At 36.1% G+C, this 222,219-nt stretch overlaps 4 protein-coding genes across 16 annotated transcripts; 2 read left to right on the top strand and 2 right to left on the bottom strand.

The window, feature by feature from the left end:
- The first annotated feature begins 1,230 nt into the window (after positions 1–1,230).
- Positions 1,231–18,818, top strand: Wdcp (WD repeat and coiled coil containing). Of its 3 annotated transcripts, XM_046441349.2 has the most exons (5): positions 1,237–1,328; positions 6,382–8,185; positions 12,544–12,658; positions 14,667–14,734; positions 18,640–18,818. In XM_046441349.2, exons 2-5 carry the CDS (start codon positions 6,401–6,403, stop codon positions 18,685–18,687), a joined length of 2,016 nt encoding a protein of 671 aa, XP_046297305.1. In that variant the 5' UTR covers positions 1,237–1,328; positions 6,382–6,400; the 3' UTR covers positions 18,688–18,818. The 3 variants fall into 3 exon arrangements, with proteins under 3 accessions (XP_046297304.1, XP_046297305.1, XP_046297303.1); XM_046441348.2 differs by lacking the exon at positions 18,640–18,818 and having other exon boundaries at positions 1,231–1,278; positions 14,667–16,485; XM_046441347.1 differs by lacking the exon at positions 18,640–18,818 and having other exon boundaries at positions 14,667–16,485.
- A 440-nt stretch (positions 18,819–19,258) lies between these two features.
- Mfsd2b (MFSD2 lysolipid transporter B, sphingolipid) lies at positions 19,259–35,740 on the bottom strand. Of its 4 annotated transcripts, XM_046441345.2 has the most exons (14): positions 31,954–35,740; positions 28,385–28,510; positions 27,153–27,277; positions 26,520–26,643; positions 26,108–26,186; positions 25,892–26,022; positions 23,875–23,965; positions 23,639–23,760; positions 23,131–23,214; positions 22,799–22,879; positions 22,512–22,621; positions 22,078–22,221; positions 21,554–21,730; positions 19,259–20,084 (listed from the first exon to the last, which is right to left on the bottom strand). In XM_046441345.2, exons 1-14 carry the CDS (start codon positions 32,284–32,286, stop codon positions 20,060–20,062), a joined length of 1,752 nt encoding a protein of 583 aa, XP_046297301.2. In that variant the 5' UTR covers positions 32,287–35,740; the 3' UTR covers positions 19,259–20,059. The 4 variants fall into 4 exon arrangements, with proteins under 4 accessions (XP_046297301.2, XP_058434366.1, XP_058434367.1 ...); XM_058578383.1 differs by having other exon boundaries at positions 23,639–23,965; XM_058578384.1 differs by lacking the exon at positions 19,259–20,084 and having other exon boundaries at positions 21,613–22,221.
- A 282-nt stretch (positions 35,741–36,022) lies between these two features.
- Ubxn2a (UBX domain protein 2A) lies at positions 36,023–70,813 on the bottom strand. 4 transcript variants are annotated; one of them, XM_058578386.1, is made up of 9 exons: positions 70,321–70,519; positions 62,133–62,209; positions 61,701–61,770; positions 57,425–57,478; positions 52,957–53,095; positions 47,613–47,719; positions 44,448–44,585; positions 42,922–43,080; positions 36,023–40,861 (listed from the first exon to the last, which is right to left on the bottom strand). In XM_058578386.1, exons 4-9 carry the CDS (start codon positions 57,463–57,465, stop codon positions 40,669–40,671), a joined length of 777 nt encoding a protein of 258 aa, XP_058434369.1. In that variant the 5' UTR covers positions 57,466–57,478; positions 61,701–61,770; positions 62,133–62,209; positions 70,321–70,519; the 3' UTR covers positions 36,023–40,668. The 4 variants fall into 4 exon arrangements, with proteins under 4 accessions (XP_058434369.1, XP_058434368.1, XP_046297299.1 ...); XM_058578385.1 differs by lacking the exons at positions 61,701–61,770; positions 70,321–70,519 and adding an exon at positions 70,678–70,813; XM_046441343.2 differs by lacking the exon at positions 61,701–61,770.
- Positions 70,814–75,573: 4,760 nt separating this feature from the next.
- Atad2b (ATPase family AAA domain containing 2B) lies at positions 75,574–216,779 on the top strand. 5 transcript variants are annotated; one of them, XM_046441338.2, is made up of 29 exons: positions 75,574–76,141; positions 95,100–95,251; positions 102,611–102,660; positions 103,021–103,174; positions 105,570–105,672; positions 106,476–106,584; positions 107,418–107,459; positions 108,658–108,774; positions 118,919–118,994; positions 122,228–122,326; positions 125,321–125,432; positions 126,338–126,453; positions 128,470–128,644; positions 131,673–131,761; positions 139,996–140,155; positions 143,977–144,067; positions 148,995–149,306; positions 151,858–151,993; positions 162,185–162,371; positions 172,772–172,957; positions 181,562–181,697; positions 183,532–183,713; positions 187,057–187,216; positions 199,427–199,549; positions 203,362–203,499; positions 207,033–207,716; positions 210,704–210,831; positions 211,155–211,283; positions 213,348–216,779. In XM_046441338.2, the coding sequence occupies exons 1-29, from the start codon at positions 75,926–75,928 to the stop codon at positions 213,387–213,389; spliced, it is 4,404 nt and encodes a 1,467-aa protein (XP_046297294.1). In that variant the 5' UTR covers positions 75,574–75,925; the 3' UTR covers positions 213,390–216,779. The 5 variants fall into 5 exon arrangements, with proteins under 5 accessions (XP_046297294.1, XP_046297295.1, XP_046297293.1 ...); XM_046441339.2 differs by having other exon boundaries at positions 183,532–183,728; positions 210,743–210,831; XM_046441337.2 differs by having other exon boundaries at positions 183,532–183,728.
- Positions 216,780–222,219: the final 5,440 nt, after the last annotated feature.

Here is a 222,219-nt window from a genome sequence, read left to right as displayed (position 1 = left end):
TCCACCTAAAAGAAATCCAGGTATCTAGGACTGGTAGAGTGCTTATCTGGCGTGAGTTAATCTTTGGGTACAACCCCAAGTACCCCAAAAAGAACAGGGGGGAAAAGTTTCCGGAATCTAGAAAGATATTGTCTGTCTTCCACACCCTCCCCTTTCTTTTCTTCTGCTGGCATCCAGGTCCTCACACTTACTAAGCTAATAAGAGTCATACCCTCAGCCTCTAGAATTGTTTGAAGGAGGTAATATTTGCTTGAAGTTTGAATGAGACTCTTAAAAATCCCCCCCCCAATTCTTGCATATATTGTTCCAAAAATTGATGGAAATTTTATTCTGTCAACTGGCTCTGGAAGGTAGGTACAGGGAGAAAAGCCTGAGCAAAGGTACCCAGAGTGAACCCTCAAGGTATTCGTCCTCCATTTCCCCAACTCCAATTTTCCCAGGTGGCTAGATCACAGATATCGTTATCAGCATCCCTGAAAAAGAACTGACTGTGGTGTTCAGGAAAGATGATGGTCAACTGTATCATGCCGATCAGTATCTGAAATTTCTTATGAGCTGCTCCAAGGTGTGGCTCAATCTTCCATAGCTGGAAGCACCAGCTCCATGGGCTATGGCCATGGGCAGGTAGTTTGGAGTAGGTTTAGAACAGAGATTTGTAATTTGCATAGGCCTATAAAGCAGCTTCATTTGTTACTCAAAATTTTGTCAAAGGATAAGAATAGTTTTCTGGGAAGATTTTATCAGATTTAAAAAGGGTTTCATGGGGCTGGGATTGTGGCTCAGCGGTAGATCGCTCACCTAGCACAGGCAGGACCCGGTTAGATCCTCAGCACCACATAAAAATAAAGACATTGTGTTGTGTCCATCTACACCTAAAAAATAAATTAAAAAAAAAAAGAAAGAAGAGTGAAATTATAAAAAAAGGGTTTCTGATACCCCACTCCCCCAATAAAACAAGGTTATGAAACCATGACCCTAGGGCTCCAATTCTCTTAGACTAAGAGAACCGATGAGAAGTGGAGGAAGGTGCTAAAGCGCTTAAGAGAGATCCAGGCAGGCTTGGGTAGGTGGTTCCGCGGGAACCACAACTCCCAGCGACCCGTCGGGCAAAGCCTGAGCTTATTGGCCCGTGGGAAGGACTTTCTCCTAACGTGACGCATTCAAAAGCCAATCATTAGGGGAATTGAGGAGCCGACCAGGCCCACACTCACCTATCAGAGGGCCGGGGGCCGGTGCTTCCGGTAGCTGTCCAGGACTTCTCACTCACGGTCTTGCGAGGTGGGGCTGCCCGGGGAGATAGATTTTTCTATGGGGCAGTGAGACCAAAGGTACTTTGTCTCCTCTGCTTCCGGGCTTGGCGAGTGTGGGGAGGTAGGGGTGGGCTGTGAGGGAGTGGGACCGACGCTTGGTGGGCAAAGACGGGGAGGAGATCCCGGTGCGGCGAGAGGTGCGGAAGAACAGGGAGGGCCCCGTGTGAGGGGCTGGAGGAGGAGCACCGGGTTTAAACGAGTGAATATATTTCTTGTGGTTCGCGAATGATGTTTTTGAGACTGTCCTAAGGAAGTCTGGAATTTTTTTTTAAATGCTTTATGCATAAAGATCTTTATCACAGCGTTATATTTGTTTGTTTTTGGTACCGGGGATTGAACTCAGGGGCACATATCCCAGCCCTATTTTGTATTTTATTTAGAAACAGGATTCACTGAGTTGCTTAGCACCTCGCTGTTGCTGAGGCTGGCTTTGGACTCGCGATCCTCCTGCTTCAGTCTCCTGAGCTGCCGGGATTACCCAGGGCCTTACTTAAAAGCCACCGCGCCCGGCTCACAGCGTTATTTTTAGTAGGATAAAATTGGTGACGACCAGGGGTCTCCAGCGAGTACAGTCTGGGCGCGGTGGTGCACACCTGTAATCCCGGTGACTTGGAAGGCCAGGATCGCGTTGGCAATTTATCGAGACTCTGTGTCAAAATAAAAGTATAAAGGACCGGGCCTGTATGAAGCTCAGTGAAAAAAAGAGTGAATTCAACAAATCATGTACTTTCACAAAAAATATTTATAAAACTTTTAATAACATAGAAAAAAATAATATATAATCTTAAGTAAGAAAGATGTTATACAGAGTTGCACAGTGTTAAATAAAATTTTGTAGGAGCCATTGACGTGAACGAGACTCCTGCACTGGGCCCAATAGACCGAACTAGTTTAATCAAAGTAGCTGAGTTTTAGTTAATTGAGGGAGGCTCTGTAACCAATTTAGCTGTAATCAATTACGTTGTCTCTATACCTCATTTCCCTTTTCTATAAATGCTGTCATGATGTTCTAAGGATTTAGCAGAACCTGTTCTGGTTCTAGGGACTGACCATAATTTAATTTTTGTTCTGTTTATAGGAAATTTTTGTGGTGCTGGGGATTGAACCCAGCCAGGGCCTTGTGCATGAGAGGCAAGCACTCTACCAACTGAGCTGTATTGCAGCTCTGTTCTGTTTATAATTGCTCAAATAAACTTTTTTCTTTTTTCCTTTTTTTTTTTTAGTTCTGGGGATTGAACCCAGGGCCTTACTTAAACCAGGCAAAGCACTTTATCAGCTCTTTTCTATTTTGAGATGGGGTCTTGCTAAATTGCTAGGCTGGCCTTGAAGTTATTAGTCTCTTGTTTCAGCCACACATGTAGCTGGAAATACACTTAAGTTGTCTATAAGGAGTCATACCTTATAGATAGCACATATAATACTAAATTTATCATATATTTCACCCACTTCTCACCCCCCTCCCCACTACTGGAGTTTGAACCCAGTGACTCTATACTACTAAGCTACATCCCCAACCCTTTTTTATTTTTTTTAATTTTTATTTATTTATTTATTTTTAAAGAGAGAGAGAATTTTTTAATACTTATTTTTTAGTTATTGGCGGACCCAACATCTTTGTATGTGGTGCTAAGGATCGAACCTGGGCCGTGCGCATGCCAGGCTAGCGCGCTACCGCTTGAACTACATCCCCAGCCCGCCTTTTTTATTGTTTTGAGACAGGGTCTTGCCAGTTTGCCCAAGTTGTCTTCAAACTTGTGATCCTCCTGCCTCAGCCTCCTGAGTCACTTGAGATTAAAGGTGTATGCCACTGTGTCCTGCCTCTTCTCACTTTTGAAGCATTTCCTATCTTCTGTATCTTTGGTTAGTGGGTTCAGCATTTTCCAAGCTAAAAATCTGGATATTCTCCTTAGTTCTTTTCTCCTCTCATATGGTATCTGATATGATCTGTTTCCTCTGTTTTAGAAGCATCTCCTGAATCTGGCGCTCTTTCTCTACTGAAATTGCTACAAACTTGGTTCCCTTTCAGACTGTTGTGCCATTCCGACTATTTCATGGCTTCTTATGAAGCCTGTCTCTTTTTTCTCAGGTCCATCCTGCACATTGTCTTATGAATGTGTGCTGCTTCCCTCAGATTCCTCAGTCTGCCCTTTATGATCAAAGAGCTGAAGTTGGACAACTATATCCATATCAGATAGTATATGGCCTAAAATGCCTTGCTAATACATTTTGAGATAACTTTTTAATTTATTTTTTAATTAATTAAAAAAAGTTTTGGAGCCACCAGGTCCTTATGCATGCTAGTCAAGTGCTCTACCACTGAAGTGCATCCCTAGCCCTGGGAAGAACTTTCTTTTTTTTAAAAAAATATTTATTTTTTAGTTGTAGTTGGACACAACACCTTTATTTATTTTTATGTGGTGCTGAGGATTGAACCCAGGGCCTCGCACTTGCTAGGCAAGCGCTCTACCGCTGAGCCACAACCCCAGCCCATGGGAAGAACTTTCTATACACACTGAAGACTGTGGCAATTCTTCAAAAGTTTTTGAAGAAAAGAACAAAATATTCAGAGCTGTCCTTTCCCTCTTCCACCACTGAGCTACATCCCTAGCCTCTTTTTTTATTTTTACTTTTTAATTTTTGAGTCAGGGTCTTGCTAGGCTGGCCTTGAACTTTCTGTCCTACCACAGCCTCTGGAGAAGCTGGGATTACAGGCATGTACCCCAGTGCCCAGCAGAGTTATGCTTTGTAGAAAGATTAATCTGCCTGACAACACATAGCATTCAGGCTCTTTTGGAAAGAAGAGACTAGAATCAAGGACACTTTTCTTTGTTCTACCCTAATAAAAAGGGAAAGGTGGTCAGGTCCTGGTATAGCATAGGCAGAGAAAAGAATGGACCAGATTTTTAAATTTATTGTTAGGTTTCTGAGAAAAAAATGTCAAATATTTTCTTGTTATTAAAGATAAAGACAGTATAATTTATTTTTCCAAAAACTTCATTGAATTTATTATCATGTTTTCCCCGGTTTATTCACAAATTCTTTTCTTGTGCTACTCTGTCCACACACACTCTAATTACATTAGACTAAATTAGGTGGCCTAAAATATGTCAGATAAATTGCCTTTGATACATTTAGTCCATTAGGAATTTTTCTGTCCAGGAAAATGTATTATGCATTATTTATCAATAAAAGACTTTTAAAAATACATAAGTGGGTATTAGGGAAAACCATATATTACAGAAGACCAGTGGGATAGAGATTGCTGTTTTTGTCATTAGCAACGACAGGGGACTTATTTCTCCATTTAGCAAGCCACTGCAGAACCATTTAATCTGACATCATGTGTAGAAGCATAACAGACCAATTATTCTTAGTACAAGATCCTAAAAGCAAGCATGAAGCTAATAAAGAAGTATGAGAAGTCATTTACAGAAGAGTTAAAAGCAGATTACCAGGCTGTTTGGAAGAAAATTCATTTCTTTGGATTTAGAATCTGAAGACAGTTTCTCAAGTTCTGTCTTTGACACTGGCTGCTCAGTAGAACAGGCTGGAAGGATTCAGTGACAGGGATGGCACTGGTGGCTTGGTGAGAGTTGCTTTGGACGAGAAATTGGTAAAGGAGGGGATTAACAAGTGAGTGGTAGGGCTGGGGCTCAGTGGTAGAGCACTCACCTGGCACGCTTGAGGCACTGGGTTCAATCCTCAGCACCACATAAAAATAAAATAGAGGTATTGTGTCCACCTACAATTAAAAAAAGAAGAGGAGGAGGAGGAGAGTGGTAAAGAAATGACTTTTCCAAGTTAGATGATTCTTTGATGGAATTTCAAAATGTACTTGGCAATTTTTCACTCTTAAATTGAAGAATATTTATTTATTTTGCAAAAGTGAAAAAGGACTTTATGTGGGGTCTTAGGAATTGCAGTTGGGGAAATGCAGGTTTACTTAGCTATAAATCAGTGTTTCAAAGAAATTAAAGAATAACATTCTTTTTGGGGGTTGTGTGCCGGGGATTGAATTCAGGTACTGGGGGATTACACTCAACCACGGAGCCACATCCCCAGCCCTATTTTGTATTTTATTTAGAGATAGGGTCTCATTGAGTTGCTTAGTGCCTCGTCATTGCTGAAGTTGACTTTGAACTCGTGATCCTCCTGCCTCAGTCTCCCTAGCTGCTGGGATTATAGGCGTGTGCCACTGTACCCAGCAAGAATAACATTGTTTAAAGAAGAAATTTAAAAAAATATTTATTTCAAAGTGAATATTCATATTTTTAACTTATCCCAATAGTATTTCTTATTACTGACCTTATGTGTCATAAATATGTATGAACACATTCAAGTTCAAAGATCCTAGAATGATGGTTAGTAGAGGTTGAGATATTCAGCCTTCTAAAAGGTTGAAATCCCATTAATGCCAATGTAGCCTAAGTATAAATTCAATAATTGTTAACATTTTGTATATTTGTTTTATCTATCTATATAAAATTTTTTTCCTAAACCATTTGAAAGCATGTTCTACATATCTTGAAACTATCCCAAATACTTCAACGTGTATCCTCTAACACATTTAATAAAGATTAACAAGTCTACCGTCCCTTTTTTTTGTGTGTGTGGTGCTAAGGATTGAACTCGGAGCCTCACACATGCTGAGTTCGTGTTCTACTGCTGAGCTATATCCCTCGCTCACATATCTTCTTAATCATAATTCTTCAGTTGTAAAAATACATTTTTGGGGGACAGAAAATTTTATATCCTCAATTCAAAATCAAGCCAAAGTTTTTACATTGTGTTGTCTTAATTCAGCAGTCTCTCTTTTTAATTTTTGTTTTTATATTTTATTTTTTTGTAGTGCTAGGGATGGAACCCAGGGCCTCATTCATGCTAAGTAAATATTCTACCACTGTGCTGCCTCCCCAGCTCTCAGTAGTCTCTTAATTTACAACATTATTCCTGTCTTTTTATCCCCCTACAAGACTGACCTGGGTCCAAGTCAGTTATCTTAAATAGCCTATATTCTGGATTTTTAAAATTATTTTTTTCATGGTGTAACTTTCCTTCCTGATCATTTCAGATAACTTTTATCACAAAGGATGGAGTTGGGAAAAGGAAAACTGCTCAGGACTGGACTAAATGTGTTGTATCAAGCAATACACCCAAACCATGGCCTTGCCTGGACGGATGGGAATCAAGTATTTCTGACTGATTTACAGCTTCACAGTGGAGAAGCCAAGCTTGGGAACTCCAGAGTCATTGGACAATTTGAACATGTCTGTGGGCTATCGTGGGCCCAGTCAGCAGCAACAGCTGACATGCCCACTCTACTTGCTATCCAGCACAAGAAGCATGTCACTGTGTGGCAGCTGTGTCCCAGCACTGTGGGGTCAAGCAAATGGTTGGTGTCTCAGACCTCTGAAATTAGAGAATCACTTCCTCTCCTTCCCCAGGGCTGTGTGTGGCACCCTAAAAATGCTGTCCTGACTGTGATGACTTCACAGAATGTCTCTGTTTTCCCTGATGTTCACTGTGACAGTTCCCGGATAAAAGTGGACATCAACACTCAAGGCCGCATTCACTGTGCATGCTGGACCCAGGATGGCCAGAGGCTAGTGGTTGCAGTAGGCAGCAGCCTTCATTTTTTTATTTGGGATAGTCCTCAGAAGATTCTTCACAGGTCCTCCTTGTGTCCAGTGTTTGATGTGGACAGCTACATCTGTTCCATGAGAGCCACTGTGGACTCACAGGTTGCTATAGCTACAGAGCTTCCACTAGATAAGATCTGTAGCTTAAATGCATTGGAAACCTTTGATGTTCCACTTAGTGGTGAAGATACTCATCTGCCTACTTTTCCAGTTATTGATGAAATGCCTTCTGTGGATAAGGGGGAAATTGCTTCTGAATCAAATTCTGAAATATCAGTTTCTCCTTCCTTTTCAGAGCCCTTGGATCTAACTCATATACATTTCAACCAAGCTAGGTCTGAGGGGAATTCTCTTATTTGCTTAAGACAAAAGGACTACTTGACAGGAACTGGCCAGGATTCTTCACATTTGGTCCTTGTGACTTTTAAGGAAGAAGTTACCATGACCAGAAAAGTGACCATTCCAGGCATTTTGGTTCCTGATTTAATAGCATTTAATCTTAAAGCACAGGTAGTGGCAGTGGCTTCCAATACTTGTAATATAATTTTGATCTACTCTGTCATTTCATCTTCTATGCCAAACATCCAGCAAATTCATTTAGAGAGTAATGAAAGACCAAAAGGCATATGTTTTTTGGCAGACAAATTATTAATTTTGGTAGGAAAACAAAAGTCCACTGATTCAGCATTTCTTCCTTCTTCAGAGTCTGATCAGTATATCCTTCGTCTGATTGTTAGAGAAGTATTGTTGAAAGAAGAATCTTCAGCAACATCTAACAAAAGCCAGAGTGCTACTTCTATTTGCAGTGCTCTGTTAAATAGGAAAAAATTGATTAGAAGTCTTTCCTCAGATTTTTGCCACCAAAACAGAGGGCTTTTATTAACAGCTAATACTAATAGTCAGAATAAAAGGCCTGGAAGGCCCCTTATTAAAGAAATCAAAAGTCTCCCATCCAGTATCACTGATGATTCCATTGCCCTGGAAACACTCTCAAGGCCCAGCAGAACACCAGATCACTCCAGCACACCAAAACCTCCTGATGTGTTTCAAAAAGAGAACTTACAAAAGGAAAATGAAACTTACCAGCTACCTAAGGAACTGGGAATTTTATCTAGAAATCTGATTGAATTGCAACAGTATCTTTCTGAACTCATGGATTTTGTACATAATGGGAAGAAATCCTCTCCAGTGTATCCACTCTCTAAGGATCTCCCTTATGTTCACATCATTTACCAGGTAACTGCTCCTTTGAGGAGCTACCACTTTACATAAAAGCTGCTGCATCCAGTGCAAGAACTTTTAATGAAAAAGAGGTACTCTAACTGAACTTCACTAACCTGGGCATGTATATTACAAGCAAGGTGATAAACCTTTGCAGGTTAGCCTACCAAAGAGATAGGCACACATAACCAATATGTGCTGTGATTTTATCTTGTGTTTGGTGTGAAAAAATGAACGACTACACTTTGGCAATTTATATGTAGGAAAAAAATTGTTATTTTGTTAGGAAAACCTTTTCCTTTTACAGTGGAGACATACATATATTTAAAAATGTGGGATGGGGATATAGCTCAGTTGGTATAGAGTAGCTTGCCTTGCATGTACAAGGCCCTGGGTTCAATCCACAGCACCACCAAAAAATAAAAAATAAAATGTTTTGGATGCATCTATTCATACATATGCAAGTACATATTATTATTTAGGTGGGATTATATCATACATGTGGGTACTTTATTGTGGATACTTCTTTCCACATTGAATATGGCCCTAACCCATCCTCCCCATAATCCACTTTCACCAGCAGCTTAATGTGTATCCTTCCATGTTTTTCTTCATACTCATATAATCTAACACAGATATGTATATATATACATAGATATATACTGTATATGTGCAAGGGGTGGTTTGTCATTGTTTTGCAAAAATAGTCATATGGTGCACTCCATGCTGAGTATGCTATTTTTTTTTAAAACATGTACACAGAATTTTTCTGAAGAGTATATATAGATAACAAACACCTCAACCTCATTAGCCATTAGAGAAAAGCAAATTAAAATCAGAGTGGACTATCACTACACTTCAAGTTAGTTTTCTGAGACAAAAGAATTTATTTGTTGCTTAGCAATATAGAGTTTTGTCATTGAGTAAGTACAATAGCCTGTCTTGGTGGAAATTCAGTGTTTTGACTGGGTTTTATGTTGCTTTATATGATAAAAGCTAGATTGATTCTTAAAACCCAGAAGAATTTTATCAGGTTCTAATGGTCTCAGTTTCACATAGTGGGTGAAATCATATATGTTCAAGTCTTGGTGAAGTTTTCCTTAATATAATTCTTTTTTTTAGATTCTCTTCCAAGATTTGTTATATTCTCTGAATCTGAGATTTTATGCTTTTCGTTAGATCTCAGGAATTCTCAGAAATTGCCCCTGTACATTCAGCTATCCCCTTGTTGATCCACATTCACTTTGTTTTCCATCAAGGGCCACTCCAAACAGTGCTGAAACAGTGTATGTGTCCATTTGGTTTAGTACTTGTATTTATGTTGGATTGGTTCCCAGAAGTGGAGGTGTAAATTTGAAGACTATTTATGTTTCTGCTTTTGATAGAACTGCAAGATTGCCTTTTAGAGATTTTCTTTTAGGGGCTACAGTTGTGGCTCAGTGGTAGGTAGAGTGCTTGCCTAGCATATGTGAGGCCCTGGGTTTGATCCTCAGCACCACATAAAAATAAATAATAAAATAAAAATAAATCCAATCTAGGGACTGGGGTTGTAGCTCAGTGGTAGATCTCTTGCCTTGCATGAAGAGAGGCACTGGGTTCAAATCTCAGTACCACATAAGAATAAATAAATAAAGATATTGTACCCATCTACAACTAAAAAAAATATTTAAAAATAAATAAATCCAATTTAAATATATATTTTTTAAAATTTTCTTTTTTTAATATTTATTTTTTAGTTGTAGTTGGACATAATACCTTTATTTCACTTATTTATTTTTATGTGGTGCTGCAGATCGAACCTAGGGTTTCTCACGTGCGAGGCGAGTGCTCTACTGCTGAGCCACAACCCCAGCCCCAAAAGATTTTCTTTTAACTTTACAGTGCACTATCTCACACCCATCAGCAACATATGACTATCCTTTTCCTCACATCTCTCCAGTCTGATCAGTGTGAGGTGTTGTTTCACTTATTCATGATTAGTGAATTTAGTGTATTTTCATGTTTTTTTGCCAGTTGAATGTGAATTGCTTGTATTTATTTTCCTTATTAGATTTAATAGATATTTGCAGCATGTTGATAGTGAAATCAACATGTATAAGCAGCATATAAATTACTCTTTTAATATTGGTCAAAAAGAGGTATTTTAATTAGTGTTTACTTAATATTACTACTGTACCAACTCAAGGATATATGTTTTTCAAAGAATAGTTTAAAATTAAATTTTAAAAAATTATAGGTAGAATTTTAGGGACCTTATTTTCTGCATTACAAATTTTTGTTTTTTAAAATGTTGATTATATCTTCCTTTTATAATGACAAAAGTAAGACAAAAAAAGCAAAATAATGAAAAGCATAGGACAGTGTCTCTTATAATTTCAAATGTTACATTTCATGAATTAAATAATTAGCTGCTTAGGACTTTTACAGTTTATTCATGTGACTTTGTTTACAAATGTTATTAGTATACATTTTTTGAGTGGTTTGCCCTACCATAAATGGAGTATAATTTATCTTTTTAAGTTGAAATCACATTTCTTAGCATTCAGAAAATGAATTGTGAAAATTTTAACAAAATAAATTAGACACATAACTTACTTACAATACTATTCTTTAAATACTTGAATGAAGATATTATTTCAAGTAATACATAATTAGAAGTAATTTTTCTTTATTTTATGTTTTGTGATTATGCTTTTGGGCTCTTAATGTGTCTTAAGTTAGAGTGATAATTTTAAAATATTTTTTCATACTCTAGGTATATTTGAAACCATTTCTAAAGAAGATTAATTTGTAATGACTTTTTACATTTTAAAAATGATTTTCCTTTATACTTTTTCTAAGCTAAGTGAATTTTGACCACAGTTTGTTTTATTTGTACAAATGCTCAGATATTTTACCACTAGGTCAGTCTTTCTTTGCATTTTCTCCACTAAAGCAAGTGTGAAGTTTCTTAGTTCTTTCTAAAACAGGCAGGGAGTTGTTCCTCAGGATTGAATTGTTCTACTCTCCATCATCCTATAGTGTCATTGGTCACGTCCTAGGAAAGCCAGTTCCTAGAATTAGAGTTTAGAGAAAGAGGGAAAGTACCTTAGGGATTGTATTATGTTCTGATCCTGTAGTTACATTAAATAATGCAGCAAAACTAAGAATACAAACAACAATAAGTGTTGATGAGGATGTGGGGAAAAGGGCACACTCTCACATTGCTGGTGGGACTGCAAATTGGTGCAACCAATCTGGAAAACAGTATGGAGATTCCTTGGAAAACTGGGAATGGAACCACCATTGACCCAGCTATCCCACTTCTCAGTTTATACCCAAAGGACTTAAAAACAGCATACTATAGGGACACAGTCACATCAATGGTTATAGCAGCACAATTCACAATAGCTAAATTGTGGATCCAACCTAAATACCCTTCCATAGATAAGTGGATAAAGAAAATGTGGTGTATATACACAATGGAATATTACTCAGCATTAAAAGAGAATAAAATTATGGCGTTTGCCGGTAAATGTATGGAGTTGGAGAATATCATGCTAAGTAAAGTAAGCCAAACCCAAAGATCAAATGCCGAATGTTTTCTCTGATATAAGGAGGCTAATTCATAATGGGGATGGGGGGGGCAAGGGAGGAACAGATGAATTTTAGATAGGGCAAAGGAGAGGGAAGGGAAGGCAGGGGGCATGGGGGTAGGAAAGTTGGAATAAGACAGACATCATTCCCTGAGTACATGTATGGAAACATGAATAGTGAGACTATACTTTGTGTACAACCAGAGACATGAAAAATTGTACTCTATTTGTGTAATATGAATTGAATTGCATTCTGCTGTCATATGTAACAGAATACATAAAATAAATTTAAAAAAGAAATGAAAAGAAAAAGAGTACAGCAAGAGCTCCTTAAGATTTATAACTGAAGTATAGTTGATAGTGATAATAGACAAGGATTTTCAAAAACTGTTTTACATTCTGTTCTTAAGAAATGTTAGCCCCATTTCTATTCTTTTTTTCTTTTTTTAGTTGTCAGTAGAACTTTATTTTTATTTATTTATATGCAGTGCTGAGAATCAAATCCAGGGCCTCACATTGCTAGGCAAGCACTCTACCACTGAGCCACAACCCCAGCCCACCCATTTCTATTCTTAAGAAATGTTAGCCCTAGGGCTGGGGTTGTGGCTCAGGGGTAGAGCGCTGGCCTAGCACAAGCAAGGCACTGGGTTCTATCCTCAGCACCACACCAAATAAATTAAATACATTGTGTCCAACTACACCTAAAAAGAAAAAGAAATGTTAGCCCCACTGTTTTTGTAATAGTTTAGCAACATTTGTGTATTTGTTTATTTATTTGTTTATTTATTTATTTTGAAGAAACCTTGTTATATAGGTCCTGTTGAAAGAAGAGCAGTGCTTCTCTGCAATGGCAAGCTAAGGCTCAGTGCAATTCAGCAGATGTTTGGCCTCTCTCTCGTTGAAATGCTGCATGGTAGGTTAAATTCATAACACTCCTCCCTTTACCATCCGTTCTGTGGCTTCCACTGGTAACAGAAATGAGGTGTACCAATCATTCAGTAATTTGCTAGTTAATTAATATCATTAATTGCCTAGTGTATAGCCAGCCTATTAGAGATAACACATGAAAATATTGATTCTGCCCTTAGGAAACTTACAGCCTAGCTGGAAAATTTAAATGTACACATGATAAGACTAGAAAAGTTACAAAGCAATATATAACAATGAAAAGGAAATCACATAGCAATCTCACGTATACATATTGCACTAAAATGTAAAAAATCATAGCATTGCAGAGTATTTCTTAAAAGAAGTTGTTCTGATATGGAGCAGGCATGGAGACATGAAGGACACTCTCAGATGGTATTTGATTGAGTGATACCCACATTAATCAGATGTGGAGCATGATATGCCTCATTTTATTTTTCTTTTAAACATAATCTTAAATGTTTTAAAATGGCCAAATAAAACATCATGTCACAGAATACATATATTTACATTGATTTAAATGTCCCAAGCACAATATAGTAGATTTTATTTGTTCATATAAATTAAGATTTACCATTGCATAAACATAGGAGCAAATATTAGTCTGCTAGAACAAAGGTTTAAGAAGTTATTCAGACATTTTGATATTAACACTTCTATATTCTTGTTAGGCTTCATTCTTTTAACAGTAGCCAACACACTGAACATAGAATATCATTTTATTTTTTTCCTGTTTAACATTGTAGTATTAGCATTTTTCTGTTTTGGCATTTGCATTTATGGTGTAGCTTCATAAATCACTTTTTTTTTAAAGTTAGTAGATATTCTTTTTTTTTTTTTTTTTTAAGACAGAATGAGAGGGAGAGTGAGAGGGAGAGAGAGAATTTTAATATTTATTTTTTAGTTTTTGGCAGACACAACATCTTTGTATGTGGTGCTGAGGATCGAACCCGGGCCGCACGCATGCCAGGCAAGCGCGCTACTGCTTGAGCCACATCCCCAGCCCCATAAATCACTTTTAAAAATTGTTTTGCAGTATTAGGAATTGAACCTAGGGCCTTGCGTATGCTAGGTAAGCATTCTACCACTGAATTACATCCCAGCTCTTTGTTAAACTTTTGGAACAGGGTCTTGCTAAGTTGCCTAGACTTCTCTCCTGTCCCAGTCTTCCAAGTAGCTGGGATTTTGGTCATGTATCACCATGTCCAGCTCATGATTCTCATTTTTAATGGGTAAGTTCATATTCCATTCTGAGCTGTTCTGTATCTTATTTTGTGATGTATTCTTTGACCCAGTTAGGTGGTTTTCAACTTTTCACCATTATAAATAACACTAAGAAAACCCTCTCTGCATATTTTATGTTATTCTTGGAAGTATAGATTTTCAGAAGTGAAATCACAGGGTCAAAAGGTGAGACACATTAGACTTAAAGGAACCAGAAAAGGTCCAAGCATGTGTTGTGGTCCCTAGGTTACCCCTGAAACAAACCATTCAGGATTATCTGGGCAACTATATTCTAGCTAGTCATTTCAATCTCCTTGAATGTCTACAGGTTATTATGGATCTACAAAATAATGAATGTTCCTCCATAGATTAACTGCTTCTCAGATTCAGATAGTTTCTTGAGAAACTGGTGAACAGCACATAGATAAGGGAGAAAACTTCTACATACAACCCTTAATGTATGTGCATACACAAACTTGTATATATAGCACTGGGTGATAAATGCCTGGCCTGGGTGAAAGTGTATGTCCTTTAACTCTACCTAAGTGACCAGCTTTGGATGACCATAAGTCATTGACATCCTCTTCCTGCCATGTAACCTGACCCTCAGTCCTTTTAGCCCACCATTCTCTGTAAAATCCTATGATGATAAGGCTTGATATCAACTACTGTATTCCACTAAAAAAAAAAAAAAAACACCTTATTTGTTGTCATCATTCTCATTATAGAATTAGATATCCTAAATTGTCTTTGTTTATTTTACTTCACAGATTCCCACTGGATTCTTCTCTCTGCTGATAGTGAGGGCTTCATCCCATTAACTTTCACAGCCACCCAGGTAATCATCGTGAGAGATGGCATCCTGTCCAGGTCAGATGTCTCCAGGGACCCTCTTTCTCACAGTCAGGATCCTCTTCCTTCACCTGAAGTCTTTGGAGACCTTATTGCCCAGGGTTTACATACCACTGGCTGTTCTAATCATTTAGATGGCGTGGCCTGATATCTGTTTGCAGACTATTTGTTAGCTTTTCAAATGAGATCATGACAAGCAAGGTCGTTTTTGCACTGTGGACTCTCACTGGTGAGATTTGTACTGTCACTCAGGTGAGGCATTGCCATGGCTAGCTCTGCCACCTTTCTGCTTTTTCCTCTGGGCGGAGGTACTCTGCTTGATAGCAGAGCTTAGTCATTGTTAGATGGCTCAGAAAGTGGTTGTTTATGTATTCATGACTATGGTTTTGCCTAAGGGCAGAATTCCCAGAACAAAACAATACTATGGTGCCATGTGGATTGTTTTGTGGTTTATCTGAGGCTTTGTGTCCCTTGCCCAAAGGAGTGTTAAAACTGTCTTAGGAGCACTTACAGTATACTTCAGTGCTGTTACAGTCTTTTTCTTGGTTTAGAGATGAGGGTGAGGAGTGCCACTGGAGAGCAGATGCTCCAATGTGTCCTTTTTAACCTAAACCCAGCAGGAATCAGCAGAGTGCAAAGGAAGCCAAAAAACTGGTTTTTGCTCCCAGGGCTGCCTGCAAAAGGAGGTTATACTGGCATTGGCCTTACCTTCTGGGGTTTAAACCTAACCTTCTTGCTACCCTAAACAATTCTGACTGGCAAAGGCCCAGATACTGCTAAACACTGACCCTAGGCAACTTTTTAATGGAATTTTAAGCAATTTGACTCCTGAAGGGTCCTTCTGAACTTGGGCTGATGCTACTAGTACGGTACCAAGCACAGGCAAGGCCTAATACTTGTCACCATTCTTTTGTGTTTGTGTACAGGTGAGGTGCTGGGGACCAAACCCAAAGCCTTGAACTTGCTAGGCAAGTCCTATACCACTGAAACACACCCCAGCTCAACTTGTCACTTTGATTTTGATATCTTTCTTTTTTTTCCTTTAAAGTGTTAGAAACTAGCCTAGATGCTGAAAGTATTTCAGACAGTTGAAAATTTCACTGAGAATCTGAGATTGTTCTAAAAAGTACCAGTTTATTAGACTTATAGGTGAAGTACCAGCTTTGTATAGTGGAAAGAGCCTGAATCCCTTCGGATGGATGTACCACTTTTCACTCTCTTCAGACAGAATCACAGATTGCAGGCATCTCAGCAGAGCACATTGATCAAGGTGTGGCAAGACAGAGCACATCTGCAGATAAGTTGTTTCAGCTAGAGAAGCTCCATTAGCGCATACATGGTTTCCCTCTTTTCCTTTAAAATTATTTAGAAAGAAAATATTTTGTGCCCTTGGGGACTCCTGTCTGTCTGTTACCATTTATTTAGATGGAGCTGGACAGGAAAGAAGCAAGGGTCCATTTTGTGGTTCACATGCATTAGACAGCTGCTGGGATAATGGAAGGAGAGGCCACTTGTCTGTAATCAGCAGCCTGAGAGTAGTGGCTCAGGACTGACTTGAGGCCTGGCTGCATTTGCAAAGGAGGTATCTGGGGTGTGATGAAATCACAATTATTAGAAAATCTAAAGAGGGGGACTAAGGAACCCCCGGATAAGATCAGTATGAATGCCTCAGGTGTGTGTTATAATTACCATTTCTTGGCAGAGTCTTCTTGGTCTTCAATAAAGTCACTAATTGTGTTTGTGGCTGTTTTGGTATTTTCTTTGCAGTTGTTAATGGTATAGAGAAATGTTCTTGATTTTACATATGTGTATGTTGTTTTTGTGTTTCTGCTTCTTGTAAATATAGTCCAGAATATAAATTATATCTTTAAAACATCTGAATCCATGACAACTCTTATACAAAAGATGTTTCCTTGGCCTCTGCTATTAGTGTAGTCATTGGAACAATAGAAAACAACCCAATATTTGTTGGCTCTGGTGTTAGGGGAAGAAGAGCTAAATCCTTTAAATTGTTTTTGAATGTTACATTGAAAATATTTTGCAAGAAAAATGGTATTTACAAATTACATTTTATACCCAAATTTTCTCAATTTTTGAATGGGTATTATTTAATTCTTGCAATTATATACAGAATAGGGTAACTTATAATTAAAGAGCCCACTACCTAATTTAAGAACCAGAACATTACCAGAAACCATTTAAGCCCCCATGTCCTTCCTTAATCCTGACTCCATAGCACCAGAGGTAACTAATGTCTTTTGCGTGTGTGTGTGTGTGTGTGTATGTATGTATGTATGTGGTGCTAGGTATTGAACTCAGGGCCTCATTCATGCTACATAAGCACTCCACCACTGAACTACTTACCTAAACTATTTTGAAAAATTAGAGACAAACTCTTGCAAAATTGTCCAAGCTGGCCTTGAAACTGCAATCCTCCTGCCTTAGTGTTTTATTTTATTTTATTTTTTCATATATTTTTTTTCAGTTGTTGATGGACCTTTATTTCATTTACTTACTTATATGTGGTGCTAAGAATCAAACCCAGTGGCTCACACATGCAAGGCAAGTGTTCTGCCACCGAGCCACACACCCAGCCCTGCCTTAGTCTTGTGAGTAGCTGGGGTTGCAGGTATGCTTCACTGTGCCCAGCTATCACTAACATCTTGATGGTTGAAATGATCATTTCTTCATTCATAAAAAGGAGTTTCACCACCATATATTACGCATTGGCCTAAAAATATAATGTTTATTTTTCCTTGGTTTTGAGTTTTATACAAATAGTATCATATTGTATGTAGTCTTCTTTGAATTGCCTTTTTTCATTCAACATTATTTCTAAGATTCAGTCTTATTATGTGTTTGGTATCTTTCACTGTTTAGAGTTGCCACAATTTATCCATATTCCCATCATGGACATTTGATCCCTGGTTTTATTTTTGAAATTTAAGTCATATTGCTTTGAATATTATTGTAAATATATCCTTAAGCAAGTGTTTGAAGTCGTTCTAGTGTCTTTTATCTAGAAATAGAGTTGGAATCACAAAAGTATGTAAATTTAACTCTGATTTTTTAATTAGAGTTTTTTTAACTTTGTTTTTGTGGTACTAGGGGTTGAACCCAGGGATGCTGTACCACTGAGCTTCATCACCAGCCCTTTCTTATTTTTTTTTAATTTTTTAATAATTTTTAAATATTAAATATAGTTGTAGATGGACACAATACCTTTATTTTATTTATTTTTATGTGGTGCTGAGGATCAAACCCAGTACCTCACATGTGCTAGGCAGGTGTTCTACTACTGAGCCACAACTTTAGCCCCTCTGTTTTTCATTTTAATACAGGTTATCACTAAGTTACCCAGGCTGGGCTCAATGTGGCTTAATTTTTGATAGCCTAGTAATTTTTTTTTAATTTTTAAAAAAAATATTTATTTTTTAGAAGTAGTTGAACACAATACCTTCATTTTATTTATTTTTTAATGTGGTGCTGAGGATAGAACCCAGTGCCTCGTGCATGCTAGGTGAGCATTCTACCACTGAGCCACAACCCCAGTATAGCCTACTAATTTTAAATGGTATCTTACTATGATCCTAATTTTTTCTTACACACCAGAGATGATCTAGATATTTTATTAGCCATTCAAGTTTTTTGTTTTACAAAATGCCTATTCATGTCTTTTGCTCAAATTTTTGTTATCTTTTTCATGTTCTAAGGACTTTTGTTGTTGTTGTTTTATGTATACATAATGGAGTTTACTTAGCCATAAAGAAATGTGAAATGATGTCATTTATTGGTAAATGGATGGAACTGGGGAACATCATGCTAAGTGAAATAATCCAGATCCAGAAAGTCAAAGAGCAAATGTTTTTTTCATTTGTGAATGGGTTTCAGAGGATCCGTCCACTGTCAGCTGACTCCATAGCTGTGGGCCTGGAGTGAGGCAGAACATCATGGTCAGAGGGCCTGGCAGAGGAAAGCAGCCCAAGACATTACAGCCAGGAAGCAAAGAGAGTGTGCGTATGCAAGCAAGGTTCTTTTTTATTATTTATTTACATTTAAAAATATTATTTTTAGTTGTAGATGGACACAATACCTTTATTTTATTTATTTTTATGTAGTTCTGAGGATTGAACCCTGTACCTCACATGTGCTAGGCAAGCGCTGTACCACTGGAGCCACAACCCCAGCCTCAAAGCAGGGATTCTTAACAGATTCTAGATGTCATTAATATTTGTTGCCAGTTATCTTTGTCCATTTTCTTTCTTTATGGTATTTTTTGAACATTTAATTTTTTTTATAACCCATAAGTTTTTATTTATTTATTTATTTATTTTTAATTTATTTTTATTTATATAAAACAGCGGAATGCATTACAATTCTTAATTTTAATGAAGTCCTGTTTATCTTTCTTTTTATGGGAATTTTATCTTTCATATTTATGTCTTTAATCAGTATTCTGCTGTTTTCTTCTAGTAATTCCTTATCTTATAAATCTTAAATCCATTATGAGTGGATTTTTTTTTTTTTTTTTTTTTGAGGTACTGGGGATTAAACCCAGGAGCATTCTACCACTGAGTTCCATCCTCAGCCCTCTTTTTTATTTTTTGAGGCAGGGTCTCACTAAGTTGCTGGTGTTGAACTTGTGGTCCTCCTGCCTCAGGCTCCAGAGTGGCTAGTTTCTGTGTCTTCAGATGTCCACTGGAGCCTCAGAACTAAAGAGTCTGTGTGTCTGTCCTTCTGTTGGAATTTTGCCATCTAATCAGCTTGGTTGGGCCTAGTATTACCGTAGAGAGTTGTAGGCCAGGCTGGATAGGGCTTCTTTTTTCCAGTAATAGTTGCTATCAGGATACTTTTTACATCAAAGGCTGCCTGGGGCTGGGTAGTCAGAGGTGCAGACCTATGTGAGAGAGTCTGGTTGACAGGTGAGAGATGCCATGTTGGGATTTTGAAGCCCAGATCAGTCCCTTTGGGAGACTCAGGGAAGATTTACTGAAGACTCCACACACCAGCAAATGTTGTGGGCTCAACTGCTAGGTAGGTGCTCAAGGGCTGAGTCGGGAGAGGGACTTAAGACCTCTAAAACACAGGTTCCTGCTGTCCCAGCTCATGGGAAGTTCTCTCACACTTCCTTTTCTGGTTCTGGGATTGAATCCCGGGGGTGCTCTACCACTTGCTATACCCCTGGCCCTTTTAAAATTTTTTATTTTGAGACAGGGTCTTCCTGAGTTGCTCAGACTGGCATCAAACTTGTGATCTTCTTGCCTCAAGACTCCTGGGGTTGCTGGGATTACAGGTGTGTGTCCTTCAAATTTTAAGCAAGGCTGTAGCTGGTCCTCCTGTAGAAGGGGAAAGACAAGGAGAAAGATGAGGATGAGGTGAGCCTCTGCCCTGCCACAGAGCCTCCTGGAAGTTTGAGTGGCAGTTCCTTATCTTCTAAGCAACCTCCCTTTTCACAGCCCCCTTGAAGCTGCCACCCTTTTCCTCCATCTCCCACCAAACATTTCCCTGCCTGGCTGGCACTGCCTGGGTGAGGTGCATGATCTAAGTAGTACTCTTTTTTTTTTTTTTTTTTTTTTTTAAGTTGTAGATGGACACAATGCCTTTATTTTATGTGGTGCTGAGGTTCAAACCCAGTGCCTCACTCTACCACTGAGCCACAACCTCAGTCTTCAGTATTACTCTTTTGAATAGTCCAAGGACACCAACACTGAGCCGTGAGGAGCAGATGATGCCACTTACTGCCACCCTGTGTGGTGCTGTGTGTGGACACTTGCCCATGTGCTTTAAGTGTAGGATATCTGCTTGCTAATGAGTCTGCTGGGCTGGACGTGGTGATATGGTTCGTGCATTCCCTGAGTACCTACTTGGCCTCAGGTCGTATTCCTCTCCTGGGGTACAAAAATGGATAGAACAATAGTCCCGGCCTTCAAGACCCACACATTTTTCTGGGAAGACCAGACAGTGAGCAGACCTTCCCCGTGCAGTGGGATTGTGCTCTGGCAGGGGAGGACAGGCTGGGAGGACTGCTCCATGCAACCATGGGAAGGAAGCACAAGAGACTTTTGGGTTTGGCTTTAGGGTGGATGTTGGTGCCATTCACTGAGACAGATGCAGGAGGAGTTGAGGGGAAGAAGAGAGTTAAGTTTAGGGCCCACTGAGCCTGATTGTCATGCTGTGGGATAGCAGGTACACATGTCCAAATGAGTGAAATATGTGGATGTGGAACTTGAAGTTCAAAGTAGAGGGCAGCTTTAGGAGCCACCAAGTATGAGGTGCTCTAGGTCACTCAAGTAGATGAGGTATGGGGGGGATGGGAAACAAAAGAATAGGGGATCAAAGAGGGAACCCTCACATACCCCCATCTACTAGATAGTCTTAGGAACAGCAGAAAGGGCGCCAGAGACCGAGGGTGGTGATGCAGGCCTATAATCCCAGTGGTTCAGGAGGCCGAGGCAAGAGGATTGTGAGTTCAAAGCCAGCATCAGCAAAAGCCAGGCACTAAGCAACTCAGTAAGACCCTGTCTCTAATAAAATACAAAATAGGGCTGGGGATATAGCTCAGTGACCAAGTGCCCCTGAGTTTAATCCCTAGTACCCCCACTCCAAAAAAAGAAAGAAAAGGCAAAAAAATAAAAAATAAAAAGAGACCGGAGTAGAAGAAAATAGAGGACCAAATGGTGTCACTGAAGCTGAGTCTTCTAAAGGCAGAACAGCTCAGCTGAGTGGCACAGCAGATCTGTAGGCTGATGTTAGGTCATTAGTGTGTCTCCCTGTCTGTTTTGATCAGTGTACCCGGGCTTCCTACCTCCGAAGGCTTAGCTGGAGGGAGGTGTCCTGACTTGGCACCTTGGGAGTGGGGCCAACCATGAGGATGCACAGACCAGCCAGGATCATGCAGGTGGGCACAGCACCGATGAGGACTTTGAGGGTGACCACTACTTCCTCTGCCTGCTTGCAGGCTCCTGCCTTATATCCTGCAAACCTGGAGAAATACCACCCCACCCCAACAGTCATATCCTTCAGAGCCTGGGTGAGGGGCTCACAGATACCCACCCCCACACTCTCCTGAAATGTGACTTAATATTTCCTGGCCAGATCAGCCTAATGGTGGAGGAGGGAATGTCGAGGAGAGCAGGAATGAGTGCCAAAGGAGCCGTGAAGACTGGCAGCAGGGGCTTGGGAGGTGGTACAGACTCTAAGAAAGGCTCCAAGTCATGTGCACCAGGTTCCCCACACTCTCTATGGGTGGCCCCTAGTTGGGAAGAGAGGGGGATTTGCCCTCTTCCCACTGTTTTTTTGTGCCTCTGGTATACCCAGCCCTGGACTGACTGCAGACTGAGGGTGGAGATGCCCAGGGCGCCAGCGCCTGAAAGTTTGGTGAAGAAAACATAGGATGCATAGAAGATGGTCTCCAGGCCAGGGCCGTGCCGGTGCTGCAGCTGGAAATCATCCACCACATCTGGCAGAATGGACCTGGGAACAGGTGCATGGAGTTAGCACTCTTCATACCCTTGACAGCCAGCAGCCTGTGGGCTCTCTGGAGACAAATGTGTCAGTCTTCTGTGCTCAAAACCAGGACAGACCCCCAGAGAGCCAGCAGTTTGTGTTCTTGTATTCCCCACCCCCACCATTCTCGCCATTGGTGCCCTTTAGGAGGATTCTAAGGAGGGAGCTTGTGGCCTTTATCTCCTGCTCAGGGTGGACCCAAGACAGCAGGTTGGTCCAAAGGAATGGATATCCCCCCTTCCCTTCACCCAGCCTACCATGGTAGCAGCAAGGACACAGCAGTGCTCACACCAGAGACAAAGGCCACAACATATGCCACAGGTGCTGTGGGTACAGCAGCCAGTAAGATTGCAAAAGGCACCATCATCTGGGGAGACAGACACACAGGCTGGTCCCTCCACCCACTCCCTGGGCTTGTTCTTTCATTCCCACACTCACTGCTCTTTGAGCTCTGGGCCTGGTCAGCAGACACAAAGTCCAGACACAGATTGAGCCCTGCTGGCTTCAGGAGACCCAGGCACCCCTAGCCTTCCTTCTCACTCACAAAGATCCCGAAGGCTGGTGTCCTCTTCCCAAATCGCTGGAGAACCCACTCCCACAAGGGGGTGCTCAGCACAGCTGAGACCTGTGGCAAACAGCAGCATCACAGCAAGGCCCTGCAGCCAGCACTCGACCCAGCACCTCAAAGCCCAGCCATGACCTTGCCCCTGGTTTGAATTAGCAGCTATTAACCTCGACTCTGCTCCCAGTTCCACCCTCTACTGTAGGTGACTAAGATCAAAGTCAACTACAGAATGTTGACCGTTAGAACACTGGCCACACATCCCCAGCTCAGGGCCTTAGGTGCCCTGGCCTTCACCACCTAGGTCCCCTCACCAGGATGATGAGCACCAAGTTTTGGACGTGGTCTTGGAGCCGGGAGGCATGAGTACAGAACAGGACCAGGTAGCTCTGCTCCACCTGAGGAGGTGAACGGGAGGTGGGCATATACAGGGAATGGCAGAAACTCAGAAATCAGGGGCAGGGACAGGGTCTCAAGTCTGGCCTCTTTGGGATCCTGAGCTCAGGTCACTGTCAGCATCATGCAGTCACCCCACAAAGGATGCTTTTCCCCAATAGACAGAAGCACTATTCCTAGTTCATCATCACCCCCTGCACAGCTAAGACCAGTTGGACTTGACTAAACTTCAGGTAACATAAGAGGAAACCACCCCAGACACTGTCAACTTCCTAGGGCTTAAGGCCCCCAATTTCCCCACCTGACTCTTTTCCCAGCACATTTCTCTGAGCCGAAGACCCACTCCAGGTTCCCCCCTACAAAACTCAAGCCGAAAGACTGAACTCTGGACCTATGCAAGAGAGGGGATCAGGTGGCCAGAGATACCTGAACAGCAGTTGAGATGAACAGGAAGGAGACCACTAGCTTCAGATAGGGTGGGTGCCGGGCAGTGAGGCCCATCCCAGCCAGGAAGCCCAGGCCTTGGCCTGAAGCAGAGGCAGAAGGATCTGCAACACAGGAAGGTGACATCTTGGCTTGGTAGGATTCAACACCAAAACCCACCCCCAAGAGGAGTCCTGCTTCCAGTTCTGGCCTCCCATTTCCTTGCAGCGCCTCCATACCTGGCTGCTCCTTCACCCCTAGGCAGAGCAAACCGCTGCAAACGTGGTAAGTCACCACCACCACAGCGGCTGCAATGGAGTAGAGACGAGTCTGTGGGACAGGACAGAACTGGGCTGGGGGTGATGTCTCCAACGCAGGGAGGTAGGGCCGAAGTACCTCCCAATGGAGCAGAGGAACCCTCAGCTCAAGCCCCAGGTGCTGGGTCCCTCTCTTCCATATCACTCAGAGGTAGGTCTAAGGGCCCAGAATGGTCCCTCACACACATCCAGTTCTGCTGACCCTGTGCTTCCTGCCTGGAAAGGAGGCATTGATGCCACCAGGGGTCAGAGCATTCACTTTCTCATTTCACTTAGCAAACATACATTGCCACTGACGTCTGCATGCTAGACCCTGAGGTTATGATGATGAATAAGTGACCTGGCCCATCCATGATAAGGGACTGGGTATGTGACAGATCCGTGGGCAGACATTTATAGCAGTGTGACACACAATGACCCAGATGAACAAAACAGAACAGTACTACCTGTTCAGGGGAGATACATATGTAATAAAAATTGCCCTGGAAGGGGAGGGCAGGATAGCTCTCTCAGGTGCAGTGCATACAGTTCAGCAGGGTGCTGTGCTTGGAGTTTAATGCTCTTTTGTCATGGTCTTGAAAAGCTTGATAATTAAATTTTTTTTTTTGTAATTGTAGATGGACAGATGCCTTTATTTTATTTATTTTTATGTGGTGCTAAAGATTGAACCCAGTGCCTCACACATTAGGCAAGTGCTAGGCAAGCACTCTGCCACTAAGCTATAGCCCCAGCCTGAAAGCTTGATAATTTTATCTGTGAATTTGTATTGATAAGTGAAGTCTGATGGGACAACAGAATGTGAGCTACCAAGGGTTTTGGCCTCTGCTAACATGAGCATCCACCTCTGCAGATGGGTTCTCAGCCTGTTGCTCTTACTCCTTGTAGATAGGAAATACTAATTTAAAAGCAAACAAAAATACCAACATGAAAGGGTTTATAGAATATAAAGAGGAGGCCCACAGCCAAGCCTGAGGAGGGGTGGGCTGTACCTAATCCTGAGGACAAGGGCTACCCATATTCAAACTCTGAAAATGTTCCTTGATGGGAGGCTGAGGTAGGAGGATCTCAAGTTCAAGGACAGCCACAGTAACTTAGTGAGGCCCTAACACAAAATAAAAAAGGGCTGGGAATGTGGCCCCCAGGTTCAATCCCCAGTACCAAAAAAAAAAGAACAAGAAAATGTCCCCTGACTCTGCTGCTGGGGCCAGTGGGGGCCTGGAGGCTATGTAGGAGGCTGATGTAGTAGCTGGGGTGGGGATGATGGGGACCTGGCCAGTGAATGGCAGGGCAATGTATGCAAGCTGAACAGCTTCTAGGTTTGTGGTTGGAAAAGCAGACAGAGTTTGTAGTAGTTTGGATGGTTCAGAGGGAGGAGTAAAAGGTATGCTCAGGGTTCTGGAGGATAACAGTGTCATTTGCTTAAGGAAAAAGGGAAGACATAGAAGATAAACGTGATGGATAAAATAGATGTGCATCCCCTAATTGCTGAGGAAGGACCTACTCTAAGGGGAGAGGAAGAAGCTTGTTCCCTGTTTCCACTTCTCGCTTCACACTGGGGTCAGCTGGTTGGGGTTGGGGCTGGGAAAGGGCCATAGGAGGACCATGAAAGCACAACAAACTTTTCTGCCCCCTCCCTGCTGTACACTTCCTGCCCCTTCCTGGTGTGCCCCCTCAACGGTCCTTTCTCTGGTGGTAGCCTCCTCCCTCCAGGTGGCCTGCTGACCCACTGTTTTGTTTTATGATGAGCAAGAACCCAGGGTTTAGCAGAGGGCAGTGGGCCTGCACTTGGGACTCATGCACTTAGCTAGGGGAGCAGGGAAGGAACGAGGGTGCAGTGAGCCCCCTGCCTCAAAGATGAAGAGACAAGGTGTGGGGAGAAGTAGCCCTGGAGGAAGGAGGTAACTCTGCAGAGGGGGTCCTGGCCACCTTGGACACTCACGGCATCCGGGGAGATAGCAGCAGGCACTGGGAGCTCAGTGTCCACACAGTGGTTGGACCGGTGGGCACCAGACACAATGAACCCATGGACAGTGGCTCCCATCAGTGTCCCCACCATCTCCATGGTCATCCCTGGAGACAGAGCATGTGCAAGGTGAGTGAGCCAGTAGCAGTGTCCCAGGGCTTCGTCCTCACCCAACCCCAGGACTGCACTTACGGTATGCGGTAGCAGAATCCCGCTCCGTGGGACTGGGGGTGAGGAGCATAGTGAGCGCTGTGTAGGGCACCTGGAAGAACTGGGGAGGCCGGCAGAGCTCAAGATGGCCCTCACCATGCAGATCACCAAGTAGAAATCCCACTTTGCCACACAAAGGCCCACAGCCATCCTGTCCCATCCTGGTACCCAGGAATCAATCTGCTATATGCATGCTGGTTACCTAAGCTCAGAGATGGGGGCTCAAAAGCAGGAGAGGGCACCTGACCCAAATAGGGACAGCAAAGCTAATTTTAAGTGTCTAGGCACTGGTGGGGAGGTGAGAGCAGTGTGGTCCCCAAGCCCCCAGTCCCAGTATTGGCCACAGCAGTGAGGTTTCTCAGAACCAGGGCAGGAAGGGAGGACACCTGCTTACCGTGGCCATAGCCTGGAACAGGCAGTAGAAGGTGGTGTACCAGAGGCCACGCAGGCTGGTGAAGGGGGGCAGGAACCACAGGAAGAAGTAGGCCAGGGCGATGAAGGGTATGCAGCCGAGCATCCTAAAAAGCACACAGTGAAGCACCTGCAGCACCAGGATGGGGACACCCTTCTCAGCCCCTGGGGTTGCCCTGGGCTGGGGCTCTCAGGGTGGGAGCCATGGAGAGGGAAGCAAGGAGTAGAGTGGAGAGTTGGGGACGGGGCATTCACTGCCAGGACTCTGACTGGGGCACGTGGGTGCTCCGTGGTGCCAGTCCCAGTTTAAGAGCACTGGGGCACAAGCCAGTTGCACTTCCTCTGAGACCTTCCCTGGCTTCCAGCCTAGCCTGACCACACTGAGCCACAGGCCAGGTCTGGGATCCTGAAGAGACTTGTCTAGTCCTATGCCCTCTGCTAAGGAACAGTCCCCAAGAATGTCTCTGAACATGGCACACAGGCTGACCCCAGTGTACCAAACAGTCCAGTCTCATCCTCTAACCATTGGCAGGGTGTCCACTAACAAGCTGTGACCAATAGTGACCTCAAAGACAGGGGTAGGTGCCTGGATCCTAAAAACCAAAGGGCTGCTCACCAGGGCATAAGTCGTCCAGACCCTCTCCTCCTGCTTCTGTTGATGAAGAATCCAGCTACAGGGTCGGCAGCTGCCCCAGACACCTTCCCTCCAAACAGGACAAGTGACACGTAGGCAGCAGGAATCTGAAATCCATAGGGGAGGGGATTAAGAGCCAAGACCCAATAGAGCCAGAGAAGGTATCCAGGCTTGTCGGTCAGCAAGAAGGGGGACCTGGGAACATGTGGGGCTAAAGCCACAGTGGAAAATGCTGCTCAATGACCTCCTGCCCAAGAAACCAATCCAGAAACTTCCAAAGGTACATCTGTGCTAGTGAAAAGGGTTGGGGAAGGAGCTGATTCCTGTGCATTGGCACTTTGCCATTATTACTGGGTCCAGTCACTTTTGGACAAAACTTGAGGTGCCCTCACCTGGGGGTGGCTCCAAGCAAGAACGGTGCACCTAGGGTGATAGAGGTAGCCATTTTTCCACAATAAAAATGTTTGTTTTTCTAACTATATAAATGATGCAGTCTTTAGAAGAACATTCAAGTAATCCACACATTAAGCAAAATGCATCTGAAATCCCATCATCTTGAGACAATTGCTAAAAGCATTTTGAAAATCATCCTTTCATGCATTTATGTGCACCTGAAGTTATAAATTTTATCTAAATGGGATCAGATCTGTGTCATTTTAAAACATCATGAGTACCTTGTTTTTTTTAAAAAAGTTGTTCTTGCTTACCTTTTATCTTGCACCATTCCACCCTACAGCCAACATGAACAACCCGGTGCATATCCTTTTATAATTTTCTCTGCACTATTTTAATCACATACTGACACATGTATACTTATGCACACATGCGGTGCACATCTTTGTTTTGCTAAAATGGAGCCATTTTATATACTCTACAACTAGCTTTTCATTTTTGACAGTGAATCATGAAGTCCCTCCATGTCAACTGGTATAGATCTCTCTTTTGAATGGCTGCAAGCACAATAGTCTATTTTGTGGATTAATACCACTTACTTATCTAAGTAAGTGGCTTATATATTGTTGGGCATCCAACAATGTTTCTTATTTTAGCATTATAAACAGACTGCAGTAAACATCCTTGGGAGATTCACTAAATAGCATTTGGCTTTTTGTTAGGTTTGGATCAAAGGACTGTCATCAAGGATGGGAGGGTGAAAGACAGGTGGGGATGAAAGACCAGACACCAAGGGGCCCCAGGCTACTGCCCACACTCACCTGTGCCACATCAAGCAGGAACAGCTGTAGGTAAAAGGCTATGGCGCTGGAAGCTACCTGGTTGGGGATCCCACCAAAGCCATAGCACACCTTCGTACAGAATGAGAGACGACCAGTTCTGCTGACCTGAGGAGACACAGTAAGTCATCCCTACCCAATCTGCGAGTCATAAAACATCTCCCCAAGCCCCCGTGACTTCCATGGGCATCCTTGAGTCCCTATGGTGTTTTTTAAAAAATATCTTATTTTTATGTGGTGCTGAGGATTGAACCCACTGCCTTACACATGCAAGCAAGCATTTTACCACTAAGCCCTAGCCCCCTATGAGGTTTTGATGGTGTTTCTAGCAACCTCTTAGCTCCATCTTGTCCCAAAATGATCCTAATGGGAAGTGAGAGAGAATTTACAACAAAAAAAATTTCTAAACCATGACCTCTAAACCTTTCCAGGGGGAAGTTCTTTCTTATATTTCCCCCCATACTTCCTGCTAGACCCTGCTTTAATTTATTGAATCAGCAATCAGAGTGGACTGTGAGTCAGGAGATTTGGGCTTGAGTCCCTTCTGTGCCACCTACTCTCTGTGTGACATTGAATAAATCACTCTCTCTTTTCAAGTCTTGTCTTCCTCATTGGCCAAATGTAATATAATATCCCTGCCAATTTCACAAGGTTGTTTTGATCAGTGAATGAGGTGGGGGCTTTGAGAACTGAGGACTTCTGCAAGCTAGTTCTTGAACCCCTGAAATCAGCTATACTGAGGGTATTTACAAACATTATAATTCAGAGTCTCTCCCTGCCTTTTCTTTTCCTGGAGAGACAGTTTATCAGTCTATCACTGACACAATGTTTATGAGCGGAGAGTGTATGTATCTATCCCACAAGCCCGGAGCTATCCAGGGAGCTCCTGAGGATTTGACTGCCTACCCACAATCTCCCAGTGGACGCCTGATAAGCATGAGCCTAGTGTGGCTCCTGATTTCCATCCCACAGTCTAGGCCAGCTCCTAACCCTGTTCCTATTGCATTAAATGGCACCAGTCTGCTTAGTGGCTCAGGCCACATCATTGATTCCTTTTTATTTTTTTCCCAGTTCCCCTGTCTAATCTATCATTGAGAGACTCGTAAGTGGCTTCTCTACTTCTGCATCTGTTCCTTACAACTTGACCTCCCATGAAACAGCTGATGTGGGTTTTTATATAGTCCAGTACTGGAAACTGGACCCAGGGGCACTCTAGTATTGAGTCACATCCCCCGCAAGTCACCTTTTAAAAAAATCTTGAGACAGGGTCTCACTAAGTTTCTGAGACTGGCCTTGAACTTACAGTCTTCTTGCCTCAGCCTCTAGAGTTGATAGGATTATAGGTGGGTGCCACTGTGCTTGGCTAGCCAGTGATTTTTAAAAATATAAATCAGATCATGTCTTCTCTGCTTAAAACCCTCCAAGAGCTTGCCATAACATTTTGAATGAAATGCCAAGTCTTCACCATAGCCTGTAGAACCCGCGATGATCAGCCCCCACTTCCCTATCCTCTTTACTTCAAATAGCCCTCCTTCAGCAGGAGCCAGGTCCACCTGACAGTCCAAATGACCAAGCCTGTTGCTGCCTCTGGGCCTTTGCACTTCCAAATTTCTTTGACTGTCTTCTGTGTCTTCCAAGAGCTGACTCCCTTTTATTCAGGTCTGAGTTTAAATGTCACCTCCTCAGGCCTGGGGATGTAGCTAAGCTGTAAAGCATGAAGCGCAAAAAAGGAAGAAAAAAAAACTTGTAAATGTCACCCTTTATATTCCCTGATGACTCGAGTTTCTCAAGTGTACTGTTTGGTATATTTTCTATTTATTCCCTAACAGAATGTAAGCTCTCTGAGAGCACAAACTGTAACTCACCATGGCATCTACAGTACCTAGAACAATGCTTGATATATAGTGAGTGTTCAATATATATTCTTGGAAACAGTGAATGGCTAGCAACAATTAGACACTATTTCTTGAAAAGATGTTGGGGCTCCTCTTTTCTCCTTTGCTTGGAGATGGGAGAGAATTGGAAGTAGAGCTTGCCTATTTTGGTATCTTGAACACTACAAGCAGGTTCTTCTGAAGGGAAGGTCGTCCCAGATAAAGGTTTATCATACTCTTTGCATACTTCCTATGCATGGGGGAAAACCACACTTGAGGTAGGACGTTATTTTCTGACATCTGTGTGAACATTATTTCAACTTCCAAAAAAGCTAAACAACAGAATTCAACATGATAGCCTTCCTCTCCTCCATAATAGAAGCCTTGTTCACCCCTAAATGGGCCTAAAAAGTTTTTAGAACATAGAAGGCCCTCAAGAAAAAAAATTGAATTATGGTTAAGCCGGGTGCGATGGTGCACACTTGTAAGCCCAGCTACTTGGAGGCTGAGGCAGAAGGATCACAAGTCCGAGGTCAGCCAGGGCAACTTAACAAGACCCTGTCTCAAAAAATAAAAAGGACTGGGGATGTAGCTCAGTGATAGAGCACCCCTATGTTTAATCCTCAGTGTGCGTAGGTGGCTGGGGTGGGGGGAGGCAAAAAATTCCAACTGACACTAAAGATACAATCTTGGAGTCTTAGGAAGACAGTTTTACCAACTTAAATCATTAGCCCTTCACAGTCCACAGAGTTTTATAATTAGGCAAACTAGCTGTGTGAACTTGCTGAGCTGTTGTGTCCTCACACTAATATATGGACACATAAGGTTGTTAGGAGGATGCTGGCACTTCATTGACAGCAGTTGTTTCCCCCTTTTGCCCTTAATCTCAATCCAAATTTCTAAATTTCTCTAGAAAATGAGAATATTCAGCCTTCTCATTCACTTTTTTTTTTTTTTTTTTTTAATTAAAGAGAAGGGTTCTGCTATGTTGCCCAGGTTGGTTCTGAACTCCTGGAATCAAGTGATCCTCCTGCTTCAGCCTCCCCAGTAACTGAGACTACATGTGTGCCACCAAGCCCTGCTCTCACTTCTTTGTTGGAGGCCATAATTCCTGGCCCTGAAAGTACGGAAGATAGGGAACTGAGATGGTGGTCAAATGAAGCCACAGAATACCTTGACTATGGGGCTGGGAGCACATGTTGCATTCAATATCACACCATTTGGAGGTTCCTAACCTCTTGGGCCCTCAATCGCACCCCAAGAGCCGACTAGGAGGTCATCTATGGGGCCAGTCTCCCTAAGGAGAGCCTAGTGCCTGGACAATACCAGGGTTTGAGGCAGAGACTGAGGCCACAGGATCTGTCTGGACTCTGGGAAAGGGAGGCAGCCCTCTCACACATAGCTCAAAGGCCCTCCCTGCCCAGGAGACTTGTAGCGTGTGGACAAGAGCCATGGCCTGGCAATAAGACCAGAGACCTGCCCTGGTCCTGCTGAACTGTTTGAAAGAATCCAGCAAGTTATTTCACTTAGATCATTTCCCATCTATTCTCTTTGGGACACCTAATGTCCTCAGCCTCCCTGCTAGGTCAACCTGAAGAAGGGACTGCGAATGGGCATGCACAGCCTCCGCTCTCAGCCCGGTCCAGCCCGCTCCCACTTGCCCTGCTTGGCGCTCACCGAGCCCATCTCCACCGTTTGCTCCCCGGGCTGGGACAGCGGCGCCTCTGCAGCCTGGGCAGATGGGGATCCAGGGGGCGCTGCCATCGTGCAGCAGCTCCAACTGCGGTGGTAGTCCTGGATGTCATCATCGGCGGGAGTGGTGGCCTCGGCCCAGTGGGTGCGGCCGGGGCGGGGAGAGCTGGTTGTGTGCGCCCTCAGAGACGCAGCTGCCCCAAGAGGCAGCACGCAGGGAAAGCCAGAAACCCCAGAATTCGTGGTTTCATTTCTCTCAGAGGAAACACAACGGACCAAATTCACCAGGCTAAGGCCTCGTAAGTCCTTTGGGACCATGTTGTGGATCCTCAAAGGAGTGAGCACTCTGCAGAGGGAAACCCTTCAGCTGAATCCCCAGGGGTGAAAGCCAGCATATAATAATAGTTTATTTTTTAAATGAAGCAATAAGCCATCGCAGGGGAGCATGCTTGTAATACCAGTTAAAAGCAAGCCTGGGTTGAAGCTCAGCGCTAGAGTGCCCCTGGGTTCAGTCCCCAGTGTCACAATAAACAAACAAGAAGCAACAGAATCGACTTGCTCAGAGTAAGATTATGACTGAATAGGTTTTCAACCTGATTTGACAGTGGATGCCTGAAATGCACATTTTCCAGTCTCTCATGCAATGATCATTATGTCCCTGTAACCAAGTCTGGGCCAGAGAACCAAAGCAGAATGATGTGTACAACATCCCTGAAAGGGCCTTAACACAGAAGGGGCTACACAATGTGCAAAAACTGAAAATGTACCCCAGAACTTAATACGAGGTTACAATGATGAAACTCTTAGAAAATAGGAGCAAATCTTCACCATATTAGGGTAAACAACCGTTTCTTAGAATACCACAAGCACAAGCTGGATTTTATCAAAATGAAAAATGTGCTGCAAATAATTCCAATGAATGAAAAGAATGGGAGAAAATACTTGCAAATTTTCATGGATTTGTACTGAGATATATACATAGCTCATAACATTAGGAAAGCAATCCAATTTAAAAACATACAAATAGACAATAAGCACATAAAAAGATGCTCATATCATTAGGGAAATAAAAAAAAGAAGCTACACTAAGGCTTTTATAATAAAAAAGACAGACAACAAGTACTGGGGAGAATATAGAATAACTAGAATCTTCAAACACTGCTGGTGGGAAGGTAAACAGTGAAGCCCTTGGAAAAGTCTGGCAGTTCCTCAAAATGTTAAGCAGAGTTTTTATCAATTCCACTCCTCTGTATAACCCCTAGAGAAATGAAACATGTTCACATAAAAACTAGAACACAAATGTTAATTAGCAGCAATACACACACACCCCTCTAATACATACATAGATATAGATGTATACACACATATGCAACATGTAAAATAAATTTGCCCCAAACTGGAAATAACTCCAAATGACCTCAGGTTATGAGTAGATACATAAAATATGGTATATAAATATAATGGATTATTTCTGGGCAATAACAAGGAATGAAGGGTTGATACCTGCTACACCAAAGTGAATCTTGAACACATTATACTAAGTGAAAAAAAAGCCAGTCAAAAAAGACCAGCTATTGTGATTCCCTTTGAAATGTCTAGAATAGACAAACACATAGAATGTAGATTTGTCTTGCCTAGGACTGGGAGCAGGGAGTAGCTATGAGGTTTCTTTTGGAGAGGATAAACATTTCCTGAAATTAGATTGAGGCGATGGTTTGTACAATGTTGCAATATGCTATACTAAAAACCAATGATCCCACACTTTAAATGGGTGAACTGCATGGTATGTGATTTATAGCTAAATAAAATTATTTATATTTTTATGGTTTTGGGGATTGAACCCTGGGGTGCTCTACCACTGAACTATATCCCCAGCCCTTTTTATTGAGACAGTTGCTGAGGCTGGCCTGGAACTTGTGAGGAGTTACTGAGATTACAGGTGTGTACCACCATGCCTGGCCAGTAGTCAACTTGTGCTGAGATTACAAATGAAAGATATGGGAGTCTGATAATTTTATGAAGTTATCCTATCACCCTGACCTACTTCTCTCTGGAATTTTGCATGGGAAATAAATTTTATTTTACAAGCAACTATTTTGGATTTTCTTTCATAGCTAAACCTAATAAAGAATGCATTACCTTATCTAGAGCAAGTCATTTTTTGTGCCTCAGTTTTTTAATCTAAAAAAATAATTTGTTTGCTTCATTGAAGTGGAAGTGCTAGCCAGGCACAGTGGTGCACACCTGTAATCGCAGCTACTTGGGAGGTTGAGGCAGGATGTTCTCAAGTTCAAGGTCAGCCTCAGCAATTTAGGGAAGCCCTAGCAACTCAGTGAGACCCTGTCTCAAAATGAAAACTAAAAGGATGTAGCTCGGTGGTAAAGCACCCTTGGGTTTGACACCCAGAACAACAAAAAAAAAAAGGTGAAATTTTTAATCCCTTGGAAATTAGATATTAACTAAAAATGAAGTTTCTTGAATAATCTCCTCACCCCACCTTTGGTAGCGAGGACTGAACCAAAGCATGCTTTACCACTGAGCTAAATTGCCAGTTCTTCAGGCAGAGACTTGCTAAGTTGCTGAGGGTCTTGCTGCACTGCTAAGGAATCACTTGCTTGTGATCCTCCTGCCTCGCTGCTGGGATTACAGGTGTGTGCCACTGTACCTGGTTGACTAATCTACTTTTAGATACATAATTTTTATTATGCAGTTTTTGCATGTTTGGGAAGACTTTATTCCCAGTACTTGTACTATTTGTGTGTACTAACACAATTTAAAAAAAAAAAACATTAAAATTTTTTTTAGTTGTAAATACCTTTGTTTATTTTTGTGTGGTGCTAGGATCGAACCCAGTGCCTCACGCATGCTCAGCAAGCGCTCTACCACTGAGCCACAACCCCAGCCTGTACTAACACAATTTTGAAAGAAAGCAGGTTAAAATCAATTTTTACTGCACAGAAACATAATCTATTTTTTGAAGTTCTGAGGTTTGAACCCAGGTCCTTGTTCATCCTTGGCAAGTGCTCTGCCATTGAGCTATATCCCTAGCCTGTGCACAGAAATATAATTAGAAGGCATTTTTTCCTAACGGCTGTTATTCTACTTGAAGTGATGGTATACTTCTGTAATGCAATTTTTAATTAAAAAGACAAATTAGATTTCAAGAGAGAAAATAGCCAAATAACCAAGGCAACTGCCTCTTAATTAAAACAAAAGGAAGGACTGACACACTGTGTTCAGTTAGCTTTCTGTTACTGTAACAAATACGTGAGCTAAATCAACAGAGAGGAAAGGTTTGGGGAGGTTTCAGTTCATGGTCAGTTGATGGTTGCTTTTGGGTCCAGTGGTGAAGCAGTGCGCCTGAGTGGGAGCGTGTGGTGGAAGAGGCTGCTCGCCTCACAGCAGCCAGGAAGTAAAGAGAGAAATGGAAGTGACTCGGGGTACCAATATCCCCTTCAAGGGCATGTCTCAGTGACCCAAGTTCCTCCCAGTAGGCCCCACCTCCTGAGGGTTCCACCACCTCCTAATAGCACTGGAGGCTTCAGACCAACCCTTCAACACATAGAATATTCAACCATAGCACATCTGAAAGGATTCACACCAGAACGGAATCAGTGGTTTTCTCTGATCGGTGGAATAAGATCAGGAAATTTAAAGACCACTTTAGCATATCTGCATTTTATAATTTTCTATAATGAACACAAATTACCTGTGCAAAAAACATGTAAAACAAATGACAAAGAGCCAAAAATTAATCTATGGAATAAGCCATTCTATTTGATGATTTAGTGTAATGAGCAATTTTTTTTTTTTTTTTTTTTTTTACCTAGTTTCTACTTTGGAAGAGAAAGAATAAAGGAGAAACTCCTACTAACAAGCCTTCATGCTAGTTCAATTCAGGATACAAGATGATTTAAAGCAATGCAACCATTAAGTTGGTACTAAAAATACCACATTTTTACATTTCTGGGTATTAAATCAAAGCAATGTTGGTTAAAGCAAAGGCACCTAATATTTTGTTGATTCTCAAAAGTAAATGACTCAAACAAAAATGACAAATGCACCCATGTGTAGCTATTTTATAACAAATGTAAAGTACTTCATAGATCCTTTTAACGGAGAGCATTTCATTCCTAAGAGAACAGTTCTTTAACCATTAGCAAAATATTGCATTCAAAATACTTTAAGGCACTGAAATAAATTGATACACCCATATTATCAATACACTGAAACATCATGAAAAGTACATAAAATAAGTTTTAACTTCAATAATGCATAGTCATTTAACTACTCAATCAAAAATTTTAAAATGAGAATATGCTTCTATATATTAGCCCTAATGATTTTCAAGAAATTGATGACGGCTTTGAAACAACTGTTTAGATATTTGCTTATTTTCAAGTTTTCCTTCTCTTGGCAAATCCAGTTTGTTTTCCAACCAACCTGCATTACATATTCTGTGCATTTAATAATTTTACAACATACAAACTTTCAAGTAAAATGCTTTATCAGATGATTAACTTATCACAAAACGTTTGAGATTATTATTCACATTAACACAAGTTTTCACAGTTAAAAAAATGAAGGTTATTGCTGATGATAAGTCTTTATAGGCACCTCTTATTGGGGCAAACGCTATATGTATACATAAGAAAGTTCCATTTTATCTCCTGGTTAATGAATTATAAACTGGAAACTCCACAAAGGGGGGTGGTGGTTCTGTAGGTATCTAACACTCTTTTTTTTTTTTTTTTTTTGGTACCAGATATTGAACCCAGAAGTATTTAACCACTGAGACACACCCACAGCCGTTTTAAATATTTTGTTTAGAGACAGGGTCTCACTAAGTTGCTTAGGGCCTTACTAAGTTGCTGAGGCTGGTTTTAAACTTGTGATCCTCCTGCCTCAGCCTCCTGAGCTGCTGGGATAACAGGTATACGCCACTGCCCCCAGTGATATATATATTTAACAATCTCATCCTAAGAAAGGCTGCTTGTACAAATACTTGGAGAATCGTCTATTCATTTTAATTATGCAAATAAAAATACTTCATGATAGGCCTATATGAAACATCTTACAGATTCCCGAACATATATGAACAATCATAAATTATTTCCCATATTTGAAAGAGAAGTTCATTGATTTTTATTTATTTTTTTTTTGTAAGAATGTCATTATTTTTGTCTTATTAGAGAGGACTTTTAACACTGTTGTATGTTACTGACAGTAAACGTTTATTTTGTATTACCTGCCCATTTCCTAGGGTAAAGGACAAAGGGAAAAAGGATCTCCTTTCTTCCTCTTTTTCCAATAAAAAGACCTCTACCACATGGACAGCTGGGAACTACGAAAGGAAGCGTCCTTAAAATAGACCACAAACTAGACAGAGAAGCCATGCCATCTAGTTATGTAAGTAGTTCTCTTTTGTTATTCCTGACCCTTTAGGAAAAAATCTCATTCAAATGATCCAGCCCTGTCTCATTTGAGTTACAGGAGACAAAGCACAGGATTATGTCATGATTACTTCAGGTTAAAGGAGGGAGGGCTCTCTGTGAGAGCAAACTGTGGGGATAGAGATACAGCAGCTTTCTTTGGGAGTCTTCCACTGTCCATGGTGACATATGCTGGCTTTATTTTCTTAGGATAGAAGCTTAGTGCAGGATTTTCTGAGGATGGTACAGCCACCACATCCCTCAGCATCACTCAAGATTTCAACTGCAGTGATTTGGGACCTACCCCAGAGAAAATGCATCATTATGTTTGTGGTAGGTGGCAGGAATGGGCATTTTTCTTTTTTTGGTACCAGGGATTAAACTCAGGGTCACTCTACCACTGAGCCACATCCCCAGCCCTTTTTTGTATTTAACTTAGAGATAGGGTTTCACTGAGTTGCTTAGTGCCTTGATAAGGTGCTGAGGCTGGCTTTGAACTTGTAATCCTCCTGCCTCAGCCTCTGAAGCTGCTGGGATAGGAATGGGCATTTTTGAAAAGCCAAATGATTCTTTTTTTAAAATATATTTATTTTTTAGTTTTTTGGCGGACACTACATCTTTGTTCACAACATCTTTGTTTGTATGTGGTGCTTAGGATAGAACCCGGGCCGCACGTATGCCAGGCGAGCGCGCTACCGCTTGAACCACATCCCCAGCCCCTACCAAATGATTCTTACACTAAGGCTTGAGTATTATTGTAAACTATACATTGCTTTAAAGGACTGAATCTTAGAGGATCACTGGGGGTTCCTGAGAGCCATTCGGGGGGTTATGCTGTCAAAACTCTTTTCTTAGTAATAATAAGGTGTTATATGCTTCACCTCTCATGAATGTACAGTGGTGTCTTCCAGAGGTTACATGGTGTGTGCTATTACAGCAGTGAACGAAGAAGCAAAGAGGACAAGCTATCTGGGGTTGGGGATATAGCTCAACAGAGGAGAGCTTGCCTAGCATGTGCCAGGCCTGGGCCTGATCTCTAACAGCATGTCAAAAACACAAAACAAAACAAAAACTCCTCACAACAAAAGAGAATCCATCATTAAGTCAGACAGAAAGGATATTTGCAGAAAAAGAAAATGCCACTTTCTCACTTAAATCTTTTTATGTTTTGGAAGTTATTATTATCATTATTTACTTTTTATTTTTTAATTTTTTATGACTTTATTTATTTTTATGTGGTGCTGAGGATCAAACCCAGGGCCTTGCTCATGTGAGGCGAGCACTCTACTGCTGAGTCATAACCCCAGCCCATACTTTTTAGAGACAATCATACTGTTCCCCAGACTGGACTTGAACTCTTGCTTGAGCAAATCTCCTGCCTCAGCCTCCCTGTGTGGCTGGGACTACAGGCACATGCTTCAAAGTCATTATTTTTAAGTAAATAAATTTGGTAGGGATTGAACTCAGGGGCACTCGACTACTGAACCACACCCTCAGCCCTATTTTGTATTTTATTTAGAGATAGGCTATCACTGAGTTGCTTAGCACCTAGATAAGCTGCTGAGGCTGGTTTTGAACTTGCAATCTTCCTGCCTCGACCTCCTGAGTTGCTGGGATTATAGGCCTGTGCCACCATGCTGAACCAAATAAATATTTTAAAACTAAATTTTTGGAGCCAGTGCTGTAGTACATGATAGTAATCATGCCTACTGGGGAAGCTGAGGCACGAGGTTCCAGAGTTCAAGAAGTACCTGGGCAACAGAGCCAAATCCTGTCACAAAAATAAACAAATAAGTAAATTAAAAAACTTTGAATTTTTAGTATTCTGTTGATATATATAACCCATATAAAACAAAAGAAAAGGTCTTGAGACCAAAAGCCTTACAGCATCCATCCAGCACTCTATGAACATTAGTGTCGATATAGGCCACTTAATCCGCAGCACATTCAACATATACTCTGATATGATTCATTTGCAAAAAAGCTTCCTATGCTTACTTCTAAGCCAGGGGTTTTAATCTGATTGAAATTTTGAAGTTTAACTGGTTTTAGTTAAAAGCCTAAGATGTTTTGGTGACATTAGAATGTAATAAATAATCTTTTAATGTATACATAAGGGATATATGAAATAGAAAAACTGACTTCACGTGATACATTAAATTCCTACCCAGGCACAGTGGCACATACCTGATATCCCAGAGACTTAGAAGGATGAAGCAGGAGGATTGCAAGAGGCCAGCCTCAGAAACTTAGCAAGATACTGTCTTAAAAATAAAAAGGGCTGGGAATGTAGTTAGTGTTACAGAGCCCCGGGTTTGATCCCAGCACCAAAAACCAAACCAAAACAAAACACCACCCCGCTAAAACAAATAAAAAACCATCCATCTATCCATTCCCAATTAAATAAAAGATAGAGGGCACTGAGGATGTGGCTCAGTAGAGCACTTCCCTAGCATTTGGACACACTATGTTTGATCCCCAGCACTGCAAAAAAAAAGAAAGATAAGTAAAAATAAAAAATTATACTATTAGAAGTACAGAAATGTGTGGGTATGTTAATATTGACGTTATATTAAGACACTCACTTTTATTCCTAAATAAAAATATAACTTAGATATTGTTGCCAAATTAATCTTCCTACACTTTCGATTATATCCCAGTTATAAAATAATTACACTGATGCCTTTAACCTGCCATGTATAATTTTTAAACATATTGCTATTTAAAAACTCTTGTGATAGCTAACATTTAAAATAAATACCTGCTATTTGGAAATGTTTCAGTGATTAAAGCAGTGAATATTTTTATTTGTTTATACGATATTAATATTCTAAATGATATAGCTACTTAACATACTGTATGTTATGAATTGTTTTTTAAAAAATATTTTTAGTTGTAGACAGACACAATACCTTTATTTTATTTATTTATTTTTAGGTGGTGCTGAGGATCAAACCCAGTGCCTCACACGTGTTAGGCAAGTGCTCTGCCACTGAGCTACAACCTCAGCCCTGATGAACTGGTTTTTGAAAGTAAGTATATTTTTCTTATTGAGTAGCCTTCTGGAAAAAGTACATTAAATATAGCTTCTAGTCATGTTACTTCCTTAACTTAAAATTATTCAAAACTCTTTTCCTCAGAAGAGGGTTAAATAGCACTCACACCAAAAGTCACGTGAATCTGATGTGTCCTCTCTCCCATTTTTGCATGTCCACTTACAACCGTCATTTCTCTGCAAAATTTCTACTTAGTCTCTTAAAAATCAGTTCTATGAAAATTCTCTGAGAGGTTCGACAGTTTTTTTGAGTCTCTGAATAATCACAGCATTCTGTAAATCTGCTTCTTCCACTGTGAGTGTCTCATCTAGCAATTTGAGGAAAGGAAGAGCCGTTGCCAGGGAAAAGGGAGGACTTCTTTGAGATCCTTGGTATTTTTCAATGAAGTCTTTGATGTGGCTTACCCTGTAAAACAGTACAAATGAAAACTTGAAATTAGCTAAATCTAAGGCAATAACAACTTGTGAAGCTCCTGGGTATGGAAAATATAGAATAATCAAAATATTATATGATATCAGTGATCATCATTTGGGTTTTTTTTTTTTTTGCAGTGCTGGTATGGAACCCAGGGTCCTGCACATGCTAGGGAAGGAAAAGATCTACTACTGAGCTACATATCTAGCCTTGGACTATCCTTTTAAAGGTTGACCCTATATATCTGAAGGTAGGAAGGAATTACTATTAGTTTTCTTAGGTATGACAAGGGTATTATGGCTACATTTGAAAAAAAAAATCTGGGGCTGGGGATGTGGCTCAAGCAGTAGCGCGCTCGCCTGGCATGCGTGCGGCCCGGGTTCGATCCTCAGTACCACATATAAACAAAGATGTTGTGTCCGCCGAAAAACTAAAAAATAAATATTAAAAAATTCTCTCTCTCTAAAAAATAAATAAATAAATAAAAATAAGTTCAGAGCCGGCCTCATCAACTTAGCAAGAACCTGTTTCAAAAAATAAAACAGGTTGGGGATGTGGCTCAGTGGTTAAATGTCCCTGGGTTCAATCCCTGTCACCAAAAAAGGAAAAGGAAAACTATATATGCATTTTTTCTCTCTCTCTCTTTTTTTTTTTTTGCAGTGCTGCGAATCAGAGTCTTACACATGCTAAGCACATGTCCAACTAAGAGCTACACACTCCCAGCCCCTCTACTTTTAATTAAGATGAGAACCCCCCCACCACCTTTTTTGTGGTATTCAGGTAGGGGTGCTTTAGCACTGAGCTACACCCCAGACCTTTTTATTTTTTATTTTGAGGCAAGGTCCCACTTAGCTGCCTATGTTGGCCAGAACTTGTGATCCTTCTGCCTCAGCCTCCTGAGTCGCTGGAATTATAGGCCTGTGCCACCACATCCAGCCTAGGGTTGATCTTGAACTAGCAATCCTCCTGTCTCTGCCTCAGGAAACTTCTGTTAAGAGAGATAAGACTAAATAAGAATTACTTGATCTAATAATACTGGTTATCTTTAAGTGGTGAAATTTATATTGACTTTAATTTCTTTCAATACTTTTCTTATTTGCATGCTTTTACTACAATTAACAGGAAAATATATACATAATGCTTATTGTTTTCTTTCTTTCTTTTTTTGAGATGGGATCCACTATGCTTCCCAGGCTACTCTTAAATTCCTGGGCTCAAGTGATCCTCTGTCTTGGCCTCCAGAGTAGCTGGGACTTTAGGTATATGCTACCATTCCTGGTTTGCAAATGACGCTTATGACTGATTTTAAAACACATTAAAAATAATGCCTTTAAAACAGGAAACTAATCAAATGACCAGCATGAAAATTCTTTTTTTTTTTTTTTAGAGAGAGAGAGAATTTTTTTTAATATTTATTTTTTAGTTTTTGGTGGACACAACATCTTTGTTTGTATGTGGTGCTGAGGATCGAACCCAGGCCGCACGCATGCCAGGCGAGCGCGCTACCGCTTGAGCCACATCTCCAGCCCATGAAAATTCTTAAAACAAATTAAAAGTATTTCATTAATGTCCAACAGTTTCCTTTGTCTTGACATATTAAATTTGGAAGACTATTCATTAAAATCCTTCATTAGGGGGCTGGGATTGTGGCTCAGTGGTAGAGTGCTCGCCTAGCACGTGCAAGGCCCTGGGATTGATCCTCAATACCACATAAAAATAAGTAAATAAAATAAAAGTACTGGGCTGGGGATGTGGCTCAAGCGGTAGCGCGCTTGCCTGGCGTGCGTGCGGCCCGGGTTCGATCCTCAGCACCACGTACAAACAAAGATGTTGTGTCTGCCAAAAACTAAAAAATAAATATTAAAATTCTCTCTCTCTCTCTTTAAAAAAAATAAATAAATAAAAGTACTGTGTCCAACTGCAAAAAACAACAACAACAACAAAAACCCTTCATTATTTCTTAAAAATTACTGTTGACTAATCTTAAAAGAAATGAAATTTAAATTTGGAAAAAAAAAAAAATCAGGCAAATACTGACCCGGAAGACTCACCTATGAGATGTATTGAATTTCTGGACAATCCTTTTCCCATTGGCTAACCAGATCTGTATATTAGTGATGGGCTCCAAGTTGTTCAGTGAAACAGTAGACAAATTATTTTTATTTTCAACTTCAATACTCTTTGCTTTAGAAACAATTTTTGGTGTGGCACTAAGAAAATCCAGACAACAAAGTCAGACACAAGTTTTTCATTACTATAAAAACTTTACTTTTAGAAAGACTTTAACTATAAGTCATTAACTATTTCCCTAATAACAACATAAACATATGCTAATTATGACCATAATATATAATGATTCTAAGAATCTAATGAAATTATGAATATTTAATTAATATGTAAGCTTAAAGAGTGCTATATAAATAAACTGCTGCTAGTATTATTTGAATAGTGCTTTACAGTATAGGTAATTTTACAGGGTTGATGTATCTATAGACTTTAGCTTTACCTACTGCCTAGGATAAATTTGTAAAAGAAATTACAAGTTCTCTATAGATATAGTTCTTGGGTTATAAAGGAAAAGGAAACAGAGTATTTTGAAAGACACATCTAGATATTTTTCTATGTATGAATGAATATGTATGCACTTTACCATTTTTGTTTTGTTTGGTAGGACTGACCCCAGGGGTGCTTTACCAGTAAGCTACATTTCCAGCCCTTTTTATTTTTTATTCTGAGATACATTCACTAACTTGCTGGGGCTGGCTTTGAACTCACGATCCTCTTTACTCAGCCTCCCAAACTGCTGGGATTATAGGCGTGAGCCAGCGCACCCAGAGTGCATTTTACCAACCTTGATAATTAAAATATGAGAATTCATAAAAACCAAAGTGATCCCATACTTAACTGTAGTAATTCCATCATAAGGCATAGTTAGATATGATAAAAATGGAAAACTGAAATAATTAAAGGCTCTGACGTCAATATTAACGTTATCAGACTTTTTCTTTTTTCTTTTTTTGGGCAGCACTATGGATTGAACACAGGTGCACTCCACTACTAAGTTATATCCCCAACCCTTTTTATTGTGAGACAGGGTCTTGCTAAATTGCCCAAGCTGCCCTTGAACTTCTGATTCCCTTGCCTTAGTCTCCTGAGTAGCTGGGATTATAGGTGAGTGCTATTGTGCCTAGCTTTCTTTTCTTCAAATTTTCTTTTTCAGTACTGGGGAAAAAATAGAACTGTAATATTGAAAAGTTAGCATAGGTACTCTGTAGCACTAATGGCAAAGCTTGGTGGTAAAAGGGAGAGTAAATGATTTATACAATTTTGTCCTAAATAGGCCAGGCTCTTTTGACCTGATAAAACTAGGAAAAGTCTCTGTGATTAGTGCCAGCCTATTTTAATATCACTAAAGTAAATGTGACTTAGGAATCTCCATAAAAACTCACATAAAAAACTCATTTCTAGTAGGAGAAATGGTAATCTATATACATGTGTCTACATGTGTAAAATAATGTCAAAATCAATATTAGTCAAGCCTCTGCTTATGGCAAAGGCAGATAATAGACACACTTACCTTCCCAGTCTGTGACCCTGTCCTGAGAAGGGTTGGAACACAGGCTTTGTAGACACACAAAGTTCACTTTTCTTATCTTCAACTTTAACATCCACCTCTTCTTTATCAAAAATTCCTTGTAATTCTGAAGGTAACTCCCTTGGAAGGCAAGAAAACAAAATGATAAAGCTTCCAGTGCCTTTTCTTTCTCTGAAAAACATTCTGTTTTTATGCCAAAATATTTTATGTAAAAGAATTGGACAGGGCTGGGGTTGTGGCTCAGCGATACAATGCTCTCCTAGCAAGCATGTGAGAGGCCCTGGGTTCGATCCTCAGCACCACATAAAAATAAATAAATAAAATAAAATAAAGGTATTGTGTCCAACTACAACTAAAAAATAAATATTGGACAATATGTATAACAAAGAAGCATAATATATTCTCTATAATTAAATAACTAAATGTATTTAAGTAACAGGACTTGAACTAAAGTCTGGGCTTTGTCTAACATACCAAATGCCTCTATCTTTTTATGTTGTGCTGAGGGTTGAACTCAGTGTCTCATACATGCTAGGCGAGCACTCTACTGCTGAGCCACAACCCCAGCCCCCCCAAATGCCTCTTTTGAACCACATAAGCTATAGGACAGCAGGGACGACATCTGTTTTATTCATAAATATATTCCGATCCCAGGAACAATGTCTGGTAAAAAAACACAAATATCTTTTTTGATGTTAACAATGTTATGGCACATATTTAATATATAAGCAATTAATTTCCCTGAGGAGGTTTCCACAAAGGAAAAACTTTAAATAACTGATTTTTTTCTGACAAATAACATAAATTCACTTAATATATTTTACTTGTGTACATTTATTTATTTATTTGGGTACTGGGGATTTAACCCAGGGGTGCTTGGCTCCTGAGCCACACTCCCTGTCCTTTCTTAAATTTTGAGATAGGGCCTCACTGAGTTGCTGAGGCTGGTCTCAAACTTGTGATCCTCCTGCCTTAGCCTCCTAAATTGCTGGGATTAAGGAGTGTGCCAGCCCACCAGGCTCTTGTGTACTTTTATGAAATATACTTTCACACATAGATAAAAGTTTTAAATTTTTTATTGAATTTTTTCTAAAAATATGTGAATTAAAAATGTAAATGTGTAAAATTAAGATGTGAATGTCTGTCAGTTTGCAAACCTTGGTATAGACTCTCCTAGATTTTCTCTATATTTATTATTCCATATAATTTAATTGTTTTTCCATTTGGGTTGAACATCAACTCAACGAATGGGAGAAGATATTTGTAATCATGTATCTAATAAGGGAATTGAATCTAGAATATATAAAGAACTCTTCCAGGGCTGAGATGTAGCTTAAAAGGCCCTGGGTTTGATGCCCAGCAACACACAGACATATGGAGAATGCTGGCAACTCAGTAAAAAGGCAAATAATCCAGTTTTAAAATAGGCAAAGAAAAAAAAATGACAGAATTTGACCAAGCATTTTTCCAATGAAGATATGCAGCCAATAAACACATGAAAGCCATTCAATATTACTGATCAAATAATGGGAAATGCAAATCAAAACTGGAATGACATACCACTCTACATCCACTAGGATGGCTATAATTTTAAAAAGCAGACACTGACAAAGGTTAGTGGGGATACGGAAAAACTGCAAACCTTATACAGTGCTGTTAAATGGGGCAGCCACTTTAGAATCCAGCTTGGAAGTTTTTTGTTAAGTTAAACATAGAATTAACATTTCCAAGGAGAGACAGTGGAGTGAATCTGACAGAACTTTCCCATATACATATATGAATATACCACAGTGAATCTCACATTGTGTACATCCACAAGAAACTAATTAAAAAAAAAAACAACCAAAAAACAACTATGGGTAAATGGCAGAAAGATCAGAAGAGGAAAGGGAGGAGGAGGTGGGGGGAGGGAGATATATTCCATGCTTTTATAATTACGTTAAGATGAATTCGACTGTCATGTATAACCAAAAAGAACCAATAAAATGATAGAGTGCCTGCCAAGAATTCATGAAACCAGACACAAAAGGCCACACACCATGTGATTCCATTTATATGCAATATCTAGAATATGAAAATCCATAGGGATGAAAAGCAGATAACTGGTTATGAAGGGCTATAGGGAAGGGGAAATGGAGAGTGACTTCTAGTATCAAGTTTCTTTTTGTGATAATGAACATATTCTAAGTGATAACTGTTGCACAACTCTGTAAATATATTAAAAATACTGAATTATATACTTTTATGGTAACCTCTCAACAAAGCTGTTATTTAAAAATACTTAAATTCTAGAATAGTCAAAGGTGTTTTTATTTATTTATTATTATGTGTTACTATTTTGCAATACTGGGGGTTAAACCTAGGGGTGTTCTACCACTGAGCTAACATCCCCACCTCATTTTATTTTGAGTAGGGTTGTCCAGGCTGGCCTTGAACTTGCAATCCTCCTGCCTCAGCCTTCCAACTAGCTAGTATTACAGGTCCAGGTCTGTGCATCTGCATCCAGCTCAAATACATATAAAAATAAACAGAAAAAATATTGTGTCCATCTACAACTAAAAAAAATTTTTTAAAATCCCTTTTGAATGTTAACAATGTTATGGCACATACTTAATATATAAGCAATTAATTTCCCTGGGGAGGTTTTCACAAAGGACAAATTATAAATAAGGGTCATTGTTGTGATAAAATAATATGAAGGTATATTAAAATATTTCACAACGATGTTCAGAAAATAAACATGCATATTATGTATAAATCTATACACGAAAATGACAACGAAATTCAACAAAAATGTTAATAGAGTTACTTCTGGGTTGTTAAATAACACTTAGAATCACAAATACATTATAAACCGCAATTTCATAGACTCTAAAGACAACTAAACATAAGTATCAAATAACAAATAAGAGGTGGTATTAAGAAATATTTAGCAAAGTTTAAGATTTTGGTTGATGAGAATTTAAGCCTCTAAATTTTTTAAAAATTATAGTGTGACTTTCTTAAGAAAACTTGTCTTATAAAAAATGCTAATTCACAAAAGTATCTGTGAATGTATAGTGGTGTATGATCAACATTAAAAAGGATTCTTCCATAGAATCCTTTAATGTTGCCTAAAATATCCTTCTATTTACAAAGACTGCTTACCCTTTTTTGATAGAGTTCAGAAACTGCTGACTTGCACCATCAGAATAACTTCTAAAATCATCATTGACTGTGAATCCATTTTTCCATAATTTTATACTTACATCTACCTGCAAAGCAGTAAGAAGAAAAATGTATTGTTAGTAAAATGTAATAGTAATTTAAAAGTTCTTTGAAAATTTTTATCATTATACATTTTATATATTAAGAACTCCAAATGTAAAATATAAAAAATTATGTCTATACATAATTCATATGATATGAATTATGTTTCATAATGAAGATAATTTAAAATAAATGCTTTTAGAATGCTTTACTACTGAGCTACATCCCCAGCCCTTTTATAATTTTTTTTTTTTATTTTGTGACAGGGTTTCATTAACTTGCTTACAGCCACTCTAAGTTGGCTGCTGGAATTATAGGTGTGCACCATCATGCCCATCTTTTAAAAACTTTTATGGGATTTTTTTTTTTTTTTGGTACTGAGGATTAACCCAGGGGTGCTAAACCACTGAGCCACGTCCCAAGCTCTTTTTGAGACAGGGTCTCGTTAAGTTGCTGAGGTCCATGCTAAATTGCTGACTGGTATTGAATTTGCAATTCTCCTGGCTTAGCCTCCCAAGTCGCTGGGATTACAGGCATGCACCACTGTATCTCATTTTCTAATTGTACTCTTAAAGAGACAAAAAGCAACGACCAATTAATCACTATTTCCTCATATATAAAATACTATTGTTAGACTATTTTTATCAATAGTTCATCTGTTAGTGTTTTCTGCTTATAAGAACAATATTTATTTACTCATTTAGTCAAAGAAGCAAGGTAAGTCACTACAGAAATATAGAAAGGTTTAGAAATACAGCAGAATGCATGGATGCTTCAGGCTGAACACAAGACTGAAAAACTAGACAATATTAAAAAAAGACCAACCTCATTTACATTTATTCAATTTATTATACATTCAATATATATTTAATGAGTGTGTAATATGTAACAAACACTCATTAAGGTGCTGGGGGAAAATAATAATAGCATAAACAGTTGGCCTTCTGTATCTATGGGTTCCACACACATGCATTCAAGCACCCACAGATCAAACAGGAAGAAAATTTACATTTATAATAAACATGTACATTTTTGTCATTATTCCTTACACAATATATCACACAACAACCATTTACATAGTATTAGGTGTATCTAGAGATAATGTGAAGTATAGGGGAAAAAGTGAGCAGATTGTATGTGATTTGAATCCCAAGGGATTCAAACTGGGTGTGGGAAGCATGCACCTATAGTCCCAGAACTCAAGAAGCTGAGGCAGAAGGACCACATGATCTCAGGGGTTTGAGAAGATCCTGGATAACATAGTGAGACCCCATGTTTAAAAACAGAAAGAAAACTGAAAACAGGAACTTAAGCATCCTCAAGGGGTCCTGGGACCAATCTTCTGCCAAAGATTTACTGAATACTAAGAAATTAGAGTATTGTTAGTATATATGGTGTGCAGGTACATGCCCACACACAGTCGTATGTATATACATACACATAGAGAACACTGTGTACATATTCAATGTGTACCAGACACTGTTAAGAAGCACTCTCCCTATGTAACCTTATTTATTCCTCCCAACATCTATATAAAGTAGGTATTATTATCCTATTTTTATGGACAGAGAACCAGAAACACAGAATATTAATTAAATTATCCAGTGCTAAACAGCTGGTAAGGTGTGGAGCTGGGACATGAACCCAAAGAGGCTGTGCCCAGAAGCCATATTCTTTCCTTTTCAAGAGGTTGAAGGGTACTAGGGATTGAACCCAGCTCCCTGTGCATGCTTAGTCTGGGTTCCATAGTGAGGAACACTCCCAGCCCCACAGCCCGTCCTCTTAGGTCACTGTACTTTACTATTCTTTAATGCCTGACAACCAAACCACCAAGTCTCTGCTTTCATGGTACTCAGATAAGACTGAGAACAAATAGAAAAGAGCACATAAAAAAGACACCGAAGAGAAGAAATTTCAAAACAAAATCCCCAAAATGATCATTAATATGATCACATAAGATGATTATTCAAAAAGGGAGTGGGAAGGAAAAATTCCAGGAACAAGAGAGGTCTTGAAAACTGAATACAACAAAAATGAAGTAAAAGGGTTGAATTTAAGGTTCATAAAACATTAAAATAAAACAATAAAAGTGAAAAAAGAAAAAATAAGAAATGAAGAGGCTCAGTCCAAGAAGTCTAAGTTGGAACATTTACAGACAGAACAGGTAACAGAGGAACAAAACAGCAATGAGAAAATGTCCCAGAATGGTAAGGCACATTTCTGGATTGAATGAGTGGAAAAGGACCCACATCACGGCCCATAAGAACACCAGGTTAAAGGGAAGACTCCAGAAGCTTGCAGGGAGCCAAATGCTGCATACAAAGGCTCAGGTGTTGGAATGCCAGTCTGTCAATCAAGTATGAATGCAGAAAAGAGGAAAATTCAGGCTTACAAGGTTTTAACTCATGCATTCCCCAGGTTCTCTTTTTTCACACACACTTTTGCCTTGTTTCCCCCTCATCTGCCACCCCTCCCTCAACCCCCCAGGCCAAGGACCAAACCCAGGGCCTTGGGCGCTAGTCAAGTGCTCTGCCTAAATTAAATAATCCCAACCCCTGACATGCCACCACTCCCCCACAACCCTGTGTGCCCCCCAATACTGGGGACTGATCCCAGGGGCATTCTCCCACCGAGCTACGTCCCCAGCCCTTTTCATTTTTTATTTTGAAATATGGTCTTGCTAAGTTGCTAAGGGTGGCCTGGAATTTGTGATCCTCCTGCCTCAGTTCTCCAGTTGTTGGATTACAGGTGCATGACATCAAGCCTGCCTCCACATATACACTTTATCATAAACCTACCTCAAGAATTTCTTGAGGTAAATTCTTATTAATTTCAATGAAAAATTTAAAAGCAACATGGAAGAGAAATATACTACAAAGTCATAAAAGACATAACAGTGATAACTGATTTAATCCCAAATTAACTATGATAGACTAATGAGACGAAGTGGTTCGGGAAGAGGGAGAAGGCAGATAATGAGAGCTAAATCCTCATTTCTTTTCTTTTCTTTTTTTTCTATTTTTGTGGTGCTGTGGATTAAACCAAGAGTTTCCTACATGGTATCCAAGCACACTACCACTGAACTTTTTCCCAGCCCACTAAATCATTATTTTCTATAATAAAAAGTCAATGCACATAGTTTGACAATCCTAAAAAAATCAACAATTATCATTATTAGTATATAATTAGAAACATAAAGCTCATACCAAAAGAAATAGCCAAGAATTGTAAGTAGCTGTCTCTTGGAAGTGGACATAATGGTCAAGGAGGAACAGGTGTGCTATTTTTTGATATAAGCCTATCAGAACTCTTAGATTTTAAATTTTTACAACTTTTTTTCCAACTTTGATAAAATTTTAAATCAATTTAAAAAGTGAATCATAATCAAGGTTTTCTTTCACAAATACTTTTAATATCAAACTTCAAAAAGTGAGCTGAATTCTCATAATTGTTACTGCTTTTAGTTAGCTGTGAAGTGTTATTTTTTTTCTTTTTTAAAATATTTTTTAGAGGTTGATAGATCTTTATTTTATTCATTTATTTGTATGTGGTGCTGAAAATCAAACCCAGTGTCTCACACATGCTAGGCAAGCACTGTATGACTGAGCCACAACCCTAGCCCACAAGGTGTTATTTTGATTGAAAAATATATATGTATTTTTAAATCAGCCAGGTGCAGTAGCATATGCTTATAATCCCAGTGACTCAGGAGGCTGATGTAGAAGGATCTCAAGTTTGAGGCCAGCCTGTGAGACCCTGTCTCAAAAAAAAAAAAAAGAGGACTGGGGATGTGGCTCAGCTGTAGAGTGTCCCCAAGTTCAATTCCAAGTATCACAAACAACTGAAAAACAAACAAACAAAAAACCCTAACCACCTTGTAATATAGATATGTAGTTAAACAAAGCAGCTATTATTTTAAAAAAATTTTTTTTGTAGTTGTAGATGAACATCATACTTATTTATTTTTTATGTGGTACTAAGGATGGAACCCAGTACCTCACACATGCTAGGCCACAGCCTCAGCCCTCAAAGCAGTTATTTTAATAATCTTTCCAGGATATTCTTTTGACATGTCATCAAAATTTAATAAGTGGTAATATCTCAAAATTTAGTTGAGAATTTGAATGTGAAACCTGAAACTTTTTAGTGATTTTTTTTTCATATGCTTGTTACATTAATATATGTGACACTTTCACTTTTTAACTCATGCATGATTCTATAATGTTCTATACAATGGTCATCTGGAAAATACTGGTTCCTTAAGTTCATTATATGATAAAGCTATAGACATTAAAACGATACTGACACTGATCTCATCAGGAAATTCTGTAAATGTTGAGAAGCTGCCAAGTACATGATTGAAATGTTCCAAAATTCTTAGTTTTACTATAAAAGTTGGTTAAGTAAAATTTTACCATTTGCACACAAATATTAAAAGTTGAATTCCTTCAAGTGCCAGGCTCTCTTTATTTATTATGAGAAAATATCTGCCAAAATCCCACGTTTGAATAACTGTAGTCTATGCATAAATCATTCTTTCAGACAAAAACTATATGCCATGAAAAAGCAGATAGTTCAATCTGTACCTCAAACAACTGCACTTTTCCATATGATATTTCTGTATACTGCAGAAATGCTTTCTGTGGGGCTGGGGATGTATGTAGCTCAGTGGTAATGTGCTTGTCTAACCTGAGTGAGGGCCCTCTAACTCCAGCACCACAAAAAAAAAAAAAAAAAAAAAAAAAAACCACACACAAACACACACACAGAATTGCTTTGTGTTTATTTCACATTTTGTCAAACAGAATATTAATGATATATATTCAATGTTTGGGATTAATAAATCTTTGATTTGCTGGGTGTGGTAGTATACGCATGTAATCTCAGCTACTTGAGAGGTTGAGGTAGGAGGATCACAATTCTAGGCCAGACAGGGCAACTTAGAGAGAGAGACTCTGTCTCAAAATAAAATTAAAAAGTTTTACTGTTTCATCAAGGGTATTAATTGAAACCAGTGTTTTTTCTTTTTAAGAATACAATAATTTCTACTTCAATTTGCTGTCACTGCCTTGAATCCTGCTAATATTTGCATAATTTTACCCATCATTACTTCTGCAACATCTATGAAAGATCAACACAGTGTAGGTGGTAAATAATATCTTTACTATTAGGAAAACAGGGATCCTCTAAAAGATCCTTATTTTGAGAAATACCAGAAGATTAAAAAGTAATAGACATTTACCTCTTTCTTCTGTTCAGTAGGGGACAAGCATTTGGCACCAACCTTCTGAGCTTCCTCAAAAAGGCTATCAACAAAATATTCACAATTTGTTTGTTGATTATCACTAAGAGGTTGATTGTTGGATCCTGTTTCAGAAACCCTAAGCAAAGAAACAAAGAAAGCACTACTCATTACCAGAGCTCTAAAAATATATAGAAGTTCTTCTAATTAAGGGATGTTGAACTGAGATGCTACCTCCAAGTCTGTGGTTCAGGTCCCCTTCTAAGTTAATATAAGATGTCACTAAGATGTAGACCCTACCGCCTATCTCACAAAGTGGTTGTGAAAATTAAATGCAAATACATATAAAAGTCTGTAGATGGTCTATAGTTAAGTCCTGTACACGTATTGGCACACAGAAAGCTCACAAATATTATATCATTATAATCACTTTGTACTTTCTGATATCTGCTTCTTTTGTTCAGAAAGCAGTTGGTGCTTAATAACTAATTAACAAACACAAAGCCACTAAAGCTGAGCAGGTAGAGTAGCTTAAGTTTTACTCCTTTATATTATCAATTAAACTTTATCTTGTGAATTCAAATGAATAAGAAATAGTTTATAAGAGGTTCAGAGTTGAGTGAGTGGAGATATAGGAACAGATATAATACAAAATGAATATAATAAGAGACATTTATGAGATACAGCTTAAAAAATCAGAGTACTGGCTTCACTGAACAGGTGACAATGAGTTTCACATGTAAGAAACTATAAGGGGACAGAAAAAAAAAAGGGTAGGAAAGGCATTATGAACAACTCTATCCCACAAAAAAATTTAACTTAGATAAAATGACTAATTCCTTGAAAGGTAGAATCTATTGAAGTTCACTTAAGGAATAACAGAAAATCTGAATAAACTTGTATATTAATGAAGTAGAATCAATAATTAATAATTTTCCAAAACAGAAGGACGGGGCTTGGATGCGTTCACTAATTAATTCTACTAAACAATTAAGGAAAAAATGATACAGATTCTCTACAATCTCTTCCAGAAAACAGAAGCAAACAGAAAACTATGAGAATGGCATTACCCTCATACTAAAACCACACAAAGATATTTATGAGAAAAGAAAATATCAGAAAATGTCTTTCATGATCATAGATGTAAAATTCCTCCACAAAACATTAGCTGGGCACTGTAATCTCAGGGACTTGGGAGGCTGACACAGGAGGATCACAAGTTCAAAGCCAGACTCAGCAAAAGAAAGGTGCTAAGCAAGTCAGTGAGACCCGTCTCTAAATAAAATACAAAATAGGGCTGGAAATGTGGCTCAGTGGTTAAGTGTCCCTGAATTCAATCCCTAATACCCACCCCCCAAAAATTAACAAATGTAATCCAACAATGTGTTAAAAGGATTATATACCACAACCAGGTAGGATTTATTGTAGTTTATGCAAGTCTGATTCAATATCTGAAAATCAACTAATGTAATCTGTCCTTTAATAGGCTAAAGAAGAAAAATAATATGATTAAAGCCAACATATGAAGGAAAAAGCACTGACAACATCCAACACCCATTTAGGATAAAAGCTCCATGGCCTAGGAATAGAGGAGACTTCTTCTACTTGCATTTCCCTGATAACTAGTGACACTGGACATCTTTTCTTGATGTGGTGGTGCATGTCTGTAATCCCAGTGACATGGGAGGCTGAGGCAAGAGGATCTCAAATTCAAGGCCAGCCTCACCAACTTAGGGCCTATCTTCAAATAAAAAATAAGAAGGGCTGGGAACTCAATGGTAAAGCACCCCTGGGTTCAATCCCCAGCACAAAAACAAAACAACAACAACAAAGACATTGGACATCTTTACATAATCATTGGCCATTTGTATGTCTTCTTTGGAAGTCCTTAGCCCATTTTAAAAATCAGATTATTAGGTTTTTTCTTTTTTTGCTTTTGAGTTGTAGGAGAAAGTTAACCCTTTATCAGATACATGGTTTGCAAATTCTTCCCATTCTGTAGTTTGTCTTTTCATTCTGTCCATGTTTCCTTTGCATCAGGTGAGGGACTATGAAATACCTATTTTAGCTGCAAAACAACCTCTTTTGCTCACTTTCTAATTCTACCTGGTTCTCTATAAATAAGAGTGTCAGCTGTTGTCCAAATAAGTGAAGGATTTGCATCTCTGTACACTTTGGTAGCACATACAATGAAAGTTTCACTATTGTATTTGAACTGTTGAACAGTTTGTTTTTTTTTTTTTTTAAAGAAATCAGTCTTCAACTTTTGCCAACTGTTGTTTTTAACAAAATATTCATTGGGCTGGGGATGTGGCTCAAGTGGTAACGCGCTCGCCTAGCATGCGCGGGGCGCTGGGTTCAATCCTCAGCACCACATAAAAATAAAATAAAGATGTTGTGTCCACTGAAAACTAAAAAATAAATATTAAAAAAATTCTCTCTCTCAAAAAAAAAATTCATTTATTTATTTATTGTGGTACAGGCATTCATTCTTTCATTGTGATACTGCAGCCCTTTTTATTTTGAGACAGGGTCTTGATAAATTGCACAAGGTAATCTGGAACTTGCAATTCTCTTGCCTCAGTTTTTTAGTTGCTGGGATTGCCAAGCATCTGCCACTATGCACAGTTTAAACAAATCAATTTGTAACACTTAAAACAAATCACTTGAAAAATTTAAACAAATCAATTTGTCACAAAAAAGATTACAAATGTGCCAGGTGCAGTGGTCCACAACTGTAGCCCCTTACACTTGGGAGGCTGAGGCAGGAGGACCACAAGTTTAAGACCAGCCTGGACAAAATAATGAGACCCACATCTTATAAATAAATAAATAACAAAAAACAAAACAACAGCAGCACAAAGCAACACTAGGCTCATCTCCAATAAACCTGCATGGTGGACAACACTTCATATGTGTTATCACAACTTATTACTAGGGGAATTAAGTGCATCCTGTGACTCCATTATCAGAGAACTCTTGGAAGTTTGTATATGATTTGCCCTAGTCTATGTCCCACGTATTTTCGCACCTTGTAACTCTTCACTGCAATAAATTATAGCCATAAATAAGACTATGAAGACTACATACTAAATCCTGTGACTCCTCCTAAAAAACAAAAATGAAACCTGAGAGTGGTCTTGTTCTCAGACACAATCTCACAATTATATAATAAATAATCAAATTTATATAAACCAATAAATGCCCAAATGGGGGGGATACAAATATTTCTTTGGTGTGGTATCTATCTTTTTTTTTTTGGTACCCCTTGAACCCGGGGGTGCTCAATCACTAATCACTAAGTCACATCCCTGGCCCTCTTTTTATTTTTAGACAGGATCTTGCTAAGTAGCTGAGGTTAGTCTTGAATTTGTGATCCTTCTGCCTCAGTCTCCTGATTTTTTGGGATTACAGGTGTGCTCCAACATGCCTGGCCAGTTCTGACTTCTTAAAATGTATTGTAAATAAATGAAATTTACCTTGCCAAGTTTTTAAAACAATGAGTATAAGACAAAAATAAATATTTAACTTTAGATAAGCGAGAATAAAACATCCTATATTGATAAGAGCCATAGACTTTGCACTTACCATTTACTGAGGGCCAATACATGCTAATACTTTGCTAAGTGTATTGTATTCTTTATGTCATTCTCATAAAAACCATCTAGATAGGCAGATATTTACATTCCCATTTTATAGACATGATATCGAAATTCAATGAATCTACCTAAGTTGCCCATAGGTCAAAAAAGAAATAGAAGGCAAAGATAGGATTTAAACCTATGTTTATCAGACTCCAAAACCATCATATTTCTACTATGTCTCCAAGATGGTATAAGAGGCTAATGCGGTAGTTAAACTTTTCACTTCTGAGAGGTAACGTGTGAATAGAGAGAAATTCAACACTTGTTTCAATTAATGAAAGATTTAGGGTTGGGGTCATGGCTCAAGGGTAGAGTGCTTGTGTAGCATGTGTGAGGCACTGGGTTTGATCCTCAGCACTGCATATAAAGAAATAAAATAAGTAAAGGTCCATCAACAACTAAAAACAAAAAAAATTCAAAAACAAAATAAAAGATTTAGTAATTTCATTACAATCTGTTCAATGAAGATATGGTTTAAAAAACTACTTCAAAATATAGTATTTATATACTACCATTTAAAAACTACTATTATTGTTTTTGCCTGTGGCTGCAGGTATTGCTCAGTGGTAGAAAGCTTGCCTAGTATGTGTAGGCTCTGGGTTCCATGCCCAGAACTGGGGAGATATATATATATATATTACTGTAAGATATTTACTATTATATATATATATTTTATGATTAGATAATTACCATTAGATATTTACTGAAGAAAATATACATACTTAAAACTTACTTTATTATCTTTGCCAGTGACATGTAATACAAATAGAGAATAATAATAACAAAAGCATTAACAAAGAAATTCATAATTTTAATTAACTTACCACTTCTCTTTTATACTTTCAAGATTATCTACTTCTTTCATTCTCTTTGTGTTACTATAAAAGTAAAAAAACAAAAGCAAAAGTTCCCAATTTAGTATTTTAAACAAATCATTATTATGTATGCATCAATATATTTCAATATATAAATTATCAGGTAAGTCTGAAGTTGCATTAAAAGGGTCTTAGAAACAAGTGACCAAACTCAGAATTGTCATTTTTCATGTATAAAAAAAGCAATAATAAATATTAGCTTTGTATATAACTATCAAGATAGCCATCTCCCAACCCCTGAATAAAGTCTTTAGTATGTGTCATTTGAAAAAAATTATCATATATACACACACACACACACACACACACATATATATATACTTACATACACACACATATATATACTTACACACACACATATATACATATGTGTATACATATATATCTATCAAATTTTTTTTTCTAATGGTACTAAGGATTGAATTCAGAGGTGCTGTACCACTGAGCTACATCCCATCCCTTTTTAAATTTTGAGTCAGAGTCTAACTAGTTTTTTATTTTGAGTCAAGGTCTCACTAATTGCTAAGGCTGGCCTAGAATTTGTAATCCTGCTGCCTCAGTCTCCTAAATCACTGGGATTACAGGCATGTGCCACCACGCCCAGCTGAAAAGAGTAATTTTTTATGTGCTAGTATGAAGAACCCTAGGGGAAAATAGAGCTTCCAGCATTCAAATTATTAGTAATATTATGTTTTGTTTTGTAGATGGACAGCATGCCTTTATTTTATTTGTGTATTTTTTTTTTAATGTGGTGCTGAGGATCAAACCCAGTGCCTCTCACGTCCAAGGCAAGAGCTCTGCCACTGAGCTCCAGCTCCAGCCCATGGTTGTTTTTATGAAACTATAGTACAAGGATAAAGGAGATGGTCTCCACCAGGAGACTCTCAGAGGACAGATGGCAGTCAGTAGCTAGAGATATTTTTGATTGTCACAACTAAGGAACAAGAATAATATTGCCCCCACAAGAAAGAATTATTCTGCCTGAAATGCAATAGTGTTTAAGTTGAGAAACCTGGAATAAGGCAAAGAAGTAATTATAATTATTGCTGAAAAGAAAAAAAAAAAACAAGATATTTTTGGTCAGAGTTAAAGAGATACATAACAATCAAAGAAACCAAGGAAAATTCCTATTATCCTAAATTTTAAATTGGAAATATCAATAAACTCCTGTGTTTTTTCTTAAAAAATTACATATGAGTTCTGTCCACCTAAAAAGGCCCCAAAGCAACCATCAATACAATTAACAATGAATAACTCTGGTGACAGATGTATGGTCTCCTAATATCATTTCCTAATAAAAGGAATCAACTTTTACTAGAGAAAAGGCTGACTTCGGATCTGGGATAGAAAATGTGCACTGGGTACCTGATATATCTTGCCATCTTGGATTAGTGTCAAAGGGATTCAGAAGTCAATTTGAAGAGGTTTATTTCTATTGGCCAGAGAATGGACCAAAAAAAAATTAAAAACTTAACATTAATTGAAACACAAGTATGAATTCATAATAATACTCATTTTAAAAAAAGAACTTGTTAGTAGTCTTCTTTCAAGAATTCTAGAGTCCGAGTGAGGCACAGTGGTGTATACCTGAAATTCTAGTTACTCCAGAGGCTCAATCAGGAGAAGTTCCAGGCCTGTGTGGACAACTCAGTAAGACCCTATTCCAAAATAAAAATAAAAGAGCTGGAAGTGGGGGTGGGGCTGGGGCTAAGTGGTAGAGCGCTTGCCTAGCATGTGTGAGGCACTGGATTTGAGGGAGGGAGGGAGGAAGGAAGGAAGGGTATTGAGTCCATCTACAACTAAAAAAATATTTTAAAATAATTAAATAAAAGGGCTGAGGAGATAAAATAAAACTAAAATTAAAAGTCAGGTGGTAGAATGCTTTCCTTCACGTGTGAGGCCCTGGGTTTAACCCACCACCACAAAAATAAAATAAAATAATAATAATAATAATAATAATAAATCTGGACTACTAGGATCCCAGCTCTGTGTATGTGGGAACTGAACCTAAGGGTGCTTTACCATTGACCTACATCCTCAGTCCTTTTTATTTTGAGACAGGGTCTCATTAAACTGCTGAGGCTAGCCTAGAACTTGCCACCCTCCTGCCTTAGCCTGAGTAGCTGGGATTGTGCCACCAGCTGCTGCTGCTTTTTTTTTTTTTTTTTTTTTTTGAGGTGGGGGTCTTGTCACATTGCCCAGGCTAGCTAGTCTCAAAATCCTGGACTCAAGTGATCATTCTGCCTCAGACTATTGAGTAGCTGGGACACAGGCACCTGGATTCCCAATTCTTTATTTTGAAAACTAATAAATACGGGAAAGAAACAAATAAGCATCCTGTCTGTACATTCTCAGTAACCAAAGAGTTAATGCAAGAAGCTTTCTTTATAAATAACTCCACTTAATTGAAATTGTATAGAAATAGAACACCTCCAATTTGCTACTCGTAATGTAATAATGGATCTAGACAATATCAATAACTAATGACAGCACAAAAAAGAGCTAACCAAAAATAAATGTATGCCTCAGTATACAAATTTTCACCACCATTTATAGAGAATTCTTGCTCAAAATGTGAATCTGAATCCATTCAAGCCTCTAGATCTAACTACCATATTAGAGGAAATACAGGGTATAAAGGAACATAATCAGATGATATCATGGGGATTTAATCAAATATTTAGAATGTGGGAAATTCTGTAGGATAAATGATACACTTTCTTCAATATATATAGTACCAGAGAGAGTGACGTAGATTTTTAAAAAGAAATTTATCAATGTATTACAACATGTGGATCATTATGTAGGCTCTCCCCCACCCCCACCCCGTCAGAGTACCAGGGATTAAACTCAAGGGTGCTAAATCACCGAGCTTCATTCCCCAGCCTTTTTATATTTTATTTTGAAACAGGGTCTTGCTAAATTATTCAGAGCCTCCCTAAATTGCTGAGGCTGACTTTGAACTTGCAATTCTCCAGCCTCAGCCCTCACGAGCTGCTGGAATTGCAGGCTATAGATTTTATTTAATTCACCTGTCCAAAAAAAAAAAGTTATGGAATCAGGAACATATGAATATTTGTTGTGACTGGATATTTGATGTTACTGCAGAGTAAAAATTACCTTAAAATATATATATTTGGTTAGCCATGATGGCACACACCTGAAATCCCAGTGATGCAAGAGGCTGAAACAGGAGGATCATAGGTTTAAGGCCAGTCTCAGCAGCTTAGCAAGACCCTGTCTCAAAGTAAAAAACAAAAAGACCTGGGATTTGGCAACACATGTACACATATACACATTTGGCTGGGAGTGGCGGTGCATGCCTATAATCCTAGCAATTTGGAAGGCTAAGGAGGCCAGTGGTACAGCAAATGGGTTCTCCATTATGACAACAAAATAAAAAATAAAAGTAAACACACACACACACACACACACACACACACTCACTCTCTCTCTCTCTTACACACACACTTAATGCTGAAGCAGAAGGATTACAATTTCAAGTTTAAGGCTAGCCTGGGCAACTGTCTAGATCCTGTCTTAAAACTTAAAAAATGTAGAAAGGGTTGTGGGTGTAGCTTAGTGGCAGAGTGCCCCTGGATTCAATCCCTAGCAGCATACATATGCGCACACACACCCACACAGACTTAAAGATAAATTTGTAAAGAGTAAAACTAAAAAAGCGTAATAAGACATATGGTTTACTCATGGCTTGAAGGTAATGTGGAACAGTGAGAAATTTTAATAGTACATGGAAGTGCTATGTGAAGTCAACACAGACAACAGTTATGAACTGCCCACTGGGAAAAATCAGCTTGTTCTAGCTAATCTGGAATGTTTGGGGTAACTAAACTGAGTAAAACACAACTAGATTGATTACAGAAAGAAAGAAAGAAAAAAGACACAATAACTTTTTAACATTTTATTTATTTTTTTATTTCTCTGAATTTTTATTTCATTTTATTAGTTTTCGGCAGACACAGCATCTTTGTTTGTATGTGGTGCTGAGGATCGAACCCGGGCCAAACGCATGCCAGGCGAGCTTGCTACCACTTGAGCCACATCCCCAACCCCACTTTTTAACATTTTAAAGTTGAACTTTAAGGATAGCAAACTGAGTATAGACTGGGCAATTTATCAACACCCTGTCTCAAAAAATTTATTTATTTATTTATTAAAATTAAAAGGGGGGCTGGGGATGTGGCTCAAGCGGTAGCGCGCTCACCTGGCATGCGTGCGGCCAGGGTTCGATCCTCAGCACCACATACAAACAAAGATGTTGTATCCGCCGAGAACTAAAAAATAAATAAAAAAATAAAATTAAAAGGGTTGGGGAAGTAGTTCAATGGTAGAGCACTTGCCTAGTATGCATGAGGTCTTACATTCAACCCCTGGTACAAAAAACAAACCAAACCAAACCAAAACTAAAATAACTAAAAAGGGGGCTGGGGATGTGGCTCAAGCGGTAGCGCGCTCGCCTGGCATGCGTGCAGCCCAGGTTTGATCCTCAGCACCACATACAAAGATGTTGTGTCCGCCGAAAGCTAAAAAATAGATATTTAAAAAAAAATTCTCTCTCTTAAAAAAAAAATTAAAAATAAAATAAAATAACTAAAAAGTTTTGGAGTGCAGCCCAGCTGGACATTGTGGTACATACCTGTAATTCCAGCAACTGGGGAGGCTGAGGCAGGAGTATCACAAATTCAAGGCTGGCCTTGGCAATTTAAGAAGATCCTATTTCAAAATAAAAATAAAAAAAGAATTGGAGATATAGACAGTTGTAGAGGGCCTGGGGATTAAACCCTCAGTACCAGGGGGGGGGGGGAAACATAAAAATGCCAAGTTTTAAGCATATTTAAGAAGAATGCAGATCTGCTCATTAATAGTCACTGAAAAATCCATCAGATTCCACTCAAACCAGTTCCAGAAAGTAGGCACAGAAACATTCTATGACTCTCATTCCAAATCTTCAAAATATCTGGAGGTGATTTTAATCTGAGCCATTGAAAATCAAGCTGAGGATTTCCTCCAGATATAATCTGTCTGGATAAGTCCTGACCTCTGCTTCTAGCTTCCTGTGGCTAATGGAGCTGGGCCTGTAACAAGAGCCCATTTGGCAGAAGCAATGATTCACATTTAGCCCCTGTTTTGCTGGTATAAGCTGCTCCTTATACCCTAGTTGTTACAGAGTAAAGTTTGTTATTAACTAGGACATGAAAGAGGAATAGAATCTTGACAAAATTTAGATCTGGGAAGAAATAATGGTAATAAAAGGCATTCAAGATAGAGGAAGGGGAGGTGTAGCTCAATGGTTGAGCACTTGCTAGCATGCATGAGGTCCCAGGTATGATCCTCAGCACTTTAAAAAAAAAGACTTTTCAAGCAATTAAAGTATGATAGGGAAGTATGCTCTTGAAAGTACACTATCTATGGCTGGGGATGTGGCTCAAGTGGTAGCGCGCTCGCCTGGCATGCGTGCGGCCCGGGTTCGATCCTCAGCACCACATACAAAGACGTTATGTCCGCCGAAAACTAAAATAAATAAATAACTATTTAAAAAAAAAAAAAAAAGAAAGTACACTATCTAATCCCAGCAACTCCAGTGGCTAAAGCAAGAGGGTCACAAGTTCAAGGCCAGCCTCAGCAACAGCAAGACTCTCAGCAACTCAGGGAGACCCTATATCACAATAAAAAATAAAAAGGGGTGGGGATGTATCTCAGTGGTAAAGTACCTGTGGGTTCAATTCCCAATAACCCCAGAAAAATATCCTTTTATTTTCATTATGAATTAATATAAACTAAGTTTCTTATCCTTTTTAAGAGAAAATTATAATTCTAAAAATCAAGGAAAATGTGAAAGGAAGGAAAAAGGAGGCTTTGCAATGGGTCAGAGAGTGAGTTTTGGAGAACATAAGGTGGGGGACAGCACCAAAAATGTTTCCAACAATGGTGACTGAACTTCACACTCTACCTTTTAGCTAGAGGTTAAAGCGGGAGTCAATAAAGCAACATCATCCACGGTGAGCACCAACAATTACGGCAAATTGGATGCCCCTATTATCTCAAGTGGGTAATTTTTGTTTCTGAAGACTTCTTAATTTTTTCTGTACTGCTCTTCAAGTATATTACTCAGACTTAATAAAATAAAGACTATTTCAAAGAATCTTAGTTAATATTTATAAAATATAAGGCAGTGAATTACACATTAGATTTACAATGTACTGAATCAGATAAGTGGAAATATATTTTTATAATATCAAAATATAACATCTTAAAGGGATTGTTGGGTTTTTAAAATTTTTTTTAACTTTATTTATTTCTTTTTATGGTGCTGAGGATGGAACCCAGTGCTTCACACATGGTAGGCAAGTGCTCTACTACAGCCCCAGCCTCTAACAGTGCTTTTAAAATGCAGTCATTAAAGATAATGGTTAGATATGAGTAGAACACTATAAATATTTTTGAGTCTGCAAGTGCTTATTACATTTATTCAATAAATAAAAGTATACTTTCCCCCTGGTCAAGAATGAATGATAATGCACATTTTTACTTATTGGTAAAAACTAAACTAAAAAACAAACAAACAAACAAACAAAAACAACTAAACTAAAACCATTAAAGGGTGTAAGAACAACAAGAGAGCTAAAATGTTTATCTATCCCAACAGCAATATAAAAGGCAATGTCCAAAATTAGTAACTCAAAAAAAAATACACACTGTTAAGAAGTATAATTGTGAATAAAAAACAGCTATGAGTTCAAAGTTGTTTCTAGAGAAAGGGAATGAGAATATTTTTCAATTTTAAGACTTCTAACACCATCTGTCTTTAAAATTATGTAAAAATTATTTTTTTAATATTTAATTTTTTTTAGTTTTCGGTGGACACAACATCTTTTATTTTTTATGTGGTGCTGAGGATCGAACCCAGTGCCCTGTGCATGCCAGGCGAGCTGAGCCACATCCCCAGCCCCCTTTAAAAATTATTTTGATTAAAATTTTTTTCAACTAGTTTAAAAATATATTCAGACTTAATCAGATTTTCATGACCATTATTGTTTAAAAATGTCTAGGACTTGGGGAATAACTTTGGGATAGGGTGTTTAGCATTAGCAAGACCCCTAGCACCACAAAAATATAAATAATAATATTTGTATTTCAAATACAAAGAATAGGGGGCTGGGGATATAGCTCAGCTGGTAGAGAGCTTACCTACATGCACAAGGCCCTGGCTTCTATCCCTAGCACCTCAAAAAAAAAAAAAAAAAAAAAATCACAACAACAAATACGAAGAACAGGGAAAGATAAATGACAACACCGACAATTCAGATGTTTACATTCTATTTACTTCTTTTTGTGTAGTAAATAAAGCATTATAGATACAGTTGTGCCAAGCCCTGGGGATACAAAGTGAACAAAATAGAAAAAAAATCCAGCACTTATGGACATTATGTTCTTGGGGGATCTCTACTTTCCCCTTGACATTTCTCCAACATTATTTATTTAGGTACTAGGGACTGAACCAAGGGGTACTAAACCGCTGAGTCACATCCCCAGCCCTTTTTTGAGACAGGGTCCTGCAGCTCAGGGATGATCCTCTTGTTTTAGCCTTCCAAGTCACTGGGATTACAGGTGTGAACCACCACGCCTGGCTTTAACTAATTCGAAATAATTTATAATTAATAATAATACATTGTATATTTTAAATAAGCTAAAATAATTGAATTTTAAATGTTCTTAGCATAAAGAAATGATAATCATTTGGACATGTTGGATGTTAGTAGCTTGATTTGATTATTCCACAATGTATACATGTATCAAAACATCACACTGTATCCCATAAATAGAATACAACTTAGAAACATTTTCTTTAAATATGATTTTTTTTGTCTCATAAACATAGCAAGTTCACTACACTTTTTTGTGCACGTTATAACCATCCTTCAAGGCATTCAAGATATCCTCTTCTAGAAAAAAACCATTAATGGGAGAATTATATACTCCCAAGGACCAAAGAGATGGTGACAACACTAATTTAGATGAGAAAATCATACAGGGGAGGCATAATTTAGGTGGATATTGGCAAGGTTACTGAGTCAGTCAACCCTTTTTTTTTTAAATATTTATTCTTAAGTTTTAGGTGGACACTGTATCTTATTTTACACTTATGTGGTGCTGAGGATTGAACCCAGTGCCTCGTGAATGCTAGGTGAGCACTCTACCACTGAGCCACAGCCCCAGTCCATCAGTCAACCCTTTGACACCAACATATTTTCATGGAAGGGCTCTGTACCTGGAATGTAAATCTACCTTGCAAAAGGTTTCTTTTAGAAAACATTTTATGATTCCTCCAACAATCCTTCAAGTCCTAGCTCAAGATCCATTTTCACTGAAAGGTGAAATATTAAACCTTTATTAAGGGGCTGGGTTGTGGCTCAGGGGTAGAGCGCTCGCCTAGCACGTGCGAGGTGCTGGGTTTGATCCTCAGCACCACATAAAAATAAATAAATAAAAATAAAGGTTAAAAAAAACCCCTATTCCCTAGCACATTACTAATAATTTTCATAAGCCTCTAATAAATTGCTTTATTTATACTATAACAGTAGAAAATAATGAAAGTAGAATTTTGAGATTGTACATGTTATTTAACTTATATATAACTGTACATGCTATTTAACTTCTCTGAGTCCCAGTAGCCTAATTTATAGCATGGCTGTAATTGTCTTCCCCACAAGGTTTTTTGTTTTTGGTGCTTGGGGATTGTTTTAGTGCTTTGTCATGGATTTACATCCCCTGTCCTTTTAATTTTGAGACAGGGTCTTGCTAAATTGCTGAAGCTAACCTTGAACCTCCATTCTTCCTGCCTCAACCTCCCATGTTGCTGGGATTACAGGTGTGAAACATGATGCCAGCTTCATGTTTGTTGTGTGTAATGGGGATTGAACCCAGAGGCCCTTTACAACTGAGTCACATCCCCAGTCCTTTTTTATTTTGAGACCAGGTATGTATAAATTGCCCAGGATGGACTTGAATTTGAGATCCTCCTACCTCAGTCTCCTGAGTCACTGGGATTACAAGCGTGTGCCACCAAACCAGGAACAAGGTTGTTTTGAAGACTAAAGGAAATACTGAGAATTTTTTTCTCTTCCTATCCCTCTATCATAATCTCTGTTACAGGGATCAATAAAAAACATCCTCAGACTTCTAAATTCAATCCCTGGTACACCTTCCCCTGAAATGTATATACTTAGTGAATTTCCCACCACTATGTGTAAGGCATTGGTTCAGAATTAATGATAGAAGTATCAATATGAGGGCTGGGGATACAGCTCAGTTGATAGAGTGCTTGGCTCTCATGCACAAGGCCCTGGGTTCAATCCCCAGCAACACACACACACAATAAATAAATAAAAGAAGTATCAATATGACAGTCCTTATTGCCAGAATTTACAGACTAACAGGGAAAAAAAGTGACTAAGTTACCAACTGCAAACAGGTGTTCACTTTGGCAGCACATACACTAATTGCAAACAGCACTGAATCATGAAGTTAAATTTAATTCTAACATGGAAGCAAAGTCACCATTATTTTAAGTGTTTCCTATCATAAAATTAGCAATATTCAAATGAATATGTAAAATTTATATCAATTGAAGGCGCTTCTATTAATGTATCAGAGTTAAATGACATGAAAGAAACTATGTAATGTGGTATACTGCAGCGAATAAAATAAGCTACCTGACAAACATCCAACTTATCAGCATTAAGCTGGGCCTCAGAATGGACAGATGAACAGAAGTTCTTTCATTTTTCTCCCATCTTAGATTTGTATTGTATATTACAGTTTACCAAATACCTTCTCAAATATTATCCTACCTACTCCCAACAGCAGTGATAAAATCAGAAGACAGAATACATTGAGTTTTATGAAACATATCCATTAAAAGGAAAATCTAGTCAAATAGATTTAGACTACGAAGACTTTGTAACATACACATAATCTGAATTTTTAAAATTTCATATTATTGCACAGCCTGGCAATGCAGCCTGTCATTCTAGCAATTTGGGAAGCTAAGGCAGGAGGATCACAAGGTTGAGGAGACCCTGTATCCTAAAAAAATAAAAATCATATTACCAATTTCACTTTTTTTTTTGTGGCCTTGGGGATTGAATCTAGGGCTTCATACATGCTAGGCAAGTGCTCCACACTGAGCTGCACCCCCAGTCCCAATTATACTTATCTTCATAAATATACACTTCAGGCTACATTTTTTTTTTAGATTAGGTATTTCTCTAAAGATATTATGCAACTGAAAATGCTATCTATATATAAAAGCTGAATTTCTATTTAAGGATAAGGCCAGGATGGTATTAAACAGGAGGGAAAAGAATCCAAAAATCACATTTCCCTGTGGGGTTTCTTTTACTCCGATCTTCTATGGAATGTGATTATGTGTCTAAGTCTCCAAGAGCAACCTGACCATGATAGAATCAGAACTGGACACTTTATTATATTGTATTATGAATTCTTGTTTATTAAATACTAAATGGAAAACAAATTTTTTTTGTAATTTTCAGCTTATTTTAGCTGTAACCACTGTAATAATAATAATAATAAAACGCATTTTTTCAGCTGGATGCAATAGCACATGCCTATAATCCCAGTTATTCAGGAGGCTGAGGCAGGAGGATTGCAAACTCTTAGGAAGACCCTGTCTCACAATGAAAAATAAAAAAAGGGCTGGCAATATAGCTAAGTGGTAGAGCTCCTCAGGGTTCCAGCCACAGTTATCACTGGGCTGGTGGTGGGAAACTATACAGGAAACATTTAATTTAGGTAGAGATTGACAAGGTTATTGAGTTAGCCATCCTTTGATGCCAGGATATTCTCATTTCAGGACTCTATAACTAAAACGTGAATCTACCTTGCAAAGCCCATCTTGAATAAAATTTCCTTTAAAAATCTTCCATGATTCTTCCAATAAATGAATTCACTAACATAGCGAGGGAAAAAATCAGTTAGGCACCCTTAAATTTACCATATTTTCACTGCTACAACTGTAGACTCAAATACCCTCATCTCCATTCTTGTCCTAGTTCAAACCAGTTTCAACAAAGCACAGGGTGACCTGTGGAAAATATAAATCTGGGGGCTGGGGCTGGGGCTCAGAAATAGAGTGCTTGCCTAGCATGTGTGAGGTCCAGGGTTCGATCCTCAGCACCACAAACAAATAAATAAATAAAGGTCCATCAATAACTAATAAAAAAATTTAAAAAATATATAAATCTGATTGTCTTTCTTCTTTGCTTAAAACCTTTTAATGACTTCCCATTGTTCTTAGAATAAGGTCCAAATCCTTTGGGTAATATTACAAGAAATTCAAATAGCTGTCTCAATACATTTGATTGGTTGGGAATTTCTGTATTAAAGTTAAAAAATAAAATAAAATAAAAAAGGAAAGAAAAGAAAAAGCTGGTTCCAAATCATTAACATTACTTAAAAAAGCCCACACCATCTGTCTGTCCCTGACCTATCTTACTATAGTTCCCTTTTGCTTCCCACACTCCAACTGTTGTAATGTGACCTTTAAGTTCCTGAAATGGCCAACTTCCTAGTGTTTGGGTAAGTCCTTTCCTTTGCTTGGACCTGTCCCTTTTTTGGAATCAGTTTTCACCTAATTCCTGCTTACCAGTAAAATCTCAGCTTAAAGATTACAATCCTAGGAAAACTCTACCTGATTTTCTGTTATGTTCCCTCACCAACATTTTATTATATTATCCCTTTTTAGCTTTCAGTTTCTATTTTGGTGTACTGGTATTTATTCGCATGATTATTTAATATCTGTGTTGTCAGGTGACACCATACTTTCTATAATTGTCACTATCATATTCCTAGCACCCAGTATATAATACTTACAAAACATTCAATAGCTAAGTTATTAAGACATTGAGTGTTTAGTAACTAAAGCTAACTGTACTTAACTTCCTGCACACAATTCTTACTCATTTTTTGATCCCACCAATGACTACCACTTACTTTAGTATTATGCAAATATGCTCAATATTCACTGAATTTATTGTCTTAAAAGTAAATAAAATTTCAGCGTATTTAGAAGACACAATATCCACTTTAAAAGAGCTTTTCCCACTAAAACCAAATTACAATCAGGCATATTAGTACCATGTTATTCCTTCCTGCATCAAAAATCAATATAGACTAACAGTTTCCTGTATTTTTAATTATCTCAAATTATGTACAAATGAACCAACCCTGGACGCCGCACTGAAGTTCAGCATTCTTGACAAGACATAAACTCTTCTAGTATCGCGAGTGAAAAGGAGAAAGGACACACAGATTAAAGAAATGAAATTAGAAAACAGTGAACATCAGACCTTCAAAATATCAGGTGAGTTGGGGGAGACGGGTGAAGGTGCCCATCACGGGATGCCCACCTAAATAACAAACATTCTGTATTTCTGGATTGTGCTTTTGCAGCGTTCGCCTTTGGGAAAATGTCCTGATGGCACATAACTAGAAGTTTCTGAGCGCCTTTCCAAAGAACCCAGTGATGTGCTTCCACTGGGTTCGCGAGCCAAGAGGCCAGGAGAGCCGGGAGCGGGGTCTGCGCTCACCTGGGCTGGGCAGGAGCCTCGCCCGGCCTCCGCGCGCGCGACAGCCAGGGTCCCTCCCCGGCCGCAGGCGCGCAGTCTTCAGACCCGGACTCACCCGGATCCAGATCCCGGAGGTCGAGACCCCAGGGGCCCCGGGGTAGACGCCAGCCCAACCCGGCGGCGGGCGGACGCCGGCCCCCCACCCGACCCAACGCGTCTCAGCACCAGGAAACTCACCTCTGGGTGCGGCCTCGTGGCCCTGTCCTCAATCGTCCACAGCTCGCGGGCACTGCCCCTGCCGCTAAGCTGGAGCCCCTCCGGGCTGCGCGTCGCCGCCCCAACACCCTTTCAGGCTCTGTGGCCCCGCATCACGGATGCGGCCCGCCTCCCTCGGTGTCGCGAGGTGCCGCGCGCGTGCCAGGGCCGGCTCTGCGCAGCCCCGCGGAGCGCGCCTCGGGGGCGGGGCCGCAGTGCGCGCACGCTCCGCGGCCTCCTCTGGCCGGGGGTGGGCGCTGCTGCTACTTGCCTCCTCTCCGGGCGCGGAAAGTTCAGGGAGTTAGGTGTGGGCTCACCTGAGAATCCCGCATCTCTTACCTATCTCTTTCCTCTTCAACCTCTAGTTGAGTCCTTGGAGAGATTTCTCTGCATTCTGATCAAGTTGAACTTTTCATGAGACTTGTCATTTGCAGGGTGACCTTAAAGAATTCCCTCCACTCCTTTGTGTTTCTGAAAGGGCTTATTGCAAGGACTACCCTTCTTCAGAGGACTTAGATTCGGACTCCTGCATGCCCCCTTGGTTACTAGTGACGAAGTCAGACGCAGACTCTAGTAAATGGTTAGCTGAACTACTCCTACTCATTATCCGGGCAAAATACCAGCGGCCCAGACTTGCTCAGACTTTAGTGAAGCAAGCCGCCTTCTGGCACCTAATCTTTTTTTTTTTAAATTTTTATTTATTTTTTTTAGTCATACATGACAGTAGAATGCATTTTGATATATAATACATACATGGAATATACATACATCAATCATATTGTCTATTCTATTCTGCTGCCCTTCCTATCCTCCCTACTCCTCCCCTCCTCTCCCATCCTTTCTCTCTATCCAATCTAATGTGACACACTTTTTTTTTCTTTTTCTCATCACAACATCATATATGTATTCTGTATAACAATGAGGTTCTCCTTCCATCTTCTGTGCAACTCCCCTTTTCCCTCTTTTTCCCTCCCACCTCTCTTCCCTATTTAGTGGTAGTCTTCTTCTCATGCTCTTCCTCCCTATCCCATTTTGAGTCACTCCCCTTATATCAGAGAAGACATTCGACATTTGTTTTTTAGGGATTGGCTAACTTCACTTAGCATAATCTGCTCTAATGCCATCCATTTGCTTGCAAATGCCATGAGTTTATTATTTTTTAGTGCTGAGTAATATTCCATTGTGTATAAATGCCACATTTTAAATCCATTCATCTATTGAAGGACATCTAGGTTGGTTCCACATTCTAGTTATTGTGAATTGTGCTGCTATAAACATTGATGTGGCTGTGTCCCTGTAGTATGCTCTTCTTAGGTCTTTTGGGTATAGTCGAGAAGGGGAATAGCTGGATCAAATGGTGGTTCCATTCCCAGCTTTCCAAGGAATCTCCATACTGCTTTCCAAATCGGCTGCACCAATTTGCAGCTGGCACCTAATCTTTGATCCAGAAAACATCCTATCAAGTATGCTGATCACTGCCTCCAAAGCCCATTCATGCCACTTCCCCACACGCAGGTCTTTTTATCCTTGTTTGCTGTTCCCCATGCAGAAAAAGCCCTTTTCAGCCAGGCTGATTGCGTATCTCATGGTTAGATAGTAGTTATCTCCTTTGCAACAATCTTTCTATTTTGAAATTATCTCTGCTACTGAAGTCTCTTTTTATGTAAATCTAGATTTGTTGCAGAGTTTAGAACCCAGGACCTCTGCCACTGAACTACATACCAAACCCCCAAACCCCCGTCAGTGCGTTTTTCATTTGACAGTTCAGTTCTCCCTATAGCAGTAATCCTCTTCCCTTATTGTAATAGTGTCTCTCCCCCCACCACCCATTGCAATAATCATTTCAAATAAAGTCTCCATTTGTCTAAATTGAGATTGGACCCCTGCCATCTCCACCCAGGTAAAGGCAACTTGTGATTCTTGAATTGTCTCTTGTTCCTTGAGATTTGGGAATCCTACAATGAATTCAACTCTCAAAACCTCTCCTAACCTCCTTTCTGCAAAAGAAATTGAAAGCAGTTACTTTGATTCCTTTGGGCAAGGAAACATTTCTTTAAGCCTTTTGTCAGGGCTCTTCTGTTTTTAATTTTGTTCTTGTTTTTGTCCCAATACCTTGGATGAAGAGAGGATTCTTTTATTTTTATTTTTGGTGGCAGGGGGACTGGGGATGTAGTTTAGTGCTAAAATGTTTTGCCTAGTGTGTAGGATTCTCTCGGTTCAATCCCCAGTAATGGAAAAAAAAAAGTGTATGTGGGGAAATGGAGCCAATTTGTAAATATTTTAGTCTTTGCAAGTCCCATATGGCCTCTACCACATTTTTGTTTTTAATTTTACAATCTGTTAAAAGGGTAAAAAAAAAAAAAAAAAAACCGACTCTTAGCTCATAAACATATAAAAAGAGGCTACAGCTGGTAATGGTGGCACAGGCCTATAATCCCAGTGACTCCTGAAACTGGGGCAGGAGGAGCACAAGTTTGAGGCCAGCTTCAGCAACTTAGTGAGACCCTAAACAACTTAGTGAGACCCCGCCTCATACTAAAAAACGAAAAGGGCTGGGGATGTGGCTCAGTGGTAAAGCCCCCCTAGATTAAATCCCCAGAACCAAAAAGAAAAAAAAAAAAGATCTTCTGACCTTTTATTACAGGACTGGGGCCTCTCAGGAAATTTAGGCAGTACAAACACCCCCCCCTCCCTTCAAACCCCAATTCTTATGATCAAGTCAGAAAGATTTCAGACATGTGGCTCAAATTAATAGGCATGAGTTTATTGAAGGGAAAGGAAAAGGGAAATGGGATACTCTTGGTACTTTTGGTTATCGGTGATGAGTTCTGCTTCCTCACATGTTGAAGTTTGAACGTTAGAGAAGTGCGCGGAGGCAAGCATATAAAGCAGGGTTTATCTAAAAAGGGGCAACAGACTTCTCCGTGAAGGGATTAGGGGCCATAGCTGGTATCCCGGTATCCCCAGAAGCAAGTATTCTGCCCTTTTTATGTGTCTTAGGCTTCCTTTGTTCTCCTGCCCCCTTTTCCTTATCTTTCTCCTTCCTGCATACTTGACTAGGCTTTTGACTAGGCCTAGGAAATGCTCAGTGGGATGGCCCAAATGTGGCTAGGGGGATAGTGGCTAGGGGGATGGTGGCTAGGGGGACGATGGCTGGGGGAAGGGCAGGAAGGAGAAGCCAAGGACACATTCATTAAAAACCTTATAGCTTCCTGTAGGGAGGGGCAATTCCTGGGACAAGTTATCTCCGATATAGGTTGGAGCAGGGGTAAGTTCTTGATAAGGGTGGAGGAAAGGCTCTGGTGTCCAACTTGCTGCACTCACTCAAAATTGGCCTCTTTGATCCCACCTGTCTCGATTTACCCTTCTATACTGACTGCCTAATTCTGGTTTCACTCTGAAGGGACAAAGTAGGTCTTCTCACTCACTGCAGTTAATTGGGGACTCCAGAGAAGTTTTCAGAGTTCCACCTCTTGACTTTTGACTGACAGCAGGATGATATCAAGACCTGCAATTCTCCACTGCATGGTAATGATAACTCTAGGTCACTTTTCATGTTAATGGGTTCTAATTGTTTTATTTATTTATTTTGGTACTGGGGATTGAACGCATGGCTGTTTTAATACTGAGCTAAGTCCCCAGCCACTTTTGCTTTTTCACTTTTTAATTTTGAGATAGGGTCTAGTGAAATTGCTGAGGCTGGACTCAAACTTGCAGGCCTCCTACCTCAGCCTCTCTAGTTGGTGGGATTACAAGCATGCACCACTATGCCTGGCTCTAATTGGATTCTTTGTATGTGGTGCTGAGGATTGAACCCGGGCCGCGCTCTCGCTTCAAGCGAGCGCGCTACCACTTGAGCCACATCCCCAGCCTCTAATTGGATTCTTAACCATAAATTCTTTTTTCTTTTTTTTTTTTTAAGAGAGAGAGAGAGAGTGAGAGAGACAGAGAGAGAATTTTTTAATGTTTTATTTTTTAGTTTTCGGCGGACACAACATCTTTGTACGTGGTGCTGAGGATCGAACCCGGGCCGAACTCATGCCACGCGTTACCGCTTGAGCCACATCCCCAGCCCCTTAACCATAAATTCTTACCGATTTTATGGTTGGGAGGAATTATCCTTATCTTCCAAGTTTGAGATCTGGTCTGCAAAAAGGGCCCCAAAGTTTTCAGGGTAACGTGGGTTCCTCTTATTGACATTATTCTGGGCCTGCATTTCTCCTGCAAACAATGGGAATGTGACAAAACCTTGGGGAATGTGACAAATCCTGTCCAATTAAGCCAGGCAGGGCTGCAGGTAAATTGCTTCTTAGAAAAAAAGCATGTGGTTGGTCAGCTCAGTGGCTGCATTTTATGGAATTATTCACTTAACCTCGTGTTCCCACCACTTACATCTGTCTGTCCCCTATCACTATGAACAGTAAGTTATCTCTAATGAACTCTGAATTTTTGAAATGACGATGATAATTCCTGCTTTAACACCAGAGCATTTCATATTGACTGTACAGCTTAATTTGTTTCTTCGTAAATTACATTACAAATTTTGATCTTTAGGTTCTGCTTTTACTTAATTCCTCTGCGGGAGGGAGTAGGGGACTGGTAAACCCGGTTCTTGAAAAGACTCCCGCCTTAGATCTGGTTAACGTTATAGGACTCTGCACCAGTTTGTTGAGAGAATTAGAGTTCTCGTATCTTCCCCACCCTCATTTCTTCTTAAGCGTATTCTGTGCCAGATACCGTGTAAACTTTTTTTTTTTTTTTTTTTATTGTTAATCACAGCTGTCATTCTCAATTTTACAGCCTTGAAAAGTGCGGCTCAAGTTCAGTGACTTGCTTAGGTAGCTCTGGGATTCTAAGCCAGCGCCTTTTCGTCCTTATCAGCGATCCCCTTCCTCCCCGCGCCTATGCGGGCGGTTCCTAGCTCCATCCTGGCCATTTGGGATGGTGCGGGTGTATAGGGTAGTCCGTCCTGGACCTGGAGACTTGGATCAGGTCCCAAGTTCCACACCGGAACTCGCCTTGCAACCAATCTGGCTTTTCCCATCCCCCAGCCTGGAGGCCAACGAGACCTGGAAACCACTGAGCTGGGAGCCCAGAGCGTCGCCATCCCTGGCCGCCGCGCGCTGACGCTGCGCCGGGGGCGGAGCCTGCTGGAGGCTAGGGGAGAGGAGGGAGAATCCGGCGAGGGGAGGGCTGCCTGTCCTTGCAGCGCCCCGCTGTGGCCGCGGCCGGAAGCGGTCTCGTCGGCCCTGCGGCGCTGGAGACCTGACGCACAGAGCTCGAGAGCGAGAACGAGAGAGAAAGGGGCAGAAATGGCGGCTCCGCTCGGCTCCCGCTGAGGAGGGTGAAGCCGGCGGAGGGTCTGTGCTGCCGACTTGCAGCCTCGTTCTCGCCTCTTGCTGCCTGACTTCTCACGCCGCTTTCCCTTCCTCTGCCCTGCTCTCGCCTGTCCTCGTCTGCGCTCCGGAGAGTTCGAGCCGGCTCGTCTCTCCCGGCCCGGCTCCGCTGGCCCTGACTGCCCTGCCGGCGGGCCGGCCTTCCTCTGCCTTCCCGGGCGCGGCGTGTGCCTCGTCCTCCTGGCTGGACCATGGTGAACACCCGGAAGAGCTCTCTGCGCCTTCTCGGGTCCAAGTCTCCCGGGCCCGGGCCCGGGCCTGGGGCCGGAGCAGAGCCTGGGGCGACCGGAGGCAGCAGCCATTTCATCTCCTCTCGGACCCGCTCCTCCAAGACCCGCGCTGCCAGCTGCCCCGCCGCCAAGGCCGGGGGAAGCAGTGGCGCCGGCGTCGCTCTGGATGAGGCCCGGGTAAGAGCGCGGCGGCCCGCGTCCGGAGGCTGGCGAGCACCGGCCGGGCCGCCCGGGCTTTGTCTGGCCGCATTGGGGGCAGAAAGCCTCCAGCGGAGGCGGCCCGGGCGGCTGGAGACTAGGGGTGCGAGTGCGGGTGCGGTGGAGGCTGGCACCCGTAGAAGGGCCTTGACTCGAGCGCTTTTGCTTTGCCGGCCCGGTTCTTTTGTGTAAGAACAGCACTTGAGTCCGGTGAGAAGGCTTTGGAGGTCCTTTTCGGGGGCATTAGGACGATCTGCTTTCCGTGTCCTTGTCCTGTCTTAGAGGGGAATTTTAGAGGGAAGCGACAGCGAAGGGCCGGGGTCCCTGAGTGGAAGGGTGGAGAAGAGAAGTGAAAGTTTTCTGCGGTGTCAAACCCTCCTGAAAGTGTGTCAACTGCCGCTGTCTAACTCCAGCTTACTCTTGAGTTTGGGGGTGGTTCAAGTTGGTGAGGAAGTGAGCAGAGCTCCAGTTGGCAGCCAGGCAGGGATGCTGAAAAAAGTTTGTAGCTGCTCCGGCACCAACTTTAAAAACAAAATCAACGCTGTCGCCTCTCCAGGCAGGAGAGATCAGACATGATACTGTTGCTGGAGAACCAGCCAGCTAGCCAACCGAGGTTCTAGTAGGGACCGGAGCTTTCAGGTCACAAAAAGACATATGTCGAAAGAAACATGTTTAATGGGCACCATCATCCCAAAATTATATGGTTTCTGGGATGTCTATATTTTTTTGATAGAGAAATAGTTTACAAAAGGTGAATCAACATCGTTGTTGTCATACACTTGCAAAAGTGACATTTGAAGAAGCAGGTGATGATTCAGTTCTTAAAAAAAAAAGATTGAAAGATTCTTGAAGTTTTATTGCTCATAGTGTGAAATGCTAAGCTAGCACAGAGAATTATCACTTTAAAGGTATTGACAAGTTTGTTATTATGAGATTGGTTCTGAATTTAGAGACAAGTGAAATGCTTCAGTCTAGAGAGAGGCTAACTTGGCTAAAAGTAGTTTTTCTGGAAAATGCTTTTCATTTAAAATACTCCTTTAAATCCACACCATTTTGTTGTTGTCATGCAGGGAAAGCAATATTTAAGATTCTCTGGGGATTTACAAGATTGCAGTTTTTTTTTTCCTCTTTGTGTTTCATACTGTTTTGACACTAACAAGGAATCTGAGTACATACAACAGTATCTTTTACCATACTTCTATGAAATACATTTATTTTATCTTACAAAATGATTGTTTTGCTTTTATTTGCTAAAAGTCTGGAAAATATTTTAAGAACTTATTTAACAGACTGTTTTGGAATTCACCGATCTCTTAGGCTGAAATAAGAAAACTAATGCGAAAGTTGTGCAAACTATTCAGAATAAGTATTGTGAAGACTTAGCTTATTGTGGAAGCTATTCTAAACATGCAAGTTTCTTGACTTACTGTTGCTATCATATTTTCAGATGATTCTAAAAAAAGATTTGTCCTCCATACTTAAGTGCAAATAAAATATTTAGAGCAAGCAGAGCATACAATTGTTCATGCTATGAATGTCTAGTCTATTAGAGCATTGTCAAGACTCCTCTGAAGCAATTAGCTCATCTCTCACAGATCAGTTTGTGGTCCCATTTTTGAATTCATGGATATCATGCTGTCCTTACCCCCTGAGGAATAAGGTGAGGTAATTTGTCAAGCAGCTGTTATAGAGATGTTAAAAGGCAAGGAATCAATAATCTAATGTAGAGATGAACATTTGTTAGCTTTTAGATTGCTAGAAGAATGAAAGCTCTTTCTAGAAGTATACTTATGAAACATTGTTTTAAGAACCTTTTTTGTTTTAAAAGGCCATAAAGAACAGGCTACTGAGGATTGACTTTGAAATACTTAGTTTTCAGTTTTAAAAAGATTTATTTATTTATTTACTTACTTACTTGGTTCTGGGGATTGAACTGGGGTGCTTTACCACTGAGTTATATCCTCCACCATTTTTATTTTTTATTTAGAGACAGGGTCTCACCAAGTTGCTGAGGCTGGCTTTGAACTGGCGATCCTCTTGCTTCAGTCTCCAGAATTGCTGGGATTACTGGTGTGTGCCACACACCTGGCTTATTTTTTATTTTGAGACAGGGTCTCACTATGTTGTTTAGGGTCTCAGTAAGTTGCTGAGTCTGGCCTCAAAGTTTCGATTCTCCTGCCTCAGCCTCCTGAGTTGCTGGGATTACAGGTGTGCAACACTCGCCTGGCTTGGCTTGATGTTTTGAAACAGGGGTCTTGCTGTGTTACCCAGGTTGGTCTTGAACTTGACCTCAATTAAACCTCCTGCTTCAACATCCTGAGTAGCTCAGATTGCAGGCACATGCCTCTATTTCTGTCGTCTCTTAGATATTTCAGAGACTTCTAATGTTATAGTATGAGTGATTGGACCTTTAGAAGAGGATAGCTATAATTCTGAATTTATTAGGTTTAGGGATGCAGGTTGTATATTTCTTGGCTCTATATTCCTGAAGTGGATTGTTTTGAATTAGGTGTTCTTGTCTGATTGGTTTTTATGTTATAGGAGTTTAGCATTCCTGTTTTGCCCTTTTTGGCATACTTAAAGGCACCTTCTTGAATATGGGATCTGGAATAGACCTTTACTTTTGTCTGTAAAGTCTTATTTGATGGAGAATGGGGTTTCCCATGTTGTTGATTTAGAAGATTGAACCTTGTGCCCTCTCTTATGCTAGACAATTGCTTTACCACTGTGCTACATCCCCAGTCTGAAGACTTTTTTGTTGTTGTTGTTGTTACTGGGCATTGAACCCAGGGGTACTTTATCACTGAGCTGTATCCTCAGCCCTTTATTTTTTATTTTGAGACAGTGTCCTGCCGAGTTGCTGAGGCTGGCCTTGAACTTGCAGTTCTTCTGCATCAGGTTCTGGAGTTTCTAGGATTATAGGCGTGTGCCACTACACCCAGCAAGACCCTTCTTTTTGTAAGAAGAAATGTATTGCTCTTTTTCTGCTTTTGGGCTATATTCTTCACTCTATATTTGATTCTGACTTTTTTCCTTCTTTCCCTCCGTTTTAAAATTATTTTATTTACTATGTCTAGAGACCATTTCTTCTGCTTTTTAGAAAAAAGCCATATCACAAAGAGCTATTTGTAGAGTTTTGCCTTTTCCCCAAATGATATATGTATAGGATAGGGAAATAAACATATGATATGTTGTGCATGTTATTGAAACTATTTTCTTTTGTCCCCCCTAACTTTCCCTAGGGTTAAAGTTTTTTATTTTTGTTAATATTTTTGACATGAAAAAAGTTCTACCTAATGTATACAATTTGATGAGTTTGGTGAAAAGTATACACCTGTGAAACCATCACTACCATGAAGACTGCAGACATGTCTATCACTCCCATAGTTTTCCTTACCCCCTCTTTTATACTATTATTATTATTATTATTATCTTTTCTTTGGTGGTAAGACTCTTAATGTAAGATCTACCTTCTTAGAAAAAGTCTTTTTTTTTGTACCAGTGGTTGAACCCAGGGGTGCTTAACCAATGAGTCACATCCCTACCCCTTTTTTTAATCTTTATTTTGAGATGGGTCCTCACAAATTTGCTTAAGGCCTCCACTAAGTTGCTGAGTCTGGCTTTGAACTTGCGATCCTCCTGCCTCAGCCTCCCAAGCCACTGGGATTACAGGCGTGTGCCTTCTTAGAAAATTTTGTATATACAGTATGTATTCTTAACTGTAAGCACTATGCTGTGTAGTAGATTTCCAAAATTATTTATCTGGCATAAGTGAAATTGTTGCCTTTGACTATCATCTCCTCATTTCCTCAACCTTTTTCCTCCTGGCAATCACCTTTCTTTCTATTCTTCTTCTATGAGTTCAGCTATTTTTGGTTTCACACATGAATAAGTTCATACAATATTTGTGTGTGTGTGTGTGTGTGTGTGTGTCTTAGTTCATGTAGCATAATGTCTTTCAGATCCATTCATGTTGTCACAAATGGCAGGATTTCCTTTTTTTTAAAAAATATTAGTTGTAGGTGAACACACTACTTTTATTTATTTATTTATTTATTTTTATGTGGTGCTGGGGATTGAACCCAGTGCCTCACACATGTGAGGCAAGCACTCTACCACTGAGCCACAATCCCAGCCCAGGATTTCCTTCTTTTTAAAGGCTGAATTATATTCAATCACGCATATTTGTATTATATTATTTGTGTATATATATATACACACACACACCTTCATATACATATTCTTCATTCATTTATCCATTGTCTGGCATTTAGATTATGTTCATATTTTGGCTTTTGTTTGTAATGCTACAGTGAATGTGGGAGTACAGATATCTCTTTGAAATTCTGATTCCAGTTACTTTGAATAAATAAGCAAGATTGCTGTATCATTTGGCAGTTCTATTTTATTTTTCTGAGGATCCTACTACTATTTACTGTGGGAGTTGCTCCATTTTGCATTCCCATTGATGTGTGCTGGGGTTCCCTTCACATCTTTATTTAACACTTGTTGCCTTTTTTTTTTTTTGGATGATATTCATCTTGTAAGGTAAAAGGTGATATCTCATTTGGTTTTTTGCTCTGCATTTTTCTTAAGATTAGTGAAATAGAGCAGATTTTCTTGAACCTGCTATCCATTTAATATGTCTTATAAGTCTATTCAGGCCTTTTGTCTCTTTTTCCCCTGCAGCCCTGCAGTATTGAGGATTGAACCCTGGAGTGTTCTACCACTGAGCTACATCCCCAGCCTTCTTTTTTGAGACAGGGTCTCTCCTTAAGTTACCCAGGCTCCCTCAAACTTATGATCCTTCTGCTTCAGTCTCTTGAGTAACTGGGACTATAGGCACCACACTTGGCTTGGCCAATAGTCTTTTTTTTCTTTTTGTATTGGGATTGAATTTAGGGGTACTTTACCACTGTGCCCCACTCCTTTTTATGTTTTGAGACAGGTTCTCACTGAATTGCTGGGGTTCTCACTAAATTGCTGAGGCTGGCCTCAGATTTGCAGTCCTCATGCCTCAGCCCCTCAAGTCTCTGGGATTATAAGCATGCAACACAGCACTCAGGTTGGCCAATAGTCTTTTAAACCACCCTTTGATAGATTCTTAGGTCATTAATTGTATGTCTTCTAAATACCCACTATAGATAAACCCATAACCCTGGAAACAGTTGGACAAGTGGTAGGGTTACCACTTGATATCAGAATTAAAGAGTCAAACCATTATCTTCACCTAATAAAGAATGATCCTTTCTTTTCAAGGAGCCATTTCAGAAAAGTACCATATTATTTTGAATTGTGTTGGGTATTTCTTATAGGCAATATACAATGAAGTTTCACTTGTGTGCATTTTTAATTTCATTTCTGTGCACAACTTATTTTTTCTTATTTAGATTTTTTTCTTTAAAAATTTTTTTTTTCTTTTTAAGAGAGAGTGAGAGAGAGAGAGAATTTTAATGTTTATTTTTTAGTTTTCAGCAGACACAACATCCCTGTTTGTATGTGGTGCTGAGGATCGAACCTGGGCCGCACGCATGCCAGGTAGCGAGCTTGAGCCACATCCCAGCCCCCTTATTTAGATTTTTGATCTCTTAATAGGGACATCTCACACACACACACACACACACACACACACATTTTTGGTACAAGAGATGAAATCCAGGAGCACTTAACCACTGAGCCATGTCCCTAGCTTCCATTCCCCTTTTTGAGACAGGGTCTTGTTAAGTTGCTGAGGTAGGCTTTGAACTTGTGATGCTCCTGAATCACTGGGATTTCAGGTGTGTGCCACTGCACCTGGAGTGGAATATTTAATACTTTTATATCTCCCTAACTGCTCTATTCCTAGGGCCTAGCCCAACATCTGACACATAAGATGCTCAACAAATATCTTGTGAATGACTGAATGAAAGCATATTGAGGAATTGACCCATTTTGTGAAAACCATGATGATAGGACTTTGAGAACAGAGGATATATGAAACAGTCCCTACCTTCATGGTATGCATATGATAAATTATTAGCGTGATAAATTGTTTCTGGGTAGATGCCAAATGATTAGAGATATAATCTTTTATCACTGAATGTTTTGGTGGGACTCTTTTCATCTCACCTCTTTCTATGGGTGTTTTGTCTTGCTACATTGGCCAGGATGGCTTTGAGTTAGAACTTGTGGTCCTGCTATCTCAGCCTCTCTTGTAGCGGGTACTGCAGGTTTGTACCACCATCATACCTAACTGGTTCACTGTTTTAGGGCTGACATGCTGCAGAAATTGAGAAGTACCATTCACTATGTAGTCTGTGTGAATGGCATTCCCTAGAATTGTGCAGTATACTTGTATCACATGCTTCTCTGAATCCCCAGTAAGTGACATGGTTCTTGGGATGAAGCAGGTGGAGAACAAAACATGGTAAAGTCTAGTGTGGGGGAGACAGAAATGTGTTCTATTAAAAAAAAATTGAGGGCTGGGGCTGTAGCTCAGTGGTAGAGTGCCCGCCTTGCAAATGTGAGGCATTGGATTCGATCCTCAGCACCACATAAAAATAAATAAAGATATTGTGTCCAACTACAACAACAACAATAACAACAACAACAACAAATTGACTCTTCAAGTCTAATAACTTTACATCTACACTTATTCACACGATTTAACACCCTTTCTTTGGCTGTTGCTTCCACACTCAGCTCCTGTTTGGGTTTTAGAGGGGGCCAGAAGCACTCTAAAATTGTTTTTTTTTGTTTTCTAATCCTTATATGTGAAGTTTATACCTGTTCTTGCCTCCTTTTAGATCTTTAAGGTCTTTAACACCTCATTTTGTGGCAAATTTAGAATTAGGTGAAGAAATAAAAGGATATTATTGTAGAGATTGGATAGAAACTTATGGTTAGAAGGAATTATGTGCCAGCCAACTTCCTTGCACATTCTATGGTTAGTGACAACTATGATCTGGTTTTGTGGTTCGAGTATTTGGGAGAGAATGATTGAAACAGTCTGAAAGTTTTGGACTTGAATTTAGAAATTAAAAAAAAAAATTGTCAGCCATTCTGTTTTGTTTTTTTGGTAGGAACCTAAGTAATTTCAGAAAAATAGAGGAAAATTGAACTTTTTAGATTAACAGTTTGGCAACTTTTTCTCCTCCCAAAGTGGTGAAGATAAATCAATTACAGAATAAAATTGATCTTTGAAAATGTATATAGAAAGAATAATCTAGCTGGGCACAGTTGTGTACACCTGTAATCCCAGTGATTCTGGAGGATGAGGTAGGATTGCAAGTTCAAGGTCAGCTTCAGCAACTTAGCAAGACCCTGTCTCAAAATAAAAAGCATTGAAATGTAATTCTGTGGTAAAGTGCCCCTGGGTTTGATCCCCAGTACTGGGGGAGGGGGGAAGTATAGTGTGAAACTGTGTCTTATTTTACAACTTTGTGGAATGATTGCTTTTTGAATTTTTAACTCTTTTTAAGTATGGGCATTATATACTGAAGAATTTTCAGTAAGAAATCTCTTATTGAGAGGTTGAGATGTTAACAGAAGTCATGTTACAGAATTTTACTAATGAATATAATGCAATTGATTTGTAAGTATTCATCTTGAGGAATGATCATAACTATAAATAATTTATATTAGGGATATAGCGTATCTGTGGTTTATATTTCACTGATGATATGACATCCAAGCATTCAGCATAGTTAAAAGTAAAATAACAAATTGAGTTTATCTTCTTCATCAAGATTTGTCTTCCTAGGTTAAAGAAAATAGTGACTAATAGGAAAGGGGATCATATGTCCCTGTTAGCCCAGGATAGTTCTGATTTGACTGGCCCAAACACAGACTGTGCTTGTTGTCTCGAAAGAATGATTAGTACTATAAACGCTCTTCTGTTTAACATGTTTGGATGATAGGTAACCTAGCCACTGTATCGGTTTATGTCATGTATTTCAAGTTTATATAGGTCATACTTAGCTCTAGAAGAAGTTTTATTTTTCATCATTTAGTGGCTGTGTATATATAGTCACTCCATCTAATTACTGCATAGTACCTCATAGAGTACATCCATTGCATTTTAACTGTACACTTTCAAGTGATAGTTACTTGGATTCCTTCCAACTCCCTGCAAGTATTGCTACATTTAATACCCTTATACAATGTCTCTTGTGGATTTAGTATGAGAATTTCTCTGAGAGCTATCCAGGAATGGAATAGAGAGTACATGTACTTAAATATTATCTCCAGATTTGCTGCTTTAGACTTCATTCTTAGTACTAGTGGATGAGAGTTCTTGTATCCCCCACATTCCTGCTGATGCTTGGCATTATCTAGCTTATTGATTGCTTTTCTTAGATTATTAATGAGTTTGAGCAACATTTTTTTAATTTTTAATTTTTTTTGGTACTGGAGATTGAACCCAGGAGTGCTCTACCACTGAGCTACATCCACACCCCTTTTTATTTTTTGAGTCACTAAGTTGCTGAGGCTGGCTTTGAACTTGTGTTCCTGCTTTAGCCTCCTGAGTAGCTGTGATCACCACCTTTCCTGGCTCCATTGTCATCATTACTGTTGAAGTCTTTTTCTTTTGTAGGCATTGTATTCTCTTTTGAAGCTTATATAAATTTTTCTTTTCATTCATAAATTTTACTGTATTTCTGGTATGGGCTTTTTCTCACTCCCCCCTCCCCCATCTTCCATCTTTCCATCTGTGGTTTTTCATTTTTTTCTTTGATTGTGGTAAATTTTCTTCATAATTTCTGTAAACGATATTTCTTTCTTTTTCATTCCTTCTGGAATTTATTCTGTTCAGATGTTAGCACTCGGAAGAAAATTTTGTCCTTAAACTGATAAGTAAGCACATGGTTGTTAACACCTTTGATGGCATGCTGGAGAAATTTACTTGGGCCTTCCTGAAGTTGACTTCTGTAGACCCTTTTGGTGCACATATGCTAACTGGCCCCCTTGTCAGAGGATAAAATCTTGATGTTACTTGATGTAAAGTTCATTTCCTTACAATTTAAGAACACCCTTTAGCTACTCCAGTGTATACACTTTGGATAATACACTTTGGATAGTGAGTATTGTAGTTGTGAACTTGATTGTGGAAGGTCAAGGAATCCAGTTTAAAAAGTAAAACTGAAATAGGAACTACACTTTCTCAATCAATGACTCATTATAAGAAATGGAAATGTATGCATAGAAACAGTTGGAGAAATACATTAAGACATTTGCACAAATGAGGGAATCTGGCAGCACAAGTTCATGAACCTGGGTGGTTTTATGTTAAAAATTTTTACAGTACAGTAAATATTTAATTATTTTTCCCCAATTTTTTATTATTTCAATTCAGTCTCCAAATTTATTAGATGGGAGAATTGGGAGAAAGTGATATTTGTCCAAGGGACATGTAATTTTTAAAAAATAACAGTTCAAATGGAAGTGGTTTTTTTTTTTTTTTTTGAGAGAGAGAGAGAGAGAGAGAGAGAGAATTTTAACATTTATTTTTTAGTTTTCGGCGGACACAACATCTTTGTATGTGGTGCTGAGGATCGAACCCGGGCCGCTCGCATGCCAGGCGAGCGAGCTACCGCTTAAGCCACATCCCCAGCCCGGAAGTGGTGTTTTAAATTGCTATAATCTAGTAACTACTCTGTGCCATGCACTGAAGATAAGAAGAGTATGTAAGACCCTTCACCGCAGCTGTGTAGCAAAATATTTTGTTTTTATTTAAATGTTGGGAAGTATGGCAATGCACAAGAGGAAGAGGAAAAGCCTTTCCCTGCTCCAATTCTTCTAGTTCATTGTTTTTAGAGGTAACCACTGTTAAAGCTGGATATTTCCTTCCAGACCATTGCACATGTGTGTAAGGGTTGTTTATATGTGTACTTTTAAACAGATAAGGAATCAAATTCTATATGATATTTCTATTTTCAAGTCAGGGTCTTGCTGTGTTGCCCAAGTTGGCTTCAAACTCGAGATTTTCTCCTTCAGCCTCTTAAGTTAGATGGATTTACAGGCATGGGCCACTGACCCAGAAATATGCTATTACTGATAGTTGATTTTCTACTATCATGTACATTCTTTCATAAGTTTATCCTTAAGGGTTTTCTAATATTTCATTGTATCATTACATCATTATTTATTTAACCTTTATTGGTACACAGATTGTCTTTATGTTTTTGACATAATAAACAGTGTAGCAGGAAATGACCTGCTACATGTCTTTCTCTTTCAGGTAAAGTGAGGTTTTTGAGTCAAAGAGTTGTTCTACAATGAGGCTAAATAAATTTGTTTTCCATTTTCCTGTATGGTTAGCACTGTTTTTTTTTTTTTTTTTTTTTAGTATACTGGAGATCACACCCAGGCCTTGCATGGTGAGCTCCAGTCTCCTCCTCTTATCTATTTATCTATTTATTTATTTTTGAGGCAGGATCTCACTAAGTTGCTGAGGCTCGCCTCCAACTTGCAGTCCTCCTGCCTCAGCCTTAAGTAGCTGGAATTACAGGCATGAACCACCACCATGCCTGGCTTCAGCACTGTTAAATTTTAATATACTATGGGGCTGGTGTTGTGGCTCAGTGGCAGAGTGCTTGCCTAGCACATGTGAGGCCCTGGGTTTGGTCCTCAACATCACATATAAATAAATTAATTAAAAAAAAAGACATTGTGTTTGTCTACAACTAAAAATTAAAAAAATTTAAAAATATACTATTATCGCTGGTTTAAATTTTAATATGATTATGGTTGCCCAATCACTGGATATCTTTAGTATCACAAAAATAGGTGCTTAATAAATGTTATTTGTGGAAGAAATTAATCACTGAAGATAATTAATAAATTTATAAAATTATATTACTCCTACAAAGCCTAATAAGTATCTCTTCTTGAGAAGGTTATCTACTGTCAGGCGGTGGTGGGTATAGTATTTGTTATTTACACAGCCTCACGTGATTCTTCTGTCTTAAGAGGTAGTTTCTGAGTCAGGGATGGTGCTGCAGTATGGGATTGGTTCTTACTTCCAAGTCAGTGGCAGTTTTCAGGATTCATGTCTCTTTTTCATTTTAAGTAAGTAACATTTTCAAGTTAAGAACAAAACTACCTTCCAGAAAATTTTATCTGGAAGAAAACTGTATTTTAGATTATCATAGGCTGGCTGGGTTTTGTTTTTGTTTTGATACTGAGGATTGAACCCAGGGCACTTTACCACTGACTTGCATTTCCAAGCCTTTTTTTTTTTTTTTTTTGAGACAGTCTTGCTAGGTCTTGCTAAATTGCTGAGGCTGGCCTTGAATTTATAATCCTCCTGCCTCAGCCTCCCTAGTCACTGGAATTACAGGTTTAATTCTCTGTGCCTATGTTTCCTAGGATTATTTAGAAATACTAAATTAGTAAGCCTTGCTCTTGGGATATTTGAGGAAAACTCAAGACATTTTGTGTGCTTGAAGTTTCAGGACTTTGTAGAATAGTGTTGGTCAAAGTTTTCTTTTCTGCTGTCATGGCAACCACTACCTCTGTGCATTCTTTTTATAAATGAAAGAAAAAGAAATCCACTACACTTCTGAGCTTTCTCATGAAAGCTGGAGTACTTTTTTTTTTTTTTTTAAAAAGACAAAAAGACTGTCTTATTAAGGAAATTGGAAAAGATTGATTGCACCCATACACTTTCTGATGTAACTTTGGGGAAAATGTTCCTATTCTGTTTTTTTTTTTTTTCTCTCTCATTTTTGTCTCTTTGCAGATTTTCTCTCATCAGTTAAAATTTATCTATCTATTTATTTATTTATTTATTGGTATTGGGGAGTGAAACCAGTGGTGCTCTACCACTGAGCCGCATCCCTAACCCTTTTTATTTTTTGAGAGAGGGTCTCACTAAGTTGCTTAGGGCCTAAATTGTTGAGGTTGTCTTTTCAGAGGCAAGACCCTAAGAAACTTAGTGAGACTCTGTTTAAAAAAAAAACAACAACTTGGATATACCGCTCAGTGGTAAAGTGCCCCTGGGATCCTCTTGCCTTATCCTCCAGAGCTGCTGAGTTTACAGGTGTGTGCCACTGTGCCCAGCTTATTCTTTTCTTTTCTTTTTTTTTTTTTTTAGTACCAGGGTCTCACTGTGTTGCTTAGCGCCTCACCATTGCTGAGGCTGGCTTTGAACTCAGGATCCTCCTGTCTTAGCTTCTAGAGCTGCTGGGATTACAGGCATGTACCATTGCGCCCGGCCTGGTTTATTCTTTTTTTTTTTTTTTTTTTTTTTTTTTTTTAAAGAGAGAGTGAGAGAGATAGAGGTAGAGAGAGAGAGAATTTTTTAATATTTATCTTTCTAGTATTTGGCGGACACAACATCTTTGTATGTGGTGCTGAGGATCGAACCCGGGCCGCACGCACGCCGGGCGAGCGCGCCACCGCTTGAGCCACATCCCAGCCCCCTGGTTTATTCTTTAAAATAATACTTATTCTTTCCTATGATTTCTTCTCTTCTGTTTAAAGGAAAACATGTCATTTTATCATTTTATTTCTATTTTTATTTTTTGGTACTGAGATTGAACCTGGGGCGCTTAACCACTGAGTGACATCCCCAGCCCTTTTAATTTTTTATGTCGACATTGGGTCTTACTAAATTGTTGAGGCTGGCTTTGAACTTGTGATCTGCCTGGCTCATTATATCATTTAAAAAAAGAAATTCCTTTTATCTACTTTGTAACTTCTTTAAACTTTTTTTAATAAACATCTTTTTTTTTTTTAGAGAGAGAGAGAGAGAGAGAGAGAGAGAGAATTCCCCAATATTTATTTTCTAGTTTTCGGTGGACACAACATCTTTGTTTGTATGTGGTGCTGAGGATTGAACCTGGGCTGCATGCATGCCAGGCGAGCGCGCTACCGCTTGAGCCACATCCCCAGCCCTTTAAACCTTTTTTTTTTAATTCTGTATTTATTTATTTACTTATTTATATATGACAGTGGAATACATTACAACTCTTATTACACATACGGAGCACAATTTTTCATATCTCTGGTTGTATACAATGTATATTCACACCAATTCGTGTCTTCATACATGTACTTTGGATAGTAATGACCATCACATTCCACCCCATGTCCCCTCCCTTCCTTTCCCACCCCTCTCCTTGTCTAGAGTTCCTTGCTCCCCCTCCCTGTCCCACTATGAATCCTCTTGCTTATATCAGAGAAAACATTCCCCGCATTTGTTTTTTTGGGATTGGCTAACTTCACATAGCATTATCTTCTCTAACTAAACTTTTATTTCTCACTTAATTCTGATATTTCTAAGACTCTCTCTATCTACAGTTATTACCTGTACTTTCTCACTATTCACCCAGCTTTTTGAAAAAATTGCCCTCTTAGAGGGAACAGTGCCCTCCTAATTACGAGTACCCTAATTATCAGATTCTGTTAAGTTCTTTATTTTTTATTTTGAGATGGGTCTCACTAAGTTGCTGAGAGGTTTTTTTTAAATTGCTGAGGCTGACCTTGAACTTCTATCTTTTTGCCTCAGTCTGGTCTCCCAGTTGCTGGGATTACAGGCATGCATCACCATGCCCTTCTCTCCCTGCTGTTTTAGTGAGACATTATATTTTTCTCTGGTTTCTATGATAGATTCTTTGCACATTCCTTTAATGTAGGTATTTTTTTTAAGGTTTTGACTTCTACCCCCGTGTTCTTTTTTATTCTGTGTATTACCTGAGATCGTTTCTTTTGTTATCTTGTTTCATGTCCATCTCTATCTGATTTCATCTCTGAGCTTCATTTCCCACAACCTGATAGACATCTCTCTAGATTTTTGGCTAAATATTCCAACTATGTCTTTCCAAATCAGGCTTCAGGTTACACTTCTTTATTCGATAACTGTTCTCCAGCTATCCTTAACCACACCCCAAACAACAACCATCTTTTGTACCTGTTTTTATTACCTTTATTTTGAATATGGCTATCTTTAATCTAGTTATTCTGCATTCTTGAACCAATTTCTTATTTTCTGTTTCTGTTTTTGTAATTCCTGATGAGACTGTCAAGTCTTATATCAATCATTTGGTCTGCTTATTCACTTATTTCCTTGACTTTCTTATTTTAAAATGATCTTAGATTTATTCTTTTTGTCTTTAGATTAAAACCCAAATTCTAAATTTCTGACAAATTTGGATCTGGACATGATATCTTCCTTGAAAACCAGAGCAATGTAAATTGTTCTCTGTTTCCTTGTTATCAAGTTCTATTGCTTAATTTTATAAGATTTGTGGCAGAATAGTGGTCAATATTTGTGGTAGCTGAAAAGTATGCCTTAAGAGACACTTAGACTTGAGAAAATTATTTTTCCATATTGGAGAAAATGATCTATTTCAGAAAATGAAAGTTGAGGACAAACATTAAATTGGAATTATTATATCCTTTCATTGTACTTTTACCTCTTGTAGCATTTGATGATTTTTACTATTATTATGTCTTCCTTGAAACATGCTCTACTATTTTATGTGTTCTATTATTAAATTGTTACAAAATGTTTTTCCATTTCCATAGAAAACTCTACATTTTCTTTTTTTTTAATAAATATTTTTTAGTTATAGATGGACACAATACCTTTATTTTATGTGGTGTTGAGGATCCAACCCAGTGCCTCACATGTGCTAGGCAAGTGCTCTACCACTAAGCCACAACCCCAGCCCTCTACATAATCATTTTAAATTCCACATCATTATGATGTCTTTGTCTCTACTAGTAGTTGTCATTTCTCATTTTTTTTCTCATTTTTGGCTAACAGAATTTTATATAATTTATTATTAACTATTATTATAACTGTTTAGGGTCAAGTAGGTTCTCAATAAATGTTTGTTAAATGAAATGATTCCCTTGGTTTTAGATACCTTTCCTACTTATGAATTGTTATAACTTTGACACAGGTTACTAAATGGCTGTGGGTAGCTTGCATAATCTTTTTGAAATATCTTTGTCATGAAACTAGTAACGCCTTCCCTCAAAGGAAGAGTTATGTTATAATTAGCTAGTAAAGTGCTTTGAGGATGAAAAAATTAAGGTTGAGCATTTTGATCATCCTATTAAAGGTGAATTGTTATTATCAGGTGTAGATTAAAGCTTTCCCCAATGTTGAAGTTAATTAAGTAGTGCAGAAGTAACTATTTTTGTAACTATTTGCAACTTGGTTATTTGCTTTACTGAAATCCCTAGATTTCTTTGGAGAGAAGAAGCCTTTTGTAATGTGATTCATTAAGTAGTGCAGAAGTAACTATTTTTGTAACTATTTGCAACTTGGTTATTTGCTTTACTGAAATCCCTAGATTTCTTTGGAGAGAAGGAGCTTTTTGTAATGCAATTCATTCCTAGGTCTCTGTCATAGAGTCAAGTAAGGTGTGAAACCCTCTCATAATAAGAGCAGTAAATATGCCAGTACAGTGCAGCAGTTAGGATGATGTACCTCATATCATGCTTAAACTATGTTGTTTCCTGTGGTTCTCAAATTTGTGCTTAAGCATCGTTTGGAGGCCCTCATTAAAATGTTCTACATCCAGAGATTCTAGTTCAGCAGGTTATACTGCTGTGATGACTAATACAGGTGATTTCTAATTCAGATAATTATATAGACAACAGTTTGAGACTGACTCCTGAATAGAACTTGATGTCCAAAGACTTACGTACTGAGAATGTTTTAAAAATTGCTGGGCATCAAATATTTTACTATTTTGTTTTGTGTTCAATTCCATAGTATATAATATTTGTTTCCATAATATGTTTGGGAAACTGTAGTACTTGCAGATGAACTATGAAAACAAGAGCTTGATCAGATAAGTTTGTGGAAATAATTATATATAAATATTGTAGCTAATAGGGGGAAAGCATCAATTTAGGTTTGATTCTTCAGGATGGTTTCATGAAAGAATGGTATTGAAGAGATGGTCTTGAAGTGATTTTATTAGAAGGAATAATGTTGGCTTGGAGTATCTAAATTGGCAAAGGAGCGGATGTAGGTGTAGCTGAATGGTAGAACACTTGACCAACATGCACTAGTCCCTGGTTTCAATCCCAAGCATTCCATAATAAATAAATAGATGGAGATCTAAAGTAGTTTATATATATTAATTTCTTATTCACAAATATACCTTAGCTTAGAATACATGATGTTGTTTTCTCAGTGACTAAGTTTTTTTTTTTTTTTTTCAGTGACTAAGTTTTGAGTATGTTATATAATAATGATTTTCAAAGCCTAATGTGCACATGGAGCACCTGTGGATCTGGTTAAAATGGTTTCAGATTCAGTAGGGCCAGGTGTGGAGCCTAAGATTCTGCATTTCTGTGTAGCTTTTTTTTGGTACTGGGGATTGAACTCAGGGGTACTCGATCACTGAGCCACATCCCCAGCCCTATTTTGTATTTGATTTAGAGTTGCTTAGTGCCTTGCCATTCCTAAGGCTGGCATTGAATTTGGGATTCTCCTGTCTCAGCCTCCCAAGCCACTGGGATTATAGGCACGTGCCACGGAGCCCGGCTCTAAGATTCTGCATTTCTAATGAGCTACAAGGCAGATGATGCCCATGCCATTGGGCATATTTGGAGTAAAGAATGTCTAGGATGAGTAGTTGTATTAGGTCAGCTTTAAGGCACATAACCTTGGAGACTATAAATATCCTAGGGTAGAGTATCTGAGATAGTATAAAGAAAACTGCACTGGAAACAAAAGGGCCAAAGTTCTAGGGGCTTTTTTGGTCAGTCATTTGTTAGTTATGTTGGCTAGACCTTGAGCTAGTTCACTTACCTCGAGCTTTAGTATTTACTCTCTTAAAGGATGGTGTTGGAGAAAGCAAAGGCCTAGAGAATTATATCATAAAAAAGTCTTTTATTAATAAAGTATTATTACATAATTTAAAAATTTCTTTCTTTTTTTTTTTTTTTTTGGTACTTGACATTGAAACTCAGGGGTGCTTAACTATTGAGCAACATACCCAGCCCCGTATTTTTTTTTGCCTTTCAGAATCTTTATTCATTCATTAACATTAGCCACGCTGTTTTTTTCCCCACTTTTTTTTATTGGTGCATTATAGTTGTACATATTGATGGGACTTGTTACATATTTGTACATGCACACAATGTAACAATATAACTTGATCAGTGTCACTCCCCAGCATCTTCCCCTTCCCTCCTTACCTTCAATCCCTTTGTTCTTTTCCTCTGCTGCTCTCCCTTTGATTTTTAGGAGATCAACTTCCACCTTTCTTTTTCTTTTTCCTCTCTAGCTTCCCTATATGAAAGAAAACACAGGACCCTTAACCTTCTGAGTTTGATCCCAGCCCTTTTTGAGATCTCACTAAGTTGCATAGGGCTTTACTAAATTCCTGGGGCTGGCCTCAACTTAGCCTCCAGAGTGGCTGGGATGACTGGCGTGCACCTCCTGCCTTGCTGTTTGAATTTCTAATTGTCTCCCTGCTTTCCTTCTTTTTTTTTTTGTACTGGGAATTTACCTAGGATTGCTCTACCAGCCACTGAGCTTTTTTATTTTATTTTTTTTTAGTTTTATTGATTTTATTTTTTTAAATACATGACAGCGGAATGCATTACAAATCTTATTACACATACAAAGTTCATTTTTCATATCTTTGTATATACAGTATGTTCACGCCAATTTATGCCTTTATATGTGTACTTTGTTTTTTTTTTGCATTACAATTTTTATTACACATATATACTACTATTTTTCATATCTCTGTTTATATATAAAGTATGTTGCCACCCAGTTAGTGGGAGAGATTTGGTCAGGAACAGAATATTGGTGAGTTATCAGAATAATATCTAACCAGATAAAAAGGGGAAAATAGTAACTTTACATTGTAGAAACTTGACAGATACCAACTTGACCAGGCCATCATGACCACTAACATCCTTAGTGATGGGAAGGATATAGTATGCAAGGCATTATTTCCATATATTCTTTCCAAAATGTGTACCCTAAATCTGATTATGAAGAACATCAGCTAGACCCAGAGAGAAGGGTTGTCTTAGAAAACGAGAGGTCTGTACTCTTACAGTCAAGACATGAAAGACAGATAGGGCAAGACTGAAATACTGTTCCAGGGTACACGGGAGGGAAGATCTGGTAGCTAAATGCAATATATGTTCCTGGATAGGATCCTGGATCAGAGAGACATTGTTGAGACACTTGGTAAAATTTGAATGTTTGTGGATTGGCTTTACGTTACACCAGTGTTGATTTCCTGATTGTGAGGATTAGTAATATAAATTGTATTATAATTTATATAAATATAATATAATAATATAATGTATATAAATATAAATAAATAATATAAATATAATGTAAAATATAATGTAAAATATATAAATATAATGTAAAATATAAATATAATGTATATAAATTAGTAATATAAATAGTAATATAAATTGTCCCGTATTTTGGGAAGTGTACACCAGAGTTTTTAGGACATTTGAAGCATTATCTTATAGAAAGATATGTAAGTATCCCAAGCAGTCATACACCTTTTCTTGAAACTTATTCAAATTAAAACCAATAAATGAAATATGTTTTTCTAGCTATAATTTTTTTTTGGGGGGGGTACCAGGGATTGAACTTGGGGGCATTGACCATGAGCCACACCCCCAGCTATTTAGAGACAGAGTCTTATTGAGTTGCTTAGGGCCTCAGTCTTCCTGAAGCTGACTTTGAACTCATGATCCTCCTGCCTCAGCCTTCTGAGCTGCTGGAATTATAGGTGTTTGCCACCATACCTGGCCTCTAGCTATAATTTTAATCTTCCTTCCTTTCTTGTTTCTATATTTATAAATAATTATATTTTCTATATTTGTAGTATGATTTGGTCAATACATACTGGTTGAAAAAAGTACTCTCCTTAATTATCCAAGAATAGTAAGTATTTTGTTTCTTAATAGGAGTAATAAATAAATTTTTAATGATCTTTTTCAGAAAGCTGAAGTTGATGGGAGTTTAAGTGATAGCCACGTATCTCCTCCAGCCAAACGCACTTTGAAACAACCAGATTCTGTTTGCAAAGACAAATCGAAATCGAGAAGTACTGGTCAGCGAGAAGAATGGAACATAACAACTGGACAGACCAGGTGAGAAGGGAGGATTTATTCGTTGTTTTTTCATGAATTATTTGATGTGATTCAGAGTTGATGTTAATGCTAATTTCTTAACTTCTAAGTCAACTAGTATCTTAAATACTTGTAGATATAAATTAAGTTAATTTTATAATTTTTTGTCTGTAAATTTATTTTCTCCAAATGTTCTGTAAAAGGTATATGTGTTATAAAGATATATAGTGTGTAATAGAAACTATTATTACTAAAAGAATAAGGATTTTAATGGATCTTGAATGGGCATTCATATTTATAGTCCTTAAAATTTATGACTAGCTTAATAAACCTAGTTTTATTTATTTATTTATTTTTAAAAATATTTTTTAGTTGCTGATAGATCTTTATTTTTTTAATATGTTGTGCTGAGAATCGAACCCAGTGCCTCACACATACCAGGCACATGCACTACCACTGAGCCCCAGCCCCATAAATCTAGTTTCAATAATAAAACATATGATTAGATTTTTATATATATATATATATATATATATATATATATATATATATATATATATATATTTGAGAGAGGGAGAGAGAGAGAGAGAGAGAGAATTTTTTTAATATTTATTTTTTGGTTTTCGGCGAACACACATCTTCATTTGTATGTGGTGCTGAGGATCGAACCCAGGCCGCACGCATGCCAGGCGAGCGCGCTACCGCTTGAGCCACATCCCCAGCCCCTAGATTTATATTTTTTAATGGAAAATAAATCAAATCTCCCCTAAGATTATTGAATGTTCTACTTGAATTGATATACTATAATGTAATGAGATTTCAATTATTATAAAAAAAAATCTTTTTCATGCATTATCTTGTTTTCAATTAAATTTGCTTTGTGTTTGGTTCAATATGTATTAGAAGAACTTAATTTTGCTCTGTTTCAAAGTAAATGGTAATAACTTAATGTAGGTTGGATAGGTGTGCACACAAACAGAAAAGATTTTAATATTGAACTATAAATCTTTAGCTGTTGCTTCTTTTCCAAAGTCTTTGATGTACAATTGCTGATGATATGCAGAGAACAAACTAAAGGGAAGTCCTTTGTTTTCATTCTTTTTCAAGCGTTTAAAGGTATTTTAATTTCATAAATGGAGGTAAATTCTGGATACTGTTGCTATTTTTTTAAAAAATATTTTTTTAGTTGTAGGTGGACATAATTTTATTTATTTATTTATTTATTTATTTATTTATTTATTTATTTATATGTGGTGCTGAGTATTGAACCCAGTGCCTCACATGTTCCAGGCAAGTGTTCTACCATTGAGCCACAACCCCAGCCCTAAATACTGTTACTCTTTAATCAAAATCTTGGTGTTATACAGACTTTGATGGGCTATGTACATAAACTCTCTAAGGATTTATATTTAAAACAGTATGTTCTATAAAAGATATTACTTTTAACTTTTTAAAATTTTCCTCAGGAGACTGAGGCAGGAGAGGATCCCTTGAGCCCAGGAGTTAACATAGTGAGACCCTGTCTCTTAGAAAAAGAGTACTGCCATTTAATTATACTTTATACTTAACCTATCTGTTGTAATCTGTATTCTGCATTTATAAAATGAATGAGTCAGGTTTTTTCTAGAAAAACATTTTTAATAATGTTTTTTTTACTAATGTTAATATTAGCGTTAATATTTATTCAGTTGTACATATGCAATGTGCTATATTTTTCACAGCCTATCTGTCCAAAAAGGCTTTATGTAAATTGATTTGGATCATGTTCTTTCATATGAAAAGTCTTCAAAATATATTGGAAGGATAGTTATATTTCCATTTAGGTATCTTACAGTTTGATATTCCTTTTTTTTTTTCCCCCCAGTGGTACTGGGGATGGAACCCAGGAGGGCTTTACCACTGAGCTACATCCCCAGTGTCCCCCAACCCCCATTTTGAGATGGGGTTTTATTAAGTGGCTTAGGGCCTTTCTAAGGTGCTGAGGCTGGCCTCAAACTTTCGATCCTCCTATCTTTGCCTCCTGGGGTTACAGGCATATACTACCAAGCTAAGTGCTTTTAAAAAAGTACTAAGTATACTTCCATAAAAAGCTTAAATAATGAATACTAATTAATTTGTTGTTTTTGTTTTGGTAGAAAAATTATTGTTTACAGTTTGCACAATTTAAGAAGTGTTTTTATTTTTTTTTAAATCTTTATTTAAAAAAATTTTTTTTTTAGTCATATATGACGTAATACCTTTATTTTATGTGGTGCTGAGGATTGAATCCAGTGCCTCACACATGCTAGGCAAGCACTCTGCCACTGAGCTACAGCCCCAGCCCCCTAAGAAGTGTTTTTAGTTGCTTGATCTAGGAATATGAATAGTGCTGCCCTGTTAGAATTAAGATCTTTTGATGTTTTATTTATTTTTATTTATTTTATTTTTTAAAAAGATTATCCCTTTTTTTTTTTTTTTTGAGAGAGAGAGAGAGAGAGAATTTTTGGTATTTATTTTTTAGTTTTTGGTGGACACAACATCTTTGTTTGTATGTGGTGCTGAGGATCGAACCCGGGCCGCACGCATGCCAGGCAAGCGCACTACCACTTGAGCCACATCCCCAGCCCCCTTTTGATGTTTTAGATGGCCTGAAAAGAAAATATTATTTGACTTACTGCATTCAACACAATTGAATTTCAAGAAAGACTTGTAGTTAAAAATATTTTAGATTTTGAGATAATACAAAAATCAGGATTATAGATTTTTGTAGATAAATATAACATCAGGATTTATTAAAAGTCTTGGATTTTTTTTTTTTTTTTTAAAGAGAGAGAGAATTTTTTCATATTTATTTATCAGTTTTCGGCGGACACAACATCTTTATTTTATGTGGTGCTGAGGATGGAACCCAGCGCCCCACGCATGCCAGGCAAGCGCGTTACTGCTTGAGCTACATCCCTAGCCCTAGGATTTGTTTTTATGTAATGAACTTGAAATTTTTGATTGCTTTATTTTGGTAACCCAGCTCTCTGAGTATGTAAGGTAAAATTATTTAAGTCCTTTTAGAAAAATAATTCGTTAGGAATAATGATTCATTTACAGGGAAATTGAATATGGGCAGGAATTTTATCATCCTAGAGAAGCAATGAATCCTAAAGAAGTTTGCAAAGACAGCTAACTTCTTTAAAGAAATTATTCTTAAAATTTTTTTTTTTTTTTAGTTCTTGATAGACCTTAATTTTATTTATTTATATGTGGTGCTGAGAATTGAACCCAGTGCCTCACACAAGCCAGGCCAAGTGTGCTACAGCTGAGCCCCAGCCACAGCCCTAAAGAAATTACTCTTAATTGTTGAAATAAGTTTTCTTTTTAGAGATAGGTAATTGGATGAAGATAAAGTGGATGTAGAGTTTTTGAGTTTCCTTTTTCCTGTTTTTTTTTTTTTTGGTACGGATTGAACCTAGGGGCTTTTTACCACTGAGCTATAGTCCCAGTCCTTTTAGTTTTTGTTTTGAAACAGGGTCTTACTAAGTTGCTGAAGCTGACCTTGAATTCGAAATGTTCCTACCTCTGCCTTCAGAACAGCTGGTATAACAGGTGTGCATCACCTTGCCTAGCTGTTCAGACATTTATTTAATCTGGGGCCTGCGTGTGTAGTGTGTGAGTGAGTGTGGTGGTGATGGTTTTAGGAGAGGAGGCCTAGAGAATGATGTCTCTAGAATAACAGAATAACATACTCTTACGATAGACAAAATTAAATATTTAATGAGACTAACAGAACAATTATAGCATGCCTGAAAATTTCCTTTTGTGGTAAGGTGATGAGGGAGTAGTGAGATTTGGCAGCAGTGACCACTATGTCAGTCTGCTGAGGCACATTAGAATTGAGAGGTGGTAGTGGCTGTGTATGTTCTGTCAGAACTGGGACTTTTTATGAATCAGGGTTTATAACCCTCACAAATCACTAATTGCCTTGGCTTTATATGAGAAAAGGAAAATAAGAAATGACATATTTTTTTCTTTTGGTGGTGGGGATTTAAAGTAGGGCTTCACACATTTTGCTGTAGACCTATGCCCCCAGCCAGTAATGAAATTTTTGTTGGTGGTATTAGGGATTGAACCCAGGACTTCCTGCTTGCTATACAAGCGCTCTACCACTGAGTTATGTCCAACTCTTTTTTAAAATATATATTTATTTTTTAGTTGTATTGAACACAATATCTTTATTTTATTTATTTATTTTATGTTGTGCTAAAGATCGAACCCAGGGCCTTGCACATGTTAGGCAAGCGCTTTACCACTGAGCCACAACCCCAGCCCCTTTGTTTTTATTTTGAAACAAGGTCTTGCTAAACTACCTAGGCTAATTTCAAACTTGTGATCCTCTTGCCTCAGCCTTGAGCTAGTAATTTTTTTTTTTTTGTACCAGAGATTGAATTTAGGGGCACTTAACCACTGAACCACATTCCCAGCTTTTTTTATTCTTTATTTTGAGACAAGGTCTCACTAAGATAATTAGGGGTTCGCTAAGTTGCTGAAGCTGTGTTTGAATTTGGGATTCTCCTGCCTCAGCCTCCCGATCCTCTGGGATTATTGATGTGTACGCTACACCTGGCATTAATGAGTAGTATTGTGTTGGTGTGCACTCAGATTGTTTAAAGCTGTAGAAAATACTAATATAATAATCATCTAATGAAGGGCAAAACTGTCTTCAATTAAAAATTTAGTAGGGCTGGGGGGAAAGCTTACAAGTAAAGTGATTGCTAAGCATGCATGAAATCTTGGATTAGATCCCCACCACATCATACACCCATGGGTGGTGGGGCGGGTAGAAAAAGAAAAACTGAGAAACAGATATTGGGGAAAAAAATTCTCTACCAACCTCCACTTTAAAAAATAAACAAAGGAACCTTTGTATCATAAATAATCTATGGAAGATTTGTTTAAGCAATGACCCTACTTGATTGCCATGCTGTGAATGGAATATAAGGTCTTGTGTATGCCCTATCACAGTCTACACCCCAAATCCCTGATCATATTTTTAGTGATTAGCTTTTGAGAACATTGATGTTTAAAGACTTTTTAGGCTCATACATTATTTCTTGGCAGGTCAACTCTTTAAAATCTCAGTATTTCCCTTGTTATATTATCCAAGTATTTCATGTCCTTTTTCCTTCTTTGTTTCTCCTTTTTATAAAGAGAAATGATAAAGGAGAAATAACAGAGAAGTAGTAGTTGGTTGAATAGCATGAGGAACGAGCCCCCTTCCCCCCAGTCAGAAATGGAACCCAGGATCTTGCACATGCCAGGCAAAGATTCAGCTATGTCTCCAGCCATTTAAATTTTTTTTTGTTTTGAGTCAAGGTCTCCCTGAGTGCTTAGGATGGCCTCTAATTTGCAATTATCCTGCCTTAGTTTCCCACATAGATGGGATTATGGGCATGTCCCACCATGCCTGAATAAGCTTTGTTTTTTAAAAGCTAATCTTTTATTAGCAACAAAAATTACCAAAGTATGCATTGTCTTCTTTAGAGCAGCAAAAAAATCTTACTTTGCTTCTTATCCCAATGATGTTGCCATTGTTCAGAAAAATTTTTAGGTTTCTTTTGTGGAATGATTTTAAGGTCTGCATTTTATTGTTTTGAATAATTTAAGTGATCTAAAATATCAACTATTTGTCCTTGTGTCCAGCCAAAATTCACTTGGCACCAAGACTTCTGAATAAATTGATAATTTCTGAATAAACTGAGTTAATGTTATATTGGTTCTAAAGCCAAAAAGTATTTATGAAGTAATAACATTGATTTTTCTATGTGGTTTTAAGTGGATCTTACGAGGGTTCTAGAGAATTCCAGAAATGCATTGTGCAATAGCAACATTGTTAGAATATACATATTACATTAATTACTTTATAGTTACACATAAAAGGTGGTATATTAGGACAAGATTTTGTATTCCAGGGAGAAAAGGGGATTGGAAGGTTTTTTTCTTTTATTTTATTTGTGTGTGTGTATTTTAATATTTTTAGTTGTAGATGGACACAATACCTTAATTTTGTTTATTTAGTTTTTTTATGTGGTGCTGGGGAAAGAACCCAGTCTCTCATGCATGCTAGGCAAGTGCTCTACCACTGAGCCACAACCCCAGCCGTGTGTGTGTGTGTGTGTGTGTGTGTGTGTGTGTGTGTTTTACTTGTAGTTGGACACAATACCTTTATTTTGTTTGTTTATTTTATGGGGTTCTGAGGATCGAATCCAGTGCTTGCACATGCTAGGTGAGTGCTCTACCACTGAGCCACAACCCCAGCACCCTGTGTTTGTTTTTTGACAGCCTGAAGAAATGCATACTTGTCTGCATTTTTGTTTATACCTGATATTCATGTTGGTTATAACCTTTGCTGTCCCAGGGGTATTATTATGATATATATTTGTAATTGAAAATGAAGAGTGCTAGAGTAACAACCAAAAATGTTCGAATATTTTAAATAAAAATTTACATGAACCATATAGATTAGAAAAAAGTCATATATTTGCTGTTTAATGTTTTTCCCTTGTTTTTTATCTTAAAAAAATTGTATTTCAAAACTATTTTAGTTTGCATTGACAGCTCTTTTATTATGTACCAACTTAGTTTTTGTTTTTAAAATCTCTGATTATACTGAGAATACTGTGACTACTTAAGCTCTCATGTTTTGATGACCTTTTTAGTTTCTTTCTAATGGCATTTTTCTCTTCCTCTCCTGAAACAGGAGAATTGTAAAATGACATTTCTGAGAAGTCAGCAAAGTTTTCATTTGTCAGTTTAAAATGTGTAATAAAATATTTCAAAGAAATTAATAAATGATATTGGTGTTCAAGTACTTTTTTCCCTTACAGTTTGAATAAATTTGTTATAATTTGGAATGTATTTTGTCAACCAGAGTCAATCGTTATTAGTTGTCATGGTTACCTACAGGTTCAGTTGAGTCTGTGCTGCATGTTAAGCTAAGCCTTTTCACTGGAATTTTAATTCATAGTGTTGACAACACAGTAAATTCAGTTTATAATCTTTTATTAAAACTTTTTTTGAGGGCTAGGGTCGTGACTCAGCAGTAGAGCGCTCGTCTTGTACATGCAAGGCCCTGGGTTCGATCCTCAGCACCACATAAAAATAAATAAATAAATAAATAATTAAAATAAAGTTATTAAAGAGAAAAACTTTTCTTGAAATAATTAAATGACTCTTAGCTAGTATGTTATTAGTTGGTATGCTATCAATCTCAGTAAAAAATGTTATCTTACTGTAAAGCATAATATATCACTAACATTTTAAAGATTATAAAATAATTCCATCAATATTGAATTTCTTGTTTATCTAAACAAATGTTGATGTGTTTGCATATTAAATATAATTGTGTTCTAGGTTAACTTCTCAGCCTGGTGCTACGTTACCAAACGGACATAGTAGCTTATGTGAGTATTCTGTTGTGAAACTGGTTGGTATTGAAATTTTTATAATGGTGTTAGATTTAAGCATTAAAGTGGGGAAGAAGAGAGCAATTTAATACTGTGCTCCTATATAGTTGGAAGTGACCTGAATTTCAGTCATAGCGAAAATGTACATAATCATTGAATTTTGAAAAATCGGTATAACTGAAATAATTAAAATATTTTGATTGATTATAGAAGTTATAAGAAAATTTAGATTATTGAGTATTAAAGCCTTTTAAGAGTTCAACTTTTATAGTCTTTTAAAAGTAATTGTTAAATATTTTTTAATTTTCTTCCTTTTGAGTTTTGTACTTTGAAATGGAAATCTCTCTCTTCTTGTAGCCCTTCGAAGCCATCCCCTTCGAGGGGAAAAGAAGGGAGATGGGGATCTTTCTTGTATAAATGGTGACATGGAAGTCAGAAAAAGTTGTCGTTCCAGGAAAAACAGATTTGAAAGTGTGAACCAGAGTTTGCTGTTTGATCAACTAGTAAATAGGTATGAATGTTTATGCAGTAAGCAATTTTATTTAATTATTTGATTTTTAAGCCTGTTGTTTTTAGAAAAGTAATTTAAACACCCTCTGCAATAAACACAATTCTTTTAAAACTTAATCTGAATTAACAAAGGCTGGTAGTGACTATAAGGGTTTTCATAAGGTTAGTATATTTAATATAATGTGTATAATAGCTAAAATTTTCTTATCAATCGCTTGTGAATAGATGATAAAACTAATTTTATTTAAATTTCAATACTGTAGTCCTTTGATTATTACTCATTTCACATTTGTGTTTTTGACAGTTTTCAAGCAATATTAAGCTTCATTAAGCAATATTAAGCTTCATTCATACTGACAGTGAATGGAAAGCTGGGGGTATAACTTAGTGATAGAGTGTTTGTATAGCATGTGCATGACCCTGGGCTGGGTCCTGTGCACTAGGAGGAAAAAAGATAATGGTAGTTTTGCTTAGTCATAATTTTGAATTAAAGATGTTTTGAGCCAGAGTACTTAGCATTGAGTCACTTAGCTGGTGAGTGAGTTTCACCAGTTATCAGCTCATCGTCTATATTCACAAAACTAGTCTTCTCAGAAAATATATTGTCTTAGTCCTTTTTTTTGGCTATGCTAACAAACTGGGTAAATTATAAAGAAAAGGAACTTATTTCTCATGATCCTGGGGGCTAGAAAGTCTAACTAAGACTCTTGAGGGCCTTCTTCCTGCATCAGAACATAGTGGAGGCATGGCATGGCAAGAACATGCAAGAGAAACGGGGAGGAAGGGAAGAGAGGGCAAGGGGAAAGGGGGCTGAACTCCTCCCTTTTATAACTAATACTGTTGTAGTAACTACCTTAATCCATTCATGAATATGGTGACCCAGTGACCTAATTACCTTTTAAAGGTCCTACCTCTCATTTCTGTTGCATTGAGGATTAATTTTTTAACTCGTGAACTTTGAGAGACATTTAAACCATAGTGTACATCATTCGACTTAGCCTTTATTTTTTTATTATTATTTTTTTTAAAGAGAGAGAGAGAGAATTTTTAATATTTATTTTTTAGTTTTCGGCGGACACAACATCTTTGTTTGTATGTGGTGCTGAGGATCGAACCCGGGCCACATGCATGCCAGGCAAGCGCGCTACCACTTGAGCCACATCCCCAGCCCTCTACTTAGCCTTTAGATAGTTTTACAATTAGTATGATCTCCATTTCATAGGAGAGGAAATAATAATATAGAGATAAATTTTCGTATGTTATTATTTGTTAGGCACTTAGATCAGAACTTAGGCACATAGCAAATGTTATGAGAGTGTTTATAATATAAAATAAAAATTGCTAAGATATCAACATGTATTTCTTGGATACCAGTGTTCTACTGTAAAATTTCTAAAAATATATTCAGTTAATCTTTTTTTAATATATTTCTTAGTTGTCAATGGATTTTTATTTTATTTATTTAAATGTGGTGCTGAGAATTGAACCCAGTGCCTCACACATGCTAGGCAAGCACTGTACCATTGAACCACAACACCAGTTCCAGTTAATCTTAACTGTTTTAAACCTTTTTTTAATTGATTTTATTTTTTAAATACATGACAGCAGAATGCATTACAATACTTATTACACATATGGAGCACAATTTTTCATATCTCTGTTTGTATATAAAGTATGTTCACACGAATTCATGTCTTCATACATGTACTTTCATCGTTGCTAATCCCCTGACCCCTCTAATTGCTAATCCCCTCCCACCCCTCTGCCCTATCTAGAGTTCCTCTATTCCTCCCATGCTCCCCCTCCCTACCCCACTATGAGTCCGACTCCTTATATCAGAGAAAACATTTGACATTTGTTTTTTTGGGATTGGCTAACTTTATTTAGCCTTACTTCTCCAACTCTATCCATTTACCTGCAAATGCCATGATTTTATTACCTTTTATTGCTGAGTAGTATTCTATTGTGAATCCATTCATCTACTGAAGGGCATCTAGGTTGGTTCCACAGTTTTGTTTAAACCTTTTTGTTATTTTTTTTTCTATACGTTCCTAATAATATCTTCAAGTTGAAAGATTTTTACTTAGTTTTTGTTTTTCAGTCCCGTGGTTCTGGTAATCAGTTGTTTATAGTGGCATTATGGATTTATTTATTTGGAGCCTTATAAACAAAAGCCTTATATTAAAATTTTAATAAATACATTAAGATAGAAGATGTTCTGGTTCCATCTTTTTTTAATGCAAATTGTCTTCTGAAACTAGTTATGAAAGTTATTAAATCATATAGCTACATATCAGAGATGATTTAATTATGCTTTGCTGAATAGACTTTGACATGTATGATGTAGTGTGTGGTCTCACTATTATCTAAACCTTGGATTTATTATATAATTGTAGTACTGCTGAAGCTGTACTACAAGAAATGGACAATATTAACATCCGACGGAATCGACGATCAGGAGAAGTGGAACGACTTCGAATGTGGACAGATACAGAATTTGTGAGTACATTAGCTGTAGTAATCTTTTCATTTTTTTTTTAATAATTGCAATGAATGAGGAATTCGAAGGGAGAATGAATAATAGTAGGATTTTTTGAATCAACAATTGTTCTTTTCAACTTAGTTTGGAATTTTATTGCTTGCTTTCTTCATTTCATTCTCTTCTTGCTGCAACCTTTCCTAAAAGACCCTTTATGCTTTTGCCAGATGAATCATCTTAAAGTGTACCTCTCTCACTGCTCTATTTTGAACATTTAATGGTTTCTGAATTATTCACTGAGTTAATTAAAAACACCTTGACCTTTGTAATCTGGCTTCAACTTTATTTTCTTACACATCATTGCCCAAATACAAACAAATCATTTTCCTCCATATATTTTACTCTTGCTAATATTTCTGGTTAGTGACTGATGTAATCCTACCACTTATTCAAGGTTCCTCACAAATGCTGCCTCCCTTCCACTCCTTAATAAGAGGAAGAATTTCTATTCTTTGGATTCTGGTGTACTCTTTACCTGTCTTTACAGCATTAAACTTGTTTTATTTTATAATTACCTTACTTGTCTTACTGCCTCCAATTAGGGTGCAGTTTGCTTGAGGGAGAAAGTATGTTTTTCATTTTTTGTAAGTTTTTTTTCCATTTTGTCCTTTACAAATTCAAGAATCTCCATCCTCATAAATCTGTGCCTTATAAATAGGTGCTCAGTAAATTTTTATCAAGCTGGCATATTTCATTGGGTTGATATTATTTATAGCAAAGAATAAATGCCATGTTAATATCTGATGATTTCTCTCTTTAAAAGGAAAACATGGATATGTATTCAAGAGTGAAAAGGCGAAGAAAATCACTAAGAAGAAATAGTTATGGGATTCAGAATCATCATGAAGTTTCTACTGAGGGTGAAGAAGAAGGTTTGTAAAGCACCTTATGAAGTAAATACTAGAAAGTTTAGGTGGGAGGGAAGAAAAATATTATGTACAAATTATAGTTGTAAAATATTGCTAGGGAGGTGATTTTTGACTTTTGAGGTCTATATTCTATAATTTGAAGTAATTTAAACTCAGTTGGTATTCTGGGTTTTCATTTCCTTCATTTGGGAAAATGCTTTTAACTACATTATAAATATTTATGTAATATATTAGTAATTCTTGGTTAGTGCTTGTGGGATCTAGTATTGGAAGTGGTATTTGCCATAAGTTAATTAGCTTGTTAGGTGAGGCCTCTTTAGTATTTAGACAACTAAATACTAACTGCAATGTTAATTTGCTCTCCAGAGCCTCCAAATTTTGTTATTTGGATTTCAGTTAGTTATAGACTGAGGAGTAAAAGGTGAAATTTAGAGAAAGTGGAACTGCTAATACTAGTGAAGTAGTCTGTATTGTTCTTTACTGAGGCCTTTCTGAGTTTTGAATGAAGAACCCACACTGAATATTTTAGGCCTAAAACTGGGTACATGAAGAAAGCACATTGACTCCATGGATTATAATTGTTGAGCAGTGTACTATAGGGTTTAATTCCCCAGATATTGATCTTTGTAGAAATGAATTTCAGGAGACTTGATGTACTATTGATATAGATTAATAGTACTTTACAAGGGAATCTTCCTAGTTTCACTGTATGTGTAGCTTAGATGAAGAAGAATACATTTATTTCTCAAATTCTGTGTTTAATACATTAGCTGCTTTTGAAGAGTTGATATTTCTAATGAAGGTACCTTATTGAGCAAATATTATTGTTGTTACAGCTAGAACCTCTATATTGCTTCCTTTGGAGAAAAACAGTATAGGTGAGACAGATTTAAATGCGATTTTGCCTTTTCATTAACTGAATACATTTGTAGAGTTTCCAAAGTAAATATGCCATATATAGAATTTTTGCTCATAATGAATAATGTGTTATATGCAAGTTTTTTTTTCAGTAAGTAATTTTTTGAAGGCTTAGAAAACTTATTTGGGCACAAATATTTTATAGTATTACTTAGATAAGTAATATTGACTTGCTGATTTTCTCTACAACCTAACAGTAAAAATTATTCAAAACTTGAAATAAACTTTAAGAGACATGAGTAAAATGTAAAGTCCTTTGGAGTTTTACTGTTCTACTTCACTCAGCATTATTGGCAAGTTTAAAAATTTTTCTATGCCTTAATTTGATTGTGTTGTATTAACAATTCTTGTGGTAACAAAGTTAATCATAAAGTATATTGCATTTGGGGATGATATGCCTATAAATTTTCTTTATGCTTTTTAAACTATAAATAGATGCTACATCATAACTATAACCAAACCATTTTTTTTAAAAAATAGGCTTTTAGAATTTATTGTACTTTATAATTCATTTAACTGTACGGATAGATGAATTATTGTGAGTTACCACTCATGTCAAGAACTAAACTATCATCAGTACCCTATAAGTCTGTTTTATACTTCCTTCCAGTTCCTGTCAGCATTTTCCTACCAAAGTGTGACTAACCCATGCTTAACTGTTGTCAACAGACCTATCAAATTATTATACTGCCAAAAAAATTTGTTCTGGCTATAATACCAATGATTACATTATAAGCCAATTTTTTTTTTTTTTTTTGATTACCAAGAGGTATTTGAGTCCAAATCGTATTTGGTTTTAAATTGTGCTTTGACTGAGCTTTGCTGTAGTTTGGAAAAATTTGAAGTCATGTTCTATTGTTTTTTTGTGTTTAAAAGTTCCTATGTAAATTAAGAGGTCAAATATGATCACCTTGGTTTAATTTTTGCAGAAATCTGTATTGATCATTGGTAGGAAAAGCAGCTTTTTTTTTTTTTTTTTTACATTTACCCAGGTTGATTTTTAATTATATTGATTTATGCTATATAATAAAATGTTGACACTTTGAATGTCACCTGTGCAGAAATGGATAAAATGTAAATATTCACTTTTAGAGTGGGACCAATTCTTAAGGATTAAAATAGTGCCTTTTTTATTCCTTTTTGTGTGGGGAAAACTAGAATCTCAAGAGGAGGATGGAGATATAGAAGTTGAAGAGGCAGAAGGAGAAGAAAATGATAGACCATATAATTTAAGACAAAGAAAAACAGTGGATCGATACCAGGCACCTCCAATAGGTAGGTGACTCTAAATAACCTCTTTCCTTTTATAGTTACATAGTTTACACTGCTCCACTGCTTTTTTTTTTTTTTTAAAGAGAGAATGAGAGAGAGAGAGAGAGAGAGAGAGAGAGAATTATTCATTTATTTTTTTAGTATTTGGCGGACACAAAATCTTTGTTTGTATGTGGTGCTGAGGATCGAACCCGGGCCGCACGCATGCCAGGCGAGCGCGCTACCACTTGAGCCACATTCCCAACCCTACTCCACTGCTTTTTAAAAATACAGTATTTTACTAGGTGCAATGGTATGTTCCTGTAGTCCCAGTTAACTTAGGCAGCTGAGTTAGTTGGATCACTTGAGCCTCTTCAACACTAGCTTGGGCAATGCAACAAGACCTGTCTCCAAATAAATAAATAAATAAATAAATAAAATTTTCAGAATGGAATCTCTTATATGTTTTACATATCTTTTCCTATTTATATTTCCATGTACACATGCAACTAAGAGAACATTAAAGTACATGGTAGCAACATCGAATTACTTACAGCAAGTACATTTTATTTATAGAAGTGTAATATTTAATAACAAATTCTGCCCATGCTTTTGTATTATTTATAGTTTATTGAAGACTTTTATTCATAATAGTTATTTAGGGTAAGCATCTCCATGTCATAAAAGACGTAATAACTTATCCATGGTCACAAAAGTGGTATACAGCTGCAGTTTTGCAATAGTAGGTTGTCTTGTTTTTTGGAGAATAGTTGAAAGTTTGTCTTAATACTGTTGAATCTAATAATATGTAATCAGTTTTGCAGGTACTATTTTGTTGCCCTTATTCCAGTTCTTGGGAAATTCCATAATTATCCATCCTCTAATTATTTTTATTTAAAAAAATTTTTTTTTTAGTTGTTGATGGACCTTTCTTTTTTATTTATTCATTTATATGTGGTGCTGAGATTCAAACCTAGTGCCTCATGCATGGTAGGCAAGCGGTCTACCACTGAGCCACAACCCCAGCCCTCCTTGTTTTTTTTTTTAACTGAGATGTAGCTAAGTTACACTTCCTCCTTTCCCTCACCCCCATGACAACCACTTATATTCTTTCTGTCTGTGTAGATTTGCCTATATGTGACTTTTTGTCTTCTTGCACTTAGTATAATGTTTCTAAGATCTAGATTTTTTTACTCAAACTTTTATGGTCTAGCTGGGTACAGTGGTGCATGCCTGTAATCCCAGTGATTCAGGAGGCTGAAACTGGAGGATTGCAAGTATGAGGTGAGCCTCAGCAACTTAGTGAGATCCTGTCTCAAAAAATAAAAAAGGGCTGGGGATCTAGCTCAGTGGGAAAGTGGCCCTGGTTTCAATTCCTAGTACCAAAAAAAAAAAAAAAAAATCTAGAACAGTGATTGGTGCTCTGGAAGGGGTATATCAGAGGCATCTCACTAGAATGTGCCCAAGTATGCAGACATCCCTCTATTCCACTGTCTCAGCCTTGTGACTAATAAGAGAGGTATGTTATGACAGACAGTTGGGAATCATTGTTCTAGATTATTATTTTTTTTAAAGAAAGCTTTATACTTCAGTATAAATGAAAAAATATATAGTTCATTTCACATATTTATAGAATATAATTAGTCAAGTTTTGTAATATGTATATTCCTGTGGAACTGTCACCATAATCAAGGTAATGGCCATGTTCATCACCCCCCTGAATTTCCTTATTCCTGTGTAATATATCCTTACCACTCCCTTTAAATAAACAAAACAAAACAAACAAAACTTTTGTGGTGCTGGGAATCGAACCAGGACCTCACAGGTGCTAGCTAAGCTCTGTATCACTGACCTACATTTCCAGCCCTACTCACCATTTTTTATTTTGTTTTCCCCTCTGCCAGTCTCTAGGCAGCTGCGTATCTGATCTGTTTTCTTTTTCTTTTTTCTTTTTTTTTAATATTTTATTTTTTAGTTATTGGCAGACACAACATCTTTGTTTGTATGTGGTGCTGAGGATTGAACCCAGGCCGCACGCATGCCAGGCGAGCACGCTACCACTTGAGCCACATCCCCAGCCCTCTGATCTATTTTCTGTTCCCTTAAATCAGTTTATATTTTCTCTCATTTTATATGAATGGAATCATGTAGTATATGCCATTTTTGCCTTACTTTTTCAATTCAGCATAATTATTGTAAGACATGTGTTGTTGCATGTAACAATAGTGAGTTTCTTTTCATTGCTGAGTAGATATTTTAGTGTATGGATAGCACTGTGTGTGTGTGTGTATTTGTGTGTGTGTGCTGCTGGGGATGGAATCCAGAGCTCCTCATATGCTAGGAAAGCACTTTACCACTGAGATACATCCTCAGTCCTTATCAGTTTTTTTTTTTTTGTGTGTGTGTGTGTGTTTGTGTGTAGAATGTGAGGTTGAACCCATGATCTGGCACATGCTAGGCAAATACTCTACAAGTTATACTGAGTTATATCCCCCAGACTTCTTAATGCATTATTTTATCCATTCTTTGGGTCCATTGGACCCAGGGAAGCTCTGTTACTGAACTGCATCTCCAGATCTTTGTATTTTTTATTTTGGGACAAGGTTTCCCTAAGTTTTGTAGGCTGGCCACAAACGTGTCCTGCCTCAGCTTCTTGAGTTTTTGGGATTACAGGTATGGGATACCATGCCGTGTTCCATTCATTTGTTGATGGACATTAGGATTGTTTCTAGTTTTGGGCTGTTACAAATAAAGTTGTTATGAACATTGTAGAAATTTGTTTTCATTTTTCTAATACTGAGGAGATAATGAGTGGATTTTGTGATTAGTGTGGTTTGTGTGTGTGTGTGTGTGTGTGTGTGCGCGCGCGCGCGCATGCGTGCATTCGCATGCACACTTGTGCTTATTTATTATTTTAGTGCTACTGGGAATTGAACTTAGGGTGCTGTATCACTGAGCAACATCCCAGCCCTTTTTTTCACTTTTTATTTTATTTTTTTTATATATTTTTTTTTTAAAGAGAGAGAGAGAGAGAGAGAGAGAGAGAATTTTTTAATATTTATTTTTTAGTTTTCGGCAGACGCAATATCTTTTGTTTGTATGTGGTGCTGAGGATTGAACCCGGGCCGCACGCATGCCAGGCAAGCACGCTACCGCTTGAGCTACATCCCCAGTCCCAGTTTTTATTTTTGAGACGGGATTTCACTAAAGTTGCTCAGGCTGGCTTTGAACTTGTGATTCTTTCTGCTTTAACCTAACAAGCTACTGCACCCAGCTTTTTAAGTTTAACTTTCTAAGAAATAGCTAAACTATTTTCCAAGGTGTTTGTGCCGTTTTTCATTAATAGTATATGCTCTATTTGTTAAAGATTTTAATTTATGTGAAACTTCTCAAGCAGAATCAAATCTCCTCTTGGAGAAGAGGTGAGTAGGTGGGATAGATGAGATCTTATATGAATAGTACCAAAGCATTACCACACCGTGGAAAACACACTCTTAAAAATGTTAAACTAAAAAAAAAAAAATGTTAAACTATGTGCAAGTCATCAGGATGGCACAAAACAAAGGTTAATGCTTCTTGGGCACGTAGCTTGGAGGGCTTCCCCGAGTGTGTAATTAATTGACTTTATTTGTGTTACATGACTGGTGACTTCATTGAAATCTTCACAATTCAGTTTTAGCTCTGGATTACTTCAGTTGACCTTTGTGAAGGTTCTGTCTGCATGGAGTTGTTTTAACCTGTTGGGGTTTTTGTTTTTTTTTCCACTATTTAAAGTAAAATTTACTAAGAAGAAAGGTGTGTTCATGCTAAGGGGGTTAGTGTTGGTTTCGCTTCTTTTAGTCAGGATTTCTGAACATTGAGATATGCTGAATCTGGAGCTTTTAATTCTAAAATCCTTATTAAAAGCCTCTCATTGACCCCCCCCCCCAAAAAAAAAAAATAGTATATGCTCTATATGTGTGCCAGCATTTGGTATGGTCAGTCTATTTAATTAATGTAATAGGGATTGTAATTTTAGTTTGCATTTCCCTAATGATGTTGAACATATTTTTATGTGCTTATTTGACAATGGTATACCTTTTTTTTTTCTTTCTTTGGTGGTGCTAGAGATCGAACCTAGGGCCTTGTGCATTTGAGGCAAGCACTCTACCAACTGAGATATATCCCCAGCCAGACAATGGTATATCTTTGATAAAATATATGTTTAAATCTCTTGGACATTTTTTCAGTTGGGTTGTTTTTTATTATTAATTTTTGAGATTTCTAATTGTGTCCGAAATACCTGACAAGAACAATTTAGAAACTGGACGTGGTGGCACAGGTTTATAATTTCAGCAACTCTTAATCCCAGTGACTTGGAGGCTGAGGCAGAAGGATCACAAGTTCAAAGCCAGCCCCAGCACCTAAGACCTTGTCTCAGAAATAAAACATAAAAAGGACTGGGGCTGTCGCTCAGTGATAAAGTACCCCTCAGTTAAATCCCTGGTACCCAAAACAAAACAAAACACAGCTTAAATGAGGAAAAGTTTATTTTGGCTCATGGTTCCAGAGATGCTCCATTGTTGTGGGTCTGAGGTGAGGCAGAACATCATGGAGGAAGAGCATGCTGCTCTGCTCATTGGTAGCTAGGAAGCTGGGGTGAGGGGTGGCTCAGGGAAGATGGTGATTTTTAGGGCACTCTTGCAGTGACCTATCTTCTGTAGTCATACCTCACCTGACTACAGATAGCACCTTGCACAAAAATCCTTTCAAATTATCACTCCATCAACTGGATTAATTCACTGAATAGATTACAGCTCTCATAATCTAATCATTGCACCTTTGAATATTCCTGCATTAACACAGGAGCTTTGGGGGATTCCTCTTAGCTAAACCATAATACTTGAATATTCTGGGTATTATGTTTTTAACAGATGATTTGCAAATTTTTTTCCCAGCCTTTGACTTGGCTAGTCTCTAAATAATGATCTTTGAAGAATAGAAATCTCTAATTTTTTAAAAAAATATTTGTATTAGTTATTGATGGACCTTTATTTATTTGTTTATTTATTTATATGTAGTGCTGAGAATCGAACCCAATGCCTCACATGTGCTAGGCAAGCGCTCTACCACTGAGCTGCAACCCCATCCCAAAATTTCTAATTTTGATGAACTTTAACTTTTTTATTTTGTTCTTTTTAGGTATACATGACAGTAGAGTACATTTTGACATATTATACATACATGGAGTATAATTTCCTGTTCTTGTGGTTGTACATGATGTGGAGTTACACTAGTTGTGTATTCATGTATGAACATACGAAAGTTATGTTCGATTCATTCTACTGTCTTTCCTATTTCCATCCCCCCTTCATTCCCCTTTGTCTAATCCAGAAGGTCTATTCTTCCCATTCCACCCCCTCCTTTTTTTGTTTTTTAAAAAAAGAGAGAGAGAGAGGCAGAGAGAGAGGGAGAGAGAGAGAGAACTTTAACATTTTATTTTTCAGTTATTGGCAGACACAACATCTTTGTTTGTACATGGTGCTGAGGATCGAACCCCGGCCGCGCGCCCGCCACTCGAGCATGCTACCGCTTGAGCCACATCCCCAGCCCCCACCCCCTCCTTATTGTGAGCCAACATTTGCATATAAGAGAGTACATTTGACCTTTGGTTTTTTGAGTTTGGCATATTTCATTTAGCATGATAGTTTCTAGTTCCATCCATTTACTGGTAAATGCCATAATTTCATTCTTCTTTATGGCTGAATAATATTCCGTGTGTGTGTATATACATATACATATATACATGTATACACACAAATACACACACACACACATTTTCTTCATCCATTCATTTGTTGAGGGGCACGTAGGTTGGTTCCATAGCTTAGCTGTTGTGAATTGTGAATTCAGCTGCTATAAACATTGATGTGGTATCACTGCAGTATGCTGATTTTTAAGTCCTTTGGGTATATATTGAAGAGTGACATAACACGGTCAAATGGTGGTTCCATTCCAAGTTTTTGAGGAATTTCTATACTGCTTTCCAGGGTGGTTGCACCAATTTGCAGTCCCAGTAGCAATGTATGAGTGAACCTTTCCCCCATATCCTTGCCAACATTTATTGTTGTTTGTATTCTTGATAATTGCCATTCGGTGTAGTTTTAATTTGTGTTTCTCTAATTACTAGAGATGTTGAACATTTTTTCATGTATTTGTATTTATTCTTCTGTGAAGGGCCTGTTCAGTTCCTTTGCCCATTAATTGATTGGGTTTTTTGTTTTTTTTGGTGGTAAGTTTTTTGAGTTCTTTGTATATCCTGGAGATTAATCTCTGAGGTGCAGGTGGCAATGATTTTCTCCTATTCTTCATTTCAACTTACTAAAAAGAGTGTTTTTTAAAAAAATTCATTTTATTATTATTTTTTAAATTGACAGATAAATTTTATGTATTTTTTGAATCCCAAAAAAACAAATGCCGAATGTTTTCTTTGATATAAGGAAGTTGATTCATAGTGGGATAGGGAGCGGGAGAATGGGAGGAACAGACTAACTCTAGATGAGGCAGAGGGGTGGGAGAGGAAGGGAGGGGGCATGTGATGGTGGAATGTGATGATCATTATTATCCAAAATACAGGTATGAAGACATGAATTGATGTGAATATACTATGTATACAACCAGAGATGAAAAATTGTGCTGTATGTGTGTAATAAGAATTGTAATGCATTCCACTATTATATATAAATACAAAAAGAAGCAAACTGTAGTAGTATGTTTTGATTTCTTGCTTAAAAAAAACAACAGTTTTTTTGAATTTTACAAATACTTGCATATATTTATGAGATGCAGTGTATTGTTTCTACATATGTAAATATATTGTAGTTTATTCAAATGAGGGTAATTATATTCATAACCTCAAGCATCCATAACTTCCTTGTGGTGAGAGCACCCAAATGTTCCTTTAGCTATTTTGAAATTCACAATACATTAATTATAATCTCTTTGTCATCCAACAAACAGGAGAACCTATTCCTGTTATCCAACGTAGTTTTGTCCCTTGTCTACCTACCTCACTCACAACTTTTCTGGTAGCCATATTTTCTGGTAGTCATAGTCCATGACTTCTTTTTTAAATTCTACATATAAGCAAGATCCCATGGTCCTTGTTTCTCTGTGCTTGGCTTATTTTACTCAGGATAGTATCTTCCAATTCATCCATATTGTTGAAAATGATGGAATTTTCTGACTAAAATACATTTAAAAACAACTTATAGCTAAGGAAAAATATTTATAAAAATAAGTTTATGATAAAAATGCAGTATACCAAAATAAGTGAGACATAATTAAATCATTATATATTGACAGTTTTATAGGTTTCAGTATTTACATAGTTCAATGCTAGAGTCCTTGTCTAGAGTGCCTCTTAAGAATGTGGTTTTGATCCCTGGCACCATGATTAAAAAACAAAACAAAACTTATAAACTTGTATTTTTATATAGAATTCAGGGCCTGGGGATATGTATAGGTCAATAGTATAGTGCTTACCTGTTATGTGTTTGTTTGAGAATGTTGCTTGGTACAATATTCTTGGCTGGCAGTTTTTCTCTTCAGCACATTGAATCCCACTCTCTTGGTCTGTAAAGTTTCTGCTGAGAATCTGTTGCTCAGTGTACCAGAAAGTCTATTATATGTTATTTGCTTCTTTTTTTTCTTGCTGCCTTCGGAGTCTTCCCTTTTCTTTGATCTTTGACAGTTTGATTATAATATATCTCAGGGTAGTTTTCTTTGCATTGAATCTGAAGAAAATATTTGACCCCCCCCCCATACCTGGATATTTATATCTTTCTCCATATTTGGAAAGTTTTCTGCTATTATTTTTTAAAATATGCTTTCTGCTCCTTTATCTTTTTCTTACTTATCTTATTCTCTCTTGAATGTCAATGACTTTGTACATTTGCTCTTTCAGTGCTGTCCCATGAGTCTTGTAAGCATTTTTTATTCTTTTCATTACTTTTCTTTTTTCTCCTCTTAGTGTATATTTTCAAATAACCTATCTTCAAATTCACAGATTTTTTTCTTCGTGATGAGTTCTGTTTTGATGCTATTCCTTTTTTTTTTGTTTTTGTTTTCTTTTTTTTGGTGGTACTGGGGATTGAACCCAGGGCCTTATGTGTGCAAGGCAAGCACTCTACCAACTGAGCTATATTCCCAGTCTGCAGTTTTTCATTTGTTCATTGCATTTTCCAGCTCTAGAATGTGTGACTTTTTTTTCAATGATTTGTAAAAACAACATTTTTTAGTTTTTGTTGGATCTTTATTTTATTTATTTGTATATGGTGTTGAGAATCGAACCCAGTGCCTCACGCATGCTAGGGAAGTACTCGTCCACTGAGCTACAACCCCAGCCCCAATGTGTGACTTTTAAAAAATTAATTTAATCTGTTCAATTTCTTTTTCTGGTCACTTACTGTTCTCTTAATTTTTATTTAAAAAAATTTTTTTTTGTTATAGTTGGACACAATACCTTTATTTCACTTATTCAATTTTATGTGGTGCTGAGGATCGAACCAGGATCTCGCAGTGCTAGGCGAGTGCTCTACCACTGAGCCAAAACCCCAGCCCTTGCTGTTCTCTTTATTGAATTATTATTATTTTTTAATTTTCTTGGTTTGATTAGTTCCCTTAAAACCACTCTTTTGATGTTTTGTCAGGCAGTTTACGCATCTCTTTTATCTTTAGAGTCAGGCTCTGGCACTTTATTTTGTCCATTTGCTGGTGTCATGTTTCTCTAATTTTTCTTGATCCTTGTGGTTGTACATTGATGTGTGTATATTGAAATAGGTACTTTTGGAAATCACAACAGACTGGCTATTCATGGCACCATCTTTTAACTGTAAACTTGTCCAAAGATTCTGGGTTGGCAATGTGGGGTGTTTCCTATTCCCATGGCTGCTGCAGTTGTTGCAGTGCCAGCAGGTATCTTAAGCTGCAGACTGTAGCTCAGTGTTGGCCTGGAATACCATGCATGTAGGCTGGGGCAGTGCACACAAAGCCCATGGCTGCTGAGGTTCTCACAGCAATGGACCATGTTGAAAGCCACAGCCACTGAGACCTTCTTTTCACTGTGGATTACTTAGAGAGTCAGGCTGCCATAATTCACTGACAGTGTCATGTGCTAGATCTTGAGTCTGTTTCACAGTGGTTATAAATTCCCATCTGGTTTTGAGGTAGGTGCATAGGCTAAGTTCATATGAACTAGCGTGAACTTCACTGTGGCATGCCTGGTATTGGGGACAAAAACAAAATCCTAGGTTCACTTTGCTGTCCTTCCTCCAAGTGGATGGCATCTCTCTTCATGCTGTGCTGCCCGGGGTTGAGGGAGATGTGATATGGGTGATATAAAACCTTCCTTTGTACCTTTCTAGTATACATTTTCTTACTAACTAGGTACTGTGATCTCTAACCTGGTTTCCTAATCTCTTATGAAGATGTGTTTATGTGTGAATAGTTCAAATTGATGTTTCTGTTGGAAATGGAAATAGCTCTATTTTGCTCCTTCCTTCACACACACACAAAAAAAATTTATTTGTTTCTTTGTAGTTGTAGTTGGACACAATAACTTTATTTATTTATATGTGGTGCTGACGCTCGAACCCAGGGCCTTGCACGTGCAAGGTGAGCACTCTACCCCTGAGCCATAACCCCAGCCCCCCTAAAATTTTTTAATGGATTAAGTTTTTGGTGTTGTATCTTAGAAATCTTTGTATAATCCAGTGACAATTACTGATTTATTTGGTGCTGGGGATTGAACCCAAGGGTCCTCTACCACTGAGCCACATACCCAGCCCTTTTTATTTTTTTATTTTGAGACAGGATCTCACTAAATTGCTTAGAGCCTTGCTGAGTTGCTGAGATTGACCTTGAACTTGTAATCCTCCTGCCCCAGATGTGTGGTCACTGCACTTGGCAATCACAATTATTTAAAGTCTATTTAGAATGTTTATTTGCAATTTCATGGTATTAACACAAAGCATTTATTTTTGTATGCCTCCAGACAGATTTTGAAGTTGAAAACTCATAACTAGGTCCTCTTCAGAATGTTAATAGAAGTAATTTATGTTCTTTGAATACATTAACTTATTACATTTATTATTAGTTATTTCTATCTTATCCTGTGTTTTTCTTTTAGTGCCAGCTCATCAGAAGAAGAGGGAAAACACACTGTTTGATATTCACAGATCTCCAGCAAGAAGAAGCCATATCAGGTAACTTTTGTTTTTGAAAATGGGAAATATTTGTACCTTTCAGTGAGAGAATGAGACGCTAATGCCCACTTTAACTTATTTTTTTTAAATGTTTTTTAGTTGTTAACAGACCTTTTTATTTTTATTTATTTATATGTAGTGCTGAGTATTGAACCCAGTGCCTTACACATGCCAGGCAAGTGCTCTACCCCTAGACTAAAACCCCAGCCCTAACTTATCTTTTTTAAAAAGAAATTTTTTAGTTGTAGGTGGACATGATACCTTTCTTTTACTTATTTATTTTTATGTGGTGCTGAGGATCGAACCCAGTGCCTCGCATGTGTTAGGCAGGTGCTCTACCACTGAGCTATAGCCCCAGTCCCTTAACTTAAGTTTCTGGTTGTTTTTCTTATTTGAGTTATCCTCTGGAGTCATTTCTTAAAATCTGTACAACTTTGCCTCCACCAACCTCCTTATGTGCCGTTATTGACACATTACTATATTTCTCTACATAATAGGCCCAACATATGCACATGTGCGCACACACACACACAGGCACACAGGCACACAGATACTTTGGAGAATTTCCTGATGGAGAAAAAGAAGTAGAAGAGGGGGCTGGGCTGGGTCTCAGTGGGAGCGCACTTGCCTGGCATGTGTGAGGCACTGGGTTCGATTCTCAGTACCACGTATAAATAAATAAAGGTCTATCAACAACTAAAAATAAAAAAAAAAAAAGAAGAAGAAAAAGAAGTAGAAGAGAGGATAAATATCAAAATTGCCAAAAATGAGTAGATTATTGTTGGTAGCAGGTTTTGTGAAGAGTTAGGAAACATTAAAAACTGACGCAAAATGCACTGAGAAGATTTGTGGTAGAGATCTTCCTTAAGGATCTTAAGGAAGTTTGGAGAATCTGGGTTACTGTTGACAATAGTGGGCACTGGAGTGGTGTTCAGTGATTCAGCTTTTCTGATTGGAGTTCTTTTCAATACATGAATTGGTACAGGGTTGGAATTTACACTTATAATGGAAGAAAAAGGGGCCAGATTCAGTCAGGTTGGAAGAATAACAATGAAATAATAGGTCTTAAGTTGAGGCTGGACAGTACAAAAACTTATCCAAGAAAAAAAATGATAGATTGTGAGTAAATGGGTGCCTAGGGACAGCAGGCCTTGAGAAAGTTGAAAGAGTTGGTATGTTAGAAACTCATGTTCAAAGAATAGGTCATTACATTTTAATTTTAAGAGCATTTCTTACTATTACAAGATCTAAGGTAAGAGGATGTTTTTAGTGAAACAGAACTACGGGGGCTACAGGACTGTCGGAGTGGTAAGTGGATTGTAAATAAAATGGGGAAAACATGGAAGGGATATTTGTAGGCATGAATAAGAATCACTGGAAATTATAAGTGGTGGGGGAAAGGGAATTTAGGGTGACTGAGGTTTTTTACAGAGTAGTAGTTGGTATAAAATTATATAGAATTATATAGTTTGAAAAAAAGTGGTAGAAAAATTAATTAAGATGACAAACTCAGTTTGCACATGTTGAAGGGGCACAGTGTGGTAATGATTTAATTATGGTATTTTCTATGTGGTATATATACACAGTGGAATATTACTCAGCCATAAAGAAGAATAAAATTATGACATTTGTTGGTAAATGGGTGGAACGGGAGGCTATCATACTAAGTGAAGTAAGCAAATCCCCAAAACCAAATGCCAGATGTTCTCTCTGAAAGCTGGATGCTGACACACAATAATCTAGGGGTTGGGGAAGGAAGAATAGAAGTTCATGGGATTAGACAAAGGGGAATGAAAGGAAGGGAGGGGGAAATAGGAAAGACAGAATGAATTGGACATAACTTTCCTATGTTATATATGAATACATGACCAGTATAAATCTAACTCTACATCCTGTACAACTACAAGAGTGGGAAATTATACTCCATGTATGTATGTCACAATACACTCTACTGTCATTTATATCTAAAAAGAATGAATAAAAAATAATTATAGTATTTTCTAGGTATTTTAGGGATGTCATGGCTTATATAATAATTTAACATTCAGTAAGTATTATTTCTCCTTAACGAGGTGATGTTAGCCTGATAAATTATCTAATTAGTCCATAGCACTTATTATAAAGTATTTCTTTTTAAATTAAAAATGTTTTATATATTTTATAAGAAATTTAGAAAGGATAGAAGTATCTTTTTTTGGGGGGGGAGGTGCCAAGGGTGCTCAACCACTGAACCACATCCCCAGCCCTCTTTCTTTCTTCCTTTCTTTCCTTTCTTTCTTCCCTCCCTCCCTTCGTGTGTCCGTCCCTCCCTCCCTCCCTCCCTCCCTCCCTCCCTTCCTTCCTTCCTTCCTTCCTTCCTTCCTTCCTTCCTTCCTTCCTTCCTCTTTCTTCTTCTTCTTCTTTTTTTTTTTTTTTTTTGTTGTGCTGGGCATTGAAACCAGGGCCTTGTGAGCTGTATCCCTAGCCCTTTATTTTCTTATTTTGAGACAGGATCTCACTAAGTTACTTAGGGCCTCGCTAAGTTGCTGAGGATGGCTTTGAACTCAAGATTCTTCTGCTTCAGCCTCCTGAGTTGCTGGGATAAAGGGTGTGCCACTGGGCCTGGGAGGATAGAAGTATTTTAAGTGGGAGGTGAAATCCTTTATCATTCTGGAATTAAATGTGTAATTTTCTTTAGTTTTTTGAATGTCTGAACTGTTTATAATTATTTGGGAAAGGCAGAGTGAAAAAAGAAAAATAGAAGCTTTCTCTTTAGATTCTAATGTTATTTATAACAATGACAGATATTGTCTAAATTTAAATACAAATTAAAATTTGTTATTTGACTACCTTATTTACTTCCTTATTTGGAAAATTGTAGGCTTCCTATTTGGTTTGCTTTATTCTTTTTCTCTGTAGCATTTACCACCTTTATACCTTGTTAAATGTTAACTGTAGGAGGGCAAAGATCTTTGCTGGGAGAACGAATGAATTTTCTCCTGAACTAATTGTTGATGATATGTGCTTCCAATGTATTCTTTTTTTTTTTTAATATTTAGTTTTTAGTTGTAGTTGGACACAATACCTTTATTTTATTCATTTATTTTTATGAGGTGCTGAGGATCGAACCCAGAGTCTCGCATGTGCGAGGAGAGCGCTCTACCGCTGAGCCACAACCCCAGCCCTTCCAGTATATTCTTAAAAACTGTTTGTTATACTATAATGTTTTAAAACATCTTGCTCTCTTTGGACAGGAGAAAGAAGCATGCCATCCATAGTAGTGACACAACTTCTTCTGATGAAGAGCGCTTTGAAAGAAGGAAATCAAAGAGCATGGCGAGAGCAAGAAATAGGTCAGTAAATATTTTAGTATTTTTTCCATGGTAGAAAAAAGGAATATATTTAAAACAAAACAAAATAACACAGAAAAAGTTTTTTATGTATACTGAAATTTTGATAACATTGATATTCAACAATAATTTTAGACTTGAGTAATGTGTAGACTTAGTTCCTACTTTATATTTCTTAAAATGGAAATCTAACCTTGGGAAATGTTCCCTAAATTAATTAGTCTGTAAGTACTTGTGATCAAGTAATTTGGGAGGGGAGAGGAAGGAGAGCTAAGGAGAAGAGGCCAGCCTTTGTGGAAGCATCTCTCTATCCCTCTGCACTTTCCTTCTCATTCATATCCATTTAATTTAGCTTTTTTTCACACTCTAATGAGAATAGTGCTCAGAGAAAGATGAATTCTGATAGAACTATCTGAGGAGGCTTTGGATTTTCTTGATAAAGTTTTTTTTTTTTTTTTCCCTTCCTTTCTTCCTTCCTTTTTTCATTGTTATTGGTTGTCTCTAGTGATCTTTTCCTAACTCCGGTAATTGACTGATTATTACATGGCTCACTAAAACTTCAGTGAATTTTTGCCTAGGAAATAATTAAAGCACCAAATCATTTAAAAAAAAATTGTGTTAATTTTTGAGCTTAAATGTATTATAATAATAAAGAAAAATTATATTTAGAAAATGGACATTTAGCAAATCGTTTGTATAATTTGGCCTTATATGTATATTTTAGAAATATCAAGTTTTTAGTTAGCAGATTTTAGAATCAGATTTGGATTGGTGTAGATTGTATGCTAAAAAAACTCCTGTGTTTAAGAGATTCTTCTGTCTTGCCTTTTGATTAACTAGGACAGCAGGTGCATGCCACTGTGTCTGGCTTAAGTTTAAATTAAATAATTCAAAGTCTGTTTAATCTGAATTCTTCTTGTTTTTTTGTTTTGGTACCGGGGATTGAACTCACGGGCGCTTAACAACTGAGCCACATCTTCGGACCTTTTTAGGTTTTATTTTGAGACAGGGTCTCACAAATTTGCTTAGGGCTCTCTAAGTTGCTGATGTTTAGCTTTGAAATCATGATCCTCCTGCCTCAGCCTCCTGAGCCGCTGGGATTATAGGCATGTGCTGCTGTGGCTGCTTAATCTAAGTTATTCTGATAATTTTGGGGATATATTTTTAAGGTTAATTAGGATTCAGAAATGTCTACTTTCATCATAGAAAGTGCTTTTTTAAGGCTCTTTATGTCATTTTTTGGGGGTGCGGGTACCAGGGATTAAACTCAGGGGCACTCAACCACTGAGCCACATCCCCAGCCCTATTTTGTATTTTATTTAGAAACAGGATCTCACTGAATTGCTTAGGATCTCACTAAATTGGGGAGGCTGGCTTTGAACTCAAGATTTTCCTGTCAGCCTCCCGAGCTGCTGGGATTACAGGGGTGCGCCACTGTGTCTTCCTTTATGTCATATTTTGATTTTACCTGTAGTAGTCCTTTTTTTTTTTATATCAGTATATTAGTATAATGAAATTTCTGAGACTGGGTTATTTGTAAAGAGTAAGGATTTATGTATTCACAGTGTTGGAAGTTAAAAAAGTTAAAAGTGCAAACATCATGGTGCATGCCCTGATGATGGTTGCATTACATCATAGCACATGTTGTCATGGTGGAAGCATATGAGACAGGAAGTCAGAATCTGAGACTGGGTAGCAATTAAGGTCTCACATGAACTATGTAAGGATATGTCTTCTGAAGGTATGTCTCTGGTGACCAAAGGACAACCTTTTGTTACCCTATCTCAAAGATCCCACTACCCATAGTACCACACTAAGGAACAAACTCCCAACACGGACCCTGGGGGATAAACCACACTTAAACCATAGCATTGCTCAAAGTTAAAAGAGAAATTAGATTACATTTACTTGGGATAATACAATCAAAATAATGTAGTATAGGATTTTATGTGGCTAAATATTTATTTATTTATTTTATTTATTTTATTTTTTTAAAGAGAGAGTGAGAGACAGAGAGAGAGAGATAGTGAGAGAGAATTTTTTTTTTAATATTTATTTTTTAGTTTTTGGCAGGCACAACATCTTTGTTTGTATGTGGTGCTGAGGATCGAACCCGGGCCGCACGCATGCCAGGCGAGCGCGCTACCGCTTGAGCCACATCCCCAGCCCCTAAATATTTATTTTTAAATATTTATTTTTTAGTTATAGTGTGGAGACAATATCTTTATTTTATTTTTATGTGGTGCTGAGGCTCAAACCCAGTGCCTCACTTCATGATAGCGAGTGCTCCATCTCTGAGCCACAACCCCAGCCCTAAATATTTCTTTTAAGGTAGTTTTATTAAAGATAAAATTTAGTTATAAAGTTATGATCAGGAATTGATTTTTTTGAACAAAAGGGAAAGTAATTTCTTATATCATATAAACTGATGGGTATATCCTCAAAATTGGAGAATGAATCTTAAGTATTATAATATTGACCTTATTTTGGTTTTAAATTGTATAGGACATATAAATTTACTTTTATAGCTGATTAATATGAAATGTTAATTATATTAAGAGTTTTTTTCCATATTGAGATAGTTTGAGCACTTTGGACAAATAGAGTATCTTATTTACCTATGAATAACTATTTTTGGACAGTTGAAAACAGGAAAAGTAGTTTAAAATATGCAATTATGACAAGCGCAGTGGAGCACACCTATAATCCTTGTGGCTTGGGAGATTGAGGTGGGAGGATAGAGTTTTCAAAGCCAGCCTCTGCATAAGTGAGGTACTAAGCAACTCAGTGAGACCCTGTCTCTAAACAAAATACAAAATAGGGCTAGGGATGTGGCTCAGTGGTTGAGTACCCACCCGAAAACTCAATCACTTGTTATTTTTAGGTTATGCAAAAAGAGGGAAAGATGAAAGTGCTTCAAAAATATCAGCTCAACTTATTTTGGCATTAAAAATGTGAAACCTTTAATGCTGTTAACTTTGATTTTTATAAATTCAGGTGTTTGCCTATGAACTTCAGAGCAGAAGACTTAGCTAGTGGTATTCTCCGAGAACGAGTGAAAGTGGGTGCAAGCTTGGCTGATGTTGACCCAATGAACATTGATAAATCAGTAAGTCCTGTAAATGTAAAAAAAGTTTTTCCTTATTTCTAAAGCAACATATGATATAAATAGAAACTTTTTAATATATGGCCACTATTAATGTTTTCATATGTTGTTAAACCTAAGAACCCTAGTTCTTAGGTTTCTGTTATTTAATCTCTACTTTAATTTTTCTATTTTTACTTAAGGTTTTTCCTCTCATAATAATATATTCATTGTGAAACAGTTTTAAGTACCATTACAGAATAAAGAAGCAGGGATGGAGATCTACCATAATCCAATAGTCAGAGGCAATCACTATTTACATTTTGATAAAATTTCCTTTAAGCATTTTTTTCTCTACACATTTTTCTTTAAAAAGTATTTCAGCTACTTAAACTATCATGGGTTAGAGGAACAATCTTTGTTGCTTCTTATGATTGATTGGTGTTACTCTGTTTAATTATTGTCTCATATCTCATACGTAGAAAACTTTCTAACTGGAGAAATTGTTAGAGAATATGATTTGTCAGACAGTTTTAGAGAACCATTGTAATAACCAAGATTTTTCTCTTCCTACCTGTAAGCCAGTTTGCCCTGTAAGCCAGTAAGCCATACCTGCCGAGAAGCATGAGATATATGATATTTTGAAAGGGGTTTCTATTAGAATATAAATATAACATCTGTTGTAGATTCTCAGTGTTTAGGATGGGCACTAATCTTGCTCCCGAGTTAGTAGATTAAAGAGTGGAATTTGCCTGATGTAAAATGTAAACTTGAATTTCATTATTGATTTTATTTTTGTGCACTTATTTGTATGTACTGATGTTCGAAATCTGCTGAAGGCATGCATTTCTGAATCATAAAACTATTTTATAAATTTCAAAAATTCTCTGAGATTATTTTGTTAAAATTTTCCTTTTTCTTTCCCTAAGGTACGATTTGATAGCATAGGTGGATTGAGTCAGCATATTCATGCACTAAAGGAGATGGTAGTATTCCCACTTTTATATCCAGAAATTTTTGAAAAATTTAAAATTCAGCCTCCCAGGTATGTTAGATATTTTTTACTGTTACTACTGTTAATTTATCAAATTTTAAGCAATTAGTAAATGATTATTAATGTAAATATTTCTTGTGTATTTACTTGACATATTCTAGCAGTGACAATTAGGAATGAAATTTTATTATTTTGGGGCTCAAAAGCTATGGAAGTAAGTGTGCTCTTGGAATTTCCATTTTAGGATTTAGGAGTCAGGCACAAGATAAGATTTTTTATGTGGTCCCTGAATATACAACTGGGGTGCCCAAATGGATTTTTCTGAATTTGGCTTCCTATGAGCATCGAATTTGATGCTATGTGTTGTTAGTCTTGGAAGTATAATTTCATTAAAGTGTTTCTTTGACTTGATGATGGGTAAGCTTGATAATTTATTTTTTATGATCAGATTGTGTCTGATCATGAGATGGTTAGCTAAAGTAATTCTAATAGCTAAACTATTAGAAAAGGCAATGAGAAATTATGTTAAATGAGCTTGGGTAGAATAAAATAATTTTGAAGATATACATTTAGATTGCTAGATTTAAACTGATAAATGTTTTCATAGAGGAAGTACTTTTTATTTAGATTTCATTCTAACTTATTTTCTATGTTTTTAAGGATATGTATTAATAGTCACCTTCTATTTAAATGGATTAAAAATTGGCCTTTAATTTTATAATGACTTTTAAAAACCAAAATAGCAATTATTTGTCTTTTATGTGACTTAACTTAAATTTAAAAAATTATATTACTTTTTTAAAAAGCTATTAAAGTGTATCCTTGGGAGAAACTTAAACAAAACAGTGTTGTGAGCAGAAAATATGCTATGAAATTTCCCACCACTGAGATAATGGTATCCCGATTCCTTAGAGATGAACACTTTGGTATATTTTTTATAGATTTCTTTTATGCATATGTTGTTTATATTTTACCTATATTATACAGCATAAACATTAAAAATATAAATGATATTATTCATTGATACTCATGTGTAACTTTTTGATTTTCACTCTACAACATATTCCAGAGAACTTCCCATATCAATTCTGTTTTTTTTTCAGTTTTTAAAATTTTTTTATCTTAACATTTTTTTATTTTGTTATATATGACATCAGAATGCATTACAATTCATATTACACATATAGCGTACAATTTTTCTTTTTTTTTTATATTTATTTTTTAGTTTTAGGTGGTCACAATATCTTTATTTTATTTTTATGTGGTGCTGAGGATCAAACCCAGTGCCTCATGCATACTAGGCGAGTACTCTACCACTGAGCCACAACCCCAGCCCCTAGAGGACAATCATTCATTTCTGGTTGTATACAAAGTATATTCATACCATTCATGTCTTCATACATGTACTTAGGTTAATGATATCCACCATCTTTTTTGACCCTCCCTTTCCCTCCCACCTCTGTGCTATTCTTTTTGACCCCTTACTAATTTTTTAATTTTATAGATGGAATAGCAAATTTAACTTTCCCTTATTTATTAAATAGCATTTTGTTTTCAAATTTTTACTATTAGAAAACCATGCTTTGTTGAACACTATTAAAGCTATCTTCATTCTCCTACTTTTTTTTCTTTAAAGAGACATGGTCTCCTTGTGTTGCCCAGACTGGCATCAAACTCCTGGGCTCAAGAGATCCTCCTGCTCCAACTTCCCCAATACCAGAGTCTAAGGTCTTTGGTACAACTTTCCAAATACAGGGACTATATTTCTGTATAATGTATTCTAAGATGTGAAGTTCCTGGATCATGGGGAAATACATTTAAAATTTTGCATTATCTTGCCAAGTTACCCTGTGTTTCAACCTTTTGTTACCTACCAAAGTTTGGTACTTTAAAGACTCAACAAAGTGAAACTTGTTTGTATACTGGAAAAAATTTTGTCAATGCTTAATAATTATAATATACATTAATATAAAATTACATGAGGGAAGAAATGTCCTTTTAAATTGGTTGTCAGTAGTGATAAGATTAATTTACTTTTTTTTTTAAAAAAATTCTTTATTTCTCTAGGGGCTGTCTGTTTTATGGCCCTCCTGGCACAGGTAAAACCTTGGTTGCCAGAGCATTAGCTAATGAATGCAGTCAAGGAGACAAAAAAGTGGCTTTTTTTATGCGAAAAGGAGCGGATTGTTTGAGCAAGTGGGTTGGTGAGTCTGAAAGGCAACTTAGGCTTCTTTTTGATCAGGTAAGAGAAATCATAAATGGAAAATTTTTTTTTAGACCATTAGTATAATTTGCCTGCAATTACAGTTTCTGAGGAGGCATATTTTCTGATCATTATCTGTAGTTTAGGGTCAATAATCTGAAATTGTATGCCTTAGAAGTACATTATTTCCTCATTATCTATGGGGGATTGGGTCCAGGACCCTCCAAGGATATAAAAATTTGCAGATATTCAACTTCCACATATAAATTAATGTAGTATTTGCATATAGCCTTTGTGCATCCTTCTATAGGCCTTATTTTGGTGGGGGGTACTCATTATGGGGATTGAACCCTTTACCTCCAAGCTACATCTCCAGTCCTTTTTACGTTTTAATTTGAGAGGGTCTAATAAGTTGCTGAGGATGGCCTCAAACTTGCATTCCTCCTGCCTCAGTCTTGCTAATCACAGAATTATAGACATGGGCCATAGTGCCTAGCTATACTCCTACATATCTGAAATCATCATTAGGTTATTTATAGTACCTAATACAATGTAAATGATGTATAAATCGTAGTTATATTGTATTGTTTAGGGAATAATGACAGTAAAAGAATGTATATGTTAAGTACAGGTGCAGTTTTTTTCTTCAACATTTTAAAACACACACACATAAGTTATTATATACATAATACACAAATAAAGTTATTGTGTGTGTGTGTGTGTATATATATATATATATATATATATATATATATTTTTTTTTTTTTTTTATGTGTTACAGAGGATCAAACCCAGTGCCTCACCTGTGCTAGGCAAGCACTCTACCACTGAGCTATACCCTAGCCCCTTCTTATACATTTTGATCTGTAGTTGAATCCATGGATATGGGAAGGCTCATTGTATTTCAAATCGATTTTACTAACACTTTTGAATATTTGTGATGATTCATAAAACATTTATTGAAGTGGCCAACAGGCATATAATACTGTATTAGGTGCTTTTGAGAACCCAGGATATAGTATAATCATTAGATTATAATCCAGTTGAGGAAATAGTACAGCATAAAATGTTGGGTATTTGGGAAAAAAGTTTCCCAAAGTAGTATGTTACTTATTTTCATGAGTTGTTAAGTTAGTTTTGTTACTATATAACAAAATACCTGAGAAAATGTACTTATAAAGAGAAAAGGTTTATTTTGACTTTTGGAGGTTTCAGTCCATGACGGATTGGCTCCTTTGGTTTGAGGCCTCTGGGAAGATAGCAAGCACATCATGGCAGGAGTATTTGTTAGAGCAAAGCTGCTTACCTTATCATCTAGGAAGCAAAAAGTTAGAGAGGAAGAGGCCAGGGTCCTATAGTCAATCCTCTTCAAGGACATGCCTCAGATTTTGAGTATCTGGCACTAGATTCTACCTCCTAAAGCTTCCACCACTTCCTAAATTAAGCAGCACCTTAGGGACCATGTCTTCAAGACATGGACCTTTGGGAAACATTTATCCAAACCCTACCCAATTTAAAATTTGTTGCCTAATGAATTCAGTAATAAATTAATTATTTTAAAAGGCAGAGTGAGGTGAATGAATGTTGTATAGGCTATCTCTACTTTTTTATACGAAACAATAACTTTAAAAATGTTATTTCCTAACATTCCTAACTGCAGCCCAATTACTTTGGGATACTGGGAGGATCACTTGAGTCCGGGAGTTCAAGACCAACCTGGTGAGACCAGGTTGAGACTCTGTCTCCAAAAAAATAAAAAAGTAATTATTTTTCTATACCTTATAGAAACTGGTCTTCATATAAATTTACTTATGATTAAGTTAATGAAGGAAGCTGATCATATTGATCAAAATCAATTTATAATGATTTTGTCTAAGCAGATAAATATGAAGTACAAAATGCTTTCAAGCATTTATTCAGCACCTATTATGAGTTGATGTGTATGAAAATCCTTTGTTATTTGTAAAGAAGTTCAAATGTGTAAGAATTATTATTAGTATCAAAAATTGCTATATTCTAGGTAGTAGATATAGAGGATAGGTAAGAGTCTTCAAGGTGTTCAGTGTCTAGTGAGAAGTCAAACGTATACAGACTGAATACTTCAAAAATTTAGTAAAAATTGAAAAATATAAATGTAAACATAGCCAGGTGTGGTGGATCAAACCTATTATCTCAGGTACAGGTAGGCTAAGGCAGGAGAATTACAAGTTTGAGGCTAGCCTGGGCAACTTACAGAGACCCTATCAAAAAATAAAATAAGGAAAGGGCTGGTGATATGCTCAGTGGTAGAGCATTTCCTAGTATATCCTGGGCTCAATTTCCACTATTGCACAAAAAAAACAACAACAAAAAGAAAAGAATTGACTTAGGAGTACAGGCATATTATCCAATGAATTCATTTAAAAATTTTTGAGCTTTTTCATCAATTTATGCTGGTGATTTGAGTATAACTTATTTTCATTCAAGACTATGGCCCTAAATCTTGTAGCTTTTTATATCTAAATTACTTTATTTATATTTTATAGTTTTCTAGGTAAGTAGGGCTAGATGAAATGTTTGCTTTTTTTAAAAAATATTGCTGATAGTTATGATTTTTTAATGATAGGAAAATATGTGGAAGCTAATTAAGATATATTGTTATATTAATAAAAGATGTTAGGGCTGAGGTGGGGGGTGCAGCTCAGTGGTAGAGCTCCTGCTTAGCATAGATGACAACCGGGGTTCCATCTCCAGTTGTATTAAAAAAAAAAAATCAGTTAAAATTCATGTTACATGGTAAAAGGAATGTGTTTAGTGTACTGTTTTTTTTATGTTATAAGAACACATTTTCATTTGTACATTTAAATAGGTATGGAAGAATAAGCAAACTGAAAACAGTAGTTGCTTATTCTTAGGACCTTACTTTGTGGTTGGGTGGTAAAGAGGTTTCCTTTATACCACATACTCTTTTGTAGAATATGCTGCATTTTGTACCATTTACTTATAGTACTTTTAAGAAAATACAACAATTAAATTTAAATATGAGAATAATATAATAAACAACATATATGTGTTTTTTTTTTACTAGGCATACTTGATGAGACCTTCTATAATATTTTTTGATGAAATAGATGGATTAGCTCCAGTTCGCTCTAGTAGACAAGATCAGATTCACAGGTATTTTCTTCCTAATATGACTATCTTGACTTCTTTTTATTCATTGATGTAGTATTTAAAATAGCCTTATTCGCATTTGGCTGAGTACTATGAAGCTTACAAAGAATTTTAAAGTGTATTCTGTTTTTTTGAGGAATACTTCTTTTACGTAGCACAGGTGTCAGCAAACCATACTCTATGGGTCACATTCAACTGTCTGCCTGTTTTTGTAAATGATGTTGTATTCGAACACAGTCATATTCCTTCCTATTCATTGTCTATGGTTGCTCTGTGGTGTAAGAGCAAAGTTATGGGTAGTTGTGACAGAGAGACCGCATGACTTGAGAAACTTAAAAATTTTACTGTCTGATCCTTTTTAGAAAAAGTTGCCTAATTCTGAATTTGCATATGTTTTGAAATTTATCCATGCTATGTACACTAATGTTTTGTCCCTTTTAATTTCTCAGTAGTATTCTTTGGTGTATATATGTACGTATACTTCAATTTATGTATCTGCCACCTGATGGAGATTTGGATCGTTTTTATTTTTGATAATGATAGCATGAATATTCCTATATATGTTTTAGTGTGAACTCATCTTTTCCTTTCTGTTGGGTAAATACCCAAGAGGAATGAATGTGTCCTATGGTAAATATGTTTAATTTATAAGGTAACAGTATACCGTTTTTAAAAAATGGTTGTACTATTTTATGTTCCCATAATGTGTAAGAATTTCAGTAGCTTCTCATGCTTGGCAGCAGTTTTTATTATTACTCTCTAACTTTAGCCATTCTAGTGGGTGCATCTAGGAGTGGATCCAGTTACATTTATCTGATGACTAATAATGAGCATTTTTGTTTGTGCTTATTGCTCCTATTGCAAGAGTGTATTCTAAAAACAAGAGAAAAAAGTGCCAAGTCTCATTTAAGGGGACCTTTATCAGACCAGTCTGATAAAGGGTTTCTCAACAGAAACATTATAAGTCAGGAGGGAGGGAATGGGGTAATATATTGTACATCCTGGGGGGGGGGGAGAGAATAAAAAAAAAGAATCCTAACCAAGAATACTTTATATAGTAAAGTTATTCTTTAGAAATCAAGGAGAAATAAAGACCTTCTAAGACTGAAAAAAGTGAATTTACCACCATCAGACCAGTTTTCCAAAGAATGTTTAAGGGAGCTGAATATCCAGAAGTGAAAGAAAGGTAACTGCCATCATGAAAACACACAGAAATATAAAACACACTAGTAGAGCATGAACAATCAATCTTTATCAACACAGTAAACTACTAAACCACAAAGATGAATAGCAAGAGAAGAACAAAGGATATCCGAAATATAAGAACATTTAACAAAATTACAGGAGTCTTTTACCTAACAATAATAACCTAACATGCAAACAGACTAGATGCCCCAATTAAAATTTATGGACTGGTGGAATAATATAAATAAAGAAGACCCAAGATACTTTGCCTAGAAGAAACTCATTTCATCAGTGGAGAGAGACAGAGACTGAGAGAGAAAGGATGGAAAAAATAATCCATTTGAATAGAAATTAAATGGAAGCAGGCAGGAGTAGTTATACTTATATCAAGACAAAATAAACTTTTAAGACAAAATAAAAAAGAAATAGGCACTATATAATGATCAAGGGATCTATTCAACAAGGAGATATGATTACGAGTGTATGTGCACCTAGCACTGGAGCACCCAGTTTTATAAAACAAACAATGTTAAATCAAGAGGGAGGGACAGGCTCCAGTGCAATAACAACGAATAATTTCATCACCCCACTTTCATCACTAGACAGATCTCCCAGACAAAAAAAGCAAAAAACATCAGTTAACTCTGTTGTAGACAAAATGGGCCTGACATGTACAGCACTTTTCATCCAACAGCTGCAGAATACACATTCTTTTCATCAGCCCGTGGAACATTCCCTAGAATAGACCATATGTTAAGCCACAATGGAATTTTAAAGAACTTTAAAAAAATTGAAATCATATTATTTATCTCTTTTGATCACAATGGAATAAAATTAGAAATTAACAAAAGAAATTACACAATACATGGAGACCGAATAATATAATTTTGAATAAACAATGCCTCACTGAGATAAAAAAGGAAATTAAAAAACTTCCCAGGGTCTGGATGTGGAGCTTAGTGGTATAGTGTTTGCCTAGCATGTGGAAGGCCCCAGCACTGCAAGAAAAAGAAAAAATAACTTTTCTCAAATATGTTATAAATGGACACACAGCATACTAAAACCAATTGGCTACACCAAAAGCAGTACCAACAAGGATGTTTATAGCAGTAAATGCCTCCATAGAAAAAATAGATAGATTTCAGATGAACAACCTCATGGTGCTTCTGTAGGAACTAGAGAAGCAACAACAAACCAAACCCTTAATTAGTAGAAGAAAAGGTAAAAAAGATCAAAGTAAAAATACATGCAAAATGTTAAAAAATATATAAAAGATCAATGAAAGGAGAGATGGTTTGTTTATTTTATTGGTAAGAGATAGTTTTTGAAAAGATAAAACCAACAAACCTTTAGCTAGACTAACCAAGAAAGAGACTCAACTAAATACAATTAGAGATGAGAACAGAGACATTACCATCACTACCACAGAAATACAAAGCATTGCCAGTCACAATGGCATGTGCCTGTAATTCCAACTTTTCAGGAAGTTGAAGCAGGAGGATTATATGTTCAAGGCCAACCTTGGCAATTTAGGGAGACCCTGTCTCAAAAAATAAAAAGGATTGGGGATGTAGCACAGTGGGAGAGTTCCCTGAGATCAATCTCATATACTGCAAGGGAGAAAAAAAAAAAATTACAACAAAGAGAAACGCAGGACTGATGGCTTCACTGCTGAATGTTACCAAACTTATAAAGAACTAATGCCAATTTTTCTCAAACTGTTCAAAAAAATTGAAAGTGAGGGAACCCTTTCAAAATCATTCTGTAAGGCCAGCATTAGTTAGAAACCAAAACCAAAGATACAACAACAACAAAAAAAACCTGCAGATCAGTGTCCTTATTGATTATATGCAAAAAAATTCAACAGAATACTAGCAAATCAAATCCAATAGCATATCAAAAATATTATTCACTATGACTAAGTGTGATTCATCCCAGGAATTCCAGGATGATTCAATATATGCAAATCTGTAAACAGAGTTTATCATATCAACAGAATTAAGGACAAAAATCATGACCATCTCAATAGACGCAGAAAGAACACTTCATAAAATTTTATGATTAAAGCTTTTATGATTAAAGTATGATTAAAGCTCTGAACCAATTAGGTAGAGAAGGCTCATACTATACATAGTAGAGATTACATATGACAAATCCATAGCCAACTTCACACTGAATGAGGAGAGGTTTAATGTTTCCTCTATGATCTGGAAAAAGATAAGGATGTCTACTCTCACCTTATTTAACAGAGTACTGAAAGTTTTAGCCAGAGGTATTAAAAGAACTAAAGGCATACAAATAGGAAGGGAAGAAGTTATGTCACTGTTTGCAGATTATATGATTCTCTATATGGAACAAACTAAAAAATCTATCAAAAACTATTAGAACTGATAAATGAATTCAGTAAAGTTGCATGATACAACTTTAGCAACTTAGCAGCCTCAGCAACTTAGCGAGACACTCACTGTCTCTTAAGTAAAAATACCAAAAAAATGGGCTGGAGATGTGGCTCAGTGGTTAAGTGCCCTTGGGTTCAATCCCTGATACACATACACACAAAAGAAGAAAGAAAAGTAGATTTACAATATGATTCAGCTATCCTACTGGGTACCCATCCAAAGCAATAAAGTCAGTATATCAGAGATACTTGCACAACCATGTGTATTGAAACACTAGTCATAGTAGCTAAGAGATGGAATCATCCTAGGTGCCCATTGATATAAGAATTGAAAAAAAGAATGTGATACATGTACACAATGGAGTATTATTCAGCCATAAAGAATACTGTGAATGGATATTTATGAATGTAATGCATTCAACTGTTGTCATGTATGAAAAAAAACAAAAACAAAAACCCACAAACAGTCCTGGGCTGGGGTTGTAGATCAGTGGTAGGGCGCTCGCCTCCCATGTATGAGGCACTGGGTTCCATCTTCAGCACCACATAAAAGTAAATAAATAAAAAAGATATTGTGTGCATCTACAGCTAAAAAACAACAACAACAAAAAAGAATACAGACCTGTTATTTGCAGTAAAATGTATGGAACTGAAGGACATATGTTAAATGAAATAAGCCAGATGCAAAAAGACAGATACTGTATGTTCTCTTTCTGTGCGAAAACTTTACAAAAAAGTTCAACCTGGAAGTAGGGCAGTGATTACTAGATATTACTAGATAAAGTTCAACATCTTTATTGTATTTTTATTTGTATAGACAAAGCTATACAAGTTATGTGCCAATGGGGAGTGTGAGAAAAGGGAGGTTGGACTTGATTAGTGCACATTGTGTGCATCTATGAAAATATCACACTGAACTCCATTAATATGTACAATTAATGTTTTTTAAAAACCCTACAATAAACATTCTTAGTTTTGAAACCTGAAAACTTTTAGTTTGGGGACTATGACAAGCATGATTGCTGTGAACACTTCTGATCATCATAGATTCCAGTCATTGTAAATCTGGTAAGACAAAGCTATACAAGTTATGTGTGTTAGAGAGGCAAAAGTGATACTGTTAACTTTATTGATGATAGCATTAGTGTGTGGAAATTCCAAAGCAATTGACAGATAATTATTAGCAAGTTAGTTCAATCAATATAAATATGAATTTGATATTTCTCTATCAATAATTGTGCAGATATGATATTGCTATTTACAATGTCATTTTAAAAAGAAATTACTAGGAATGAATCAGAAAAATTCCCATGTCACATTTATGCAGAAAATAATAAAGCTTTATTGACAAAACATTAAAGAAAGATTTAAGTGGACAGAAGTGTACATTAATCAGTGGATTCAGTACAATTATTTTAAATCATATTTAAAAAAATATTTGACAAGATGATTCTGAAATTTATGTGAAAATGCAAAAGATTAAGAATAGTGATAGGCTGGGGTTGTGGCTCAGTGATAGAGCGCTTGCCTAGCGTGTGTGAGGCACTGGGTTCAATCCCTAGCACCACATAAAAACAAACAAATAAAATAAAGGTATTGTGTCCATCTACAACTAAAAAAAAAAAGAAAAGAATAGTGAAAAGTCTTATGGAAGAACAAGTTGCCTACCAAAGCCTCTTATAGTTAAGATAATTTCATATTGATGGAGAACTAGACAAATAGACTAATACAACAGAACCTAGAACTGTAACTAAATGCATACGTATATGGGGTACGGGTGGTTGATTTTTCTAGGGACAATACAAATGTGGGAAAGGAGCCTTTTCTATAATGCTGGGAAAATTGTATATAGAGTTTTGAAACATAGCTAGACCTGTTTGAAGAAACAACCTGCCTTCATACCATAAAAAACAGTTAATTCCATTTGGGGTTTAGTTCTATATTTAAAAGGCAAAATAACACTTTCAGATAATGTAGGAGAGAAGGTTGGGCACAGGCAAGTAGGCCTCGAATGGCATGTTAAACAGTTTGGGCTTTATTTTCAACATAATAGGGGTTAGTTAAGGATTCTGATTGCTCACATTTTTTTTTTTTTAAACAACTTTTGGTAGAATTTAAGCTAGATTGTAATTCTGTTTGTAGTCATGTTTGAGACTATAAATTGAAAACTGCTGATAAAGTACAAATTGTACTTGAAATACCTATTTTTTTTATTTTATTATTTTTTAATTTTTTTTAGTTTTCGGTGGACACAACATCTTTATTTTATTTTTATGTGGTGCTGAGGATCGAACCCAGCACCCCGTGCATGCCAGGCGAGCGCTCTACTGCTTAAGCCATATCCCCAGCCCTGAAATACCTATTTGTGATTGGAAGATACCAAAGAAAATTTCAAGGTTAAATATGAACTTTATGATGCTCCTCCCCTTTTTATTTCTTGACACCTAGGTCAGAAATTTTCAGTTTTTCAGTTAGAAAAATACGAATCACAAATCTTTTTTAAATACAAACACTGAGTATCTTGCATTTTGATTTTGTTTATACATTTTTGAAACACAGCTAGAATAGTGTTTTTGGGAAGTTTGGGAAAGGAGTCACCTGTGGCCCTAAATTAAAAAAAAGTTTTTTTTTCATACTATCCGGCTTTTGATGGTTGGACATGAAGGTACACTCCTGTAATCCCAGTGACTTGGGAGGCTGAGGCAGGAGGATTCAAAGTTCAAGGCCACTCTCAGCAATTTAGCAAGACTGTCTTAAAATTCAAAACAACAGAGGGCTGAAGATGTGATGGAGAGGCAAGCGCCTCTGAGTTCAATCCTCTGTACAGAAATAAAGAGAGGAAGAGAAAGAGGCTCTTGCTGTGTTGTTCAGGATGTCCTGCAACTCCGGGGCTCAAGCCTTCCCCTACCACAGCCTCCTTGAGTAGCTGGGACTGCAGGTACATGACATTGTACTTAAAACAAAAATAAAAAAACAAAGATGGCTTTGTTGAGATACATAGCTGTGTGTTCATAACTGTGTATTCACTTATTTTAATTCATCGACTTTCATTATATCTACAGAGTTCTCTAACCATCACACAATCAATTTTTTAAAAATTTTTTTTTGAGAGAGAGAGAGAGAGAATTTTTTTAAATATATATATATATATATATATATATATTTTAGTTTTCGGCGTACACAACATCTTTGTTTTTTGTATGTGGTGCTGAGGATCGAACCCGGGCCGCACGCATGCCAGGCGAGCGCGCTACCGCTTGAGCCACATCCCCAGCCCTCATACAATTAATTTTATTGCCTTGGAAACTTGATACCCTTTAGCCATCACTCCCAGTCTTTCAATCATGCTCTGAAGCTCTAAGAAACCATGTGTACTTTCTGTTACAGGGTTTGCCTGCTTTGGATATTTCATGTAAATCGAACTTTACATTATGTGGCCTTTTATTTCTGTTTTTTCAGTTAGCATAGTATTTTCAAGGTTCATCCATGTTACATTGTCTGTTGCGTTTTTCTTCTTCTTTTTTAAAAATTAGTACTGGGGGATTGAACCTAAGGCCTCATCCATGCCAGGAAAGCACTGTATCACTGAACTATATTTCCACCCCATTTTATTTTTTTGAGTTAAGATTTCCCTAAGTTGCCAGCTGGCCTCAAACTTGAGATTCTCCTGGAATTTATAGGTGTGTGCCACCATACTTGGCTTCATTTTTATTGAGTATTATTTTATAATTTTATAATAACTTTTTGAGTATTATTATTCCACTTTTTGCATGTATTTTATTTATTAGTCGATAGACATTTAGCTTTTATTCACTTTTTGGCTAGTATGAATATGCTGATATGAACATTCATGTATAAATTTTTTGGGGGCATTTCTGGATCATATGGTAACTGTTTAATGGTGAGTTGGACTGCCAGACTCTTTTCCAAGAGGCACACCACTTTTACTTTTCATCACGTGTTTGAGTGTTCTTCTTTCTCGACAGCCTTACCAACACTTGCTGCATCTGACTATAATAAGTCATCCTAGTGGAGTCAAAGAGCACCTTATTTGGTTTGATTTGCATATGCCTAGTATAATGATGTATCCTTTGTATATCATCTTTGGAGAAATGTTATTTCAATCTTTTGCCTGTTTTTAGGTTTGATTATTTGTCTTTTTATTGTTCAGTTGTAACAGATATTTCCAAATCTAGATCTTTATTAAATATATTGTTTGCCAATAGTTTCTTCTTTGTGTTTTTTGTCTTTTAACTTTCTGGATCACATCCTTTGAAGCAGAAAAGTGTTTAAATTTTTTGGTTTTTATCATCTATTTATTTATTTATGGTCTTGGAAATTGAACCCAGGCCCTTGTGCATGCTAAACATGAATGCTGCTACTGAACCACACTCCCAGTTTGGTTTTCAGTTTTGACCAAGTCCATTTTATCTTTTTTTTTTTTTTTAAACTGCTGTGCTTTAAGTTTTTGTTATTGTATTTTCTGGGTGCTTTCAAAAATGATTTCTGTAATCACTTGATCTTGAATTAATAGGCATTTGCAGTATAATTATTTTATTAACATTTAGGAGTGAAAAAAAGTGTAATCAGCAGTATTTACAGTTTTTTTCTGTCATTTAACATTTTTCAAATTTTGTCTGAAAATTTTTTGCAGCTCAATAGTGTCAACCCTCCTTGCTCTAATGGATGGATTAGATAATAGGGGCGAAATCGTTGTTATTGGTGCTACAAACAGACTTGATTCTATAGATCCTGCACTCAGGAGACCTGGTCGTTTTGATAGAGAATTCCTTTTCAACTTGCCTGATCAAAAAGTAAGAGTTTTTGTTTTTAGTATGTTAATATTTATATGTAACTCAATTATAAAGTAAGAGTGTGTGCGTGTGTGTGTATACATAAATATGTGCACACAGGAACACACACCTACTCTGGTTGATATTTTATGAATTTTCATTGTTCAAATTTTATACTTATGATATCTTAGTTAAAAATTTATAAACCTTATGCTTCCATTGTTAAACAGTTTATTTTTTTCCTATTAGCAATTATCATAAAGTTTATAATTTTTAGGAAGTAAGAGGAATTTTTTTTTTTTTACTATTTTTTAGTTGTTAATGGACCTTTATTTTATTTATTTGTGTGTGGTGCTGAGAATTGAACCCAATGCCTCACACATGCTAGGCATGTACTTTACCACTTGGGCTGAGCCACAACCCCTGCCCAAGAGGAGAGTTCTTGATTATCTTATTGTAGATGCTTACTTACTCTTTTCTTTAGTTTTCCAGAATGTAGTAATTATCTTGCATGGTGATTTTGTGTCTCTAGTTAACCAAAATAGTTTTTATCTTATTAAGGACCCAGTATCCAAACTTTCATAGTAATAATCATATATTTAATTAAAAGCAGTGTATGTTTTTCATTATGGTGAATTTTTTAAAAGAGTATATATTATTGTATGGCTTTGATCTTAGCATTCTATGTGAACTGCCTGGTTTACATACATAGTTGTGAAAGGCTTTGTGATTAGAATTGTGAAGAACACTATAGCAAAATGAAGGCTCCTCTGTGTAGAACAGTTAATACATCAATTTGACGTCAGTTTGCATAGTTGATACTTGTTGACTCAGATTTGTATTTGAGTCCAGGCAGTAAGATAACTTTTCTGTCAGGACAGGAAACTTACATGTCATTTTTGTTGCCCAGGTGCAACTTCTAGGAAAGTGCCCCAGTCATAGAAGGGAGTTTAGTTGTAGGAGACAAGGCAAAAGTGGTGGGTGTAGTCTGTTTTGGCATGGAGAAAACATCAGCTTATTGCCCAGGTGCAACTTCTAGGAAAGTGCCTCAGTCATAGAAGGGAGTTTAGTTGTAGGAGACAAGGTAAAGTGGTGGGTATAGTCTATTTTGGCATGGAGAAAACATCTAACATTCTAAGCACAGAGTTTTGGCTGTACTAATACAAAGGGAACACGTTTAGTTCTAAGAGATACAGACAGTGTCCCTACAGCCCAGGAAAGCTATTTCCTTGATTTCCCTTGTTTAAGAGTAAACAAGGGCCAGAGCAACGTTGTCTGATAAAACTTTTTGTGATGATGGAAATGTATTATTTCCATTGGCCGTTGATGCACCATCTAGTATGATAGCTGCTACCCACGTTACTATTGAGCACTAAAATGTGACTAATGTGACTAAAGAAACTATGTTTATATTTTGTTAATGTTCGCTAATTTAAACTGAAAATTCCATTATGAGACCAGTGACTTCCTATATTGTATAGATCTCAGACATAATTTTGCCCATTAGTTTTCCAGCACGTCAAGGAAACTATTCTTTTTATTTATTTATTTTTTTGGGTGCTGGATATTGAACCCAGGGCCTTGTGCATGCGAGACAAGCACTCTACTAACTGAGCTATATCCTCAGCTATATGTAAGACTGAAATCTAGCATCATTTTCTCAAGGTTGGGTCTTTGGAAAAGGCTGTTTCCCTTTTTCTCTTACATAGTATTTAAGGGCATGACATTAGATGATATTACCATGCCTTTTGTCAGTTAGGTAAAAGGAAGAATGAAGAGAATGGGATATTTTGGAAGCCATTTGAGAAAAAGTTTATCAGTGGGGGCAGTGTGATTTACTGTGTCACATGATGCTAAGTCAAATCAGAAAAGGACAGAAAATTGGTCATTGTGTTTAGCATTATATGTAGATGGCCATTGATTGTCATGAGAGAAGTGTAGTAAGTGGTTGGTATAAAAGCTTGACTTCTATAGAGTTAGTTCAAGAGAGAACTGGAAGAAATTGGTGGCAGTTAATATAGGTAAGTTTTTCAAAGAATTTTGTTAAAAAAGGAATCACAGAATTGAGCTGATAAGATGTTAGGGAAATGTCAGTGAGAGAATGTCTTTTGTTGTTTTTAAGTTGAAAAATCCTCAGTAGAGAAGGAAGTTTTTATGATGAAAGTTAGAGATGACCTTACTAAGCAAGAGAGGATAGGACTTAGTGATCAAGTGGCAAGAGTGACTTTAGACAAGAATGGTTAGTTGATCTCTGACAATAGAGGAAGACAAGACTTTTTAGATACACAGTCTGATGGTGTGAGGAAAATATGGAAGTCTTTCCGATTGTTTCAGTATTCTCTGAGTTCGGAAGCAATGTCATCAGCTGAACATGAAGCTCTGCCTTAAACTATGTGCCAGGACAATAGCATAATTAATAGCCTAGAGAAGGAAGTATTAAGGGTAGTAATAAGAATCTATTTAAGTCTCTAATTTAAACCAACAGGAGTCATTGACTCTTATTATATGTTATGGTTTTGGCAATAGAAAATCATGACTCTGGCCATTTCACCAAGTAAAAGTTCAACAAAATTAGGTTTTGGTTCTAGATTTTAATAATTTCATTAACTCTTCTTTACCATAAAATAGTAATATCTTCTATGTGCAACAATGCTTCATTTCTTTTTTATTTTCCTTTGTTGTCGTAGCTGTCATCATCATTACATATGTATATGTATGTGTGTACTTGTAAATCCTAAAAAGTGAGGGGTTTGAATTTGCCTTAGGTGCCATTGTTGCTTAACAAAGCTCAGTGGTTATATGCCTTTCATTGAGTGCTGGGTATCCTTAATGTTACTACAGTGTCTTCTTTTAGGAGTCTACCCTTCTCAGAAATTTTATTAAGAAAAATAAGCTTAAAGTTAAGAGAAAAAGGTCAAAGGCAGGACTGTAGTCTTTCACTTCATAGATAAGAAGGTACTTTGTATTAGGGGAAGCCATATGACTTATTATTCTATATGCCTTGGAGATTAAAAAACATAATAAGCACCTCCTGGTTTCTTCATTTAAATCATTTTTTTTTCTTTATGTCTTGATTTTAGTATAGTAAAAGAAAGGTGAGTCTGATTGGGTTATATAAAGAGCATGTTACTTAAATGTTTTAGAGACCTGATAATAACTTTCTGGTCTTAGGTAATTAATTTTAGTATGTCAGACCTTCATTACTTATTTCATAAAATGAGGAGATAGGATAGATCTTTTTGAGGTATATTTAAGGTTACATTTTTTGACACCTTTTTTATGCTCTAAGGGTCTTATAATAAGCAGTAGCTGTGCTGCTAATGAAGTCTGTGTAGATTCTTAATATCATAGGGTTTATATGCTGTCATGTGATAATTTTTTTTGGACTTTGATTTTTTTACTTTTTGTGGATCTGTTCAGGCAGATACTTCAAGGTGGAAGAAAATAAGTGTCATGTAGCTGGAACTCCTAACTTTAAACTTGCGATTGAATCTACAGCTATTAATTCTAGATTTGGTCCATTTTTTGAGCAAGATTTATCTTTATGACTTTGAAGTTGTTCGTCTTTTGGTCGTTGGACCCTAAATTCCATATCAAGTCAGTAAGATTGTCTTGATTATGATTTTTCATGTTTCAAGCAAGCACAGGTAGCAGTGTTGAGTAAATTTATCTTTTTTATGATTTGTGTTTGAGGGAGTAATGCCTCAGGTTGACATGGATGTTAAGGTGTTTAAATTGCTTTTAAAATAAAAAATCATTTTTTGGTGGTATGGCTAGTCAAAATTTGTTCCAGCTAGTATATTTGAGGGGTTGATGGTATTTATTCATCTTCTTCTTCTTAGGCAAGAAAACACATCTTACAGATCCATACCAGGGATTGGAATCCAAAATTGTCAGATGCTTTTTTAGGTGAACTAGCCGAAAAATGTGTTGGTGAGTGCTACTCTTTGAATTCTTTGATTGTCACTGTTTATTCTGTTCAGCCTCCTTTTCCCCTTGTGTTTGAAATGTGAACAAGTATAGTTATATCTTTGGTTGTGCAATAAGATGGCTTTGGCTTCATACTTGAAAGTTATTTCATTTAAAGTTTCAACACTTCCAAGTTAGAATTTTAACTATAATTAGGTTTTGCTTAACAAAGCTCAGTGATAATATGCCTTTCATTGAGTGCTGGATATCCTTAATATTACTACAGTGTTTCCATTTAGGAACTGACCCTTCTCAGAAATTTTATTAAGGAAAATAAGCTTAAAGTTAAGAGAAAAATGTCCATGTCAAAGGCAGGACTGCAGTCTTCCACTTCACAGATAACAGAAATGGGCTTATCTTTATTCCTGTGGTCTAGAAACAAGTTGGGTGGGTTGGGTCTTCAAAGAAAACACTTAGTGGTATTTAGTAATATTTTCCCAAATATAAAACTTTCCAAATTAGTTTTAAATTCATCACAGAATGGAAGATCTCCCTACAGAGTGACTAAACACTACTATCCTAAAAGGATGGGGTGAGAGAGCATTTATTTACACAGGAGATGGAATTCAGGGTTTTGGCTCTAATTAGGTCTGAAATAAAAAGAAATACAATGTTAAGGACTGGAATATACACACAGGAATTTTTGCTTCATTAATCTTCTCTCTTTTTTTTTGGTCTGTTTTTCCCTCATGCTCTCAAAATATAAATTAAAAAAAAAAAAAATCTCTCTCCATGAACTTTTTAAGCATTATGAAGAAATCCCCCAAATAAGTTTTGGGAAAACTTTAAAGTTACCAAAACCAAAAAAGAACATCTTAATTAAAAAAAAAAAATCATTGTAATCCACCATCAAATAATTAAAACTTAAGTAGAAAATTAGTCCATTCAGTTAGCTACATCCGAATTATCCTCTTCATCCACAGGGACCTCCATCTCCGAAGCAGCATCCCTCAGCTTTTGAACCACAAAGACCTCGACTTCTTCTGGTGAGGAGAAAACGTAAATCTCTCCAGCACTACTCCAGTTTAAGCTTTGCCTGGTATAAGAGAGCATGCGCCAAACCCATTTCATGTAAATTTGGCTTGACCTTTGCAAAGCCTTGTGCTGCTTAATGGGAGAGGGTGGTATTTGGTAAAAAAAAAATCCAGTCTTTCCCCTTTTTGAAATTTGTCCCTTTTTATTTATTATATTGTATCATAATTCAAATCAGACTGGGAAATATTTGTAGACTTTTCTGTGATTCTTATCACAGAATGATCCTTAACTGAAATAAGCAGAAATCTTTAGATAATTTTGGAGAATCCCTAAGAGATAGATATTCTAAAATTATTTTCTATTATCCAGTCTACCATCTGGAATATTAGAATATTATACTCTCTAGTTTAACTCTTTATCCCAAATACTGGAATCCTAGTTTCCCTTTGCATTTCCATAGGTCAGTACTTCTCACCTTTCCAAGTGATTTATTGTAGCTTTTAGTTTCTTAAGTTTTAAAATTGTAATGAGAAAAATTTTTACTGGACTGAAAAGTTTGTTGCCTTTTTACCCTCTTCATGGGGTGGCAGTAAGTAAATACAGAATCTGCTTATATTGCCATTTTCTTTCAGGATAATGAAATAAAACTCCATTGTAATTAAATGACTTTTGTTTTTGGATGTGACATTTATTCCATCTAAGAAACCAGTTCATATTTTAAAGAAAATCAATTGCATGTCTTCAAATAGGAATGAAATAGTAATAAATTTAAAATCCATTATGAAATAAGTTTTTGTATCCTAAACATGTTTATCCATGTATTGGTTCAGTTCAGTGAAATTTATGCTTAACAAAAGACTATGCAGTCTTGGTGAACAACTTTAAAAGTAGCTGACCTCTTAGAAATTATAGATTTGTTAACTTTTACCTTGAAATTAATTCCCTGGCAGTTGGAAGTTTTTGCATGCATAGTTATGTATGATTTTTTTTTAAATACTAAAATATTTCTCAACATACACTGGTATGAAGAACATTCACACAATAGTAGGAGTTTATGATTAATGAAGAGTTTATCCCTAATTATATTTCTCTATTTTAATATTCAGTGACAGGGCTAAAATAATGAAAAAGTTTTAACGGACTGTCTATATCTTCAGTTTGTTTGATGTTGTACTTACAAAAACAACCTCATAAACTTCTGTTATGGCCTTGTTTTTAGTCTAACATCTTAACAGCTGTATTTTTAGTCTTTCAGAAACTTTTCTGTCTTAATAGAATCTTCTTTACTATCCAGATATTTGTGTTCAGCATAGTATTAGAGATGTAGTATTAGAATTAGAATGGGTTTATTGTATAAAAACTTTTAACTCTTTGAAAGGTATAATGTCTTTTTGCTGTAACTGGAATGATTAGATCCTGAAATTTTGAATAACAGGACAGAAGGCCTAACTGAGACATGGAGTCACCCTAAGTGTAACACATTTAGCTGTGGTTATTCTGCACTTTTTTTCTTTTCTTTTCTTTCTTTTTTTTTTGTTTTTGTGGTGCTAGGGATTGAACCTAGGGCCTTGTGCATGCGAGGCAAGCACTCTGCCAACTGAGCCATATCTCCAGCCCGCTGCACCTTTAATTCTAGAGTCTACTTAAGGAAGTATATTAAGTCAGTAGTTATCAATTTTTTATATGTGACAGAATAATTTTTAAAACTTTCTCAAAATACACATTTTAAAATTTCAAGCCCATAGAGATTCTGTTCACTGTTTGTTGTGGGACTTGGGAATCTATATTTTTGTTTCAGTTTTATCATTCACTCTGATGAATATAGACCAGTAATTTTTTTTGAGGGGAGGGTGCTTATCCTGAGATTTATTATGCTTCTTAAAATACCACTTTATCTTTCTAATTATAAAACATTTTTATGTCTGAGACTTACTCATATCTAATGATTCATTTAGACTTAAAAATCTCTTCCATGTTGCTAAGAAGTTTATCCTTACTAATTTGGAGGAAGTCCATAACGTAGCTGCATTAGGTTTTACATGAACTGTAGAAAGATGCTTTAATCAGGTGACTGAATCACCCCCAAAGGAGTTTCCAGTCTAGTCCCAGAAGCAATATGCCACCCTGGGCAGCACTACTTGGTTAGACCAGTAATTCTTAATCACAAGCAAAATGGGAAGGTCTTTCTTATCTTTTTTAGCCTATTGGTTATAATAATCCATGTGAAAATTTACTTCAGTGAATGGAATCTATTATTATTGCTAAACTCTTTACCTGGAATAAATTAGGAAAAAGTAAACAATGTATTGTTATGTATATACTTAACATGTTATTAATTATGGCAAATAAATGTTATGGATAACATTTAACATTTACATAAAATGCCTTTTTGTGGCTGTTCAGTTTTTTTGTTTGTTTGGTTTTTAATTCTTTTTTTTATAAACCTTGGCTCTTGAATAGGACAATGCACTAATTTTCTAACTATGCATATACTTTTAAAGAAGAAAAAGATTTTTAATTGTTTATATTGTTTGAAGATGGTAGTTTTTTCTTTCTTTACTCTGATATGGAGGATAGAACTCTCATGTTTTAATCATTCTTGAATTATTTTAATTGTAACTTTGAGCAGATGATTCATATTCATTTTGTTGAACATAACAAATGTGTATGTCAAAGGAAAATAATTTTTTCAGTTTTATTAATTGAGAAGTAGAAAATAAAATGAGGCTAGTGTGGTAAATCTGATTATTCTGAAGACTTATTTGAGAGATAAATTGCTATCATTTGTATAATATTGATGTTTAATGTGTTTATAGTTTTCTGAGTTGAATTCTCACAGGAAATATTTTTCCCCCTAACTCTGAATAAATTTTGCTTTGTAATTACCATTTTTATTTCAGTATCTAAGTGCTCCATGAGGTATACCACTGTGAGGTATACTAAGGGGAACAAACCTGATAATATCCCTTGGGGCCAGTGTTCTATAAAATGTTTGAGTGGTTCCCCCTGCTGGCAGAACTGATAAAGGAGGCCAAGTGTAGTATGATATAAGATAATGTGGCTAGTTTGAATTTTACCTCCTTTTTGTGATGAAGACTTAACAGTTCATGTGTTTTTGTATGTATTTGTTGCTCAGATGAATGAAATGTTGTTTAACTGCATCATCCATTAAATATGGATAGTATATTATACTTTGTAATATATTATACTTTGTATTGATATAGCCTGTGACATTTGATTTCATTCATTTTAAACTAAATAGATATATAAAGAAAGTTAAAGCGGAAAATCAATTGAACTATTTTTTAACATTCTTATTCCATTTAATGCCCTTTGAGCTCATAGATTAATTATAATTTAAAATTATAATTTTTAGGTAATTGTTAATTCTAGTGAGTTACACTTAGGGTTGGCAATGCATTAGCTGTTTTTGAAGTTTCTGCTTCTGTACTACTTTGCACTACCATTTCATTTGTGTTTAGAGGCATATAGTATTAGAAAAAAAAATTTATAGGCAAGCTCAATGTCATGAGAACTAAACTAATGATTGACAATATTGATGAAAGATTGAAAAGAAGTTATAATTCTTCTAAAACCTTTCCTGAATAAAGTTGTACATTTTAATCAGTGTTTTTGACACTTAATACCTGGCTTGTTTTGTGTTAATACTTTTAGTTTATCCTTTTGTTAATTTAAAATATTCAAAAACATTTTTGTCTTGAGTATTTAGTCCTCAATTCAACAGTTTTGTTAGGTGACATTAAATGGTCAGTGTTTATTTTTCCAATAAAATTATACATAATTACCGATTTAGTATTTTTATTACTTTACATAAAGGTGTATATATTTACAAAATGTATTTGGGAACTTGGAAGAATAAACTTACCTTTGTTATCCTTCTTCTTTTGTGCATTAGGCTACTGTGGAGCTGATATCAAGGCCCTGTGCACTGAAGCTGCCCTCATTGCTCTTCGGAGGCGATATCCGCAGATATATGCTAGCAGTCATAAACTGCAGTTGGATGTTTCCTCAATAGTGCTTAGTGCCCAAGATTTTTATCATGCAATGCAGAATATAGTGCCTGCTTCCCAACGTGCTGTGATGTCTTCAGGACATGCACTATCACCTATTATAAGGCCACTGCTGGAAAGGAGCTTCAACAACATTCTAACAGTCTTGCAAAAAGTGTTTCCTCATGCTGAAATTAGCCAGAGTGACAGGAAAGAAGGTACTTTAAATAACTTTTTCGTATTATTTAAATGAAATGAATATAGATGTAGTTTCTTCACAAGTGTGTGTAACTCTTTTATGTTTGCCATGATCATATAAAATACATCTCCTTCACTGACCACTGTATATTCCAGGCCTGGCATATTGCCCAGTATATAGTATATTGCTTGGTGAATATTTATAATGAATGAATGAATGTTGACTCTTGGATTATTCTAACCATTATAATGTAGGAGTGTTACTATCTTTAGAAAGTTAATTATAATATTAGTAGCTTACATTTGTTATTATAAAGCACTTAAACAAATAATCATTAATTAATTCTCATCACAGTCCTATGGGTTAGCTACTTTAATTATATAGAGGTGAAGACTGGGAGACTTTGGATAGTCATTTGGTTTACCTAAAGTTACCAAGTAAATTCTGGGGGCAAGCTCAAACCCAGGAAGCCCAATTCTACAAACTATGTTCTTGCCTTCATCACCGTTATGCCCCTGTGAATTCAATTCATCAAATGTAATTTGTTGGTAGGGCACTCTGCTGTATGCTTTGCTGATTTGGAATGTAAAGCTATTGGTAAGAGAGTAAATTAGAACCTGGTTGTAGAGGGTCTTGAATTTGATTAAGCCTCAGATCATACTTTGGACACAAGATAAAAAGAGAAAACTGCCTTAAAAAAATCAATCATTTGAAAGAGAAAATTAGAAATTTAGGTTGGCATGCTAATCAAAGTAAGGTCTGTGAACTTTGAAGGAAAAGTAATGTCTTTTGGTTATCTTGATGCCCCTGGTTTGTGGAACCTTTTTTGGGATGTAGTTTGCACCAAATAGAAAATTCTGTAGAGAATTATACCAACATTTGAAAATATTATATAGTAAAAGTCATGAATATGGTTCAATTAATTGTTCAGGAACTTAAATTTTTTTAGGGATAGACTTGTATGAAATACCCATAAAGTACTTAATTTCTTAAGTTTGATAGATAGAAGGGAACAAATATTTTAGTAAATATCTATGAGCCAGGCACGAAGCTATAATTTGTATATTTTTTATTTCTGTTTTTCCTAACTAGGAATGTATATCTTTTTTCAATTTTTAAAAAACTTATGTCACTTTTAGAAAGATCAAAAAATCTCACTTTCCCTTCTAAGAGAATATCTCCATTTGAAAATGAACATTTTATGGAATATACTCTGCGTATAATTTTTTTCATAAGAATAAAATATGCTTTTGTTTCAACTAATGGAACTAAATAGCATGTACCAGTAGAGAAGAGCAACCAAATTTTATTTAATTATTGGCAATTAATTTTTAGTCTTTTAGATGTATTCTGGTTTGTTTTGGTCTTTAATATTTTTTCGTAGACAAATATCCATTCCTTTTGAATGAAATTATCACTCAAAAAGTGCTCAGTTAATTTTCAGATTAATTAAAACCTGTGAGATCTCTGTCTGCACAATTCTGTATCTCATTTTATAAAGCATTCCTCTATTTTTTCCTTTATTTTGGAAGGCTATGATTTTTGTCAGTCTTTATTTTTGAGATGGGGACTTACTATGTTACTTATGCTATCTTTGAGCTCCTGAGCTTAAGCATTCCACTGGCATTAGCTGGGATTATAGGTGTGCATCTACAGCACTTAGAGTTGATTTCTGTCAATCTTAGTTCTTCCCTGTATCTACATACATTGCATTTTTCTCTGTTGAACAAATTGGCACTTTTTTCTTAAAAAAAAAAATCTTTTTAGTTATACATGGACACAGTATTTTGTTTATTTGTTTTTATGTGGTGCTGAGGATCAAACCCAGGGTCTCACACGTTGGAGGCGAGGAGGCCAGAGATCTACTGCTGAGCCACAACCCCAGCCCCCAAATTGGCACTTTTGATGGCATGTGTGAAATATAAATGTTAATCTTTCAGGTTGTAGTCCAGGAAAAGTTTTTTAAGTATTGCATTCTCAGAGGAATTTTAGTTCCAATTGGTCCATTGAGCAGTAGCCTAAGGCCCATAGACAGACTAATGCTAATCGAATGAGTACATTTTTAAGATGGGCTTGAACTGAATTCCTGACTCCACCTTAATTAGGCCATGTTTTCCTTGAAAAGTTGTATGCCCTTTAAAAAATAAGGGTCAATTTTTTCTTTGTTGTTACTTTTGTAAGTACTGTCCTTGACTCATCTACCCCATTAACTGAACCCAGATATAAAGCAGACTGATTTAGGTCCAGTTAACTCAGTTTTCGTTAGTAGGTGAGACGTGATGAGAGTGCTGCTTCTTTTCCAGATGTATTTTCGTAAGCCACATTTCCCAAATTATATCTCACAATACTTAAGTGGATAGTTTGTAAAGTGAAAGAATTATGTGTAATCCTATTATAAAGTATTCAAAATATTATAGTTTGTCAGTTTGCTGATCAATCTGTATTATTTGATAGATAATTTGTTAGTTAAGGCCACTTAATTTTTAGCTCAATTTTCCTTATCTGGGTAGAGAACTAAAATTAAATCTTCATAAGCCTCATAATTCTTGTGCTTTTTTTTTTAAACACAGATATAGAAAATCTAATTTTAGATGATAGTGAAGATGAGAATGCTTTATCAATTTTTGAGACGAGTTGTCACTCAGGATCACCAAAGAAACAATCATCAACTGCTGCTATACATAAACCCTTCCTTCATTTTACAATGTGAGTAATTCATATCAAATTTCCTTCAATCTAGAATGATTTTTTTTTTTTTTTGCTACTTTACTCTTAGAATTACATAAATTTTTCCATCTTATAATTCTAGGGCTTTGTTTTTCTCTTGTTTGGACATAATTCTGGAAAACTTTTACTGTGTATGTTTTTTTGGTGTGGTAATAATTAAGTTTTTGGTCAAATACTTAAAGTTGTTTTTTCTCAAGCAAAGTCTTATCTGTTATTTTGCCCACCTCCTTTTTTTAAACAAAATGATTGTGTGTGTGTGTGTGTGTGTGTGTGTAGAATGGGGAAGGATTACCCTTTGGAAATCAACCCGTGGGCCCCAAATTTTATTGCTTTCAGTTTGAACTAAAATGGTCAGAAATGAATTATTAACCTCATTCTAGAGCACGTTTGATAAGTTTCAGATGATAATTTATGAACTCCAAGGCTACTAAAGAGATTTTGAATTAGAAATTGCTCAGTAATTAAAAAACTTTTTGATTCTTTAAAATGTTATTGGTTTACACTTTTGTAATTTAGATTTTATGGCTTTTCTATTTACTTTTAGCTTTGAATTATGTTAAAGTAGCTTTTGCCATTTACTGTAATGGATAAACACTTTTAGTACAAATGTAATTTTAAATTAAGAGACCAAAAAGTTTTCAAATACTAACAGCATCATTACTTGCATTTACATAATTAACACCATAGTTGAAGAACCATAAACCTCCAGTCAGGTAGGTCTAATAGCACTTGTATTCGAAGAGGCTTGATTGTGTGTACTTTTAAGTAATTTTTTCTGTAGAGGTGTTTTGAACAAATTCAAGTCTTCAACTTGAGTCAAAGTTCCCCCAAGTAGATTTTGGTGAAATGTTTTTGATTATTTGCATTGATGACTCTTTCTTTTTTTCTGATGTTTTAAAAATGGATCTAAATTACTTTCATCTATTCTTTTTTTCTTGATTTGACTTATTTATTTATTTATTTCTGAGATATGAACCCAGGAGTACTTTACTTCTGAGCTATAGCCTCTGTCTTTTTTTTCCCCCTCCCTTGACAGTCTTGTTAAGTTGCTGAGGGTCTCAGTAAGTTACTGGGGCTGGCTTCCAGCTATCCTCCTGCCTCAACTTCACAAATTGCTGGGTTATAGGTAGGAGCCTCCAGGTTCAGCTCTTGATATGTTCGTTAACAGCATGGTCTGTTAGATTTTTCTTGTTTTCTAGGTTCTTTCTTTTATGTTCTTAGGGAAGTTTTCTTGGACTCTTCTAACATTTTATAGATCAATTTTATTAATTACAGGCCAGTTAAATACTTTTTAAATTTTTAAAACATAGTTAGCCTGTCTGTGTGTGTATTGTTTTGGCAGTTTTAGTTGTTTGGATTGGAATTATGTAATAGCAGGAGCTAAGGAACTATTAGAAGCCTTATATTTGCTCTTTTTTCAATAAAGAAATATAGAAACAGTTTTTGATGTTAGAAAGCTTCATTTCAAGTTTTGTGTTTGACGTTTTATTGAGAACATTCTCTTCACTGATTTGATGTGTGTCACTAATATAACTCTTTAGCTTAGCTTTTCTGAAAGAATTGGTTTATCTTCTTTTATATAAGCTTTTCTAGTTTTTAAAATTTTTCTTTATATTATCTAGATATTCTAGAACAAGCTTTTTTGTTAGATATTTCAATATTCTAGAACAAGCTTTTTTCTTAGATATTTCATGTAAGTTAATATTTATTAACTTATATCTCTGTTCACCCACTCTTCCAACTTTTTACTGTAGTAGGTGCTGAAAACACAAGCATGAATAAGATGTAGTTCTTACTCTATAGAAGTTCTTGTTATTGGGGTTGCAAAGATTGCAATGTTACTAAAGTTCTATGAGAGCAAAACTAATTATGTTGGAAAGTCCAGGAAAGCTTCACAGGCAACAGCGACATTTGCTCTCCTTTGAGTATAAAAGGATGAGAGTTAGCATCTGAGTGCTTATTACATACAGACTGGACATGTGCATTTGTGATATCATTTTATAGAAGAGGAAACTGAAGCAGAAATAAGTTAGTTGTTCAGGATTGTGCTAACAAATTCAGAGCCAAACTGTGCTATTTGTTTCCTGGGATCATGTTCTTTCCAAATTGGTTTCCACATTTTACAGATAGATATGGAATTGTATAGCTTCCTTGGGTAAATTGGGTATGATTTTTCACACTCTCCAAGAAGCATGCTCTTTTGAATAAAAGCCACACAAAGGGTAGCTACACACAAAGGCCACACATAGGGATGTTTTTGTTGTTATTGTTTGGTTGGTTTGGTTTTCTGTTTGAGCAACATGTGTTAGCATGCCAGATCAGTGTAGAAAAAGAAGACCTTAGTGTTGCTGTTGCTCTCCAGCCATACCAGCCTGGGCATTACTGGCGGGTTTCTCGAAGTAGTGTCCTAAATCAATGTTGAAACCTCTTTAAAAGATTTAAGATACAATAGAAGTCAAGATAATTAAGGTCTCTCAATCTGGTAGAGAGGCCCTATGATAGAAAGTAAGTTTTCTTTGCTTTTTTGTATTACCAAAAGGGGATTAAAAACAGAGCTTTCTTAAGGTTTTTAAAATGAAAATAGCTTTGTTTTTTTTGATTAGAAAGATGATATACTCTGTAGAAAATTCAAGTAATAAAGAAGAGCATAAAGAAGAAAGTAAAAATTAAAGTCCCAGCAGCTGAAGGTAATATTTTTTCAAGTTTTGGTGACCACACCTCCATGTTCTCTATTTATAAATAGACCTACATATGATTTTATGCAGACTATATCCTCCTATAAGGTGTTAATGTAACTTGCTTTTTTATCTGCTATGCTGGGAATGTTATTTCATGTTCGTATGTTTAATGTAATACTCTAAAGATAACTGTGTAGTTTTAATTTTTGTATGTTCCAAAATTTATAGAATTAATAAAATTTGAAGTTTTTCATTTTTCTCTTTTATAAACAGTGTAACAATCGACGTATTTTTGAGTATACGCCTTTACATCATTGTTTGATCCAATACTCAAGGTAAAGTTTAAGAATCGTGATCACTGTGTCAAAGGATATATATATTTAAAACCTTGATACAGATTGCTAAGTTGCTTTCTAAAAAGATTTTACCAATTTACCCTTTTACCACTAATGTTTGAGAGAGTGGTAAATGTAATCTAATGTAAAAAGACTTTTGTCAATTTTGAGCATTGTTTGTCCTATTTTTTTTGGGTAGTGCTTGGGATCAAACCCAGGGCCTCATGTGTGCTAGGCAAGCAGTCTACCCTCTCCTCTGTTTGTCTTTTTAAGTCTTAATTAACCAGATAGTTGAAAATAATATATTTTTTTGTTCATTCATTTCTTCTTTCATGTATTCATTCACTCATTTAAATATTCTGTATTAGTGCCCATTATATGCCAGATATATTCTAGGTACTTGGGATTTGTCACTGAACAAAATGGATAAGACCCCAACCCTTTTTTTACATTTTAAGTAGAGGAGACAGGCAATAAAATAATAAATGTTATATAGATGAAATACTAGAAGATAAGTACAATGAAAAAAATGCTGAGAATCATAAGAATTTAGCAAATCCTTGGGAGTAGGGTAAGATATAGAATATTTTTGAACATACATTTTGACATATTTTGACTTGTCAAATACAACTTCAGAAAAGTTGTGCTTTTACATCCCCTGTCCCCGGCAGTAGATGTGAGAATACCGATTTTTCCATCCTTTCGGTAATAATTAGTATTAGTTAATTTTTAATTTATCAATGTATCAGACAAAAAGATTTTTGTTTTTATGTATATTTTCTTAATTTTTTTTTCATCTGTGTATTAATGACTCCCATATGATTTTTGAAGCCTAGGTCACTCTTGAGTTTCAGACCCTGTTTAGCTCCCTATATCTCCTTCATTGTACCATTGGTCTTTCTGCATATTACTGTACTGTATCTCTGATTCTTTTCCTCTGAGGCCTATAGCATCCATTGAGTTGTCCCAGCTAGATTTTGACACTATCCTTCACTTTCTTCTTCCTTTCGCTATCTAGTTAATGATGAAGTCCTCTTTGTCTTACCATATAAGCCTCAGGTCAGGCTATTCCTTCTCACATATTCTGATGTTATTCTTTGTCTTACCATATAAGCCTCAGGTCAGGCTATTCCTTCTCACATATTCTGATGTTATTCTTATTTAGACTATCATTAAATTCTCATACCTGGGTTACTATAGCAGACCTTTTACTGATCATCTCTCCTCTCATTTTGCCTTCTTTTAAAACTGTTTTCCATCCTGATATATTGGCTTAGAGTTATCTTCTCAAAAAATATGTAGTTGTCCTTTGGTATCTTTGGGACCTTGGTTTCTGAGCCCCCTTTAGATACTTTAATTTGCCAGTGGTAAAGTCTACTGGGAAAAGGGGTGGTATTTGCAGAAAACCTAATGTTTGAGAGATTGGTAAATGCAATCAAATGTATCCTCCTATATGTGTTAAATTATTTCTAGATTACTTATAATTCCTAATGTATTTATAAATACTATGTAAATACTTATTATACTGTACTGTTTAGGGAATAATGACAAGAAAAAAGTATATACATGTTAAGTACAGGTGCAACTTTCCCCCTCATATTTTAGTATATGGAATCCATGGATACAGAGGGCCAACTGTCTGACTACTCCTTAAAGTATGTTAGTGCCTCATTGTTTTCAATGCATGTTCCAAACTTTTAAAATGGCTGACAAAATCCATCATAGCCTCTCACCATTTGTCTCTCCTTCCCTTTCTTCTCTCCAACTCTAGTCCTTTACTTCTATGTTGCTTCAATATGTGAGAAGAAACTTGCTGTGTGAAGTACATCCCTTACCACGAAGGCCCACAATCATTTTAGCTTCCTTTTTTTTTTTTCCACATCCTGTTTTTCTTTTTTGTAACCCATCCCTTCTGTCTCAGATGTGTTGAATTTCTGGTTTAGTAAAGCTTTTCCAGGAAAGCCTTTTGTGAGTCTCTAGACAGGGTCTCCCATAGTACTGTGTACTTAAATATTACCACTTATTCATCACATTGAATTATGGTAATTTATATGCTAAGTACCATTCAGTTACAAACTCAATACTAACCGCGATATTGTTGGATGCCTAGGATCAAGACATTTAGCATAGTAGCCTTTCTACAATTGTTAAATGAATAAACATTTAAAAAATTACCTTTTTCTGTTTTCCTTTGCAGGCATCTATATCTTTTGCCTATAGAGGTTGTTGGTGGGGGGGTTTGTTCTTGTTTTTTAAACTATGTACGTACATTCTTTATTCATTAAGAATAATTCCTGTTTATGGCAAATTCTTTGTCCTATTTGGTTGCTTGCCATATGGTTCAGATTATGTATTTTGAGTTACAAAAGTGTTTTTAGATTCTTTGAATTAAAAATATATTAAGGCTGGGCATGTGGCTCAGTGGTAGAGTACTTGCCTAGCACACATGAGACCCTGGGTTTGAGCTCCTGCACTCTCTCATACACACACACACACACACACACAGATGAGTGTTTTTTTAAAAAAATATTTTCTTAGTTGTAGATGTAGTTTATTTTTATGTGGTGCTGAGGATCGAACCCAGTGCCTCACATGTGCTAGGCAGGCGCTCTGCCACCTAAGCTACAGCCCCAGCCCCTGAGTCTTCTGTTTTTCTTACTTTGTTTTTGGTTTAGAATTCATTTTGTCAGTGCTTTGAAATGAGGATCTGAATCCTCTTTTTTTTTTTTTTAATGTTTATTTTATGATCCATCCTTATTGCATTTGTTTTTTTTTCTTTTATAAAATTAAAATTCTTTCAATTACTTTGACTTGTTTCCTGGTCTGCTTATTATGGTTCATTGTTCTCTTTCTTTTCATTGGTGTATTCTATTTTCTATTAATTGTTATTCTATGTTTCAATATAAGTAGCCTGGGCTTTGTAACTATATGATCCTGAATGAGAATATGGTCTCCTTTTACTTCTTTCTTCTCCTTTCTTTCCCTCCCCACCACTGCTTCTCCTTCTCTTTCTTCTGCAGTTCTGGGATTCACACTTTATCCTGAATAAAAATTTTAATTCTGCCACCAATTTGTTCGGTCTTATAACTAACCTCTCTGAGCTTTAGTTTCCTCATCTGTTTAATAAAATGAAACTGTATTTCATAAATTGTTAAGAAAATAGAGCAAGAAATCCATATAACATGCTTGTTACTAATACATGTTTGAGTTCTGTAAAATCATTAGCATACTTTTCCAAATTTTTTTTGATGATCTTACTTGATTGTTTTTTTCAGATAAGGCCCATTTGTTGATTGGGTTATTTGTTATCTTATTGTTTAATTTTTTGAGTTCTTTGTATACTCTGGATATTAGGGCTCTATCTGAAGTGTGAGGAGTAAAAATTTGTTCCCAGGATGTAGGCTCCCTATTTACCTCTCTTATTGTTTCTCTTGCTGAGAAAAAACTTTTTAGTTTGAGTAAGTCCCATTTGTTGATTCTAGTTATTAACTCTTGTGCTATGGGTGTCCTATTAAGGAATTTGGAGCCCGACCCCACAATATGTAGATCGGAGCCAATTTTTTCTTCTATCAGGCGCAGAGTCTCTGATTTGATATCAAGCTCTTTGATCCATTTTGAGTTAACTTTTGTGCATGGCTAGAGAAAGGGATTCAGTTTCATTTTGTTGCATATGGATTTCCAGTTTTCCCAGCACCATTTGTTGAAGATGCTATCCTTCCTCCATTGCATGCTTTTAGCCCCTTTATCAAATATAAGAAAGTTGTAATTTTGTGGATTGGTCTCTGTGTCCTCTATTCTGTACCATTGGTCCACCCGCCTGTTTTGGTCCCAGTACCATGCTGTTTTTGTTACTATTGCTCTATAGTACAGTTTGAAGTCTGGTATCGCTATACCTCCTGATTCACACTTCCTGCTTAGAATTGCTTTTGCTATTCTGGGTCTTTTGTTTTTCCATATGAATTTCATGATTGCTTTATCTATTTCTATAAGAAATGCCGTTGGGATTTTGATTGGCATTGCATTAAACCTATAGAGAACAACAAATAGGCCAAAGACCTGAACAGACACTTCTCAGAGGACGACATACAATCAATCAACAAATACATGAAAAAATGCTCACCATCTCTAGCAGTCAGAGAAATGCAAATCAAAACCACCCTAAGATACCATCTCACTCCAGTAAGATTAGCAGCCATTATGAAGTCAAACAACAACAAGTGCTAGAGAGGATGTGGGGAAAAGGGTACTCTTGTACATTGCTGGTGGGACTGCAAATTGGTGCAGCCAATTTGGAAAGCAGTATGGAGATTCCTGGGAAAGCTGGGAATGGAACCACCATTTGACCCAGCTATTGCCCTTCTCGGACTATTCCCTGAAGACCTTAAAAGAGCGTACTACAGGGATACTGCCACATCGATGTTCATAGCAGCACAATTCACAATAGCTAGACTGTGGAACCAACCCAGATGCCCTTCAATAGATGAATGGATAAAAAAAAATGTAGCATTTATACACAATGGAGTATTATGCAACACTAAAAAATGACAAAATCATGGAATTTGCAGGGAAATGGATGGCATTAGAGCAGATTATGCTAGGTGAAGCTAGCCAATCCCTAAAAAACAAATGCCAAATGTCTTCTTTGATATAATGAGAGCAACTAAGAACAGAGCAGGGAGGAAGAGCTGGAGGAAAAGATTAACATTAAAAAGAGACATGAGGTGGGATGGAAAGGGAGAGAAAAGGGAAATTGCATGGAAATGGAAGGAGACCCTCATTGTTATACAAAATTACATATAAGAGGTTGTGAGGGGGAAGGGGAAAAAAAAAAACAAGGGAAAGAATTAAATTACCACAGATGGGATAGAGAGAGAAGATGGGAGGGGAGGGGAGGGGGGATAGTAGAGGATAGGAAAGGTAGCAGAATACAACAGTTACTAATATGGCATTATGTAAAAATGTGGATGTGTAATCGATGTGATTCTGCAATCTGTATTTGGGGTAAAAATGGGAGTTCATAACCCACTTGAATAGAATGTATGAAATATGATATGTCAAGAGTTTTGTAATGTTTTGAATAACCAATAAAAAAAAGTAAAAAAAAAAAAAAAGAAATTGTTGTTTAAAATAAAATATAAATGATGAGGAAGACTTTGTATATTTAGTCTTTGTGTTCAGGTTGTTTGTAATTCCTGATGTAATTAATGTTTTTTCCTTGTTTTTAAAGGGCATAATCTTATTCTTTAAGATTCTTTAAGATTATGGTGTCAGGGTTTTCTTAACCTTTTTTTTTTTCTCTTTCACTATGCTAGGCAAGTGTTCTACCATTGAACCATGTGTCCAGCTCCCTACTTCTTTTTATTCCTTTTTCATTTTGCTTTATTCTTATTGTATTACCTTAGAATTCCCAGTGCTAACTCCAGTGAATGTGTTTCATTTGTTACTTTAATCATTTTGTAGAATCTTCAAACTACAAATTAAGTTTGATTTAATATATTTTCTTTCTCTAGTGTATGGCTTTTATATGTCATATATTAGAATAAGAACAATTAGTTTATATTGTGACATAAACAAATTTTGCCATAGCTGCAAAAGCCTTCTTTTCTGTTATTAAAATTATGATGGTTTAAGACTACTCTTGACACTCTAACAAAATACTTTAGACTGTGCAATTTATAAACAGCATAAATTTATTGTTAACACTTATGGAGGCAGAGAAGCCCAAGATTAAGGCAGCATAATGTTCAGTGTCTGGTAAAGGCTCAGTCTCTGCTTCTAAGACAGCATCTTGAATGCTTGTTCTCCATGGTGGAAAGGACCAAACAGACAAGCTAGTTCTCTTGAGCCCTTTCATAAGGCTCTGTCCTCGTGATGTAATCACATTATAAAGCTCTACTTCTGAATACTTATCACTTATGATTAAGATTCAATATTAAATTCATGGAGGGTACATTCATACCATAGAATTGGGAAAATAATGCATAGAATAAAATTTACTATTTTAACTGATTTTTAAAAGTCTTATATTTGGGATAATTTGCAGATCTCCCCACTTGTTTGAGAATTGAAATTCTTAACATTTGACCTTGGATAATTAATAACTAAATGACATAGTCTTTTCCACTCTTTACATTAATACACACAGTATGACAGGATGAAAACCAAGGTACCTTTTCTTTCCTTTAGAATGGATTTTATTTATTTATCTATGTATTTATTTATTTGTTCTACTTAGATGTACATAACAGCAGAATGCATTTTAATTCATCATACATAAATGGAGAGCAGCATTTCAATTCTCTGGTTGTACATGATATAGAGACACACCATTCGTGTAAATATACATGTACTTAGGGTAATGATGTCCATCTCATTCCACTGTCTTTTCTGTCTTCATAACCCCTCTCTGCCCTCCCCTTTGCCCAATCCAAAGCTCCTCCATTCTTTCCATGTCCCCCGCCCCCCATCATAGATCAGCATCCACTAATCAGAGAAAACTTTGGGCCTTTAGTTTTTTGGGATTGGTTTACTTCGCTTAGCATAATATTCTCCAACTCCATCCATTTACCTGCAAATGTCATAATTTTATTCTCTCTTAATGCTGAGTAATATTCCATTGTGTATATATACCACAGTTTCTTTATCCATTCATTTATTGAAGGGCATCTAGCTTGGTTCCACAATTTAGCTATTGTGAATTCAGCTGCTATAAACATTGGTATGGCTATGTCACTATAGTATACTGATTTTAAGTCCTTTGGATATAGACCTAGGAATGGGATAGCGGGGTCAGATGGTGGTTCCATTCCAAGTTTTTTGAGAAATCTCTACACTGCTTTCCAAAGTGGTTGCACCAATTTGCAGTCCCACCAGCAATGTACCTTTTTCTCCACATCATCTCCAACACTAATTATTGCTTGTATTCTTGATAACTGCCATGGAATGGATTTTATTCTTTAACATCTTAGTTATTAATTGTCAAACATAGTCAATATTTTAAAATCGGAGTTAATGAAAAATATCATTATACTAAAAAAGATAATATAGTTTTCTTAATTTATAGTTTAATTCTTTTAATGTATTTTCCTACTATTCTCACATTGATCTTCAGAATGTATAGTTTTAAAATCACTATTATGTTTTTACATGTATTACAGGTCACCATACCATCAGCCAACCTCTTACAGGCCACGATTATTGCTATCTGGAGAAAGAGGCTCAGGTCAAACTTCTCACCTTGCTCCAGCACTTTTGCATACTCTAGAAAGATTCTCTGTGCATAGACTAGATCTCCCAGCACTTTATTCAGTCAGTGCCAAAACACCCGAAGAATCATGTGCACAGGTATGTTAATGCCATCTAAATATATTGCTTATGTATCTTGTTGGAATGTAGACATGGTGTATAGTGTTTCTAGATAAGATTCTTTCTTTCTTTTTCTTTTTTTTTTTTTTTTAAGGATAATGATATAAACATAAACTTTTTTTGGTTATTCTTTATTATTCTTTTTTTGGAGGGGCACTGGGATGAATCCAGGAGTGCTTTACCATTGAGTTACATCCCCAGTCCTTTTTATTTTTATTTTATTTTTTTGGTAGTAGGGATTTAACCCAGGGGTGGTTTACCACTGCGTCATATTCCTGGCCCTTTTTATTTTTTATTTTGAGACAGGGTCTTGCTAAGTTGCTTAGGGCCTCACTCAGTTGCTGACGCTTGCCTCAAATTTGAGATCCTGGTGCCTCAACCACCCAACTCACTGAGATCACAGGTGTGTGTCGTTGTGCCTGGCCTTTTTAATTTTTTTATCTTGAGATGGGGTCTCACTAAATTGCTGAGGTTATCCTTAAACTTGTGATCCCACAGTCTAAGGAGCTGCGGGATTACAGGCCTGTACCACCATGCCTGTATATTCATTAACATTCGAATATTAATGTAGAGGATCCTTTTGATGTGTAATATTTTTAAAAAATTAGCTCATTGTTTTTCTGTTGTCGCTTTCTTCCTTATTGAAATTTTAATATCTTGTTTCTATATCTAAGCCTTATCGTAGAAAGGAAAATTATACTCAATTGGAGACATAAGGATTTAACATTAATATAAACTTGAGGTAGCAATTCAAAGATTATGGATATTGGTATCATTAGCTTATTCAATATTTAATTTTCAACTCTTATGAAACTCTTACGGTTTATGAAGCAAGGTTCTAGTGTGGCTGTATTTCTTGAGGTTTTTATGTACAACCCTGAATATATTATAAGTATATCATGCTGGTTCTAGGGGTGAAGGGGAATATTAAGTCTTTTGAGCCAAGGGACCATGTCTTAACTATTTCTATATCTCTGACATAGTGTCCAGCTCATAGTGAGTTCTTCTACTACTATTTTTGATGTGGGTCTCTCTTGTTGCCCAGGCTGATTAAACTGCTGGGCTGAAATGATCCTGGTGACTTAGCATTCCCAGTAGCTGGGAGTCTAGGCATGTACCATAGCCCCTGGCAGTGAGTGTTTATTAAATGTTTGAAAATGATGCTTCTAATAAATAAATGTGAGAGAAAAATGTCTCACATATACTTTGATACTTAGGCTACTTTACAGTGTAGATAACTGGAGAAGTAACACTTAAGAACATTTTACCCAGTTTTGTTATTATAAGTTGTATTTTATGAATACTCAACAGATACAGTATTTATTTGACTCAAACCATTCCCTATCTTATAGCAAGAAATATGCATCCGTTGCAGTTCATAGTAGTGTTGATTTAATTTCTCTTTTATTCACAGTTCTCTGGGTATGAACATCCTAGTAGCAGTTCATTACTTATAAAGCTCTGTTTAAAGATTTCTTTTCAAAACCCATGGCCTGAATAAAAAGCTGTATACCAGTATTTGCTCCCAGTTTGACACATTTAACTCATCCTGGCTGTGAGTGTTTTCCAATAATGTTGATTTATATGTTTGTTCATATTTTTCAGTTTTGGTGAGACAAAATTATTGCAGATTTATGCAAGTAAGAATTATTCAATATCATTTAAAATAAGTCTTAAGAATTTACTAGGAAAATATAAATGATCAAAATTTACCCCAGAGAATAGAAAATCTAAATAGGCAATAACTGTTGAAGAAGAAATTGAGCAAGTATCATAAAAGCACTAAACTTACACAGTTTCACAGGTGGATTATTTTAATTTAAAGGATAAGATTATTTCAATGCTAAACTATTCCAAAGCAAATGGAAGGATGAAAGACATGAGATGGACAAAAAATCATTGATACCAAACCTTCCCCAAAAAGCTAAGGACCGGTTTTACTTAAGCAATAATTATAAGGAAAATATTAAAAATGGAATATAGTAGCAAAAGAGTTATATGCCATAAGGCATGAAAGATTGATCCAGACATTGAGAAATATCAATACTGGAAAAAGTGCATTAAAGTTATAAGTATTTGCCAATGATATGACTGTATATTTGGAAAGCTTACATTATCAACTAAAAAATGGTACAAGACAATATGGGAGATCTGTAAGGCAGACACATCCATAGTTAATGTTCTAAAATTGGTAGGGTTTTTTTAAAAAATGCAAACCATAGTAAGTTAGAAATAAAATGAAAGTATAGGGCCCATTTAAAATGACAAATAAATTCACCAAGGAGTTAACCCAAACAACTATTATTCAGGGCCTAAAAGAAGAAAAGTAAAATTCAGTTGAAATGGACAGTTGAATAAATGAAAGACACTTTGTTTTCAGGTACTTTATTCTTCAGAGTGTGGATCTAACTCAGATTACACAGGGTAAAATATCAGCTACTTTTCTTAATAGTTGTTACCTGGGACAAGTTGCTTCAACTCTTTGAGCCTTAATTTCCTTATCTATCAAATGAAGATATGACACTCTGTACAAAGGTGTTGAAAATATTAAAGTAAGCACATTGAGTAGGCTTGGCACATAGCGCTCAACACTTGTTTGCTGTAATCGTGTATCACTACATACTGCTGCTATTGTTGCTACTGGTAATACCAAAATGGGAAAGCTATGAATTCTTTTCTCAATTAATGCATAAATTAAATGTAATCACATTTATAATCCCCCAAATGTAGGAGGAAACCTAGGAAGAACTCTGTGTTTCTTCTAGATGATGTATTTTTTCTAGATTCAACATGAATTCTGGAGAAAAATGTAATGAAAAAGCCTAACAAGATTTTTTATAGGTATACTAATATACAGTAATAAGTGATTTGTATCTGTACAGGGATAGAAAAACTAAGTATAGAACAAAAGAGAAAATTCATACTGAGATGTCTGTAGAAATAATACATGATAATAATGACCTTGATAATGAATGCATTTCATATCAGTAGATGGAAGGAATGATTTACTTGTAAATGGTCTTGGAAAACTGGGTAGCTCTAATGGGGCAATGGAAAAACAAAACAAAACTGGATTCTCTACCTTTTTCTCTACCCCCAAATAAATTCCAGATTATCAGTGGGACTGTAAAAGTGCTAGGAGAATCACATATGCTCATTATCTTGTGTAACAGAAAGTAATTTCTAAGCAGTGTTCAAAAGCTAGAAAACATTAAAGAAGATCTGAAAAATTTTTACTTCGTATGATTTTTAATTTTGTATGGCAAAAAAGCATTCTTTAAATAAAATTAATAGACATAGGTAAAAGGTCTATTGGGGAAAAGGTATACTTGTTATATACATATTAAGAACAAGTTTTCTAAAAAAAAAAAATAGTGTTAAAATCAGTAAAAAGAAAGAATACAGTCTAACATAAGTTTGCAGAATAGACCAGTAGAGTAAAGGAAAGTGATCTGGGGGAGGGAGGAGGGAAGAGAAAAGGGAAGCACTGGGGATTAAAATGGAGCAAATTGTGTTATTTGCATTTATTAATATGTCAAAATGAGCCACACGATTATATATAGCTATAATGCACTAATAAAGACAGTTTTTATATTGGCATCGTAGAGCTGGGCATGGTAGTACATGGTGAACTTGTGATGCTCCTGCTGCAACCTCCCAGTGATTTGGGAGGTTGCAGCAGGAGCATCACAAGTTCAAGGCTAGCTTCAGCTACTTAGTGAGATCATCAGCAACAAAAAAGGATTGGGATTGTAGCTAAATGGTAAAGCATCCTTCGGTTCAATCTTTAGTACCAAAAACAAAACAAAAAATTAGTGAAATAGTAGCATGTCATGTACAAAGGAAAAAGCAACCCCCCTCCCCCAAAAAAAGACTTTTAGCTTCAATTGTAAGTGCAAATAAAATATTAGGTTTGTTTTTTAAAAAACCCAGGAAATTTGATAATGCCAGAGTTAGAGATATGGGATACTTACACTTGTTTAATGGAAATGTTCATTTATTTAATGAGTTTTTAGTATAGTTTGGCATTATTTTTAAAAATTTAAAGTACACACACCTTTTGACCCAGGAATTCCATGTTTAAGATTTTTTTCCCAAAGATATATTAGCTACAAGTTTTCAGTGGCAAATGTACAAGGATATTCTTCATAGCATTGTGTGTAATTCCTCAACAAAATTAAATGTAAAACAAACTCAAACTGAATGTCCTTTACTGGAGGACTGCTGAAATAAATTACAGTATTTCTTGACATACAAAGAAATACTGTGAAGCCGCTAACAAGAAGGGGGTTGATTTATATGAGCTAATATGGGAATATGAAGGAGATATTGGTGATAAAAAGCAAAGTATCACCCCGAATTATTCATAATGGTTGTTTTGGCTTAGGGGAAGGAATTTGAATGACTGGAGATTCTGTAAACTTTGTGTGGGCACTAGTTGGACATGTATTACTGAAACAGATGTCAGTGTTTATAACATTGCTCTGCCTGTGGTGTGTGTATGGGGAGGTACAAATTCTGGAAATTTCTTGATGACATAAAAGTGTTTGCTTCTTTCCTTTATCTTTATCTTAAAGGGAAGAAGACTTATGTCACCTATAAAGAGCTATATTTACCTGTGATAAAGTGAAGGGGGAAAGAACCCTTCTTGAGATTCTTTATACTAGTCGATCTTGTTTAATTGTATGTCTATCTTTTAAAACCTACACATACGTGATAGAGCTTCCTTTCTACCATGTGTCTCCGTCAGCTTTTGATTAAGATTATGACTTGGGGAGAGAGGTATTATAGGAATTAGTGACTATTAGAGGGTTATTCTCATTATTCCTTAGAAGTTAGTGTGTAGTAGAATCTTTTGGAAGTGCTTTTAGAAATTTCTGATTCCCTGGCTCCACACTCAGAAGTTCTGATTCAGTGGATTTCAGTTGGGCCCTAGGCATGTGTACTTTGTTTTTGTACCAGGGATTGAACCCAGGAGCATTTTACTGCCACCAAGCCACACCCCCCAGTCCTTTTTATTTTGAATCAGGGTCTTGCTGACGCTGGCCTCAAACTTTCAATCCTCCTGCCTCAGTTTCCCTTGTTGCTGAGATTACAGGACACCATGCCTGACTCAGGCATTGTACTTGAAACATGCATACCAGGTGTTACTATTTTAGATCTTAAGTAAATTATGTTTTGGGATTAGTACTTTAGCTAGTCACTGGACACTAGTTGGATATGTATTACTGAAACAGATGTCAAGGTTTATAACATTGCTCTGCATGTGGTGTGTGTATGGGGTGGTACAGATGTTACTGATTATGGCATAATATCCCAAGACTAACAGAAAGTCTTGTTTTATGGTCGTTTCCCCGCTGCAAGGTCATAGTAATTTTGAACCCTATAACAAGGCAGGAGATGTTTGTACCTTATTGATTTTAGCACTTGAAAAAAAAAAAAAAGCAACAACTTTGTTTTCTTTTTTTCTGACATCCTCAGATTTAACTGTTGTCTCCTATGTTATTTCTACTTTTGAATTAGGAAAAAAGAGACTGATGAGTGTGTTGTATCTTATCTTTTTCATTAATAGGTTTGATTGAATTAATCAGTCTCTGTTCTATCAAAACTTTGGAGTGTAGGTACTACATGGTATTATGAATAATTTCAAATGGTGAATAAGGTCTTTTTAAAAATTTTTTTTTTGTAGTTGTAGATGGATGACATGTCTTTATTTTAGTTGTTTATTTTTTTATGTGGTGCTAAGAATCTAACCCAGTGCCCCACAGTGCTAGGTAAGTGCTCTGCCACTGAACTACAACCCCAGCCCAAATAAGATTTTTTTTTTAGTGAAAGTTTTAGTGTTTTTTGGTTTTGTTCCTCAGGAAGAGATTATATCTGGAAATTCTTAGGAGGGAATCTTTTTTCTTGAGTAGCATTAAGGAATTAATCCATTTACCTATGTGTATAATTTTGTGTTTGTTCACAATTGGCTGGGTTTTATCATAATAGTACCTCCCTACTTTCTGTTGTCACAATTACTGAAATGCTTAAAGTCTTTAGGAAATGAAAATATCAAAAAAGAAAAGAATTTAGGCAATTTAGTTTTCATAAAATGTATTACTGTCAAAGTATTTGTGTGTTTTATAACAGGCCGATTTTGTTTGCATATGAAGAGATTTTTCTTTCTTTTTGCTTTTTTGGTACTGGGTGTTGAACTCAGGGACACTCAACTACTGAGCCATATCCCTAGCCCTTTTTTGTATTTTTCTTAGAGATTGAGTCTCTGAGTTGTTTAGGGCCTTACTAAGTTGCTGAGGCTGGCTTTGAACTCACTATCCTCCTGTCCTCAGCCTCCCGAGCCATTGGGATTACAGATGTATTCCACCACACCCGGCTGTTCTTTTTTTCCTGAATCCTGAATCTTCAGAGTATAGATGATGTCTTCTTTTCACAGAAGATGCTTACTAAATCTTAGGTGAATGGAACATAAATGGAGTAAAATAGAATAAGTGGAATAAAGATGATGTGGAGATATTATTTATTTTAATATTTTGTGATAAAAGGTAAAAAGAATCAAACTTATTTTGTTAATAAATATTTTAAATTTTTTAAATAAAATTTGAGAATGTTTTAGCTCCCAATTTTTACTTTTACCTGTGTTTTATAAATTTAATATGTTCATAATACTGTTTAACTGATTGAGACAAATTCTGGAAATTTCTTGATGACATAAAAGTGCTTTACTCTTTCCTTTGTAGCCTCTTTTTGGCAAGTGAAACTACTGGTTTTGAACTTTTTGCTTCATTCACATTTAGGTTTAATTTTTTTTTCTATATTTCAGTTTTTAAATAAAAAGTTTTATGGGGTTATAAATTCTGAACTAAGAAAATAACACTGGGCTTGGGCTATATCTTGCTGGTAGAATGCTTGAGGCTCCTGGGTTCAATACCCAGCACTGTCTGCTACCTTCAAAAAAAATTGGTGGGTGAAAATTTACTGGTTTGGTTTTGTTTCTTTTTAGTGCTAGGGAATTGAACCCAGGGCCTTGCCCGTGCTAGGCAAGCAATCTACCACTGAACTATTCCCAGCCCCTGCACATGTTCATCTGATGGTGAAAACATTGGCTTCAAAGTTTAGCTTTAGGATGATTAGAACTTTTGTAAATACAACTGCAGTTTATATCATTGGTTCTTCCTTGAATGGTTACTTCTAACTTCAGTGGCCTGATTTTTGCGTAAGATATTAATCTTTCAATATTCAGTAGGTGTAGTTTGTAATATTTTTAAAAAATGAAGAAACTTGAACTAATTAGTTATGTAAGGGACTGTGATGTCCGGGGCAAGAAGGAGGCCAGAAGAAAATGGAATATATCTTTTAAATAAAGAATCAAAATGAACAGTTCACGGACTTCAGTGTTCGTTCATTTTACTTGTGCAAGAGTGCTCTGGTCATGTCAGAGGTATTTTGAAACGGTTGGTTCAGTAATTTGGCCTACTGTCTTTTTTTCTCTATAACAGTTTTTCTGTTTTCTACTACACCTTGCACATCCACCAATCCAAGACACCCTATAGGTGAGTATTTTTCTAGTTCTCAAATGGCATCACTTGTTCCCAGCCAGTTGCCACTTCATTAAAACTAGACTTTATTTTTCTACTCTGAATTATCTGGTTATTTGATTTCACAGAGGGTGTTCTACTCTACTACTTTAAACATTATCAGCAAACTACTGAAGAACCGTTTTTATATTACACCCCCCCATTTGACAATAAAATTAAACTTTTTTTTCCTGATATTTATCCTCTAGTAGTTTTTGAAGTGCTATTCTTGGACTCTGTTCTTTTTTAAATTAAAAAAAATTTTTTTTTTTTTTTTGTAGCTGTAGATGGACAGAATGCCTTTATTTTATTTGTTTATTTTTATGTGGTGCTGAGGATTGAAGCCAGTGCCTTAGGCATGCTAGGCAAGAGCTCTGCCACTGAGCTACAGCCCCATTCCTCTTAGACTCTGTCTTTTTGAATTTTTTATTATAAGAACTGGAAAATTAGAACAAGCTAGTTACATATTTAAAGACAACATGAAGGTTTATTTTAATATTCTGAGATTACAAGTAAGAAATTAAAATGAAACTTATTTTAGTGATGCTTTTTAATTTTTCTCAAAAGTAAGGATGGTTTCTACCTAAAGAATTAGGAGAAAAATTACAAAAATGTTCTCTGGATATAATTATCTCATGTAGTTAGATAGGTTAATTCTCAGTTCACTTAATTATACTGATGAATCAGAAATCCTAAATCTTTTTGCTTTTCTTTGTCTTAGATTTGTCTGATTATTTTTCTGTTTTAGGTTTTAAATATAATTTTAAAAGTCTACCAAGAAAATGATATTTTCCTCAAGGTTTTGGAAATAAGGAGAATATTATGTTCAGTTTGTTAATTTTGAGAGGCTTAATGAAAAGAAGAAAGAAGTAAAAACAAAACCCCATCTCTTTTCAAGCTGGTGATGCTTTTATCTAGTTCAGCCTTGTAATGTAGTTGAAACACTTACAGTACTGCAGTATTTAACTTCTGGCTCTGTGAAGTTCTTATTATCCCTTAACCTTCTTTTGCTCTCCTCCTCCTCTCTCACACTTGGTAATAGCTGGATATTCTCTACATGTATTCCTGGAAAACCTAACCTAGAAGTACTGGCATGAAGTCAAAATTCATTTTTTTAAAGGCATGTTTTCTCATTTCTCTTGCACCCTGGGCATGTGGTGACTTGCATAGCTGAATTAGGTGGTTAGGTTTATAAGTTTTTTCAATAAGGTATATAGCTCCTTATTCTTTTTCATAAGATCATCTTTCTTTCCTTGGGTTCTCCCCAATTTTTCCTGCAAAGAGTGGGGAACTAGAAAGCGACAAAATGTGTTGGTCACTATCTTCTTCATACCATGCCTGATTTGGGTGGCATGTAATAATTTTTTGTTTTAAAAAACAAATGTCTCAGTTGCCTTTGTGCTCCTGTATGGTTCTTTCCTTTTGACAATATTGATGTTTGGTTTTTTCTTACTTTTTTTTTTTTTTTTTTGAGTAAAAATCCTTGGATTTTCATGATTCAGGATAGGAGAGTGTATGTACAGAAAAGGTCAAAACTTGAGACTCCTGAAGGAGTTGTACTGTGTAGCTGTTCTGGATTGGTGGATATGCAAAAATATTAAATAAGGGAACAAATATTCCTTTTGATATGAGAGATCATAACATCCACATTTCTTCAAATTTGGGGAGAAATTTTTATTTGAGCTTCTTTCATCTGGTTTACTATTGAATTGGCCCTGCATTTTGTTTTCTACAGCAGATCCAAAGCTATGTAAAATATTATTTAATAAATCCATGTAAGTGGTAAGCTTACTCATTAAAGAATAATAATTCTTTTGATTTTTAGGAAATTTTCTGATAATCCTAATAATTTTTTAATGTTAAATTCTTATTTCTGTATCTGCTACATTACATTGGTGAATCAAAGTGTATTACAGTGAGGGAGAATCAGTGGGGAATTTTAGGAATAGAATTCTCACATTAAATTGGAAAAGTATAGTCAGATTTTTGTATTCATACCTAAATTTGTTAAAAATAATGAAGAGATATAATATTAACATTCAAGAATTTTTTGATGGACTATTGAGCTGTTGACTTACATGTGGAGGATTGTAGTTCTGCTTGGCAGTTTACTAATCCCCAAACCTGAACCTTACTGGTGTATGTTTGCCGAGTGTGACTGAAACTGTGATTCAGAATCTTTTTAATCACTGAGGAAAACTTCATTTTGTATTTTCGGACAATGAAGATATCTCAAGAGTTTTTTTACTAATTTACTTATTGGTCTTTAGAGAACTAAGAATATTTTGTGACTATATGAAAGATTGAAGTTAAGGTTATGGGAAGAGGTGAATAAGTGTATCAGCAGGTAGTTCATTTTAAGTTCTAGGGTGGTGCATCTTGGCTAAAAATGTTTATTTAATTCATATATTGAGTGATTTTAGACATTGTGCACAAACATTTCAATTTTGTTGTCCTTTTCTTCTTAATGTAAAGCTGACTGATAATGCTCTAATGTGGGTGACTGATTTTATGTTTATCTCTTTATTTCCAGCATATTTTATAGTGATGTAGTAATTTGATACTTTTATACTATTAATATATAGCAAATAGGAATAGTTAAGTGGCAAAAAAAATACCCTTTTTTGTTGGGGCAAGAGTATAGAAGCTTATGCTTGTGCATCATAGCTTGAAAAAGTTAAAATTAGGGACTGAAACTTAGTGAAGTAACAAGCCTGAGACATTTTATATACCTAGGCGTTGCTGGGTAGACTGTAGAATAATGAATTTGAGTTTTTAAATGCCAATTCTTTCCTTAATTAGATATTTCGAGAAGCTCGAAGAACAGTACCAAGTATTGTTTACATGCCTCACATTGGCGATTGGTGGGAAGCTGTCAGTGAAACTGTGAGAGCAACTTTTCTGACATTGCTACAAGATATACCATCATTTTCACCCATATTTTTATTGTCTACCTCTGAAACCATGTACAGTGAATTGCCTGAAGAGGTAAGAACTAATTAAATATTTTTTCTAATTATATTGTTTATATACAAAATGTCAAGTTTCATATCCTGGTTATACTACTTATTAGCCATATGATGCAGGCAAGTTATTTAATGTTTCAAATTTCAGTTTCTTTCCTTTTTAATTTATTTTTAAAAATATGGACACAATATCTTAAAAAATAAATATTTTCTTTATTTTTATGTGGTGCCGAGGATCAAATCCAGTGCCTCACGTGTGCGAGGCAAACACTCTGCTGCTGAGCTATAACCCCAGCCCTCAGTTTCTTTTTTAGTATAGTAGTATTGTCTTCCTAAGTCTTGAAGATTGTGATGATTCAGGCTTAGAACAGAATCTGACATATAGAGAGCCTTCTAAGAAAATCTTAGCTCTTTCATCATCTGTTGCCTTATAATTATTTTAAATTACCTGTGAGGAAATTTGGTGGGATTTGACTTTTTAGTTCTTTTATTAGTAGCATCACATCAAGTTGTATATTATCTAATATGTATGTTTTTAAAACATGAAATTTAGCTTTTGAGTTCAAATCAAAGAGAAAATCACAATTGATTCAGAAAAGAAATTGGTGTGTCAACTCATGTGAATGAGATTATTTTTAAAAAATCGTCTTAATATTCTATGCTTATTGGGTCATCGAATAGTCTCCTTGAGAAGTGCTTAGAAATATTTTGCCCAGTTGACACAGTAGGAATGAGGATATAAAGTATTTAGATGTTTTAATGTTATAATATAAATCCTGATTATGTTAAATTTTATGATTAAGGTATTTGTTTACTGACTTCTTTTATGTCTCAGCTTTCATTAGCTATTTTGCTAATATGAATTTGAATTATTTACTGCTCTTATAAGGAAGTATATTAAGTTTAGAAAAATTTATTTTTGGTTATTCAAAATCTGATAGTACATGAAAACCATTAATCAGAATGTTTATAATCATACAGGGCAATGAAATTTAGCAGACTACTGTATGTAGTAAGAGTCAGAAAAACCAAGGTACTAACTTATTATAGCCTTTTGATCTTGGATAAATATATGAAGCTAGAATAACCTCAGTTTTCTTATTTATAGAATGTGAATATTAGATAATGTTGTTAGTATAAGCCAACGTATGGAAACTTTTTTTTCAGATCATAAAGCTATAAAATGTTTGGTATTAGTATTATAAAGTATGAATGCAGTTGAAGTTGATTTGAAAGAATGGACTGAATCTGGACATAACCTAGGAACAACTTTTAAAGTTAGATCCTCTCTGTCAATTAGTTTTAAAACTTTATAAACAGAAAGAGAAAACATAAAAAATATTTGGGAAATTAAACATTCCAGTTGAGAACATAATAATTCCCTGGAAATTTCCTTCTATATTGTCTTAAAATTTTATAAATAAGTCTTTTGAGCCATGCGTGGTGGCACATGCCTGTAATCCCAGCAGCTTGGGGGCTGAGTCGGGAGGATTATGAGTTCAAAGCCAGTTTCAGCACCTTATTGAGGCCCTGAGCAATTCAGTGAGACTCTCTCTAAATAAAATACAAAAAAGGGCTGGGAATGTGGCTCAGTGGTTAAGTGCCCCTGAGTTTAATCCCTAATACAAAAAAAAAAAAAAAAAAAGGACAACTTTTGAGTTTATTGTCTTGCTACTGTTGCTTGCTACTGTTGTGCATGTACATATGTATTTGTTACTTTTGGTTTAATATTTCAAAGCTAACATTATTATATCATATACATTTTTAAAGTTACTATGTTTTCGGACTTTTTAAAAAAATTTTCTTTTTTTTAAACCGTAATTTAATTTATTTATTTATATGTGGTGCTGAGGATTGAACCCAGGGCCTCACATGTTCTAGGCAAGTGCTCTACCACAGAGCCACAACCCCAGCCCCCTGTTGTCGTACTTTTCAATGGATTCAAAGAGTGTATTGGGTTGTAGCTCAGTGGTAGAGCATTTGCCTCCCACGTGTGAGGCCCTGGGTTTGTATCCCAGTGCCACATAAAAATAAATAAATAAAATAAAGATATTGTGTCCATCTACAACTAAAATTTAAAAAAAATGTATTCTGACTAAATAAGGTTTTTCGTTATTTGTTTATCAGTACCCTAAATTAGTATCTAAAATATTAGTAATTTACTAGCATCAAGTCCTGAGAGTACAACTTTCTTTTCTCACTTTATGTTCTGTATATTTAGCCCTTATTAATCAAGTACTAATGTTACTCATATTTTGTGAAGTGAGTATCATGGAAATTCTCTGAGACTTCTGATCATATAACATGCTTTTTAATTGTCATTTTGTAAATCTTCTGGAATTAATGCTACTCTTCTAATCAGAAAACAAACCCATTATTCAAAGATGAAAGGAAAAGGTTTAAGGTTTTCTCAGCTTTTAAAAATAGAAGAAAACCCCAAAAGAATTATTTCCGGCTGGGTGTGGTGGTACTTGCTTGTAATCCCAGCAGCTTGGGAGGCTGAGGCAGGAGGAACGGGAGTTCAGAGCCAGTCTCAGCAAGAGCAAGGTGCTAAGCAATTCAGTGAAGACCCGTCTCTAAATAAAATACAAAAGAGGGCTGGGGATGTGGCTCAGTGGGCGAGTCACCCTGAGTTCAATCCCCCCATATCCCTCCCCCCTCAAAAAAGAATTATTCCCAGTGGAAGTAGTGCTTTGATAGAGAGCCAAAATGACAGCCTCATCTTTTAGAGCCCTTTTTACATTGTCTTGTAAATGTTTCTTTGTATATATCTTTCTCTCTTATAGTCCAGTTGTTCCCCCAAATAAGTTTATACTTTTATTCATGTTTATTTTTCATATTGTCTTAAATATTTTGTCCATGTATGTTTTATAATAGAAATAATAGAATACTGTATTTACATAAATATTCTGGAGAGAATATTTTCAAATTTTAATTGATATGATGTAAGAAACATTTCTAAACTTTTTTTGGGAAATCATTTCTTTAGATTAACTGGACTCACAGACTAACAGAAACTAATGGGAGTAAAGTAACTTGCCTAGGGTCTCACAGCTAGTATGGGAAAGTGAATATTTTACCTCAGGTTTTCCTAATTCCAAAGGTCATATACCTAAATTGCCTGACATTCTCTAAGACTCCATAGAAGTAGTTACTGGATGTTGTGATGCTGAGGAGTGATATTTATCAAGTTAAAACCATTGTTCATTCAGCAAAAATTTATTAAGTGCCTATTATTTGCAATGCAGTGTACTAGTAAGTCTGAATTTACTTAAGGCAGGTAAATCTCTGTTTTATTTTTAAATTTTTTTCAGTTGTTGATAGGACTTTATTTATCGTTTTAAATTTATTTTTATGTGGTGCTGAGAATCAAATCCAGTGTCTCACACATACTAGGCAAGCACTCTACCACTGAGCCACTACCCCAAACCCCAATTTCTGTTTTCTTTAGTCTTCTGTCCACAGTGTCTAACTTCCTAACACAGTCTCTGGATATACATATAAACACAAACAGACCTATATATGCATACATATTTCTAGTACAGTAAATCTTTGTTGAATGAATAAAATAGGTGAGGAAACAAAAAGACATTTACTGCTCCATGAGAATTAAAGTTGAGTGGGAAGAGAGACATTAAAAAATTAAAATATAATAAATGTATTATGCCCATCTACAACTGAAAAAAATTAAAAATAATTAAAATATAATAGATGTGCTGTTATAGTAATAGGACATATAAGAAGTATGATACATAAGAAAAAATTAAATACTCTTAGAGTGGGGTTATGGTTCAGTGATAAAGCACTTGCCTAGCATGTGTGAGGAGGCACTGAGTTCAATTCTTAGCACCACATATAAATAAATAAATAAAAAATATTTAAAAAACAACAAAACCAAAAAATAGTCAAAAGACTGTACTCTTTAAGAGATAACATTAAAAAAAAAAGAAGAAGAAGAAGAAAGAAAATGTATGCTGGTGATGTGCTTCTGTAGTGAAGTACTTGCCTAGTATCCATGAGGCCCTGGGTTCAAATCCCAGTATGCAACAGGGAAAAAGAAAAAAAGAAGCAAGTCAGAGATTGGAGAAAATATATCAAATAGATCACCTATCTGATAAATGATTTACATCAAGCACGTATTAAAAAAAACTCTTAAAACTTAATAATGAAAAGACTCCATCAGATGCTTTTTGACAAGGGTTTCAAGACCATGCAATGCAGAAAAGATGGTCTTTTCAAGAAGCAGTACTGGGGAAATTGGATAACCACATGCAAAAAATTAAAGTTGGATATACAAAATTAACTCAGAATGGATCAAAATCTAAATTTAATACCCCAAACTTAAAGAGTGTTAAATTTAAACATAGGAGCAAAGCTTTAGGACTCTGGATTTGACAGTGAATTCTTGCATATGACACCAAAAGTACAGACAAGATAAAATAAGTAGGTTGGAACTCATAAAAATTAAATTTTTTTTGGCATCAATGGGCGCTATCAACAGAATGAAAGCAGACCCACAAATGGGAACAGATACTTGGAAATCATAAATCTAATAAGGGATTGAGTTCCAGGGTGTATAAAGCACAGCTTAACAATGACAAGCAAAGCATAACAAAAAAAGTAAAAAAAAAAAAAAAAAGTGATTCAAAAATCGGTAAGAACTTGAATAGACATTTCTACAAAGAAGATATACAAATGGGACAACAAAACATGTAAAAAGATGCTCAGCATCACTGGTCATTAGGGAAATGCAAATCAAAACCACAATGAGACATCACTTCATACTCATCAGGATGGCTATTATTTAAAAACACACAAACAACAGAAAACAAGTGTTGGGAGGAACGTGAAGACATTGGAATCCTTGTGCATTGCTGGTGGGAATGTAAAATTTTGCAGTTGCTGTAGAAGATACCAAGGCAGTTACTTAGAAAATTAAACACAGCTTCCATATGATCCAGCAAGACAACTTCTGGGTATATACCCAAAAAAATTGAAAGCAGGGACTTGAACAGGTATTTATGTACTCATGTTCATGGCAATATTATTCATAGTAGCTAAAAGTGGAAACAACCATAATGTCCATTGACAAATCAATGAATAAATAAAATGTGGCATATACAAACAATGGAACATTAAAAAGAAAGACATTTTGGTACATGCTGCAACATAGGTACTTTGAAGGCATTATGCCAAGTGACATAAGTCATTCACAAAATGATGAATATTGTATGATTCCTCTTTTGTGATGTTCATATGAGAATTTATAAATGGCTAATAAGCCTGTGAAAGGTGCTATGTCATTAGTCATCCAGGAATGAACTACTGCTGCAGCCCACTAGAATAGCTATAATCAAAAAGACAGATAGTGCCAAGTGTTGGCAAGGATATAGAGAAACTGGAGTCCTTGTACACTGCAGGTGGGATTGTATAATGGTACAGCCACTTTCCAAAGTTAAACATAAATTTATGGAGCGACTCAGGAGTTCTATTCCTGGGTATCTACATAAAAGAAATGAAAACATTAACACAAAGGCTCTTGTATGTGAATGCTTCTAGTGGTATTATTTATAATAACCAAAATATGAACCAGCCTATATGTTCATTACTTGATAAATGGCTAAATGTAATGTGATATGTACATAAAGTGAAATACTGTTCAGTAATAAATAGAATGAAATACTGATACACACTAAAACTTGGACAAACCCAAAGATACATGTGAGCAAGAGAATCTAGATACAAAAGATAACATATGATATGAAATTTCTAAAGAGGCAAATCTCTAGAGACGGAAAGTTAGTCAGTAGTGATTGGGTTGATATGTGTGAGTGTAAGTGAGGATTAATTATAATTAGACATGAGGAAGCTTTTGGGGATTAATAAAAATGTTCTAAAACTGGCATGTGATATTTGTACAATTGTACAAATTTACTAAAAATCATTAAAGTGTTTAAAAAAAAAAAAGCTTAATGAGAAACATCGAATGTGTGCCTAGAAAACCCAGGAGTCTCCCAGAAAGCATCAGTTTCTAAGTTGAGCATGAATAAGGGTTTAGGATTAATGTAACAAGAACAAGAAAAGAAGGTGTTCAGTAGAGTAGAGCAAGTGGATCTTTCCAGGAAAGGTACTAGGGAAAGAGATAGATTATTATGTCAGTGTGTGTGAGTGTGTGTACGCGTGTGCCTGCACGCAGGCACACGCATGTGTGTTAGGAATATGACTTAATGGATCCCACTGTTGTGTACAGTTCAGTCCACCAATTAAAAAAAAAACATTTGAAGAAGGAAAAAATAAAAAGATTTCAGGAAAGAATGAATAGCATGTACCAATGAGAAAGAGCATGGTTTATTCAGGGAATTATAAGAACCATTCTTCAGTATGAATTAATGTTGAAAATGATCAGAAGAAAGAGTCTTTAAAACTAAAACTAAATGTTTTGTGACTCTTGAACAGAATCATGTTATTTCTGTTTACTTTTTAATATCCAGTCAATGTGTAAGCCCTTTCTGCTATATACTATGTAATGCTTCTGTACCCCTGCCCCTTGCAAAGTCTCCCCTGTGTGTTTGCTACCCCTCTCATAGCTCTTCCATCATGGTATTATGTGCTTTCTTCTGAGACTCTAAGATCTTTGACAACAAGAAGCAAGCATGTTTTCTTCAATTTTATAATTGCAGTGTCTGGCATGATGTTTGGCACACAGTACATGCTGTAGTAAATTTGCTTCCAGAACTTTCAAAGAAGGGCCAGCAAAGCATAGATCAAAGGGTTGGAGGGAAATGTGCATGAAGGTAGCCTACACAAAACACCAGAAGGATACAAGTGAAATTTAAAAATTTTTTAAATGACTTGGATTTGAGTTGACATAATAATTCCTCCTCCAGATTTTGAATTCTGATGTCTACCTTTCCTTGTTTCTTTTCTCAGAATTTCAGAGCTGGAAAAGGCAGTTAGGCTTTATGCACTTTGTGACCTTGAGCCAAATAATTTAAAATCTTTCTGACCCCAAATTTCATCATCTGTAAATAAAGGAATAATACATACCTCATTGTTATAAAGATTTAATGATGTAACATTTATGAAATTGTTGTGTTCACTTCGTAGAGTTAATCCAGTAAGTGGCTAGAAATGGCAAACCAAATGAATTATCCAAAGTTTACCACAACTGTATTGGCTATATTGAGGTTAGAATCTGATATCTTGAATCCTAATCCAGTATTTCCACATTGTCATGGTTGGTGCTGCTTAGTTCTTTTTTATTTGCTTTTTCCAATTTGACATGGGTTGGGTAACAAAATTAATAAGAATGTATTTACTCATTCAATACATGCTTCTTAAGAATTTTTATAGCTGGGCACAGTGGTTCATGCCTGTAATTTCAGCTATTCAGGAGGCTGAGGCAAGAAGATTGTAAGTTCAAGACCAGCCTTGGCAACTTAGCAAGACCGTGTCTCAGAATTAAAAAAAGGAATGATTATGTACCTCAGTGGTAGAGCACCCTTGGGTTCAATCCTCAGTACTGCCAAAACAACAGCAGCAACAACAACAACAAGTGCTATATTCAGTGGATGGTGGTGGTATAGAAAAAGAAATGAATAAGAAATGGCATTTGCTCACGAGGAGTTTGGTGTCTAGATGGCAAAGATAGACCTTCCAAAAAAATATAAACTGAAGTGTTAAGTTCATGGTGAAAAATGAGGATGATGTAAAGAGGACTTAAATTGCATATCTCAGAAGGGGGAAATCTGGGGTCAAGTCTTTATAAAGCAGGTAAACAGATGTGAGGTAGGTAATCACCAGGTTGAAGGAACTGGGGAATGTGAGAATGACTGGCTTTTTTTGCTTTAGAATTTTCATGGAAGGTGGTGTCAGAACACTCTGTGAAGAGGTCAGCGGTCTAGTTTATTTGCAATAGAAACAGGATTCCAGAGGATACAGTGAATTAGACTTGATATAAAAAAAGAACATAGGCTATGAAGTCAGTGGATAGGAATACAAAGAAATATAAGGATAAGAGAGGTGGCTTAAATGACCTTCTAGTTCCTGTTGTAGATTTGAGATAATTACTTTTTCAGCTCTTACGTAAAAGCTCTTCAGGGCTGGGGTTGTGGCTCATTAATAGAATGCTCGTCTAGCATGCATGCATGAGGCACTGGGTTTGATCCTTAGCACCACATAAATGTAAAATAAAGATATTGTGTCCACCTAAAAAAAAAGCTCTTGAGGTTGTTGCCATCTGAATATTATCATCAACTTTTTGCTACAATCATTTTTGTTATTATCATACAACTCTTCCAGATATAATATCATTTATTAGTGTTTTGGGTAACTGGACAATCTTCTATTCTTGTTCAGTCCATGAATGTTATATGAATATTGAAAACAGTACTGGAAATTGAAGAAATAACCGATGTGATTCTGCAGTCTGTATACGGGGTAAAAATGGGAGTTCATAACCCACTTGAATCAAATGTGTGAAATATGATATGTCAGGAACTATGTAATGTTTTGAACAACCAACAATAAAAATTAAAAAAAAAAAGAAATTGCAATTTGGTATATGTGTGCTCTTAATTCTCTATATATTCAATGTCTTTGTGTGTGTGTGTGTATGTATGTGTAGGTTAAGTGTATCTTTAGAATACAGTATGAAGAGGTCTTGTATATTCAAAGGCCTGTTGAAGAAGACAGAAGGAAATTTTTCCAGGAACTGATTCTCAATCAGGCATCAATGCCACCACCACGAAGGAAACACACTGGTAAGTTCCTAAAGCTGTTAGGAAAATAAGGGAGCATGGAGTTAAGAACTACACTTTCTTGGAGTCGATTTTTTTTTAATCCTTTCTTTATACAAGTGAAGACAGTTTGTTAGATAATATTTATTTTTAGATGGACACATGTTTAAAAAAAAAATGTGACCATTGTCTTTACCTGACTTAAGATTGGGAAGTATAGCCTCATTAAAGCTTTGTTAAAGAGAACTTCTCATCCCTCCCATCCAGATCCTCAGTTAGATTTCCCAGGATGTGAACTGGTACACTGTGAATACCAGGTGTTGTGCTAATGACTTTGTGAACCAGGGTAGGTTAAATTTGCTGGTTAGAACATTAGTCTTTCTTTGTTTATTTATTGATTTTTCAAATACCTATTTAGCAACCATTATGTAGCATTTGAAAGACCTATCATAACTTTGTTTTAAGCATTAGATTTTTCTTGGATTCAAACTCATAGCTTTAAGAAGGGTTTAAGAATATGTCAGATTTCAGTTCCTTATTTTAGGTAAGGACTGCATTCTGAATCACTCAAAAGATTTCTTTTCCCATTTTTAAAGATGCATAAAGGAGAAGATTGGCTTGCTTAATCTTTCAGCCTCTTCTTTAAAATAGCAATTTTCCCCCTTTCCCCTTGTTTTTTTTTAATGTTTCTCGTGTCCTTGTAGGATATTAATTATATTTCCCATCCCTGCCAAATCCTTACTTTTTCATAATTTTCTCCCTTTTTGTTTTTCATTGGTTATATTATTCAATATTTTGATAATTTTGTCCTTTATTGGCTCCTTTCCAAATTTTCTCAGTGTTTTAATAATGAACGCCTATCAGATTGCTGTAGTTGTGGGTCTTTTTCTTCAAGAAACCTTGGGAAATTCATTATGTAAGTTATACTCTCTGATTATTGGTTGTGGCTTCCTGTGAATATAAATATCAGTATTTTAAATATTTCATCATAAAATGATTCATTTTAGTCCTTCATACACTTAGTCATATTTTTAGTTCCAAAACTGAATTTTTTTGTGTTTAAGGTTAGTGTAATTCTTTTTCTTTTTGAATTGCTTCTGTTGACTTTTGCTTTCATCTTAACAGCTATTTAGAAATTAGTAAAAATATGTATCATTTTAATCCTGAGTTTCAGTGTTATGACAGAAAGATTGTATTATGTTTAGGAAAGTTACTATTTTACCTTCTAAGAAGATTTTTGGTTTGTCTTAGGGTACATACTATCATACATATAACACTTTAGACTGGCTTCCCATCTCTTCAATGACTTTGGGATTCCTTTTTTAGTTTCTACTTTTGTTGTTATTGTTGTTCCTTCCTTAAAAGTGTTATTTACTATCCCTACTGTGTAGTGGTCAGAATATCAGGGTAAAAGGACCTGTCTTAAATTATAATTCTTTTGGGGATAGGAGGTATCAAAAAATTGTCACTTGCTCACTAGATTTCTCATATATGGCTGTTCCATTTCAAGAAGCCCCATATATGGCTACAAGGTTGGCTTAAGAAAATCTGTATAATATTTTAAGGTATTTATGTTAATTTGAAGTATTTTTTATAAGTTGTATGTAATTAACATTACAAATTATTTAAAATAATGTAATTTGTCCTTTAAAGGGGTCCTATTGTGAGTTATTTTATAAAGTGAAGCCAATCCCTAAATTACTTTTTGTTTCTATTCAAATTTTTACTTGCTGGATTTGCATGGCTCACATATATCTAAAATTCTCTTTTTCTTTAAAGAATGTTTTGAGAGGGTACCAGAAAAGTGATTGAGGTTCCACCCTGCTGGGATCTTAACATTTTTTTCTCTTTTATTTAGCTCTTTGTGCTATGGAAGTGCTTCCTCTTGCACTACCTTCTCCACCTCGTCAGTTGTCAGAATCAGAAAAAAATCGGATGGAGGACCAGGAGGAAAATACTTTAAGAGAATTGCGGTTGTTTCTCAGGGATGTAACCAAGAGGCTGGCCACAGATAAACGCTTTAACATCTTCAGCAAACCGGTGGATATTGAAGAGGTCTTGTTTCAGTAGTGTGCAAACAGTGAAGTTGAACTGGCTAAAAGAAAAAAAATATTGACATCTTTTTTTGGAAGGAAAAAAAGCAAAGGCATGGATGAATATTACCCCTAGCCTGTAAAATTTTAATCCATGTGATAACTATCAATGTCATCAGCAAACATCTGGTGACTTTTGGATGAAATGAGTGACCAATTTGTATATGTCCTCTTAATTATTATTGATCTTTGTGATCTCATACTCTTTAAGAGGAGGATTAAAGGTTATTTTAATGAAATGTCCATACTACACTATTTTTATTCCAGGATAAATCCTGCTTTCAAAGAGTATATTAGTATTAACCAATTAGTACCAATTAATATTGGCATTTCCCAAATTATGTTTACCTCATTGAAAGAGATGCATGAGGAACCTGAAAATTTCTTTGTCTTTCATATTTTGGAAATGCCTGTAGCTGTGATGCTGTTTGAAATTAAGCACATCTGATGCACCTAAAACTTTCTCTCCAAGGATTTTCTCTGCTCCCAGTGGAAAATTTCTCACTTTCTATATGTATTGTTTTGTGTGCTTGTGGGAACATGGTTTGTCATAACGAGAAAAGGAATTTTCCATTTGGAATCTACTGTAATACTCTCAATTAAAATTTTTTTTTTTTTTTTATCCTGGGATAATATAGTGTGTGGATGAATACAATGTAATCTTTACTGGCCTTCTTAAAGTTCAGACTCCATGTTTGAACAGCTTTGGTGTTTTTAGTTTTAAGTTTTTTTTTTTTTAATTTCTTTTTTTTTTTAAACTTGAATTATAAAATGATTCAAAGTTTAATGTTGCGTCCTAATTGTGAAATCTGTGCTTTTGGTGAGCAGATTCCTTTGGAACCATTACCTCATCTATGACTGTGAAGAATGAGTTAGCATTATCCTTCATTCCCCACCCCTGGCAAGTCTGGCAATACCTATTTTCCAATTTATGGAATAAAGAGACTATCTAAAATTTTATTTGAATATTTTATCTGCAGTACATAGCTTTGTTAATTTGCTCTTGCAAGGTTGATATTATTCTTACATTGCAACTGAGGAAATTGAAACTTGTTGGCAAGTGATATAGCCAAGACTTGAAAATATTTTTGAAAATTCAAAGCCCACATTCTTGTATTTTAAATATATTTTTAAAATATTTTTTTAGATATTGATGGACCTTTATTTTATTCATTTATTTATATGATAAATATTTTTTTAGTTATTGATGGACCTTTATTTTATTCATTTATATGAGAGTCGAACCTAGTGCCTCACACATACTAGGCAAGTGCTCTATCACTGAGCCACAAACCCTGCCCCAAAGCCCACGTTCTTTACGTTATATTATGGCTCCCTTGTATCTTTTCCCACTAGAATAACAGGACATGCCTAATTTTCATTTTAATTAATAAATAGCAAATTATATTTGTGGAGCATTTTTCTCCTAGTGTGTTTAGATAATCTTAAAATCAGCAACCAGTTTGGAAGATTGTTTTAAATAAGCAAAGAAACCCCTCTCCGCTTTTATATTTGGATTCTGACACTTTTTAAAAGCATAAGTCAGTTTCCCATGCTGGGAATAAATCAGTTTTGCTTTTGCTCAAGAAAACTCTTTTCTTTCTAATCAGAAAAGATTGTCAGATTTTAAATAATATCTGTCTGTAATAAAATGAAAGTTCTATAAATCATGGTAAAGCAGTGCAAGAGAATAGAAATACTGATCAGATATTAAGTTTATTAAGGGTTTGCTTCTCTTATTTTCTTCTTCGTTCTTCTCAGGTTCACTCTGCTGCTGGTTTTTGTCTGTTCTTAAAATTGAATACACAGGAATATCTGGAAAGGATAGAGAGGGGAAAGCAAGCTAACACTGAGATAGCCTAAAGCATAAACGTTATATGCTGATAATGAATTTAAAGTGTCTAAAAACTTTCTTCAATTCCAAAACAAACTGCAAAACTTCAGAAAAATAAAACTTTAGAGACTTTCAAGTTTAATATTAAGCATATGTTCCTAAATTACATAGGCTTTATTAAAGTATTACTATATTTTTTCTAGTGTTTTTCAGTAATTTCTACTTGTACACAGAGCATGCCCAGAACCAAGAGTCCAACTATCTTCTGTGGCTCCATTGATGCCCTACAAAGAGATTAACTGGGGCTGGGGATTTGGCTCAAGTGGTAGCGTGCTCACCTCGAATACATGAGGCACTGGGTTCAATCCTCAGCACCACATAAAAATAAATAAGTGAAATAAAGGCATGCTATCTACAACTAAAAAATAAATATAAAAAAAGATTAACTGGCTTTTTAGCTCTAAGAGACTGAAAAATAAATTAATTCACACATATCCATACTTAATATTTGTGTAAGTAATCTTAAAATTTGAAAAACATATTTACAAATTATACATATGCACCTGTGTACACCTGTGTATCAACTTAAAAATCATGACATTGATGCCATCTGAAACCATGAGAAAACCAACCCTAACTTTCACAGAGTAGAAATTGCCCTGTGTTCAGAAATCAGTTCTTATAGATATTCTTGCAAGATTGCTTTTATATCAAACCCTATTATTTTATTTGATTTGAGATTTGAAATAGATATGTATGTTGAGAATGTTTTCTTATTGGTTAAGTGATATAATATCTCTTATTTTGGGTTATCTCCCAGAAAATTGGCATCTAAAGCAAACAAGTTTTTATTTTTCTTTGTAGATTTGTTTATATTAGAGACGAGTCCAGCAAATCTTTCACTAATTATAGAAACAATACTGAGTTTTGTTATTTTATTGATTCAGAATGTTTGTAATGACTCCAAAGGAGTGGAAAATACTTTCCATGAAACAATTCACTGTATAAAACTACAAAAGAAAACTTTGCTGGAAAATTTAAGAAGATTTACCAGAAGAACTTCTATAATAAAATGAAAAGTCTGTGCATTTTATTTTCCTCTGTTTTTTTTTTTTCTTTTCTTGAGATAACATTTAATGATGTTTATTGGGTGCTTTTATCCATACATTCTCTTCTCAGATAAACCCAAGGATTAAAAAAATAATAAGGTGACAATGTTTCAAATTTCAAGATGAGCAACATTTCAGAGTTGATTTAGATCTGACTTAAACTGAAGCTTTTCATGGAAAGTATGTTAGGTAGTAAACTTAATAGCATAAGTTGCATTGAATTTACTCTTATGTATACTTATTTCTTAAATATCTAGATTTAATTTTTGAAGAATTAGTTCTGTTTGAACTAATAGATCATATGAAAATTTTAAATAATTTTCATTAAAATATTCTGTTTTTTTTAGGTTTCAGATTATCTTGAAGTAATCAAAGAACCAATGGATTTATCAACAGTAATAACTAAAATTGATAAACATAATTATCTTACTGCTAAAGATTTCCTGCAAGATATTGACCTCATCTGTAGCAATGCTTTAGAGTACAATCCAGATAAGGACCCAGGAGGTAAGAATGCTTAGCATCAGGTACACTTTGATATTGGGATTTTCTTCAGATTAATGGAAAACTGAGCAAATGAGAATTCAATTCAAAAACTGTATTTATTTATTTTAGTCAGCATCAGTAGTCCTGATGAACACATGGAATTTTGAATTTGTGGGAACCTACAGTAGGATAAGTTTATATGTCAGAAAACTTTTCTGTATAGAATGATACCTGTTCTATAGGTATCATTAATACCATTCTATAGGAATCATTAATGTAATTTTATTATTTTATTCCTAATCCCAGCTTATACTTAAATCTTGTTATTGCTTTCTAGGGAAGTTCACCAGAGATATAACTATAGTTAAACAAGATAAGTTGATTGTAAACAAAGAGGATTTTTTATAACATGAAAGGTTGTGCATCATGGGGAACCATATGGGGTTTGTGCCTGTTAAGTAATTGGGTAAAGTGTAAGAGAGTGGGACTTTGCAAGGAATTGGATGCTATTAGGAAGTAGGATAATTTTGAGAATGGGATATTTTAAAACCCTAGACAGAAAGAAGAATGGAGCAGAGCTAAAGTTGTAATTGGTAAAGGAATAGCAGTCATTCATATTAATGCAAATAGGATTATGGTTAGGTTCTTTTTGTGGTTAGGGCAATGCTCATGATTTGTCTGTGTTTAGACCTGATTGCAGAGTAGGCTAGCTATTGTCTTAGCCCATCTCGATGATGCAACTGGCCTTGTCTTATGCTGCTGTTCTGCAAAGTTGTTCATGTTTTACCTGAATACACAGAAGCCAAGCTTAGAGTACCATGCCAACTGCCAGCTCTCAGGAGCAGTTTTTTCTCATTCTATTATTGAGAATTCCGTTTCTTTAAGACATCATACACAAGTAAAATGTTTCTTATTATTAAAACATGGAGTTTCTATCATTTAAAGATATTTTAAAGTACTTTGTATTTTGGGGTAATGAGTTTCAACCTAGGTCATGTATTAGAATGACCTGGATTTTTCCTGAATTTAGACCATGCTAGTAAGTTAAGTATACTAATTCCAAATTGAGAGGCGTAATAAAATGTTTGTATAGCAGAATTTGGTATTTAACAGTTCCTAAGCTTTGTATTAGCATTTGACTCTTATAGCTTTTGTTTGCTTACTTTGCTTTTTTGAATCTTGATTTTATGTATCTTACAGAAAAACTTATGAAAACTAAGAACAAAGGAGAAAAGTAAAATAAGTGGCAATCCTATCCTAGTGTTATTCCTTCCCCTTGCCCCACGAATGTATTGTATATCAAATATATACTGCATTTTTTACTAAAATGACTATATGACTTGTATAAAATTTGTCATTCCTTTAATATTTTGTTAAATAGCTTATTCATTAATGAGTATATTTATCCCATGTTAAAAAAATGAAATATAATAGCCAATACCCTATTATTGGCCATATTAGGTATTTTAGGGTTTTTTTTTCCTGTAAAAACAGTGATAAATATTTTTACAACACAAGTTTGGGGTACATATTTAATTATTGCCTTATAGTAAATTATTAACAATGAAAAATTTCTGGATCAAAGAATATGTATTTTTTTAAAAGATTTGTCTTTTTGATGTAGTTGGACACAATACCTTCATTTTATTTATGTATTTTTATGTGGTGCTGAGAATTGAACCCAGGGCCGCACACATGGGAGGCAAGTGCTCTACCACTGTGCCAAAACCCCAACCCCAATATGTATCCTTTTAATAAAGATTTTTAATCTGTAATATTAAATTTTTCTCTTAAAAATGTTTTAAATTACTTATATGAGCAGCATGAAGAACAAAGGAGAAAAGTAAAATAATTGGCAATTATTTTACTGTTAGCTAATGTAGCAATTTTGTGTGTGAGAGAGGAATCTCCTTTATTTAGCATGTATGTCATTTCGCAACAGGATAGGTTGTAAGAGATGGGCTGCATGCCAGCATACTTCCTCTCCTTTGCCTTGCTGCGGTCTTCTGTTGTGGACAGATTGCACAAGTGTCTGCATGGGGTTTTGAACAGTGTATGAGAGAACTTGTGTGCCAATGCCTTCAGCCTGTTAGCTCTTTAGGATCTTAAGACTGTTGAGGTTGTGTAGAATGGATGCCTGAATGTGGGCTCTGTATTTAGACCTGGACTTTAATCCCAGTTCTGCTGTTCCCTACTTCCTTAACTTTGATCAACTTAAATCCTCTAAATTTAGTTTCCTCATCTGTACAATAATGTAATAATAGTATTCTTGATTTGTGGTGTTTATAAGGATTATATGAGAAACCATATTAGGTTCAATCTTATGAAATTGCTTTTTAATATGATTTAATCTAAATATGTTAAGCCCATGGCATAATACCCAGGACATGATAAGTGTTTCATAAAGTTTATCAGTTAATATTTATGTTCTTGGGGCTGGGTTTGTGGCTCAGCGGTAGAGTGCTTGCCTAGCATGGGCAAGGCCCTGGGTTTGATCCTCAGCACCACATAAAAATAAATAAATTAATTAAAGATATTGTGTCCAACTACAACTAAAAAATAAATATTTAAAAAAATTTATGTTCTTGTTATCATCATTATTTAAATCATACTTTAATTTTCCTGAATTGGTTCATTAGTAGGTACCTGTGTATACGCTCTAGAATGACCCCTTATACTTGGTAATTTTTATATTCCCTGGACTACACTTTAATTTAATCTTATTATGGAACAGATCTAGGGACTATGAAATGAATTTGAGTGCTTGAAGAGAGTCTCGAGAGTATTAAACCAGTTTTTCCCCGTAAGTAAGTAATTATAATTCCACTGATGTTTATATTACTTTTAAGGAAAGAGGCTATAGTTTCTGGTGCACTATAACCTTATATAATCTTATAACCTTATGTAGTTTTATAAATTAAGGAATCTTTAATTCTTTCATAATTGAAGAATATGCTAGCTCTATCTCATGGGTAAACATGATATATTTGTAACTTTCCTCCTTTATTCTTTCAGATAAAGGCAAAGAGTGATGCAATTCAAAAGCATTATTTCATCTCTGTTCAGATTTTTTTCCTATCTTTAGTCAAGAGGTAGTTTTTTTCTTAGCAACAGAACCACTTGTTATGCACCAGAAAAACAACCTCAGGGGCTGTTGTGTAGCAAGTGGAAATTACATGAATGTTGTAGTACTTTTACAAGTTCCCATGAGTATTTGAAAGCTTGCAGTGTTCTATTTTGCAGCATACTTGGCCATTTGGGAAAAAACTAGCATATACATAGAAGACAAAAGCCAACATTTTGAAAGCTATACATGTTCCTAAGTGTTTACCCAGATTCTGTCCCTGAAGGATGATGTGAACAGAAATTAAATATGAAGTGAGGAAAAATGTACCTTGTATGTTTTATGACCAGTACCAGATATTTGACCCTAATTATCATCTTGTAAATATGGTAAATTAAGTTAACTGCTCACCATTTTTGGTTCTTGCAGTATATCCTTTTCCTACTCCAAGGTCCGTTCTTACATATACCATCATTTGACTAATTTTGCTGAAATTTCATCCCTAATCTTGTTGTTTTCTAAGAATCTTCTGTTTTATATAAATTGTGCAATAAAGCCCCCAAATTCACAGGGTTAGAGCCCTCTGTGGTCTGATTTTAATACATTTCCAGCTTTATTTGCAACAGATGAATTTTATGAGTTCTAAAGCTTCAGCCAAATTCATTCTTACTTCTTTTAGTCAGAATGAGTACCATGTGCTAATTGCTTAGCTGGGTGTTTAGAATACAAAGATGACTATGACAGTTCTTGCCCTTTGAGAGAGAGAGGAAATGCATATTGGTATTATGACAGATAAATAATATATACCAAATAACTACTATGTGGCAAACATTATTCTACGGTTTTTTATTAGTCTGTTAGGGTTGCCATAACAAAATATGCCAGACTGGGTGGTTTAAACAACAAAGTTTTATTTACTCACAATTTTGAAGACTGATAGTTCAAGATGAAGGTTTTGGCAGATTTGGCCTTTCCTTAAGATGTCTCTTTCTTGCTCGTAGATGGCTCCTTCTCTCTCTGGTCTTCTCTGTGCTTGTGTCCTCTTAGTGTCAAGATTTTTTCTTCTTACAGGATATTAGTCAGATTGGATTAGGACTCATCCTTATTTTTTTTTACCTTAGTAAAATGTTAAAAAGCACTATCTCCAAATATAGCCACATTCTGAAGTCCTGGGGATTAAGGCTTTCACATGAATTTGGGGGGCAGGGGGAAGCATCATTCAACTCATAACAATATAATCCCTACTATCTAAAAATTCAGTTATTTGTAATACAACCCCTACTATCTAGAAATTTATTAATTTTTAGAGATGAGAAATATACTTTTCTAATTATTAATGATTATACTAATAGATTATTAATAGATAGCTTAGAGGTAGCAGTAATGAATAATGTCTTGAGGTGGCAGCAGATGATTATAATGCAATGTTATAAGGTCTAAATTAGAAATATATACACAGGGGGAGTAGAGTTCAGAGAAGACACAACTTAGAGATGAGCAAGACTGGGACGGGCATTCATTCCAAGCCAAGGGAAGTAGTGTATTGAGGTAGAAAGAAAGCATGTCCCAGAATAGAGTGCCTCTGTGGAGCAGTAGGAACAATATCACTTCTCTACTCACTGACTTACCAAATAATTCTCTAAGTATAAATTGTGTTTAGGAATAGAGATTTACAGATGATTAAGTGAAGCCCTGGCCTTTAGTATCTGTTTTGGAGTAGAAGTCAAGAATAGTGAAATGGAGGTTGGGAAGCCTATTGAGATTCAGTTGCAGTGGCTGCAGAAATTGAATTCAGAGGATTTAGTGACCAACCAATTAGATATGGGTGACAGAAATCTAGAATTACTTCTGAATTTTTGGTCTAGATGAAGAAATCTAGAAAGGAAATCAATGAAGGAACTACTTTATAAGCAGGATGCTAAGTCGGCGTGGGTGACATTTAATATACTTGGATAAAATGAAGATGTTGCATAGTAATGCTAGTTGTATTATCCTGATTCTGGATATCTGCAGATGTTTGGACTAGAAACATGGTTAATTATTAGTATATGAGATTGAGTGAGATGCCTAAGGCAGTTTGTTGGATGGGGAGAGAGAGGAACTGAGGAAAATATAGGTTTTAGGAAAATATAGGTTTCAGTTCTCAGCATAAATCTCAATCTTCTTATTTCAATATCTTTGTTAAATGTATTGCTTTTTTTTGAAATGTATACATTTTTTCCTTTTAAAATCAGTTTTATTGGGCTGGAGAATATAGCTCAGTTGATAGAGTGCTTGCCTCACATGCACAAGTTCGATCCCCAGCACCATCCAAAAGAAAAAAAATCTAAAGTCAGTTTTATTGAGGTATAAGTTATATACAAGAAAATATACCTAGCCAGGAGCAGTGGCACATACCTGTTATCCCAGTGACTTGGAGGCTGAGGCAGGAGGATCACAGGTTCAGAGCTATCCTCAGCAAGTTCGTGAGGCCATAAGAAACTCAGTGAGACCCTGTCTATAAATAAAATACAAAAAAGAGCTGGGGATGTAGCTCAGTGGTTAAGGGGCCCTGGGTTCAATCCCCAGTACCAAAACAAACAAAAAAATCCAAGAAAGTACAGTTTTTAAAAGTTCGTTGTTTAAAAACCACACATAAAAAAATTCTACTTTCTCTAAGGAATATTAAATGCTAAGTTTGTGAAATTTTGTTCTGAGTTCCTTCCAGTTTTAGCTCTGAATCCCATAGCTTGTAACTTTTCTGAGACACTCATTTCTTTTTGCCTAAAGTAGTTATTTATATATTCTTACTCCTTGTTTTAGCTTGTCTGGAACATGTTCTTAATTAGTGTGGCCAATGAATAAATTTTATCAACTATTTGCTTATTAGATACGAACTCAGAGAGTCTTGCATTACATAGTAAATTTTAAATGGAGGTATAATGATATAATGCAGATTAGAACATGCATTGATATTGATAATATATAAATATGATTTGAATCATTAAAACAGCAAAATTTTTATTTAAGGAATAATCTGCAGTGAAACATTATACTATGAAAATTGGTCTTTCTTAAAAATATTAATATTTTAAGATAATTTTACTGGAAAAAACTAGCTAATATATTTTTGACTTTTTGTAGTGAATTGAAAAATGAAAGGTCACCAAAATACAAAAGATATTGGTACATTGAAATAGTTACTACTTTTGGGGGAAAAAATAATAGTCACTACTTTTGTTAGTGATTTTATTAATTTTATAGATACTCACTGATTGATCCTAATTAGCCATTACTTTTGTAGATGCCAATGCAGGTAGTAATATCTTTATGTTAAACATAAGGCGATTGCAGCTCAGAGAGGTTATGTAATTTGTATACAAATTCAAAACTTTGTGGATTGAGATATGTCTTTTAACTTCAAGGCCAGGGATGGATTGCTTTTTGTTTTGTTTTGTTTTTTGTTGTTGTTTCTTTTTTATGATTTCAAATTTCATGGATTTGGACAATCTTAAATTAAGAGATAAAGTCAAAACTGGTAAATATGTAGCTTTCATTTCTGTACAATTTTAAAGCAAAGTGTGTCTGAATGATTCTCTGAACAGCTACATAGAAAACTATATGCATGTGTGCTTTCCAACCTTTATTTTATTCTTTATAAAGATCCAGGATACTCCTCTGTTCCTCAAAACGTTTAAGAACCCAGAATTTTCATGGACATCCCTGCTGGTTTTAATATTCTTTAAGCTAATGATTCTATTCTATATACAATCTTAGATACTCTTATAAACTAAAAACGTTTGAAAAGCATTATAATGATAGGCTCGTGGAAAAGCTTTTTTTCTGCTGTCAAATGTAAATTTTTCTCTCTGTCAGTGTATCTCTCTAAAAGATGTTCTTTAAAATATATTCCTTGTCCTTCTTTGTACCCCTTAGAAATTTTTATGGAGTTATTCATTTTTCTTTCTTAACTGAAGGTGGGGAATGTTTTTGTAGTTTTTTGTATGTGTAGTGGCTAAAGTTGGAAGCAACTTAAAACTTAAAATATTCTTTGAAAAATTTAATAATTTTGAAAAATTTAGTTACATCCTACTTTGGATTGTTGCACAGCTATTAAAATTTGATTTTCAAAGAATATTTAAAAGATATTGGGAGACTTCTGCATTTGGCCAAGATGGAATGATAGGGACTAGATTTCCTCTCTCACTTGAAGCAATGGGGGGAAAATCCTAAACAAAATATATTAAAAAAAAAGAGTTTGAAGACATTGAACATTAGGCAGCACAGGGTAGTGATCTCCAAAAGATGAAAAGCAAATAAGATTAGTGCCTTGGTTGCCTGCACAGAATTTCCATAGTGTACTCAAGGAAGGACAATGAAGCATAGTCTGAAGTTTTCCCTGAATTGAAGAAACAGATTTGGAACTGTTGGAAGTTGGAAGTGGCTGGAGTTTGTGGTGGCAGAGTACCAGAAAGAAGAAAGCTACACAGAGATAGCACTTGGTGTCAGCAGAACATCCTCTCATGGTCTTCAACAAAGTACTGATCAGCTCACATATAAGAAAGAACTACCAGAGGTCAGAGGAAGACAGGGAATATTCTTTGAAACTCACACTAGGCCAGCAATAGTGCAGCAAAGAGCTAATGAACTACCAAGCAAAGGTGTCATCAAAAGGTACAGAGTAATTTCAGAAGTGAATAAACAGGAAACCATAAACATATGGGACAAGCAGAAAATAAAGCAACCATATCAGTAATCCTGTATATCATTAGAAGTAATAGTCTGATCTGTGACAAAGCTATAAGCAAACTATAGTCAAGCTGACTGCCTGTTTTTGTGATTGAAGTATGTGTGTATTTTGTTTTTTCTTAAATAGGAATATAGTGTCATTGTCATGGCTTTTTTTTTTTTTTTTTGTGCTGGGGATTGAACCCAGGGCCTTGTGCATGCTAGACAAGCACTCTACCAACTGAGCTATATCCCCAGCCCCATGCTCGTGTCTTTACATCTTATTAATGTCTGCTTTTGTGCACAAACTCAGCTTTGAGTACTTGCCATAGAGACCTGATGTTCTGCAAAGCCTAAATCTCTTTTGTCTTTTGCAGGAAAAGATTGCAGAACTCTGGCCTAAATATCCCAAATACAGGCAGAAAGTGTCAGATTGGATAAAAATGTAAGACTTAACCATAGGTTGCCTATAAGAAACCCACTTTAAATATAAAGTGCAAATAGATGTAAGAAAAAAGCATTTTAAAAGTATATTATGCTAACACCAAGCAAAGGGAAGTTGGAATGGTTATTTAAATATCATATGAAGTAGATACCATACGCAAGACTATTAATTGGAGAAAGAGAGCTCTTTCATAATTTCTTATTTTGTAATCATCGAACAGGCATAACAGTTCTAAAACTTTTTGCCTGTGATAAAATAGCTTCCAAATTCATGAAGCAAAACTGATAGAACTGCAAGGAGAAATAGAGAAAGTTGTTGTTAAATTGAAGATTTTAGTACCCCTATCTCTATAATAGAAGAGCTAGTACAGAGAAAAGTAGTGAAAATATAAAAGGCTTGATTGATGTGCAGATTTCAATGCTCCTCTTTTAAATAATAGGATCAGTGTATAGAAAATCAGTGAAGATCATGAGACTTGAATAACTTTACGAACCAACTTGACCTAAGTGTCACTTACAGAGCACTCTATCCAGTGACAGAAGACATGTACTTTCTTTTCTAGTGCACTGGAATATTTATCAAGGTAGATCATGTTTTGGGCCATAAAACAAGTCTCATTAAATAATAAAAGCATTTAATCATACAAAGTATGTTCTCTGACAACAGTAGAATTTATTAGAAATCAATGACCGAAGGCTATCTGGAAATAAAAATATTTGGAAACTAAATACCAACTTCTAAATAATACTTGGGTAAGACAGCAATCAGAGGATAAGTTTAAAAGTTTTTGAATTGAATAAAATTAAGATATATTCACATTTGTGTGATGCAGCTAGTGTAGTACTTTCGGGGGGCAGGTTAGCACTAATTAGCTAAATTAGAAAAGAAGAAATATCTCAAGCCAATGACTCCAGTTCCCCCAAAGAAGAGCAGATGAAACCCAAAATGAAATACTAAAGATATGAAGTTAGTGATCTGCAGAAATTAATGAAAAACAAAAACAAAATATACAGAAAATCAACAAGAATCAAAGCTGGTTTTTTTAGGTCAGTAATTGATAACCCTCTAACTGGACTAATTAGGTTAATGGGAAAGAAGACAAAAATTACTGATAACAGGAATGAGGAGGTGACCATAAATATTAAAAGACCCCTAAGGGAGAAAATCTTTGCCACCTGCTCCTCACAGCATTAATCTCTAGGATATACAAAGAACTCAAAAAACAACAACAACAACAACAAAAAACACCATAAACAAACAACAACAAAAAAAACCCAACAACCCCAAAATAACACAATAAATGGGATCAGTGTATAGAAAATCAGTGGTCAACAAATATATGAAAACTATTCAACATATCTAGCAATTAGAGAGATGCAAATTAAAACTAAACTGAAATTCCATCTTAGTCCAGTCAGAATGGCAATTATCAGGAATAAAAGTAACACTGTTGGTGAGGATTTGGTGGACTGTAAATTGGTTAAACCTCTCTGGAAAGCACTATGGAGATGCCTCAGAAAACTTGGAATGGAACCACCATTTCATCCAGTTATCCTACTTCTTAGTATATACTCAAATATGTATATAATGAGAGATTCCCCCCCTCAACACACATACACACACACACACACACATACACACAAAATTGTAGAAGTTATAAACTGATTTATAGTAACAGAAAGGTCAGTGGTTTTCTGGGAATGGAAGGTGATAGGAAAGGTTGGAGGGAGAGAAAATAGGGGAGCAGAAGAACTTTTGGTGGTGATGTATTCATTATCTTGGGTATAGTGATGATGTTATGGATATGTGACTTATATCAAAACATCAAATTATATACTTTATATATTTGCAGTTTATTGTGTATCTATTGTATCCCAGGAGATTAAAAAGACTTAGAGAAGATACAATATGGTAATAGTAGATAGATTACAAAATCATTGTGGTTCTTTCGTCATAACAAGAATTGTTGAGATCTATATTTATTTGCTTATGTGATATTTCCATTGAGGTTTTCCCCTGCTGTACTAGGGATTGAACCCAGTGGCACTTTACAACTAAGCCACATCCCCCAGCCCTTTATCATTATTAATTTTGAGACAGGGTCTTGCTAAATTGCTGAGGGCCTTCCTAAGTTGTGAAGGTTTGCCTTAAACTTGTGATCCTCCTGCCTTAGCCTCTCCAGTCGCTGGCCATGTCTGGCCATTGAGATATTTTTTAGGCATCGCAAAACTGAAATAGCCACAACTTAAAGTCTTTTAAACTAATGTTTACCCTTTTTATCCCTGTTTCCTTCTTACTTTGTAGTTTTTTTCTGTCTTTATAAATAGTACTTCCATCCCCCATGTTTCATATAAGAAGCTAGGAGAAGTAAATATCATCTTTGATATTTATTTTACTACCTCTTTTGCCTTATCACCAAAGTTATCATTGAGAGCACTTTCCAAGTCAATAATAATTTCTTCCTTTATTATTACAACCACCACCACCACCATTGCCCCAGATAAAAATGGGCCTTGTGATTATGCTTATGGATTTGTGTCTTGACTCTTCTCAATCCATTCTCCAGGCACAAGCCCAGAGTAAACATTCATGGATGTAAACTTGGATCCTGTTATTTCTTTGCTCACATCTTTTAAATTATTTTTCATTGCTTGTAGGCTAAAATCTATATTTCCTTTTGCTTATTATATTCTTACCATATAGACTACATTTCAGTTTCTAAAATCTCCTAGCTTTTTTTCACTCCAGAATTTTCTCCCATGGTATTGCCTGAACCTGCATTGATTTCTCTCTGGTCTTGCCGTGGCTCCTCTATGAATGTTCCATGTGTCAGCCTAAGGGTCTCTTCTTCAGAGAGGCTCATCTTGATTTGACCAGTTGAAATTGTCACTCAAACCAGTACCCATAAGTTTTCTTTGTAGCTCTTTTTTTTTTTTTTTTTAAGAGGGAGATATTTACATGTATGTATGAGAAATAATTTGTTTAACAGCACTTTCCTATCTAGTATGAAAAGCTTGAATGTTGGGACTGCATCTGTTTCTTTCTTTTTTTCATTTCTGTGTAATCCACCCTTTTCTGGTTCAGTTAACAGTATTAATGAATGGATAGTTAGAGAAAATATGTCAAAAGGAAATAACACCTTTAGCAGTAAACATTTGTTTTCATAAGATTTCTACAATGAGCTGATAAAACTTTCTAATTAGGAATGTTGTAAATAAAAGATCTTTTTAAATATTTGTCCATATATAATGCCTTTGAAAGAGAAGAAAAAGAAGATGATATTTTTGACTTTGGATTCTCAATACTATTAGCAAATAAGTTTCCTTGAGGTATTTTCTCACCTTTTCACATGTCTGAGTCGCACATCTCTAGAGGGCACTGTTGACATTGTCTTTATTCATGAATGGGGCCTTGTGGAGCAGAGATTCTTCTTTTTAGTGCCATTTTTATAGTTTACCTAGAACCATTTTTGTAGTTCTCTTCTTAATCTGCATATAGTTTATATACTGTCTTGGACACTTGAGCTTAACGAGTTTTGTTTTGTTTTTTTGTGGTGCTGGGGATTGAACCCAGGTCTGAGCTCTATCCCCTTAAAGAGTCTTTCTATATTTGTTAATAGGTCTCCCTTAGGATATATCATATTCTTTGGCACAGTTTTGACCAGTTTTAACTGGTAGGGAAAATTAAGATTTTTCTGAGTTTTTAGTATGTATCTAGAACTGGGTGTCAATGAAGAACCTCTGAATTCTGTTTATAATTTTATTGAAAATCATTTTTATTTCCAGAAATTTAAAAAAATCCATATGTGTTTGAGATAATGATTTATTTAATAGGCTTAGTACTTTGAGGTTCTAAAAGTTCACTTTTCACAAAATTATTAACTTCATTGTGTAACATTTATTTTCTAAAATTTTTTATTTAAATGTTTGTGTACTTTTGCTTCTCTTTTGAAGATGTCCTGTGTTAATGTTATTTCATTTGTGCCTATAATAAATTTTATCACCTTTTTAAACAGATAAAATAATTAGACACAGAGCTTGTACCCTGAAGGACACTGCACATGCCATCATTGCAGCTGAATTAGATCCGGAATTTAATAAACTCTGTGAAGAAATTAAAGAAGCAAGAATAAAAAGAGGTAAGTTGTGAAAATAAACTTGCTTCTGAAGTCTTACCTATTTCACACTAAGAGTTATTGAATGATATTTCTTTGGGAATTCTGGTATATGAAAATAATGTATTTTGAAGTTTAACCTGTACTTAATTTATTTACTTATTTATTTCTTCTTTTGGTAGTTGTCAATGGACAGAATACCTTTATTTTATGTGCTTATTTTTAGATGGGGCTAAGAATCAAACCCAGTGCCTCACACATGCTAGGCAAGTGCTCTGCCACTGAACTACAGCCCCAGCCCTAAATATCTTTTCTAAAGAAGTTTATTTCAGTTCTCCTTTAATCACATAATATTTATACTTATGAGGTAACATGATGTTTTAATTCATGTATACACTGGGTTAACTCAGGATAATTAACATGTCCTTCACCTTAAACTTTTATCATTTCTTTATGGTGACTACATTCAAACTCCTCTCTTCTAACTATTTGGAGATATATAGTGAATTATTATTAATTATATTCACCCTGCTATACCATAGAACACCAGAACTTATTCCTTCTCTCAGACAATAACATTATGCTCATTACTTAATTTATTATACTAATATGTATCATGTAAATACTCACGAATTTAAAAATTTTACCTTCTATGAAAATTTCAGTGCAAGTGCATAGTACAGAAATAAAGTGTTTCTTAGTGAAATCTCTTACAAATGTACAACTTTGTTGATCATTTATATCTCTTTTTAGAAGATTTAGGTATTAGATGTGCTTCCATATCTGAAGAGGTTTTAGTTTTCATCAGTTCACTGAGACCTTAAAAAAAATGTTTTAGGAATACTTTTTTTTTTTTCTTCCCTTTTGAAGCTTATGTGCAATTTTGTTCTTAGAAACACAGGATTAGCCAGGCACAGCAGTACACACCTGTAATCTCAGTGGCTTTGGAGGCTGAGGCAGGAGGAGTCCAAGTTCCAAGCCAGCTTCAGCAGTGAGACCCTGTTTCAAAATACAAAAAAGGGCTGGGGATGTGGCTTATTGGTTAGGCACCGATGGGTTCAATTCCCAGAACCAAAAACCCCCACAAAATTAGCAAATGTGATTTGTTTGATTTATAATTGTGTGCTTGAGGAACTTGAACTTTAATAGGAGAGAGAGAATGTAAAGCAAAGCAAGTACAGGACATTACATGCACTGGTTGAAGCATGTGTACTGCACAGAGAAGAGAGACCTCCTGGTCAGGAACCCAGCATTTTGATTAGAATGCAAAGAGTGACTATAGGAGCATAGCCTCCAGTAGACAGGGGAAGGAAGGCAGTGACAGGAGGAGGTGTTCAAAGTGATAACGCATATAAAGGCATAGAGGCATAAAGTAGCCTGGTGTATTGGAAAAACATTAAACTGTTTGGTATTACTAAAAATATACAGAATACTGGGAAACAGGGCTTAAGAGGTGAACTGGCTCCAGGATAAAAAATTATGAAGAAACTTTTTTTCTATCTCTTTATGGAGCCCTTCTCTGGCCCCCTAATCCAGTATAGGATATGGTTGTACTTGGCATCATGGTGGGGGTTTTTTTTTTGGTACTGGGGATAGAACCCTGGGATGCATTACCACTGAGCCACATCCCTAGCCATTTTTATTTTTTATTTTGAGACAAGGTCTTGCTAAGTTGCTTAGAGCCTCACTAAGTTGCTGAGGCTGGCCTCAAAATTTTCTATCCTCCTGCTTCAGCCTCCTTAGCTGCTAGGATTTCAGGATTGTGCCTCCATACCCAGCTATGTTGTTTGTTTTTTTGCCATCTCTTCCTTACTGAGAATTTAAGTACTGTGAATGTCTTTTTTATTGTCCTAATCCAATCCCTAGGACAGTGTCTGGTATATAATAAATCTTCAGTAATTTGAATGTATCATTGTCATGCTAAGGAGCTTGGACTTATGGGATAAAGTCCTGTAAGTCCTGTTTTTTTCAAAATGTGTGGATACACCTGTTACATGAGTCATCCTAGAGCTAGCAAATTAGATTTATTAACCCAAGGGGCTGGGGTTGTGGCTCAGTGGTAGATCGCTCACCTAGTGCTTGTGAGGCCCAGGGTTTGATCCTTAGCACCACATAAAAATAAATAAATAAAGGTGTTGTGTTCAACTATAAATAAAAAATAAATATTTTTTAAAAATTAAAAAAAAAAGAATATTAAGCCAAAAATCTGCATTTTAACAAATTATTGATGTGGTTTTTGTGTGCCTTTAAGTTTGAAAATCCATTGTCATGGGCAGTAGAAGTTATCGAGGATGTTAAGCAGTGGAGTGAATTGGTCAAATTACTTTGGTAGTAAGAAATAGTAGGGTCTCAATGTATCAGGGCAGGAAAATGAGAGATCATTTTCAAAGCTGTTGGAGCCAGTTTGGGAAACAGTTTGGCAATTTCTAAAAAGTTAAACATAGATTTACTCTATGACCCAGTGATTCTGCTCCTTGGAATCTACCCAAGAAAAATGAAAATATATGCCCACATAAAAATTTGTACATAACTATTTGTAGGAACATTATTCATAATAACCAAAAGCTGGAAATAACCCAAATGACAGACAACTGGTGAATGAGTGAGCAAATTATAGTATATCCATACTACGCAGTAATAAAAAAGGAACAAAGTACTGATACACAGTACAACATGGGTGAACTTGAGAAGCATTATGCTAAGCAAAAGAAAGCAATCACAAAAGACCTTGTATGATTCCTTTATGTGAAATGCCTAAAAATGGCAAGTCTGTGATGTCAAAAAAATCAAGTGGTATTGTCTGGGACAGTCATTTAAAATTTAATTGCTGTGATGATTGTACAGCTCTATGCATTTGGTAAAAGTTATTTAACTGTATGCTTAAGTCAGGCTGTTTTTATGTTATGTAATTGTATCTCAGTAAAATTGCCTCGGGAAAAAGCTGTTGACGTAGTCCAGGCTTTTAATGTAGTGCAAGTGGAATTAGACAAGAGGAACGTAAGAGAGATGTCCCTGCAGGGATAGAGGGCATTGTGAAGGGAAGAAATATGACTGGTTGGATGAGTAGATGCCTATACCACCAAGCTAGATTGAGAATATTTAAGGACAAACATTTTAGGATACCCATTTGGAGTTATCAGGTAGGCTGTGGAATATATGGGCCAGTAGTCAAGAGATCTTTGGACTAAAAATAACAGATGTGAGAATTATTATGTAACAGCAGTGGAAGCTGAACACATAAGTGAGGCTTCATGGGGAAAGGTGTAGATTAGAGTAAGAAGAAAAGAGTTTATAGGGAGTGCTGAGAGACACCGATATTTTAGAGACCACATGGAAGAAAAGATTCTACTAAAGAAATTGAGATGGAATGGTTACTCTTAGGAAGATAATGCAGGAAAACCAAACATACCGCAGTGTGCTGTGACAGGCGGCAGATATCAGATTGAAACAATTTGTGGGACTGGAATTTAGTGGCCCAGTAAATACTTACTGTGCATTCTAAGATGGCAGAGATCATGACATTTAGACAAAGCATAATCTTATTGTCCCACAATCATAATGTGAAATGTATCCCTATGTGAATTAAAATGAGTAAAATTAGGGTTCTTTTGGGGATTGAATGTAAGCACAGCCTGGCAGGTGTTTTATTTTTATGATTTTATATCTAGTTTCTTTCCCATCTTAAAACAAAAGACACCATTTCCATCAGAATTACAAACTGTCCAAGTATAATTAATGACTTTAAAATTCAGTTTTGTATTTCAGACTTTTTTTAACCTCGTTGGTTTATGTAGCTGAGAATATTTAAATAGGTATTGCTTATCTTCTGCTTGCAGGCTTATCGGTAACAGCAGAACAAATAAATCCTCATGGCACTGGAGCTCGGAAGACAGAAACTAGAGTTGAAGAGGCATTTCGGCACAAACAAAGAAATCCAATGGATGTCTGGCACAACTCTGCAAATAAATGTGCATGTGAGTATTTGAGACCATGTTGTCCACCAGTGGGAACAGCTGAGAATGGTACATATTTGTCAGAAAGCATAAACGGAAGTGCAGCAGCTTTTCTACAGCTCTTAATCTTCTATCTTTCCAGAGGTAAAGTTGGTGGGATAAGATACTGTATCAGAAATATACTTCCTTAAACTTATTTGTCATTTTCTATATTTTTTCAGTACTTGCTGTTATAAATTGAGCCAGAGTTAAATGTTTTCGGTGTTCAACTTTGGTTTTTGGATCGAGATATGGAGGTGATCAACTTTTTATCCACCCTTGTCCTCATCACCCACATCTTGTTGCACGTGGTGCAGGGTGCTCTCTTAATTAGTAAGAAATGAAAACTCATATGAAGGTGACTGATTTGGCAATAGGCTGTTGATTCTTCTGAAAGAATATTTTGTGTTCATTTTGAAAAATCTGCACACCCTTCATTATTTGTTTAGTTTGGTGTGATGTGTTTAGAGAGAAAATTCAGTGTTCTAGATTTTCCTCATTTTAATTATTTATGTTGGTCTATAATTTTTTTTTTTTTTTGTGGTATACAGGCCATGGGCACTCTACTACTGAACTACATTCCCGGTCCCCACTTTTAGCCTTTTTTTTCTTCTTCTTTTTTTCTGTATTCTTATGAGATAGGATCTTGCTGAGTTGCCTAGGCTGGCTTAGACCTTGCAATCCTCCTGTCTCAGCCTCCCCAGTTGCTGGCATTATAGGCATGCACCATTGTGCTTGTGTGGTCTATAATATTTCTAAGACAAATGTTAATAAACACAACATTTTTCTAGTGTAATCTTTCTGTTTTACTGAAAATAGCATGCCCTGGAAGATGCCTACTGTTCTTCTGGTTAATGGTGATTATATTGCTCTGTTGATTGAGAATATGGCTCCGTGGTATATCCCTTGCCTAGTAATGTGTGAGACTGGGGTTCTATCCCCAGTTTTGCAAAAAGAAAGAAAAGTTAACAAAGCTAATTTTTTAATATGATCTTTCTTCAGTGGTATTGAAATTTGAATGAATGAGTCATACCCACTTTTTAAAAAACTTGCCCTCTTTGGATGGTATTCATAGGTCAATTTGAGAAAGGGCTTAAAGGTGCATTTAGTTGCCTGAAATTGATTAAAGCTATTTGGCCTAGTCGTGTCTCAGATCGTGACCTGGATTGTGTAATATTGCACTTAAATTTATTTAACTTTGAAATCCTTTACATTCTTTGCATTTTTATTTAAATATCTACTAATGAAAATGCATTGAATATTTGCTTTAAGAAGTTTAATTTCCTTAAATATTAAAAATATTATTTTAATCTATAGATGAGAGTTTTGTTTTACCAGTAGATGGCATATGTGACACACTATTTATCTGTTTTACGCTAACTTACTCAAATCGTAAATCTAAGTGTCCCCTAAGAGACAGGTCTTGGTTTCGGAAACAAGCTCAGTGATTTTATAAAAATTGACTCTGAAGATTATGTCTCTAAATGAACTTTTCACACATAGCACCCTTGATAAAGGAAGTGGCATATGAAGGAGTAGATCCACCAGTACACATGCTCCTGCCAGGAATTGTGACGATACAGCAGAGTAAACAAAAATCTATATTCTTGTAGAGCTTATGTGATCAGTTCTCTTTCTTTCTTTCCCCCTTCTTTCCTCCCTCCCTCCCTCTCTCCCTTTCTTCCTTCTTTTTCTTCCCAGCCTCTTTCCCTTCCTTCCTTCCCTCCCTTCTTTCTTTTACCAAAATTCTAGTAGTCCTTAGAAATAATGCATTAAGCAGGAGGAAATACCTCTTTTCTCTTCCAAAGAATAAGAACGTTTTCTCTGTTGTTTGCCATGATGAAAGCATTAGAAGTAAACTCATTTCAATGAGGCTCTGACCTTTGATTTGTGTTCTATGTGTAAATAAACTGAGCTGGCTCTCAATTTGGTAGAGTTGAGCCTCTTTTTGCCCTAGAGACCCATGGCTTAAGAAAGAGAAAGGGACCCTCTAGTGCTTTTGGTTATTTGGCTTGAGAATAGGAGAGGTTACAGTGTCAGTAGTGGATTGTCAATAGCAACAACCCAACAGCTCCACCTGTTGAGTCCTAGTAAGATAACTGTCTTTCTTTAGTTTTTAATGTGAATTAGATTAAGTTTTTTCTATTTTTAGTGGGTTGGTTCAGATGCCTGTCACCTTAACCTGTGTGTCAGCTTTTAACAGTAAAATAATAAATTTTCTTGTTCATCCCAATTACCCTATAACTATAAATTATAAAAGTAGGAATTAGGAGGAACCATATCACTATAAATTATAAAAGTTGAAATTAGGGGGAAAAATGAAGAGTTCTAATGATACCGTAGTTTTGAAGGGAAAATAATCTTCGAGCCAAATGATTAAATAACTTGAATTTTAGAGATGATATGAGAAATCTTTGGTAGCTATACTCATATTTATAACTAAATGTATCCATTCCTTATTAATATGTTGGTGTCTTTACAGACACAGTAGGGGTTAAAGTAAAAGGTTGAAAGCAGTATGTAAACATACTCTGCACTGCTGGAAGACTACAAGTCCTTATTAAACAGTGCGAGTAGTCCAGCTGGGTAGATTGCCTAATCAAACTACCTTTGACATACATAAAGGAAATAAAAATTTTGGGGTCCATTATCACCTAGAAGCTCCACCTTTATTCACAGACCACATTGTAGTTTATATCATCTTAAGAGTATAGTCTTTACAACTTTTATAGATCTCACTTTTATACAACTGACTGAATGTTTGTTTTTGATATTTTGTTAATGTCACAACAACTTTGATAGCGGAGGACTTGGTTTTCCTTAGGTAACTTTGTAAGAAACTGATGCTGCCAGATTTGTCTTAAATTAGGTAACTTTGTAAGAAACTGATGCTGCCATTTGTCTTAAAGGAAGTTAGTAGTTGATATGGCTTTTGGTTTCTATCCACAATCATGTGTACTGTGGACGATTCCTTTTTCTGGAATGAGGGACAATGGAGATTTCTTTGTGGGGATATCTGTAACTATTTTATCATGCTATATTGGCTTTTGTGTTCATTTCCCTTCATGGTTTAGAAACCATCTCTTGATCTTGCTGGCAAAGCATCTACCTTTCTGGTGGAAAGATAGGGCTGTGGCTCAAACTTCCTGGGAATCTTGGTAATGTGATCATTCCCCAAATGTATACATTATAGGATTGGCCCCTAGATGTTGAAAGTTAGGAACCACTCTAATGTAGAATCTAAGGTAATAGAAAAGATTAGTGCTGAGTAAACTCAAACTCATAACAGGAAGCAAAATTTTTAGTTTCCATTCTGCAGAGTTGATCTTGACTTCATACCCATTCTGCTTATAGGTTTTGAGGATTAGTCAGCATGGATGTCAAGAGCCAAGAGTTTTTGTTTGTGTGTTAGACCAGTATGGGTTTACCTTCTTTTTGGTCCTTTTTAATAAACATATGTAAACTAGATATTACATTCCAAGTTATACATATTTTTTTCCTTCCTCATAAAACAGTTCGGGTACGGAGAAAATCAAGGCGACGTTCACAGTGGGGCAAAGGAATTATTAAGAAAAGAAAAGTTAATAATTTAAAAAAAGACGAAGAGGATACCAAATTTGCAGACTATGAGAACCATACAGAGGACAGAAAATTGCTAGAGAATGGAGAGTTTGAGGTAAGCACTGATTGCCATGAGGAAAATGGAGAAGAGACTGGGGACTTATCTATGACCAATGATGAATCCTCGTGTGACATCATGGACATGGACCAGGGGCAGAGGCTAAACAACGGAGCAGGCACTAAAGAGAACTTTGCATCCACAGAAGAAGAAAGTTCAAATGAATCTCTGCTCATCCACAGCAGCAGTACTCTTAATCCAGAACAGACATCTAGGAAGGAGCCTTTTCTTAAGGGCAGCTGTCTGAATGGTGAGGCCTCCACTGACAGTTTTGAAGGAATACCTGTTCTGGAATGTCAGAATGGTAAAGTTGATGTCATTCCTCTCTGTAGTAGTGGAGATAAATGTAGTTCAGAACAAAAGATTGTCCTGGAAAACCAGTTAAAAGAAAAACCAGAAATTTCAAATGAAAATCATGGAGATGATCCTGAGAAACTAGAGGCACCAGAATGTAGCAATACTGAGAAATTAGAACCTGGCCCTGATGTGGAGGTTAAAGATGCAGAATTGGATAAAGAAGGTAAAGCTAATATTTTAAAACATCTTCTGAAGGTTTAAACTCCGGAGTTAATTCATTGCAAAATTTATCTGATTTCTAGTAGTAGTAGTTGATGAATAATTATACTTTCATCCTCCTTTTGAGAAGAGTATGCACATGCACATTAAGTTTTACTGAACTTTTCAGAGGTTTTAGAATCCAAAATGCACTGTTTTCATGACTGCTCACTTTTCTGTCTCTTGGGTGATTATTACACTATCCTAAGCGATATATGACTAAAAGCTGAGTAAATCCACAGGTGTTAGGAAGATGGAATTACAACAGAAGAATTACTAGAAAGGGTCGAGTGGACAGAGAAGATGTGGCTATAGCAGTATAGTATATTAGAAAGAATCATGCAGACCTAGATTAAACCATCACTTTGATTCATCATAGTCATGTGACTTGGCAGTAGTTGTTGATACTCCTCAAGCCTGGTTATTCATCTTATAAATTAAACTTCAAAAATGGTCTTGTTACAGGCATTACAGTAAGTCTTTTATAATTATTGCCTCTTGTGGTTACTGGAACATGCTAAGGTTGGCTTATTCTAGGCAGTTGAATCTGAGAGATGTCCATTGATTTGTAACGCCAAGACTGGAAGAAAGACACAGAACTTTCACAGTCAGTTTTACTTTGTTCCCATTGAATCGGAGCATTCTGCTTGCTCTTGATTTCTTGTGACTGTATGGATATCTACCTTGTTCAACACATTTCTTCCTGGACAGGAATATTAGGTTATCTTGAATTTGTATATTTTGTAAATTGGATAGAGTACACAAGGATTTGGGCCATGAGAGAACTATTTTTCCCTACCAGTTTTTTGTGTTTTTTTTTTGTACCAGGGATTGAACTCAGGGGCATTCAGCCACAAGCCACATCCCCTGCCCTATTTTGTATTTTTTAAATTTAGAGACAGGGTCTCACTGAGTTGCTTAGTGCCTCACTTTTGCTGAGGAGGGCTTTAAATTCACAGTCCTCCTGCCTTAGCCTCCTGAGCTGCTGGGATTACAGGCATCCAGCTCCCTACCATTTTTTTTAAGCCCTATAGTAGAATTTGGAAGTAGGAAAGTGTTATTCAGAGTCTCGTCAGTTTAAAAAAATGGGTAAAAAGAGATTTGCTGTTCTTAAATGTTCCTTGTTGAGAATTTTTATTTTTTCTCAATATTTAATAATAGAAATTAATTTTAAGAACAGTATTTATTCTGGGCTTTCTTAGAACTTAAAAAGTGTGTTAAAGTGAGATTTAAGTAATGAATGGAAAAGGGGAAAAGAGGGATAAACTTGCGGTATCAGGTAGAATGAGTACAGGGAGAGGAGTCCATTTTGACACTACTTCTCTAGCAATTTTAGTTAAGTTTGCTTAAATTAATGTTATGTTCAATCTGAAAGCTTTAAAGATATTGTTGTACAAAAATGTGACTTGGGCTGGGGAGATAGCTCAGAGGTAAAGCACCTGCCTAGAATGCATGAGGCCCTGAGTTCAATCCCCATAATCACATAAAAAATAAACAACAACAATAAAAAATGATTTTTTTAAAAAAAAGAGCCATTCATTAAAAATTAAAAAAAAAAGTGTGACCTGAAGTTTTCATTTGGAATTATCAGTACAGTATAACTTAATGCAGTGGTTCTTAATCTGAATTCTCAGACCTCTAGAATTCATGGATATAATAAAGAGGATCAGTATAGCTTTGAAAAAACTCCTGGAATATGTTAATTGGACTATCAAGCCTTTCACTTTTTTTTTTTTTTTTAAAATACCGGGGATTGAACTCAAGGGCACTCGACCACTGAGCTACATCCCTAGCCCTATTTTGTATTTTATTTAGAGACAGGGTCTCACTGAGTTGCTTAGCATCTTGCTTTTTCTGAGGCTGGCTTTGAACTCGCGGATCATCCTGTCTCAGCCTCCTGAGCCACTGGGATTACAGGAGTGTGCCACCATGCCTGGCAAACCTTTCACTTTAAAGGCTGCTTGAAATATAAAATTTCTCTGATATATCACCATACATGTCATGTTGTCAAAGGCAACACTTGGGTTCTTTTACTGTTTATTTATAGAGCGGGCTTTGAGGAGAAGAAGGAAGAGTTTAAAGACTTGTGAGTAAAAGGATCAATGGAGGACAGGGGAGGAAGTTTCCTCTTAATGTCCCTAACATGAGCCAGGTCCTGTGTGAACTTCTGAAACAGCCCAGGTTTTCTTTAAGTTCCTTCCCTGTCAGTCTCCAGAGTAGTCCTACTTTGGGGGACATAGTGTTGTGGCCTCCCTACTCCTCTAAGTGCCCGGAACTGTGAAATTAAGCTTACTTACCCCAAATTTCTATTTTTTTTTTCAGTCTGATTAGTCACAGCAACGTATTAGGAGGAAAGTAATTAGGTTATACTAATTTACTACAAGGTAGGAAAGATTAGCAGCCCTGTTACACTTATAATGGGTTTATATTTTTATAAAAAATGTCATAACTCAGACCAGTCTCTAATAGAATTTAGGCAATATAATAGAAAAAAATTTTTTTAAAATATCATGTAATGTTGAGGAAAATATTTTAGGTTGGGAAGCTAACGTGTAGACAAGCTGACCCCATTCAGTGTCTGCTTTTCTAGGTTGCTTTCTTTCTTTATCTAGTTTTGAAAGCTTCTACTTTTAAAATGATAGCAACCATGAAGAGAGTTGAAGGCTGTTTATAAGTCAATACATAGAGGCAAAGATTGCTTTTCTATTCCTTTTAATGGATATGCTTATTAGACTGTATCCTAGTATGTCTTGGCTTTCATAGTTGTGTTTTAGTTCTCTTTAGTTTGGATTACGTACTCTTAAACAGAAAAAAAAAAGTTATCATTTAAAGAATATAATCTTCCTCATCCCAGAAAGGAGGTGTGGTGGGTAAAAGAATTTATAGATGCGTAAGACTTATTTTTCTTAACTTTACTTGCTGCATTGCATTTCCCCTCCCCCTTAATTTTAGGTGCTTCTAAAGTAAAGAAATATCGTAAATTAATTTTAGAGCAGGCAAAAACAACAAGCCTGGAACTGGTTCCAGAAGAGCCGACTGAGCCTGTGCCACCTCTTATAGTTGATCGTGAGAGATTGAAGGTAAGCTTAGCTATTCCCAGTCAGTTCTAAAGGAATGGAAGGATTTTGAATATTTGTAGGCATTGAATAAAATTATTTTTCAAAATCTTCTGATTTAACCAGGGATATAATTGTCTCAGGGCTTCTACTAAAGAAGAGTTATATGCATTTTGAGGGGTTGAAAGTATGGGAATGGTCCTGGTAATAACTAAGCCCTAGAATCTTCTAACCTCAGATGTCACTTTTATACTTTATGATGTTTGCTCTTTATCTATTTGAATATAATTGTTTCTGTTTGACCAGGGAAATCAAACTACTTTTTATTCTCTTGTAATTTTTCTTAGAAATTGCTTGATTTGTTGGTAGATAAAAGCAACAATTTGACAGTTGATCAGCTTGAGAGATTATATTCTCTTCTTAGTCAGTGCATCTATCGTCATCGTAAAGATTATGACAAATCACAACTTGTAGAGGTAAGTGCTTAGTTCATCTATGTAATAAATAAATATGTGCTGTTACGTGTCCTGAAGAAAAGAGAAAAAAAGTTATTTTTCCTAAGTCTGTTATTTTTCATTAGCTCAAGAAAGTCGTAAAGATTTTTAGAAGAATCATTATAGGTTATAGTTTGAATAAAGCCTTTCTGTGCTGTTTTGTCTTTGAAAAGAAGTAACTTGGGGTTCCTTGTTGGTCAAAAGACAGAAATCTATGGTTCTGGGTAGTTGAATACACAGAATGTCACAGTTCTCTGAACATGTCACTTGGGCCTGTTGGATGTTGTGTGGCTCCATAATCCTTTCCACTGCTCCCTAGGCAGTTATTGCTGATGTAAGAAGATAGCAGGGCCAATGAAACCCATTTGCCACATCATTAATAGTTGGAAGAGAACTAAAAGTAATCTCATCTAATCAAACTAGTCCTGTAAAATAGCCACATGAATCAGTACTTACATTTTTGCTTAGAGACTTTTAGAGATGGACCATTCCTTTTTTTTTTTTTTTTTTTAAAGAACCATAGGGAAGTTCTTCCCTTATGAATGAGCTTCTAGCTCTGTTCATATAATTTGCATCATTAAACCACTCTTCTGATTTTTGAGATCATTTGAGCAACTATAATCCCCTACCTACACTGAAATAAATGGTTTAGATTCTGTTGGTTCACTTGCTTGTTATAGTCTGGCTATTAATTATTTATTGAGTAACCTAGAGTGCCAGCTACTGTGCCAGGTATTTGGGATGTAAAATATGATAAAGATAAAGTACCTGTTCCCAAGGGTAATTTCTTTTGGTAAAGATATTAAAGATTTATACTTAGAAAATATGGCTGTTTCTCATGTGTAATAAAGAGTAATAGAATTAAAATGAGAACTTTCAAAATTGTAACCACATTTTTATGAGTTTCATTTTTACAAAGCTAAACTATGTTGTGTAATATAATAAAATGTTTAGCAGGACTGATTTTAATTGATCATACAGAAGAACTTGTTGATCAGACAGTAATTTGTTAGTATAGCCTATTAGTTCTACAGAGATGTAGACTAGAATTTCATTGGAGCTATTTAAAGAGAGAAAAGAAAACCAGATATCTTAGATGTATTTGACATTTGCCCATCTTAGTGAAATACGCATACAGAGTACAGTTATTTACATTTTTATTCTAGAACTTTTGTTCAAATGGTTGTGGTTTCACTAGCTTGAATTGAATCATCATTTCGCAGTGAAATATTTCAGAATGAGATTTGGAATCTAGTTTAAGGAGAAAGGGAATTAATAGCAGAACCAGCAGTAATGGCTGCCACTCGTTCTGTCTCTCCCCATCACCACCCTTTTTTGGCTCTGGTTGGAGGAGATAGAGTGAGAACAGGGTACATTCTATTTCTTGGCATATGCTTTGCTGCACTTCATTTAATTTGCTTTGGGAGTTAATAGAATATAGGACTCAGGCTCTGAAGTGAGTCTGCTTGTCTTCAAATTCTGACCCTGCCACTTATTGGCTTATTCAGATTGCCCCTCTGTGCTTCACTTTCTTTATCTATGAAATGGGGCTCATAGTATTATCTATCTTCAACCTTACATGTTATTGTAGAAATGAAGTTAAATAATATATAAAAGTTTTTATATATTTACATATAAATATGTCTTATGTGTCTACTGCGTTTACGTATTTATGTGTGTATGCGTGTGTGTCTATTTCTTAGTACAATATCTGGCATAATAAGCTTCTCATTGATTGTTATTATCACCATCTTCATTCTCATATTCATATGACTTGTACCTCTTTCTTATATTACTGCCAAGTTACTCATAGAGTGTTAACTAGCTTCATCATCCTCATTTGCCTAAATATCAAATAGGAGGTACTTGGAATTGCCTAGGGCAGATTGTCTTACAGAGTAGCTGAGGTATTGTAATCAGGAAGATGTTCCAACTTGAACTTCTATCTCAAATTTTTTCTCTAAAAATTTAATGTGAATTTAATCCATAATGAGGAGTACCTTTGTCTTTCCCTTAATAGATAACAAGCATTTCTTTCTCTTACAGGAGATGGAAAGAACAGTTCATATGTTTGAGACATTCCTATGAACTTTTCAAGATGAGTGGTTGATCCTCTCCAATCTGCTCCTGACAGAGCAGTCTTCTGAGCCATTCACTTTCAAATTGCACCAATTATGTGCAGAGCCTTGGTGTAAAGTGCTCTCTCACTCATTCTCTCTCTCTGTTGAATTTGGTGCTATTGTCTCAGGTACCTGAAACCAACCAGCCTACAAGAACCAAACAGAACTTCAGAAACTTGTTGTATTTTCCACAAATAAAAAAATACAACCCCACAGCTTGGAGATTTTGGTGCTACAGAAACTGCTTTTGCTTCTGCTCCTCCTTTTCGTGCACTGTCTTCTGGAGATTCTCTTAGGGAGCAGACCAGCAGCAGGAGGAAGCTGGGTGGGCAGTTCTAACTGTGTTGGATTGTTTAAACAGTGGGCAACCTGTTTTTTGGGTTTCACTTTTTTTTTTTCCCCCTTCTTTTTCCTTTTTATCTCTTATCATATTTCCCCCTCTCTGGGTAATGGACTGAAGCCTGTTTTAAAGTTGGCTATGATATATTCTGGTGGGAAACTGAAGAAACCAGATGGAATTAGATTAGGCTCTTTAGAACTGCCTTTAATGTGCCTTTTTATTCATTTGAGAAAGATAAGGCTAAATGGATGAGCTCGTTTGTAGCAAATAAATTAAAATATTTTCTTTGGTTACAACCTTGACAATAAGTTTCAATACTCTGCATCATTAAGAGACAACTAATGTTTTGGTATTAATGCCTGTCTTGTTCTCAAAGCTCAATCAAGACACTGAGTAAACCACATAATATACTAAAAATGGTAAGTTTTCCTGTATGGTCTGTTTCTGTGTAAGAAACATGTGATAAAACAATGATAAATAATGCACAGTCCATAACAAAAACTCACACACTTCTCCTTATTGCTGACAGTGATGACCAGAGAATGGATAGTAGCCATTCTTCTGTCAGAGGCAATTTAATAGTTCTTCGAGTTCCCAGAGAAAAATGATTTTCATGTGTAATAAATTGTTATTGTTTTGTTTTAAAGCCAGGACTTGCCAAATGAACAGAAAAGAGGAATTTGTCAGAGGCTCCATAAAATTCATTTTCTGTATAATTACAAGTGAGCTCTGGTATGGTCCTTGAATAACAGTATTAATGTTTGAATCCCTTCTCATAAGCTTACCTTCATAACTCTTCATTTTGGTTGGAATCTATTTTGGATCTTGTTGAGTGATTTCTGTGAATTTTACTTACCTAAAATTAATTATGGGTTACTAGTTTTACAAAAACTTTCTATAAATTTGGAGACACAGTCTAGGCAGTTGCAAAGAGGCAAAGGGAGTGCAGTAACATTTTTTTATCAGATAATTTTTTAAAAAAGTGTAGAAAATTTTGCCGACAAGTTGGCTTGCTATCTTCATTTATTATAGCTGTTAGCTGCAGGTGTGTCTTTCCAATATATGCAACACATGTAGTTTGAGTTTTAATTAGGGCACATGGTCGTGGACTACTGCAGAGATACTGAGCTACCTCAGCTTTTTGTGTTTTAGTTACCAACAGTGTTTACAGAGTCCTGTAATCACTTTGCCACCGTTTACATGCTGAAGCTAAGGTACTTGTCTCCTTGTCTCTGGCTGTCTGTAGTGTGCAGAAAACACTCTTTGGCCTAGGCTACTGCAGTAATCCCAAGTGCTTCTTTGCATTTACCTTTACATTTACTGCCTTCTAGTTCTAGCTTCATTTTTTTTCTAAAATGCTACTTCTTTTCTTTATGCCTAGTCTATGAAGTTTTCATAATATTCAGTTAATCATATAATTCAAGATGATATCCATGTAGACACACTGTATTTTTAAGGTGGGCAAGTGCGATTAACGATGAACCATTTTAAAGGGGAGGTTATTTGAAACCTCTAATTTGATTATTGGGAGGATTTTCATGCTTTCTTTAGTATTTATTACCATCATACCAGTTCAAACTATTTTACTGTCTAATACATTAGCATTTTGTATTTTGATGGAAATTGTTACAGAATTTAAAGATTTGATGAAATAAGATGTAGCAGATTTTTTGTAGCAAGTTTCTGGTAAAAGGGTTTTTTGCAAGTCTCAGGTTCTTGCTGCACTATTTTTTTTTTTTTTTTTTTACTATTTATTCCAGTTACTCTAATTCAGAAGCATTCTGTTCAAGTAACAGCAGCACTTGTGAAAGGAAAAAGAAACAACGCACATGTTCTTAGTAGATTACTAAATTTATACAAGTTAATTAAGATTTTAGCCATCAGTGAGTTTGACAAGGGAAATTTATTTATGTTTGGCATTAAAATGCTTCCAAAAGATCAAGATTTTGTTTTTGTTTATCCTTCATGTAGATGGAGAAATCAGAGGCAACCTCAGTATAGGAACTGCCACTTTGAACAGTTTAGGTCTTAAAGAGAAAGCCAATTTCATGCCAGGGGGAGAAAAATGAGCTGAAATTGTACCAACTCTTCGGACTCCTTTTCCCCCTAAGAAAGAAACACACTACACCAGTTTCACATATTTTACAAATACCTGGTGGTTCTATAGTTTAAAGCAGCTTGTGAAATTATCCAAGTGGACTCAATTTTGTTTACCTTTCTGTGAGTTCTTAATTTTTGCTGTATAGCATTGGCAAAAATATGTACAAATTGACCTCTGTTCTTATTTCCTATTGTGAGCATTATAAATGATAAGCTCCAGTGTAAAATCTTGCTCTCAGATCAGTAAAATACGTATCACAGCCCAGCCCAGCAGTAGTTCATGCTCAGCTGTAGGGACTCTGGGAGCATTTTGAAGATGATAGAACCACATTAGGGTTGAAACTGATGGCTGTGAAGTTAATTGTGTTTTTGAGCTTGAATCTTACCTGTGATTGAGTTTTTTTTAATGTCCTTTTATGACTTGATTTTTCTCATATGCCAATGTATTTGTAGGTTTACTGGATTTTACTTTTAGGGAGTGGGGTGGTCATTTCTTCCCTTTTCTGATTAAGTTGATTCAGCTATGGTGCTATTCAGTAGGTGTCTTCAGTGTCAGGTCCCGTAGCTGAATGCCATTGTTATTATAATTATTATTTGTAATCATATTGTAAGCTTGAATTTGGGCTTGTACTTGCATCTTTTGTATTTTGTACATTTGGTTACTTAGATTTGGGAGTCCTATTTGGTTTCAGTCATGTATGTCTACTTTGTAGATTAAGTAGACTTCATCAACTATGGTCTATTTTGGGTTTGTAGTTTAATTTAGAATTGTGTTAAATTGATGTTTTACATTTGACTTCATTTTACCTTAGTTTGAAGTAAATTATTTAATTTTTGAATTCTGGAATTTGAACATTTACTGTAATTTGTAATATAACTGCTGTGAAATACTTGAATAAAGATGATAAGAAAAACACAGTTTTCTTTAGCTTAATTATGATGACCGTTGGCTGCAAATCCTGTGCTACTTTTCTGTTGGTGTCATCTATTTTACAATTAGAGGATATAAATGTGTATTAAGTGCCTCGGAAAATCTTGTTATATGTTTCTTTTTGATTCTGAGTACACCTGAGGATTTTTTTTTTTTTTTAGCTGAAAGCTTTTTCTGTTGAAAAAATGTGGTTTTAATTTAGTTGAAGATTGTCTAAACTAGACATCAAATTGAATGGAATCAAATGGATGACTTTTGAAATTTGTTTTTCTATCTGAATATTTAGATAAAGACCTGATAATTGCAGTTGAAGCTCAATCAAGATTTTAGAACTTTAGAGATGAAGTTAAGTTTTATTTATCCAGATTTAGTTCCCAAAGGGTTCAAAACTACAGTAAAATCAGAGGTTAGTCTTAAAATATCTATTTCATGTTATCCCTATGCCCTAGCACCTGCAAAGTTATCTATTGAGTATTTTTAAAAAATCTAAATTCTCTCTCTTCCCTCTACATTCATATGTTATGTCCCAGGTACTGTGCCAGGCGTGTGGGGCACAGAGGATACCTTCCGTTTCTAACTAGCTTCTATTCTGCTAATGCAAAGTTGAATAAAAGTTGAATACTTTAATATTGTTTTTTATTCTTTTAAGAACCAATCCTGAAATTTTGTAGTTTGGTTGGTTATTGTAATAGAAGTCTTAGTGGGAGTGCCTTAGTGTGTTATATTATTTTTACAAATGATTTTGAAGTTTTTGAATAATTACCTGTACTTTTTGTTCTGTCTTATTTTTGCCCTCTTAATTTTCCTTCCACTAGTCGCTTATGTTATAAATATAAAAACTCAGAGGGAATTAGGTATTCTTTGGAAGATTTTGCACTGGTGGTCTTCTCCTCCCCTTTTAGTAGCACAGTTACCTTCAGAGTGTTTGGAGGTGTCGGAGTCAGACTTTCTTCTTTTTTTGACTTAATGCTAATCATTAGTGCCTACTATTTTCCTGATTGTACCTCTTCTTCCAAAAACAAATAGTTGGTCTTTGTAGGGGCACTTAGGAGGGGATTAATATGATAGGATCAAAAGACCACACACCAAAGGTTTCAGGACATTGATTTTCTCACTGGATTTCTGACCATCTAGAACTTTTTCATGTTAGAATTTTGATTGACAAAAACAGCATAGCTTTTGGGAAAGAAATCCTACACTAGGTACTTCTTTCCTCCTCATTTCTGAAGAGCTTCAAGCTGTTCAAGGTGAAGGAAGGCTGGATTGGAGGAACAAAAGGTAGGTAAGACAGAAAATAAAAGCTCAGTGTTTTTCTTTTTTTTTTTTTTTTTTTTAAAATTTTTAATATTTATTTTTTAGTTTTCAGCGGACACAACATCTTTTTTTGTATGTGGTGCTGAGGATCGAACCCGGGCTGCACGCATGCCAGGCAAGCGTGCTACCGCTTGAGCCACATCCCCAGCCCCTCAGTGTTTTTCTTAATGTAATATCTTTTCTGAGTTGGACAAAAAGTTATCTAAGCTTTGCCCCTACTACTCAATTGCTGGTGACATGGAAGTTATTTCTGACTGTTCTATTCAGGTTTCCATTACAATGCTTTTAATATCATACAGATCCTAGATTAATTGCTAAGGAGTTACTAAGTATTGATTTTAAAGGGCTAGAATTTTATGGGTTCTTTTTTTTTTAAAATATTTATTTATTTAGTTAGTTATTGGCAGACACAACATCTTTGTTTGTATGTGGTGCTGAGGATCGAACCCGTGCCGCACGCATGACAGGCGAGCGCGCTACCACTTGAGCCACATCCCCAGCCCAAATTTTATGGGTTCTAAAGGTTTGGGGAGATAGAGATCAAAAGGTCAGTTTGGAAAGCTGAGTAGACTAGTTTAGAATCGAGGGTAAATAAAAGGAAGGAGTGTGGTGCAAGATAAAACTGTGTAGATAGTGTGGAGTTTTGTCATGGGGGATAAATGTAAAGATATTTGTACTTTATAATGTGACAAGCCTTAAATGTTTTTGAACAGCATCATGATGTGATGAAAATCAAATTAAAACTTGTTCATTTGGTTATAGTAGAGATGATGAGAAAGAAAATAGCTACCTCCTTTTAACAAAATATATTATACCTGCCTTGTGCCAAGTCTGTGCTAAGCACTAAACATATAAAGATAAGTAAAATAGTCTCTGCCCTTGGAAATAACTGTTCAGTAGAAGAAGACATTAAGAAAAATTAAAAATAGGTTGGGTAAGTGCAATGATAACAATGTAGTTGAGGTGCTGTGGAGTATAGAGGGAGAGAATTTAACCTACCCCGAGCTTTATGAAGGTTTTTTTCTTTTCCTTTATAAAGTACTGGCATTTGAACCCAGGAGCACTCTACCTCTGTGCTACATCTCCAACTCCCCCCTCCCCCCTTTGAGTGAGAGTCTGGTCTTGCTAAGTTGCCCAGGCAGCCCTCAAACTTGCTGTTTTAGCCTCCCCTAGTCATTGGGGTTACAGGCATGCACCACTTTGCCCAGCTATGAAGTTTTTTCCCTGAGGGTTATGGTATCTTAACAGCATCTTGAAAAATGAAGGAATCTAATAAAAAGTTGAGAAAGAACATTCCAGGCAGAGGAAGCAGTATAACAATATATACAAACATTAAGCATGTTAAGTTCAGGCAACTCTGGGCAGTTCTACTTTGCTTTAAAATAAAGTAGAAAAGAAAGTAGCTTTAGGAGTCAACAAGGACTTCTTATTCCCTTTTTGTATTCCAGATGAGAGATGCTGCAGGCCCCAACTAGGGTGGTTATAGTAGAGATGATGAGAAAGAAATAATTTCTAAGAAATTTATAGGTAAAATCAGTAAGCCCAATGATTGGATGTTGGCGATAAGGATAGAGAAGAGACCTAGAATTGCACTTGGGTTTCTGCCATGGTGGTCAGGTAGATAATAGTGCATTACCTGAGAATGAGTAGGAGGGAGGAACAAATCTGGAGTGAAAACAGTATTGGGCATTTTGACATCCAGGTCCAGCTGGTATTTAGGTAAATACTATCTAAAGTTTAGAAGAGTTCAGAGCTGGAAGACTTAGGTTAGCAGCCTGTAGGTACTTATTCAAACTGTGAGTACAAATCAGATCACTTGGACAGTACTTTCAAAGTGGAATGAAAATGACAAATAGAAGGACAGCAGCGTCTAAGCTGCAGGTACAGGGTATTTTAGAATTGATAATAATCATATCATCTCAGAAGCAGGACAGCTAAAAGAATAGTGTCACAGAACTCAAGGTGGAGAGAATTGGGGTTAAAAACAACAGTATCAAATGCTCCAGTGGAGGCAGTAAAATGTCTATTAAAATGTTTCCCATACATATAGCAGTTTGGTGATCTGTGATGCTTTAAGGCAAAAGGGAAGGAGTACACAAGTAGAGAGGGACATAGAGTTGAGGAAAGGATTTAGATGAAACTGGAAAACCTGAGCGTATGTATATACTGAAGGTATGGAGGTGAAGGTGGAGGTGGCAGGATAACGATAACAGCTAATCTTTATTGAAAATGCACTAGATTTCAAGCTCTAAGGGATTTATGTATATTAATTAAAAAGCAGATCAAGCCTATGACTTAGGTACTCTTATTTTCCTCCTTTAATGAGGAGAGTTAATCACAGACAGATTGTTACTTGTTGAGGATCAGACAAGTTAAATAGTAACCAGAATTTGAGCCCTGGCTTTCTGAAATAAGAGCCCAGTTATTTGCCATTTTCCTATAGTGCCTCAATAGGAAGGTGGAGATAAAGATGGAAAAGAGAAGTGATGATTAGTGGGCCAGGAGTCCTGAAGAGAATAGACGGGGTGTTGGTCTCAAATAAGAGTAAAGATATTTTATTCTAGAAGATTAGAAACTGGGGGAATAGAGGTGTTAAGTTTGGGGACAGGGTGTGCTATTGTTAATTTCAAAATTTTCCATCTAATATGTATTTATTGAACATTTTAATTGTAAAACATAACAAATGGAAAACTGCTTCAAACAAAAGGTATAGATTTGTATGGATTCATCTTTTATAAGATGCACACACTTTATTAGGTAGCCCAGAAGCTCTCCTATGCTCCATTCTGATTAAAATCTCCATTTTTTCCTCAAATGCAACCAGTCCACATTTGTGATAATAACTTCTTTGCTTTTCTAAATTATTTTTATCACTTGTGTGAATTTCTAAACATTACATTTCTGATTTTCCTGTTTTTTTTTTTTTTCCTCCTCCTCCTTTGATTTTAAATCTCTTAGTCTACAGCTTCCTCAATCTCACCTTTTTCCTTGCCATTAATTTGTTGAAGAAACCTATTGAATTTCCCATAGTCTGGATTTTGCTGTTCTAATCCCTATGGTGAGGTTAACATGTTCATTTGTCTATTTATTTCTCATCAGTTGGTACTTGGATGTGCTGTACTGTGCATTATGGTAGCAACTAGCTACATATAGCTATTGAACACTTGAAATGTGTCTAGCTCAAGTTAAGATGTGTTGAGTATAAAATTTATAATTTGGAAGATTTATTACAGAAAACTATGTACTATTTAATACTTTTTATATTGATTGTTGAAATCATATTTTGGATATATTTGGTTTAAATTTATTAATTGTTTCGCACCTAGTTTGTTTTATTATTTATAATGTGGTTACAAGAAAATTTAAAAGTATGTATGGCGTGCATTATATTTTTGTTGGTCAGCACTGATCTAGTGCCTTAATCGGATTCTGGTTTTACTTGATTTTATTATTGCTTTTCACAAGACTGCCATAGCATTAGTATTCTATGAACATGAGTTTCAACAGTCTAAATACTGACTTCAAATGACACTGGGATTAATCCGCTTTTCATTTTCCTGCATTTACCCTGATGATGTTACTTTTTGAAATAAAATTGAGTTAGATAGTTTTAGTTATTGTTTGTGTTCAGTTTTAGGTTTCAGTCCACCCTCAGTGATTATTTTTTGCAGTATGTAAAACATTAACATAGGCAGAGAAGTTAGACCAAGTGTCAGTGCCCTCTTACTTCCACTGTGTAGGTAACTAGTCTCATTAGTTTTTCTTTGTCTAGTTTTTCTTTTGCTAAAGTAAACAAGAATATGTATATTTATTTCCCCTCTTTTTTCTTATATCAAAGGGAGCTATTATAGACAATTTTTTGCATACTTTAAATTATGAGACTTCTAAAAATAGTTTAGATTTTCAGAAAAATTGAATATACAGGTTCTCTTTTATCTCTTGCCCACTTTTATCTCTTCCTCCACTTCCCCATTATTAACATCTTACATTATTAATGTGATACATTTATTATAATCAATGAACAAATATTGATATATCATTATTAACTAAAGTTTTCATTAGGGAATCAGTCTTTGTATTACATATTCTATGGGCTTTGATAAATATATAGTA

Source organism: Marmota monax, unplaced genomic scaffold, assembly GCF_021218885.2.
Source record: "Marmota monax isolate L192 unplaced genomic scaffold, Marmota_monax_Labrador192_F-V1.1 WCK01_AAM20220418_F8-fsc00010, whole genome shotgun sequence".
NCBI lineage: Eukaryota > Metazoa > Chordata > Mammalia > Rodentia > Sciuridae > Marmota > Marmota monax.
The sequence above is the reverse complement of the archived record's forward strand: the minus strand, read 5'-3'. Positions and strand labels throughout refer to the sequence as shown.

Bases quoted from the DNA above. Each gene is read 5' to 3' on its own strand.
- Wdcp (XM_046441348.2), top strand. From the start codon at position 6,401: ATGGAGTTGGGAAAAGGAAAACTGCTCAGGACTGGACTAAATGTGTTG. The intron at 8,186-12,543 runs GTAACTGCTCCT...TTTATTTTGAAG, and splicing joins ATGTTCACATCATTTACCAG to AAACCTTGTTATATAGGTCC. The intron at 12,659-14,666 runs GTAGGTTAAATT...TTTACTTCACAG, and splicing joins TCTCGTTGAAATGCTGCATG to ATTCCCACTGGATTCTTCTC.
- Mfsd2b (XM_058578382.1), bottom strand. From the start codon at position 32,286: ATGGTCCCAAAGGACTTACGAGGCCTTAGCCTGGTGAATTTGGTCCGT. The intron at 28,511-31,953 runs GTGAGCGCCAAG...GTGTCTCCTCAG, and splicing joins AAACGGTGGAGATGGGCTCG to GTCAGCAGAACTGGTCGTCT. The intron at 26,187-26,519 runs GTAAGCAGGTGT...CGGCCTCCCCAG, and splicing joins TGTTCCAGGCTATGGCCACG to TTCTTCCAGGTGCCCTACAC.
- Ubxn2a (XM_058578385.1), bottom strand. From the start codon at position 57,465: ATGAAAGAAGTAGATAATCTTGAAAGTATAAAAGAGAAGTG. The intron at 44,586-47,612 runs GTAAGCAGTCTT...TTGCCTTCCAAG, and splicing joins CTGAACTCTATCAAAAAAGG to GGAGTTACCTTCAGAATTAC. The intron at 43,081-44,447 runs GTAAGTGTGTCT...GGATTTTCTTAG, and splicing joins CAGGGTCACAGACTGGGAAG to TGCCACACCAAAAATTGTTT.
- Atad2b (XM_046441337.2), top strand. From the start codon at position 75,926: ATGGTGAACACCCGGAAGAGCTCTCTGCGCCTTCTCGGGTCCAAGTCT. The intron at 131,762-139,995 runs GTATTTTCTTCC...AATTTTTTGCAG, and splicing joins AGACAAGATCAGATTCACAG to CTCAATAGTGTCAACCCTCC. The intron at 183,729-187,056 runs GTCTTGTTTCAG...TGTTTTTTTTAG, and splicing joins AACCGGTGGATATTGAAGAG to GTTTCAGATTATCTTGAAGT.